Source organism: Rhea pennata, chromosome 3 (assembly GCF_028389875.1).
Source record: "Rhea pennata isolate bPtePen1 chromosome 3, bPtePen1.pri, whole genome shotgun sequence".
Lineage (NCBI taxonomy): Eukaryota > Metazoa > Chordata > Aves > Rheiformes > Rheidae > Rhea > Rhea pennata.
The window spans coordinates 37,950,949-38,226,537 of NC_084665.1; the positions used below are offsets into that span (position 1 = coordinate 37,950,949).

General features: G+C 38.8%; 6 protein-coding genes and 1 non-coding gene across 24 annotated transcripts; 4 read left to right on the plus strand and 3 right to left on the minus strand.

The window, feature by feature from the left end:
* Nucleotides 1-28,619: 28,619 nt before the first annotated feature.
* Nucleotides 28,620-30,085, minus strand: NANP (N-acetylneuraminic acid phosphatase). Its single transcript, XM_062573627.1, has 2 exons — nucleotides 29,996-30,085; nucleotides 28,620-29,815 (listed from the first exon to the last, which is right to left on the minus strand). The coding sequence occupies exons 1-2, from the start codon at nucleotides 30,083-30,085 to the stop codon at nucleotides 29,120-29,122; spliced, it is 786 nt and encodes a 261-aa protein (XP_062429611.1). The 3' UTR covers nucleotides 28,620-29,119.
* Nucleotides 30,086-36,442: 6,357 nt separating this feature from the next.
* Nucleotides 36,443-59,103, plus strand: EIF2AK2 (eukaryotic translation initiation factor 2 alpha kinase 2). 9 transcript variants are annotated; one of them, XM_062572073.1, is made up of 16 exons: nucleotides 36,443-36,524; nucleotides 38,012-38,128; nucleotides 41,193-41,307; nucleotides 42,490-42,677; nucleotides 45,183-45,309; nucleotides 46,969-47,051; nucleotides 47,981-48,065; nucleotides 48,556-48,590; nucleotides 48,763-48,891; nucleotides 50,625-50,744; nucleotides 52,037-52,144; nucleotides 53,456-53,648; nucleotides 55,974-56,099; nucleotides 56,696-56,794; nucleotides 58,820-58,882; nucleotides 58,970-59,103. In XM_062572073.1, exons 2-16 carry the CDS (start codon nucleotides 38,025-38,027, stop codon nucleotides 59,087-59,089), a joined length of 1,695 nt encoding a protein of 564 aa, XP_062428057.1. In that variant the 5' UTR covers nucleotides 36,443-36,524; nucleotides 38,012-38,024; the 3' UTR covers nucleotides 59,090-59,103. The 9 variants fall into 9 exon arrangements, with proteins under 9 accessions (XP_062428057.1, XP_062428049.1, XP_062428052.1 ...); XM_062572065.1 differs by having other exon boundaries at nucleotides 36,449-36,524; nucleotides 37,995-38,128; XM_062572068.1 differs by having other exon boundaries at nucleotides 36,455-36,524; nucleotides 46,972-47,051.
* Nucleotides 59,104-61,406: 2,303 nt separating this feature from the next.
* Nucleotides 61,407-67,178, minus strand: GPATCH11 (G-patch domain containing 11). The gene is made up of 8 exons (XM_062572074.1): nucleotides 66,814-67,178; nucleotides 66,489-66,715; nucleotides 65,554-65,595; nucleotides 65,353-65,473; nucleotides 64,531-64,621; nucleotides 63,391-63,495; nucleotides 62,596-62,677; nucleotides 61,407-61,550 (listed from the first exon to the last, which is right to left on the minus strand). The coding sequence occupies exons 1-8, from the start codon at nucleotides 66,858-66,860 to the stop codon at nucleotides 61,495-61,497; spliced, it is 771 nt and encodes a 256-aa protein (XP_062428058.1). The 5' UTR covers nucleotides 66,861-67,178; the 3' UTR covers nucleotides 61,407-61,494.
* A 102-nt stretch (nucleotides 67,179-67,280) lies between these two features.
* Nucleotides 67,281-128,084, plus strand: HEATR5B (HEAT repeat containing 5B). Of its 6 annotated transcripts, none has more exons than XM_062572076.1 (38): nucleotides 67,289-67,369; nucleotides 68,281-68,384; nucleotides 70,089-70,208; nucleotides 70,344-70,512; nucleotides 71,071-71,282; nucleotides 73,106-73,214; nucleotides 74,583-74,732; nucleotides 75,373-75,544; nucleotides 75,943-76,100; nucleotides 77,154-77,403; nucleotides 78,964-79,119; nucleotides 80,559-80,809; nucleotides 81,251-81,362; nucleotides 82,588-82,740; nucleotides 83,032-83,131; nucleotides 83,928-84,037; nucleotides 85,260-85,423; nucleotides 86,555-86,730; nucleotides 88,043-88,148; nucleotides 89,926-90,116; nucleotides 91,779-91,938; nucleotides 94,327-94,516; nucleotides 95,797-95,966; nucleotides 98,215-98,359; nucleotides 99,204-99,443; nucleotides 101,314-101,565; nucleotides 103,393-103,574; nucleotides 105,220-105,288; nucleotides 107,466-107,645; nucleotides 108,985-109,222; nucleotides 109,927-110,187; nucleotides 111,168-111,295; nucleotides 111,475-111,619; nucleotides 115,457-115,726; nucleotides 118,172-118,396; nucleotides 120,783-120,934; nucleotides 123,882-124,095; nucleotides 125,872-128,084. In XM_062572076.1, the coding sequence occupies exons 4-38, from the start codon at nucleotides 70,387-70,389 to the stop codon at nucleotides 126,174-126,176; spliced, it is 6,222 nt and encodes a 2,073-aa protein (XP_062428060.1). In that variant the 5' UTR covers nucleotides 67,289-67,369; nucleotides 68,281-68,384; nucleotides 70,089-70,208; nucleotides 70,344-70,386; the 3' UTR covers nucleotides 126,177-128,084. The 6 variants fall into 6 exon arrangements, 5 of the variants coding, with proteins under 5 accessions (XP_062428062.1, XP_062428060.1, XP_062428063.1 ...); XM_062572079.1 differs by having other exon boundaries at nucleotides 120,786-120,934; XM_062572078.1 differs by lacking the exon at nucleotides 68,281-68,384 and having other exon boundaries at nucleotides 67,281-67,369.
* On the plus strand, nucleotides 124,513-124,585 carry TRNAV-UAC (transfer RNA valine (anticodon UAC)). Its single transcript has one exon. It is a non-coding gene; the product is annotated as a tRNA-Val (tRNA).
* A 2,122-nt stretch (nucleotides 128,085-130,206) lies between the features above and the next one.
* STRN (striatin) lies at nucleotides 130,207-199,859 on the plus strand. 5 transcript variants are annotated; one of them, XM_062572081.1, is made up of 19 exons: nucleotides 130,207-130,655; nucleotides 143,346-143,449; nucleotides 150,299-150,372; nucleotides 153,574-153,652; nucleotides 154,939-155,103; nucleotides 166,093-166,228; nucleotides 168,352-168,487; nucleotides 172,358-172,468; nucleotides 174,734-174,820; nucleotides 175,385-175,528; nucleotides 178,354-178,490; nucleotides 183,112-183,287; nucleotides 184,349-184,396; nucleotides 185,016-185,137; nucleotides 185,951-186,118; nucleotides 186,868-187,008; nucleotides 188,886-188,993; nucleotides 190,328-190,414; nucleotides 190,503-199,859. In XM_062572081.1, exons 1-19 carry the CDS (start codon nucleotides 130,368-130,370, stop codon nucleotides 190,670-190,672), a joined length of 2,481 nt encoding a protein of 826 aa, XP_062428065.1. In that variant the 5' UTR covers nucleotides 130,207-130,367; the 3' UTR covers nucleotides 190,673-199,859. The 5 variants fall into 5 exon arrangements, with proteins under 5 accessions (XP_062428065.1, XP_062428066.1, XP_062428069.1 ...); XM_062572085.1 differs by having other exon boundaries at nucleotides 130,485-130,655; nucleotides 188,889-188,993; XM_062572083.1 differs by lacking the exon at nucleotides 130,207-130,655 and adding an exon at nucleotides 131,301-131,367.
* Nucleotides 199,860-202,531: 2,672 nt separating this feature from the next.
* On the minus strand, nucleotides 202,532-245,184 carry VIT (vitrin). The gene is made up of 18 exons (XM_062572086.1): nucleotides 245,119-245,184; nucleotides 242,982-243,047; nucleotides 241,808-241,964; nucleotides 239,424-239,557; nucleotides 234,587-234,664; nucleotides 231,270-231,350; nucleotides 229,284-229,490; nucleotides 228,512-228,562; nucleotides 223,272-223,310; nucleotides 223,114-223,170; nucleotides 222,475-222,537; nucleotides 217,414-217,461; nucleotides 213,955-214,017; nucleotides 211,633-211,780; nucleotides 210,660-210,763; nucleotides 209,924-210,150; nucleotides 206,564-207,077; nucleotides 202,532-205,950 (listed from the first exon to the last, which is right to left on the minus strand). Exons 1-18 carry the CDS (start codon nucleotides 245,147-245,149, stop codon nucleotides 205,772-205,774), a joined length of 2,247 nt encoding a protein of 748 aa, XP_062428070.1. The 5' UTR covers nucleotides 245,150-245,184; the 3' UTR covers nucleotides 202,532-205,771.
* Between the last annotated feature and the right edge of the window lie 30,405 nt (nucleotides 245,185-275,589).

Consider the following 275,589-nt stretch of genomic DNA (forward strand, 5'->3'; position numbering starts at 1 on the left):
CAGTGTTGGCTGTCCAGAAAGACAACACTCATTTACTTTAATCATCTGATAAAATATGAATGTCACTTTGTAATATAGTTATATGTAGTAGACCAAAATGCTCACTTTCAAAGTGATATTATCCAGAGACGGAAGAAGGTACAGGTTTGCAATTTGACTGGGGGATGGACATTTGTGAAAGGGACCTAATAGTTTTAGAAACAAAGAAGGAAAACATTGTAGGTGAGGAATTAAGGAAGATGCCAAGGAGCTGTCACCTAATGTGCTCTTCAGAAACCTGGCCATGAGAAGAGCAGCCACAGAAGTGGAGCTATTTTTGGAAAGTGGTAAAATCATGTGGTGGTGCTCCAGTTCAGAGATGATGCTCTTTGCAACAGGCAGTGCCTGCAAGGATTTACTGTGACTGCTGATGCAACATGGCATCCAGAGGGTAAAAAGGTAGGTTAAAGACATCCCTGCTCATCTTCTCCCCTTTCTGAGCGCTTTCTCTGGGTCTATAGGAGGCATAGCAGATTCCCACATAGTGCATTTATTAAAACATGTTCTTTATAGAGACAGAATGTCCTAACACATTATTTCAGACATTTTCAAGTGAAAAAAAATGGCTCAAAACTAAGCCATTAAGATACTTATCAATTTATCCCTCTGTTGATTTAGTGCTTGGCATAAGTGTCACATCTCGGTAGACTTTTAATGGGCAGAAGACCATTAGCACAACTGCTGAACTGGCCAGTGGATGAGAAAAATGTAATTCAAGTATAATTCTCTTCTTTTAGAACTGACTGCAGACAAGGGGGCATAAGACGAGCAGAGTTTTAGCCACTAGTCTAATTCTTTAAGCCAAAAATGGTTGAAGTAAAGCAGAGCTGTTGAAAATGTCCTAGTCTGGGTTTTCAGGAAGACCATTTTCTACTCAGATGGTTCTTCCAGGTTCACACCCACTAATGTTGCTCTGGATTTCAGGCTAGGATTAATACATAATCTCCAAAAGGCAAGCTTAGTCAAAATTAGATAGAAGGTTTTATACCACACAAAACCATTGAATTTCAGATGTGTTCTAGCTAAACACACAAATCTTACATCTGAACACAACTGGATGAAAATCAGTGAAGTTGCCTTAGCACTCAGCTGGAAGTTCAGGGCAATCCAGCTGTCTCATGTCTCCTCTAGTACATTAAATCAGGCAAAGAGGTATTGGCTGACTGACATTATTAATACTTCCCTCTGGTGACAGATTCCTTCTATAGGACAATCAGAAGAGAAATGAAAAAAAATGAACTAAATAAGATTAGTGATCATTTTTTTTCCTTTTATTAACCTAGTTTTACACCTTCACTTTGTTTAAGCATCCCCTTATCCTGCTGTCCTGTCAGTTTGTGTCTGATACGCATTTTAAGATATTTTCCTTTAATCTTTTGAGGATTTTTTCTTGTTCCCATTAGCTTATGTCCCATGTCAGGGCAGCACGGTGTCTTTTGGATGCCACCTCCTTACAGCGGCCAAAGTTTAGAGGCCCCGTCTGTGAATGAGCTGGTTGTCATAAGACCACAAGGTAGGCAAAGATACAACAAATACTGTGTCTGTGGGTGTTTTCTGAAGCCTGGCCTGTGAACAGAAATAGAAGGTCGGTGTTGGGTATCATAATTATTGATAGTAGCTGACATTCTTTTTCTCTTACTTTCCTGGGCAATTACTGATGTATTTTCTTGATTGTATATGCTTCTGTTCCATTTTGCATAGTCATTTCTGACATGCATCTTATACAGCCTGTGTAAAAGTGGTCCTTAGGGCAAGTAAATGTGCTGTCTTCGGAGGGTTTATAGTGTGAGGTTATATTTTCACTGAACAAGAACTTCACAGTTACTTTGTTAAAAAATCTGAATTGAAATCTGACAGAAGATATTCTGTAGCCATTAATAAAAAAGGTAGAGTTTAAAAAAGAAAATGAAAACCTAAGGAGCATATTTCTGTGGGGAAGAGAAAAATTCAGCATGTAATAAATGACTCAGATTAGAATTTATCCTAATGCTTAGAAGACAGCTGCTTCCTGTCTGTAAGCAGCATATTCTGTTCTGTGCCGATACCACACACTATATCAATAGGTTTCTTAGCAGTTGTCATGAAATAGTGAGAAGAATTTTACATATCTGAATCACTTTTTGTCAGACTGTGTTGTTTCCCCTCAATGCTTAAAAAACATCCTTAAAGCCTAGAGATGTTTTCTTGGCAACCAAGATGTGATTTTATAGGGGTTCTTGAAATGGCAAAAGTACTGAGCACCTCGTGATGGTGATTCACACAAGCCGTTCTCATCTGATGAATTTTCAGTTACAGCCTGTAGGAGATATCATAGCACAGACAGCAGACACTGTGGGATCATAACTTTACATACTCATTTCCTCATTTACTGGTGGATCATAGAAAAATTATCAGTAAAGTGTATACAGCCTGTATGTTATTTGGCTGAGCTGAAAACTGTAAATATAATAATGGTCATATGCAAGTCTGTGAAGCATGTAACATATGGGCCAGCCTGTTGCTGCGTATGAAGCTGATTCAGTGTGAATAAAAAGGGGTGAACACACCTATATACCTTCAGGAACAACGATCCACTGCATCCAAAAGAAATCACAGGCTCGTAAGACGGCATTTGGAAGATAGCTTTAGAGGAGATCTGTGTCAGGTCCCCTTCGCGGAGGGACAATGAACTGTGTTTAGACAATCCTTATAAGAGTTTGTCCCATGGGTTTCTTCAAGCTTCCAACATCTAACTGATTTTTTTTTTTTGCTGCAAATGAAGATAATTTCTTCTTATCTTTCCCTGAGTGCCTGTGGAGAGAGCTCCATCACAATCCATTGCAAGGTTATTAATTCCCCTTCCCAGACCTGCCTATTTCTAGACTAAGCAAGCCCAGTCTCCTCTCATACGTAATACTTCAACATATCGTCATCTGACTTTGTCTCTCCAATTTTTCTACATCTTGCACAGCTGAACACAGTGTGACAGTTGAGGTCTTTTTCAGCATCATTATCTCCTATGAGATACATATGATGCACCTGTTAGTACAAGTGAAATGAATTAACACCATTAAATTATTACCTCATTTTCAGCTTAGAATCAGCAGTAATTCTTGTCTCCCTTTTGATTTAGCCCTTACTCGCACAGTTTATTTTTCTTTCCCAAGCATTCAGCCATGCACTGTGGTTATTGAATGTGATCCTGTATGGAGGTTGGACCCTCTTTCCAATTGCCCACATTCAACTTGATTTCTGGTTCCATTTTCCAAAGAACTTGCAAAATCTTCCCCCTTTTTTTTTTTCGTATTGTCTCCTCTAAGTTGTTCATTGGAATATTGATTAGAACTGGGCTCAGGAAAGACCCTTGCAGGAGCACACATAAAGACAGACACAAAACACATGTGAGTGCTCCTTCAAACAGTTTTTTCAACCATCTGGGCACATTATTTTTATATTAATGTCCTTTAACTTGCATATGTGAATATCACGTGGAACACTACTAAAAACTTCGCTGAAGTCAAGAGGTATCCATATCTAATGCTTCCCACTTACCTGGTAAGCCGGAGACTACATCAAAAAGGAAAATGAATTTGATTTGACATAATGTCGTCTTCAGATGCCCGTGATGACTGTTTTTAATCTTGATGGTGTCTTCTAGGTGTTTGCAAAGTGATTGTGCAGTCATTGGTTTGATGACTGTGCCTAGTGGTGAGGTGAGGATCACTGCTTTACTGTTTGCCAAGGCCTTTCCGAAGGGAGGTACGACATCTGATCTTCTCCCGACAGAGCAGGCACTCTCACTGCCTTCTGTTTTCAACGGCCCTAGTGTTTTCCTTTGGAATGTCAATGAAAAGGGAAAATACGTTACTGAAGTACTAACGACATGCTAACTTCACAAGACGCAAACAACATTTTGTTTTTCAAAGGGAAATATAGAAGAAAAACTTGTGACTGGTTCTGATCCTAATTTTCAAGCAAGGGCAGAAAGGTTTTGTTAGATTGTGAGGATGGGAGAAGAGACTGTGAGAAAACCCTAGCTTTACAAAAAACACACTATCATCTCCACTGTTTGTTTCTTAACTTTTAATGGCCTGTATACATCTGAGTACATCTCTATTGTTCTATATCATTTTATTTTCTTTAAGAGCCTTCTGTAATGGACATTCTTCAAATGCCTTTTAGAAACCCTGACAGACAATATCGATCAGATCTGTCATGTTCACATTTTGTTGAATTCAATAACCCTTGATAGATTTGTGAGGTATGACTTCTATGTACAAAAAACATGTTAGCTTTTCCTCAATATGCTGTATTTATCCATATGTCTACTAGTCGTACCCTTTGAAAGAGATTTTCTATTCTGAAGGTTCAGGAACTTCCTTGCAGTTCTTCTTTTTTGCATCTCTAGTGAAATAACAATTGAAATGTTGAAATAAGTTTTGATATCTACCAGTAATCACCAGAAACATTTTTTTTTTTTGCCTTGTACACTGTTAATGCACTGAAAGAGGTAAAATTCATTGCACTGTAAGAGTTTCATAGAGGGTTCTTTATAAAGTATTTTCTCAAAATCCCAAAAGCTGATTTGGTGTTTTGACAGCCATCATTCTGCAGAATAAGGCCAAATCCTGAGGTGGCAAAGATTAACATAGCTCTTTTGCCTTCAGCATCATGTTAGAATTAATAAAGCAAACCGCAGAGGTGACCATGCTAATTCCCTTTTTATGCAATTATTACAATGGCCTTTTAAATTAGATATCATGAGTCATCCAGAAGAAATAGTATTTGGAACTGCTTCCTGTTTGGAAATCGCCCAAGTCCCTCCTAAAGCCCTGAAGTTTTCCCCATTTTGTCTCTTTTGCTCTTCTCCAACTAGAAACATAGGAACATAGAATCCCACTAGAAACATGCTAGTGGAGCATCTTCTCCCTCAAGGTGGAGACCTCCGTCAGAGCCCTCCAGGATCCCCTGCTGAATCTGACAGCTTGATTTGTTGGTCAATGTGTAAAAAAGAGATTTGCAACTGTTACGTTCATGCTACATTTATTGGGGCCTTAGAAAAACTTACCACAGATACTAGGCAGATAAGAGAAAGGGAGTTACTCTATTATTTCCAGTTAATGTCTTTCATTCACTGGAAGTGGATTACAGGAAAGAGCATGAATCCTTAGCTCGGGGAAGCTTCTGAAGGCCAGCAGAGGCAACGTGTGGACGACCCAAGCTCCAGAATTTCCCATTGTGTTATAACATTATGGTTAAACCACAGAGCCAGCATAGCGTGACTGACTTGTTAAGCCCAAGGTGTAGCGTGCCAGGAAGGTTGCCAAGTTTTCAGAATATGTCTTTGTTGTCTTCTGGGATGCAGACTGCCAAGATATGTGGTTTGGCTGAGTGGAGGCGCTTCTTGTTTCAGTATGTCAACATAGCAGGCTGGCTGATCAAAACATATTATTCCTAAGTTCCTACATGCATGGATACTGACACAGAAAATGATTTCTTTATCATTTCAACAACTGGGCACTGCAGAAAGTATTCCTGCCTGTGATATTTGCTTTTGGTTCATCGTACATTTAGGAACACTGAAACAATTGTGATTTTATATCTCAAGCTAAGGTCAGGAGGAGAGGAGAAAGCTGTCGTTGTCATCAGTGATTGGATGGAGAGAAAATGAGGATATTTACTGCAGGTCTTTCAGGGTTGAAACTTGCAGAAATGTGGGTACTAAATAACCAAACGATTACTCATTCACTATCCACTTGCTCCAAGGACTGAGGGGCATCTAGCTGGGCTTTGCAGAAAGCTCAGGACTTCTCATTTACTTATGGCTTCTCATTGCCTTCTTTTGTCTTCCAGTTATGGCCTAATCACCAAATACTCTCGTGTTTGCTATTTATTCATTCTCTATACATCGTATCCTCCGTACCTCATCTGCCTACTACACTCCACTTGTATGAACAAATCCAGCCCTTTTGGTTATCTAGGCCTCATTGCAGAAACACTGGGCAGAAGCTAAGGCAGCCTTCATCGTGGGAAAACTCTGAAACCATGGGGTATGGTGAACGATGGCCAGCTCTGCCTCCGAGGGGAGCTGCAGGTACCCGCGGCCAGAGAGAACAGAAGGTGCAGTTTGCTGGCGAACAGCTAACCTCAGAGGCAAGGTCTTCCTTCACTGGACCTTGTAAGGGCTGGCAGGGAGAAATGACTACACTGACTACACTCAGTGCTCGTGTTGGCTTGTGAGTGAAATTGGAAGCTAACCCGTCCCTGGGTGCAAATCAAGACAACAAAGTTTCGGTGTTCACCATTCGCAGTGTATAGGATAAGGAGAATTCTCTATTCCTTTAGGCAGGAAAGAGCAATGTCATCAATAAAACACACTGATTTTCTTCTTGATTCCTCTTTTTGACAGTTCCGATTGTTTTGATTCAATCAGAATTTCTTTCCAAATTTCTCAGGTCTGTGTGCCATTTTGCTAGCATTGATGCTTATGCATACTTGAGGGAAAAACTTCTTCCTTTCATGCATGTTTTACTAACATAATAGTGAAAACAGCACCGTAGGACCAATCTTTTACAGCTCAGATGATTAGTTTCTGGCTGTAATTGTAGGAGTTATAGAAAATACATGAAAAGAATACACTCAAAGGGTGGAGGGAAGACCTCATGTAGCCGCTCTCTGAAATGCCTGGGCCTGCCTGTGCTGCCTCGCGGGGACTGGCTGCCCTCAGCCAGCCCAAACATCTTGTTGGGTAGTGAGTACATCTGTGAGAATGGTTTACAAGCACAGTGAGAACCTGCCAACCCCACATCACTCAGGCATACCCAGGCATTAAATTAAATCAAATTAAAATTTCAATTAAATGAAAAAAAAATGTTTGGGGATAAGGGAAGGCTGCTCTAAAGAAATCAGAGGTGGATTTAGGCACTGGCAGACTGATTCTGTTCCTGTTGCAGTCTGTGCTAAAATACAATAGTCAAGACGTCGCCTGCTGAATTAGTTGAACTGGAAGGGTCTCAAAACATTAGTAGGGAATTACCAGCCTACTGGGGATTTCAGTAAAAGGTGTTTTAATGGGAAAGAGCGGTGTGAAAATACTCGGTAGAATTCACTGCTTCGTCAGTGATACGGAAGACACAAACTGCTTGCTGACTGCAAGCAGAACTGCAGCCAGCACAAAAATTGGAGGAATAGGAATAAACTACTAAGAAAGTCCAAAGGAAAAAAAAAAAAAGCAAATTCTGGCTCTCTTGGCAAGAGAGGAATCAAATTATGGAAAGACATGGAAGAGGGAGCCTGCGTTGCTTCTGTGTGTGTCCTGGGGGGAGGCTTGTGCTAACCAGCGTCCAAGTCAGTGCTCAAGATGTATGGGAGCAGAGGCCGGCCCCGGGCAGCGTGGTGCTGAGCACCCATTGGGGAAGGGGCCGGGCCGCCGGGGCACAGCCTGGGCTGCCAGGAAAGAGCTTGGGAAGGTGCAGTGGCTTGGAAAACAGGAGGCAGAAAGGACACGGTTCCTTTAGCTAATTGAAGGGAAAGCTGAAAGGTAATTTGATCGAGGCTGCGAGTAAGCACGCGAAGTGGGGGAGATACCTGATGCTTCGGGGCTCTTTAACGTAGCAGATAAAGGCAGAACACGATTTGGTTTCTCAAAGTTGAAGGCAGCCAAGCTCAGCCTGGGAATGAGACGCCTGAGTCGAACAACGGATGCAATTAGCCACCGAAACAAAAGGAGGTGAGAAAATCTCCAGCACTCAGAGTCCCTAAATGAGGGCTGACGTTTCTGCCAGCGATAGACTACTGCTCAGGCACAGATGGAAAACTAAGCCCTCTCAGGCACTGTTTGACAGCCCTTGGCTCATGTTATAGCAGAGGTCTGCAGCACAGACTCTCACAGACCTTGTGGCCTCCGTGGGTCCTGTGTTTGGATATAGGATGGAGATTTGAAAGTGGGAGCAAGTCCTCTGCTCTGTACTGCTTGGGAAGTTGTTTGCAGTCACAACTGAATGTTATCACCATCATCATCGCTATTGCTATTTTCTGTGTTACCACTAATCAGATTGTACCAGAGGCTGCAGAAACGCTCCACCGTGGCCCTACATCAGCCGTGTTCCCTGCGCCACAGAAAGTTTCCATGCTTGTTAGCTAATCAAATAAATAAAATAAATTGCTCCTCTGTCTTCCCTCCACTCTTCCCTTTTTTCATTAAACCCTGACCTTAAGGATCACAATAGTTTACTACTGAGGAAAAAAATCCTCTGTCAGAACAGTAACTGAATCTTTATTTCCCTTCATTACTGAATAGTAGGAAACCTAAGCTATACTGCCCTACTGGGTGTGTTTGGCTGGTCTTCAAACTACAACAAGCCTTGGAAGGTTAAAGTGGTGCTTGGCTCACGGTCAGGTGAATCAGCGTAGTTAGTTTGCCACCGAGGGGCCTGCAGGATGGCCTCCGTTCTGTAATTACATGGGCTATTTATGCCATACAGGCGCAGGAAGTGATTTAATTTATCTTTTCTGAATAGGTGAGATGAGGAAACAGTGCTGTGTCTGTGTAAAACGTGCTTTAGGTTCTTACGCTGCAAAAGTGAACAGGATGACAGTAGCTACTGTACTCTAACCTAATTATAACTTTACAATTAGTAGTGACACTCTTAAATGTCATTTAAGTAGCAAACTCTAATAGCAGTTTTTAGTTGACCCATGGTGTGAAACTTTATGTGGGAGCTTTCCTCTGTTTTATACTTTGCAAATTTATTTTATGGCCTAAAGGAAGTTACTTGGGACAGATCTGGAACCCACTGAAATGACACTCAATTATTACACAATGAGGACCACTGAAGATATTGGGGAAAATTAATTCCTATAGACTACAGTGGAAGTCAGGTTGGACCGCATATTGCTGTGTTCTGGTTTAGCTGGGAAAAAATACTGTTTCATTAAAAGGAGTATGAGTGAAGGACCCTTCAAACTGGCAAGTAATGGTCAAACATGGAATAAGAAAATGAAATAGATTCTCCCATTGTGCCTGTCCTATCTAGAGGTAATGAAGGCCATAGATAAGCTGATGGAACCTTTTGGGGGAACTCATGTGAAAGATAATATCATCCCTTAACACCATTGAAAAAGTACCAATTTACCATAACGCTGTATGTTTTGGAGGTGCTTTCTCGTGTTTTCATTAGTGCTTTTTAAAGAAGATCAGGGTTCTTAAAACCTGCCCCATCAGTGGGCAGAAGACAAGCGCTCTTGAGGAAAAATGATTTTCCATTAGTTTGTTCACAGTTAGTTGGCACTGTGGTTTCACTACGTATTTTTGGTTTATGACTAGTAAATTTGCAGAAGGTCTTGATGTTCCCACTGTTCTGAGGTGAGAAAATATGCTATAAATTGGGCTACAGCTTTTTGACGCGCTTTAAAGCTAGGATTTGGGGGAGGAAAGAGTCTGTGAAAGCTCTGGCCTTGCTGGCAGTGGAATCACGCCCCAGGAGCAGTCGTCTGCTCACCGCTCGGCCTGGGAACTTCAAACGAAGATAAAAGAGGAAGGGTGTTACCTCTACCATACACGAGGGTTTTGGCAACGTTACTCTGGAAAGTTACCAAAGGAAATTGATGTTTCTGGGAGCCAATAGTGGCTTACTCAGTGCCTAAAGGTGGTGGTGCTAATAACTTGGGGAATAAGATGCTTGGTTTATATAACTTGAACGGTGTTTGAGTACTTTTTGCTGACTATAAATGTTTGGTTCCCAAGGGCAGCGCCCCTCCTGAGGCTTGTTAACAAGCCACAAAAGGCATTAGATGAAAGCGGGTATCTTGACATTCAGGAAATCGGCGTGTGAGTTAAAAGACAAAAAACAGCAGGTCGGGTCCCTGATGGCGGTGGAGTGGTGCTGCCAGCAGAGCCTGTAGAGAAGCGCTCGCTAGAGCCATGGCAGAGGGTGCGAGTCCCCCTGAGCGCCTCTGACTGCCCTTGGCACAACGTGCTTCGGGTCCCGCGGGGTAGGAGCCGGCAGAGGTGAACAGTGCCCATCTCCGACTGCGCCCCGTGCCGTGCCATCACGACCCAGGATGGGCTTCGGGGCTCAGGGGATCTTTCCTATTTGTTTTGTCTTTGGGAGCGGTGAGGATGCAGCTGCAGTTACTCTGCAGGCTGCTAGCCATACCAGAGGTGTTGAGGAGTGAGGGTGGAAAAGCAGACTGGGAAGAGCGGGAGATCACGCGAAGAAAGGGAGGGTGGTTAAGAGCGAAAGGCAGGTCGGTCATAAGGGGATGGAAGAACGGACACCGGGTAGGAGGATGGCAAGAGAGCAGGGTGCAGGGGAGGCGCCAGGAGAGAGCCAGGAGAGTCTGAAATGCTGAAGGAGAGCGGAGCAGCAGGAGAGGACGGGAGCGGGAGGCACGGCTGCTTCCAGGCAGCCCGGCACCCTGCCCGGGCGCAGACCAGGCAGCTCCTCTGCAGGAGCTCGCCGCCACGCAGCGCCTTCGCCACGGTGCCGCACTTTGCTGTCAAAACGCATGGGCTACGTCGTGCACCATACGCGTGCACAGGCACGTTTGGTAGGGAGACTTGTAGCACTGCAGTTAGTTAGTAATACATAGTTGCACATTTTGAAATCTTAAATAAACTTCAGTAAATCCAAAACACCCATTGAAACATTTATTTTTGTCTCCAATAATAATACCTCTGATACAAGGACGTGGTCTGTCTTCTGTAGGATGCAAGCTAACCATGCCTACAGTTTTATTTTTTACCTTTCTGCAGCATGCACTGTTTTCACCTCAGGCATGGGCAGCAGAAGAGGCCGTAAATCGTGCGCGTTGCAGAGCGGAGTTTGCCATCCATGGGAGCTCAGGTCCGCTCAGCACTGCTGCATTCCTGGGAAATGAGAAAACAAGTGCTTGAGCATGGGTGGGACAGGCTGATCCTCAAAACCCACCATCCTCATTGCCCCACCAGGCCCACGGGGAAGGGTAAAGTGAGCTGAAAATTACAGGTATATGGTTTACCCAGAAATTAGTTTGAACAACGAGACCGTTACTGCAGAGCCCTATCTCCAAGGTCATAAAACAGCATGGAAGTAGCTCAGCTGTCATTACTGTTACCTACCGGGCACTGTAAGGGAAGGGCCGCGGCGGTGTACTCCGTGGAGAAGCGCTCGTACGCTTTTAAGTTTCGCCCGGCAGCACGATCCCTCTGAGGGAAGAAGCACTTGGCAGCAGCGAAGACCGGCGTGAGAACCCAGCGGCCACACGGACGGGAAGTGGTTTAATAAAGAGCAGCTTGCATACGCCTAGGTGTAAAAACAGGTTATAGTTAATTGTTGAACCTCTCTGCATATGTACCTTGCACACTTTACTAGCTCACTTTTAATACTTAGTTCATGTTTCAGCTACGGTGCCGTTTCAGAAATTTCCCATCTCCTGCTGGTCCTTCCTTCTCCGTTACCTGTAATAGGCATTTGTTGTTGGCTGGTGGTGTCTAGATCAAATACCTCTTTGGTGAGATTGAATGCGGCAGACCAGGACCAGGAGCCACGGGGTGTTCCATAAAACAGCCTAGACCTCTCATGAACCGAAACGGAGGTTTGTCAGCAACGCAGCCCTGCAATTAAATGAAATAAGCCTTGGCAATAGCTCTGCCATATCTGCCTGTACAAGGCTCCCTCGGCAGCAGCGCTCCCATGGGAAACGAAGTGCTCGGCCGGCGCATGAGCCAGCCTCGGAGCCTCGTGTCTGCAGCGGGGCAGCCTCAGCCTTGCCTCCAGCCAGCCCTGGTGGAGGAAGCAGCTCAAGCTTCCCCGAAGTTCGGGACGGAGCTAGGGGGAACGCGTGCGGCCGTGCAAAGTGCCTGGCCCAGAGAGCAGGTGAAGCCCCCTGCTGCAGGCTCTTCCCCAGCAGGACCAGCCGGTGGACCTAGGCATGGATATGGATGAAACAATAAAACAAAGCAAATAAAAACCGGTGGGAGAGAGCACAGCCTTCCTGGGATGAATGGCCCAAGCACAAGTTGTCCCTTTCACAGGAGACCACTCAATGTAACTTCTCCAGAGGTGGTCTCTTCCCCTTGGGAAGTCGCCCAGGCTTGAGGGGAGCAGCAAGCACCAGGCAGAGGGGAACAGAAAAAACTTCTTTCTTTGGCAAAAGAATGTGTTGTTTGGTTCAGTGGTTCCCAAGGTTTTTTTGGATTCATGGCCACCATCACGCCACACAAACATCGTGGGAGGGAAAGAGAGAAACCACTTTGCCTGCACACTTTTGAAAAACACGGCATAGAATACAATCCTGAGGACTGCTTTCCACGTCTTTCTGGATCATCAGCAGTGTAGAGTCTAGGAACTGCTCATGTATTTGTGTTTTGTTTTTATAATGTAGTTTTTCTTAAAGCAAGCTTTTACTAGATGAGAAAAAAAGAGACTAGAAATGTATGAATGACTGAGTTCTTAATTCTTTGGCTGGGGTGAAAAGACAAAATTACTTACAGAGTGAATAAAATAGATTGGTTTGACATTTCCTATATTTTAAAGGTAGTTTAGTCACATTTGCCTTCAGAATTTTCTGAAATAAAAGATTTTAAGACTTCTTTAACTTTTACAAAATATTTCCCAAATGTAACCAGACTTTTCAAATCTTCCCTAAACTGTTAGATTTGAGATTGCACTTTTTATAAGTAAGACATTCAAAGAAAATTCACTTAGATCTGAGTGATGCAACACTTCAAGAATTTCTAAAGACTGAAACCATTATAGAGCTTTGTGTTATTAAATATGACTGTAAGGGTGGCAACACAGTCTTGTGCTCCAGTGTAATTAACTTATTTCATTTTTCCCATGAAACTTAGCTGCTTCAAAGTGCACTCTCAGAAAATGCTAACTTCTCCAAGTTAGGGAGATCACACCAGAGCTTAACAGTCTCTGCATTACTCTCCTCATGTAATTAGGTATGTCTGGGCTTTTTAAAATAGGACTAGAAAAACTCAAGAAACTGGATGGGGAATAAGGAATTCAATGATGAAATCCATCGTTAGAGAATAAGACAGATGGAGAAGAAAATTCATGAAAATAATAAGAGAAATTAAAAGCTTTTCATCTGAAGTGAAAGTAAAGATGATAGAGTTTGGGAAGATGACATATGCAAAGTGAAATATTGCAGATATTCAGATATAATCAGCTATGGCTTAGAGATCAGTTCAGCATCTTTTCCTACTAAAAGAATAATGTTACACAGACACTTAAAATTACTCATTTGATGATCACTTTTCATAGTGTATATGTATCAGAAATAATAAAAAGCATCTTAGGTAAGTAAAGAACCTTAAAAGTAGATTTAATGGAGAGAATAAGTAAAATCTAAAATCAAACCAGGAACTTACATGATGAAAATAAATATTAGGTAGAGCTAAAATTATATATAGTAGATGTAAATATATATATGTTGCCTCCTCTCACTTCACTGCATTCACCAGCTGAGTGCTCTCTAGCATGGTGGACACTGCTGAGTGTCTTCTACATCATCCTCGAAAACATCTGGTACTGACAGCTGTCTGAAAAAGGGAGTGGACTTAGCAGACTGCTGGGATGACATGCAACAGTAATTCCTGCAGTGCCATTACAGAAATCAAAGGTAATCCATAGAAAAGGAAAAAAAAGGAAAAGGGAAAAAAGGAAAAAAGGAAAAAGAAGTATCCCCAGCTGGGGATACTATGAATCTGAAGAGAAATCCCTGTCTTGGAAGTCTGTCCAGATGCTCAGCTAGCTGATGTAAATTGGCAGTGTTTCATTGCCTTCAGTGGAGCTGCTCAAGCTGACACCAGTTAGGACCCGACCCCGGAAATCTAAATTTCCCAAGCACAAAGCTTAACTCTGCTGAGACAGAGTAGTGAGTGTAGCTCTGTTTGTGTGGGAGAAGTGGGAGCTCTGTAAATCCATGTTGCAGCTTGGGGTGCATGGCCTGGCTGACTCTATCCTGGTGTGCGGATGAGGTGCATCTTGCTCTTTTCAGCCTGGCCAGACCCAAGCCTGGGGATGTCTTTTGACAGGTACTAGTAATACAGCACATGCTATTGCTGGGCTCAGGAGAAAAAAACTCTTTGGGCTTCATCATTAGTGAAACTAGTTGTTTTGCCTATGCTGAAGCTCAGGAGCAGGCTAAGTTGGTTGCGATGTGGGTAATTGGGAGATCTGAGCCCCCAACTGAAGGAGGAGCCACTGCATGTGTTGCCTGGGGCACAGAAGGGTGGAGGTACCACTGAGAGAGGCTATTTCAGTCTCTAGACTAATGGAACTTGCCAAATGAAACCCCTCCATTTTTCATCTGTGTAGCTTATTTTACTCTACCTACTGTTTCAGTCTACTGCAGCAATATTTTTGTCTATCTGCTGGATACTTTAAACAGCAGATAGTGAGCAACCCCCCTCCCCCCACCTTACCCTATGGGTTAGGTAAAGCAGTGCCCAGAGCTGCTAATAACATACTTGGAATTCCAAGTATGGGCAGAAACATTCAGGATTGCCTTATAGTTTGAACATGCAAGAGCAAAAAACTCATTAATAATACCACGTCATAATTTCTCTTAAAAAAAAAAAACAGATTAAGGTTTTTCACAGCCCACAGCATTCAAGTTTATTTTACATAGGCATCCTTATTAAAAACAGTCTCTTTCTGCTTGTGGCTGGGTCTGTTTAGCTGCGTTGGATGATACGTTATCAATGCATTGGGAGAGACCAAGACATGTATTTTAATATCTCAGAACATGAGATTTCCTTGTATCCTCTGTACGGAAGCTTATTTTGCTCCTTTCAGCAAAGCAGCTGAAAGTAGCTAGCAGAACAAGGTGCCCTATCATCAATAGGGCCAGTTCCTCACTTAAGGGCTATTTTTTCATAAATCAGAGAATTTTGCCTTATGCAATTTATTTATTTCAAACTCCTGCTCCTGTGGGTAGGGACTATAGCTTTATAGGGCTGAGTATAATTGAATGCACATGTATCTTGGTTTTTATTTCTGCTGTATAAAAGACAAATTCCTGCCAGCTGTTGAAGACAATTGCCTTTGCAGTTAACGCTAGTCTGGTATGCAGTTTTTATGTCATATTTTATCCAGTCCTTTCATTACAGAATGCAGCTCATTTATCTGTTACTTACTAAAATGTCATCCTGAGTGCCTGAACAGCATGCCTGCAAAACTCCTACTGCAGCTTCACTGGCAAAGGAGTAACAGCCAGTAAAAACTTGTGTCCCAAAGCCTCCAAACTGCTGATTTGCTTAGTTCTCTTTACAGTCCTTCCATGAAGACTGCAGCTGCCTAAATCCTCTTCTGAATTGGGTTTTCCTAACTTAAGTAGCATATAACTTCAATGTTAACTTGCATATAATTTAATAGTCATATAATCTGAAGGCACTCTTTATTTCATTTCAAAGGTGAGACTTACAGCTGAAGCTGGAGATAAACTCAATTAACTAGGCTGATAGAACCTTATTTAAATCAAATTAAGTGCATTTCTGCAGTAGTTAGCATCTACTTCATTAAATGTGATTAAAAACTGCTTGGAAGTTAAATTGGTATGGCTTGGAATATAGATAAAGCCAAAGGAAGGCAGAGTTGGCAGCTGAGGTTGAACAGGACTGGCAAGTTTGCAGTTCTTTGTATCTACAGCACCAGAGCTTTGTTTGTTTTCATTAAAACTTGGATCCAGCAGAATGTAATAGATGTTATTTAGAAAAGCTGCCTGCCTGTTTCTGATAATTGGATTTTTCTAGCCCAGATTAATTTCCACCATTCCATCTCATTACCTTTTAGAGTATACCTCTAAATAATTAAAAAACGAGTGCTGAAGACTGTAACTATCTCATTAAGGTAAACTTGCAACAACTTTTTTTTTTTTTTTTTTTTAATAAGGAGTCCCTTTCTTTTTTGCTGGAAGGAGGCCACAGTTTATTTAGCCTGGCAGTGGTAAGAACTAATTTATGTGTATTGGGCAGGGGGGAGCTTTTCAAGCCATTACTGCTGAATCATTGTGTCTCAAGTGACACAAAATTGGACTAGTAAGCTTTAAAAGGGATCTGCAGAAACTAATTTTGAGGAGGTTAGAGTAACAAAATAATGAAAAATAAAGCATTTACAAAAGTGTTTCCAGAGAAATTCTGGCATGTAGTCTCATACCAAGCGGAGACTGACAAATGCACCTGCCTGATGCTAGAAATAATGGCTCTTCTGTTTATTCATCAGGGTGATATTATCTATTTGCATAACTTACCGTGCAGTAATATATCTAGGGCTACTCCCAGCTTTGCAAAAGCAAGGTGCTAAGGTACAAGCCTAAAGTTAAACCCGAGGGCAGATCGATGGCACTTGCATGCATGGAAGTTCGTAGGTTCACGAGGGCTCAGCTTCTGCAACTCCCCTTGCTTTGTGAGAGCTGTTTCCAGATTGAGACTTGTGCAGTGTATAGCTTTACTCGACACTTCTTGCCAGGGCAAACTTCACATCAAAAGCTCTAAAACCCAGTAATGTCACATTTAAAGATGTAAATTTTTAGTATCTGTTTATAGGAACGTATTATTTTAAAGTGATACATAAAAAAAATACTATCATAAGCAGTACCTGGTATACTAAAGAATAAAAGGAGAACGGTTATGATATTGATGAAACAGATAAGCTGCAGAAGGAAGTAACTCCATAAAGAGAAGAATATATATATATATATTTTTGATTAAGGATGTGAATTACAGTTTTATAGTAAGGTAGGAGTTAGATATTTCTTTCATTTGACTTACCTCGGGTAATTCTTTGGATCCCGTGGGTCCACAGGATATTTTGAATGACTAGTATGAAGTTTTCATGTGCCAAATAAGCAGGTAGGTCTGAAAAGTGTATCTGAGAATGCTTTCCTCCAGGTGTCAGTTGTGTTTGGAAGCTGGGAGATAATGAAAGTGGTTGATGCCCAGAGGGCACAGCGATTGCATCTGAAATCCTTGCAAGTTTTGCCTGGTTTCTGAGGTATTTGTCTGCAAGGTGCAAGAAGCCTCGTATCATAATCTTTTCTAAATGTATGCAAGCTACATGTTAATTATATACATTTAATCTTAATTCTGAGAAAAATTTTCTTGAGTCTTTTTTTTTCTTTTAAATATTATAAGAACGTCTGTGTGGGACCAGATCAGAAGTGCATGCCGTCTGCAGGGGTGCCTGGTGGCAGATTGGTGGGGAGGAAGATAAGAAATGGGGCATTAAATGCTCTTAGCTGCTGGTTATCAGTGATTTAGAGACTTCCTGAGCCATAAGCTGTATGCAAAACATCATTTAGCTTATTCTTTTTGGATACATCCTCACATCCACAAACTTGCTTTCTGTTTGGGAGACTGCTACGCTTTGGCGGCCGCAGCATCCTGTGGCAATTAAATTGACATTGAATACATAGGGGTATGTGTTAAAGAATGTGAATTATTTGCCATATACCTTTTTTCTGATATCACTGTACTTCTGAGCACCTTGTGCTCATCTGTAGAGATCCTGGAGCATCACCGCCTGGGAATTACCCGTTTTCCTCCCAGCAGCTGCCGGAGCGCAGGGCTTAGGCTGCTCTGCATGGCGTGTTAGCTTTCCTGTGCCGCAGACGCTGCGGCATGCTGACAAATACTTGCCAGCAGCTATGAGTTTTATCCTGGGGGAATTCCAGGTAAACATGATCCTTGAGCCTCTCGGAGGGAACAGCTGCTGCTTTTGCTCAGAGTGAATTCCCACTGACTTTGATCTGCGAGAGAAGGCATCTCCGCCGATTCGCTTCGCTGCAGCGAGGTAACAGCCGTACTAGCCAACGTGTTTGTCCAGGGCATGTGCCAGGAGCGACTCCTCAAGCAGCAGGCCAGGTTTGTGCACCCCATCCCCATGCTGTAGACGCTTGGCTTTTGCGGGGGTTCTTTACCTGTCTCAGTGAATGCACGGCCACAATCTGTTCTTATTGCTGTTCTCTGGCTCAGAACAAATACCAATTATTTCTCTGGTAAGACCTGTGGAAATCTACAGGAATGTTAGATTTTTGGCATTTTTACTTTGTGGTCTTTGGTGCATTGGAGAGCTCTAAAGCCTTTAAAAGGTCTGCTTTCTATTGCATAATGAAGAAATTTCCATTAAAACTAAACATTCATTAAGCATGCTTACTTTGGGCATAGCACACTGGCCAGCCTCCTGGGCTCATACTAAGTACTGTATAAGCTTGTTGTAAGAATACCTGCCCAGGGAAGCTTAGCAAACGGATCCTTGAAAGTAGATGAAACAAGAGGAGTTGGGTGGGAAGGAAAAGCAGGATAAAAAACACATAGCATGAGGTGCACCATATCCAGTCAGTCAGGAGTACCAATACGTTCCCTGTAGGAATACTCTTCCCATATGGCCACGCTCCTGGGCGAGAAGAGTTGCTGGATGCAAGTGAACGTTTTTGAAGCATTCCACTCTGACACTGTTTATTCCCATTATAACGGACAGATCCTAACACCACGCAGTCTTTTGCCTAGAACAGCCTTGAGGGAGGCTTTACCTGAGGTTCAATGGCTAAAGAAGGGTGGACGCACCCGGGCGCAAGCCCCACTTCCACCCCAGACCTGCCAGGTGACTCAGCAAGTCGCTCTGGGTTCAAGCCTCCCATGTGCAGGAAGTCTAACTAGCACCAAATATGTTACCGTATCGGAGGCGCCGGGCATCTTTGCACGCTGCGTTATGAGTTTTTGAAATGCAGAAACTCATGGCACATGTCGATCAGTCTTTCTACGCTCTTAGGGTCAGTGCAATGACTGCCATGGGGAAGGAGCAGGCTGTGCTAAACCCGGGCCCTGTTAATTCAGGAGATGCTGGTGCAGTTGCACAGGGACACTGTAGCCTGTGGGCTGGTTCTGCCAAAAACCGATCCTCACCTGCCACCTGCTGAGCATTAAGAAAAAATGCAGCAGAAATTCTTGCTTCCTCATGCAGGGACCTTAACATCACCGCTCCGGTGCCAAAATTTAAGTCAGTAACCAGGGGAGATGCTGAACACAAAGTCACTGCAGTTTGTGTGAAACCCACTTTTTCAGGCGCTCAAATAGGAATGTAGGTGCTTGCTGTACAATCATGTCTTAAGTCCCCAATCTGAGCCCAGACCTCCTCAGAGAGAAAAATACTATGTAGCAGCAGGTAACTGCTTATAGGCATGCTTTACTTGGACTCATAGAAATAGTTTTAGTGTATTGCTCATTCAGATTTAGAGGGGCTTAGTAGGAGAACATTGAAAACGTAAAGAAGCACCAGCCGTGTGTGCGTGGGGGAAGCTGCTCTGTCTTAAATAAATCCAATGCTTCTGTGATGTAAATCAAACTTGGCCTAAGTAGCATGCGCCTGTGCCGTCTAAGGCGAGTTTTCGATCGGCAGTGCGGTGTTACGACAAACTTGTTGGTGAGCTTAGACACGTTCTTCAGCAAACTGGTGGGTGTCTTGCAAACTGTGCCTCGGATCCCCACACTTAAAACAAAGATGATGCTTCTTACCTGCATAGATCAAAACCCTTCTCAGCAGGGCTACTTTGCCATGCTCGTGAAATAGGGTCCCAGCATCCGTTATGGCTTCAGGAGGGCAGCGGGGTGCGAAGACGAGAGCACCCTGACATCACCCGTCACTTCTAGGTGATGTCAAACGGTGACAGAGAAAACAGTAGGGAGACGAGGGGGAAGAAACCGCGTGCTTTTAACTGCATCTCGCAAATCTCTAATGCCACCTGCCGAGGAAACACTGAAAATGAGATCGGTCTTCAGCAAGCTTCTCATTGCAGTATTCTCCTTATTTCTCATTATTGATTTTTCTTTTTTTAAATTTCAATATTTTTATATAAAGAAATTATTTTAAGAAATGTAGGTGAGCAACTGTGAGCACAATAAAGCAGGTCTGCTTTAAAATGCCCTAGGGGTAGGACTTCTTTTGGACACCATTCCTAAGACTAATTTCTTGCAGTTAAGAAATGCTCCCAATATCCAACTTTAATTTTCTTTTTTTCACTCCTAAGTTAGTCAACTACAAAATTATTCTTAAAATACATTTTGCTGGTTTAAACATAGAAAAGGCATGCTCTTGTGTCTTATGCTCTCATTAGGCAGCATTGCAAATACTTGAGGGCATCTCTGTAGCACCCAACACTGCAAAGTGGCAGGAGGGAGATGCCTCTGTTTTAAACAACCCCCTCCCCCCAATAAAGCAAATGCCTACAAACATGGATACAGTGCTCATCCTTAATAGGAAAGAGAGACTGAAAAGTAGTGGGGCTATTTTTCTGAATAGCATTATGATTATTTCTGCGCCAGCATGATCCTGCTGACTTCTGAACTGTTGTGCTGTCAGAACAGAATGGAGAATTGAGGCTTATTACAATCATTTCTGGAAACATATGATAAAATTATCATGTGGTATTCAGAAGTATCTTCTTTGTCCATCATTCACTGGTGATAGGACTTAAGCTTCAGGGAAGGGTATTTAGTCAACCTTAAAAAAAAAAACTGTAAAATTCTAAAAACACTGACATTTAACACAGGATATTACAGGTCAAGGGTGTGTGTGTGTGTTTTTTTTTTTTCCCTCTGCCATTTATCATCTACTGCATCCAAATCACCCTGAAAATATGTACGTTCACTGCTACTCTACAGAAAAGCAGAAAAACAAGTGGGACACGGTGTGGGTCAGTAGGTCATCATTAAATGGGAGCACAGTAGTCAAAATATATGCAAATACCAATTCGTTGTTTTGGTAGATCTGTCTCAAAGTAAATATCTGAGGTAGGGGCTTGTTTTGTGTGTTTCCATACTTGGCATGCAAATACAATATAAAGCTATAATAACACAATATATAGGCAAACCTGTGGCTGCAGCAGCAGTTATTTAAAGGGACAAAGTAATAGGAAAAAATATATATATATTGAAGTGTTTTGTGTATCAAGATATTAGGTACCATTTAATATGTTCAACAGAGAGGAATGGAAATAAAAGGTATATTTAGTTACATTTACCGAAAGTATAAACAAGCTGTTTGTGTTGTTGATGCATTGTCTTACTGAGAAGAAAAAAAATACCCACTTGGAACATTCAGGATCCTTCTCATTTAAACATCTGGGACAAAACACAATGGTAGCCATCAACAATTTGGAAAACAAAGGCTATCAGGCTGTCCCGTCGTGGACTTCCTGATGAATCCGATCCCCACTGAGATTTTTGCATGCCACAAAACCACGCACTATTAACAACAAAGAACCCCTAACCAATATAACAACAGAAAGGAGTTTAGGCTGATTTTATTAAAAGGCAAACCTATTACTCATTATTACTCTGATGAAAATGATAGGGTAACTTTGAGGGTAACTGTTCGTCTGACTAATTAAAAGAATAAAAGAATTTACTCAGGTTGCAATACTTGAGGCTCAAAAGAACCACCCAATATATATTTGCATAGTTGATATATTTTCACATGTGATGATTCCGCATCCAGCTGGACTATTCTGTTATGCTGGTGACTGGTAGGGAAGTGCCTGTAGATGGCTTCATCTTCTATCAATATTTTCTAGGTTAGCTAGAGGAAATGGCCATCTTGTGTCTGCCCAAATGCAATACTATTGAGGAGACTCGGTGGCAACATAAGTAAATACAAATTTGCTAATTCGATGCTCATCAGGATGTATTTTGACTGAGAAAACGAGATAAATAGAGATGCTCTCCATCTTTCTTGGATGTTTATTGAGTAGATGGGGAAATCAAGCCATAACTATACTGACTTCCCCAAATCATGGAGAAGTATACAAAGAAACCCACCAAATCCTTGATCTCAAGCATAGTACATAGCTGACTACGCTCATACATACTTAGGTCCATCACTGTACTCTATTGGCCTTGTATTCTATTGCATTTTATGTTATATAGCTGTTGATGTTGCAGGAAAATAAACATTTCCAGAACAAAACACAAAAGGAAACTTAATAAAAATTTGAATTGATACATTAAATACATTAAATAGTAAAATGTAGTTTTAATTCTGTGTTCTTTCCATGTTGCCTAGTAGCATATTATTTCCAAAGTATAAGGAGGTGGTGATTCACATACAGATTTTCTCAGTGCCACAAGGTTGTCACTTAAGTATGGTTAATAGAAGAGTCCCCTTTTTAGAGTTGGTGATGAATTAACTGAACAGATAATAGGAAATTATGCTGAAACTATTTATGTTTGATTTTCCTCTCAACATTATTTCTTTAAGACAATTAATCAACATTCATTTTGAAACTTTTAAAAAAAGTGGCTCAAACCTAGTATTTTAAACCTGTCATAAACTTTTATATCTTTGGATGATGAGCAGAAGATTTCGCATGCTTTTTAACACATTTTTATATATTTTTAAATGTATTTACAAGTTTTCCTGGCTGTATGATATGAATAGAAGTTTCTTTGGAGGAAAGGTTATTTAAAACAAACACAGCCCTAACACATGCTTGCTGCACACAGCTGCCAAGAAGCTGATAAATATATATACTTACATGATCTTATTAGAAAAGCTGGCTCTCTTCCATTACTTTTTATTGCAGTCTTCTGCAAGCTTTTTCCTAGATGCTAGAAACTGTTGTGATTCAGAGAGCTATGGAACTACAACAGATCAAATAGATGGCTGAGATCAGTCAGCAAAGGAAGAAGTGCAAGGCAAATGCCGCTTGCTAATGCTATTATTTTATATTTTATTTTATTCATATTCACTCATACAAATCTTTCTTAAACTTGTGGCCTTCCACTGATCTAAACAGCAGCATTTTCTTGTTGCTATCGTTAAATGTTCATGTTGCCTACGTTAAATTAGAGCCTATGCAAATTTAACCTTTGGTCTTTGGTTAGGTCTTCATATGATTAACATGGCTTGCATTTGTAAAGGACTAAAATTTCACACAATATTAATATCATATCAATATAATATGATGAATCATAAAATTTATTGTTATGTATAGTATATAATAATTATAATACAGATTATGATCATATATTATATATTATAAAATGAATATAATATCAATATATTTGTTTTATATTTTTTAAAGTATCTTTTTCTGGTATTTGAGCAGCAGTTCAGCAGAAGGTTTTCATGCAAATCTGTTCTCAGATGGAAAAAAAGCCAAAATATGCTATATGGAGAGGGCAACATGTGATTCTTTGCCTCTAGGGCCCTTGCAACATAGGCACAAAGTTGCAGTTTTTGCTTTAGACACAGCTGACACCATCTCTGCATTGTTAGGTCTCTTGTATGTGTGCAGCGTGATCTAGAAAGTGAGTTATAATGGAGACAATCCCACTGCAAAGAAAAATAAAAGCTGTGCACAAAAGAGCAGTATGCTACTACATACAACAGAGATGCATTGTGTTTCTATTTGCAGTACTTCTCAACATATTTAAATGATTTCCAGGTGATGAGTTTTGCTAGTACAGAATTAAGGTAAGGTTTTAAATTTTGTTTAAAAGCTGTAAGACAACTTAGAAGTACCAGTCCCCACAATCCAGAGCTGAAGTAGAAAAAAAGAGTCACTGCAGACACGGACAGTCAACACCACTTGGGAGCAGGGTGGGCGTAAGCCCTGCTGCTCTCACACACACCCATGGCATCAAACGCCACTGCCCCTGCACTGAGCCTCCTGCCAGTGAGTTAAAATGCTAGTATTTCCTAAACCAAACTGTATCAGCACGTACGTTAGAAGTGCTCGTCCTTCCCGACTTCTTGCATGATTTGTTAACGGAGGTGTTGCTGGCTGCTTCACGATCAAATGGATCAGTAACTGCCCTCCTGCCCGGATGCTAGTGCTCTGAAATAAGAACAGGACTGATCACCCACTTATTGCGTGAGCAATTAAATGGCCTGTTCACACATGCACAGACAACTCCCACGAAAAACCAGCCTTTGGTGCTCTCCCCTTCGCCAAGCCTCACCTCCCAGCTGTATCCTTAACTGCACGACTAGTTACATAGAACCAGGGATAGACAGTTTTTCTGTATTTAAACATTCAGAAAAAGAGCAGCTCAATATAGGGCTGTATTGTGTCTTGGCAAATTCTTAAGACCCAAGGCATGAGAGAACAGTATATTTCAGTATTTCAGCTGCAACCTAGGACAATCTTTGAAATAAACAACAATCCTTCGTTGGAGTTCAATGGGCTTTGAATTAGTCAAGTAATGATGAAGATGGTTGTCTTTTGAAGATAGAATTATTCCATTGTAGCTCTGACCTTGATCAGACTCTCACATTCCTTCAGCAGCATTTAATGCAAGTAGTCACTCAATAGAACAGATGTCTGTATCTGACCCCGTCACCTAGGCTACTTTATAACCAATGGAGAAAAATAAAGACATCCCTAGGACATGAGCCACCACAAAGTAGCTGTCTCATACAGTTCAGCTGAACTGTGCTCTAAACATGCTTACTTGTACTGACTAGAAGAGGATCTTAGGGCAACTGGCTCTGATGGTAATCCTGCACTGTATGTACTCATATTCAGTGATATGAACCCTTGCCACAGTTCATTGGGATTAATGCAGAATATAGAATTTAAGCGTGTATGTAAATCATAGACATTGTTTCTGGTAGTATGGTATATCAGGCTCATCATTCTACAATTCGGCTATCCAAACTCACATTACAATTCTGCTTGGGGTATTTTTCAATATTTATTCCAAATTATCACAAAGAATTCCTGTGTCTAACTAAATAGATTCTCTTCCTTACATCGTAGTGCTAGAACCTGTAAAGCGGCAAAAAAAGGCTTTTAAAGTCAGTCTTGCCTACCATTTATATTACCTCTGAGAAGCAAGCTACTGTAATGACGGAAAAAAATGGCGGAAAAAAAATAAACAGTGGGAGAAAATACAACAAGGAAGGCTATTCATAAAACATTAAAAATTAATTTAAAATTGATACAAAAATAATATAATGTTAATTTAAAAAAAACTTAACATAGAGTGGCTTTACTTATTTCGTAAGAACAGAAATTGCTCTAGTGGATCAGACTACTTCAGCATAGCTCTACCACTTATTTACTTTCAGTGTCAGGTGGCAGAGGCTTCAGAGGAAAACTAGAATGTGCAGGTAACTAGTGCACGGTGAAGTTTCTATTGCCAGTATTTCAGAGAATAAAAAACTCTTTAGTGGCTATCCCTGAGCATCCCTTCCAAACATCTTTTTTCCATTAACAGTATTCTGATTGAAGGGCTTATCACCTGTATAAACTCTTGAGTCACTTCTAAGAGCTAACAACTTTGTGCTAAAATTTTTAAAGCACATAAGAAAAATGTTATTTTTGAGGCTCTCACTAGCTAGCCCAATGATTTCCACATAATAAAACTTCTTAACAAGAGCAGAGATGCTATGCTACGCATATCTGTGATATTTCACCTAGCTAGCTGGCACAGCCAAATGTGTGTGTTAGGAACTGAGTTCCTCTGTACACAGTTCAACACTCTACCCTCAGCTGGAGTTAAATTTTAAAGAAACTTTTCACTTCTCTCCATCTCTGCATGTCCAGAAAATGGGTAAGTTGTTCCATTACTCAACAGAAAAATTCAAGACAGCTTGATTATCTACAACCCAGAGAACCATGAGATACGCAACCCTGCACCCTCCCCTCTCCAACGTCACACACAGGTGAGCGTAGAAGTAACTTAGATGTGGCTTTGTTCACCCAGAATACACTGAAATGGGTGCCCAGGCCTTGAGATTACTGTATGTCCTTATCCTATCTGCTTTGCAGCCTGTTCTTATGCGCCTGCTCAGTCTGCGCTATGATGTCCACTCATGGTGGCGTGCCTGAGCTGGCATGCAGCTTGGCAAGTCACATTTAACTAGCAATAAACTGCAGTTAGGAATTCCGTATGGTTTATATAAACTGTCCAAAAAGCTTTATAAATACATAGTCGTTTCAGCTTCTGTTTGCAGTTATGGAAATTACACATATTCAACACATCAAATAGGCAGGCCACAGATTGGTAAAGCCTAATTCTAAGCCATCTAAAAAGCAACTAGAATCCTTGTCCTTTGCTGTAAGACAGGCCGTAAGCATATTTATCCACAGTAAATTTTTATAAACAAAATATTTTTATTAGACTAGTACATGTATTTGTAGAATTAAAATATAGTTGATATTAAACTATAGTTTCAGATCATTTCATTACAGTCAAATAACTGAACATTAACTCCAGGAGATAATATTGATCTGAAAATAGTGTTTAAAAATATAGGGGGAATTTCTTTTTCTGTTTTTATTTAGTGAGTTTTGGGAGCATAATCTAAACTAGATAATTTATTCCCTACAGCATATTCACTAAGCAGAAACGGAACTCAGCTGAATACACACAGTTTCAGTGATTATTTCCACTTCTGGTGTGAAAATGATCTTGTTATATTTATTTTTCCATTTCCATAAATATAATTAATTTTCACCAAGCTTTCCTAGTAGGAGTAGGAGCTCCATCCAAGAAAATCAGCTTGAGAGTTTGGAGATTGTTTTTCCTTATTTTATAGCAGCATCATAACATTGGCCTATGTTGAATGGGTAGTCACATTTGGCCTTGTACAGTACCCAACACACGGGGGAGAGCACCCTTGAGTGTGGCTTCTACAGACCACCCTATCACCTGAGCATTCAGTTATAGTGCTTTTTTCACGTTTCATTTCTAGATTAAAAAGAAAAAAAAAGCTGGCCATGTGTAAAACAAAGAATAGTTCTAAAACAAAACCTTTCATGCAATATGTAAGCTCAGCATCCTACTTCATAATGATGAAATGGCATGAGACTATAAGCCTCAATTTATACATACAATAAAGGAAAGGCAACTGGGTGTACATCATCCTTAAAGCCCATAGACAGAATTGTAAATTATTACTATTTGTCATTTTTAATCACAGGTGTATTCAGAAATCTAATTCAGACCTATTACTCTGATGCTGTGCAAACAATGCAGAGTTATATTGTGACTATTTTGGGATGCTGTTGTAGTTAGCAGGCTGTATGCTTAAAATAGCTTGCTTTAACTAAATGCTTCTCTTTGCATTTGATTGCTTTGCTCATCAACTAAACCATAGTGACTGTTTTCATGTTCAATGCAACGCTCATGTTCCAATGCAAAATAAAAATCTTACCGTAGGCCTCTTACTTCAGTAAGAAGGGTGTGTCCAGTCAGTCACACAGCCTTGTGTTACACGTGGCAACTTCCTATCTACCACTGTAATTGGATCATTTCTAGCACACGTCCATTTCCATATAGGTACAAGTGGAACCTGCCTCTCTTCACCAATGTCATTAACGTCTCAAGGGTCTTGATTATCAAACACAAAGAACCTGGACTGGTTTACCCTTTTTAGACAACTTGATTAAAGCAGTTCAAACCTCAAGGAGTATTTCAGCTTTCTTCAGTGTATAATCAACTTTAATGCAACCTAAACTCTCTGCCAAACAATTTAATCCAAATCAAAAATAGCCTCCCCTAAACTCAGTTGGTCACTCCATGTGGAAACTTATTTAATGTAGCAATTTGAATTCAAGTCAAGATTAAAAAAAAAAAAAAAAAGGTATCTTTCTTATAAAGAGAATTCCTTCTACATGCCATCTTCCTGATTGTTTTTATACTTTTTGCTCATCTTTCATTATTCCCTGTGTGTGCCAATCTTCTGCCAGCTCCTAAGTATCCCTTTTCACAACATTTTTTGTAGCATCATTTTAAAATCTAAACTGTATGATTGCTCACATTATGTTAGATACTCAGCCCCATTTATATACAGCAAGTAAGTTTTGAAAAAGGCAGGCTTTCTACTTCTCCATTCAATATGTGAGCACTTTCCCAAAGTTTTCATGTATTATGTAGTAAGACTATGATATACAGCAAAATTAAATCATACAGGTAATAATTGGGGAAAGAGAAATGTTAGTGTTTTAGAGGGTCATCTCCTTTATCTAGAGGAAACTGTACACATTCTGAAGTTGTGTACAGCACTGTAATACATATTACATTATTTTCCAAGTTCCTGGAATGGAATATAGTCATGAAAGCTGTTTACCAGCAGCTAGCTCATTTTCTCCAGAGTCACACACATGAAATATATGTAGAACCTGGAGTAAGGAAGGACTATACAGCAGTATCATGAAAACAGTCAAAAAAAGCACTGATTCTGCAATTTGATCTGAAAGGTAATACATCTGAGCAAGACCAACAGCAACTTCTCAAAAACGTCTAATCAAAATTTACTAATGAAACCAGTCCAAACAAAATGTTTTACCCTTTTAAGAGTTCGACAGAACAGTAAAAAGACTACTGAAAATACCCTGACATACCAACTGCAACAAAAAAAAACCCATAATCTGAATAACAAATATACTACATATCTACATAAGCACCAAGACAATACAGAACAAAACCTTATCCATCAAGTCCCTCTGATAAATGGTCCCCAAAAGAGATGTAAATTTTTATGTACAGTTAAGTATTTTTGACAAGAGGTATGAAATCCATTAAAAAAAAGCCACTGCAAAGTCACAGAAAAAATCTAAATATGAAATTAAAATTGAAAAAAGATCAAAAGCAAGCATTTTCTAATGATGTGATATACAATAAATTCTAATACTTTCTACAAATAGCAAAATCATCCAGTTCTTGAGATAAACTGCAGATTTACTTGATTGTACCATGCTTCTCACCTTCTACCGTTTTACACACTGCAAACAAACTCTGAACAGTTTTCAGCTACACTTACAAGTTAAAGCACATGAAAGATCGTAACATTCAGCTCTTCTTTTCCAGCATAAAACAAGAGAGTGGCAACTCAGGTCAGAGACAGATATGCTTTAAACACAGTCTGTCAAAATAATTTCTAGAAACAGGCAGTTATTTTAATTTAACTGCACTTGCATCATTCAGATTAATCTAATACCTTGTTTCTATCCAGCTTCATTGACAATTGTGCTCTTATTCATCCACCTGCTGTTTGAGAAAGCATACTGTGTATGAGCTTAAAATCCTAGGGTCAGATTTTTTAGCAAGAGTGCGACTCTCCTAGCAGCTTCATATTTCTCTGATTGTATGCTGGAACTGTCAGTGTACTTCATTACTACTAACCATATGGTTAGTTTCTAAGTTGGTTTTAATTTTGTTATCCATCTTCTGTAAAACTGCTGGAAGATCAAGAACAGAAGAAATAACATAATGAGGTACTGGGGAGGTATCTAAAGGGGTGGTAATTGTTTTGTTTAACCAGACAGTTGCTTTCAAGCCTGCATTTAGGCCTCCTTGAATATCTGTGTCTAGAGAGTCGCCAACCATAATACACTCAGCAGGCTGCACCCCCAGAAGATCGCAACAGTAATGAAATATAGATGGTGCTGGTTTCTCCTCTTTCTGCTCTCCTCCCACAACAATAGCATCAAAGTACGGCTGGCAGGCACATGCTTCAATCTTCTCCCTTTGGGTTTGCTTGTCTCCGTTAGTCAGGAGCAGCAAGCGGACCACTTTGCGCAGCTCCGTGAGCATGCCTCGCGTGTCCTCGGCCAGGGTGAGATGCTGCAGACGGGTCGTTTTCCACAGGAAATAACATTCGGCGGCCAGACTGCGGTTGGCCTCCCCTCCCAGCGTTTCTTGTATCGCTTCCTCCCAGTGCGAAATTCTCAGGTCAGTGATGCACATTTTAGCGGGATCGTGGCACTCCTTGAGAAGCTTGGCCTGGACCTTATCGCAAATGGCACGGGCTTCTTCCTCGCCGCAGCGATGCTTCGACTGCAGGGCACTGATCACCTTCGAGGAACACAAGACACCCGTGAGAGCGCCGCATGCACGAGCGCGCCGCGGCCGTTAACGGCTACGTGCCGCCGGGGGGGGGGGGGGGGGGGGGGGGGAGGGCAGGGGCGCCGAGCGCGGCCCGCCGCTGCCGCCCCGGGGAGGCGCAGCCGGGGAGGAGGGGGGCAAGCGCGGTACCTCCTCGATGGCGCGCCGACCCGCCGCCGCCGTGTCGACCAGCGTGTTGTCCAGGTCGAAGAAGACGGCCTTAACACCCTGCGGCCCCATGGCACCGCCCGCCCGGCCGGCCCGCTCTGCGCGCTCCCAAGCGCCGCGAGAGCGCCCGGCGCCGGCGAGCCCCTCCCCGCGCCTCGCGCGGCGCTACGTCACGCGGTGAGGCGGCGCGGCCGTTGGTGCCGCTTAACGGTTGCTGCTGGGAGTGGGAGCGGTACTGCCGCCCTGTGCCACCTGCGCTCCCTCACCCCCGTCCATCATCTCCCTTAAAACGGTGTTGCAGGCTTTTGTTAAGCTGGAGATGGAGCTCGGTGTGCTCGCGGCGCTCCGCGGTCATGGTATCCTCCCGGAGGAGGGAAATGAAACTGGTTGTTGCACTCCTTTGTGTGTGTGGTTTTTTTTTTAAGGAATGGGTTTTGGATGAGGTAATCATGGACTGCAGTTTGATTGTTGTTGCAATGCTGCCAGGAGATAAATTCATTAAGGTTTTTCCTTTAAGAATACCACTTTCAGAAGGGTTGCCACAATTAGTTTTCTGTCCTCTCTTGTTTAACAGTCCTGTTGACCTCACTCCCTCTTGCCTTTAGCAAAAGTGACAGCTCAGTAGCATATACTGTTTTCGTGGCATGTTGCATTATTTGTATACTGAAATGACCATAGGTATTACTCACAGGTAAAGTCTATTATCTGTCTCAAAATGTTATCAGTAAGGTTTTTTGTTGTTGTTGCGTTACTGTATGGCTCCTGAGGATGCCAAGTCCTTAAGCTTGTATTCTAGAGTGTTTTTTGAACAGATGTTTGAAAACTGTGTATAAAGAGGAAATGTGGAAAGGAATACATTCAATTCTGTGTCAAGCAAAGTTTCTTTGATAGTTCTGCAGTTCCATTCTCTAAAGCATGTCCTTCTGGAGCCACCTACAGGCAAAAAAAAAAAAAAAAAAAAAAGCCATCATCATTGCACAGCATCAAATGATTTGTTCATGTTAAAGTCAAAGCCAATGATTTCAATATAAATGCTTTGGTATTTGGAAGCTGATATAATATTAGAATATTTGAAATTCCAAAGCTTAATATTTTCTAGAACAATGGGCTTTCATTCCCTTTTGGATTCCTAAGTTCTACAGTTGTACATACTGACTACTGTTTCAGAATAATCATTTTATGCAAATTAAAGTTTAACAGCAGGTCTGATTGGTCAAGGAATATGCCTATCATTCTTTCTGTCTTCAGCCAGCGAGTTTTGTTGATTGATTTCTGTTAGTATTGCTAGTACCAGTTAGACATTAACATTAAAAGTAAATGTAACTCACAGCAGCAGTGGAAACTGTTCACATGTTATCAGAGATACCAGAAGTTCACTACAAGCCACTTGCAAGTTTGAAAATGCTCCTTTGTCAGCAGTCCCGTTAGTGGCTGAAAGACATTGGGTCACACAATGCATAGGCCTAATAAACTTATGCCAAAGAATTTGTTGTATGGCAAATAAAGCTAGACAAGACAATATTTAAGGGGATAAGTATTATCCCTTTAAATAATAACGGTAAGTATTCTGAGAAGAAGCAGAGAGCACATTTAAGACATGGCTAAGGATTCTGTACTTAAGGAAACAGGAGATTTTACTGCAGTTTAAGATACAAGACTTTAAGAATAACTGCTCTTCTATAATGGGATTTTTTACCCAAGGTGAATGTGTATCACTGAGACATTTCAACCCCTGGACATTCTGGAAGCTGGAAGAGATGGTGTGTTGCTTTTAATTTTTACATGCATGTGCATGTGCTGCATAGAGGAGGATTCTATGTAAATTTATGTATTCTTATATATAAAATACCTGCACACTTCCAAGGGTAGAGAAAAGCAGTAACTGAATCAGTTCTTGTAGTCGAGCAGTATTTGCAACAGGGAATCTATCAATCTTCTGCGAACAGCATATTCTTTCTTGCGTAATTTCAGATGCATGTATTTGATCTGGTAGTGATTTTGGTATCAGGATAGACAAATGCTTCTGGCAATAGGAAATTAAATACAAAGGAAGATTCAAGCTAATAACTCGAAGTACACAGGTTGCATGATTTTCCAATTCTTATATCAACTATATTTGATTTTTTTCTGGATGTCTGCTATCCTTACAGATGTGCTATATATATATACAGCACAATACAAGAGATAGTCACAGAATTCAGACACTGGCAAGATCAAAATTGTTACAGGCTTCATTGAATACATAATCCTGCCTAAAGCTTTACTAACTCAAAGGACTGTCTTTATCATCAGCACAGAACAAACATAGACGTGATTGTTCTGAAACAATTTTCAAAAAACAAATCAAAAGCGGTCACCCTTGGCCTGTCTACATTAAAGTAAATAGTGCTAAATAATCTTGAGGATATTTAGAAATCTTGCTGTAAGGAACAATATGAAATTGTATTGAAATACATACTTATTTTTAGTAGAAAACTTTTAAAGAAGTTTATGGATGTGTTTTGGAGAGATCTGTAACAAGACTTTGCATGATGTGGAATAGTAAAACTGTTCTAAAGCAGATTGAAAGGAATGTTTAATCTGACTTAGGCATCATGATTGCAGCAGTGCGCAAAACAAGTAGAATTAAAAACAAAACAATTCAGCATCATTGCAAGCATAAATGAAGAGGAACATAGCTGTAACTTCCCTTTCAGGAATTTGAAATATTAAAGTTTTTTAGGCTTTTTTTTTTTCTTATCAGAGACATAGTCTGAGCAGCTGCAGCACTCCAGGCTACATTATTTTACTTTTAACCTGAAATCTTTCAGATTTTTTAATTTTTGTCAAGAAAAAGCCTCCTAAATATATATGATTGAAACCTCTAGCCACATTGCATTGCTATTATTTAAAAATAAATTGCAAACCAAGTAGCACTCAGTAGCTTCATTTTACCCAATCAAGTTCTACTTCTTTCTTTTGAAAGTCTTCCTTTCTAGGTATCTGAAATTAGGTAGATTTAGTTGTACCTGATTGAGTTTGGCCAGGTAACCACCCAAAATGACTGCTAAGTTCTAAACTGTGTTTTGATTTTTCCTTCTGATTTAGTGGAATCTTCCCCCTAAATTTAATTCTGGGTTAAACATGCAAGAAGTTGCCATCAATAAATCTCTTATTTCATAACAACAGCGGATTAAACTGTAAGTTTATTTTTTTCTAGATGATCTCTTGGAACCAGCTGAAACACAACAATAAATTTAAAAACAAAACCAATGCAGAAAAGGTAATTACAAACTGGATTCAGTGTTAGAATTTGGAAAAAAAAAATCAATATTTTTCCTGAGCTTGTAATTAAAGGTTGAGGAGTAAAATCAGAGATGTGTAATCAAGGCAATTTATTTTCTGTGTTTATTCATTGTAAAATAGTCTCAAAAGCATGTATTTCAGATTGAATAATAGTTATAAGTCTTTAAGAAAGGCAAGGTGGTATATCATTGTATGAGTACATACAATAAACAATTGAGAGGTAGCTAAACTGAAATCAAAACAGAAGCTTGTTTAATCATGCACAAACACATGAATATGCTTGATTTTCTAATTAAGTAGAGATTATAATGTTTAATTCTGTGCTCTAGTTCTGGATTGTAATGAAACATATTTCTTTCATTTGATCAAATGTGAGAAGTGTTAGGCATGCTAATTTTAATTACTTAATTACTGCTTTTCAGAGTTTATAAATAGCTGAATTTCTGGGATTCTCTCTGTTTGGAAAGATGCAGCATGCTTCAGAAAAGCCTTTGTCTGGTCCATAGGCAATGGATCTCATGAAACGTGAGGTAAGTTTGCTATGTTTGTTTTAGGAAAGGTACATTTATGTAAAAGCAGTCTCCGTGGTTTCAAAACACTTTCCCAGTTAGTCAAAGAAGTCATAATTGCAAAATAAATACCTGTTAAAAGATTTGATAAGATACCTATCTTTACTGGAAGTTTCCAGATACAGAATTGAAACATTTAAACCATAGATTTTATTTTTTTTTGGTGTGTGTGTTATCGACTGACATTCACTATAGCTGTGCAGGAAAATGCCACAATTGTAAAAGATGCTTACATGTGTACTTGTAAAATTCCCTGCAAGCTCTTCAAACAGTATTTGCCATGCTGAATTTGTATGAGCTCTGTGATTATGAAATAAGGCAATAAGGCCACTCATAACAGGCTTTCTATCAGCATTTCAGTATGCATTATCTATGTGCAATCTTACTTTCAAATATACATACTACTTTTTCATTGTTCTTTCTGTGTGATTGTTGGAGACTTAAATGTTTCACAAAAGCTCAGAGCCAGGAAACAGACGGAAAATTTGAAGAATGTTCAGCAGAAACTTAACTAGAAGCCAAGTTAAAGTAACAGGTAGATTTAAAATTCTAAAAATGGTAAGAATGCTATTTCTGGTATCTTTAAATGTGAATCCCAAGGTTATTCTAAGTGGGTTTCCACAATGAAGGATGTCATGAACGTTTTTAAAGAAAGCCTATTCTGTTCATACATATGGTTGTACTAACTTGTGAATTATGTGACTAATATATTGTTTGTCCTTTTTCTGTGCAAGATGATTATATTTTCTTAATCTGCCATACGATTCTCAGTTCTTACCTAAGATTTCTGAAAGTTCCGTATTTTCTCTGCATCCTCACCAGTAGCTGAATGGACTGCATCTGTGCTATGGAAGGGTAGGATTGCTTCCTAAATGCAGGAAGGTGCTCAAGCTATTTCCTCATTCTAAGAATAAGACCATACTGTTTTCTTTCTCACCTCCATAGCTATCTGTTTGCTACTGGAAGGAAATCATGCTGTGAGGGATGCAGGGAGTGAAAGCACAGCCTAATAGGTTATGTATCTGGATGATCAGGAGTAGAAGTATTGCGCACACAGTGGAGCATGCCTGCTCCATAGTTTAAATATAGGCTCTGGAAGAAAGCCTCTGAGATCTCTTTATTTTGTTGAAGAGTATATTAATTTGGTGGCTATGTTTTTTTAACCTCAGTAAGAGATTAACTATAAAGTGTCTTAATGTTCAGTGATACCCTTAACATATTTTAGGTTTAAAGAAGGGTTACACAAGAAGAGATGAAAGTTACTTGTTGTTTGAAACCAAGACAGAGGACTGTGAGGAACTTAAAAGAGATCTTGAGAAGGCTGACTGGATTGATTAACACCATTCAGCTTTGGAAAATGCAATTAACAGGCTGGAAGGCAAAATTTTTAAGTTGTACAATTGATTTGTAAGTTTTATAAGTACGGTATAGGTATCTTGATATGATCTCTGAAAAGCAAAAAGCTGGTTTTGTTAAATGAATGCTTATCAACACAGAAGGAATGATGAAGCACCATGTAGAAAAGCTTTTTTTTTTTTTTTTTTTTTTTTTTTTTTTTTAATATATAAATGATGCAACTTCATTTGGACTAGTTTGTGCTCACTTATCATGTCATTAAAAAATTTCCACAGATGTAGAACTACGAAAGGTTTTAGAGAAAGGTAATAAAGGCAATGGAGGGCTCAGGAAAAATATATGGAGAGAGATAGCAAAAATATGAGATGCAATGGGATGCAATAAAGTAATGTGATAATGAGCTTCTCTTTCTTACTTCTCTCATACTAACTAAAAGGTTAGCAACTGAGTTGAAAGTTCGAAGTATCTAAGAGAAAATACTTTTCTAAATGTGCCATAATGCCAGTTGGCAATACAGTTCTTTGGGAAGTTGGTGAGGACCATGAAGTTACTGAGAAAGAGTAGCAAGAATATTTGGAGTGGTAACTTTGCTGTAACATTAGCATTGTCACACGTGGTAAGGTGTGTACTTTTGAAAGTACTGACAGGCTGGTCCCTTGTATTGCCATTTATATTTAGGAGAGAGAAGGAGGAAATTGGTATGAAAACTTAATTGGGTGTATCTGGGTGTGGCTACCCTTCACTTCCAGAGCTGGAACTATAATATGTGGTTACTGTAACTGTCTTGTATCACTTGGAGCACAAATCAGCAACAGCTAGTCAGGGAAAAAATAGTGCTTGAGTATTACTAGTAATATATCAAACATCTTTCAGAAGCAACTTGTTTGACTTCCGACGCCTAGTAATAACTTCTAGAAAATTAAGCGGCATCGAACGCGTTGTGGCAAAGTAGCAAGGCCAGGGCTATGTGCGGCATGAAGAGTAAAGTTCGAGGGCCGCGGGGACTTCTGCTCCCCTCGCGTCCTTGGCCCGCAAGCCCGGGTTGAGCGGCGCTCTGCAGCGCCCCCCGCGGCCGCAGCACAGCGCTTCTTGCCTCCTGCGTGGCGGTGGCGCCGCGCCCGCAGCCGTGGTGGTGGCGCCCGCGTCGTTTCGGTTTCGGTTCCGGCGAGAGCCGGCAGCGCTGCAGTAAAAGAAACTGGGGCGGTTCCTAACGCGCGGAGCCTGCGTCGAGGTTGGGCTCGGCGGCGCTGCTCGAGGGTCCTTCCAGCGTGTGCCGGGCACGGAAGTAATCGCGGTCGGAGGTGCTTGGGGGAGGGGAGGGGATCTGACATGCCCCGCGGGCACATGTCTCTCTTCACCCGACTGTAACGCGCGGCGCCCGAGCGAGTCGCTCTGCTGGCGCCCGGGGGCAGCGGACGCGCCGGGGCTGGCCGGGCGGGCTTGGCGTGCTGGGCTTGGGGCGCAGCCGAGCGGCCTTTGCGTTTCGGGGAAGGGCCCCGTCGCTGCCTCCCGGAGCCGAGAGCGCTTGTGCCGCTTCTCCCGGGAGGGGGCTGCAGCAGGGAAGAGGGACTGCTCGCCGCTGTGCCCGGAGGTGGCAAGGGCCGCGGAGATGAGGCGCCCGGGGGTGAACTCAGAGAGCCGTCGTGGTTTGTGGAGGGATTTGAATCGGGGTTTCCGGTGGTCAGAGAGCCTGAAAATACACGGAAGTTTCTAGCTCCGTGGGGAGTGCATGAGATTATAGTGCATTGGGTACTCCACTGTTCATCTTTGTGTGTACTGGAATAATAATTCTAACTGAGCAGGTATTGGGAAACAGAATTATCCTTTCTGAGTGCCTTTACAAGTTGCCCTTTAGAAAAAGAACAGCTTGAAGTGGCCAAACTGTACGTGCACTTGCGTAATCCAGAGGAAAATTTCAATGGAACAGTTCAGCAAACAAGTTAATTGTAGGCAGTCAAAAGTTTGGAAATGCACTTCGTTGCTGTCATTGCTACGTTGTTAGCTGGATGTTAGTTGAATGTGAGGGGGAATTTCTTCACCGAGAGAGTGATGGAGCACTGGAACAGGTTGCCCAGAGAGGTTGTGGAGTCTACTTCTCTGGAGATCTTCAAGGCCCACCTGGATGCAGCCCTGTCTAATGTGCTCTAGGTGACCCTAGAGCTGAGCAGGGAGGTTGGACTAGATGATCTCCAGAGGTCCCTTCCAGCGTTACTGATTCTGTGATTCTGTGAGCTGTTTCTCCCTCCCTTTCGTGCCTCCCCCCCCCCCAAGTTTCCATTTAAAAAATCCTGCTATCATCTTGATTTACTTTTTGCTTTTTAGTGTAGTTCTCTATCTTTTCTTCTACTGTTTGAGTTATCATTGCCATGAATTTATTTTCTTTATGTCACTGGGGCCTGACTGTTAATAGTATTTTGAACAGATATGTTAAAATGCCTCTCTGCCCCACTCTGAAAGAACTCATTTTAATTCTGTCGCAAGAAGTGTTACTGTTTTTTTCCCTCTTTTAATTCAGTCAGTGATTCAGCTTTTTCTTGCCCCATTCTCCCTAATCACTAAGTTCCCCATTTTGAGTTGTGCTATTCTAGTTAAAAGCAATAGGTCTTGAAAAGCAGTTGCAGATCAACAGCTTGAATTAGAAAGATACCATGAACTTAATCATACTAGTATCAGTTTTATATTTTATATCACAGTAGTGGTCTGTCAGAATTAAGGGCTGTCTCTCCACTGTGCATGGAGACATTGTCATGTCTTTGCATATTGCTTTACAGAACCTTTTTTTCCTCAGAGATTGTGCCAAAATGGAACGAGACTGCATGGCCAAAATCAACAATTATTGCCAAAAGAATAAATGTACACTGTCTTATTTTGATGTCCAGATGACTGGCCCTTCTCATGATCCTGAGTAAGTTCAGAATGCATGTTAATGAACTTTGGGACTCTTAATGCAATGTACAAAGCAGCTAAAGGTTGCAATCAATTTTTAGGACCTATGAAAAGTCAAAACTAATTTTCTGAAAGTATATGTATGATAGGAGAGCTGGTTGAAATTTGTATAAAATTTTACATTTTAGCCTTATATATAGATTGTTGAGGGGAGGGTTATGTGAATTTAAGGAGAAAATTTATTTCAGAGTTAGTGGCTGTAACCAAGAGCAACAGCAATGCACATGTTACTGGTAGCTATATTGTAAGTATGTTGCATATATGTCATGGAGATCTCAGGAGGTCAAGTATTAGAGCAAGTATTTCAGTTTATGATGAATACTAAATTAAGTCCTTTGTTTATTATTTAGTTTTACAAGAGTGTTTACAGGAGTTATTTTTGATTTCTTTTAATTTCTAAGCATTTGCATAAGGGTTGGGTGTGTTATATGTAGTTAATTTTTGAACATCTATTACAGGAGAAGGGTCTTTTTCATTAAACTGTTTTACTTTTATTTTTGGAGAGTGTTACAGGTAATGGAACATGTATTATTTTTAACATAAATATGTTTTTGCTGTTTTGCCCTGCTGGAGGTCACAGATACCCAAGATATGTTTCTTTCTGTTTGTTTGCTAGTTTGCATGAAGACAAGCCTCATGCTGATAATCAGGATGTTTCTTTTAAACTACAGTCTTCCACGCTACCAGCTAGCACTGTCCATGCTGAGGTATTATTAGACTAACTATAAACACAGAGTAAATTAGTATGTATTAGCTGGATCTCAGGTTTTGATTGATCAATTATCTTTTTTTTTCCATGCAGCTCATGTAATTCACAGAAGTAGCTCTTATCACAGTAATTGCCACAGCTATAGTCACACAGCTGCATGTTCATAGGTGACTCAGAGGTGATGGCTGAGACTAAGAGAACTTAAATGTATTTCAAACTTATCCATTTATCTCATTTATTGCTTTTTTTAAAAAAAAAATTCTGTGTGTTCTGCTACATTCACAACCATAACTCAGCCACTGTCTTGTATTTCTATGTCATATGCAGTAGAATAGTGGTATCTAGGGGAAAATTATGGATAACTTAGCCATTCTGAGTATGGTGTGCAGTGCCTGGCTCTAATGAGTCAGTGCCGTAGACCCCTTTGGGTGTCCCTGTGGTGCCTCAGTGCTCTGACCGCTAGTGGGTTGGCTGTTGCTGGTCCAGGCTGGGCTCCCTAAGCCTTCTGTGCTGTGTCCCACCTCAAAAGTGCTCCTGGAGCTGTCTGGGGCATGACACACGTACCTGCTGCCAGCTCCTTCCATCCTTCCCTAGCTTTGGTGCTGTAGTGGCTTCTGCTGTGATACCTGGCAGTGTTGGTGCTGAACACAGCCTAAGAAGCTTGAGAGAGCCCAGACTGGCTCTCTCCTAAGCTGCTCCAATGACTTTGCACTGCACTGCTGGCTTTCCTGGCCTGGGTACGTGGCATGTGGACAGCCAGGCCAGCCATGTCAAGTCTGGGCTGGGCTTATGAACTTGGGGTCCATGGTGGGTAAATGTGGCTGTACTGTTTTGGGGACTAACTCGTATAACACCCCTTCAGATTTAAATCTAAGGGATGAATAATCCTCAACTTGGTTAATTAGCTTATGGTCATTAAGACTTGGGACTACAGATTTCCTCAGAACACTTGAATAAAATGGTGAATTTTGGATGTGAAGTTGTAGTAGAATATGCATAGTATTCAGCTCTTACGGGTTGGCTAACAAGCCCTTTCTGGAAGAATTATCTTTCTTTTATGCTTTCTTTTTTATGCTGTTTTTCATGTTTACACTGTGTATGCCTTGTTCCATTCTTTCCATCCTGAAGAGCTCTCATAAAGGCTCATGTATGTGATGACTGCAAACACTATTCTGCGTCATGTTCCTTTTTTTCACCGTAATATTTCATTAAAGGAGAGTGAAGTTGTAGAGCGCAGTTTCATTAGAGAATAAAGTTCAGATAATGAAAGTAAGTCAATTTCTGAAATCATTCTGCTCTTCATGAGACAAGTGAGACAGATTATATACAAAGTATTAGTCTAGGTAGAACAGGATGAGTTTCTCTGTGGGAGAATCTGTCTTGTTTACTATTAGCTTGAATAGCTTTATGTTGTGCTGCAACCTGAAGTATAGACATCTGAAGTACAGAGGCCATAGTGACACAATCACTTCGATTTGATGGAAGTGTGTGCTGCTGCCAAAAGCAGAAATTGGCCATCTTCCTCTCCTCTATTGACTTGGCTGAAAAAACAACTTTATTAGGTCATTTTAGAGTTGGACCAGTTACCTGGTTGGATTCACTGTAGCTGCATGAACAACAGTGCATGAACAGTTGTGCGAGGACGATAAAGAGGATCAGTGGTTGAGAAGTGATGGTGTTTGTGTGGGTGTATATGGTTTTTTATGTTTGTTTTGAGGAGTAGAGTTGAAGTGACTATATAATTCCATCCAGAATATCTCATACACATCTTTTATCCTTTTTTTGAGGACATGGGAGAAAGGGGCTGCCTTTAATTTTTTTTCACATGAAACATCAAACACTCTTTTTTTGCCCCTAATAAATATTGTAAGTAGCAGTATATCAGAGGTGTGTTTAATGCCACTTCGGTATCCATGAAACCTGAACTAGTTAATCCTTTTCCTCCATATAGTTTTGCAGTGCTGAGATGCATCCTGATGTTAGGACTTCACAGGCCTACTTCTAATAATACTGACTTGATGCATTCTTTAGTGATTCCACTTTTAAAAAGCAGTTCAGCTTTTAGAAGTATTGTTAGAACTAGCAAAAATATGCATTTGTGATTAGGGAGGAAGCATAATTTAAAAAATGTATTTCTTCTAAATAATTCTGATAATCAGGAGTTGGATATAATAAAGCACATGAATGCTCAGATACCTCCATGGTTAATCTATAGTATTTTGCAGATTTTTTAAAAAAAAGAAAGCTGAATCCAAACAAAATCGTATAGGAAAAAATGTAACAATATTTTTATAAAATGTATTCTTCATTGCAGATTTACAGTTATGGTTAAAATAAATGATGAAGAATATGGCATAGGCACTGGTAAAACTAAGAAAGAAGCAAAAGCAGCAGCAGCAAAAAAATCATGGGAAATGATAGAAGAAAAGGTGAGTAAACTAGGACTTTTTATTAGTAAAGGTTGAAGGTGAATAGGTGAATTGCCAGAAGTAGCAAATAGAATATTGTTTTCTTTAATTTTGAAGAGGTTCTATTTATTTATTAAATTTAAATTTTGCTCTTTGTTATTCAGTGCTTTTCTACTTTTTTCCATTGAAGTATTTTCATTGTCATTCTACTAATAGATTATATGTATTATTAAGAGTATTTTCTCCTCTTACATATCAGAAGAGGAGATTAATTTTTGTCTCTTAAGCTGCTGTGGTGTGTCCAGAGTGTACAGTTTTGTTTTTTTGTCTTGACAGTTGTTTGATGTAAAACAATGTCTTCAGACCATTTGTAGATTTGTAGGATGTTATTCAGTGTGTCTCTTGCAGCTGTGCTTGTAAAATTGCTTAATCTCACTTGATACTCTCTTCATCTTTGCTTCCTTATCATTGTATTCTTTATGGTGTAGCTAATTCTGTGCTTTTTATCCTTGATTGATTTATTTTAGATTTGAATTTTATTCCCTTAATTTTTTGCCATGTGTTTTGTAATAACCATTCTTTATTTTTCTTTCTGGCTCTGAATGCTTCCTGGTGCCTTTTAATTGAAATCTTTTTATAGCTGTTACCATTTGCTTTTTACCATAGCACCATCATTATTTTTAAAAAAAATTGCTGCATGTTTACTAATGTACTATTAACGGTGGCAAATCAGGAGGTAGCTGTGAAAGGAGCCCTGTTTGCCCTTTCATATATGCACCAGAGCATTTGCAGCCTTTGCTCATAGCAGCATTAAGCAGCTTTGTTCAGCCACCTCCCTTCTTGGTTCTGAATGAAGCTGGGAGCAAATTGAAGACACAGAATTAATTTGTTTGTAAGATATTTCACTGCTCATTCTTTGCTTTTTCTTAAAAGAGGTGGTGAGACATTGTGACATTGTAAAACATATTGGTGCAGTATTTGGAGAATTTGGTTTAAGTTTCTTTTGAAATTCCAGATGTGATAGTTTTAGGTTGGAGTAGCTGTCTTCTGCCTTGAAAGACTGTTAATGCACATTTGGAATATTTAAAAATATTTTGAAATGCTCACAAACCCTGCAGCTATATGAGTTCTTTCAGACACTATTCTTCTTAAACCATCTATTAATCTTAAGTTTTTAAATTACTTATTTTGCCTGTTTTGTAGCAGAGTAGATGTTCAAATATGCAAAGTCCAGAATTAATGATACCTCCGGTGACCTTATTACGTGCGCCAACAGCCGAAATGCTGCCTTCAATTGACTATGTCAGCTGGCTAAATACATTTTCACAAAAGAAATTGCAAATAGTTTCTTATAATATAAATGCATTTGGTGGAGGTGACCATGCTTCCAGGTAAGATTTACTTAACATTGTAACATTACTTAACATTTACTTTTACATCTTCTCTGTTTTTGCTGATACTACTGTTAGTTACCATGAGTAGTGTCATCTGAGTCTTTTGGAAGTACAGTCAAGATTTGAAGATAGGCCAGAGAGAATCTGGTGGAGGATCACTAAAATATTTGGGGAATTGAAGCATATGAGAGGAGAGGCTAAAGTTCCGATCAGTTCAGAAAGCTATTACATGCTATTAGTGGAGTCCTGGAAGAAAAACAAGCCAGGACAGAAACTTGGGGAGGTAGAGAAAGCAATTCTGACTCAGGATGTCTTTAAGCTAAGATTGCTGGAGATGACTGTATACAGGGAAGTACTGTTAAATGTTTGCCCAGTTCTCTGTCTCTCTGTCTGTCTCTCTCTTCTTTTTTCCCCTCGCTCGCTCGCTTTTTTTCCCCCTTGCTCTCTCTCACACTACCGCTCGCTCTCTTCTTGCTCTTTCCTCTCAAAGAATCCACAGTGGTTCACTGTTAGAGGATATCAGACTAGATGGACTTCTGGTGCTATGCCGGATATTCTTTTTTTGTTACGTGTTTCTTCTCACAGTATGTAAAGAATGCTGGGAATAGTTGTGTTTTGGGGAATTTTTTGGTAGATGGGAGACCACTGAAGGAATAGTGATGCACAATTGATACCTACCAAAGAAATAGAGGAGTTTGTGTTAAGGATAACTCCTTCTTGGATCTAATCTCAAAGAAAATAAGAGTATTTTCTAGACTCTGCTTTTGAAACCTTAGCCAGAAGAAAATACACCACTTACAATGACTTTTTTTTTTTTTTTTTTTAAAAAAAAAAAAAAAGTTAAAATGGCAGCAGTCTGGCTTCCTTCAGCCAATGCTTCAGTGAGGCAAAACAAATAGAGGGCCACTTCCTCAGGAAAAGAGTGCTTTTTTGTTTTGGTTGGTTTGTTTATTTTTTAAACTTTATATGTTAGAATAATTTCATGTCACTTAAGCAGGCCAACCTTCAGGTTTAAATTTTCGATTATATTGGTTGTTGCTCTGGCACCTTTGTGGACCTCTCAGCATGTAATTCTGAGGAGTAATGAAGATTATATATATATTAACTCTCTGGACAATAGCTGCTGGAAAACTTCTCTGCTTCTCTCAAAATCAGTGATTTTAAAACTTAAAGTGACTATTCTAAGTTGACTCCTGCATATAACAGGAAGCTCTCTAGGTAAATGTCCTAGGATCATGCTGTAGTGGAAAGTAAAGTGAACTTTGAAAATGTCCCATTTTCTGTTGCTTTTGCCCTTGGGTTTAATTCTGACACTTTTTCCTATGAGGTAAGGAACACTTTCGTTCTCATGCTGTTCATGTACATGGCTTTCCTAACGAGGCAGTAGAGCTACTATTTTAATTCAGTTGTTCTCTAAGAATACAGCTGACTAGAGAATGAGGTACCGATATAGATTCTGAGTGGGTATATATGGTGTATATATGGTGTATATATCAAATCCTGAAGGAAATGACAAGTGAATTGCTGCCGGTTTTTGTAGTCTACTTCAAATCAGTTACTGTAGTGGACTGCTCTGTCATACTTAAATCTAGTCAGGGTTTTAATGTTGAGGAAGTTGAAGATAAATTTATTGCAGGGAATAAAAAATACTAGGAAATAGGATTTCCGATACCTACACACGTTCCATGGGCCAAGCAAGCATGTTTTGAGTCTCTTGTCAGGGGACTAGTTGTTCGGTCATTTATTTGCACTGTGATTGTGTCCTGCAATATATGAAATTAATATTTTTTTATATGAATTTTGAAAATCAGAGCCATATGTTAATGCATCATTCTGATGCCCCTCTCCCCCTTGAAAATGACCTGCTGTAGTAGTATCCTTGAATAGAGGAGTTCATTTGAGGGAAGATGCACTTTATCAAATGCTTACTAAGTGATACTTTTGTCCCTTTAAGGAACAACCTGATTAATCAAGTTATTTACAAAATGTATTGAATAACAGCTGTAATAAAAAGCTTTAATTTTCTTTATTTTATCAAGATTTCTTGATATTGACTTTCAAATACTGAAAATTCACCATAAATGGATCATTCTTTAAGCTACACCTTAATCAGCTTGCTCTGAGAGGAGGTTTTGGAAAAGAAAATAACAGAATCCAGTAGGCAAAGCTATTAAATTTTTAAATTAAAAAGCACTGGTTAACATTGCCTATAACAGTACTTTACATTTCAGTTAAAAATTTGCAAAGAGTTAGTGGTTGTGGGTGTCTATCAGATATGGCTCTCAGGAGTTCAACCCTCAAAAAGTGTTAAATACTTTATCCTGAAAGCATGTCAAATTAGGTGTCTACCATTTCTAATTATATTGAATAAATATGGAAAATATTCTCCTGAAGAAGTATATTTTAGGCTTCTTTTCTATAACATCAGTTGACTGTACTGGTTTTTGTTAAAGCTTATCATATAAGGTGTAAGCAGACTTTATTCTCTGTTGTATTTTACAGATTTTTATGTACTTGTACAATTAGTGGTCATGTTTATGGACAGGGCACTGGAATTTCTCAAGCTGCTGCAAAACAAGCTGCTGCAAAAGAAGCATATGAGAAGCTAAATGAACAAAGAGATCTAACAGTATGTACTACATTTGGCTTAAGAGAAAAGTTAATTTTTTATATCTTTAATCTTTGAAACAGATTTCCTTATTTTGTTTAAAAACATATTCAGGGGATTCCTTTTAAGAGAAACAGTCCAGATTTTGGAGGGTTTATTGGGCTACAGCATTCTGATGGTAAAACTTGTTGTGTTTTTATGTCTAGTTGCTGGGTTAAAAAACCTCATAACTGCTGTCTCTAACTGTGTATTTCAGAACATGGTCTGATATGTTATAATACAAAAATGCATGTATAGTAAAAATTTCCATATTTTCTCTACTGATTGTCTCTTTGAAGTGCTATCAAGCTGACTGCTACAAATGTGCATCTCTTATTGCCTTCCATTGGGTCTAAAATGTTCTGTGAAGTATGAGAAAGGCAGAATCAGGAGTAAAAATCGAAAGAACTGTCTATAGCGTTACAAGGAAAGATTCGATTGAAGCAATCTGTAATGTCATCTTCTAGAGAGCAGAGCTGTTGTCTTCATGACAGCTGTCATATTTTCATATATGCACAAAAGTGTCAGAACTCTAAAATCCCAAACGACTTCTGAAATACACAGACTAATACATATGAACTAACTTATCTGGCATTTAATTTGCAGTTTTGTAGTGGAAGAAGGCAGTAAGGGTAAGGCAAGAAATCTTTTCCATTTTAAATACTTGATTGTAACTACTTTTACAACCTACAATGGATGTTTTTGTTTGTAATTTACCCACTTAATTAGGATAGTCTATTGTAACTCTAAAATTCTTTCTTAATATTCTAATGTATGGTGAGCTGAAGGATTTTTATTACAGTCTGAAATTTACTGCCTCCTGCAGAAGCTCTGTCTTTTATTCTAAATGCAGAGTGGTAGTTTTTTGTTTACTTGTTTTTAATTTTATGCTAAGTTTATTCATTCTCGGTGGTGTCTGCTTGAAAGTCAAAATGTAACTAAATGTATATAATCAGCAAAAAGAAGTAAAGGCCCGGTGTATTCCTGAGCCCAAAAAAGTTTGTGTGGGGGAGAGTTTCTGTTGGTTGTTACTGAAACATAAACCCAAAATTTGTTGACTTTTTGTTAAATTAAGGTCTGTAAAAATTGTAAGGTTTACTTTTAATGTTACGTTTAAGCTCTTATGACATAGGGGAAAAGGAGGGGATTCTGCTAAGCGTTTAGGATTAATTAGGCTGTGAATTAGCAATTAAAATTTTAAAGGTTATCACACTGAAGGCATTTATGTATTTATTTTTAACAGACTTATAGTTAAATTTGCAACTCTCCTGATTATGTATACCAAAACCTACCTATGTCTCATTTTTTATGTGGACAATTGTATGTTCTTCTAACAATGGAAACATTTGTTTTTAGTAACCATCTGTTGTCTTAATTTTTAATAGATTTCAGATACTGCTTCTGCAGTTGTCAATATAAGCTGGGTGTGAGTGGAAAAATGCTCTTTGTGACAAGGACTTGTTTTTTATTACCGTGGGTGGAAGTTAGGCAGATGCTTTTCTTATGTATAGCTTAAACTGGTAATAACTTCCACTTAAAACCTCATAACATTCCCTCCTACCTTTTAGAACTGCACTTTTTGCATTAGAGTTTTTCTGTGTGATTCCGTTAAGTGTTTTTATTTAAGTATTTTTTTTCCAGGAGGAAAGGGAAACATCTAACATCAGTTCCACAACTAGCAAATCTAGTAATTTCTGTGGAAGGTTAAGTTTGTCTGACTCAAAGTAAGTTGGATTCATTGATAGTAAATGCGTTTTGTTAGTATTACACTTTTAGAGGATTATGTGATCTCGTTCTAAATAAAATTGTTCATAGCTTCTTACTTGCAGTATAAAGATGTTTGAGTTTCTATTTCTTTAACTTCAGAGGAAAATTCATTATAATTAGGCAAGTCTATTTGATCCAAGTCCTTACAATTTAACCTATAATAGTTTTGGAGCTTTTCTGATATTTATGATTTGGCACAAATAGTTCTTTGAGAAGCATTTCTATTGAGACATAAACAAAATAATGCTACTCTATTCAGTAGCATTTCGTTCCATTTCTAACACTTATTTTCCTGTTGTGACACTCTTGTGAACTCAGTATAATTCAATTTCAGTGCTTTTCTGTGCTCTACATTCTGATTTCTTCTGTATTTTTTTCCCTTTCATTCTCCATAAATCTTCATTCCCACTGAAGGGAAAATTTGCTTACCAAGAGAAAATGAATGTGCCTAATATTTCATTTATGATTTGGGAACTTTAGAACAGACCTTCTATGCCTAATAGTTAATTTGACAGTGGTGCTACTACTATTTCTTTTATCTGCTTTGTGCCGTTGTAAAGCAAGCTGATACATAAAATGCCAGAGGTGACTGTACTGCATTAAAATGAACCTCTGTACTTAACCTTCTTAACTGAAGGATATCATCTTTTCTAGATTTACAATAAAATCCTCTATTTCTATAAAAATATTGCTGTTTTATTAGCTGTTTGGAATAAAGTTTTGTGGCTTAAATCAATCATGATTATTAATGCTTTTTTCGTTTTACTACTTAAAAATTATACCCTGTTAATGCTGCTTTTTGTGTTTCATTGTAGCAAGCATTATAGTTTTTGTTTAGGAATGTGTTACTTCCATCTAAAACCAATCTATTATTTTTCCATGATAGTGGTATTTGTTTTGAAGACTCAGTTGCAAGCTTGACAGGAAAAGTGAAAAACATGGTAACAAATGAAAAGCCTTTATCTTTTCAGGTATAGTATAAAAGTGGTCTAACTCATAATTAATTTTAGGCCCTGAATAGAGCAAGCTTCTGGTCGAAGTGTAGCATCAGTTTACTCGTACATGCACTGAAGGTGTCACCGGAAAACATACATGGATTTCCCCACCTCTCACCCCTGAATATTCGATATCTTATTACTGTGAAACACTAGTTGTTTATTTGTATACTGTAGACTCAGTTTATGTACTGTTAACCAAATGGGCTTGTACTTCCAAGAAAGAGGATAGAACTAATCTTGTATTTTTTATGCAAATAGAATAATTTGAAAAGAATGATGATGTCATACATAGACAATATGAAAAATGTAAACTAAGATACAGAACCAGGCTTATTATTTTGTATAAGCTATGTTCATTTTTATAAACAATTGCTAGATACAATCTTGGGCACATTTTAAACTAATTTTTATAGTGAAAATACTCAACATATCTTAGTTGTGTTTGTTTCTCTCTTTTGTATAGAGAAATGCTCGAAGTTCTGGTCTGAAGTTCAGAAGGTGAGTGTTTATTTCTAGATAGCTATTTTCCATAAATGATCTTGCAAACCTCTTTAGTGTTTTCTATACTTAACATAGAAATGTTGTTAGTAGCAGGTACATTTCTTTTCTTTTCTTTTGTTGCATATTATAAAACAGTTCGTTAGAAATTTTGCTTTTATCCTTGTTAAAGAAAACTGGCAGCTAAATTTGATAAAGCAAGAAACGATGAAGAAAGTACGTCAGATTTGGATGAAAGTTTGTCAGATTTGGACACAAATGAAAGTGAGGAGGGTAAAAATGCATACACTGAGGATAAAAGGTAAGAAAAATTTTTAATAAGATTTGTTTGGCAATTACAGTATGTAGTTGTCTAGATTTCTGTTTGTTTATTTGGAATAAAATGTGGAAAAATACTGCTGTAAAAGTAAATAAATAAATAAAATTGATACTTGAGGATTTTTTTTTAAAAAAAACCATACTATAGCAACTGATATGCAGTGATATTTGATGCTTACAACCAGAAGTCATTTGTGTGAAGGTATGAAAGTAATTACCCTACAGTTTAAGGCAGGTGTGTATACAGAAGCATAACAGGTAACATGTCCTAGTGACATGGTAAAGTGCCATCTATAACCCTCATAATAGGAAGCTTCATGGATGCATTGACATTGGCTTATGGCAGCCTGCCATCACTGTACCTCCTGATTTATCAAATTGCCTTTGTCACACAGCAAGCTTTTTTATAATAAAGTACCTAATATCTGAAATATTGGAGAAGTAACTTTTTTGCTTCACTCATGGAAGGATGGGAAAAGTTATACCATCAGAAATCTCCTAGTATATCTGTACAAAAGCACAGAATAGCTTGTGATCAGTTTGATGGCAAGTCTGAAAACCTTTGTCTGGGTTATAACAAAAAATGAAAAGAAAGGAGTCCATGCGGATCTGATACTCTTTTTTTTGATAAATACAACAATTAAGTGCTGCATTATGTTACTGACTGATTCTGTTATTCTAAATGACTTTAATAAGGAGAATTTTATGAAAGTTCATTTAAATGGATCACTCTGAGGTTGCCTGAAGAGTGTATAGTGAAGCAGGAGCTATGAACTCTTTGTTTTAAATGTTGAAGATGATTTTAAGTGAGTGCAAGTATGTGTGTCACAAGTAGTACATTTTTGTAGGAGCTTAATATGACTTTAAGCATGGGTCTGTAGTTTAAAGAGACAAGTTAAACTGTTCTTATGAGTACCTGAGTAAAGGAATAGTTTCTTCATTTATTGAAGCAATGCAGAATAATGAATGAAGTAACTTTATTCTTGTTGCCATACAAAACCTAAAACTGTTGTGAAACTTCATTTACAAATGCCTAAAATTGAAAATTAGAGAGTAAGTAAGATGTAAGATCCTGTTTGGTGAAAATGTTGATGGATAGCATGAATAGAAACACATTCGTCTTGATACATGAATTTGAAATAGACCGAGAAACAACTTGAGAATTGTCACCTTAGTGGAAAGGACATTCCTCCAAGTTGAAAGTTTTAAAAGTCCTTTCAAAGTTACTGTGAAAGATGTTTGGACTAAATTCTCAGAAACATTTCCTTACTGTTGTACTTTTATTCAACTATAACTAAGATGTGTGGATGGTCTCGTTCAAGTGTATTTTGCTTGGCATATATCTAGACTTAAGCTTAGAATCTGGGTGACTTTCTTATCCATAGGTGATAGGCACTCAGATGCAATACTATCTTAGGTTCCCTTTGTATAAATTATGAAATATTTACTGGAACTACTAATAGGAACTCGTTTTTTTCAGATTTCAGGTGAAAGCTGTAACTGTGGGTTAAATAATATTTTCTTTTTTTTGTTTTTTTTTTTTATTATTATTTTTTTTTATTCTTCAGGACTTAGGCCTAAGTAGGTGAGTCATCCTTGTAGCCTTGTAGAACGATATTTCAGCAGATTGTATTATGCTTTACAGAATCATTCTGATCATTCTTGTATCTTCTAAGTTTAAAGACACTTAAGTTATCTTTTTTTTTTTTTTTGAAGATTTCTTCAGGATTTTAAAAATATAGAGCCTATTGGTGAAGGTGGTTTTGGGAATGTTTTTAAAGCAACAGCAAGGATTGCTGAGAAAACCTATGCAGTCAAACGAGTTAAGCTCACAGGGTAGGTACTGTATATCTGCTTGTGTTAATTATTTATTTATTCTAGGACATCAGTTTTTAGTAGTTTAATTATTTTGTCTCTTTAATAATTCTTGTGTGCAAACAATTTCCATTGTTAATTGACCATTTTTTCTGACTAGATTCTGTTTTCTTTATTTTTAAGTGAAACTGAAAATATCAAGCAACTCTGCTAATTTTTGTATGCTATGTAATTTTTTTTAGGTGCAGCCATAAGACAATGATTTATTAAGTTTTACTTTCTGTGAACAAAATTTTACAGATTTTTTATTAGTTATTTTTATTATATGCTTGAAGAAAACTTGCTAAACTATAAAACTTTGAAAGCAGAAGTGTTACTTTGGCAGGTTTCATTGTCTGAAAATGTCCTTATCAGTAATATATAACGTGGCTATAAATACAGAAAATGGAAAGAAAGTAATACATTTTTGTGTATGTAGTTGGAACATACTTTTTATGACCTGTGTTGTCATTCTTTTGATACAGTGTTACTTGTCCTGTATAAATTCCAACACAGAATCATTATTTTTAGTTATTTAAAGTAATTTGCTATAACTAGTACCTAGTAGTGTATTTTATCAGCAACTAAAAAAATAGGATTTCTTTTAATCTATTCAGAAAATTTCAAAATGTTCTTTTAAAATCATAATACTTGCCTTAAATTTGGAGGAAATTGTCCTATGTGTTGTGTATTGTATCGTTCATCAATTTTTTTTCCTTCACAATTCTACATTATTTTAATTTGTATTAAAGTCCTGAGAACTGTATTAAAAACCATTCTACTGTTTCTTTGAATACATGCTTTTGGTCTGTTGACAGGTTTGTTACTTTACTAAGCAGCATTACAGCAGCTAGCGTAGGCCAAATTTAGTATTAGGTTTTCATGATTATTTGCACTGACTTCTGGGTGTGTAAACAAACCTCTCAGAGGTGAAAAGAAATGTATGAGTGTTTTGCTACTCAATGCAATTATACGTTGGAACTGTCTGCTTTTTCTTTTGGCTTTTTTGAGTGGGACTTTCATTTCTCATAGTGTTAAAACATTTCAGCACTTGGAATAACTAAGCAGATAAGAAGGACACAGTTTCTAATTACAAATTCTAACTTACTTATTTTTTTTTTTCACATTAGTGTAAAACTCTGTAGATTACACCCTCTCCTTGATAGTCTTTTATTGAATTTAGAATTTAATTTTCTTAGGGAAGTGTCATTTATTTGAGATCTTTTTTTTTTTTTTTTTTTTTTTTTTTTTTTTTTTTTTTTTTCTTTGAGTAGGAATGTAATGCGTGAAGTGAAAGAACTTGCAGGACTTGACCATGAAAACATTGTGCGATATTACAGTAGTTGGAAAGGGAATGACTATGTAACTTATCCAGACTCAAGGTAATTACAAGTCAACTCTGCAGTATGAAACAGCAGCTGCCAAATAGCAGTCACAAACTTGTTGGCTATAATTATGTGTTGTAAAAGTGAAGGCTGATAATTTATAATAAATCTTTATAAAAACAGAAAGATTGTGAATACAGAGCTATTAAGCACAGAAATACGGAATGAAACAATATTTCAATTGGAGGAAGTCTTTCAACACTAAGACTTCTGGCAAGACAATGTTGAGAAGTTACTGATAAAGTAGGACCTAAGTTACCTAAGTTTCTACTGTATTTCTTTGTCATTAATAGTAGATTATTTTCAGGTAGGTTGTCACATTTACCTAGAACCATAAAATATTAATGGGTTAAAATTAGGTTTAATATTTGTTCAGTGTGCTCAGAAAAAGAGGACTAAAATAGTGGGGAAGTCACTGACAAAAAAAAATGATGGCGTCTCGTTATTACTTATGTGTTTTATATTTAATAGTTATTGGATAAAAAAAACTGAAAAAAAAATCCTGAAAGCTGAGGTCCTAACTGGAATTCCATTTACTGCCCTGATCTCAGGGCTGCAGAGTAATGAGCCACTTAATATTCTTTCCATACCTCAGAATGCCTTATTCCAAGGCACTAAGATCTCGCAACGCAAATAGGAAAAGTGTTACCTCCTCATTGCTCTGCTGTCCTGCCCTTCTCCATCTCTACCCTTAGCCTATTCTCTGCTCTGATGGTGAGGGAAACCTTCTGGAAAGCATGAGGCTGCCAGGTTGGTGAATATATTTAATGTGGGTTTCCAGCTTTCACAGTTGGTGCTCTAACTCAGACTTGTGTAAAAGATGGTTACTGCACTCCCTTCTCCAAGGGACAAAGATTAAAGGAATGTGATCATATGACATTTAGGAGAGTAGACGAAATATGTTTTTGTGTTTGTTGAGCAGAATAGAAAATTGCAGTGATTCCTAGAGGGCAAGGTAGGAGCCAAGGACTGTGCTGTTTCTTGCTCTGTAGGGCAGGCCTTTAGATATGAGGGAAGAAGAATCTGGGCACTTGGAAAATTTTCAGTGTAAATAAAGAGGCAAACAAGAAGTTAAAAATCTTCCAAGGGTAATCAGGAGCTGAACAGGGGCTCTGTGGTTTGCAGTTTTTCTTGTTTAGATCTAGTGCAGATTGATTTGAGATCTTGTAAAAATCAAGAGAACTCTGCAAATGATAACAATTAAAAAACTAAAAAAACAAGGGGGAGGATGGAAAATTGTTGATGCAGTGGCTTGGGAGGAACTGTATTTTTCTAATTTTAATATGAGTATGTAATTTCCTTTTTCAGGCAGAGATCATCCTCAAAACGTAAGTGTCTTTTTATCCAAATGGAATTATGTGAGCAAGGGCCACTGGAAAACTGGATTGAAAATAATCGAGAAAAACGAAACTATCAGGAGATGGCACAAGACAAGTTTTTACAAATAGTGAAAGGAGTAGAATATATTCATTCTAAAGGGTTAATTCATCGAGACCTCAAGGTAAGTAGAACAGGTTGTTTTTTAAGTGGAAAAATGTAAGTTGTACTTATTGGAAATTCAGACAATAAGTTATTGTCGTCTTTGCTTATTCTGTGCTGTGCCTTAGTAGTGTGCATTTTCTGATAGTACCAGTAATTTTTTTTTCCAGCAACTAAATTTAATTCTAAAATTAGAAGGTGAAATAAAGGATCTTGGAATACTGTAGTTCGAAAAAAAAAAAAAAACAAAAAAAACAAAAAACAAAAACCATCATTAGTTGACAAGTCTGTTGAGTGTTATTGAGACACAAGACTGCCTATTGGAAAAAGAAGTAGTAACTTACTTTAGTAATAAAAATTATATAAAACATTTTTCTTATGATAACAGTGGCTGTCAATCAACCTTCTTACCAATCTTGTAAAAAGAAAGGTGGTAAAAGGTTGAGATTGGAAAGTTTGCTCTTGTCATATTATAAAGGGATAGTCTATTCTAATACATGCTGCTTTTTATAACTACGTACTCTAGTTGTTGTATCCTGTTCACATACACATATGTGTATGCTACCTTTCTGAATAGAATTTCTGAGTCTCCAGAGGAAGTGCATAATCATATAACCTTTATATTGAAATAAAGTGTTTTTAAAGGACAAAATTGCAAGCCTTTTCAAGATTTCGAATAGTGAGTCTAATGTTGCTTATAGAGTTTTAAATCTATGCCCTGCACAGGCACTGATACAATTTTTAATTACACATTCACATGCAGTATTTTATACGGAATTAACATTACTCACTTCTTGAGCAGCTCATTAATGTGGAGATGTTTATAAGAACTGAAAGTAAGTGTAGCAAGTCGCACTAAATGTCCATCTAGCATGTTGTCCTCCTCATATAATGGGTAATTTCAGATACCTGAAGAACAGTATTAGAGCTTAGAGATGCTACAGTGCTGCTTGCCTTGATGCAGGTTCCCTCTTGTCAAGACTATCCCTCCAATAACCTGAGTTTTGTGAAATTCCTGAGCCAGAGGTGGAATCTTCTGTGTCTTACATTCACTGCGTGGTTCCAGACTGCATTCATTGCACACTCCTAGAATCTTTTCTTACAAGCATGCATGTCATCCTGAACTTTTCTGTGTGGCTTATACCACAATATTGGAGTCAACTGCAAATACTCATCCATCTATTCTCCCCAGGTGGCTGGGAAGAAAAGGCCTAATAAACGTCTTCTCTCCCCATGTATTGGTTCTTAGCTCTTCCCACTCTGCTGGCTTCATATATCCTTGCTCCTTCAGTCGTGCTTTATTTTCATCTCAACTCAAACTCCTTCTTTCCCCTCTTTCTGTTGCTCCAGTTTCTCATCTGTGGAACCTGGCTGTAAGCTATTTTCAAGTTCTGTTACTAATTTGTCTGTCTGCATATGAATTTAGAAACTTCTTTCTCCCCACTTCAATCTGCTGTCCACTTAGATGCTTTGCCAGTTGAGAACTCCATATCCCAGAGTCCCAGCTGCAGGAGAGGTTCAAGCTCTGAGATGAGTATCTGTTTGTGGCTGGTATGAATGTAGTCTGCAGACAGTATAGCCTTGGGGCACTGTAGGTACTGTGTTAAGTGTGTGGACTTGGTCAAACTTAGACAGAACCAGGTTGGGCATTTTTGATGCAATGATCTCTTCCCATAAAATCTTAAATCTTTCTTGGCCTTAGGAACCATTGGACCTTCTTTGAGTAAAAGATAGTGTGGGTTTTTTTGCCTTGTTTTAATAACATTCAGAAATCTTTTTTTCTTTAGAATGACAGATAGTTTGTAAAAATGCACCAAAATATATATGATTCTATTTTGAGTTGCATATAACTTTCTCAAATTTTGAAATGGGAAATTCAAAGAAATCTTAATACTTAAGCCCTAGCTCTGCAACTGACTTAATATGGATAATCTGCTGTGAAACGTAGGTGACACTGTTGGTTTGAGAGGAACTCCATGTGAGCCTAGAGCCTCTGCCCAAGTATTTCAAATCCCAGGACCAGAATCTAAGATTATAAAGCACTTCTAAAAGTGAAATGTTCTATGCAAAATGTACCTGAAGAGAGTTAAAACATGACCTGAGCTAGAGAAAAATGTGATGATTACTATGGTGTGTGCTATTTTAAATTTGGATTGCTTTTAAAAAACCAAGTTGATTGAATGTTCCTCTGTTCCTCCCTTGCCCCCCCCCCACTTCTTTCTTAATACTAATTTTTGCGGAAAATTTCACCAAATTTGATGAGGAACACTACTGTGGTGCTTATAGTTGGCAATATATATTCTAGCCGTATGACAATTTACTTCCCCTCTTCTCTCCCTCTGCATAGCCTCAGAATATATTCATATCAAATGAAGATAAAATAAAAATAGGTGACTTTGGGCTTGTGACTTCTGAAGAGTACAACCCTCTGACTGAAAACCGAGGAACAAAATCGTACATGGCACCAGAACAGGTAATTGCCCTGCTTTATTAGGGTGTCTGTTATTAGACCTACATTATAAACTTAGCATTGGTTGTGCTCAGCCCTAATATCAGCACGAAAGCAAGTTGCCTAAAATTCTCTGGTGTGATTGTATACCAGCATAACCTAATTCTGGAGAAAGCAGTCTATCAATTTGGTTGTTATTTATTAAAATGTTTGAGGCTGATGCATAAGTAATACTCTTGCAAAAATAGGATGCCCCCATGAATTTCAATCTGAATTTAAGCAAGTCAGGACTTCTGATAATTGTGGCATTTGAGTCCCTGTATTTTACTTCTCATTTGTACCAAAGAGACATTGGCAAGTCTTATCTCTATAGGTCTGCAGAAGTGTTAGTCTCAGTTTATTCAATGTGACATAATAGTAATTATGTAACAGGTCTTCAGCAGAAAGGATTAAGGACTAATTTGAAGATCAAGTAGTAGTTCCAGTCCTGTAGCATTTAGGTGAAATTTTCTACTGATTTCAAAACGTTGAAAGTGCTGTCAAGCTGGATTTGAGGGAAATAAATTGAAATGCATTCTTATGTATTTATGCCTATGTTTTTCTTATTGTAATCTTTGCAGTTTGGAGACAAATATGGAAAGGAAGTAGATATTTATGCACTTGGATTAATTTGGTTTGAAATTCTTTCTGCATTAGCCAGTCATCATGAGAAAAATAAGGTAAGTAATCTCTAAATAAAAAAAAGGAAAAAAGACAAAACCTCATATTAAGTAATTGCTTTAGATTGCTGCTGTTGTCTTATGCTGCTTAGATGCCAGGAGGAGACTCTACTAGCGTTCTGCCTGTTTGTTTGCACTTTTCCCTGTGATTCATTTCTGTAAGGCCTGTATGTCTATCACACTTCAGTTAAAAACTGTATTTCTTTACCAGAGTTGCTGTATTTTATTTTGCTTGTCTTCTACTGACATACAAACTGATTAAGCCTTAGTCATGTACTTACATCTATGGGAAAGCTAGTCAAACAGCTTAAAAAAAACAATTAAAAAAAATCTCAGGTTTCTGAAATTTTTTTTTTGTTTGATCAGAACATTGAAATGGATTGTTTTTCTATTTTAAGAAAACAAATCCTTAAGAAAGGGAGAGGAGATATTAGTCTGTCATGCGCTCTTTACTGCAGAATGAAGTAAGAACAAAATTTCCATCAAGCCAAAACATTTGTGGTTTTCCAAAATGAAAACAAAAATGACTGGAGTATGAGGCTTTGTTTTATGTGGTTGAAAAAGAAGTACTTCAAAAAGAAATCATTAGTAGTTAAAAGATACCTTTCAAAAAGAATTTCTTTTTTTTTTGGTACTTTGCACATCAGTAATGTAACAGATTGTTTGCGCAAGTCTGTATTTGTAGGATGGGGGGAGGAGGATGTGCAGTGTATTGTCTAAGGTTACTATTCTGTAAGATACATGCATCTTACATAATACACAAGATGTGATTGGACCTAGAAACTCTTTAACCACATCAACTTGGCCCTTTGCCAGCTTAGGAAAACCATACCAGAGTGGTTGTTTGACTTTCAGATTCAATTTTGCTCTGTTTGCCTGTCTTGTAGTATTTTATTTCCTGAGACATCTGGTTCTTGCTCACAGCTGACTACGCAGGTGTGTCCCTAGTCCAATAGTGTTTAAAGTTAAACGGGCAGGATCAAGTTTTTAGTCTAGCTTCCTTAAAGCAAAACATAGAAGTCCTGTGGCTGTGTGGAAATGGAAAGTCATGTGAATGGGAAGTCCTTGCTCTTCAGCTGCTTCATCATTTTAAATTAATAATTTCACTCAAAGCATAATAGAATCTGTTGCTGGTAAGCCCAGCTGAAAGACAATCATGCAAAAGCAAAGCGGGCAATACAAGCTGAGTAACTGGTTCATTTGATGGTTATCAGCAGATAGGATCAAAAGCCTAAAGGTATTGGCGAAGAGGAGGAGAAAAGCTTGAGATCATGGGAACTATTGTTTTACTGGACACTAATTATACAGGCTTGCTAAGCCAGGCCAGGAGCATCCAAAGATTTAGCTAATAATTCAGGCCACATAGCTAAGTGTCCAAGAACACGATTGTCGTCTTCTTCAGACAGATATTACAGTAGTAAACAGCAAAGTGGGTGATGAGGACATCTTTGTTTACCCAGAAAGCCACATTGTGTAGTGAAAAATAGTTGTTACACAGAAACAGTTTCTGAAACTTAGTATTTACAATTAATTACATTCTATATTAGTTGCTTTGGGCTATACCTACCACTTTCTGCAGTGAACTGAAATAAAGTGTGTGAGATGCACAAAATGAAAGGGAGGAAGCACAGCTGCTTGGCTTGCAAATAACATCCAAATGTTCTCGAGTAAGGGAATTTAGTATCACTTTTCTATATGATCAGGTGATATAAAACCACTGCTTTTCAATTAGGGGCAGAAAGATAATGGTTATGAAATAGAGAGTTTTGCCAGAATGCAAACATCATTATAGTTTATGAAGCTTTTCAGTTTAAAAAAGGAACAATAGTTGATGACAAGAACATAAAACGTTAAGTACTACCAAATGTAAAACTTCAGACTTTTTACAAGTACTTTCTTTATGAAGGCCTACTTTTTTCATAATTTCTATTTTCCTGATTATTTCAGTAAATTATGTGGGTCAGAATCTGGGATGCAAAATACAATCAGTGTGGAAACATAGTGAAAATGTTATATGACTTTCAGATATGGAAAGATGTTAAAGAAGGTAACTTTCCAGGGAGCTTCACTGAGAAATTTGCAACAGAGGTATAGTATTTTAACCAATTACTTTATTTACTCATAAACAGTAATCTATGATTCCTTTTTCTTGTAACTTGGTTTCTTTTTCTGCAGGCGCCCATGATCAAAAAGATGCTTTCAAGAGACCACCAAAGACGACCTTCTGCATCTCAAATACTTCAATTTCTTAAGTCTGTTGATAAACACAATCCACTTAAAGCTCATAGTTACTAAATGCCATTTTAAAAGACTTTCAGACTTGCTTAGATCAATGTCTTTTGAAACTGAGGAAGTGTATCAGTAACAACAGAAAGACTTCAGTCTTCTTGGTGTTTAGTCTTCCTGCCATTTATCATAGGTTGAGGAGCTTATTGGCTGAAATGGTCCCACCAGCTGAAATCAGGATATCACTCCCCCCCCTCCAAGCACTACTGTAACCATCTGCGTGATTTTTTTTTTTTTTTTTAATCTGGAGCCACAGATTGTGGATGAGCTGAACTATATTGTTTAATATGTAAAGGAACCTAGTCCTTGGCTCTTAAAAGATCAAGCTGATGTAGTGCTAATTGATCTGTGACAACTGCCTATATGCATGCTCTTAAGATGTGTTGCATGCATTCTGAGTTGAGGTCACCTATTGCTTTCTGTGGAAGTGCTGTCTTAAGGCATGTTAATCAAAATACTTTGATTTGCTCATGGTGATACTCATATTCTGAATACCAGAATGATCCCTTTAAGATCACAGGGGGTAATGTGCTGAACTGGAAGGAAAGACTAATTTAAAAAAAAAAAAGTAAAATGTGTGGGTTATTTTTTAATAAAAGTTCTTTAAGGAATGAACTTTCTTTTCTCTGACAAACTGTCTAAAACCTAGTACCTTCAGCGTACTGGAATTTAAAGATGCTTACACTTTTAAAGTAAGTGTCCAAGGTACTTTACTGGGCAATGGGCTCTAGGTGACCCTGCTTGAGCATAGTAGGATTGGACTAGATAATCTCCAGAAGTTGCAACAATTCTGTGATGCTGTGAAGTGTTCCTTGAGAATTTAATTGTTGAACATTCAGTTTCTAAGAAATCTAGTTTAAGAAAATCTGTTCTGAATTTCTGAATACTGAGGTTTTCTTATTTTTTTTCTGAAAGGAACAGCCAGAGTGCTCTAAAATACAGAAATTCTTTCTAGAGTTTTCTCAGTAGTAAGCATTTAAAAATCTTTTCTGAAGAGAATATATATACTGCTAGCTTTTATCTTCACTCTAATACCAAAGCCTAACATGTTCTAACAAGCATTCTGAACACCTCTGCTCTTCTCTGATCCCCCACAAAAGGTAACAATGCAGTTTGCCTGTTACTCGAGTTACAGACTTCAGAGAGTTCTGATCTGGCTGAATAGGAAGATTTTTGGGGGGAAGAGCAAGGAGCAGGGAGAAAAGGGACAGATTAGCCCTTCAGATACTGGTCTGAGCTGTATCTTTTCAAACCAATCAATCATAGCTGTGGAGCCCACCTAACTTCATAAAAGGCAAATGAGTAGAGATTTCTAAGAAGGAAAACAGTAATTATGTGTAGAACTTAATGTGGGGTTTTTTTGAATTTTTAAAAAATGGGTGTTCAGTTAAAAGGAATAATAGCTATGAATGTATAATCATTTTATGCTCTTAAGGAAATCTGCTGATCTTCTGCAAGTGTTTGTCACTTAATAAGTATGTGATGTTCTTTTGTCACATCTTTCTGTAACAAGTAAAGTTTTCTTTCTTGTAATTTTTTTTTCCTTCACAAATGCATACACTACTACTTTGGACTACTCCCATTATTTCCTTGTACCTCGAGGTCAGGGAAGAACAATACTGTGATACAGACAAAACACCACTTGTTGGACTACTCCCTGTCCACCCCTTCAAAACTACTCTTTATACTATGAAGACTGGTATGGGGCCAGTTTCAGCTGAATATCTTTTACAGTTCATGGGTGGAATGCCCATAAAATAGCATTGCTTTTTACTGCTAAATAATATTGAACTTAGCCCAACACTGTGATAGATTTATTGTGTAGTGATTTACATACTTCAGTACCTTTTATTAGTGGGTGTTTACAGTAGCCATTGCTGTTCTATAAGAACAAAAAAATATATTAAAAGATTTATTTAACATACCCCAAGATTCTACAAAATAACACTTTTACATAGAGGAGGGTATCACTTCAAATAATGTCACTAATATTTCACAAGCTTTTTTTCACTTGCTCTAAGATAGTAAGAAAAAAATATACTCAAATTGCAATACAGATGTACAGGCATTCTTGTAAAGATATAAAAACTTGTTTATCATACTCTAAACAGAATAACTAGTTAATAAAAATTCAGGTTTAAATGAGGGGATAACTTATCAGCTGATCTTGCTGAAGACAAGGCTTAAGTGAAGACTGTAGAAGCCTTACTTGCCTCTAAATTATGGTAGTGCAAATACAGAATTGTAATTCTTATTAAATAGTTAATTAAGCAGAAAATACATAGAATGCTTCAGAAATGTGTAGTTTAACTAGTCAGCATTCCTCCTATTCTGTATCTTCAAAAAAAAAAAAAAAAGAAAGAAATTATGAACTATATACATGTTATCTAGGATTCCTTTCTTTAGGAAGGACTTCAGTCATGGTCTGCAGCACTGTCTCCAGGGCAGTTTGAAGATAAATCTTCAGAATCTACAGGATAAGCAGAGAAAAAGTCAATGATTCCAGCTAGGAGAGGGCACTACAAAAGAAATCAGAAGTTATTTGCAGAATCTGTAAAAATAGATCAAATAAAATTTATGAAGGCTTGCAAGTTTGACAGTGGGGTTATTCTCATTATGAACTCCAAACTGGATTTTAAAACAATGAAAACAAATGAGTTTAATTCTGCCCTCTTCGGTGCAGTGAGAATGGGATAGTGCATTCTAGTGTTTTCAGAAGTATCTGTGAGCTTTCACTTTTTTTTTTTTTTTTTTTTTAATGGTACTGGTTTTAATATCTGGATTTTGTTTTTTCAAAACCAAACAAATCTGAGTACTAACTCAAATGTCAATATTTATTTTTTGTGCATGTCAACACCTCAAGCTTGGCCTAAAATCACAACCTATCAAGCTTTGTGTAGACCTGGAAGGAAAATTTGGTGTGTGTGTGTATGTATGTATGTATATATATGTATGTATACACATACATATACATGTACACACATGTATATATACAGACATACATACACATATATATATGTATGTATACATATGTACACACACTAAGTAGTATATATTCTCATGCAAGTATTAATATAGGATAGTTTTTATCTCTCTCACAGCACATGCTGGGTTGACTGCACAATCATCAGACCACAGTAAGAGAACTCCCAAGCTAACTAGCAGGACAGAAAACAAAGCTGTTCAGGTAACACAAGCTGATGGGAAGTATCTTTTAGGAAAGCATCTCTGACGAAGTTATCCTGTACCAGCCATCTGCATTAAGGTAAAGAAAAGATGGTTAACGAAACTGGGTCAGACCCTAGGTCAAACAGTTGATGCTGTCCAATTCTGGACCTCAGAAAAAGGGAAGTGACTAAACAGAACAAATTAAACAAAAGAGTGCAGGGATCATGTCTATAGCACTATCCTTGGTTAAAGCATGACAGGTTAAGGAATAAGTATCTGTTGTACTACTTGAGTCTAGATATGTAACCAAAACAAAACATTTATATACCTGACAGGTTTACTCTCACCTTCATAGGTTATTCCACACCAAATGCAGTAAAAATGTTCTTCTCTTAAATAGGCCGTCAGGATCTGTAACTTTTCTGATACCTAGAGGTAGGTACAGGAACACAATGATCAGGTGCTCATGATATAAAAGAGTCTGAGCTATTGGCTTTGCTGAAATGTACTGTCTAGCCTTTTGTTACAGAAAAGTTATGTAACACTGCTGCTTAGTAAGGTCTAATATCCCCAAATTGTAGCCTACAGCACAGAAATCTATGAAGCCTGGGAAGCTGATGCTTGTTGTTCGTCCTTCTTTCCAGCTAAGCAATTTGCACTGAAAAGATGGCTAAAAATATTAGTTAAATGCTTTATTTCAAGCATGTGGTATTTTTGGTAGATTTTTTCATATCTAATCTCTGCAATAAAAAACAACACTGAACAACAGTGGTATGATCTAGATCCCATCAAAAAGTGAATTTCCTGGGTCCAACCTGAGATTGCCACTGAAGCAATTTCTGAAATTACTTAGTGCTTCTAAAATTCTGCTGTAGACATGAGGCATCTAAAATTAAAACTTCAAATGATTTTGCATTCAGCAAATAAATGATTTTGCAAGATCTTGGCTAAGACCTAAAAGTATTTAGAACTTCATTTACAGAGTATTTTTTTTCAAAGATCAGCTTCAAAACAGTTCACCAATAAATTGATGTTCTAATGTTTTAGATTTCATATAATTGTAAAAAAAAAAAAAAATACTTGCTGAGAGATGGCAAAGAGGCCATTCTGATTCAAGCCATTCCCTTAGCTGCAAAACTTACACTGAAGTCTGAACTTGTGCATTCATCTTCCTTCTCCTCTTCATCCTTTTTCTCTTCCTCTTCAGGTTCTGTCCAATACCAAATCTCCTTGGGAACACCAATATCCTTAGTAATGAAAAAATTAAAGGAAAATTAACTGCCTCTATAGATTTTCCTGTAAGATACTGGAAAAAATCAATTTCTAGTTGGTGAGATGTTAGCTGTTACAGCTTTCTTACATAATCAAAGTTTTAGTAGAAAACTAAGTACAGCAATCCACATGATTATTAACTTTTAACAAATGAAAATGCAGGCTACTATTAATTTTTATTCTATTGCTGTTCAGTATGTGTAAGGCAACATGATCTCACACCAAGGCTGTGTGCACAGTTACCCTTTTCTAGATCTGTTATCAGCTGAGGAAGTATCACCTGAAGTTCTTTAATCAAGTGTTCACACAGTGCTTCCTAATTCACTTCAGATATGGTTAACTTAAAGGAAGAAGAGCCAAAGTTGATTTAAGCTCATACAATGGACTTTTCTTGAAACAGACTCGGGGGGATCCTATAATCTCAGTAGAACTCTAGAGCAGTATTAACCTCCAACAGGCTCATGAAAGTCAAAAGAACATTCAAAATTTTCCAAGCAGCAAAGCTTTAAACTACTTTACCCTTATTACTCATGTTATTCCTAGCAAGCAGAAATTTTTTTTAAATATTTTTAGAAGTGTTTTCTAAAAGCATTTCTTGAATCTGCTTACGCCCTCGACCATGATGTTGCTTCCTCACTTGAAGCAACAGCATAGCCATTTAGGACAGCCTGACATTGCCAACTGCAAGATATGAAAACAGCACAGAAGCAACTACAAGTATTGCAATTCACAGAAGCAATCACATGTGAGCTCTGATGCCCCCAATGAACATAGATTCTCACATAACTTACCATGAGGCTGGTTTCCCAAATACCTTCAAATAGCTTAATGGTGACAACATACACTTGGAGGAATTTTGAGAATACTGAAGTGTAGCCAGACTTCATGACTTCAGCCTGGTTACCCCACAGTTCTACAGAAGTTTGAAGAACTGCATCCTTACTTTATTGACAGCCTGTATCTCTAATCTACAGTATTCGTTTCAGCCTGAAGAAATGTATTTGCCTTACCTTTTGCGTATCTAACTGCTGGCAGGCCCTCTGGCTTTTTCGAAGGTCCCCTTCCATTTTACGTTCTTCTTGTTTGTTTTTGACTCTTATTCTATTAAGAAAAATAAATAGCTAAAATGAGCAGGCAAACAATGAGAAGCATTGCAATCGTAGCTTTTTCAAAGTAGAAAAATCTGTTAATATCTTAGCCATACAATTCCTTCAGACTACTGAAAGCAGACCAGAGATAATGCTGAAGCTGAGAAGTCCCATCCAACATTTCTTCCATAGGAGTATGCACCTTTTGAGCACACTATAATGCTGTTTCTCCACCAGGTTTCCACTAGACATGAAAAAGTGGTAATGAAGCATCCGCAAAAAATTATAGCCTTCCCTGGGTTTTTCTTCTCCATGCATAAACAAGCAAATCAGGAAAAAATAGAAAGCAACCTAAAAAAATTGCTCCAATTGTTAATTGGTTGTAAATGAAAACCATTGTGGCAACACTGTACTGGTACACTTTATCTTCAAAAAGCTGATGTGGTTCTCCAATTTAAAAAAGTTGAAAATGCTTTCTTCCAGAAAAATTAATATTTATATTGTCTGTGTTACTAACATTTATCTTCTGCATTATTAACAAAAATACATGATGCAGCATACACTTTTAATATTACAGTGTTCATGTCCTGTTGCTTTAGAATTGAGAAGCAATTACTGTGTTTCAACTCCTTCTGTATCAAACAAAATTCAGAATTAGTAATGCATTGAAAGAATTAACAAAACCTAAAGCCTAAAAAGAATGGCTCTTTAGCCATTGCTTGGAGTGTTAATAAATCATTTTACCTGAACTGATCTGCAGCTTGTTCATTTGCTTTCTTTTTCATATGAAGTTTTTTTCTGTAGTTTTCCAGTTTTTCTTCAGCTTTTCGCTTTTTGAATTCCTCATGACCAAGCCCACTTCTGCCTGTGTAAGTTCAAAACATGAACATAAGCAGCTGAGAAGCTCTGAGCTTACTGAGAAGTAAGTTAGGAGGTATCACTCACCTGTTTTTATGTTCAGTAGAATAGGTTCAACAATGCCTTCTCCTGTGGGGGACAAAATAGGCAATTTAAGAAACGAAGTCTCTTTCAAACCACGAGCACAGTATATTCAGATAGACAAGTGGCTTTTATCATTAAACTTCTTAGCTTTCTTGAAAAATTTTGTTGTTTGGAAATTGAAAAATCTCACAATGACATACATTTAGTGCTTTCAGTGACCTATCTGAATTGCAAATCTCATCTTTTCCTTGCCCGTTTGATAGCTGTATGCTGTTTACAGGATGGTACTGAAGTGAAAGAAAACAGCATTGATCTGACAGGTACAATACACCCATAAACAGTAATACACTGCTACATTCTTCTGTAGCATTTTTCATGCTAGAATCCTAGAATCTCACGACTTGACAAACATCAAAAAAAAAAAATCTGGGTCAGATTATTTGTTGCTTATCTGCTAGAGATGCATTGAAATGGCCTAACAATTACTGATGTTTTGTTTTTACTGAATTTCGTTTTTCTTCTACTGAAGCTTCGTAACAGCAGGCCAGGGCACGCTGTTTTTTTTCAGAAGCCAAATATAAATTTAAATTTAGGGGAATAATTTTTTTTGAACCAAGGCACCATTAGCCTTGCAAGACAACCGAAACAAATTCCTGCTTCAATTTCTGTAGATATCATGCACACAGAGAAGTGTCACTTAGCTAGTGAGAGTACCGCTGCTTCCCTCGCATTTCTCATACCATTTTTACTTTGATTCTTACATATTTGCTCTCATCTGCTCTTCCGCCACGACACACTGAGGTAAGGTTCAGTGGTGATCGGGCTCTAAGCGAGACATGGGTTGACCTTGTCTACAGGCGATGTGGCAGCTGTGGTCCACACGACACAGAGGTACATCCACATCCACGCAAACAATTCCTGACAGTGAAAATACTTACCAGTTTTGCCAAGGGCCTGGCCGCTCTTGTAGCCCATCTTCTGGAGCAAAGCAAAGCCTCTGTTCTCACTGCCTAATGCACTTTTCAGCACCAAATCACGTCTCTCTTTTTCTTCTTCTTTTATACTCTTTTGCCTGTTTTTCTCGTTGGCTTCTTTTTGCTTCTCTTCTTTCTGAATAGCTTCTTTCATCCGCCTCACCATGGGCAAGCCTGGCCTTACGTCCTGTCTACGAATCAACAACCCCAGCAAGTATTAACACCTTTTCTTTTTGTTGTGGTTATCTTTTTTGATCACTGAGAGAGAAAAGCACGAACATCTACTTACTTAATAAACGAATCAGACATGTAATCCTCCTCCTCCTCTTCCTCCATGCTTACCACGAAAGCCCTATCCAGACCTCCGAGCGATCAATACTGCAACTGAACAGCTTATCGTGGTTTTTTTTTCCTTTTTTTTTGGTTTGTCTGTTTTTGCAAATTACCTGACCCGCAGCCGCTCCGAGCTGCCTCCCCTCGCCCGCGGGCCCCTTCCCGGCCCGTCACTGCGAGCCACCGCGGGCTGCTGCCTTTCCCGCCTTTTCCCGGGCACCACCGTGGCGCCCCCGGAGCCCGCAAAGCAGCGGCGGAGCCCGCAAAGCCGCGCTAACCCCCTGCCCGCCTGCCCTCGCCCTCGCCGCCTCCCCGGCAGCCCGGCCCGGCCCGGCCCGGCCCCGCCGCATCGCGCCTGCGCGGCCCCGCGCCTGCGCCTGCGCCTGCGCGCGGGCCGCTTCCTGCCGGGCGGCGCAGGCGTCGTGGCGCTGCTGAGGCGCGGGGCGGACACGGGGCGCCGCAGAGCCGCTCGCGTCCCCCCTCGCGGCCCGGCGGGGCTGCGGCGGCAGCGGGTGCGTTAACCGGCTGCCGCGTCTGGCCGCGGCTGTGCGAGGGGGTCGGTGGCGGCGGCGGCGAGCGTGAGCGTGCACTCGGGGCCGAGGCCGCGCTGTGGCTCCTCAAGCAGCCTGGGGCGGGCGCGGTCGCCGGGCGCTGCCGGCGTAACGTGCGCCGCGCGGCCGTTAGGGGCGGCGCGGGGCCCTGCTGCCGCGCTTACAGAAAGCAGCAGGTTTCTGGTCGTTCTCTGCAGTTACTTGTTACGGAGACCCTGGTGAGCAGCTCCGTAAGGTAGCCCCGAGGCGGGCGGGTGTGTGTGTGTGAAGCCAGGCAGTATTTATGGGGAGAGGTAATACTGCTGTTAAACCAACTGCTGCAGGTGGAAAATCTGAGGCACAGAAACCTTTTCGTCTGATCCAACCCCTCGGAAACACGTATATCCCCCAAAGCTTGTTTGATTTTCAGCTTTCCCGGTTCTGGTTAGCCCAGTGGAGTGTATGATGAAGGCCTAAATGGTTGGTTTAGAGTTAAATAACTGGGGAAGAGACCTTGTGTCTGGTGTGTTTGTATGCTGTTGATTATAACCTCTGCATTGCTTCAGAATAGCTTCCTGGCTGCTAGTTGACTTTGGTGAACTCCTATTTGTGTCTCGTGGGACGTGTAGCGCGTTACTTGTAACCAACACAGTAAGACTCTGCTCTGGTGTGGATCAGAGGAGATTGGTAGGCATTTTTGTTTGAATTTTGGAACAAGCCTTTGGCCAGTATAGGTGACCTTTGGATTGCTTCTTTGTATAGCTATATATTAGACTCTGATTCTTCTGTTAGTTGGATATTTGTGTAATTTTAGCAAATCCTTCATGCTTCAGTCGCACAACTGAATGTATGTGGAGATTTGATACCTTAGAGCTTGTATTTCCTAAGCTTAGATGGAGAAGTGATACAGGAATATATGGAAAGCTTATAAGGAGTTCACAGCTTCTACCATGCCGGGGAAAGTTGAAACTTTTATCTGGAGAGGAAGAGGAGACAGGTAATGGCCTGTGCTGTCAAACTGTATTTGTATTTCTGTGCTGTGCATGGGTATATCAAGCAGTGTAGCTCTCTGGGAGTGTCTCTGAAGAACCATAGTGCATGCCCTAATTCACTGTGTTTCTCTCTGCTTTCATTTAAAAGTGCTTTCAGGCAACATGTCTGTACCTTATTGATAGGTGATGCCTCCTGAATCCTTCATAATATTATTATAATTATTAATATTTTTTAAATAATAAGATCACAACAAGTCTTCGCGTGTTTGGGAATGAGAGCTGAATGTGCCTGCGTATGTGCTTATTCTACTCCCCGCTAACCTGTCTGTGGATATCTGTTATAGCAAATGTATCATAGAGTAGGGAACAAGATCAGTATTACAGATATCATGATACTATAGTTTTGTCAACACCTAACCAGTAAGGCGAATTTAGAACCATGATACAATTTCCCTGTTAATATGTCACCCTTTACTACTGGCTGCTCTGGGGTTGGGGGAAAAAAAGGACTATTAAATTAAATTTCTTCATTTGTCTTAAATTGTTGTTTGTCCACAAATGAGGAAGCAGCTATGAGCACGGTAACTGTCTTGAGAATACAAGCAGAAGGGCACATCTGTAGAAAGATCATACTCTTTGCTTATGTTGCTTTTTTTTTTTTTTTTTTTTAAACGAAGATCCTAGTTACAGCATCACTGAATTCATTGTTTTGTTTATCTTCTGTAGAAGATGGTCAGCTTTCATTGTGATTTTCAGATAAGCTCAGTCTCTTCTGCACGTGTTTAAATATGATATACTAAGGTATACGTTCATTGTCTGCAGAGTGTTGCACCAAGAGTGTGCTTTTGGTAATGCTTTGCTGTTAGCCTCACACCTGCTATTGGGATGGATCTTAAGTGCTTGATCTGTAATATTTTGCTGCTGGGGAGACTTGCACTCACTTGGCAGCTGCGTGTATTCTAGGCTATGATATACTGGGCTTGCAGGGTTTCAGAGGGCTTAAAACAAGACCAGTGGGGTCTGGGGAGTTTTGGGTTTATTATTCCAAATGTTGTGAATGTTCTTGCTTCTCTCAAATTTGTGATATTGTTAGACTTTCCCACCAACCACTTTCTCCCCTTTTTCTCACTCATTCTGTTGCACAGTTAATTAATTTAGACCATCCTAACATTTCAGCTGCAAAACTATGTTAGGTCACAGGACTATGTCTGCTGTGTATTTTTACTGGAAGATATATTGGTGAATTACCTTGTGATTTTTAGTGGTTAGTGGTATGTTCTAGAGCAGTCCAGATGAATCTTATTTTTAGATGATATGTATTCTGTGTTCCTTAATGTAGTGCTGTTACTTGCATATGATTGCTTCAGTAGCTCTGCTGTGTTTTGGAGCTATGTTTAGTAGAATGCAAGTCTTGTGCTAATGTTGTGAAACCCACACTTGGTGCTTCACAGCATGCTCACATGCTTCAGAAGAAAGAATCATTTTATCATTTATCAAGGAAAAAACCCAGATTCCCTAAGAGTCCTTGTGATGGATTCATCTCTTTCTCACCCTGTCTGTTGAAGATGACGTAAAAGTGACTAAGTTCTGGCCCAAGCACCAGGAATGGGGGAAGGGTCATGCTTAGTGATAGTCCTCATTCTACTTTATGTAAGAGGAGAAAGTGAAGTGACTGCTTTACCTCTCTCTTTTTTCTTTTTTTTTAACAGAAATTTCAATATATTTTTCTTTGTAAAGAATTAACACCCTGAAGTTGCCAGTAGATTCTCCTTTTACTGTTTATGACTCTGATCTCTGAAATACTAATGGATGTACTCAGTCTTTAGCATGTAAGTAGATTTTTATTTGAGACTATTAGTTAAGCTAAATTTAAGCAGACTTCAACTGTATACTGTAATGCATAACTTCAAAAACTTTGTACTGTTGTATTATACTTTATACTAATATTGAAATGTTTATTTTAGAGCCAATACACAAATCTACAATAAAACCAAAATTTAACCAATAATGGAGCTGGCTCATAGTCTGTTACTGAATGAGGAGGCATTAGCTCAAATCACAGAAGCAAAGAGACCAGTCTTTATCTTTGAGTGGTTAAGATTTTTGGACAAAGTGCTGGTAGCTGCTAACAAGGTAATTTTTTTTCCTTTTTCTAAAACACTTTATTCATCTCATACTAGAGAAAGGTTACAAGTAATGTCCAAGTGATAACTTTATGATTCTAATCTCTGCCTGCAAAGCTACTGTATTCATTTGTAGCTTTTAGTGTCTAATTACAGGCACTCAGTATGATGCTCTGTTATGAAACACTTAGTTTGATGTGAGTTCTTCAGTATCATAAATGTTTGGAAGGCTAAATCTCTCCCAGAGTAGGGATTCTTGATGATGAAGGGGATTAAAAGATGCTTTAGGCAGGTAATACTGCATTTTTAATAAGAATTTTTTAAAAGTGAAAAATAAACACAGTAATAGCTGATCCTGATCATTTAGTGTCTGCCTCTGCTAATATTGAGTGTTACTGAGTGTATCTCACTTTTCTATGAGACAAGCGATTTATTGTATTCCATATATATGGGAATGGTATAAGGTTTACTTTAATCTCCTGTAGGCATCCACTGTTGGCTGTTTTGGAGTCAAGATACAAGATTAAATGATCTCTTTTGTTCCTACTATTTTTTCTCCCATTAACAGACAGATGTGAAGGAAAAACAAAAGAAACTTGTAGAACAGCTAACAGGACTTATCAGCAGTTCCCCTGGGCCACCTACACGGAATCTACTAGCGAAAAATCTTGCTGCTCTTTACAGCACCGGAGACACATTTACGGTTTTTCAGACACTTGACAAATGTAATGACATCATCAAGAATAAAGATGATACCGCTGCTTACCTGCCCACCAAACTGTAAGCTTAGTATTATTAAGAATGGAGGAATGATTTTTCTTTTCCTTTTTTAAGCAAAGTGGTACTGCATAGTACAAAAAATACTCTGCCTATGTATGCCACATTATGTGGCTTTTTTGTATTTTGCATGCTTAGAGTTTACATATGCTTAATGTAACAGAAGAAAAAGCATGATTTAGATTGTGAGGGCACAATTCAAAAGTGATATATATATGGCTATCTGAAATTGAGATATTTCCTCTACACAAGGAATCTTGTATCTTGTGGTTATTTACGTGTTTAGATCACTGAGAAGATAACAGTTGATGAAGTAATGCAGTGAAGAAATTCCTCCAGTTGCATTTTTACTAATTGGACTAAGTATCCAATTTAAGACAAGGTAGAACCTGCAGACAGTTAGAACTCTCTCTTGGCATAGATAATGCTCCAATTCTGACAAAATGTTCATTTTTCTTTCCTTTCCCCTGAAGTGTTGCCTGCTTATATTCCTCTATTGTAATGCAGTACACAAATTTCTTAAATGTAGTCTCTATATTTGGGTGTAAATATGCATGATTGTGTGATTCAGCTTGTCTTTAGGTATAGGAGTAGTTTCTTCGGTAGGAATTACAGTTAATGCCAGAAAAAAATCTCTACTGAAACTGTTTTTGATGTTCTCCCTCACATACTGCATCTTGTGAACCTAACTTAGATCTGTCCTTAGACATTGCCATAACAGTAAAGGTTGACAATCAAATCTGATAGTCACCATTTGGGCAGAAGGTGCCCTCCTTTCATTTGAAGCTGTTGCAAATTTGTGAGAAACTCGTGTAAGCTGAAGAGTTTCATGCTATAACAATCTCAGAAATTTATTCTGCCGAATTAAGTGAAAGTCCAGAAGTCTTTTTACTGTATGACTTCAAACTGCAGTTGTGCGTTTTTTGGGTGGTTTTTCTTTTGAGTTCCAGAGTTGTGTAGGAGATGTGTCATTTAAGTGGTAGGCTTTGTGTTTGTAACAAATAGCTTTTTAGCTGATAATGCTATCAGTTGCCAAATAATAATTTATCTAAGAACTTTGGATTAAAAAAACTTATTTCTTTGCAATGAAAAAAATGCACGTTTTCAGGAGCTATTTCTGTGACTCTCCTGAAAGAATTAATGTAGCTAACTGAAGCACATCGTTACTTAAAATACCTCTGATCTTGAAAGGCAGGGAAAGGAAAAGGGGTGTGTGTGTGTGTGTGTGTGTGTGTATATATATATACACACACATACATATATACACATATATACATACACACACACACACACACACATATATATATATATATACACATATATATAGCATGTTTATGGGCCCAGTGATTTTAAAGTGCCCATAAGTTTTCTTTCTTTGTGCAATTGTTTAAGTGTGTTAAGTTCTTGTGCCTGAAAAAAATTTCTCATTTGGTGTCTAGGAAAATATATTCATGGGTGGAGATTATCTTGTTTATAACTTTGCAGCTGCTTAGAAAAGAGACAGTTTATTGAAACATTTAGTGTCCTAATCTTGCTGAGATTTCAGCATATACATGTATTCTCTGGAATTTCTCATTCTATGTGTAGTTCCTGTAATAATATCCATCCAGATACCTTTGTGTTCTTAGTAGCTAATAACTTTTCTGTTACTTTCTTTTTAATCGAGGAAGAAATTTAAGTACACAGAACTAAAAAGCCAGTGTATAACCAGTGGATAGGTTTTTATTCATAAAGGGTAATTAAAAATATGCCTTTATCTGTAATTATTTGTCCTCAATTAGATGATATAGAAAATGAGTACACTGATGAATGTCTTTTTTTGATAGGGCTGCAGTGGCGTGTGTTGGAGCATTTTATGAAAAAATGGGCAGAATGCTGGGTAGTTCTTTTCCAGAAATGGTTAATAATCTTTTAAAGTCTCTGAAAAGCGCAGAGGTAAGTTTCAACCTGTTTTATATGTGCAGTCTAAGCTGAAGCCTTCTTCCTCCAAAGTTATTTGCCAAAATATCTTGATTATCTGCTACTTAGGAAAACTTGTGCATTTGTTTATACTACAGAGAGAGTTTAGAGTTTTTCCTTACAAATATTATAGTAATTGCTTCATTATGACATCCATAATTAAAATTGTACACCAATTATGTGTACCGTTATAACTAGTGTGTTAGGATTCCCTCTTGTGTTCCCTGAAAAAAATTTCAGTAGTTTAAGAAGGAAAAAGTAATACTTGAGTTGTGAAAGAAAGATGTTACTAGTCTTGCCAGCAGAGTATATTCTTTCCTGAACAGAGAGTATTGTAATATTGAGAGATAGAATCCTGGGCAGTCAATGGGTCTGATTTGCCTTATCGTCCTGTTTTACATTTTAGTATGGCTTACCAGACTGACTTTTTTTTTTCATTGGAATTACTTTTCATCTGGAGAATTTAAAAGAATGCAGATTCCAAAACTGAAGTGTTCTGTGGGAATAATTTTCTTGAGCTAAAACAGTAACTTGGTTAAATTGCTGTAATGGTCACTGCCAGTTTGCATACCAGATAGTCTCAATAGTAAAACTGCATATCAGGAAAACTACTTTTGATTCAGAGTTCTATTGATGGGATATGTAAACTTAGAAGGCTCAGATAGCTCCATTTTTTTTTGAAACGTGACAAGTTGGAAGGACTACTGATCATACTGATCTTTATTCCTGTTTCTTACTGAAAATAAATACATATACAGTAATCAATATTGCAGTAATCTCATTGTTGAAGATAGAAGCGGGGATCTCTCTTGTGAGAGCCAAGGAGACCACGGGATCCTTAATATTTTTTTAGCAGTGCTGTGTATGCATAACAAATCTGCATTGTGTCCTAAGAGCGTTTTTCTTCAACTGTGCCCTTAGGTTTCAGTGCCTTGTGGCTTTAAGTACCCGCTTGTGCACAGGTGTAATTGGAAGCCTTGACAGGGCTTCCTGTTCTTTCATATCAACTGAGGTTTTTTTAGCTGATTTTCCTGAGACTGCAGCAGATAAATGGTGGAGTAGAAAGGAGGAATCTTGCCTAGGGCCAATCTGTTGAATTGCCTAGCCTCATCTTAATTTATAGGTTGTGTTAGTAAGGTTATGTATAGTGCCTAGTGCTATCTAAAAACAGCCTTATGTTTGTTATATAGCACATTTTACTGAAGTCATTTCTTTGTTCACAAAAATACGCATACACAGAAGCAAAAAAATGCAGTACTTGATAAAAATGCTATGTCTGTCTTTTTGCCCGGTTTGTGTTTATTTGTTTTTAAACATTTTTTAACTTCTTCTTCATGCATGCAGTCTCAGGGCCGCAGTGAAATCCTGATGAGTTTACAGAAAGTCTTAAATGGACTTGGAGGAGCAGCAGCTTCTTGTCACCGTGATATTTATAAGAATGCCCGATCTCTCTTGACGGACAGATCTATGGCTGTACGATGCGCAGTAGCTAAGGTGAGTGTTTCTGGCCAGCTCTAGAAATTCTTTGTGCTGTGACTGTGAAGTGCCTGCAGTCAAGCTTTCACTTGTTGTTTATGGTGTGGAATTTGATAATTATTAGTTTATACTGAAGGCTCAAATATTTGACCAATTAATTTTTGTAAACCAAAGTACAGTAGCATTGTCTTCCCTCCTTCATAGACAAATATGAGATAAAAGGTATTAGCTGTGAGGCTCAGTGGCAGGGATTTTTGGTAATATTTTTTTGGTGTGTTTTCATTTCTTGACATAGAATTACGGAATTGGTAAGGTTGGAAGAGACCTCTAGAGATCATCTAGTCCAACCCTCAAGCGAGTGGCCTATATGGGGATCAAACCCGCAACCTTGGCATTATTAGCACCATGCTGTAACCAACTGAGCTAAACCTAACCCCCAAACTCTTTTTTATTTATTTTATTTGTTATCCTAGCCCTATGATTCTTCTAAATGTTTACTCCAGCTATATCATCTAGGGTAAATGAGGCAATGGGGAAAAATTTAACTGGTAAGAAACTCATTAACTAAATATTTTTCTGAGTAAACGTGATAATTATATCTAGACAAAAGGTAAGCATAGTCTCCACTGGTGCTCAGCAGCTCTTACTTTTTCTATAGTGTCTACTGGAATTACAAAATGAAGCTGTGTTTATGTGGACGGCTGAGCTGGAGAATGTTGCAACGCTGTGCTTTAAGGCTCTAGAAAACTCAAATTATGGTGTGCGAGTTGCGGTGTCAAAGCTTTTGGGGACAGTCATGGCTACAGCACTGATACCAAAACAAGCAACAGGTACGTTCCTCTTAAATTCCATTTTCAAATAGACAAACTGCACCTTCAGTACTATGTTACATGAATGTTGCATGATGTATTGTTGTTCCAGTTCGTGGAGGTTTGTAGTTGAATTGCTTGGTTCTATTATAAGCTTTAAACTGAAATGAGTGAAGTAGATTGCCTGCTATAGACATACAAAGAGAGAGTGAACTCTGACCATCAAAAATAATTAGGGAAAAGTAGCTTATTTTTAAAGCAAAAAAAAAAAAAAAAAAAAAAAAAAAGAAGCTGTTATCTGAAATGACGATTGAATTCATGATTAGCAAGATTGTTGTGAATAATTAGTTCTACTTTCGAGATTGTCTGTATTGTTTGGAGAACCTTGGGTTAAATGATTGCTTTTATCTTCGCAAAAGTGATGCGACAGAACGTGAAGAGAGCTACGCTTGAAGAGGTCTTAGAACTCATGGCCACCGGATTTCTGCGAGGCGGGTCTGGTTTCCTGAAGAGTGGTGGAGAGATGTTGAAAGTAGGAGGTTCTGTCAATAGGGAAGTGCGAGTCGGTGTTACTCAGGTTTGTGATAATCTGGGGGAATTTTTTATTTATTCTTCTTTTTTAAATAAAGTAACGTTTATGCATCTACTGTGACCCTTTTGGAAGGAAAATGTACACTTGTAATCTTTTCTTTATTTAAAAGTTAACTTAGGAGTAGTTTGACTCACCTTTTTTGTGAGATGTATATGCAGTGTCACTTGCCTAAGACATTTTCCTTTATTGTTGATGTGCAGTACTGATTGATTAAAATACATGCTAAGGTAAACTTATTTCAGCAGTGTATCTTAGGTGGGATTAACTCTTAAAATATTTGAAAACTTAGAATATTGAAGACTTCAGCTCCCTTTTTAAATTTTACTTCTTTTTAGAGAGCGCAGACTTCTATCCTTTTTGCGTGTACTGGCTCTCTTTTGGTTGCTGGGTAAAGTTTACAGCCTGAACTTGTTAAATGCTGTTTCTTCTCTCCGTATGTCTGTCTTTAATACACGAAATCTGCCGAATGTGGAAGCTCTGTCTGATAATTCATAATAGAAAAAGACGGCAGCAGCACATGCTCCAATTCAGGAGTCCGTCATGACATATATTTGAATATACCTCAGCAACTTGCCAGAGTCCGGATTTTTTTTGATCTCTGGTATATTTTGTTAAGCTTGTTTGTTTTCTTAGTCTCTTTCAAGTGAATTTGACAAAAATGCTTAGTCTTCATTTTCAGTTGGGACACATTCCTGTTGCTTGCTATTATTGACGTTATTTTTTTAAAAATGTGACAGTTACTTAGGGCAGTGGTTTAGACTTGCTATCATCAAAAAACTATTTTGCACTTTACAGCATATGTAGCAGGGTTGGAGCCAACTGTGGCACTGGAAACAGCTTAGCTTCAGCAGCAAAGCGCTGCCTAGCAGGTTGATTCATCCTACTTAGCTTTTGAAGGGTTGCTTATAGCTAACTTTGATGTCACTATTAAACTGATATGTGTGGGTATAATTGTCTACCTATAATTGTTTAGTCTTTGACTGAATATAGTCTTTTGTTTCTATTTTAATTGGATCTATATATAACATATATTTGCAGGCCTATGTTGTCTTTGTTACAACGTTAGGAGGTCAGTGGCTGGAGCGCAACTTCGCTACGTTTTTATCCCATGTACTGGATCTGGTCTCCCATCCTCGTGCAACTCAGACCCATGTGGAGGCAGTGTACTCTAGAAGATGTGTGTCTTTTATTCTGAGAGCAACTGTGGGCAGCTTACTGGGGGAGAAAGCCCAGATTGCAGCTGCCAAAGATATATGTCAAGCCATCAGTAAACAAATGAAGGCTGTGGGTGAGAATCGTTTTTCTTTATCTGAGACCTGTTGAAAATTACTGTCATTCTGTAGAGTCAGTCATTTTTCCACTTTGTTCTGTCATGAGAAGTAATTTATGGTAAAATATTTTTCAGCTGTGTTCTGTTTGCAATACGATATCCAAAAGGAAGGTCTGTTTGAAAAGTGATTATGTAAAGTGGCTTGCTATCATGCAAGGACTTTTTCCATTGCATTTACTTGGAAGGCAAGAGGGAAAATAGTATGCTTTTGCAATCTGTTTTGGGATAGGCTGTATTGAAAATCACAGAGAGTGCATTATGACTGGTGTTGAAGATCTTGTAGGCCAGAAAAATGTGCTTGTGTATCCCCTACTAATATGCATATTACTGTCTAATTGGATTTTACAAATGACAAAGATGTCAAAGATCTGAAGACTGTAATATGGAAGATAAAAGTGGTCCCTTTGCCTTTGACATGTAACCACTTGGAAGGTTGACAGTTAAAACTGTTTTAGCATTTATGTGTTTCTTACAAAATGAGCTAGAGCTTAAAAAAGTAAACTAGAATTGCACACTGTTTCTTCTGCTTCATTTTTATTTTTATGCAGTCATCTAGTTTGAGTTTTAAGTAATGTTTAATGCCTGGAATCACACTTCTTTTTGAAACACTTCCGAGTTCTTCTTAATTTTTTTTTTTTTTTTTTACTTTTTCCCCCTTGATAGGGAAGATATGTTTGTGATTACATGGGACTTTAAGAACCTTGCTTTCAGGAAAAAAGTCTATTGAGAATGATACTTCTGTGATTAGAGTTGCAGAAATACCTCCCTCCAGCTCCATATCAGTTATAGGAAATTCCACTACATGTTTAGATGATGGGAAGAACTGTTAAGCTTTTTTTGAGCATTTCTGATGGATTTGATTTTTTCATAAAAGTGGGACCACTTGCTAAATTTGTACTATATTAGATATATAAATACTAAATACTAAAGCCTTTTTCCTTTAAAGCGATAGTTGTAGCTTCTTTTCCCATATGCTGCTTCTGGGACATAGTATAAGAGAAAGAACATGCAGTGGAATCTATGAAATTAATTAGATAGTCACAACCTTATATTTTGCTTTCACCTTGAAGTTATCAAAGATTGAATTTTTACAGTTTTATTCCAAATAAATGTATGCAAATTCATATGCAGAACCTAGATATGTCAAGATTATATTCTTAGTTACTTCATTTGTGTGTGGGGGGGTGTATGTAAGATATAATGTACACATGCTGCACATCTATATCCTTTGTTGAGTTATGCTACTGATCCTACCTCTTAGAGCTCTGCCATTGACAGTAACTTTTGAGCATCTGTTATTCATGGTCTTCGGATGCTTTTGTGTTTGGCTAATAGCTGTAAAGATGTTATTTTTGCTTTACCAACTCATACTATGAGGAAGAGTTGTGGTTTTATTTCAATATTTAGGGTTGATGTCAAAACTAAACTGTCCCTTTCTGTCCTCTGTTGTTATCTGTATGTGGTTTACCTGTGATTCAAGTGATAGTTAAGCAGGATACTTTGTTTTGTTTTCTGCAGAAGCAGTAGTGAATGATGCTAACAGTGAAAATAAATCAGGAGCTGCTGATGTAGCTGCAAGCCAGCACGTAATGGTCTGTGCCCTTCAAGAACTGGGCAGTCTGGTTCAGAGTCTGAATGCTACTGCATCTCCTCTTATTCAAGAACCCTCCATAGGTATGCAAATCAGCTTAAGTAGGTTATATGAAACATTCAAGAAACTAGTATGAAGCATGATTACAATCTTATTGAATAATAAATTATTGTGTAAGAAACAAAGTGATAGCACTTCCTATAGTTTATCCTGCTGTTTATTCAGCTCATTGTTTTATAATACCCTAACTTCAAGTTTGCCAAAGTTTTAAGCAACAGTTTTGACGGAGTGTCTGTCTGAAACTCTCTTTTAGGGATGTGAAGTTTTGTTTTTGGTACTGATGACTTTCAGATAATGATATTATAGAAAATGCACTGTTTTTCTGTGTAAGTTCTGAAATACTTGCCTTTGGAAAGCTGTGTTGCTTTCAGGTATCACATTTGTGTGGGGAAGTTAGGGGCATTTTGTCAGGAGATGAACCTGTGGATAGGCCTATTTTTAAAAGCTTGGATACAGTTGATCAGAGTTGGTATGAGTTTGTTTACATATATACATATATATATGTGTGTGTATGTATATATATATATATAGGTATATATGTGTATGGATCCATATTTGTACTGTATTGCTGCAGTTTTCATCTGTGGATTCCTATTTTTTTTTTCCAATGGAAAAAAGCCCCTTTTAAAAATTTCGTTTATAGATTGTTCTCTAACATACATGATGTTCTTTTCCTGCTGACTTTGTGCGGGCTTTGGGGTGAGGAAGACCATGTTTGCATTTATTCCTTTTGGCTGTTGCATCCCACAAGAGCAAAGAATAGTGTGAGCTATATCTTCGTGGTGGTTTCACTAACTGCTATGAAGTAAGCAGGCAGAAGTTGTTGACTAGATACAGAGAGAACAAGACAAAAGGCGTCAGTGGGGTATTTGAAGTAGGAGTTTGTAAGGGTTAGAAGACTGGGCTGGGGAAGTTGTGGGTTTTGGAGAGTGATGTTGAGTTGAAGAGCTTACAGTTAGAAAGCAGGACTAGCTAGGCATGGAGATTTGGAAAGTGCAGAAGGATGGTAACTTTGTGTGGAGGAGAGTGTCAAAAACATAGTGTACAAGGTACAGTGGTCAGTGACATCCATAGCACCTGCCTACTGTGTGGAACAAAACCAAAAATCACTCTCTCTGCTGCTCTGTTATTGACAGGTTATAAAAGATGGACAAAATTTAGGCATGATTCCATTCAAAGCTAGTTATATATAGGATTACTGTCTGGTTTCACTTCCTCTGGTTAGTTCAAGTGGTTGAGATCCATATTGTGGTTCTGACAGCTCTTGTTTTCCTGGTAAAACCTTATGTGGATCAGCATGATGCTAACAACTTTTTCTTAAAGAAAAAGGCAGAGTCACAAAATTCAAGAATTCTAGCATTTCTTAACTTTTATGTTGCCTGTCTAATTTAAATACAGTTTAATTGTCTACATATATTAAATAGTACATCGTAATTGTATGGCTATAAACTCTTTTCTTTAGGTCTCTTGGAGACTGTAACTTCAGTTCTTCTCCATCCCAGCATGGCTGCTCGACTTGCAGCTGCGTGGTGCTTAAGATGTGTAGCTGTGGCATTGCCTTTTCAGTTGACTCCGTTTTTGGACAGATGCGCAGAAAGACTCAACAATCTGAAGACTTCCCCTGAAGCTGTCAGTGGCTACAGTTTTGCTATGGCTGCTTTACTAGGTGGTGTGCATCAGTGTCCCTTAGGTATTCCTCATGCCAAAGGAAAGGTGAGATAAAGAGCGTTTAGTATGTGAATGTATGAAAAAGATATCTTTTTTTTATCTAGAAGTAATTGCTTTGCAAAACATGTGACATGGTAACAAGTTAAAGCTTTGGAAAGGTAAGTTGGGCCTAGAAAGAGCAATGGCCAGAGCCTTTGTATGCAGTATCTCAGTTGCAATATTTACCAGCTTTTTTTCCCTTTCTGTCTTTCTAAGTTTATTTCTCATTTGGCATGTTAATGTAGAATAATTCAAGAAAACATTACTTTGTGTTGTGAGCATAGAGTAATTATTTGCCTGAAATGTAGTCTGCTGTTTATAGAATGTCCATTTAAATGATTTGAGACCATCTTTATATATAATCTGTAGGGGTGAATTTGCAGCAATGTCTTCCATTATCTAAATTTATATTTTTGAAATCCATTGTTTTCTTTGTCATTGCTGCAGATGGTTGTCAGTATTGCTGAGGATCTCTTACGAACTGCTGCACAAAATAGCAGACTCTCCTTGCAGCGGACTCAAGCTGGATGGCTTTTACTTGGAGCACTTATGACTTTAGGTTGTAAAAACAGTTGGTTTTTTTATTTTACTTCAATATTTTCCCAATATTTCTGATCCTCTACTGTGGCAAATAGTCTCTGCATGCAATCAGTCCAGTGTTATACTAGTCGTTTCCCCAAACAGAGAATTGTTGTTTTTATTTCAGCAGTGATGTTTATGCTGGGGAAAAGTGAAATATAAGTGTTTATGTAAGCTGAATGATAGAAGATGTCATATCTAATTTTTCTGTGCTTCTTCTTGGGGAGAGGGGCAGGCAAAATCCAGCTTGTAGTCACAGTACGAAAAGTGCAAAATTACCTATAACGTTCCTTCCCTAATCAGTACTGTGGTATTGAAATAAATGCACAGTAAATAAAATGAAACTGAAATTCCAGCAATTTGCATGAGTGCCCCTGGATAAACAACAGTTCTGACTACAGATATTAACAGTTTACAAAACATTCTGTTGTCTTTTTAAATGTCCAGGCTAATATGTGTCTGTGCTTATTTGCTACCACAGAAGTATTGGAGATTAAATTTTGAGAGATTATAAGTATCCTTTTTGGAGTTTTGCAGCAAAAGTGGTTTTTATGGACAGTATTTTGATTTCTTCAGTATTTTGATTCTCAGCAAATACCATTTTGTTTCCTCTTGATTATCTGAATTGTTCTATTCTTTTGCCAGCTTGTTGCCCATCCTATGATTTTTCTAGCAGTACAGAGCTATTTTGGTCGTCCTTCTCCAAAGTGTTTTTGAATGCGCTTACATTGGGTCTTCCAGAGTTTTTTCAGAAACTTTTTGTAAACTTGACCATTAAGCTTGTCAGAAGGTGTCAGTTGTTCTTCTACTCATCATGTTAGCAAATTAGGATAGGCTGAAAAACTTGCCTTCAAAATAATAATATAAAAAAAACAGAGGAAGTTTAAAAAAAAAAAAAAAGTTAAGATGATTGCAGCAGCTGGCCAATTTTGGATATTGATTCATCTATTATGTATTTCCTATCTTTAATAATAAAATTGATTATTAATCTGAAAATATATCTATTTTTACTCTTTATTTGCAACATTTTTAACCTAAAAATGAAAAAGATTTCCCTTTTATCCTTCATTGCTTATGTAGGGAGAAGTAGAGGGAAAAGAGAAATGAGGAAAAAATAGCATAAAGAGCAAAGCCTTCATTGAAGTTTTTTGTTAAACCTTATTTAATAGGAGTTTTTATTATAAGGTCATTTCACTTTTTCCTAGGTCCGTCTGTTGTTCGGTACCATCTACCTAAGATGTTGCTGCTGTGGCGAAATGTGTTTCCACGTTCTCTGAAGGAGTTGGAAGCAGAGAAGGCGAGAGGAGATTCTTTTACCTGGCAAGTAACGTTGGAAGGCCGTGCTGGAGCTCTGTGTGGTAAGAATTTCAAACTCCAAAATTACAAGAACATAATAATACAAAACGTGATCTCATATATTATGCAGAGCACTCTTGTAACATCTTTTCCTTCTTTCAGAGAGAGTAAGGTATGTCATATTTTCACCGAATGTGACCTATTTTTTATGTGTAGTCTGGTGAACGTGTCACACGGACTTTCAATAAACATTTTTATTTGCTGCTTTTTTGATACTGTGTTAAAGTATGAGCAAAATACAGTTTCTTTCTTTTGTATCAGTAAGATTTTAATTTGAAATACTTTGTTATTAGCTATGAGAAGTTTTGTTGCTCACTGCCCTGAGCTCCTAACTGAGGATGTGATCAGAAAATTGATGACACCTATAGAATGTGCCATGACAATGATGTCACAGTAAGTACACAGTTTTAAAATTAAAATTTTTACATAATCCTTAGAAGGACATTTTGAGACTAAAAATGGTCTTCTGAAAATTGTTCTTACTACTGTTATGATACAAGCTGTCAATACTGAGAGCAGTTGTTGCTCTATTTGTTGCTCTTTCTGCTCTTTGTTCACTTCTATCTTTTCCTTGAGCTGAAGTATTACAACTAAATTTGTATTAATTCAGCTTCTCCTCTTTTGGCCTAGCAATGGACTATTGCTGCTTGTGCATGTTGGAAAATTTTTTAATGATCTTTAACTTTGTGAAAGTATATCGTCATATAGCCTGTGCCAAAAAGCCTACTGTGATAGTTTTTATTAACTGTCTTTTGGATTTCCAGCTCAGTGAGCCTGTGACTCCAAGGTTTGCTTACCCTTATGCAAGAAATAAATAAAAAAAAAATGTACTGCAATACTAGATGCATCCTTTTATAGAATGTAATAGTGAAGAGACCTAAACACTTTATAGAATATAAGGAAAAATGCAATGGAGATTTTTTTTGGGGGGATAGGGGGTATAAATTAAAGATTTTTTTTTTTTTTTAATAAGGAGATACATACCTCCATACCTCTGAATTACAACACTGTTTAAGCAAATGTTTTGTTAGAACAGTATTTCTGAAAATTTATTTGTAGTTTGCGTAATGTTGTTCACTCAATGCTGTTTTCTTACCTTAGTGAGGATTGTGCGGGGAAAAAAAATGGAAATGCTCTTTTCAGTAAATGCAGTATTTATGACTTTCCCTCTCTTCTTTTGATTCTGTAGTATTCCGTCAGTAATTAAAGCCCACGGAGCTCATCTCAAAGCTAGTGCAGCTATGGTCCGTTTAAGACTTTATGATATTTTGGCTTTATTACCTCCAAAGACATATGAAGGTATATAACTTTTTGACAATTTTCATTAAGAAAAAAATCTAGTTATTCCTTTTGATGGATTTTTGATGATTTCTCTTGAAGCTCATTTGTCAAATTCATGTGATTATATGCAGATGCAAGATTCAAAATAAAAGGCTAGAAGTCTCCACAAGTCATACACTATATTCCTCATCTCCTGGATGTCATCTTGACAGCTTAAGTACAGAGTATGAATCTTGCATATTAGAATAACATTTAAAGTATATAAGTTTCAGTTCCATTTATGGGAATGAGACATACTGAATTCTCATTTTGAAATTTATTTTAGGTGTCTTATATCATTGTTATTTAAAAGATAGAGAGTATATTTCATAGTATACTCTGAACAGCAGATACAGGAATGAAGAGTTCTGTTTTCTAGCTATGACTTTTAATAAACTGTATTGTAGTACTAGGTGGATATAAAAAGTACATATGTGTGTCTTTTCCTAAATTAGAAAAAAAGAAAGAAAAAGAAAATGGAGTCCAACTAATATACAGTTAACAAACACCTTCAGATAATTGTGGTTTGGGCAAAATAGCTTTTTATCTACTTAGGTACACAAACTTGTTTAGAAAAAATCTGATGGCTCACTTGATAAATACTAATACCCACAATGATGGAAAACAAGTATGGATTTGGGGCAAGAAAATATGTATAATGCTTGAAATGATTCATTGAGAGATTTTTCTTTTTAAAATCTTTAATATTTTTTGCTCTGGAGATGTTCTGTTTGCATTCTTTCTTAGGCTTTTTTTTTTTTCCTTTTCCTTATCGAGTATTGGTATAATCAGGTATGTTAGTTTATTAGGTTATTCGATCTAGTAGACGGAATTATTATTATAATCACTGTTATTATTGAGTGACCAGACACTTTCACATGATCTGGCAGATTAGCTTTAAATGGAGGGGGAGAGGGGAAATCAGTAAATTTACATGATAACTTAGGTGAGCAAATACTTATAAAATCTGGATTGTCCTTCCAGAAGGAATGGTATGATTCCTTGTCTGGAACAGGGATTTGGGAACTAGGAATCCTGAGATTTGTTTGAAGCCTTGCTCTCAACAGTAGTCTTGTTAGGTTTACTCCTACGGCTGTTTGCTGTGTATTAAATGAAGATATATATGCTTTTGCTTGTAACTGTAGCTGAAATGTTCTGGATAAGAAGGAAAAGTGATTCTTCTAAATATTTTACATTTTAGGATCATTTAACGCACTTCTTCGAGAGCTGGTAGCAGAATTTACTTTGACAGACAACTCTGCTAATACAACCACATCACTCCTGAGGTCTCTTTGCCATTATGATGATAGTGTTCTTCTTGGCTCCTGGCTGCAGGAAACAGATCATAAGTCAATTGAAGATCAGGTAGTACAAAAACAGAAAAATAATAAAATGAATTATGTGCATTATCTGTTTCAGGAAGTGATTGTGGGTTCTAAAACTCTTTGTTTTTAGACTTGTTTCAGTGGCTTGCTAAGTTTTAAGGCCTTTCATTTACAGTGTAATATTTTGATAAAACTGCTTACAGATGAGATGTGAATGTTGTTATACAATCTATATGGCCGTGGTTATTCAACTAACCTACTTTTTAAAGATTAACTAGACCTTTGCTTAGTCTAGCAATTGTTCTGATGATTTTTATTAATCAGGACATACATTGCAAGTCCCACTAAGTATGTTTCATAAAGGAAGTGCTGTCACAGTATCAGCATTGCGAATGGTGTTATAGCAAAACAAGATAAAACTTAAAACAGTGGCACTGTTGGTAGCAATGAAGCACTGCAGTGAAAGTCCAAAGATCCTCTTGTGCTTGGCCATATTGTTTTTAAGCATGTGGAGATCTTGAGACCAGTATGTTTGCTTTGCTTTTTTTGACCTTCTAAGAAGAATACAGGACTTCTGGATTCCACTTTTTGTTTCATGATTAAATAATTAACAAGTTACGAAAATAAGTTATTCTTCAGAGTTCACAGACGATTATTTAATTGTATTACCTGAAAAAAATTATTAGAAAGTATTTGAGTTATGATAAAAATGTTTGTCAGTATAATGCTGTTCCTAAATCTTTCTGCATAGGGAATCATTACAGTCAGAACTGATCATTTAACTTGTATAGTGTTGTAACTCAAAGCTTAAACAAGGGGTGAGTTAATAGCCTTTTTTCTGAAATGATACTTTGCTCTCTGCTACAGAGGCTGCTGTTGGTACTGGAATTTATCAGCCTTTCTCTAATATCCTTGTCTTACTATGAAGAGTGAGAGTTTGTACATTTGCTTAGCTGTTAACTGTTTTGATCTTCTGGGATTTAGCTGGCCCTGTAAACAAGAAGATTAATTTGAATTGGTTTGCTAGTACATGTATGCATGGGGCACTGTAATTGCAGAATTTCAAACTGTAAATTATCTAGTTGTTCTACTGTATATGTGTTTTGTTTATCTCTGTTTCTGAATTTTATGTGCAAAGATATATTCAAAGATACTATGTGGCATTTTGCAGCTTCAGCCAAACAGTGCATCTGGAAGTGGTGCTTTGGAACATGATCCATCTTCTATTTATTTGCGTATCCCTGCTGGTGAAGCTGTACCTGGTCCCCTGCCCTTAGGAGTATCTGTCATTGATGCATCTGTGGCTCTCTTTGGTGTGGTTTTTCCTCATGTTTCTTACAAACATAGGTCAGTTTAAATTGATGTTCAATTTCCTAATGGCCTGTTTTTTGGATTGTTACTTTTTTCTTTTTTTCTCCTTGAAGGAAGAATCTGCTGGAAAATCAACTGTCTCAAATTCAGATTGCATTTTTTTTGTGTTCATTGTGTCTCAGGATTTAGGAACATGTCTGCTCCCTTTAGAGATGAGATGATTTCATGAGTTTACCATATTTGAAGAATAAGATTCTGAGGTGTAGGCTAGATTCTTCACTTCTCTTGCTGCTTTAGCAATAGTAATATCTCTGCAACCCAGCTTTCTTGCAAAAGCTGTCTGTGCCTATTCTTCAAATCAGCCTTGGAAACATAGCAGTGGCAGCCATTAGATTTCATTTGCCTTCTGCAGGTAAAACTGATTGATTTGCACTCAGCAAATGTTTTATGCAAAATGAAAAAGATGGAATGGTATTAAACTTCTCTTTCTTGTGTGTTCCACGTTATCTTAGCTGAGTTATGAGCTATCATGACTACTTTTGTCATTCAGTTTAGCTAACTTGTCACTTAGTATGCAGTTGAAAGCAGCTCTGAGCTTCATTTCAAAGTAAAATTACCTTTCAGTGCAATCCTGATGGGAACAGCTTGCTTTCTTAGTAGTCAATCTCATTTTGCAGTAAGCCCAAGTTAGATGTAAGACTAGCTTGTAGCAATTCAGCCTCATCTGTGCTATTGTTAACTAGGGAAAAGACATTTGACTATGTCTGAATAGCCCTGTAGCCAGCTACTGGGGAACGGCTGAGTAGTTAAGAATGCAGATTTTTCATTATACTCCTGTTCTTGGTATCTTTTAGAGAATATTCCTTAGGGAGTTACTCTTTAGGGAGTACTTTTCCTTCCAGTAAGGAAGTGTGTAACCCAGTAACAGTTAATTGGGAAAATCTGAACAATAACAGGTATACAAAGAGTAATGTTATTTTGAATGATAGAAGAGAGGTGTTATTTTTGCTAGTCTTGGCCACATAGCTTTCCAGTTATACAGCCAAGTGTCTGCACTTCTTGGTGCTTTCTTCAAAAGGGACAGATTATTTACTTGTGGCTGAGCTCAAAGAAGAGTTATAAGGTGCAATTTAGAAATAGCTCTCTACTCTTCCTGCCTAAGATGGATCAGAGAAATGGACGAATACATTCTGCAGTCCCTGAAGCATAAATTCAGTAACAGAACCTATAGCGCCCTTTTGTTGGGTTTTTTTTGTTTTTTTTTTACCAACTATATTTTAGTTTGCTTTACCCTTTTTATTTTTTTTGAAAGAATATTGCTTAAACAACATTCTTCTCTCTGTTTTAGATTACAGATGTTGGATCACTTTGCTGAATGTGTCAAGCAGGCTAAAGGAGTTCGACAGCAAGCTGTGCAGCTTAATATCTTTACTGCTGTTCTGAGTGCTTTGAAGGTAAAACTACTGTAAATTTGTAATGCATGCCAAAATTCAGCAGTTTGATTCATAGATTTGTATTTGCTCTACTGGGGCTATCAGAAGATCATTGCTAAAGTTTGCAGTCAAGCGCTCAGAAGTGAGAATACCACAGTTGAGCTTTTTCAGATGCTTGTAGCTTCATCTCTTGTCTGCATGGATCAGTAAAGAGTAAATGATACTCACATGTTCGGCAGTTCTGCAGTGCTCCACCCTTGGAAATCAAACCTCATGCAAGTCAGGAAGATAGACTGTATGTCATAAAAAATGTTTCTGAAAAATGTTTAGTTTCAGTGACCCACTGTGGAAGAGTGTCCCAGAGTGCAAGATTTTCTTTCTACTGATCAAATTTCTAAAGGCATTTCTAGTTTTTCTTGGTGCTCTTCTATATGTTTTTCAACCCATTAGTCTGACAAACAAATGTTCTTCATTGTATCACCCTCACTCACCTTCAGAGCAGGTAAGTCCTATGCACTGAGGAAACTACCCTCATAGAAGTGTCTACCTGTAACTGAAGACTGGATGGATTTCATTTTGTCTAATTTCTGTTAGCCAAAAATGACCACCAATCATAAACTCATTATTGGGGCTATGAATCCTTGGTTAATAGGGAGAGAATGAGCGTGTCTGTCCCACTTCTTTTAGGATGGGGTGGCACAGTACACCTTTCTCTCTATTGACTACAAGATATTTATGTAGCTTTTCTAGGTTTAATGCCTAACACTTTAGATGATACTCATGCTGTGTCTTCAACTGTGCAACCTAGTGTATATACACAGTCTGTTTTCTTTTTCAAAACTGTTTTTGCCACATTTTTTTCTTGCTGCTCCAAGTCTACTGCTTCCTGACATCTCTTCCAGCCTCATTTCTGCTCCAGCTGTCCCCCCCTGCCCCGTTCCTGTTTCATTCTTTCCCTAGACTCTGTGGTCTAGTTGCTTGTGCTCTTTTTCTCTCTTGATCTTTCTGAGTTGAAATTGATGAATCTCTTGCATGATTCTGGTTAGAGGACCATTAAGAGTGCAGGAAGAACTACTCCTTATTCAGCCTTGATTCCTAGTTCTGAATTAAGACATATGCCCTGGTCTATAGCTAAGGGACATACCCAAGTAAGTATGTGATTTGGAGCACAATAATTAAATAGAATACTCTGGGAATTTGACTGCAGAATTCTAGCAAAATTGGGCAAAAAGCATTTTTATAAGCTTATAGTTGGGTAAAATTTTTGTGGTAGCAGCAAAAGTCTTATTCTTCCTGCAAAAGTCGTCAAATGTCAACTCTCTGTTTAGAGCTTGATAGACTTTTTCAGAGAAAAATGTCTTAAATGTGAATCATTTTGCTAAAAATTGAAATATGGATGCTGAGACAGAGGTCTTGAATTTCCCATGCCATGCTAAGCAGCCAAAGACTGTCAAAATTGTAAGAATTGAAACTAGGATTCCAGAAGTAAAAATGAGACTCTTTGGTAGAACCGTCGGCTTCTTCCTCTATGACATGGACAGTTTATATATTTTACATGTACTTAATTACTTAGGAAATATAAAAGACTCTTTGAAAGTCGTAATAAAAGGTAAGGTACTATTCACGGAATATGGGAACCAAATAAGCTACAGAAACAATGTTGTGGGTTTAGTTTTACCACTCTGCGGCAGCTTTATATAACACTGTATATAACAGTATAAATGTTTGCAAGGTCGTAGAAGTGTGGCTTGTCCATGTCTTCCCTCCTTTGGAATTGTTTTCTCATTTGTTTGTGTAGGGTTTAGCTGAAAATAAAAGCACATTAGGACCAGAAGAAGTTCGCAAATCTGCTTTGACGTTGGTAATGGGTGCCCTTGATAATCCTAACCCTATTTTGAGATGTGCAGCAGGAGAAGCTCTTGGCAGAATGGCTCAAGTGGTTGGAGAAGCCACTTTCATCGCTAGAATGGCTCAGTACAGTTTTGATAAGTAAGTTGGTTTTGATTCAGAAAATGAAATATAATTCATCGTTGTCTGAAAAATTCTTCTTCTAGACATCATTGTGATTATTCTCTTATTTTCATGATTTTTTGACTGTATAGATCTAATGAAGTCTTCAAATTTTGATTTATTTCATGTGATTCTACCAGGAGTAGAGGCTGACTTGTTAAGATACTTGGAACATGAAGTGATACTGATGAAGAATTTTTGATGGGTTACTTAAGAGTGACCAAACCGCTTCAGATGAATAAACTAAACTTACTGTAAACATGTCTGCAGCATGAGTTCTCTGGTAGTGGTTCTGCTTCATAAGAATACCCCTTTTACCACTTTACATATTGGCTTAATTTATTTCCTGGCCCATATTTTGCTTCTGTATTCTGTTACTTATTGCAGGTCTTTAGGAATCTGTCTGGTAGACTTAATGAGACAACGTATTTCCCAATTTTTAGCTTAAACTTCGGAAACACCAGTCAGTTTGCATCAGAATGTGCCTGTGTCAGGGCTGCAGCCCATGTCTTCTGGCTGGCCAGAATACATGCACACAGCCTCAGTCCAGCTCTCGATACTGTCCCCCTTTGCTCCCCCTCCCCCCCCCCCAATCAACTCTTCATTATTTGATCTTGCCTTCCCCTTTGCCTTCCCCTTTGCCTTCCCCTTTGCCTTCCCCTTTGCCTTCCCCTTTGCCTTCCCCTTTGCCTTCCCCTTTGCCTTCCCCTTTGCCTTCCCCTTTGCCTTCCCCTTTGCCTTCCCCTTTGCCTTCCCCTTTGCCTTCCCCTTTGCCTTCCCCTTTGCCTTCCCCTTTGCCTTCCCCTTTGCCTTCCCCTTTGCCTTCCCCTTTGCCTTCCCCTTTGCCTTCCCCTTTGCCTTCCCCTTTGCCTTCCCCTTTGCCTTCCCCTTTGCCTTCCCCTTTGCCTTCCCCTTTGCCTTCCCCTTTGCCTTCCCCTTTGCCTTCCCCTTTGCCTTCCCCTGAGAAGGTTTAATTAAGTGGACACATGTGACACACGTATGGAAGCTAAAATATTGTAGAAAATATTTCTCTAGTCACTGCTTCATATAATTACATCATTCAAAATGCTATTCATTCTGTTTTAGTTTTATTAATGAAACACTTTAAAAACTGTATTGGAACAGTCATAACTGTAGAGGCAAACAGTTGAATTAGAAAAAGTTACTAAGATAGCTCTGTAGTTGAAAATAAATGAATTCCTTTTTCATTTCTCTGCAAGCATTGTCATTTTTCCATTTGTGACTTGTTTTCACTGCAACAATCTAAAAATGACTTTTTTGATTACTGAATTAGTATTCCATGAAACATCGTTAAAAAGTAGACACGTTTCCTATATTCTTTCACTTCCAAAAATGTTCTATATCAAAAATACTAAGCTCTGACCAGGAAGAAAGAAAAGAATTATTATGTCAAAGTATCTTTTTATTTGGTTGCTTTTATATGCAACCTGCAATATATATTATTTAATAGCAATATATTAAATTTTTTTTTCCTTTTGTGATTAAACCTTCTGAAGACCTTGTAGGTTGGCAGGTAATATTCTGTTAAAAGATGAGTTATTTTTGCTATTACGGTACTTAAAAGGTTCTTGCTGCAAATTTAATTAATAACATGGTTTGTTTTTATTTAAATGTTGATAGGTTGAAATCTGCTCGAGATGTTGTATCAAGAACAGGCCATTCTTTGGCTCTGGGCTGTCTCCATCGATATGTTGGAGGAATAGGTTCTGGACAGCATCTGAAAACAAGTGTCAGTATTCTCTTGGCTTTGGCACAGGATGGAACTTCTCCTGAAGTCCAGGTAAAAAAAGCTCAACCACAAAATTGCTTTAAAACATTCAAGATTATAAGTAAAAATTAATTTATGTGTTTGTTCTGTTTAATGAAGATTGTCCCATAAGCCAAAACAGATGGACATAGTATGTACCAGAGAGTGCTAAGAAAGAAGAACTTCCCTTAGAAACTCTTACAAGACAGAATTCCAAATATCTTTTGCAATGAAATGTTCACCTTACTGTGAACTCTTATTTAGGAAGGCAATTGCATATGGTCGTGATAATTCAAACTGACAAGTTTCTACTTGTCAGCTGAGCCAGAGTTATTTGCTGTGGGCAGGTTCCTAACTAGTTACGATTGCAAAGCAAAATGTGTTAATTGTATCTTGGTGTTCTGAAGTTTTATCAAGTGGCTAGTCAACTGGCTCAACTAGATCAACTATTGGAGACAACGAAGAGCAGTAATTTTTTTTGCCAGGTAATTTCATACCTGTTCTCCCCCAAACATCTATTTGTTGGGGTGGACCAGATTAGAGTGGGCTAAATGGACCAGTGTGTCTGTCCTTACATTAGGAAGCTGACTTTTAGGGGGGGGGAATGGTGATTTTCTTTTTCTTTTTTTTGGCAATGAAATTTATCAAAGCAGTAGAATGAAAGAATTATTTTAAAAGGAAAAAAACCCACACCTGATTTTAGGTAAAAATGTCTTGTCTGTAACTATACTTCAAAGATTATAGTCTAATAGCAGAATATAACAGGTGACTTTTTGTCTTTTTTTTTTTTATATTGCTGCAAGAAAATGGTTATTTGAAATAGTGACTGTCTATTATGCTTTAGCAGTAGGAAATTGTGTGATACCCACAGTAGGGGCAGTTCATACCCACAGACTGAGAAACTGAAGCCCCCATTAGCTACATAGAATCGTACTCCCACATCTGTTTAAATTATTACCTTGGTAGAACAAACAATAGAGTACCTTTTTATTTCTTTTCCTAAGGGCAATAAAAAAATGATAAAGGCATTTATAGCTTGTCATTTGAAGAAAACAAGACTAGTTTTGGAGATAGAAGTTAAAAATATATAAATACAATTTAAAATCTCCTTTGAATTTTCCTTGTTAATTTAAGGTAGGACAAAGGTCAGTTTGCATGTATAACCTCTCTTAATGTACAAATTCGAAGCCTACACTTGTGTATCATTCATTTCAGGGGAAAAAAATTGGAACTGCTTTATGGGAGAAAAAAAAAGTCTAAAGGGGAGGCATTCAGAAGTCCAGATTCAAGATATGTGCCTAACTTATTACATATATGTAGACTATGACACCAGGCCACTGTGAAAAGCAAACCTTTTAAACTTCCTCTCTCACTAAGTGGGACAGAAGTGATGGAGATTGGCAAGAATAAAAGGATAAGCTGTAATGTGCTACTCATGTGGTTAGAACTGTAGAATTAGTTATATATAATTGGTAGAGATTGCTAATGGTTTTTAGGCTGCATCAGAGAGGACTAAAAAGGGATGATTTAAAAGGCAGATTGTCCAGTTTACTTCAAAGAATCTAGCTCTGTAGCTATAATATTCTTTTAACCTAGTTTTTTCAGTGTGTTTCCATTGCTTATTTAATAGAAGAAAATTCTGAAATAAGATCGTTTAATAGAGTGATATAGAGAGATATCTAGTGCTTTCAGGTCTTTTAGAGGAGTTTTATTTCCTATGAAGCTTTAGTGATCCTAAAAACTGTTTCCTCCTCTCCCGCCACCTGCTGTTTTACTTGGACAATTGCAGTAAGTTATTTTGTATTGTGCTCTTTTGCTGTTTACTTATATTACAACTGAATAGTTTGAGCTTTCATCAACTTTTTCCATGCCCTGCAGTACACTGGATATACTCTTTTCCTTTTCTGCACCTACTAATAAGAAAATTTAATGATAAATGCATATGAACCTTTTTAACTTGGATAGAAACTGATTTTCATGACAAATGCCAAAGACACTCCCTAGTAAGGACTTTATCAACTAACTGTCTGTTTCAGTATCTACACCCAGTCTTACAGAGATGATTCCTCCTTAGAAAGGAATTTTCCTTAAAATTTACCTTCCTCCTTTCTTTTATAATGGGTATATTGTTCGTGTTTGATCAAAAAATAGTTAAACATATTGAGGAGATAGAAGAAAAATACAAATTCTGACAGCTTCTTCTCTATTATGCCCAAAAGTGTTGACAGTCAAAGAATGCACTGGAAATATCAACCCACAGGTGATTGCTTGAGATTCTGGGATCTTTGGGACATTTCAGGAGTTGGAGTGCTAAGTAGAAATGGTTAAGCAAGGATGTACGGAGCAATGCTCAGCCTACATGCAAATCTGTTTAAATTTCCTAAGTGCATTACTCAAAAGTATTCCTTTGTTTTTTAATAGACTTGGTCTCTCCATTCACTTGCCTTGATAGTGGATTCTAGTGGGCCAATGTACCGTGGATATGTGGAGCCAACACTTTCTCTCGTTCTTACTCTGCTCTTAACTGTTCCACCATCACATACAGAAGTACATCAATGCTTAGGCCGATGTCTTGGAGCTATAATAACTACAGTTGGGCCAGAGCTGCAAGGTTAGTGTGAGTGGGAAGAGAAAACAGGATAAATAATTTATACGAAATGAAAATGACAATGGAATTATACTTTCAAATGGAAGATGATAAACTTTGTTGCAGTTACTGAGGAGGGGAATAAAAGCTGACCAATTGGTAGTTAAGGTCCTACAAACAACTTTAACTCTGATCCTACTTATATCTGGACCTTTTTTTTTGTAGGCTGCAGTTTAGATTTATGTAAAGAAGTTGCAGTTTTGTATAGTGTTCTGGCTAATTTGCATGGTAGATAAAAGATGAAGAACATCCTTATTGCCTGTGTTTTGTTTATAGGTGGAGCAAGAGATGAGATTTCTTCCTCCACTTTTCGGTGTGTGTTGGTAGTTGACTTTGACTAATGGCAAGAGCTTGAAGCTTTACATCGTTATGAACTTGTGAACTATATAACTCATTGTATTCATTTTTGAGGTTCTTGGAGCACTGTATCTTTGCACAGAGAATAAAGTCTTATACAAAGCATTGTGAAATTTTATGGCTCAGATGGCAAAAACATGGATTAGTGACTTGTGGGAATTTTTTAGGGATATTTATTGGACTTTGCAGTGCCAGAGAGTCAGCTGTTAGTAAAAAATTTAACTCTAAAGAACTGTTTATTAACTTGTGTATCTGCTTGCTGTATATTAACTTTTTGGTGTGCAGTGTTGTTAACTTTAGAGCATACTTGTCTAGAAGGTTTTCAGCAGGTTACATTTTGCTGTAATTCAGGATTGTTTGTAAAGCTTATGTGGGTTAATTCTTAAAATATAGGATGATGCAGTTTTTAAAATGAAATTCTTTTGAATGCTTGTCCTGTTACAGCTATGTGACTCATCTGATGCAGCCAGCAGACATCACCTGTGTATCTTTATGTTAGCTCAAGGGTTAGCTGGTATTTTAGGGAATGATTGTATGTGTGAAATATTGCCCGTATGTATAGAATGAAAGAGACTTTCAGAACAGAAATCACATGGTTTTGCTGGATTCATATCTTGGCAAGATAGTCTCCAAATACTTCTGACTAAAGATTATTGAAAATTTCAGTTGGAAAGGACATTGTTGTTTAACTGAGCTAAAATGGAGATATCAAAACACTATTATATCTTTAGAAATTGGGTGGATATTAATTTGAAGTAGGAATTCAGAAAGTCACATGTTCATCCTCTGAACTTTCATGCATTTGAAATTGTGTAATTCAAAGGTTTAAAATCTACAAGTGTCATACAGAAATCTTGCTGTGTTAAGGGTATTGTATTATATCGTAGGTAACGGAGCTACTATTTCAACAATCCGTTCTTCCTGTTTGGTGGGCTGTGCAATCACACAAGACCATTCAGACTCGCTTGTTCAGGCAGCTGCCATATCCTGCCTGCAGCAACTTCATATGTTTGCACCACGGCATGTCAACCTGTCTAGTCTGGTTCCCAGTCTTTGTGTGAGTATGAAGTGCATCCTTTCTATTCCTCAGAATTTATGTATGTTCCTAACAGAGGTCAGCAGAAGCACTTAACAAGATGTTAAAGATACCCATATGTAATAAACAGCAGCATTTGTAAAAACACTGGAGTCCTGCTGAAATGCAGTAAAAGGGCTTTTGTCTGCAAGTGATTTTAGATGCTTTTAAAATACTGCTGAAACTCAAGTCATAGGATCTGATTCTCTTTCACCATACACCCACAAGATAGCAAGCATTTATATAAAATATAAATGAGTAGCAAGATGCTGAAAACTGTTGCTTGTAACTGTTCGTGCATGCTGAGGGAGGAGGGTGAGCTGGGGAAATATAGGAGATGAATGATTTATTTTAGCACTGACAGCATACTAGTTGCTGACATTCTCATTCTTGTGCTGCTGTTGCAACGAGTGTTGCTTTCTGTTTCCGTTAGTGCTCTGACAGCAAATCCTGACTTAAGCCGGGAGGTGAGGCAAGGGCTGGAACCCCAAACATATCAAATACAACTACAAGAAGAAAATTTTGTAACAAGGTTCAGCAGACCAATATTGAGAAATTCTCTGTGGTTTTCTGTTGGATGATTCACAAAGTTCATTGTATGATTCCTTGTGGAATTGCTTGTCCTGTGTTACCTGAACGAATGCAATCCTACTTGCATCACTGTGGGAACTTAATCTCCCATTCGGACTTTTCCCTAGGGCATCCTCTAATCATTACATTATCCTCTCATCATATCCCCTTTTCAATCCCTGTATTTTTTTTCCACTCTGGAGCTCTCCTGCACAGTGTGTTTCCCATATTGTTGTTGTCCATACATAAAATTTTTGCATGAGGGAGATGCAACATACTCAAAAGTAGGTGGGCCTTTTTGTATAATTAGTACATACAACATGACAAATAATCTCTCCAGTCAGTTGCTCTAGGGGGTAATATTAAAGACAATGATGTTAATTCAGACAGGACTTCTGCTGTTTTGAAAACTTTTTCCAGTGCTTTCTACTGTCTCTTTCCTGCTTCTTTGTGGTCCTTTATTAAACAAAAGCTGTTTTCCTTTTCTTTTCTCTTATTCCTTACTTTCAAATCATACTTGGTTTGATAAGCTTTCCTCTTGAATAATCTTGTGTAGTTCTTTATATTGCAAATACAGATATGTAGGCATGATCTGTATTACCTTTCCAATGCTTCCTTCTGCTTCTTGCATTGGCATCATAACCACGATTTTTTTTTTCATTTTCCTGACTAAAGCCAGGGAATAGTCTTTCCATTAATTAAATCCCCGAAGTCTTCATTGTTTTGTTTCCATTAAAACAACCTCAGTGTGATACTTAGGATTCTTTTAAAGTCTGTTTATTTTTTCAAGACTGAAATCTTGTATATTCATATGAGGAATGAAATACTTATTGTATATTCATATGAGGAATGAAATGTTAAAATACTTTATAAACTATATGACCCTTTAATTTAGGAAAGCAATTTCCATCCACATAATAAGTTAATACTGAGAAAGCATATATGTATTCAGTTTATTAAACACAAGTTCCCCAAGTTAAATAAAGAATCAGAGTTTCTTAAAGAGTACTCTTCATCTCCTCCACTGTGGAAAACATACAGTACCCTGTGCAGCTACTTCCTCTCAAGACAATTGGGATCATGCACAATTCTTCTGTAAGAAAAACATATACTTGTACTTGAGGTCATTCAAAAGGAATTAGAAGCACAGTATTGGTTGATACAACAAAATAAAACAAAAACCTGAAAACTGTCTTACTGAGAGGCACTTTACTGAAATTTATGCAGTAAATTCTGGCACAAGTTTGAAATGGAAGGTTTAATGAGAGCTGTCATGGGTAGTGCAGCTGCTGATGGCTTTTTGGTTTAAAAATGTGATTTATAGCTGTAGCAGTATATGGTGTTTAGTAGTACACAGGAGTATAACAGATTCAAATGTGTAATTAGTCTCAAATCACACTGCTGTAGTTCTAGTGTTTAGTGTCTTATCCTGTTAACCAGGTAACAGTTCTCAGCTCTGGATATGTCAGCTTTATTTTCAAATTTGTATATTGTAGTGAGTGCTTATCTGTGAACTTTAAAGGTTTGTGAAGAGCTTGGTACCTAGCAGCTCACACAGGGGCATATAATTGAAAAGGAAAGTGCTGGTAGTCCTTAGCAGCTCTGATTTACTGAAATGAGGATGCAGCAGTTCAATCACTTGTAATGGTTCTGATTTTAGGTTCATTTGTGCAGCTCCCACTTGCTACTTCGCCGGGCTGCAGTTGCATGTTTACGACAGCTTGCTCAGAGGGAAGCAGCAGAAGTATGTGAATATGCCATGAGCTTAGCGAAAAATGCTGGAGACAAAGAAAATAGTAGCATCAGTAAGTATTTCTTTCATGTAATCATTTGTAACAGCTGTGTGTGTGGGGATGTGTGTGTGCGTGTGCATGCGTGTGGTTTGTCTTCAAAAAAACCAAACATGGAAATAGTCCTTCCAGCTCCAAGAAGAACTTGTGGCCACATCCTCACTTACCTCCTGAATTATGGTTATAACTTAACCTTTTGTAAAGTTCAGAATTAAACTTCTCTGCCCCATTAAGAATGGCAAGCAAGTAAGGAGGAACAATTTACATACAGTGGAAACATTTTATAGTTTTTCTGATATTCCTGGTTTGGCTTCTGCTCTTTTAAAATTGAACATAATGTGTGCTGTTTGATTGAGCTAGCTAGCTGTGATGTATTCTGTTAGCAGCATGCCTACCAGCCTTTGGACTTTCTTGGTTGGTTCAGTTCTTGTGTCTATCAATTTCATTCTGAAAGTGGAAGGCTCAGCAGTGTTGATTAGCAAAATTTTCTTCATATCAGCACAGAATCATGAACTTATTAGTATTAAATCAAACCAGTTAAGTCTGTCTCTGAAAGTATTCTGTAGAGTCTAATGCTACTAGGCATTTCTACAAAAAAACAGAATATGTACCTTGAACAGAAATAGATTTTTTTTAATTAATCCTGGGAGATTAAAATTGCCTGGGAGAAAATAAATCTTAATGAATTGCTATATTAAAATCTTTAATGTTAATTCAGAAGAAATTCAATAACAACTTGATATACCACTGCCTGAACTATATGCGCATGAATGTAAAATATCCAATTCTAGTTTGTTGCTCCCAATTTTAAAACTGAGTTAATTGATTTCAGGAAAGTTTCCTCATTGTCATTTTACAGATATTAATCCTTTTGCTCCGGGAGCTGGTTCTCGGCGAGATATTCATTCCCGGCATCAGGGAGTTAATATAACAGAGACGGGCCTCGAGGGTGTCCTTTTTGGAATGTTGGATCGGGAGACTGATCGAAAGTTGTGCTCCGATATCCATGACACTCTGGGACACATGCTTTCATCACTGGCAGTAGAAAACCTTTCTCACTGGCTAATGCTTTGTAAGGATGTTCTTGCAGCTTCTAGTGGTGAGTGTTCTGTAGTATTCACATGAGAAGATGGTATATCCTTAGTGTTAGCGTTGTCTGCCAATCCTTCTTTGGAGTTTGTCTTTTGTCATAGCAGGGATGCGTGTTATAACTTAATGTTGTGCGTAGAACTTAGGCTGTGGTGCATTAGAACTTACTGATGACTTCCTCGTTCTGAGTGTTTTGATTGTTTTTTTAAAAGTATTTCTTTCTTCTAAGATTTAAAAGTTGTTTTTTATAAGCAGTATTCCCAGTATTTCCAATGGGGAGCAATGTGGTCATTAATTACTCTGAATTTTCAGTATGTTGGTAAAAGCAGACTTTTTTTAGCCTTTTTACATCAGTACCGTGTTGAAGGAAGCCTGCTGGTCATACTCTGAGCTTTCTTTCATGAGGTTTTTTGAGTTACTGATGTGATGATGGGTTGCCATGGTGAGGGGAGTTTTTTGCTTGGTGTTCAGCTTTGCAGACTTGTTTGCAAAGATTTTGTCCTCAGAGACCTTATTCCTGTTTTTTCAGCTTTTAGGATGGTTGTGACGCAAATTCTGTTCGTTTCCCTTTCATTTATACTTGTTTGTTGGCATCCTGTGAGTTCATCCTGCAGCCCTTTCTAGATGTTGCCAGCTTTATGTTTACTGCTGAGTAACGCTACCAAGGGTTGCTTCATGCCATATAATTACCGTATATCTGCCTAGTGAAAATGGCCTGTTGTTTCCTGAGTTTGAAGTTGATACGTCCTTTTCTTATTTTCATGTGGGATGAGTTTTAAAGTTATTAATATGTTTATGCAGTCTCCTCATTGTGTTTTCTTTCCGGTAGCTGAAAGAACCATATTTAAATGCATTTCTCTCAGCTGTACTTTAGTAAGCCAGCAACTTTGTTTTGAACTCTTTGATCCAAGTAACTTTGGCATAAGAGCAAAATCTAGTTTGCTTTTTAAGCAGGGATTTACAGGTCAGCTACGTAAGTTTTCCTGGATGCTTTCTCAAAACACTCTTGTTGTGACTTGGCTTCATCAATGTTTGCTTTGTCATATAGCCTGTCTCTGTTGAGTGTCTTGGCTCTTCAGCTGCCTAAGTTTACACTTTCTAAGAAGCCTGCCTTAGTTGGGGTAGGTTACACTTGCAATAATTTCTTCTTGTTCTCCTCTAGCTATTACCAGAGTAATTTTTGTCAGTATGTTGGCATTTTGCTAATTTATAGCTGGACACTGAGATTTCATGTGCTTATGTCTGAATAATAGGAATCTATATGCATGTTTGAGTGGGTTTTTATCCCCCTTTTTTACTTTCTGTGATCCTTGAAGTCTTGTTTTTTTTCTGAAATGAAATCTCACAGACAAATAAAGGAATTTTTGTTTGCACATTAAACACATTTATAGGTTCCATAAACTGTCCACTTGGCTGTATATCTGTTCTGCAGCACAGAACTTTAGTTTTTGTCAATTTAATGTGACTCTTTAGCTTTTACTTGAATAGTTCAAGGCTGAGCTAATTATCTGATTTTGAGCCTTGAAACCTCCTTACCCTGTTTATTGGTAATTTAATAGGTTAATTTTCAAAGCTGAGGAGCTTAGATGTGGGATTCAGCTATAGTTGCTATCTGTAGAGAGTTAATGTTACAGGAAATGATGTTGTATCCTTTAAAACAAAGAAAGGATAATGTAGCCCAGAGTTAGGGGTGAAAAGCTTTCCTTTTAGTGATATTCCTATGGCCTTGTGCATTTTCCAAATGTTGCTGTTTCTACAGAAGAATATCTATTTTGAATCTGAGTATGAAGAAAGGCCTGGCAACTTCCTTATTGAAGTGTCTGCAGATTATAATGGTGCTTTTTTCTTCTTCTTCTTCTTTTTCAATTGCTGTGTTGCAGACATGAGCACTGCAGCTCCATTGGGAGGAGGGAAGGATGAGGAATCGGAGAAGAAAGAGGAGATGGACGATGACACCATGTTTACCACCCTGGGTGAAGAGGATAAATCCAAACCTTCTGTAGCACCACGTTGGGCAACTCGAGTGTTTGCAGCTGACTGTCTGTGTCGAGTTATTATGCTGTGTGAGAATGCAAACAAGGCGCACTTTGATCTAGCAATGGCCCGTGCAGCCAAACTTAAAAACCCCAAAAGTAATTATATAATGTGCATGCTTGTTTTTTTTTGTCTTTGTCTTTTCTTTAACACCTCTTTACAATTGAAGATTACATAGCTACGATAGAAATGTAGGCCGTTAAAAGTAAGCCGAACATCCTTTCATGCAGATGATTAAAAACAAAAGCCATGTCCAGCAAAAAGACAACAAAACTCTGGTAATGTAACCATTCTAGCATGCCTGAACACGAAGGATGAGGTTTACTGGAGGAAATAATGTCTGTTCTATACAGACTGATCTAATTGGAAAACAACTTTTGGATTTGCAAACCTTTTTTCTGATTGGCTATACAAGCAGCAAGCTTCTAGCTAGGTGTGAGCTGGGAATAGTTTCCCTGAGTTTTACTGAAGGACAGCAATGAATTAGACTTCAGCAATTATTTTAGCATCTGCAGAGCAAAGGTATGTTAGGAAAGAAAGAATTGATAACACCAGGTAATTATTGCTGTGGAGCTGGTATGGGATTAGGGATGTGGGATGGAATCATGATATAACATGAAGCCAGTTGCCTTTTAAGTTTTTTTTTTTTTTTTTTTTTTGGTATCTATGAGAGTGAAGAATATTAGTTTTAAAGCTCCGGCTTTCAATATACTGTTATGACTTGGAGGATCATTAACTGAGATCAGAAATTAAATGGTTTGTGAAAATCATTTCTCTGACTGATAGCGCAAGGTTTCTGCTCTTTTATCATCCATGCATATGTGTTTTGGTGTATAGTGATTGTTTCCTTTCACCATATAGAGTTCATGAAGGCTTTGTGTTTGTATCTCTGAACTTGGTATTTAAAGTGAACTTGGTGTATTTGGTATTTTTAGAAAAAGAAAAATCTAAGAGCCCTCCTCCCAGCTTAAACTTCAAAAATATTTACATTATACTAGTATTTATGATGCCCTGAACTAGCAATGTTAGACCTTACCTATATTTTACTAGCTTTTAAAAACTAGTTACTGATTTATTATTTTCAATAATGACTATATTTTATTACTTTTTAAAAAATGATTTTCAGTGTTTCTTTACTGGCATGCCTCTGAAATTTCAGCTACAAAATGTATATTTTTTAACCTTGAGAGTTGAAAATATGTAGAGCTTTAATCATTTGTGATTTTTATTTTTTATTAATCACCCTGGATATTATGTTTTTAAATAGTGTATTTTCATATTATTTTTACAACATCTGGTAACATAAAACTGAAATTAAAGAGAGAAATAAAATGAATAAAAAGAGAGAAGAATAACCCTTAAAGAAAAGTTATTGAATTAAGTATCATTCTTCTTTTTTGTATATTTTCTTCTGTTACTTATGGCCTTGGATGCAGCTTTTGGGAGGAGGAGTAGAAGCATACTCAGTTTGGGGGTTTTAAACTTGACAAAGTTTACAGTTGCCCTGTATCAGCAGGGGTCACTGTAAGCATAAGACTCTGTCTTGAAATTTTTTTCTGTAGATACGAGGAAAAAAAATCAGTAAAATTGGCTTTATTAAATGTCTTAATTTCTTATAAGCTGCCTCAGCCACGTTTAAAATATTCTATTCAATGCAACCTTTGTATATCTCATATTTTGCTTTGTTTCAAATTTGGGCTTAAATTTTAAAGTTTTCTTAGGGATAAGGTAGAAGTATCATTAAAAAAAGGATAGATAGGTTGTTTTCTTGCCTGCCTTCTCCCACACACTAAATGGAGACCTTTGAGAAAGAATAGGTGACATTTGTACATGTCAATGAGGAAAATATTATGAATATCTGTCATATGTCAGCTTTTAAGTCCCTTAAGAATCTCTTGTTGTTGTTCTTTTGGTTCTGTTTTAAGGTGACTTTTTAGTACTCCATCTTTCTGACCTTATTCGAATGGCATTCATGGCTGCGACTGATCACAGCAACCAGTTACGAATGGCGGGTCTCCAAGCTCTTGAAGACATTATCAAGAAATTTGCGTCGGTTCCTGAGCCAGAGTTTCCAGGCCATGTGATACTGGAGCAGTATCAGGCTAATGTGAGACCTCCTTTATAAGTTCAGGAAATTGTATATTTATGCCAATATGCCAGTATTAGTTTGAGAACATTTTGTAACTTCAAAAGACCCGTGAAGAGATCTTTTGTGTGTGAAAATGTACTGAAGAGACTGTTTTACTTACCTCTTAAAAAATTATTTCTGTATCTCTTTCTATTTATTATAATTTAGTAACCGACAAAGTTAAAAATCAATACCTATTGATTCTTGAAAGCCAAATATTAAAAGGCACGTTTAATTTTTGGCAACAGTGGCATTCATCACTAGAATTAAGCATTTGTAAAGAATGCTGATTCAATTCCAAATTGAACCTGATAAATCTGTTTTGGGGGGAATTAATGAGTATGCTTCTGTTTAAATGAGAAATCTGCAAAATAAAGGAATGAGAGCTGATCAATTTAAGATTTATTTTGAGTACTATTAATTTATTTTGTTGGATTGCTTAATTCTTGTATGTCCTCTATCTTTGATTTAGAAAATTTCAATATAGGTAACACTAAAGTGTCAGTACTTCAAATTTAAGTACTGAAAGTACGTGACCCACCTAAAGGTCGTCCGAGGTTTGCTTACAGTTAGTAAAGCTTTAGGACAGTATAATTCAAAGAAATGTTTGTTTATTTTGCATATCTTACTGGCTTGCAGCTGTAATCAGTTTTGCTGTTTCTGTCTATTTGGATAAACCTTAACCTTGCAAACAACTGCATGTGTGACAAGATCAGTTTTTTACTTGGTCATGTTTCCCATACTAATAAATACTAGAGAAATTTATAAAACAGTATAATGTGATTGTAAAACGAAAGCTGGGTTTTAAAGCAATAGGATCTCATTTGTTCTCCTCTTGATCATTGTACTATTTTTACAGACTGCTAGAGAAATCAATGGTGCTACATTATATGCAGAGACTTTTTGAAATAAATGCTTTCTCTGCATGATAGGTTTTTTTTGCCAACAGTATTCAAAATGCAATTGATTTCCTGTTGCTTTGGAAATGAGAATGTTTGAAGTGAATATGTGAATATGATTCCAGTTTTATGGGAATGGGTGTCAAGAGGATGGGGCTGGACTCTTTTCAGTGGTGGTAAGTGACAGGACAGGAGGCAACAGGCACAAACTGAAACATAGGAAGTTCCACCTGAATATGAGGAAAAACTTTCTGTACTGTGAAAGTGCCAGAGTACTGGAACAGGTTGCCCAGAGAACTTGTGAAGTCTCCTTCACTGGAGATATTCAAGACCCAGCTGGATGTAATCCTGTCTAAGGTGCTCTAGGTGACCCTGCTTGAGCGAGGAGGCTGGACTAGATGATCTCCAGAGGTTCCTACCAACCTCAACTGTTCTGTGAAAAAGTCATTGTCTTCTGGTACACTAGTAAGTAGTTGAGGTAGTTAAAAGTAGTTGAAACTTAAAAAGAGTATAGGAAAGTAGAAAAAAACTGAGGACTTTAAGGAATGCTACAACACATGTCTGCTAGGTTAAATAAAAAAGATATGTTTTTGGTATAATTAGAATGTCAGAATTTACAGTCCCATCTTTGTTCATTTTGTGTATGTGCTTTAGCCTTGGTCAAGATTAGAAAAAGTATATTGAGTCACAGTTGTTTTAGTTGATTTTTTTTCCCTTAAAAACAGGTTGGAGCTGCTCTGAGGCCAGCTTTTTCCCAAGATACTCCGTCAGATATAACTGCAAAAGCCTGCCAGGTACAGAGGAACATATTCAGGTGGCATAATCCAAACTGAAATAAATTTCACGTGTTTTAAGAGTTGATCTGTATGATTTCCTTTCCTTTGGAAGAAGGATACAGAAGAAAAATAGTCAGAAATAGTAGTAAAGAACCAGAAAATTTTGTAAACCTAAGGTGTGATCTTTCTGGAACATCTTTAGAGTCTTTTAGTAATATGTTTTGCTGCTCAGAGGTGCAAAAGTCCTTTTCTGGCACCTACATCAGAAAATGTTTAGTCTTCCTGGAACTAGTTGCATCTCCATGTCAGTTCTGCATTTGTTACTGAAAGTATTACTTGTACAATGAAACTGATGCTGATGTATTTGTTCAGATGTCTTTCAGTTTGATCAAGTGTATTTTGGATTAGTACTGATTTACCTTTGTACTTTTATTTAGGTTAAGACTGTCTTAGATTTGAGAAGCTCTCAGTGTTCTCATACAGTCATAGTAACAACTCATCAGTGAAAATTCAGTGAAAGGCTTTTGGTTTTCTTCTTTAGTATGATCTTGTACTACTGTAGTTTTAAATCAGCTAACAGCTATATAGCTATCTTTGTGTCAGATATGTAATTTAAATTGTCTATTTACTGTAATTTAAATCAGTTAAATTACTGTAATTTAAATCTTTGGTTAACTAGGGTAATTTTGTATACATGAGAGTTTTATCTGATAAATTTTGGTCCAGCAGGACTTTGATTTTATTGTTTTATACTCCTCACTGACAGCAAAACTTGTAGACATAGATCAAGTATTGGTATAATTTGGTATTATACATACCAAAGAAGGTGTCCATTTTACTTTACAGAGAGTTTTTGTTCATTTAAAGCTAGATGAAGAGACAGTTTGTGAGAAAACATGTAGAATTATTTCTAAGTTGTCCAAGTCTTGCCCATTCAACAAGTTTCAAAGTGGACATGAAAACTTACAGAATTGGATAGTTGAAGATCAAGTCTAGATATTTAACACTGTTTAGAAATGACATAGGTAGAGATGAGCTGCACTGAATGTGCTGGGTATTGTTATTGTTTTGTATATCATTACTGAAACAGGGTTGTTGACTTGACCAGCAGAATGAATGAAGCTGGTCTTAAACTGTGAATAAATTATGGATTTGTTACAAATATATTTTCAGCGGTCCTGTCCAGTGCCCCTTCAGGACCAGTTTGTATATACTTCAGATATACCCATTATTCTGGCCATGAGAGGACATTCTCCCAAAGGCTTTCATAGAATCAGTTCTCTAAAAGCAAAAGTATTTGAAAAACCTGGAACTCTTGAGTTCTGTGTTTTTTGCTTCTGTTCCTTACCCCTATAAAACCTCCACCACAATCAAAGCTGCTCATTTGTATAAAGATAAATGTTACTTTTTTAAAAAAAAAAAAGCAGCTGCAACAAAATTCTTCTGTTGCCTGCCTTATGTGTGGGCATGACTATGTTTCAGAGGATGAATGCCAATGCACAGCCCAAGACATGAGCAGCTGATTTGTATGATAGTTGGACTTTAAGCACTTGTTTGATCAACTGGGGAGGAGGGGCGGGGGGGGGGGGAAGTGAGGACACACAACTGTCTGTCTTTCATGTCTGGTATTAACTTTCTATGATGTGATACTGTTGGTTTCACATAAAAGCCCAGCTGTTTAGAGGCTTTATCTCTTATTTTTCCAAATGCTTTATTGAAATTGTTAATGTGCTTGAAAGCCTCCCATTGCTCTGGAACTCTAATACGTTATTTGAGTTGTGGATTTAAAAAAAACATAGTTACAGATTGCTGACTGATATGTGGTTCAAAATGAATGGGGGAACCAAATCATACCTGCATAATTTGGCAGACACTTGGGAAGGGAATGAAAGCTTAGCTTTTTTTAAATCCTCCATAAATAGGGAAAACAATTTTAAGTACTGTGCAGTTTGTTTTCCATTTGTTTACCAGGTTGCCACTGCAGTACAATTTACAAATACAGTCTTTGTAACCACTCACGTGAGCAGTTCTCTCAATACAGGGGAATGGAGAAAGGAAAATCTCAGATTCATAATGTTAAACAGGAAGAGAGCTACCGAGTTTTATTTTAGAAACTTTTTATTTATGAAAAATTTATGAAGTTTTTTTTTTTTCCTTTCTACTAGTTTACAATGATTCTAAACTTTGTTGTTTAGGTATGTAGCACATGGATAGGAAGTGGTGTTGTAAGTGACCTGAATGATCTCCGCCGAGTTCACAACCTTCTTGTCTCTTCCCTGGATAAAGTGCAAGCAGGAAAAGGATCTTCTAGTCAGCTTTACAGAGAGAGTGCCACTACTATGGAAAAACTTGCAGTTCTGAAAGCATGGGCTGAGGTAAACATTTACCATTAAATCTTTAAACTTTTGAAAAGATTTTGCCATGTAATAGCAGCCTCGTACCTCAGTGGTTGTTCAGCCAGCGAGCCTTACACCTGCCACCCTTTTTTGTTGCTTTTCCTTCTCTCTATGTATTCCTCTCTATGTCTGTATGTTTCTTTTTCCACCATGCTCAGTTTTTTCATCCTGTTTCTCCAGATTTATAGTGATGCTTGTTTGCTCTTTCCCACTGTTATGGTTTTGTGTATTAAAGTACATGCCCACTTCTGTCCGATTTTGATTTTTTCCTCTCATCTTACTGCTCATAAATTAAAGAAAATACTTAAAAGATACTGTGATTCAATATTGCATTTAATTAGGTAGGAATTTCTCAAAGTGTTGGCAATAAATTATTGGCTTAATGTAGATGATGATGGGCAATGGCTGGTGAGTCTTAGAAGTATCTACAAATGGTGGAGTGAGCAATACTTACATTGCCTTGCTTCTAAATCATTACTTGCCTGTTTTGGGGCTCTACATATAATTACACAAATTATATTTGGTTTCTTTTATTGTAGTACTGTAAGGATTTTTTTCATTAAATTTTCTTGGAAATTGCTTTTGAAGGTATTAAAGGAAAATATTAACGCTTCAGCCATGTAGTGTTAATCACCCCATACTGTTATTTTCAACTTTGATATGAAGTAGAGCATCTGTTGTGTGAAGACATTTATTTCTATACTATTCTAAAAATATTCCTTTACTGAATTTTGATTATTTCCATGTTATTTATCTAAATATTTGAAAATCCTTCCTTAGCCCCCGTAGCATCTGTCAAAGACAGATGTATATGCTCTTGTATTCATGTAGCTGATATTCAAAGCCATTTTCACCTTTATTTTTGCAATATCTAATCTCTTTCCAGAAAGTGCAAATTATTCTAACTTAACTGGTAACTTTTAACATAGATCAATAAATCTATCTGTGTAGAGCAGCAGTGAAATTGATGCTTTTTTTAGAAAAAAGTACGTGCAGCCGGATTGTTTTAAGAAAGTGCTATTTATATCCCTAAATAGAACATACAGGTAGAAATAAAAGCGAAAATATTTAAATAAAGGGTAATTGCAGTGTAGATCTCTTTCCCTCCCTCCCTTCCCCCTCCAGTCATTTTCTGGATGACTTTTATGAGCTTCACCAAAAATAAATAAATAAATAAATAAATCTAATAGCATTTATGACCTAAAGGACTAAACTCTGAATCATCTGGTTATAGAATCTGTTACTTTCACTGGGGAAGGCTGCTTTTCTTCTTTTTAGCATTTTACAACCTGTATTTTCGTGTCTGTCTTTCTCCTAGGTGTATGTTGTTGCCATGAAGATTAAGAAGGAAGCAGAGACCAAACCCAAGCATGTTTCAAAGAGCACAGATGATGATGATGATGATTTTGGTGCTGTAGATGAGTTGCCACCAGACAGTTTGATAACACTTGTACAACCGGAGCTGCCTGCACTTAGCCGTCTCTGGTTAGCTGCACTGAAAGACTATGCTCTTTTAACTTTACCAGCTGAATTTGCTACTCAGCTTCCACCAGATGGTAAGCACAGAAATTTCTTTTTATGTTGTCATGAAGGATAGAATGAACTCTTACTTGAGATTTTAAATTTTTTCTATAACTTCTTTGTCAGACTTCTTTTTTTCTTCTATAAAAATGTGCATATAATAACATACATTCTTATTATGTATAGCTGGAAATTTTAAAGTTTGAGCTTTTTTTTTTTTTTTTTTTTTTTTTTTTTTTTTTCCCCAACCCTGCAGTCTCTAAAGAAGATATTCTGTATCTGAACTATGGTCAGATATCATTAAAACCAAGTTTTTGCAGAAATAAGAATATTTTAATTACTATTTCAGTATTTCAATTACTATTTAATACTTTGATATTAAACGTAAAAAAAAGTTGATGTTTATTATATGAGAAGCATAGTGTACCCTTGAAATTAGAGTAGATACTGTCTTAACTGAGCAAGGTACTGAGAATGCTTTGTATGAAAAACGAAAATGAAATCTGCTCTCTTACTCTCTGCTTACTAATCCATCGTGCCTATTGAAGTTTCTTATGAGAAGTACTAAGGTTACTTATTCACGTGGAGAATTCAGATGCACTCTCAGTAACAAGGATTATCTGAATATGTACGTGGTCAAACACACCCAGGGCAGACAGTGATGAATTTAGAGTAGGAGCTTTTTGTCTGTTATATGCAGAGACTTTCAGAATTTATCTTTGGTTTGCTAACTTAACAGGGGGAGCGTTTTACACTCCAGAGACAATTGATACAGCTAGACTGCATTATCGAAACTCTTGGGCTCCCATACTACATGCAGTGGCACTTTGGCTAAATAGTACAGGATTTAATGCTTCTGAGTCTACAGAAGAGGCTGCTGCAGCGATGCCTAATTCACAGAAACGTGCTACATCTATAATGCTAAACCAGGCACCTGGAACTCCACCAACCGCTAAATCTTTGCCAGAGATAAACAAAGATCGAATGCACTTAATTTTGGGTAAGAGTCATGAGCTGAGAGTTCTGTACTAGCATGTTACAGGAATAAGGAAAGATATTTTGTGTGAAATCTAGATGATTTAAAATGCAAACGCATAGTGTATCTTCTTCGACACTAAAGTTTGGAAACATCTATCGCTGTCTTTGTCTCTCTCTTTCTCTGCCTCCCATGTTCTTTATAGCTTTGACAGAATCTTTGACAGTGCGGTCATTTTTTTTAATAAACTAATTCTATATCTAGCTTATTTATATAATTGAACAATAAAATGAGTAGGTGCTATCCTGTGCTGTAATAAAATTCAGATAACACAAAATATTATCTGTAGGGTTGTATTCTTTCAAAGACCCTAAAGCTGTAAAATAAATTAAAATGCCTGCTGTGGTAAAAGCACAGTTCAGTAGAGACTGATATTTGACAAGTCATATGGACTAGTTCTTGCATCTATTTTTTTCATCTTTGGGTAGCACCCCTGTTTCAATTTGTTATCTAACAACTTTTAGTAGTGAATCTGGTCAGGTATTCTGAGGCATGCCAACAGATTGCTTAGATATACAAATGTTTAAAACTGGTTTTATGTGCTATATGTATCTTATGTATACTGTATTTTTGAAGCTTAGCTTTATCTTGGTTATTTTTACATTTAAAAAAGTTCAGTAAAATAAAACTCAAGATGGAAAGATTCAGAATTCTAACTTACAGATCTTTAGAACAAGGCATTAACTTGTTCAGTCTTCCAAGTTATCAGCTGTCAATATTTACTTATTTTCTTGTCAAAATTTTGGGGAAACAGGAAGAGGAAGGGAATATAGTCCTAGTATTCTAATATATTAAAGCTCTCTTTTCCTTTAAAGGAAAACAGAATTTGGAAATACGTACATCTTTCTTGAAGATATTAAGAACCTGCTGTATTTTAAAGAAATTTAAATGGAAAACCTACTAAAAATGTTTGTAATTTTTTAAAAAAATATTGTTCTTTTCAGGTGTCAGTATACAGTTTCTCTGTTCCCCACGACCTGAAGAGCCTGTTGAGCATGTTACATCTTGTTTACAAGCACTTCATACTTTATTAGATTCTCCTTGTGCTAGGATCCATATTGCAGAGGATCAGGTACTGTATTTAGTTCTTTCTCTTAGTGTGTTGTCATAATTAGCTTTCATAGGTCTTGAGCTTTCATCTATGATGATTACAAAACTTGTAATTATTTTTGTGAGGAAAGTATTTGCTTATAAGCAAGCAACATTAGGTCCTAAATCATTTTTTTTAATATGTATTTTGTTTTACTGTAGCTCCTTGGTGTTGAACTCTTGAGTGTGCTTCACCGACTCCTCCTGACGTGGGATCCTCCTTCAGTCCAGCTGCTAGTTACAGGAGTTGTGCAGCAGATAGTAAGAGCAGCTCAAGATTATCTGCAGGAAAAAAGGAACACTCTAAGTAAGACTTTAAAAACACATCATGTTTTGCAGAGTAAATAAGCAACAGGTTTTCATATTGGGAAAGACATTAAAATGTGTTAGAGTACACTGAGGAAAAAATTGCTGTGTATTCCACAGATCTCTTTGATATCTCCATAATCTCACCTGCTGATTTCTTAACTCTTGTAAGATGCAGTTTTTCTTCTCCTGTTCATCCTAACAGTCATTCTCTTCATATCATGGTTTTAATTCATTTTTCTTGAAAATGGATGACCAAAAATATACCCCAGCAAACCAATATGGTCTTACCAGTACCTTCCTCAGTTTCATTAATATTTTTCTATTGACAGCATCTTAGCATTCCATATACTTTTCTTTATTTTTCCCCTGAAGTTTGGTGGTTCAACATCACATATAGGGTCCTGCAGTGTGTCCCTGGCTGAACTGGCATTCAAGAGGTGATTGAACTGCTACTGGAACCGAAAGACTGTGTGAAAAGTTGCCCGCCAAACAGATGATCTTGCGGGGAAGTAGAGCAGGTTTGCATCTGACCTCTTACTTAACTGACATTTAGAGAGTGTTAGCAACCAGGAGTTGTGGGAACAGGATGTGCAAACAGCAGTAAGGCAATTGTCTTGAAAAGGAGTGCTCATGGGGCCCAGAGGTGCTGCTCAAGACTGTACAAGACTGCTAGAATCAGCACAATGATGGCAGTGACATATGGTAAGACACAATCCGCTGTGTGAGCAGAAGCAGTCACCACTAGCACATCAGAGGTGTAACAAGTCAGAGACCTGGCTTGAGATTCAGGTGAAACTGCTGTTTTGACTGTCCTCCATTTGCTTCTCCTTGCAGCCAGGGCTAGGGGTGACAGTGATCTCACCTGCAGGATGTGAAGGTAACGGACACAAAGGTGAGCAGACTGTAATGTCAGGAAAGGCAAGTAAGAGAATGACATATTCTTCATAGGGATCTTGCAGGGCAGCAAGCCAAATTCTACATGTCACAGGAGGAGGGACAGCCAGAGGCTGTGCTGCAATAGGAGGAGCTTGCAAGCTTGTGACTTCCAGAAGCAAAAAGGCTTTCTCCATCTCCAATGTTCAGCTGGAGAATAGCTTAGGGCCCTAGCAAGAGGAGAGAAGGAACAAGTTGTCAGGGGAGGAATTTGGGCCAGCCATGCCTCTCTGTCAGCTCAGAACTGATAGCACTAAGAGGGAGTAAAGAATGATAGTGGTCAGGAACTCTTTTCTGGTTTGCTGCAGAGTGCCTAATCAAAAAGAGGAGGTGCATGAAGCCATCTTAAAACTACTCGAAGAAGCTTTCCACTTGCAGGGCTTGGGAAACTTATGAGAGACTTTAACCATCCCACAATCTGGTCAAAGGGCCAGGATTTGTGGGATTGTGCAGGATGCTAGCAATTTGAAGATTTCAGGAGCGAGTGTAGGAGGTGCAATTTTTTGGTAAGTGTATTGGACTGTGAGCAAGGAGGTGCTCACTGGGTCTCCCACTTACCAATATAGAAGAAGTGGTCAGTGATATGAAGGTTGATGGCAGCCTTCACTGGTGGAGCAACCATGAGATAGTGGAGCTCAAGATCCTGAGAAAAGTGAGGAAGACAAGTAGCAGACTGAAAGTCCTGGGCTCAGTAGACTTGGGCTTGTTCATGGACCTTGCAGATTATCCTGTGGTAAGCTGCCTGGAAGAGCAAAGAGATAGTTGTTCAGCTTCAGGGACAGGAGGGGTGGCGGGAAGAAAAACAAAAGCAAAGACCAGCTCATGATAATATGCAGAAAGCCGAACAGGCATGGCAGGAGGCTGACTTGGCTGAGCTGGGAATTCCTGGCTGGAGTGAGACTGATGATGCATGTGAAAGGTAGCAAAGAGGACTTCTATAAGTATGTTAGCAGTAAAAGTAAGACCAGGGAAAATGTGGGCCTGCTGCTGAATGGGGTGGATGGCCTACCTCATGGGAAAAACTGAAGCAATCAATACCACCTTTGCCTCAGTCCTCACTGCTAAGGCCTGTTCTTAGCCCTCCCATTTCTTTCTGTCTAGTGACAAAGTTTGGGGGAGAGAAATGCTCTGCACAGTAGATGAGTATTGAGATGGGGCTGCTTAGATGAAAGCTACACATATCCTGGGACCAGATGGGATGCATCTGAGGGAGATGGCTGATGACATGCTGAGGCTCCTGTCAGTCTTTGAAAGGCTGATGTTATGTCTAACTTGAGGGTTTTTTTTTTCTTTGTTTGTTTTAAAGAGAGGTTAAAAAAAGGGAGGGTACCCAGAGAGATTGGCATCTGCATCTGTGGAGATATTCAAAACTTGACCAGACAAGGCCCTTAGCAACCTGCTGTAGCTTTCACATTGGCCTTACTTTGAGCAGGTGATTGAATTCAGATTGCTCATGGAGGTTGCTCTCAACTTTAACTTTTTCTGAGATTCTCTGATCAACAGGTATACTTAAATCCTGTTCCTCTACCTTTGTTTATATTGAACTCTACTACAGTTCATTCCCATTTTATTTATCCCTTCTTCTGGTGTGACATTTCAGCTTCTGATGCTTGGCTTAAGCTTTTCATCAGCAAATTTCATTAGCTTGTTTCTACTTTACCTAAGAAGATCCTTGATCAGGATATTGACATCAGTCCAAATGCTATTCTGAGGTATGTTTAGTAAACTCTTCCTTTTAATAGAGCATCTTTTTGTTTAGTCTTTCCTTCACCATTTCTTTAACAGTCTCACATAGGATGTACCCATCTTGGGGGCAGGCTTAGCTGAGTTGGTTAGAGCATGGTGCTGCTAATGCCAAGTTTGCGGGTTCAATCCCCGTATGGGCCACGCTGAGGGTTGGACTAGATGATCTCCAGAGGTCCCTTCCAACCTTACCATTCTATGATTCTCTGGATAAATTATGTTCGGCTGGCAACCTAGCAAACAGTTTATTATGTCTGGTTAGGTTAGGTTAGTTCTGCTATATTTATTTTACCTGAAAGAAAAAAAGCAAACCCAAAGAATATTTATCCTGTTAAGGCAAGCTACGTTCTTGATCTGGCACTGTGTACTGTTAGAAAAAGATTATTAGCTTGTACCCATATTTCACATAAAAATAGAAGATTTTCCTGGAACTTCAGGAGTCAATGCAGCTAAAAATGTGAGCTCTTTTCCCTTTTTGTGAATTAATGGCATTGTTTACCGTAAGCCCAGTAAGTTGCATTTTTCAAGTCAGTTAATGTGATAACACTAGAGCAATCATTTGAATTCATAGGGGCTTCACAGGAGTAGTGCAGGCCAACTTTGACTTCTGAATCTCTGTTGCTGTTTAATAACAATGTGTAGTGCGAGAAGGAAAGACTGCAGCTGGTAACATTCAAAATAGAGACTTTTTGAACTGAGCCCTCTGAAATCATGAGGCTAGACTCAAAATCCTTCAGTGCTTTTCTGTTCTTTTATGACATAATCAACTTAAGCTGAAATAAGATTTTGGCATGGTGTAATACTAATATATAGCTATTAAATTAAGAAATATTACCATGACTTTATTTGGTAATCATTGCTGTTGCTTTTGCCACTAGGTTTAAAAGAAAAAAATAGAATAACTGCTATGTTTTTATTTCATGCATTACTTTTTTTCTAGTTCTAAATGGATTTTAAAAATGTACTCTTGCAATCACAACACACATTTAAAATTCCTTTAGGTCATTTTAACTGGAGCATTTACTTTAACATGAGTCATGTTTGTCATATCTAACTGGAAAGCAGCTTTTTTTATGACTTAACCTTTTTGCAGAATGTTCCATATAGAGGTTTTTTTCATTTTGAACTGCCTGCTCAGGCATTCCTTTCCTTTTTTCAGATGAAGATGACATTGAGGATAAAGAAAATTGCCTTCCTTTAGGAGAGGGAGGTGAAAGTGGTGGTTTGGTGCCTGGAAAATCTCTAGTCTTTGCAGCCATGGAACTGCTCATGTTTATCCTAGTACGGCACATGCCACATCTAAGTTCAAAAGTGTCAGATTCTCCAAGTCGCATCTCTGCCAAATCTCATCTGTCTGAGGAAAGCGCTCGTCTTGTGGCTGCCACTGTTACTATACTGTCTGACCTGCCTTCTCTATGTTCTCCAGCAGGTAAAGTATGGTAACAAAATACAAATGATGCTAAGAGGAAACTGGCTATAAATACATATTACAGACTACTTTAAAGGTCATCTGTTAAAAGTGATGTTTAAGTTTAATTAAGAACTCAAACTTTTCTTGTGAGCCAACATAAAGAAAATTACATGGTTTTAAGTTTCTGTGTGTGCGCGCTTTTATCCAAATTAGCCAATTAGCAACTTTTATCCAAATTTGCTAAAGAAATGAAGTGTATGCCATTGTGATTTTGTAGGGTGTTTTTTCCGCTTTTACCTCTCATGATTTTTGAAAATTTTTGGTCAATTGTAATCATATTTTAAAAGAAGATACACATATTAAAGATTACTGAATTACTGAAAAGTTCATGAAAAGCAGCAGCTGGATGAAGAAGAGAATCTCGTTGAGGAAAAGATTAGCACAATTCAGCTGGGGTATGCTTTGTTTTGCAGCCATTGGCTGCCAGTCATCCCAAATGTAACTCTGAACTGAACAGAGCTTGCTTCTGCCTGGGGAGCCTGTCAGAAAGGATGTGAGTAAACTAGGGTAATTGCACTGAGTGGAGTTCAGGGGTAAAGGACACAAATGGATAGGAAGCTGTTTTGCTTTTCAGGGAACAAATTGTTTGAGTTGTGCATCTCATCCATCTCTGGGAAGCTTCACTCACTGATGTATGTAAAACATTCTGGAGGTTTGTCCTTTAGTGATATGCATGGTAAATAACATATTTAGACAAAAACATGCTTAGAAAACTACATAGACTCTCTACAAACAAGCAATTCATGCCCTATGGTTCTCGTTAAAACATAGCAAATTTTGAGCTGGTCTGGAATCCTGCTCTATTTTATATTTTATTCCTGGTTCCTTTTTCTTTCTCCTTATTTTTGAACAAGAAGAGTAACTACACTACTTCTGTGTTGAACAGGATGGAGATGTGATTCCAAACACATGGGAATGACCGGTAAAAGTCTAAAGAGACTATTAGAGTAGTGAACTTCCTCATCCAGAAGATGTAGCCAGCTGATTGCTGTAGGGCCGCGGGATAGTATATACAGAAATGCTTGTGTTATTTGGATCTTTGGATGTCAGAGAAAGTGAACAAGGAGAGTGAATCACTTCCTGAGACTGACTGGTTTATTTGTTTCCTCCTCTTACTTTTATACGTGAGCATCTTTTGATCTCACCTGGATGTGATCCTGGGCACTCTGATCTAGAGTAACTGTTTTAACAGGGATTTGGACTACATCTGCAGTTGTCCCTTCGAACCATAATGATTCTGTGATTCTTTTGAGTGTGTTTATCTTCAAAACATTCCCCAAAGTAGGAAAACAGTGGGGTTTGAGTTACCATGGATGTGGAAAATGAGGCATGGAGATTTGAGTTAGACATGCAAAGCAGCTTGATGGTCTGAAATGAGTTATTGCTTGGTAATAAGCACCTAAACCCAACAGCACCCTTCTGTCAGTCCTACAGGTGCTAAAAGTCTGTATGTATTACTGAAGCTTATTCTAATGATGTTCCCACATGTCTAAAGTAAGGTTACATGTTATTTTACCAGTATTCTCTGAGTTGCCTGATCTGTGCCTAACTTGCACCTGCAGGACTGGCTACACAAAACATACAGGTAGTTGTTGATTTCTTCAGGAAAAAACAAAGCTATAGGAGGATTCTTTTGTTATCCTCTGTATAGAGTAGCCACAGGGTTACACCTTTTCCTAGTATGAGACCTCCAGATTAACTTTCCTGCTTTGCTTCAGGGGCTTGAAACACATCTGCTCTTTAAGGTGGTGCCCTAATTTGATTTGTATACCTGTTTCAAGAGCTGTTTGCATGTGTGTGTGTATATATATATATATGTGTGTGTGTGTGTATACATACATATATATATATATATATATATATATATATATATATATATATAGTTTATAAGATTCTGTCCATATGCAGATTCTGTTAAGGTATTTAACACTGTGGATGTGTTCAATGGGGAAAGCCTTATTCCCTATGCAGAGCATTATGGCTCTCATTTCTGAATCCTGTAGTAACTTTTTTGTGGTTTAGTCATGGTTTGGGGAACAGGACTTGGTTCTGTTGTCTTGCAGTTTCTCCAAAGTGCTGAACCAATCTCTTTGACAAAATCATACCATGTTTCATATGCCACATAGGGCAAAACTTTAATTGCTGAATATCATTCATGAATTGATTGCAAGATTGTAAGTGTTGGCTTGTATGACTGATTATGATATACTTCACTAGTACTGATAAATAAATTTGTTCCTAAAATACTGAACTGCATATATCACTTGTTAGCTGAATTACAGTTTATCTCAGTGTATCCTTTATTAACCATATGTATCCTTTTGGGGATATATATAACTTAAAGAAGTTATCCACCATACTTATTGGAATTAACTTCAGAAAATGTACTTTGCCTTCTTCTAGGATGTATGACAATCCTACCCACTATCCTGTTTTTGATTACAAGAGTACTGAAAGAAACAGCAGTAAAATCAGCAGATAATCAAGTCCCGCCCCCAGTTGGTGCAGCCCTTCAAGGGATAAAAACTATTGTTACTCTTCCAACAATCAAGACTGATGAAACTCAAAAGCAATGGACAGGTCTTATCCGCAGCACTCTGGCATCTATCTTGGAATACTCTCAACCTGGTAAGCAGTTTCCCTGTATGGGAAAGTTAAAATTAGAGAGAGCTGGGTTTTGCTTTAGTGAAAAGGGAAGTGTTGTTTCTGTAATTTAATAGGCTGCGTGTCTAAAGATTGGAGATTAAAAGCAGTGATGACTTGCTTGTAAAACTGAAGTGAGAGGAAGACCTGAGTTAACACAACTCTGTGCACTTCATAGGCTTTGTTAAGGACAAGCACAACATTGACTTTGAGAAAAAAATGATTTTTATCTCAGGAATTACTATTTCAGATTTATGCTTCTTTGTCTGTATTCTTTGACAATATTTATTAAAACCTCCTGTTTGAAATTTTGCCTTTTGCAACTCGTTACTCAGCCTTTCTCACTAAGGTCACTTCTCTCAAGGTACTCTTCTGTATCAGTTCAGACTTCTTCTCTCATTTTGAATCTCATTAAGACGTAATTATTTCTCCTTCTCTAAATTTTCCTTAAGTAGACCTTATCAAACTTCATAGTTTCAGCTAGTGACTTGTTTCTGGAACTTGGGAATCTACCCTCTGATACCGATCAGTCTTTCTGATATCTGCTGAACGTCTCAGTAAAGTCTGTCTGAGTTCCAAGCTGATATCATTTTACTTCCTGGATTATGCCACAATTTCTGTGGCTACTGGAAATTTAGACCTCTTGGCAAGACCAGAACAAACTATCAGTTCTACCCCTTCTTTCCTCTTTCCGCAGAATACCTGCTAGCTTAAGAGTGAGATTTTAGTTGCCAGAAGAGTGTTTGTAGAGGAACTGATCTCTTAACAGAAGCTGTAATTGCTCAGTATGATACATCAGTTCAATACATTGAATTAAACCTCAAGAAGAATGGCAGTCAGTGTATCTTTAAGTGTTTGCTGATAGGATTCATATAGTCTTCATGACAGTAAGTATTAAAAGTGAACGAGTGTGGAAACAGCCAAGGGATAATTGTAGCAAGGCTCATACTGAAGTAGGATATTCACAATACTGTTACAGGGTTTCAGTGGTGAAAAAAGACTCTTACCCTTGCCAAAAATCTCTTACCCACCAGCAGGATGTCTACTGTGCCTCTTTAGAGAACTACAGGCTGCTTCTATTGGTTAAGGTTCGTACTTTGCCTTGTACTGGAAAGCAAAAAAAGCTATACAGTCTCAGCTGCGTAGTTAACAAAAGAGAGACAGAAAGGCTTGTCATTTGCATAATAGTTCAGCCAAAAACTTCCTATTACGTCCCCCAGTAACCATTTATACAGATTGAAGAGAAGCTTGAATGGAGTTACTCATGTGAGTTATAGGAAGCGAGCAGGTAATTGCAAACAATCCTGCGATTGTGTGAAGGGGAAGGATCAGTGGATTGTGTTATCCAAGTCAAAATTCTAATTTTATCTGTCACATCAGCTCTATTTTCTGACCTTCTGTTATCATAAAGGTCTCCCAGCCTTTTTCCAGAAACATTACTGCCTTTATTTTGCAGACTTCAGAAATCTTTCTCATTACCTTGCAAGAGCATGTATCTGCCTTTTCCTCTCAAATCTTCTGTAGAGTGAGGCATATCACATAGACAAGAATCTAAGGAAGATGTACTGCATGTGCTTTGTCACCTAAAATGTTTGGGGTCATATCTGAAGCGAGGTTTCACATCATGGCTAAGCCAATCTAATGACTAGCTGACACCTATAAAGGAAAGTCATGCTGCTTTTCCTGCTGCTGGCTGTGTATTTCTGCTGTTTCTTTGATTTGACTTACAAGGGAGAACAAAATCAATCTGGGCAACAAAACTAGCAGAAAACTACTTTGTAGTAAGTAGGAAGACAGAGCTGGTGCAAGGAAAAAGGGATCGCACAGGCAAATTCAGATCAGCCTGAAAAGGAGGGATGGTTAAAGCAGGACTGCACTTTTTCATGGTGGTTAGCTGTTGGATCAGCTTGCCTATTATATGAACCCTCATCCAAAGTGAAAATTGTTGTCGTGTTAGATTTTTATCTTTTATTCTGCTGTATCAACTGAAGAGATTAAAAAAAGAATGTGTATTTTGAAATGGGAAAAGATTTTAAAAATATGCTTTTTTTTCCTCCCTATTGTTTACACACTGAAAACAAAAAAAGACTTGGTCAGAAAGTGTTGATGATGATTTGGCTTGATATTTAAGTTTCAGAAAGTTTGACTCACTTTCTTAATAAATAATTATTAGAATAAGATTACTCAACTTTAAATTGTCAGTCACAATTGTTAAGTGACTTGGTGATGAGTGTATGCATATTTGTATGCAGCTGCAAGTCATTTCAAGTAAATTTATTTCCTGTTTGTGAATTTATCTCTGTTCACGGGGGTTTACTAAACAAATTTAAACCTTTTTCAGAGTAAGCTAACAGACTGTTTTGTTTTTCAGAAGCCTCTAAACCAATTCTTGATGAAGTAAGCATACTTACTGCTATTGCTCTCTTTCTCTGGTCAGCAAGCAGTGAAATAATTGGAGTACAGTCTTTACAAAATGGATGTATGAACAGATTTAAAAATGCATTAAATTCCTGTGACCCTTGGGTAAGCTTATGATAAAGGAGTGTGAATGCTGCATGCCTGAAAAAAAGTAATTGTGATATATTTACTGTGTTCCCTGAATTTTTTGTTGTTTCTTTACTTCAGAGACTTCAGCTGCTGCTTGTCAAAATAACTAGGATTTTCAACAGTACATTTTAGAAATGTTTAATGAGCAGATAAAACAACCTAGCTAGGTGCTTCTGTGTAATGTCTGTTCATGGCCTTGTGCCAGATTCTTGACTCAATCTTTTTAAAGAAAAATTGTATCTTTGTTAATATATGAAATTTGGTTACCAAAGAATAGTGACATTTCTACATTAATTATAATATCGACAAAACTTATTTTTCTACAAATAAAGTACAGCCCAAATTCCTGATGAGCTTTATATTTGCCTGTGCAAAACCTGTGCTCATTTTATGTGTTCATACAAATTCCCATTTGAAACCGATGTAAAATTCAATTCTAAGGTCTCCATCAGAACCTTTACAGATTATGAATTATCCGTCTCCTCATTTCACTTCTGTCCTCTGGTTTATCTTTATGAATTATCTTCTGAATTAGTTTCTCACTAAAGAGAGAAACTAAAAAGTAGTACCCTCACTTTGCTTAAGCAGGCTAATGTACTATATAGTTACGCTTAACATAACAGACGTATAAATCCATTTGTTTGAACAGATATACAAATTTGCAGGTGGGAGTTAAAAAAATCTAATGTTTCTACAAGCAGAGATTCTTCTGAGATTCCTCAGAAGAAAAATATGCAGAAAATGCTGATGTATTTAGGATCACATTGAGGCATTTGGATTTCTGTTTAGACTGAGAATTCTTCTCTGCAGCAGATTGACTTTCTCCAGTGTAGCTATAAAGCTCAGTTCTTTGCTGAAGCCTAATTTACGATGGAAAGCTGCTTTTAAGATTTTAGTGAGTGAATGGAAGTGTCAGTTGTATCAAACAGAAGCTTTTATATCTTATTCTTTCTCAGCTCTGTATAAGCATGCAAACAGTACAGTAGAAGTACTACTTTGTCACTTTGTCCACCCTGCTGGAAAGCTATCAGTGAGCTGGAGCTAGGCACTATTTTTGTAATTCACAGAAAATGCTTTGATAGTAGCCAGACTGTGTCCACTCTTCTCTGCTCCCTGATGTGCAGAACATAGTCTGTGATACTTGTTTGTTTTATCTTATTTTTTAAAAAATAGAAAGCATATGTATTGGGGCCAGTAGCTAGATACCTGTTTGTAATAAAAACACTACATATTGAACTGATTACGGAAAAAGAATCCTAAAGAAGTATTGCTGCCTCATAAGAAATAGCAGGAGTACGTTTGAAACTGTGATGACCTGCAACAAAAGCCTGAAAGGTTAAATACGCTATACAGTGTACCCTGGAGGGTGATGAATGCAGGTTCATTTTGCCAGTATAATGGAAGTGATTTCTAGAGCCTTAGGCTTTCAGTGGAGACACTCTTGTCTGTCAGTCTTTAATGGATAAGTTTTGCAAGACAGTGTGCCTTACAGACTTTAAAGAAATCCTGGTTTTATCTCACAGGAGTTCTTGTCGTAGTCTTCTGTGAATGTAGACTAGTCAAAATATTAGCACACACAAAATGAAGCTTGAATGATATTCTGCTGTCAGATACAGTCTTAAAAACCTTTTTTGAATTAAAAATTCTGCGTGCATGTAAGAAAACATTTTACTTTTTATTTCAAAGGCTATTGTACACTTTGAGCTAATGAAAAGGGAAAGAAAGGGAAGAGAATGATTTGGAGAAGTGTGGAGAGGTATAGAAAGAACTTGTTGAAACAGATCAAAGGTGATGCTAAGACACTAAGAGAAGAAGTTCTGCCATGGAGCTCTGTCAGAAAATATAGAAAAAGCGTTAGAAGTGTTACTACTTCAGGCCTTAAACACTGAGCTGTACAGAGCGCCTGCAGTCTTACAGGGAATTAATAGCAAACTGAACTTTACTGCATAGCTTGTAATACCTTATTACTAGTTTTATTTTTTAATTTATTATATATAAGTTTTTAGTCATTCTCAGATCTCCTCACAGATCATTGTATTCAATAATACTTCCTCTAATATGTTCATGTTCAGAACATGCTTGATAACTCAGCTTGTTTTGATTTGAGTGCAGTTTACAAACATGCAGCATTTTGTCCTGGTATTTGTTGGGACTGTACATTTTCTATTGTTCTGGATTATTTGTAGGGCATTTTGGAGGAAGATTTTTATGTTTTTTATACCCAAGTCAAATCCATTCACAAGTTCTTTTAAACAAGATTATCAGTGAGTCATTTTCACAAGGATTAACTTTTTTCTCTGCAGTGAAAAGGGGGAGAGAAAAATATAAGAAAGAAAGGAAAAGAGGGGGCTCTTGATCCAGATCACTGTATGACTATGCGTATACTCCTATACTACTACCAGCACAAGAGGAAGAATTAGAAAGAAGGACAGACAGGCCTGCTGCTTTTGGCAGTAGTTTTGAACAATGTTAGAGCAACAAGGTCACTTAAGTCTGAGTCCTTTTTGTGGGTTGCTTCAGGCTGAGAGTTGAAATAGCATTTCATGATTTTGCAGATACTTCCAGTATTGATGCTGGTAGATCTGAGACTTGAAGATCTAGTTTTCTGTGGAGCTGTGTAACTGAGTTGTATGTCATCAACTTCCTTTCTTTCTACCAAGTTCATATAGCTACTGGCTCCTTTGTACCTGCATGTTCTTTCTGACTGGCCTCCCTTTCTTGTATTGAAAACTGAGCTAACATTATTTTAGCAGATAAACTGTCTTGCGTTGCTGCTTTCTTCTTACTCAGTGTGTTTTCTTTCTCTTTAGTCTTTTTTTAATCACCTGTAACTCACTCACATACATAGATAGGGGATTTGATTAGAATTCCCTCTGTTAACAAATAACTTTCAGGACAATGTTATCTATCTTGATTTGACTAGGTTCAAGCCAAGTGTTATCAGCTTCTGCTTTCTGTATTCCAACATACCAATCGTGCCCTGTCAACTCCATATATCCATTCACTGGCTCCTATAATGGTTGAGAAGTTGAAAGCTGTGGAAAGGAACCGTCCAAACAACAACACAGAGCTGTTAGCAGTGCAGGAAGGAATTAAAGTTCTTGAAACATTGGTGGCCCTTGGTGAGGAGCAGAATAGTAAGTATTTAGTTTCTTCAAAGCATCTGTAATTCTGAAATGAAATACTGAACGCTAGAGACAATGCAGTTAGGAACTTGATGGCGTGTTCACAAAGAGATGACATCTATGCAGCAGTTCTGCATTTTCATTACTAGAGCATGTGCATGGACTAGTAAAGCATATATGGTATGATGTACTGTAGCATTCATATTTCTTGAGGTTGCAAAGAAAAACTTACAAACATGAACTGCAGTAGTGATGTTTTCTTGTGCTTGGATGAGTTGTTCATACCCATTAAATTTACTTTTTCCCTTTACTAACTTCAGTTCATTTTAGTAGATTCATCACTATTTTACTAAGTTGTCTCTACCATCTCTGTCAGCAAAGTATATCTAAAAGGCCCAAGAAATTTAATTTTACTATTTGGAGTATCTAGATTCCATAGTGTAGTGGTTATCACATCTGCTTTACACACAGAATGTCCTGGGTTCAAGCCCCAGTGGAATCAGCACAGGGAAATCTTTGGGAGGTTGGACTAAATGATCTCCAGAGGTCCCTTCCAACCTTAGTGATCCCTTGATGTGGGAAGTGAGTGTAAAATAACAAGGCATTAATACAGATAAAACAAGTCTATGCTGAGACATACAAGTGGAGACCCCTTTCCAAGTAGGAATCAATTTGTAAGAACTAGTAGAATAATAAATGAGATTCTAGGATGGAGCCTTCTATTTGCAGCAGAATAGAACACTGTTTAGTTAGAGAATAACTGAAACAGTTCATCATTTAAGGATTAGTTCTGCAGACAGTTTGGTTCGAACATTCATTAAGTTAAATGTAAAAATAACGCTAATTTTTCCCCCAATGTATTTCTTTGCATTGACGATAAAAACCTAAATTTTTGTTTTCTTAATTGCTATTCTTTTTGGCATAGTTGTTTCAAACACATACAGAATGAGGGACTAAGTGAAATATATGAGGAAACAAAACATGATTTGTTAATATTGGCTGGAGTTGGTCATCCTATTACATAAGCATATAAATTTGGTCAAAACCTTCAGGGGAAAAATGTTAATATTTTGATAACCAGCAAGATTTTAAATAGATAAGTTGCCATAAATATTAAATCTCTTAGAGTCTAAAATTTACTGATTAACTTGTGACATGTTTCGGACAGTCCTTGCTAGATCTAAAAATTAGCACTGTTGCTTAAGGTTAGTTGTTTTAATTCTAAGCATACTCCTTTTATGCCTGTGCCATACAGGGCTCTAGCTTGATTAGGGATTGCTAAAGTGTAGCTGTGCTATCAGTTTTTAGGTGGGAAACTTCCAAGATGGAGTGATATAGCAGATAACTGTCCCTGGATTTTTAGATAACTGTTGCATACTAATAGAGGTTCTGTTATGCTCATTGGGAGAACTGCTTTTCAGATTCAACTGAGTAATATTTCTGTCTGAGAAGAGTTTTAAAATCCTTCAGTGTGCTAGGCAGTCTACATTTTGAGATCTCTTAGCAATGATCTGTAATCAGTTTGTGCAAAGGCATGTCTGAAGAAGTGTCAGGAACAAAGTAATTGTGATAAACAATAGGCAAAAGTCTGAAACACTATCCTGATTGAGTGACCCAAGGAAAAGAAACCATCTTCGTTTTAAATATTTTTGATCATTTGTAATTACAGTGCATTTGTCAGTCCTGAAAATAAAACTACCCTTATCAGACTACTAACTGATACAATTCATTTTATTTTGTTTCCTTATCTAATATGATGGTTATGTTGTGTTTTCCTTCTGCTTTTAGGAGTCCAGTTGCTTGCCCTTCTGGTTCCCACTCTTATCTCCTATTTACTGAATGAAAATGCCTTTGCTTCAGCATCTGCAGCATCTAAGGATCTTCATGAGTTTGCACTTCAGAATCTAATGCACATTGGTCCACTTTACCCACATGCTTTCAAGACAGTAATGGGAGCTGCTCCTGAATTAAAAACACGTCTAGAAACTGCAGTCCGAGCAAGTCAGGCCAGCAAAGCAAAAGCAGCTGCTAGGCAACCACCACCTACAGTACATTCCACCCCAACAATTAAACTTAAAACTAGCTTTTTTTGAATTACTTTTATTATTTTTGGACCATTATATAGTCAGAAGCATTACATTATTCCTGATGTGTTACTGCATATGTCTGTAATTTTGTGTAATTTGTATGTGAAAGGCTGTCTAATGGAGCTTGTGTAATTATTTGAAATCTGTGCATTATAAGGGAAGTGGTGTTGCTAGTATTTGTATAGATTTTTAAGAAATTGAATGTGATCGTATTTATGAATTTGTGTTATAAATATCCACCAGAAAAGTATTCTCTATCTTACTGAATTGTTTTATTTATTTTTAAAAGCTACCCTGAACCTTTTTGAGTGGTTTTTGAAATCTAGCAAATGTTATCCTACCATTGTGCCAACATGCTAACACAGTTGGGGGGTGGAGGGAGGAGAACCTGTTATGCAGTATTTACCATATATCATGAGGAATTTGTAGTATAGAAGTGTAGAAGCATGCACTTTTTTCTTTTAAAAACATACTAGGGTAAGGTATGCCTTGTAGATCATTTCAGCTTGCATGAGGAAAAAATCAAAAACACAAAGAATTGAAAGCTTTCAGTCTTTTTCAAGCATGCTGTTACAGTGAGATGTCCTTACTTATGTGGTGTATCTCTTTCAAGTCCATTTCCATGCTTGAAAATTAATAAAGGGTTCAGTGAATCTTACTCCCTATCTCTTCTAAGATAAATTTAAAAAACACACTTTGGAAATTGAATTTACAAAGGGCACTGCCTGCTATCTGCATTTTAGTAGTCATAGTTGTCATGGGTAGCTGTCTTCCTATTCTGGCAGACACTAGTTAAATATAGTGGTTCTGTGCTCTGCTCTTTGCCCAGATTCCTAGATACTTGCTTCCTCCTGCAATATTTAGTCCTATCGGCTGTATCTAATCTCCAGTCCTTATTAAGGACTGCAGAGCCAAATGACTTGACTCTTTTGCATCTGTACTGGAAATAGGGGAGTAGAACACAAGTGTGAGCTGGACAACTCCAATTTTTCCTTCTATAGCCAGGATTTTGTTTTTTGAAAAGCACTTGGCTCCCTTCACGTGTGAGTGAGTTTGGTTGATTTAGGGATTTTGGAGCTTAAATGGGAGCTCAAGTGCTGCATTAACCTTATAACACAGAGCCAGTGGCTCCCGTTTGGTCATGTCTATCTTCTGCCAGACCTCACCCTTCCTGTTGGCAGAAGTGTAGAACCATGTATTCTCTTGTATACACAAGACTTTAACATACAGAGATTTTTCAGACACTTGTTGAATTTCTAGGCTGCCACAGAGATCTTTCTATGCACCTGTGTTTTATAGTGACAGGCCTCATAACTAGAAGCCTAGGATAGGACTGTATGGTACGGTTAGATTTCATCTTCAGTGTTTTTCTGGGTATGTGTTTAACAGGGTAAAAACTATGTAAGTTTCAGATGTTTCTACTTCAACCCAAATACACCAAAGGGATAGTAATTAGAGTTGAATATGATTTTAAATTATATTGGTTGAAATATTTATAGATGATCATTTTTGCATAGTCACACCTCTAAGTCTCGTTTCCTGTAAGAGCTTTGTATTGCTCTTGGAGTACTTATGCAAAGCATGCAAGATGGTGCCCTTTTGCCCTATTATGTTTGATTTGTGACAAAATGTTTCTCATACAAATAACAAGAAAATCTTTTATTTTGCATGAAGTCAACAGTGGTAAAAATGCTAATCTCAAATCGTTTTTGTAAACATGTGAATATTAACTTTCCAATCTTGTTCCACTGTCTTACTGGACTAAAGATACATGCAATAGCAAAAATAGTACGCAGTACACAAGGACAAAGCAAGGAATATTCACTTTTCTTCGCTGTAGTAGGAATTGATTAAAATGTATTACTTCCTAATAACAGTTTCAAAAGAAACATTAAAAAGCTATTTTGCTCAGAAGTTCCAAATCTGTTTAATGTTTGAAAGAAAGTTCAGTTGAAATATCAGGGAAACTTTTTCTAGATATAAATTTGAACACAAATTTTTGCAAGTAAAATGGAAAAAAACCCCACCTCATAACCTTTCTCAGGCCCCCGCGCCTCCAAGTAGTCTAGTAATTGGCAACTCTTGAATGTTTTAGACTTTTTTGTCTATGATCAGTTCTTTTTTTTTCTTTTCTTTTCTTTACCTTCATCTTTTGTCCCAGCACTTTCATGTTCTGGTTTAACTCTAGTTTACAAAGATGGCTGAAAATGTAGTTGGGGGGGTGGAGAGAGAAAGGGAGTAAGTGTACTAATCAAGCATAACTAAGAAGCTGGTAGAAAAGTAGTAAAAATGTTAGTGGAAGGGAAAATAAGACTAGATAGATGCACTGGGATAGTGAAGGGAAGTTTTCCTTTTCTGTATACTGTATGACAGTATACAAAGTGCTAGAATTTCATTTGTATTCAGGTTTCTTAGGTTTCTAGTCTTCATTTGATTTTGTTGCTCTGGATCCTAAAAATATAACTGTGTGGTTTTACATAATATTTTGGCACAAAACTTCATTAAAAAATGTAAAATTCCTGGTAGTGCTCTTTGTTCTTCCTTCTCTTTTGTCTCCCTCCTTTTAATGTTTTTCTTTGGCCTTTTTAGTGTGGTTTTTTGTTGTTGTTGTTGTTGGGTTTTTTTTGGTGAAGCTAATTCTCTGTTTCCCCTTGAAGTCTTTCCTCTTCTCTGTCTGCTATTTCCTTCCTTTCTTAATGAGCCTTGTTGTTCTACCATGCTTCTCTACTAAGTTTTCCCCAGATTGCATTCCCTGTTCTTTGCTGTGATGACTTGATTTTTTTTTCTCTTTCCCTAAGCTTCATGAGTTGTTTTTTTTTCTTCTACTTAAAAACACAAAGGGGTCATGCTTGAGACGCAACTGTTATTTCTTAGGGCTGGGTTAAGAAGCAGTCAAGGATGATTTCAGAGCAGCTAGAAAGAAACAGGAAGTGCTGCTTGAGCAAGCAGAGAAGCACTCCGGGGCGTGCAGGGTGCCGCGAAGGGCGCAGGGGCTCTTTCGCAGCACCTCATGCACTGCTATCGCATGAGTGTGTCTGGGTGCATCGTGGCTCTGAAGTCAGCGATCCTGCTACATGCGGCATTCGCAGTGGCCTCGTTTGATCTTCTATACACTCTTCTGCTCAGGTGGAGAGCACAGGGTGGTGCTAGGGCTTAACCCAGCTGCAAGGCCTATTGGTAGCGTTGTTTTGTCTCTCTTTAGCAAGCTTCTTTGGTTAACACGTACGTAGCACAGAAAGCAAGCCTGGCTTTGAGTCTTCTTGCATCCTTGGGAGACGTGTGAGCACTGCCTCTGAAGCCAAGGTGTTGAAGGATGCTTACGTTTCCTTGCAGACTTCCCTCCCGCCCCAAACCAGGGCTTTGCTGTGGGTCTCAGAACATGTTTTCCCTTTCCTCTCAGAAAAGGTGGTGTGGTAATTCCCCCAAAATGTTCTTGTTCTCTTTCTCGTTATTTAAGATTTTCAAGAAGTCGGTTTTTGGTTATCTTGGACAGAGCAATGCTCAGGACATAGCCAAAAAAAAGAGAGGATCAAAGACAGAGGAGTTGGAACTGCAGGATCTGGCAGAACTTCGGTGGCGCTGTGGTGAGGAGACACGGCCTCGCTGCAGAGCCGGGGGGGGGGACCACGAGTACGCCAAAGCCCTTCAAATCCGCCCTGGAGCGGGAGATCCTTACTAACCCGTGGAAGCGGGGCGCCAGCCGGCTGCGCGGGGCTGGGGAGAGCGTGGGGGGGGGGCGGCCGTGGGGCGCCCGGCCGTGGGGCCAGGGCCGCCCCCAGGGCTCCGCACCCCCCTTCGCCGTTGGGGCCAGGCCACACGGGGAGGGTGCAGGGGGTGCAGCTGCCCCCTGCCAGGCGTGAGACGCTTCCTGTCGGGTCACTGCTCGAAGCAAGGGCGGGCGAGCGGGCGGGGAGGGGAGGAGAACAAGGACGTTTCCCGCCTCCGCCCCGCCGCCCGGCGGAACTACACTTCCCAGAATGCCGCGGGCCGGGCCGGATGAATCGCTCTCCGGAATTGTCCCCGCCGGGCCCCGGTAGCAGCCGGCGGGGGCGGCTGTCAGGCGGTGACGGCGGGCGGGACGCGCCCAGGTTGTTGCTGCTGCTGCTGCCGCCGGGACGCGGCTGGGTGCGGGCGGCGGCGCTCGCGGGGAGGGGGCGGCGGCGGCGGGGAGCGAGGCAGACCCGACCCGGCCCGGCCATGGACGAGCAAGCGGGGCCCGGCGTTTTCTTCAGCAACAACAACAACAACAACGCGCTGCTCCTGCCGCCGCCGGCGGGCGGGCCGGGGCTGGAGCCGGGCGAGGCGGCGGCTGCAGCGGCGGGAGGCGGCGGCGGCGGCGGGGTCCCTCCCGCCGGGGCCGCCGCGCCGGTGTCGGCGTCCCGGGCTCAGTACAGCGTGCCGGGCATCCTGCATTTCCTGCAGCACGAGTGGGGCCGCTTCGAGGCGGAGCGCGCCGAGTGGGAGGCGGAGCGGGCGGAGCTGCAGGTAACACCCGCCACCTCCTTCCTCCTCCTCCTCCTCCTCCTCCTCCTCCTCCTCATGCTGCCCCGAGACCCGCGGCCGGGTCGCGCCCCCCTCTCCCCTCCCCCCCCCCCCCCCCTCGGCCGCCGCGATGCCCCTTCGTCGCCCCGCGCGGAGGGGCGCGACATGGCGGCGGCGGCCTCGGGGCGCCCGCGTCCCGCCGGCACCTGGCGTCGCGCTCGTGGGGCCGGAACCGGTAAACGGTTCCCGGGCGGCGGGCGGCAGCCTCGCCCGGCTGCTGCCTCGCCTGGCTGCGGGCGGCGCGGCCGCGGGGCTTCCGAGCGTTCCCCGGCGGCGGCGGCTGGGCTGGGCCGAGCGGAGCCCGCGCGTCGATCCGGCCCGTGCCCCGCGGCCGTGGGCGCCGAGGGCAGAGCGCGGCCGGGCCGGGCCGGGGGTCGCGCTCGTTAGTGCGCCAGAGGCTTCGCCGCGATCTTGTGGCTGAAGAACTCTTGGAGCGCTGGCCGAGAGCCACGACTGTCAGATACTTCAGTGATGAGTGTGCTGCGTTAACCCCGATAACGGCGGATAATGCAACCTTTGTTGTTGTTACGCTTCAGCTTCGCGTACAAGAAAGTCTCTGTTACAAATCTGCACTCCGCGCACACTACCAGTACCCCACCGGTTCTCGGTGGACTGTGCTGGAGGCTGGAAAGTGTCTACTCAGCTTCCTTTTCAGGTCTCCCTTCTTTGTCTTCCACTTCCTGTCCGTGCCTTTTCTTTCTATTTCTTTCCTTGAAAGTGCTGTCTTTGTCAACAGTCTTTTGCCTGTATAACAATGCAAACCGCTTCTCTTTCTCCTTTTATTTTTTAATTAATAGGAAAGTCATCATTTTGATAGTGCTTTATCTGGTGAGGTAAACAAAATCGCTCTTGAGAAGAATGGCAGAGGTTGCATTCTTCCCTAGGGGTTTTTCTGTTGGAATTTCAAGGAAGTGGTCATGAGGATGAAAGGGAGATGCAGTGCTTATTTTAACCTGAATGATTTATTGAAGAATTTGTTAGCAGCTGAATCAGGTTTCTCTCACTATATATAATAAATACTGTGTTGAAGGTTACAAGTTTAGTGTTTGTAATTGGAACATCACGTGTCACGTATCCATTGGAGTCTGGTAAGTAAGCGTCTTGATAGTTTTTCAAAGCTGACACAGATCTCTCAAACTGCTTTGGAGTAAAATTTTTTTTCCAGGATCTAAGAAATTCTGTCACTACTTTAATAGTAATAGCACAGTGCATATTTATAATGACCTGCAGCAGAGACCAACATCTCATTCCTCCCATGCCTCTAGTGCCCTTCAAAAGCTTTGTAAATATTACAGATGAAATAGGAAGAAGGAAGTAGAGCGTTTAAACTATTTGCCGAAGTTGTGTATTGTCAGTGGCAGAACTAGGACTATAACCTGCTCACAAGTCATTTGCTCCTTTGGCTCCTGCCAAAACATCTCAATAAAGTTATAATTAGCTGTGACTGGCATTATCACAAGCCGTTACAGCATTTGCTGCAGAGTCACATTCAGAAAGGTGCAAAATTGTTGGCAATCTCTATAGGCATCGTCTATAGACATTATGTCTACTGTGACCATTTAGAATTGCATGTTCTTTGATCCATGTGTGAGATTTGTATTAAGAGTCACAAACATCCTAGAGTGTCAACAACACTACTAGGATGGTGTTTGGATGTTGTATATGTACAGCTGAATGATAGCAGTATTAATTAAAAACAGATTGTGTGCTCCTGAAGCCTTTTGTTGGCCTGTGTGTTTGGAAATGTTTAACTGAATAATGGAAATTTGAGGTCACACAGTTTCTCTCTCGTGAGATAAAGATACAGTGCTCCTGATTGTACTTCATTAGTCTTCTGTCCAATCTAAATTGTTAAATTACTTGCTCTCTTGGGACGTTGTGTGGCAGAGATTCTGTGTGTATAGTGTTCTTAGTATCTCATGGAATTTAATTCATTCTGTTGCTTGGAGGTAGCCCTTTTATCCTCACTTTCCTACCTACCATGGTATTTACATACTTCAGATATTGTATGCCACAGTGTTACCATGTTTGGCTCTTGCTCTATTGTTATTGGTCATTTAAGCTATACTCTTCTTGAGAAACACCTGGAAAATTCATCCCAATGTGATTTCCTGTCTTCCTTTCCCCTCTCCCCCAAGGCTTTTTCTTTTTTCTTTTTGCTTTTTTTTTGGTAATTAGTTGTGTGGAATTAAATGTGATATTCAGGAATAATACCTTTCTGCTGCATTATGTGATGCTTATACAGGTGATACCTTTTCCTCAAATTTCGAACAGTATGTAAGTTGATGTGTCAGATTGCTTGCTCTCTGTTCTTCCTTACTGATCTGTTGCTGCTTCTTCAAGATTTTTCTTCCTATAAAGTGCCTGTATTTTGCTTTCGCTGGCAAATATCCTTTTTTATTCTGATTTTCTGATTATTTTTCTTCAATCTTTGTTAATTATTCTTGCCCCTATTATATAATCTTCCTCATTCAGGGCAAAAGAGGACTTCAATATTTATATGTGCTCAAGTATCATGATTAATCTGTGTATTTCAGATCAGAGTGAAAGCACATTCATAGACGGCTCCCCTAGATACTTATCTGCTAATTATATATTTCACCATTAATGCTTGACTTATGTTTGCAATACATGGACATCTGTTTCTGTGCAGTCACTCCTGTGGACTGACTAACTGTCCTAAGAATAAACTTCTGTGACGCCATATAAAGTGATCCACTAGAACTGAATACTGAAGTTTTATTATTAATATTGTTATTCCCTTTGTTAGGTTCTTCTAGCAACTGCTTGGGAGAGTTGACAAGAAAGGGTTCCCTATTTTGCAAAAATTATTTAAACTTCCAAGTGTTTTACATTCTGCATTGGACTATGTTTCTAAGGCATCTCAAAATTTTCATTAGGTATTGAACTAGGCCATTCCAAAATAGCCAATAGTTTGATCAAAGGATTTATGTGTATACAGGAAACTGAAATATCTGTCTTTACTATTGAGGCATGTAGGGTCTGAACTATCTTCCACATTGGTGTCTTGTCTTAACCATAAATCTGCTGATGGGTTGGGGGTGATTCTGTTTCTGTTGTTGACATCGTTTCTCATCTTATTAATAATCTGTCACTAGCCAGACAGCGAGATCTGGATTGTGCCCCATGGCTAGGAATCCCGCAGAGCAGAGAATTGAGGATGGGAGTCTTTTCTTTTCTTTTTTTTTTTTTTTTTTTTTCCCAGGGAGTGACAAAACTATTGAACCGTTGTTATTCTGGACTGGATGATTTTGGCAGCCTTCTTTGTTTATGTGGCTTTTGTTATGACTAGGAATTTCATCTTTGAATGTAATGTGTATGTTGTGGAAAGTTTTGCTTTTGACAAATTAACATTTTTCTGGCAAAAATGCCAAATTACAGAATTTGATTGGCATTTCTCTTAATTTCTTATTTGCTCTTAAGTTGCAATGAACTGTTACAGGTAACTATGTCTTTTGTATAGACTCCTTTTGTGCTGCGGAAGAATTTTCTATCTCTGTCCGCTAATAATATTTTAATTTCTTTTAATTGATAATTGTTTCTTAAGAGTAGCAGAATGTTTTGTAGTAGCAGAACCTGATTTGATCATGTTGGAAAGAAATTTGGCTGGATAATTTTTTCTTTGAAAAGGTTTACAAATAGATTATGGAGAACAGGTGGATGCCCTTTGCTTGTCTTTTCCACAACTTCCTGAAAATGTTCCTTGTAAGGCAGTGCCAAAAGAAGAAAAGCAAGTCATAAAGGAACAAGTTAATGAAATAAGATGATATGTGGTTCAGTGACAGCAAACAACTGTAATAAAGGGGCACCTCTTGAATATGTTTGGAAAAAATAGGTGTGCACTTGAGGTTGGTTATAGAAGTTGGATTTTTCTTTTGATGTTCTTGGCTTATGTCAGTTCCGTTAGCTCTGTGGGGGTCAAGGTGCATACTTGAGTTGTGAGGGTGATTTTCCCTCTTGTCATTTTTTTTCCCCTGGGGGCAAAAAGCAGACACTGGTACCATGCTTACTAAATTGTAAGATTGTGTTCTTGGAGATAAGACAAGTTAAAGTAGTTAGGAGAAGGGGCAAATCAAACAGATGGCTGTGGTTATTCGTAGCGTATTTTAGAACATTGGTTACATGATTCAGAAATGGTTGATATTTACTGCTTGGCTTTTAGTTATGTTATTTTTATTGAATTAAGTTTGTAGTGAGAATTATTCTGATAGATGGATAATATGAAAAGACTATTTAGAGAAAAAGAAATGGGCAGTGAGATGATGAAATAGTCTATTTAAGTGAGAACTCCCAGAGTTGTAGGTGTTTTGGTCACTAAAACGGAGGATAAGATACAAATTACAGAAGTATTGTATCAGAAGATTTTCAAATATGATGATGTGCTCTGAATCTTTAGGACTCTCGGTGAAAGATGAATTGGCAGAAGTACTGTATTAGTCTTTGGTGGTATCTGCTTTATGGGAAGAAATTTTACAAAGAAAACAGTGTCAAATTCTTCTCCACTCGAAAAGAACAGTATTTCTGACTCTATTTTAAAATCCGTCAGATAATTCAAGAGAAAAGTTGTTGAATTCAGTCATGGGTTGATTGCTAAACTAAGACATGTTTATCTGGGAAGGATGTTGCTAAATGGATCACAATAAATAGCAGATATTCTTTCTCTTGATAATTTTTTTTAAGCAAACTTTCTGGTCGCCAAATTCAGGGGAAGCAAAGACGATAAGCTTCTGTACCTCTTTCTTCAATTTGTTTGCTTATATGCATGATTGCCAGCTAATCCCCATATTCTCATTGATAAGCTGTGATGAGTTGTCTTATTTAAACCAGGGAACCAGTGGGAGCCAAAGACTAAAGGGCCACATTCTAGAAATTTGTAGTTTTTATTGTAAAGTAGAGAAATATAATATAAATAGAAACTGATGCAGCTGTTTTATATATATAACTGCATAAATGATCCCAGCTTTTCCCAACATCAGATTTTCACATTCTTTTCAAATCTGTGAAACCTGTAATTTGGTTAATGCATGCAGAAATGGTTCTTAAATGGGTCTAATTCTTTTCAGGAAAATGTTGCTTTAAATGTGAACATGGTATGAATAGATAGAACTTAGCAAATGTTTCAAGTGTTACTTCCAAATGTTCTTTAAAGCTTACAAACAGGTTTCATAAAAAGTTGTGCTCTTTAAAAATTATTCATAGGGTTTTTTGATTTTTTTGTGATCTTTTTAATGGAATTATTAAATTACTGCTGAAGTAAAAATGCAATACTTTGTAACATTTCAGGTGAAAAACTTTATTTTTCAATGTCAAGTTAGTGTAGTATATCAAGTAGTAAAACATTACATGTGTCTTTATTAGTGAATGTTACTAATATAAATTGATATCCCTATGTGCTATTTAAATTGTACTCCTCATTTTTATGTTGAAGTTCCTGGCTTATGTCAGTTCCATTGCATAAGGGGATAAATAGCTTTGTATTGTTTGAACAAGAAGTTGCAAGTGTAACTCAGCCTTTATCCATGTTTCAGTAGACACTGAAACTTTATTTACTAATTCTAGAACAGGCTATGCGTAAAATTCCCAAAGGAAGATCACGTGTATCTTAAGAGACTCTTGGTTCATCTTAATGCTAAAAGAAGTCTATACAAATGTCAAGTCTCAGCTGAACTTGATCTCTGAACCCATTTCTGTTAGTGAGAAAATAGATAGATATTGGTAAGCAACTGGCTCGCATATTTAGCTTCACAAGGCTGCCAGGCCTTGTCAAGTCCTCCTTTCCAAGTTCCTTAGCTGAAGAGTGGCAGGAGCTGACTTAGAAATAGATGAAGGATTGTAAAATGTTTGATTTTTAAAATGCTGAGAAATGTTTAGGTATGTGATATGGATCTTCCGAATCACTGTAGAGTGTTCAGGATCCAAGACAATATCCTAGAAATAAAAATATTCTAAAATGTGAAAACAAAGGTCTACTTTGTTATGGTGACCTCCTCTGTATGCTCTGTAGTTTGCTTAATCTAGATACCATTTTCCTATTTCAAAAGAGTTTATTAATGCTAACTAATGTTGAACATATTCAAAATAACTTTTCTGGTTACAGAGAAGAGTAATTTAAGATTGTAGTGTGGAAAAATTGCAGTTTTCTACTTTTAGCCTGTGGTATCTTTTCCTTTAGGGCAGTCACATAAGGTAGGATTGCAAAAGCATCAGAACAAAAATGGCATCAATTCCATGCCTGTAACCAGGAGGTGAGAACAGAAACAGCTATTTGTGCACCTATTTCGCTTGATCCTCTTGCCACTTCAGGGTGATGGGTTGTGCTTGAATATAAGGCATAGCTGCTTCTGGTCATAGGAGTGAAAAACAGTAGTGTGCTGTTGCCTTTGCAAATGTTGAATCTAGTTCACTCCACTTTTCGTTAGCTAAATCACATTTGTTGTCCCTTGTTTTGCTGTACCCCAAACAATTCATTCAGCTGGTGAACTTCCATCGTTTTAATTTAAATGTGGACCACAAGCAACTTATCAATTCTAGTGCTGACTGCTGTTGCCATATCTATGTTCCTCTGTGTGGCATTTTGTACACTAGATGGAATGGAATTATGTTTGAATTTTTGCAGTTTGGACTTCAGCTCATAATATGCTGTTATTTTGTGGTGTCATTGCAGTGTTGCCTATAGAGCCACATTATGTTTAAAACGTACTATTCTTTTTGTCCCTGCGTCAGTCTACATGGCACATGCTCCTGGCACTCAGAAAAAAAAATGTTCACCATTTAAGCAAATGTATTTTATAAATGATTGAAGCACTAAAGAGAATTTGTCTTACACACTCAGCTTATTTAATTATTCTTTGTACTACTTGGCTAACTTGGCAATCATTTTAATGTTTGAAGTTGTTAGAATAGTGAAAGGTACTACTGAAGACTGGGTAAAACATAGACTGTCTTTCTGGGAAGAGATCTACCTAGTAAAACACTCTTAAATTGCAGAAAGGAAAGTCTTCTTGTTGATTGAGATATTTAAATTACTAATCAAGGTATTTCTAGGTACAAATTACTAAACTGTTTTTTGCTTTGGATGATCTATTAGGAATTTTGCGTACCTAATCTCTGGAAAAAATTGTTTGGAAACAATACAATATAATTGAATTTAAGGAAATAACTTTCTCCACTTTTTTTTTTTTTTTTTTTTTTTTTTTAACAGAAAACTAAATATTTATCTCTTTTGTATGGTTCAGCTTTTTAAGTGCTTAGGGCTGATGATAGTTTGGAGACCTCTCTGAGAAATTCAGCAAAAATAATTAGCCAGTAGCTGTTTGTGCTATTTGTTAGCCTTGTAAGGCAGCATCCTCTGGTTTGAGCATGGTGGTGATAGACTAGAGTAAGTGCTGGACTGATTGTGTGTGATGCTAGATGCTCTTCCCGCTGCACTGCAGCGTGGGCTTCCTGTGTGACGCTTCTCCATCGCGTCTTGTCCCGGCAAGAGGCTGGAATGGAAAAAGTCAGCAGTGACACTGCGGCCCTCTTCGTAGCCAGGGCTGCTCTGTAGGCTGCCTGTCAGACCTCTTTGGTCTACATCACATTCAAATCTTGAAATATGGGGCAAAAAGTTTTAGTGTGATGATGATTTAGTAGGTCAGGCTTAAGTGGCCCACAATGATCTGTGCTCTCTGTGATCGGCACAGTTGAGAATTCAGAGCGTATGACTTGTTTCAGCCTGTGTCCATATCTCAGTTTTGTGAAATCTTATGAATGACTGGAGGCACTCATAAAAGCTTTCTAGCCTCTCTTCTCATAGGAACTGAAAATCCAAAGGTCATTTGTGGGTGTGTGTTTTAATGTTTCTCAAGTGTGGTGCCTGAAAAATTAATTGCCAGTTGTACTAAGCAATTGATATTTTCCGCTCCCCTACCTGGCTTTTAGGCATACTTGAGCTGTGTGGGGTTTATTTTTGTTTGTTTTGTTTTTTCTCTTTCCACCCTCCTCCTCTTCTGTCCTACTCTCTAGGGCATACCAGCACCTATTTGAAAACAAGCTTAATGTGTAGCGCTTTCAATACAAAATATTGAGCACACCTAACAAGCCTAACAAGCATACTGGTAAATCTTGGTAGACCGGTTGGAACCACTGTTCTAGGCTGATTCATCTGTATCATCATTTAGTTATTTTAGCTATTTACATACTTTCTGCAATACTTCTCTCTGTTTTTAACTTCTCTGTTTCCCTCCCTCTCTTTCATCCAACTTAAGACCTTATTATTGAGTTACAGGAGCAGTGTATATAGAATTGTGTCTTAATAATAGTGCTTATTTTTTTTAAAATGACTTTGGTGACCTTAAAGTGCCCATAAATTTGAAAAGTGCGGCTTGTTTTAAGTTTAGAGAAATATTTTAGAGAAGAATGGAAACGCTTTTCATAGTTCTTCAGTCTTAATTGAAACATTACCTTTTAATTTGAAACAGCTTTCAAAGTCATGAATCGATAGAAGTTAATACTAACCATGAATAATTTTTGACAACCATAGCATTAAAAAAATCTGTTAAGGTAAATATATATATATATATTTTTTTACCTTTCTATGATGTCAAAATGTCACCATACAAAGATGTGCATCTATGACATACTACTTAATATCTATGTCATTGTGGGTGGTGATTCCCAAAGAGTAGATTTAAGAGTGGTTAAGTCTAGATTTAATTTATAAAGATTCAATTACAATTTTGATTATATTTTTATGACTATTAAAAACCTATTTTAAGAAATAATGGGCTCCATGGAGCACTGGAACAGGTTGCCCAGAGAGGTTGTGGAGTCTCCTTCTCTGGAGATCTTCAAGGCCCGCTTGGATGCAACCCTGTCTAACATGCTGTAGGTGACCCTGCTGAGCAGGGAGGTTGGACTAGATGATCTCCAGAGGTCCCTTCCAACCTTACTGATTCTGTGATTCTAAGACAAAAACTTTTTAAAAACATTGTTTCTAACCCAGTTCTACCTAAAGTATTGCCTCACTCTTCTTGAAATGTGCCATCACTTCAAGGTAATGTGACCTTCCAGCCCTTTTTGGGAATCTTTTAAAACTGTAATGTTGCTGTACATTAGATTTTTTTTTTAACTTAAAAACTAATAGTAATTTTTAAAAATTCACAGTGAACATGTGGAATAGTTAAGATCCTTACAGTACTGTTAACTGAGGTCTAATCCATGTGAAACTTCCAAATTCTGTTGCAGTTGATGATACAAGTTTTTTTAGTGAGGTAGAGTGAAAAAGTCAGGCTGTACAATTGTAGCTGAAATATACCTAATATTCTTTTTCTCTCAACTCTCTTGATTTTAATTTCACACTTTAGCTGTAATGCAGTAGCTTCTAGCGTTTAAATTGGAATCAACTGAAGGTTAAAGCTGCCTTGATTCTTCACTGCTGAGCCAGCAGGGCCTGAGTGCTTCATAGAGACTCTGTACCCCACCCATAAGGCAAGGAACTGTGTGTGTTTTTTGCAAGATCCCCATAGGCTGCTTAGGTTTGTGATGAGTAGCTCACAAGTCTGATGCATTTTAACCTTCTTAGCTAGACAATCAGTTGTCACAAAATCTATGTCTTGGGCATATTTGTGAATTCTTGAAATTTTTGGCAAACCTTGCTAGGAATGGCCGAAGCACAAGTGTTAAGCAGTGCTACAGATTATTCAAAACTGAAATGTTCCTCCTTTGGTCAAACACTTAAGGTTTGACTTGCGGTAAAGCTGTCATAGTGGAAGCTGTTTGTGTATTTATTAATACAATTTACTGATTTGCAGTGGAATTGTAAGCAGGCTCTAGGTGGACACTTGTGCTCTTCCAGTTGTCTTCCTTTTTGTATAATATATATAATTATATATTATATTATGTAATAATTACAAATATATACATATATATATATAGCATTTTATTGGCCCTAAGGGGATAAAAGGCAATCCTGTTCCTTCATGTTTAATCTTGAAGTAGAGATGCTTTTTCTCCAGAGTTAAGTTAGGAACATAGTTTTCATTATTTTACATGTGTAAGAACTTTCTGGTAATAGTTAACTTTTCTCATGTGATTAGTCAAACCAGGCAGAGAACCAGGCCCTCCCTTTATCAGAAGCGTGCAGTGAATGACTGCTCATTTTAGCATCAAGGAGGTGTGAATTAGCCTTATTTAATCAAGGACATTTCTGTCTCTCTCTTATAAAAGTAAGTTTTAAAGACTATTAATAAATTGCACTTTTTTTCCTTTGTCTAGGCTGCTAGCAGTGGGAAAAGAGTTGTTCTCATGAAAATGCCAGGACTTTGCTAGTTGTTAGTTTTTGACCTTTCGCGAGACTAATGCACGAGCCAGGCCCTGGCTGTCACTGCCAACCTGCCAAAGAGAAGTGCTTCGTTCCAACGTGTTCAGACCGTTCCATCTTAGCTAGAAATTGCTTGTAGACAGCAGGTCTCATCACAGATCATTTCAGCTTGTGTCCTAATGTCATTGGATGATCTTTTGCATTCCAGGATTTACGTAACTTTCTGCCTTTTTTTTTTTTCTCCAGCATGCTTTGATGTTATCTCACTGTCTTGGTTAGGAGGGCATTTGTTTCTTTATACTGAGCCTGTTTGGGGACAAGAGTAGAAAATTACCTGGTGTATTAGTGTATGTGTTGTAATCTGGGTGTCTGTACAGCTGTTACAAAATCAATAGTATCAGCTTTGAGTATCTCTCTTGTTACTGAGAGGAATAGCGACCTTGTTAAGTTGAAACGCTCCTTGCACAGTTATGTTTTTCACTGTAGGAGGTAATAGCTCCAAAACCAGCACTGTGTTTCCCTGTGCTCGAGTATAAAATGAGCGTTAGAATTCAGTTGCAGTTTTTTGTTCATCCCACTTTGAGCGTTAAGTGAGGAGCAGCTCGATGCCAGAGTGACAAAGGCCCTTTGAAAGACAAATTCCTTTGATTCCTTTGATTCAGCTGAGGTTGTTTTGGAAGCCAAATACATTTCCACAAATGAAGGTGAAGACTGACTTCTTTGGAGGGCAGCCAGTGTTTTTTGCTTGTCCTAAACTGGCTACTGTAGTTGGTAACTGGTAGTTCAGGATTTTTCAGGTCTCTGTCAGGCTCATTACTAGCAATATTTACTTGAGCAGTGAAATTACTTTAGTTGGTATCATGCTTTAGAGCAGCTGCTATACGTGGTCACCTGCAAATGACCTGTTGGAGTGAGATTCATCTGGCCTGCTATCCAAAATTCAGCTGAGTTAGTTTTGTGCACTTTCCATTTATAGTTGCTGGAAAGGAAATGGCATTTATGGATGCTATGCTTCTTGTCTGGGTAGAAATCTAAAACCAAATGAGTTGTTGTTTAGAGTTATTTATCTGTCTCTGTTGACTTTAAAAAACATCTGGTGAGTATTCTCAAGAATATAGCAGGTGAGGAAAAGATACTGCTGTTTGTTTCTCACAAGCTTTCCCCAAGAGGTTGGTGCAGATTGTAGTATCTACAGAGAATACCAAGCTTGCTGCTAGAGCTGGAATCTCCAAATGTGACTTTGTATGAATGAAAAGTTTACTGGTCTTCACATTCAACAGCTGGTGTTCTAGACCAGCAGTCTTTTATCCCATTAATGCTTCTCAAGAAATAGGGTACATACTTTTAGAGACTTATCTACAAAGATGACAGAAAGCTGTTGATACTGAAAATGGCAGGCAGCTTGCAGTACTGGTGAGGCTGAGATGTGGTGACAGCCCCTAGGTATTTTTGTCTAAATGTGGATTTCATGAATTGTGAAAGCACAAGGACCCACGTTTTTCTAACAGACTTGATTTAAGCATCAAGTACAAAGGCAGGTAGTTGTGCCTTTATGAATGAGTATCTTGCATGTATCATCATTTCCTATTTAAAGGAGATTTTTCAAAGGCAACTAAATACTTATTTTCTGCTGAAAGTCAAGAAAGTTTAGATACCTGTCTTCTGCTGGGCTTTTATTTACCTGTATTCCATTTCTCTCCTCTTTCCTGTGACCAAAATACCGTTTCTTGTTTTTCCTTTTTCCTCTCACTATTTCTTTAACCAATTCCAGGTATTACAATGAATGCTTGGCACTCTGTTACAAATATGTATTTTTTATTTTTAGCTCAGCTTGCTGTACTTCAATCCTTTCACTAGTATCATATATCTAATTTATCTATAGAACAGTGTGCTAATGATATACTACTTCAGTTAGTAAGCAGAACTACTTTACCATTTTCTCCTTGCAGATCGTTGGTAAATGCTTTGGTCTGCCTTTTTTTTTTTTTTTTTGTGTGTGTGTGTGTGTGTGCGCGCGCGCGCCCTTATATCTATTCCTTATCCTTAACTGAATGTTTAGAGAATAAATAAATCCTGTGCAACTCAGATTGCTGCATTTCTTTATCTTTGTATTATTTTTGGATCTGCAATGAGCATGCAGTTTAAGTGTTTAATGTTTATGAAACACAGTAAGTCAGTTGCTTCTGGACTTTGTAAATCAATACAAAAATAACTCAGGAAAAAAAATAAAGCTTAAGAACTGTGTTGAATGGTTTTGAGGAAACAATTTGTCACATTCCAAGTTTTTCTAAGTCGAATACTGTCTTTTGCAGGCACAGATTGCCTTCCTTCAGGGCGAAAGGAAGGGACAAGAAAATCTGAAGAAGGATCTAGTGCGGAGAATCAAAATGCTGGAATATGCGCTTAAACAAGAAAGGTACACTGCTTTAGTAGTGAGTACACCATGCAGAAATTCTGAAGGTGGATACTTTTATATTTAACAAAACCGAGAAAAATTTCTTTTGTATACATTTAGATCTCAAATTGACAACTATTTAAATGGAGATTGTTATACTAAATGAAGCTAGTTGTCTGAATGTTCTGTATTCTGGTGAAACAATAGCTAACATAATATGATTCCCAAAAATGTATATAAAAAAAAATGTTTAGCAGTGATGAATACTTTCTTTCAGTTAGGTGGTTCCACCTGACTGTATAGTTGCATGCATACACACTGCAATTTACTATGTATTCTGTCTCTGTTCAAAGTGGAAACTTTGTTTAATAATATCTAATAACTGAAATTTCTAGTAGCTGGAACTGTCTTGAGTATAATAATTACTAGTTTTTAATTTTGCTAAGATTTTACCCTTTTCTATAAGATGGAGTGAACAAGAGTATCTTCTGGAGGCTACCTGTGTGAGGAATGAATTGTGTTTTATCAGTTATTTGAATGTCTGGTTTTTTTGTCTGAAGGAATTTCAGCAGAAGTTTCCAGTCTACTTATTTACTGTTTCAGTCTTACTCATACTCTCTTATTCTCATCTTTAAGCCAAAAAGCTTCTTTTTTTTTTCCTCCCATAGATGATGTTTCCAAAAGTATTTCTGTTCACCTGATCTATTTTAGGGCTGGATTTCTTCTAAACTGTCTTTTAAAAATGCTTGGCTAAAGAATGTGTTTGTAGAACTGTTGCAAAGTGACCGTTACTTATGTACCATTTTTCCCATCAGATAATTCCTGCTTCCTTTAGATAAAACAGTAATTAAAATCTTTTAAATATTTTGTATTACTAGAAATAACATGGGAAGTATACAGTAATGAAAAATAACGATATTACTGCTAGAGAATTAAAAAAGGACTCTAACAGTTCTGTATCACATCACAAATCACATTGTATTTAGGTTTTGCCATCTCTTATGGGTTACTTTGGCACTTGAGACATGCCTTACCCCATCCAAGTTGGCCCTTTCCAGTAGCTACCATTTCAGCCCACTAGCATGGGACTGCACCTGTTTTTCTGGATGCTGGTAGCCTCAGGGCTCCAGTGTACATGCTTTCCCTTCAGGAGGTTGTCAGATGAACACCGAAGGTAAATACTCTTCTTGCCTAGGCATTGTTATGACACTCATTTTATATCAAAGAGCTTAGAGAAATGCCGAATGTATGCATAATGGAGATGGCAGTTTCTAGCCATGGAAAGGTTTACATTTGTGGCATGATTATAAAGACTAGAGTCACTCTAAATTGAGACAGAGGGACAGTGGAGCACGTTTTTGTGCAATGGAAGATTTGCTCTAAGGAGTATAAATACAGTAAAATTTCTCTGCTTGTATTTGAAAAATAAGGGAGCTCTTCCTGGTTTCTTAAAGAAATCTCTAATATTTCAAAGTTATAATCTTGTTAAATTAGGAAGTAGTTTATGCAAAATTATCAGAGTACCTAAATACATCTCCTTACACTATTAGAGAAGTCAAGAGATTTGTAAGATTCAAAACAAAACAGAAAAACCCTTCTCTATCATTAATAAACATGTCCATCGATTGCATTCAGTAAGATCCACAATAAATTAAGCATTGAAATCCTAATGCTTCAGCATGCTAAAAGTCACTGTCAGGATTAAGGAAGAACTCCCTGTGATTTCTTACTGGTAGTTTTTACATATATATCTTTTTCTTGCACTTTTTTTATGCAATATATAGTGTTAGCCTCAATTATTCAGGTTGCAAAACTATGCAGTCAGCTGGTCTGATCCAGTTTGACAGTTCCTGTATGGGTGTGTGATTCTTTTTTAAAGTAAATCCAATGCTTGTGAATGGTGTGTGCTGAAGACAGCTATTTATAACAGTTTGTGGCTTTAAACTAGAGTTCTGTTTGCCAGTTACTGGAGAAACAGTCTTGTATTTCTGCTGGGAACATCTCCCAACAAGTGTTCTGGCTTGCTACTTAAAGGCACGGTGAGATACGGAGCTTGGAAGCACTGCCCTCTCTCCCAACATTTTCCTAGATCAGCCATTGGCCTGGTCAGCCAGTAGTCAGTTTGGATGCTGAGTGCTCCCACTGGGCATCTCGGAGTTGAAAAATGAGATCCTACAACATAGGAGAAAAACATTTCTGGATGATTTGCAAAGGGTGGTGCATGTGGGAGAGGGCAAGAAAGCATTCCTGCATTCTTTCGTTTCTGCCCTGCCCTCGCAAGCCACCAAATCTTTCTTAGCTAGATGAAAGAAATCGATGATTAGTAATGGGACAGAATATACAACTGCGACCCACAGGAGCGTGTGTTGGCAGCACCCTCAGGAAACTGAGAGCAAGAAATTAGTGACACTAGTTTTTCTCAAATAAATGCTTTTCTGAGCTGTTGTTCTGTGTGGTGGGTGTTTAGTACTTCTTTTTTTCAGTCCTTATAAATAATAAACTTTGCAGCAGTCATTGTTCTCTATTTCGTGGCACTTAATGTAGTTTTATAGTGGGAGAGGTAGAAAACGAGGGTTACTTAGGAATTATCTTGTTTTTCTTCTGACAAATCCAGTTGACTGTAACGTTCAGTCATTACATCAGTCGTCGTAAGATCACCTTTTCATTATTTGTGTCTGGAAACCCATTTATTTCTGCTGAAGATTCTTAATACACTAAATAGAAGAGTACTTGAAGGTAGTTAATTATTAAATGCTATCATTTATTCTGCAGCAGTTTTGATGTAGTTTTGTTAACATCCAGTAGATCGCAGTCTAAGTCTGTTGTTCATACTTCAGGGTTACTTTTTATTACTTTATCGATAGTTACTTCATCACCAGTAAGTTGTATTGTTTCCTCAGGATTTTCAGGAGCTAGCTGAAATATAGTACTCTTTCTCTCAAGTACATGTCTAATTTAGTAATCTAGTCTAGCCCATTTCCTGTCTTAACATATTTTAACCTAAGAACTTGACTTTTGAGCCATGCCTCTAGAAACAGTCGATTTAGTTTTATGTTGTTTTCTGCACTGATGTGTCTGATCAGAGTAAGGCTGGCGCCTTCTCCCCTGTGCAGAATATCTCACAGTGCTGTTCCTGGCAGTCTCTCTTGTTTACGTCTCTTGGTTTGGCGGCGACTCCTAGATCTTCTACGGATGTTTTGGCAAGCTCCCTCAGCACAGCTGGATCAGATGCTTCAGGTCTGGTGACGGATATTTCCAAGAAATAGTGGCCTTTTTGATTGGAATCAAATTTGTTTCTATGTGAAGTATTCAGAAGAGTTTCATTGCTCTCAATTGTAGGAAATTTAGCATGATGAAAGCCCTTAGCAGTTTTTCAGCAGCTTTTCAAGTGTTGCAGCAGCCATATTGAATGTCTTCATACACTGTTTGCATAGAAGATGCATGATTTAAAGAAAATGGGGGGGAGGGGGAAGAAGATGAATTATGTAATGAAGTGCAGCAGCCAGAACAATTCTAATGTTCATCCTTACCTTAGTAACTACATCTACCTGGAAACATTGTTCGACAGTCCAAAAATAGACTTCTTCCAAATAACTCTCAAAACCATTTTTCAGATGGTAAATGACTCCTGTAAAGCTGTATGTCCTCAGGCTAGTTACTCTTGAGTAATTTTTCATTCTCTGCATACAGCTGGTAGTTCAGATTTCTTTTTCAGAAATTGAAGTTCTGTCATCAATGTTGAACATGTTTCAAACAATGAAGCACATTATTGTGATTTTTTTTTTCTCCCTCCTCATCTCCCCCTTTCCACCCAAACTTCCATGTCACCTGCTCCCCCTCCGCCCAGTCATCATCTTTGTTTTTGACCATATGATAAAAAGATTGGAGAAACTTTGATTTTTCTGAATGCTGGTTTACAGGAAAAAATAGTGTAGTTGTGCTTTGTTATGATATGAAATTACCTTACAGCTGAGATGTGTGAACTTGAATTCAATATGAACTGTAGAGAGTCAAATTCAGGCTGTTCATACTTGAATTACAAGATTTCTGAGAAAGTTAAGAAATTAAGCATGATAGGTGGAGAGGAAATTTGTTTGGTGTAGAAATAGATAAGTACAAATAAATGAACAAAATATAATTCTATTATTTTGAAAAATGAAAAGAGCGAAGGAAGTAAGATATATTAAACATGTATATATGCATTTCTTGTATGAGAAATTTTCTAGCATTTGATTGCAATATGTGAAACTGAATTATCAAGTATCCTTTCTGGACTTAGAGTCTAAATCCTTCTGTTCATCTTTTTCCTTAGTATATTTAGAAAGAGGATTGTCTTACATGTGTGTGACATTTCCAACTCTGCCGTAAGAAAGTTCCTAAAATTAAATCTCGTAGTTGCTTCCTACAGGAGTGCAAAAATTTGTTTTCCTCATACACTGTTAGCTAAGTGTATTAGTTTTTTCATTTTCTTCTAAACTTCAGAAGCTGACCACAGCTGGAGATGAGTTCACCAGGTCAAGTACTCTGACATGGTACTCATGATCCTGTTACGCATCTAGCCAGTGGCTTGCTCAGATGCTTGAATTCATACTAATGAATTACCAGGTTTGAGTTTGGCATTGTATTTTCTGTCACATTTTGCAGGCGAACGTCTTTGGCTTTTTATTTTTTTGAGCTTCACTACGGTGTTAAAAATAAGGATTGCTTTTTGAGGTTGCCAGTTATTCAATTGTCTGCCTTTCCAAAGACATTATACTTTAGTTGGGTCTCTGTTTCTACTGGTCTGTGCCTGTGACATACAAAGTTACATCTTGTAAAGGATGAAACCTTAGATGACCTTAGTCATGAAATAAATTTAAGGACTTGTGACGTGCAAGACTACATAATCTAGGTTATCCTTTTGAAGTAAGGAAGAATAACAAAAGCTTTAAAAAATGTTCCATTAGGGGGAGGAACCGATTCAGAAAAACTGTACTATTATTAGATTAGCATGCAGATGGAATGAATAATCTCACTTTGCTGAACTGATTTTATAATGCCTGTAACTGAGAGAGAAGATACTAATACAAAGATAGACACGAAATACTACTATTGATTTAAGAGGACACCCCCTAAGAACTTTAGAAAGGACCATCAGCATAATTTAAGAATAATGAAATGGAGTTGTAAAAAGTAAGTGCCTACAGAGTAACAACTCTCTGCTTGTGAGATGTAAACAGATAAATATTTAATATTCATCTTTCAATTAAATTGAGTGTCCAGCTTTATTTTTGTTCTATTCTTGGTTATTCTTTTCTATACCAACCAGAAGCTTTTTTTTTTTTTTCCTTCTCCTTCACTTGCCACTAGTAGATACTTTTCAACTGCATCCTTTCGCCTTTCCTCCCTGGTTGCTGCTCAGCTGAGCTGGAGCTCAGTGCTCTAACTCTTGAGGAGGAAGTCAGTTCTTTCGTCTGTCTCTGTGGCTGCACCGAAGAGGCTTTTGTTCAGTCTGCACTTGCTCTTCTCATCCAGGATTAAATGGAATGTTTATTATAATAGAAATGCAGCTGGAATAATAGGAAACTGGCACTGTCAATACTGAAGCAGAAAAACTACCAAACATCACTTCCCTCAGCACCATTTCATTAGAAGTAATGAGCTTTCTTGATGAAATAGGAAAAGACAAAACAAAACAATAATGTGATGAAGGTATCCCAGAAGCAATCAAAATACTCAAGTAACTTGATATCATTATCTGCAGTCACTGTTGATATGGTTGCTCTGATTTAATGGAACTTCTTGCCTCATACAATTATGAAGTGTCACACCAAGTAACTTAAACAACAACAACAAATCTAAAGCAGAATTCCCTTATGAATAGGGAGCTAATGAAGTCTCTTCTCCTCATGGTGTAGATTTTTTTCCCCCCCATTTTGTTGTTTTTTGTTGCTTGCCTTGCTTTCTCTCCTTCCCCCTCATCCCAGCTCAGTACAGGGTGCATTGGGGCTGCATGCATACGTGCTTGCTAGCGGGTTGTTCCACTATTGCTAAGCTGAATGTAAAGTATTCCCTGAATTTTACCTTGCCTCCTATTCAAGGTAGGAACTAGTATGAGTACCACTTTCCTACACAGTTATGAATTTCTATAGAAGTAATTTTTGAGTCTTCTAAATTTTCATATTTGGCTGAAATCAATCATACAGTCAACAGTTATTGTGTATGCGTGAGAAGGAATTAACAGAGAAAATGCAGAAGGCTCTCTTCGTCTCAGTTTTTCTCTGTTACTGTATTAAAAAGACTTCCTGTTTATTGTGATGAATCTTTCTTAGTAACTTACATGTTCATTTGTAATGCTATACTACTGTGGCATTGTTGTGTGTGCCTAAAAGTCTGTACACACTGACTCCACAAGATGAAGCTTTTCAAATCAAAAGGCCTTTCTCTTTTTGTAGCTACTTTTACTGTTATCGTATAGCATGATCTCTGGGGTTTATTACAATATTACTTCTATAGACTAATTTGGAAGAAAAAATTTCAAGCCTGGTCAGGCAGCAGTGTAGTAGCTGTGAGAAATTTACAGGTGTGTGTGTGTGTGTATATACACATGTGTATATATATGTGTGTGTGTATATATATATATATATACACGTGTGTATTTATGTGTGTGTATGTATATATATATATATACACACACGTGTGTGTGTATAGTTCTGCTGAAATTACTTCATTTCTTAAAATTTGTTGTTTTGTTTTGTCTTGTCTTTCTTGTTGTAGCCTTGAAAGGAGGAATGGCTTTTTTCAGTGAGGACAGATGACATTTATGATCTACAGATATCCTTTAAATGTGCTAATAGATTGCCTTGTTTTTATTTTTTTATTTTCTTTCAGGGCTAAATATCACAAACTAAAATATGGCACAGAACTGAATCAGGGAGACATGAAGCCACCAAACTATGATTCTGGTAAGAATTTATTGAAAATGAGATTGTTGCTGATGTAAAAGCTTAACTATGGTTTGTGCAAGATATAATTAATAAAGGTCATATTTTACCGTTATAAGATGCAGATATTAACAATGCAGTTTGCTACCTCTTAAGATTGTTAATGGTAGAATGAATATTAAAAATATCTAAAATCAGATATATCTATAATACTCTAAAAGTCTCTTAATCAAATTAATTTAGTTTTAAAAAAAGAAAAAGAAACCCTTACCGCTTTTGAAGCGAGTGGTCTTCCTCTTGCTTGGTCATGTGTATGAGTATTTTGGAACAGGGAGGTACTGCATTTATAGCCATAAGAATCTTTTTTATTTATGAATAATTCTTCAGATGAAAAAGTTAACAGCAGTGGACATGCAGTATATACTACATGATTGTTTAATTACCTCAACAGGATTCCCGGAAAAAAATTCATTATACATACACATAATAAAATATGAATTAAAAAGAAGTGCAAATCTGAGATTAGGCAATTTATTTATAAAGTTACAGTGACCATTGGAAATGCATGCAACAGACTTCAGTGATGTACTGTGACAGGGCAACTTCTGACCTCAATTTCTGGAAAGCATACTTCTTTCTCCAGAGACTTCATCTCCTACTTTAGAAAAATAGATTTTTAAGCCTGAAACAGCAGATATTAGGAACTGGAATTACTTCCTTTCTTACTTCCCTCTACCTTCTGTGCCTTCTTTCAGGAAAAAAAGGAGGGGGGTATGAGAGTATTGGTTTGGGTCAAGCCCTTGAGGAGGAGGAGAAAGAGCAGGTGATATCCCCCCACAAATTCTGGTGCCCTGAAACTGCTGCTACAGGAACAGTACCAGAACCACCAATGCATGAAGGAAGAATTTAGACAGTCTGCAGATTTCAACACTTGTCATTTGGTTTGTGAAAAGGATGACCAAGTTTATTGTCATAGTTAACTCTTTAACTCATTGGATTCAAAATATAATAAAAAAAAAAAGCCAACTGATGAAATTTTACATCAGGCTTTTCCTGTCCAAGATATACTGAAGTTTTGAGGAATTTTTTTTCCTATTCATATCAAAGTCATCTTCTGAACTGAAGAAATCATTTAATGTAGTGTTACTCAAGTGGCAGACCCCATCTGTATCTGGATCACAAACAAACTTTGTCCTGATCATGCCAAGATCATGTTCCTTGTTTTTTATTTTCTCAGGATGCAGCTATAGCTTGTTGCCCAAGGTTTCAGCTGAGAAAGCATAATGCAAGGCCTGGATTACCCAGCAGAGCTGGTGCCAATGAACTACTCCAAAGTGAACATTAGTGAAATTAGTTTGTTAAAACTACATTATGCTGATCTGTTCCATTGCATTCTATGTGTAGCTATCAGAAATGTACATTTTTGCTCTGTATCGAATCTACAATGATTAAATATGCAGATTTAAGAGGGTGACTTTGTTATCATGCTCCTTTGGAGTTGTCCTCAGCAGATACTTGTCTTTTTCCCCCAATTTCTCCTTACCCAGTCAGGAAAAAATGTTGAAATGTTCTTAACAAGACTTCCAAGTGGGTCCTGGTTGTTGGTCTTCTCTATGATCTCTTGGGGAGCCTAGTGATACAGTTCTGAAGGAGGAGTTTAATCTTCTGATTAAAGGATTTCATTTTTCTCTCTCTCATGAGATCACCTGTCATTATATGCTCGTATCGCAGGTGCATTCATTCTCATCTGTAAACCACTGTTGTTATGAGCTGTCACCAGTTTTGAGGAGACTAAGCAGAAGAGAATTCTTAGCTGTAGATGTTTTCAACCTTAACAGTGCTTTTGGAAGAAAGGTTTTCACTTTCAAAGGGAATTTTAGATCAGATTTGTCTCAGTCTTGTTTTAGCTCTTATGTAGTGTGAGCTTTGACAGTTGTGCACTAGGTCCAGCTGTGCTCGGTTGTGTTCCAAAGATCATTGTGCAATTGATTATTTCCCACAGTTGCTATTGAATGGATTTGTCAATTTGAGGTGGATAGAATTCATATGATTCACTTACAAAATTTCATATAAAATCTCCGTCGGAATTTTGATTAATCTTTGACAGCTTCTTTGGTGTTTAATTCAAATTTTTTGAAGAAAAATGACTTCTCAGTAATGCAGAATAACTGTCCTATATCACATATCATCAGGTTATTCATAGGATTACAACACAGGTTTTTCTAGTTCTCTGGTTTATGCAATAAGACTGTTCCTCCTTTAATGTTTGGAACGCAAGGATTTCAAATTTTGTGGAGTCTTCTGTAGATAGTAAACCAAGATCTTTTATCTTGGAAAGCATATGCTTATATTTGTAATCCTCTCTCCTGGAAAACAAACAAACAAAGCAAAACCATCATATAATATGAAACTGTATATGGGATAAATCCTGTAGCTGTTGGTAGCTGGCCTTCAGATTTTTTTTTTTTTCCCAGAACAGCCACATGATTTTTTTGTGTGTGTATTTTCACAGAACAGTTTTATTTGGATCCATGTTTGTGGTTGTGGAAAATGTAGTGAAAATTTGTTCAGCAGCTTATCAGGTTAAAAAAGCAAACAAACAAACAAACTCTGCTGTATTTTTTTTTCTTTATTCTACAAAAGTAATACAAATACAGATAAACAAGGTTGATGTACACGTTATATGGTAAAAACATGTTATATGGTGAAATATTAAGGAGATTGGTTGGATAATAAAGCTTGTAAACAGATACTGTAGCAGTTGCAGTGGATATTGTTAACAGTTAAAAGATGCTTGTGTTCAAACTTAAGTTTTATGAGCAGCAATCATATTGAAAGGTTAATTCAAGTACAGAATTCCAAATTGTTCATATGATTGTATTCACTTAAAGAAAAGAGTAAGTTGGGGATTTCTGCTTTGGGTGTGAGATAGAAAGGAAGACACTGGTGACTTACAGAGCTTGTTGTCATATAGTAGGAGGTACCAGACAAACTGTTGCATATAAGTAGTACTATAATTATATTTATAGTGTGTGTGTGTGTGTGTGTGTGTGTGTGTGTGTTCTTTATTTTTTGATTGATTTTTGACATTTTTTTTTTTATTATTAAAACATTCTTAATAATTCTAAGGCAAGCTACATTTCTCTTTTTAATTGGATGGGCGGCATCTTTAAAAGTTGAACAAGGAAAAGAAAATATTTATAATTAATTAATCTTTTCCAGATGAAGGGAATGAAACAGAGATTCAACCACAACCAAACAGTCAGCTAATATGGAAACAAGGACGACAGCTGCTAAGACAGTAAGTATTAAAAAAGGAGTTGAACAAAGAATGAAAGGAAAGAATCTGTCAATGGAATGTGATGATGGTGACATTTGATTTTTCCATTAGATTTTTTTTCAAGAAAAGTTACTATGATGGAGTTCATTCACCTTTTGCCAATTTTTCCTTTTTTTTTTTAAAAAAAAAAAATTAATGTTTCAGAACTTCAAAAGAGAAATCTTGTCACATGAAAAACACCCAATCTTGCTTGCTTTCCATTCACAAAGTACAATAAAACAATATGCTTGGGAGAATAAGTGGATGATGAGACTTTTTTTCAATTCTTTTTGCAATTAAAACCAAATCAGAATGCAGAAGTAATTCTCTTTAGAACCATTTAGAATAAAAATAAGTGGAGTCAAGGAGGGATGAATTCTCTATTTTAGCTTGCTGTAGGTGCACAAAACACTGTTACCCAGAAGGTTAGACTAGAAGAATCTTTTGTTTTCGAATTTACAGTTCTTGTCATTGAAGCAGATGTCTTAGACTAGATTGGTTTTGGAACTATGACCATAATGAATTATTCACTTTCAAAGAACTTAGTCATGCTCTTTTGTTCTTTTGCTCAGTTACATCCCTTAGTTTAATTTAAAGAGATCTCTTTGTAGGACAGTAGCAGTACTGCATCTTCTACTCTGTAAGTCAGTCTTCCCATGCATGTTTCTCATTTCCTAGGCTGATAGTCAGATTTGGTCAGCTTCCAGTCAGGTAGCAAAAGGACAAATGAATATTCTCAGAATAAGAAAATGGCAAGACTAAATTTATATCAAACTTTATGTGTTATAAATAACAATCTTTTTTGTTGTAACTACAGAATTTGTTAGTTTTTCAGGCTTTAAATAATAGTTTTCTAAGGAATAATCTGACACTTTTTTTTTTTTTTGCTTCATGTTTAGTTTCTATGTGTTGAAGAATAAAATGGCTATGTTGTATATAGAACTGTAGTAATTTTTGTAAACTGGTAAATGTTTTAATTGAAAGTACTTTTCCATCGATTTTAGTAAATGAACGTATTGTATAACCTCTGACTGCTAGGCTCTTTGAATTTTTTTTATTTATTTTTTTTCCCTCAGAGACTGTAGAGACTGGTACTGCAAGAGACAAACCCTCTGCAGCTGGTACAGGATGATTTATTAGCATGTTTCATTAGCACAGCACCATACCAAGCTAAGGAACTGAAGAAGAGTTTAGAGAGTTTATATTTATGGATTTGATTAAATAGCTGGGATATGCATGGAAGATTACCATGATTTCTGTTCCTACAGGTACCTACAAGAAGTGGGCTACACTGACACAATATTGGATGTGAAGTCAAAACGGGTACGAGCTTTGTTGGGCCTCTCAAGTGATGCTTCAGAGAAGGAAAACAGAAATCAAGAGCCAATGGTAAATGGCACAGAGGGCCAGATTAAAGAAAACGCAATGATTGGGTAAGCATTAGAAACGACAGCATTATCGTTGTGCATAAATGCAGTTAATGGTGTAGAACTAATTTTTGTTTACTGAGAAGATTTCAGGACTCTTTCCTAATTAGAGATTAGAATATTTTTGCCTAATTTTATTACATCAGGTAATAAGTTGGATGCAGCACCTCTCTTAAGATTCATAGATCAAAAGCAGTGTGTTTTTTTTTCAGTTGGATGGCAGCACAAAGGGAAGTCAAGCCTCTCTGTGGTACAGTTGCTAAATGATTAGAGATCAGTGTTGTTTCAATAACAGCTTTTCTGTTGTTTTCCAGCTTTGCTGGAAACCTTGCTCTGTAGATTACAGGCTTTGCAATTCTGGTATGTACTGACTTTGACATGATAATGTCCATCAGGTAGAGGAATTTTTTTTTGATTAAAATCTGAAAGACATTCACTTGTAAATTTCTAATACCTGGAAGTTCTCAGTTTTCCACTACAAACTATACATTTGTATATGTATGCAAATCTGGCTGAAAAGAAAGATATTCATCTGTATTCTAAAAATATTTCTAATATTACCAAACATTAGTCAAAGAGAGTAAAAGCTTGTTGTGCTTACATTTGCTTTTAAGTAATGTTGAATATATAAAACCTTTTTTTTTTTCCCCATTTTCTTTTCTATGCAAAAAAAAAAAGTGGGGAAATTTAAATCTGTAACTTACTGTAGAGGCTTCAGGAAGCCATTCCATATGTTCTTTTATTGTTTTAAGATATTGTAGTTATAAAACTTGAAAAATGATACAGAAGTTTTTGTCCAAACAGTATGGGAGGTTCCTGTTCCCAATAGTTTGTACTGTCATCAACATGCCATCAGCACAGTTTCCCTTGAAGATTCTCCCTCCTTTCTCTTTTTCTTTTCTATACTAATGGGGCAGAACTCATACTGTTAAACGATATATTCTGTCTTTTCAAAAGTATTTGCAAAATTTCATTATACTCAGTAGATAGTTACAGTGACTGCAGGCCAATATGTTATATAAGGGCAGAAATTCATTGTTATGTAATTAAATTTAATGCTGTGTAAAATGTGAACGTATGAGAAAACCTCCAAGCTATTAGAACATACTGTGCTGCTACATAGTTGACAAGCCATGTCCCTTATGTGGGTGAGCTTTTGTTTTGAAGGAGTGCTTGATAGATTACAATAACAATTTTAATTCTATATCTGGTGAAAAAATGATTTCTTCTCAGGGGAAGTAGCCAAATAAAGCTCCTGTTCTTTTTCTTATGCTTGAAAATTGAAATTTTATTGAAATGTGCTTACTTTGGTTTGAAAAAGATGGAGATTTATAAAGAAGTTATGTGATGGATGATATGATTGGACAGTGGAGTTGAGATAGCAGTTTTGAATACACCTGCTTTTTTCCCCATATTCTTGCTTTCTGACTAGATCGTAAGTTTAACACTTGTAGTCTACTGTATGGCAGAGGATATTCACTGATGCAGAAAAGTCAGTTTTCCTTCCAGTGTTGCTGTACAAGATTGTCAGCTACAAGGCTATTAAGGCATACACAAACTTTTGTTTTTGTCTCACTGGTAATACATAAGGTGGCAGACAGTATTAGAAAGCTAGGGGGAACATCCTGATACACAGTATGTGTGAGACATGGCTTCAGGGTTTTACAATGAAAGATTTTTCAAGTGATCTTGTTCAACCTAGTCATGTCAGTCTTTTTTGACTGTTTTGGGTTTATGAGTATCAACTGAGATGTCTTTTTCTGAAAAGAAAAAATTGAGATTTTTATATTTAAAAAAAATCACTGGAAAAGATGAATCTAAGACTAACTTTAAATGTTATGATTTTTCTGGCTATTTTAATACACATTTGGATCATCTTTTTGAATTTTTAGTGCAGAAGGCATTCCACAACTTTCTTCCTAGCAGAGACTGCCTGTTATTTCACAGCTGTTTCATCTTGGGCTAGTAGATGATGTAAAATTTTATACTTCACTATTTTTGTGGTATATGGCATTATTTACTTTCTCTCAGCTGCATTATCATTTGCCTCTGAGATTTTACAGTGCAGCTTTATGGCAGATTGGAAATCAGAAAGGGGATGAGATACTGTTCTCAGCTCATACTTATCTATTTCCTGTCTAACCTATCATTAGCATTACTTAAGGATATATAGGCCAGCTTCTTTCTGTGGTTTATCAGTATTGAATAGATGTCTAAGATTTAAGGCATGTGATTCTCACTCCTGATTCCAGCTGGAATTCTTGCTGAGTGTTTAGAACTTCTTCAGCTCATCATCTGAGCATGTACTTTCTTACCTTGTTGGCGGAAGTGGGGAAAATTCAGGTGGCCCAGCTTGCCTGAGGAAAGATCATTCTGTAAAGCAACATCACTAGTTTTAGACTGCTTCTCATGGAGGGAGAAAACATTAACAGTTCTTCAGCAGCCTCTTGTTATTCCTGATGTACACGAAAAGGGCAAAGAGGATTGGGGTCACAGCAAGCTTGGAATTTTAGAAGGTGGATAAAGAACAAGTCTCTGAAATTTGGTAGCGACAGAAAGGGAAAGCTATGGTGAGAGACTGGAAGAACAGGAAGAAAATCACAGCTTTAGTGTAATCTCCAAAAGGTTAACGGCATGTGTGGGTTTGCCAGGATCACTGGACATTGGGACAGCTGCAAAGTAAAATGCAGATGGAAGACATAGGCCGTGACTGTACAAACAGTGATGCTCTTTGTATGAGAAAGCTTTCCTACTACAGTAGAACCATATGAACTGCTGAAACCAAGGCAATTTGACAAATTTTGTAGTTCAAAACCTTTAATGTAGAAAACCTTCATATCGAATACCTGCTGCGTGGAAGTAATGGTCAACCTGAGGATGTTTTAATTGTCTGTGAAGAACACAGTTCAGGGCAAAATATAATGCATGGAAATGAGTCTAGTTTAACAATGAATATCTGTGTTAATGAGAGGAAATGCAACACACAAAACATTGCTGATTCGATTGGTCTTGGGAGAAATACATACTACCGTAAACCCAGACTGGACTGCAGGTTTCATAAGTCCGATTTTTAAAAGAATATGTGCATGGAAGGGAAAATGTGAGGAAGTGGACTAAATGGAATGAGGAAAGAGAAAGTTTGTGGATGAGACACAAATAAAAACAAGTCAATAGGAATTTGGAAAGAATGTGGGCGAATGTGATGGAGAAAACCTATCAGAGTGGAAAAAATAGCACAGTGAAGAACAGAAGGGAAAAAAGGATACAATGATGCGTTTCAGGAACATAGTGCACATTAGGCTTATGTATTCATAAAAATTTCTTCATATAGGAATGTGAATTATAGAAGGAACAGATTGGCTGAACTCCTACCATATGACTGGAAAGCTCATTCGATAAATTCTGAAGAAAGTAAAAAATGGTATTTCATGCTGCCATATGGTTATCTCTTTGTGAGTTGAGAGGGGACAACAGAAAAGGGGAGCAAATTTTCCATTTTGCTTTGAATATCATTACTGGTAATCAACTAATACCTTCTCAATGAAATTAAAGTGGTGGAAAAACAAAACACCAAAGAGCTGACATAGTTTGGATCTTCTGATTCTAGCAGAGTTTCTGTGCTGGCCCATCAAGCTGTTTATGGTGATTGCTGCTGCTACTTGACCTCAGCAATATCACTGATCTACTGCTGAGCTTTCAGATGCACATTTTTTTGAAATGCTGTTATTTAAGGGTTAGTGCTGGCTTTAGTCCTCTGATCAAGGGCTGTGTGAAGTATATACTTCTTGGCAGGCAGAGAGGATATTCCTCTTCCCCTCAATTCTCTGCTTTCTCTTATGAATTTCAATGGAAAAAGTCTGCTCTACTAGAACTTGTGTACTTCCTTTAGCACCCAGGACCTGGTATGTGGAGTACTTATTGACAATAAGCAGAGTCTGCTTTTAGGAGAGACTTGTGAGAATGTTTGGTTATTGTCAATATTGTCAAGCTGCTGCTGTTTACTTCAGCATCTAGAAGCTTACAGCCTTGCTACTGCAGGGCAAATACTCAGGACAATAATCTTTATTTACAGCAGATGAAATGTAACTCCCAATTCTGCTAGTCTGGAGTTAAGAAAATTGATCTCCATCTGATCTCCTCTCAGTTTAATGTTGGATATCTTAGAAGGTTGTGTTTACATTAGTAACCTTTTTTTTTTTTTAACCACTTTAGTTATCTTTTCTTTGGTACCAACTACTTGTTACATGATAATTCTTCAAATCCAACTCAAATTCTTTTCTTTCTATTAGGTAAAGTAGCTTCAGTCTTTGTGTGTTTCTGCTACACCTGTAGCCAAATACTTGTATTCTTACACTACCTATTTATTTGCTGATGTACAGATCCTCATGAAAACTTTAGCACTCAAGACATCATGTGGATTTCGAATGTGCCCTGGAAGATTTTGATTCCATAAATGAAACATTATTTTGATAACCTGACATAGATATAGCCCTGTTTCCACTTATTTCATGGAATTTAAAGGCGATCTCTTTTCAGTTTCTTCAAATCAGCTCACTTGCATTACAACAGATAAGTACCACTTGGCATGATTGGACTCAAAACTACATACTAAAATAATAACTTTACATTAACAGTTGAAATTCTTAACACCTGCAGTGAGAGGAATGGGTCCTTTCCCCAGCAAATTTGAACACAAATGAAAGCCACCTCTAAATGTCAGTTGTAACTTTGAAAACATGAGAGTATTTAAGTACCTTCAGTTCATCTATTACCTCATTTTTGATTGCTTCACCTTTTTGACCGAGACTAAAGAGTCAGTTTAGTTCGTCTTCTGAAGGTATGTATTTGAGTACTGCTTGATAGGAGTAAAAGAAAATCTAATGAAGCGATACAACTGGAAAGGAACAAGAAAATACTAAGCCTGTCTATGTATTATAAACACATGTGCATATGTATATATAAAAACATTATGGATAAATTATCTGAGCTCTTGCTAAGAGTTTGATTAGAAGGCTTTTTAAATAGCCAATAGAAACTTTTTAAAGAAAAATTAAGCCTGATTGAAATATCAGTCTCTATCTAAAACTGATCTCCTGCCTTTCCTCCCCTGCCATGGAACCACATATTGTTTCTATGGTGTATATTTTACTTGAGCAGAAAACCAACAAACCTCAAGTAAAGTATTTGAGAGCAAATCTCAAGATGTTTTCAGAGATTAGAATTAAACATTTTGAGACACTATCTTTCTCATAAACAATAAATCATTCCAGTTGAGACTTTAGCAAGTGAACATCTTTTTACACTAGAAGACCCTGAATAACTCTTGCTTCCCTAAATCCTATTAACACTGACACATTTAATGAAACTGCTGCATACTGGCTGATGAATGTGTATAGTCTTATGAATGTTGTGTGTTTACTCACTTATAAAATGGTTTATTGGAAAAAGATCTTTGACTTTAATAACTGGAGGTATTAAAGAGAAAGATATCCAGAATAGTGTGCAAGCCTAAAATACTAAATTAGAAAAAAATGTGAAATCTATTTGCCTTTTTTCCTTTATTGCTGTTTTCCCACCTTTTTGCCTTGTGTCCTTACCTCTATCTTGCAGTGACCTAATCAGTGTTTCAAAGATAACTGGTTTTGGCCAGACCTAGATGCATTGAGCAGATGCATTGAAGCCGAAAAAAGATTAGATAAATTGGAGATTTATGTGAAGAAAGTAGCACCAGTGACAGCGCTCTTCACTTCATTGGCACAGATCTATGGCTTAAGGGGCTGAAAACTGCTTCTTGGAAATGTCACATAAGACTCGTAGCTCAGGAGTGGGGAGGAAGATGCGGAAAAGTTGTGCAATAGGAGAAAGAGAAGCAAAGAGAGGGGAGGTAGATGAAGAAATAACTTCTAAAAGTTACTTCAGTTCTTCCAATAGTGATGTTTTTTATATTTTTATTTAGGGGAAAAAAAAAGCTTATCTGACATAGTTTAATTATCTGATTAGATTTGGTAAGATGAGTGACCTTTCCTTTTAAAGTAGCATTCCTTAACAATTGAGGTTTACATCCAAACCATTTTGTAAGTGTTGTTTACCAGTCGTAGTATGTATTGCGCTGGTTCTTGCGTTGTGTGGTGTGAATTCCTAAAAAGTTTCAAAAAGATTCTAACAGACTGTCTGGCCTGTTCAGTGTTTATCTTGTGTGTAAATTTTGATGCTTGTAAGTGTCCAGCAGTTTCTGAATTGGTAATTTGGTATTTTCCATACTGCATTATGAAATATTTTGCACAGCATTTAAGATTCCTCAAAATATTTCTTAAAGGCAGTTGTCATTGAAAAGAAACAATTTGAATTTGCATGCATGTATTTATTGTACAGTTTGAAAGAGGTAACTCAATTAGCCACACAGAAAAGACTGTATTAAAACATGAAATAACAAAATTCTATGAGAAATTAATAAAAATTATGACCTTGCACTAACACATGGTTTGATGGTGGGAGGAAATTAAGCCAGCAAAAATGGCTCAAGAAAGAGTAACTTGTGTTGCTGTTTAAAGTATGAAGCAGACCACAGACAAAAAGAGACATTTGAAAACTGGGGAGAGGCCCCATGGCAGCACACGTGTATAACCGGTGTGTCGCGCAGCATCTTTGCGGTGCGTTAGAGTAGCTCTTGAAATGGTGGGCCAGGGCAGTCCTTTTCCTGGACGGGCCCCCAGAAACATTTCCCAAGCAAAGTTCAACTTGTATTTATTTAACTTTATATTGTGGTATTTCTTCCTGCTTTTGAATTTATCAATAAAATCTGTTGTTATTTAAGATAACTTGTGTTTCTCTTGGATGGGAGAAAAAATAGCCCTGTACTCATTCCTTTGGGAGAGGGGGTAGGACCAAAGCAGTTCACGGCTCTGTGGCCGGGCAGTTCACAGAGGAATTTATGAATATTCTCTGGACATTACAACATATGTTCTCTTGAGAGTTAGTATGGGGACTGGAAAAGACAAAAACAGAAATACTGAATGTGTTGGTTATGAAGAAAATACTTGTCTGTAATATGGCTATAGTCCCAAGTTAAAACCTGATTTTACAGTATACAATGCCCTGATTGTGTTAGAACAGGAAGGCTATCAATAATATGATGGCTTAGTTGCCAGATAACTTACAGGAACAGTGAATTTATTACGGTTTCTAATTTTTTTTTGCAGTCAAAACCAGGATTTATGTTAAGCTCCTAATATTAAATTTTGAGAGCCAATTGGATGCTGCTTGTTTTGTAAAGCTGCTAATATTTGGATGTGAGGGCCAACTGGATTTAATGTGAAATACTTTATCTTGAGCCATATGACTGTAGGGCAGAAAATGAAGAGTTGGCTGCATGGGCTGCTGAGGGCCAGTCAGATCCACAAGTGCGTTAAACAGTAAATGTAGAAATCATGTTGCTTTGATCTCATGGGAAGAGATTATGATTATTTTTAATTCTAAGGGGGCCAGGGAGTTAAGACAAAACTGAGTAACTGAACATCCTATAAAGTACAAATTAAAGTGAGATTTTTGGGGCAGTCATAGCTGCAGCAAATTCTGGCAACCTCATCCTCCTGAGGAGAAAAGTACTCATATGATTTCAGGAGGTTTATATTGCTTTAAAGGAGGTAAAAGTGAGGAACAGTGGATAGGGATTCAGAACAAATATCTGATGAGCACAGCGTGAACAAAGTCCAGTCCAAATTAGGCTGTTGTGGGATAACTGCTTTGGCAGCTTCTGTAGCTGCTCCCACTGTCTGGGGTTTCTGACTCCTTCTCCCCCTAGTTTTTCTTTGTACAGTGTGGCTGGGGAAGAAGGGAAGAGCACTGCCAAAGTTCTCGCCCTTTGAAAGTGCTCTCCCCTACGTAGGTTTGGATTCAGGACAGTTCAGTGAGTCTCCTTGAATTTGCAGGAGTCCCAGCATCTTACTGTAGTCTTGCACCACTCATGCCTGTGATATGACAGTTCCTGCACCAGTTACCACCTTGAATCCCCAGGTTCTTTGAACCTGTTTAAAATTTTTTTTTCCTTAGTATTCTAGACTACAAGAGCCCTGGAACTGATATTTTTTTCTAATATGCATTTTAAAGTAATTTCTTACACTGCTTTGTCTGTGAATGTTTTTGCCACTTCTGCACATCTTCAGTTGCGTTGTGAATGACCCTGTAACAGAAGCAAACTAAACAACTGGAAAATAATGAAACGGGCAAGCTTCACCTCGCTGTCGAAGTACATAACCAGATTAAGTCTAGGCATTTTCTGTGATACAGGTTACAGTATTCTTGAGTATTGCTTTTGACAGTAATATCTAAAATATGTTATGTACCACTAAAGGATGAAAAATACCATAGATAGAGCATTATGAGTTACTTTTGTTAGACTGTTAAATATATTAGGGTCTGATATAGGTAATCAAACTATGAGCTTAAAGCTTTTTTCTCCTGTAGAACCTGGTTGAAATATTCTGTCACTTCTGTTTTCTTCTTGTATTCCTTCAAGCTTTCTTGGAAATTATGCCTTTTGTGGTACTGTGCTGACTTTGTGCATTTTAGTTCTGTGCAGGAGTTTTGAAATACATGATTAGCTACTATGTTTCCCAGTACATAAAATACCTTCCCCCCCATATTAAAGAAGATGTACAAAATTCAGTATATATCCTGTGCACTGAAGTATGTAATAATTAATATGATAGTTGAATTCAGACTAGTTACTTAAACAAGATACAAACTTTTCTTTGTGGTAGTCACTTTGAACTTCAGTGTGACAGCCTGCTGTAAAATCAAATGAGTGTATAAGTAATCTGGATATGAATTATTGCAAATACTTGGTACTGTAGAAGGATATTTGGTTCTTAACAACAAGTTCTATAAACTAAAACTTTTTTCTACATTTAGTATTGATTCATATATAGCTATTTATTGTATTGTGTCTCTGATAGTTGCCAAAGTGGATCGGCAACCAGGATATTCTTAAATGGCAGATTCCTAAATAACAACAGCAAAATACACATGAGAAAACAAATATAATTGTAGAAAGAAATCTAAGTCTGCTAAAAGTTGACCAGGACACACACAATCTGTTTAAAAATCAAGAAGTTAGTTAAGTGAAGCACACTGCAAGTTTTATTGGAAGCAGCAACAATCCTGTAGGATTTCTATGAAAATGTACATTATTGCAACAGATTCATGAGGTGTTACGATCTGCCAATGTAATGATTACTTAAGGAAAAAGAGAACAGTATTATGGCATTTTTTCAGGTTTGTCATAGAAACAGGAAGCATAAAATACTTCAAGGAGCAAGGCAAATTGAAAGTATGTTTGAGATTATTCTCATCTGAGGTAAGATACAGGAAAGTGAAAGGAAGAATCTCAGTAAAACCAGTGACCATGAAAAGATACAGTACATCATGTTGTGTTATGTTGATGGCACAGAACTGCTGTGTATCTGTAATTTCAAATGGAAAATTAAATCCTCCTAGGAATTTTTTCCCATGAATAGATGAATGCAGAAAGGCTAGGAGGACAGCTTGTCTGAAAAAGATACAGACATACCAGAGCTATGAAGAAGCTGCTCCTGCTACATGTTGTCATGTATATATGGAGCTAACTGAGCAGAGACTTTGTAAAGAAGGGAGTGTTATGGATATCACACCTGATTGTGCACCGCAGCTTTTGCCCTTGAGTCTTTCCTGTAATAAGCCTTTGAAAAATATTACGAAGGAACGCTGCAATCAGTGGGCAAGGGACAGATAATCAGGTATTTACACTGTAGGGAGTTAAAAAGGCCGTCTGTTACTGTGTGCTCTTGGCAGCTGAGCAAACCTTTCTGGAGTGGGTCATAGCTGAAGGGAAATGGAGCAGTAGAAAGGCACTTGGTAATTACCAAATAAGGATGACTGTGCAAAACAAGTTAGAACTACAGTTCTGAAAAGAGAGAGACTTCTGTGGTTTCAGTGGTTGTGAAAATCAAGATGACGTGCATTTAGTGATGAACTGTGAAAAACAGACTGCTGGTTAAAGGTAAGAAAACTGTAAAGTCTGTTCTCTCTCTCTCTCTCTCTCTCTCTCTCTCTTTTTTTTTTTAGCTGTTGTACATATAAAGAATATACAAGGTTTCCCTAAAGTCCTTAGTACAATAAAAGCTCAATTAAAGCTTTGAGGGATTGGTGAAGAGGTGTGTCTTACAGAAAGCATAATACCTGTTGTTGATTGTAGGATTGCTTTAATTGTACATTCACCAGTGTTTTTTTTAATAATGGTTACAATCTTACTTCTTGGGTTCTTCCTCTTCAGTTGTTAATGAGACAACCCTTCTGGCTCCTGTCCTGGAGACACTGACTGAATTACTGCCAGTGCTGACAATCATAACTTTACCCAACCTCCCTTCCCTCACTGTATTTGTTTAATGTTAACATCTCCTTAAATGTTATTTAGTCACTTATGAAATATTTCCATTATATTGTTTTATAGAGGCAAATTTTACATGTCTCAGAAGTTAATGAGTGACAGGCGTAAAGTCCAATGTTTCCCAGCAGGATGGGGAATATCACAGGTAGCAGCAGCAAAACTTTGCTATACCCTGACACACAACGTGGGAGGCCAGCTAGTAACTGTAGCTGATGTCCTTGCTGCTGTAGCTTTCAGTGATGATGTATCAATATTGATACTGCTTTTGGACGAATATCAGATGGTTAGTGCTTTAAAATGCATCAAAATTTGAAGTGCCTATACTGGGAATTGCAGCTGGATTAAGATAAACTGTTGGTTGTAATAAGGTAATTTATAGATAATGTTGTCCATCCCCCTGCCACCCCCAAATCCGCAAACATTGTTACCTGTCATAATCCATTTTTACCTGTATGCTTATTTTAATCTCCTATGTTGTTGGACGTTATAAAACAGAACAGATTGGTAAATGCAAAAGTGACTTCATTCTGATTTCATTTTAACTCGTGGTGGTGGTGGTTGTTCTTGTTTAGGAAACCAGAACTGACTGACTCTGCCTCTCTGCTAGAGACCTTCAAATTTCTTGAAAATGCAGCTGCAGACTTCAGTGATGAAGAAGATGAAGAAGATATTGAAGGAAGAGAGAAAACAATCATTGATACCTCAACAGTGAGTGGAAAAAATAATTGAGAATGTTGCGAAGAACAGGAAAAGTGTGAGATTAATAAGATGCCTGTTTGTAAAGTATGTTACTGTGTTTGTACAGGTGCGCATCCTTAATGCATCTTTATGGTGATCTGTCCAAGCATGTGTGCATAAGAACAGATTTACATGCATTTCTGAGTTTGTGCATACAAATTAAGCTCGTTTACCTATATTGCATTTTTAAGTTTGCAATGACAGATTAAAAAACATTTTTAATTGTCCTTCTGCTCTTCCATATTGCTTAGTATTTTTGATAGGCATCATATACAACTTTTAAGTTACCAGTTTTTTTATATTACCATATTTTTTTAATAATTATTAATTTATACAATTTTCAGCTTACTTCGGGGGTATTGTTTGTAATGCTTCATATCAAAATGTATTATTTCTTGAATATTTATATAAATATAACTGAATATTTAAGATGACTTGTAGAAATTTCTGCTTGCAGAGCCCAGAACTGAAATACCAGATTACGCTTTAGGTAGCTTGTGAAAGGAAGCATAACAAGAAAAATTCTAACATATAAATAATCAACTTTTTTATTTGTTCAGTCAAATGGCTAATACTCCCCCATGACATATGATTTGCAAAATAACGTGGTCATATAACCAGATAAAATTATTATTAGTTGCATACTCTCAGTATGTGATTTTATTCTCTTCTTTTCAAAATTATTATTTATTCAATGAGTTATGTATCTTAATTGAAGCTGGTATCTGAGTTATGATGAAAGATAAATGATGATCAATTTTAGAGTTTTTAAAGACGATCTTTTGTAAACTTGTTCCCACCATACATGGACTGTGAACGAATGTCTTAGACTTTCTGTAAAAGCATCTATATATTCAATATGCCAGACACAGCAATCAAGTTTAATTTTTAGTATTTTTTCAGGTCTTGAAATTGGGTCTCTGTATTTAGAGGAAACAGCCATTTCTCCTCATGAACTGTGGGATATTGTCCATATATTGAACTCTTGTGGGACTTACCAAGATTCCAAGTCAAAATGTGGTGGTGACTGTTACTTTTTTTTCTTTCCTAGAAGTGTAAAATTTTTACCACAGATTTCAGCGGCATCACTTCATGTGTTAGTTAAATAACCATAAGGCAGACAGTTCCTTTTGATCACTGGGGAAAAGCAAATTAAGTATGCTATTAGTCCTTCATTAAAATATTTATTTTTTAATCAACTACCAAGTTAGCTTTTGAATTAGTAAGGAATATGCAGTTTAAGCATGGAAGCAGCATATTTAAATAACAGTAATATCTGAGGAATTATTCAGAATGGAATGATTTTTGCCAAAACTGAGCAAATCAGCACTTGGCAACGTTGCTTTTCCCCTACCCCGCCACCCCCATGGTCTCGTGCCGTCTTGGTCTGTAAGTGGAATAATTTCAGAGTAAAAGAATTTAAAAGGCTGTTCTCAGAGAACTGGAGCCTATTTTGCTTTGCTCAAGTCATTCAGAAACGTTCTCTATACATTTTTTTATCTATTAAAAGAGAGTTTGTATTTTTTTTTTTGGATTAAATGATTAATGGTCTGTGTCAGTGTGGATATACCCTATTGAGATTGAGTGTTGGTGGTTCTTGATGGTAACATGATGAGAGGCAATGGGCACAAACTGAAAATTCTACAGGAATTCTAGTTGAACAGGAAATTCTAGCTGAGCAAAGGAAAGATACCACTATGAAGGTAGTTAAACACTGGAACAGGTTGCCCAGAAAGGCTCTGGCATCTCCATCCTTGGAGATAATCAAAGCCTGACTAGCACTGTCTTGCGCAACCTGGCTTTAGGAGAGCCTGCTTGAGCAGTGGGGTTGCACCAGATGCTCTCCAGAGCTACCTGCCAACCTAAGTTATTCTATGATTCTGTTACAGGAGAAAAATCTACGGATCATTTCATTTTGACTTTAAATTTGAACAAAATCTGTATGCATATTCTAGATTTGCTTATTAATATATGCTTTTCTGCTTCCTCAACTTTGTGTTAGAATTTTGTGCAAGAGAGGAGATAACACTGCTAGGTACAAAGATGTGCTTTTAGTTTCATTGAACTTTTTCCCTCTCTTGCTGACCTTTCAGATTGTGAGGAAGAGAGTACTGTCTGACAGCAGCGAAGACAGAGATACGGAAGAAGCTTTGAAAGAGTTTGACTTTTTGGTTACCTCAGATGAAGGTGATGGAGAATCAAGAAGTTCAGGAGATGGAACAGACTGGGGTAAGGCAGTGTAATGGATTGTTCCAGGAGGGAAAAAAAAATGTGCTAAGCACAGAGTTGACTGATTGTGATCTTTGTCAAAATGGCAGCACCTTTTGAGTATCTCTACAGCAAATCCTTCATTGGCAGACTGAAATCCTCTTGGTGTAACATCCTAGTTTTCCTGTATACTATTTTTATGCCAAAATTGTGAGGTTTATGCTTCTAGTCATCTTGCCTTTTTTGCCTCTTATTCTAAAGAGGCAGATAGAATTGAATTTATTGAGTAGAATTTCAGTGTGTTTTTCAATGATCAGTGCTAATGAAGGACTCTAAAGCTATGTTTTGTAATTACGAGCATGAAAGATAATTTGTCCTTCTGCTTCCTCCCACTTTGATACAGAGAGTAATATGAGTCATAAAGACTGAATTAGTTGTACTCTATTCATATGTTAGCAGTTTTGGCAATATGATCTATTGGGTTACTTGGATTTTCTTTTGTAAGATAGCAAATGTATATATTTTTAAGCCCTCTAGTCAAAAAGAGAGAACAGTTTGGGAAATTTCTGTGTCCTTAATATCCTGCATTCCAGGTTGCCAGGATCCACTTTACCTTGGCATAACTTTTCTTCATAAGCCCCCTGTATAGGGAAGGGAAGAAGGAAGAAAACTGTGATTAAATCTTTTGGTGGGAAGTTGCTTCTTCCTTAAGCTTCTCTGGAAAGTGTTACATGTAAGGGGGCCCAGATGGGGCTGTGGAAGATGAATGGGGGATTGTCAGGGTAGCTGTGGCTCTCAGGTGGATTAACAGCTCTGAGATTCTGTATTTCACTGAAATTACCAGCTCATGGTTGGACTCCAATTATTGCTCAGAGTGGTGTAGCCTCTCTATTTGGGAGGATAACATTTCAATATCTTTAGGAGTCAGTAGTCTGTTCCCCAAATACATTTAAGGATGTTATTCTTCAGTAAAAAACTGGTTTACTGGAATCTGGTTCTAGAATCTAGTTTACTGAAACTAAGTTTTTCTAGTATTTCTTCTCTTAAAATTTTATCAACTTACTCTTGGTAAGTGCAGCTGTTGCTTGTATTACTGAAATGTTAGTATGTCAACAGGAGCTTTTTTGTTCTTACATAAATTCACACATCTAATCTGTTTTTACTTTCATTGATGACAGCTGAGTACAGATCAGCAAAAATCTAACATTGAAAAGGTACTGTCATGGAAATTAATAGTTTTGTTTCAAGAAATGTTAAGACCTCTTTCTGAGTTATAACAATTTATGTTTTTAAATTACTTCTATTTTACAACCTATGTCTTTAATGGTAGTGGTCTATGAAAATAACCTTCTCCAAGGAACTGCTGTTATGAATCACTTGCATCAATTTCATTTAAAAGAAACTCTTACATGTAGCATAGGAGAGAGCAATATTAGTTATTGAAGATAAAAACAAACAGAGGAAGTCTTTGCTTCATTTTTGATTCTAAGGAATATTGATTGATCATAGTAATCTGTGGCACTCATTTAACTCTAAAGAGCCTTCAAAGTGTCCAGTTGATTTTTAACCATAAAGCCTTTTTACAGGAGTTCAGGAGCCACTTTGTGAAATTGAATAGAACCTGTGGGATATGCAGAAAGTATCCTGGGATATTCTACAGAAAATGAAGTTCTGGAGTAGTTTCCTGACAACAGTGCTACCTATTATAAATCCATCCGAATTTTTTGTTGAAGAAAGCAAAAAATTTTATCTAGCTGAGGAGGAAAAACATGATCAAAACTTCTAACCTGGTCACTGAAGCAATTGTTTTTTCCTCACAAACATTACCCTTTTGAATTCCTTGTCACACAGTTTTTGATCATTAGTGGTACTTAATTAGACATAGATTAAGAGGACATGACTTAGTCCACAGACTTTTCAGGAGTTTCTCTTCAGTTTATTAATACGTCTCTAAAAATGCTTGAAGACTTTGAGTCTTGAATTAATTTGTCATTCCTGAGTATAGGATCATAAACTATCACTGCAAGGTTCAAAGGGATCTTTATTCAGTCCAGTTTCCTGCACAAGCAGGTCCATTTACAGCAGGTGCTCTGGGCTTTGTTCGAGTTTTGAATAGCTCCAAGAATGGAGAACCCGCAAACTCTTGGGGCCCTCTTCCAGTGCAACTTGTGTGTTGCCTTCTATATTTCTGTGGTGCATGTCTGAGCAGAATCTGGCTCTCCCTCCACCCCCCCCTCCTCCCCCCCCCCCAAATTGCAGCTACCAATTAGGTAGTTGCAGGCAGCAATGAGATCCCTTTTTTGCCATTGTATCTTAAGGCTGAACACAGTTCTCAGCTTCTCCTTGTACATCATCTGCTCCAGCCTTCTTAACCATCTTAGTGGCCTGCCACTGGACTTGCTACAGTAGGTCAATACTCTCTGTTACACATATAAGGCTCCCCTATATAAGAAATGTTATACTGGATACAATACTGCAGATGCGGTCTTACAAGTGCTAAATAGAGAGGAATGATGACTCTGGTCACCCTGCTGGCTACACGCTTGTTAATACAGCTCAGCATGTGGCTGGTTGCCTTTACTGCAAGGGCACGCTGCTGACTCCTGTTCAGTTTGTTGTTGGATAGGACCGTTAATTATTTTTCTGCAAAGCTGCTGTCTGACCAGTCAGCCCCCAGAATAACCCATCTCTGTTTTTATATCTGCAATCCAAATGTGATGATTCTGTCAGTTTATGACTGGTAGTGGTGTGCTTCCTCTGCAGAATTTTTAATATCCTTACTGCATATTATTCTGAAGATAAGTTTATTATTGTTTATATTTTAGAACAGCTGGAATAGTTTAATGTGCAAAACAAACTTTATCTAAAGCATGAAGAATTAATATCTAAATAGTAAGTATAAGGTTGAGATCTTAAACAGGAAAATAAAGCAAAAAGATAATGCATTTTAAAAAATGCATAGCTGTAATGGTCATGAAAATAAATATATGCAAAAAAAGTATTATCTCCCACTTTTCAGATGTAAATTATTTTTCTAAGCTACAGTCTGAGACTGCAGAACAGTCTTTCCATATACAGAGAAAAAGCATTGGAAGTTTGAATTTCAGTAGCACCCTTTGTTCAAAAAATCACTGAATACCATACTCTTGGAAGAAAACTTCTTGTTTGTATCATGCTGTAGGGGAAGCAAATTGAGAGAGAGATTTTAAAAAAAAAATCTTTTATTTTTTAATCTAGATCTTCTGTCCATGTCATTAGGCACGTTGTTGAGTTTGTGTATTTTTTCAAAGACTAATAACTCAGACTTTTCCCCCTTTTGTGAAATTTCGTGGCTGTAATACTTTAAGATTTTATTCAAAGTTTGGTGAAATGTGTACTATTTTCAGAAATTATTAAATATACTGCTGCTTTGTAAAATGACGCACAAAGCGTCATTTTGCAAGGCTGTAGTACGTTTGTAAAATGTAGCACAAAGACAATGAAATTAAAATTTCAAATGTAGTAACACAGCATCCATATTGTAAAGTTATGTTGACCGGTAACATAACTGCTGCCTGTAGATGTAATTCATTTTCTGAAGGAAAGAATATGCTGAAAAATATTTCCTGATTTATTGTAAAATAAATGTTGCTTAAATTTATGAACTGATATGTATTTGGCTATAGAGACTAGATGTAAGAAATTTCATCTGAAAATTTCTTTCTAAGAAAATTCAAAGCAAATGAAAGTGGAATACAAGTAGCAGTTTTACAGCTTTCACAAGCTTCGTGCTATTTCTATCTGCTTAAAATAAAAGACAAATGCCATTGACAGCAGCTGTTACCTCCTTCAGTGGAGATCACATGGTGACATTATTGAAAAAGGATGTTTCATTTGTTTCACTTTGTTTAGAAAAGGAAGACCAGTGTCTCATGCCTGAAGCCTGGAATGTGGACCAGGGAGTAATAACCAAACTCAAGGAACAATACAAAAAGGAGCGCAAGGGGAAAAAGGGGGTGAAGAGTAAGTGGAAAACATTGCACCTTAAAATCATAAATCCCACGTCTTTCACACCCTTAATTCTATCTCTCTTTCAATGTTTTCCTAAAATTACTTACTCTTTTACTTTGCTGCTCCTGACTGCTTTCCTGTTCACCAGTTTTCAGGGGTTGAAATTAATGATAGTCAATCAAGTTACCTGATAAATAGTGGATAAGATACAACTTCCTCTAACCAGATATTGGATTAATTCAAAATGATTGCTTTGAACATGGATTGTGCTTCTATTATGTAAAATGCATTGGTTCAATACATCTATTTCACATTTTAATTTAGAGAATTTCAGAACTCTATCTTAGAAAAATGCCAGTTTCACAGGAGGCAGTTTGAAATCTGGTGTGTAAATAAAAGAACAACTCAAACTGTCTTGAGTATCGTTTAGATGACAGAGGGAGAAAACAGGTTAATTTCTACCCCTGTTTATACTTAACATTCACAACATGGAAGTCATGCTGTCATCATAATTCCTTATGCAGGGCTCGAAATAGGAAGCAACTCTGATCATCAGTTTATTTGCAAATCACAGGATTTATTTATCAACTTTTTTGTGTGGGACTAATCTTTAAAAATGCTGGGTATTTTATCCAAACAAGCAGCTGTGATCAGTATCTGAAATACAGTTTCTAGCCCTGTATTACAGTTTTTGTTTCTTGAAACACAAATCCATTTTATAAGAACAATGTTTTTGATTAAGTAAGCCTTAAAACCTTCTTGAACTCAGTGTTTAAAATGAAACACTGTATTCACAACTATATTTCAAACATTTAGCCATGCTGAGAATTCATGTGTGAATGATGTAATTTAAAAATACTGCACATAGCTCAGTAAGAAATTTGAGGGATATTTCTCCCTTTTTGGGAAGATGCTTATTAACATGAAGGAGATTCTCACTTAAAAAGAGACATGCAGACCAATGCTAAGATGTCAGCTTCTCACATTGTTTGAGGCTGACTTACTTTGTTACTCTTTATATTTAATTGATGCTAAATATGATAACTTACTGCTCAGCAGTTGAAATTAAGTTGCTGAAATTACACTATCAATTATACAAACTAAACCTCCATTTTTTAAAAAGTAAATCATCACATATCTTAATTAAATTCATCAAGTGATAACAGTAATATCTTTGTCGTGTTTGGAATCCTTTAAATTACTTGAAGATGTTGCAAGTCTGGCAAGAAGTTGAGCTGGTCGACAAGAGTGTTAATGTTTCACAAAATCAATTCAAAATCTTTTTATAGTTAAGATAGAAGGCATACCATTATATGACTTCAATGCAGATTACTTTTATAACTTCTTGTCTGTGATTTTTAAAGTATGCGGATATGCTATGTTGTGCCAGGGTGAATAGATGTAGAGTTAACTTAGTAGAAATACTTTAATCAAGTTATTGAAATGATTCTCTTGAAGAGCTATTGAGTACACTTTGTCTTTGATAATGAAGTTGATATTTAATTGTTAATATAGACCTAGGTATTATTGGAACTTTTATCAAATATTTATGAGGAAAATACCTGATGTAAGGCAACATTGGACATCCACTGTTCTTTCATGAAGATAAATAACTGCTCAGCACACTTACAGTACATTTTTGGATGGAGGTTTGATCTTGGGACATCAAATGGTTTACCACAGTATGGAAATTAAGCATCTTTCCATGGACAAACCATCGTTGGAAGGGCATCAGTGCAGAAAAATCAGGATGAATCACAACCTAAAATCACCTATTCGTGATATTGCACATAGTGAAGAAGAGTGTGAGGAAGTCTGGGGAAAAAGAAGGGACTAAATATTGTGACATTAAATTGTACAAAGTATGTTTTTATAATTTTTTAGTATGATCATAAATGGTATTTAGACAGTGAACTGCTTCTAAGTAAAATACTGTGTTTTATATAAAGCAGATATTGTAGTAAAACAATCTTGCAAAATCTTACTGTTTTCCTGAATCAAGTAATATTTTCTGACAGACAAGTTAAATTTAGTTGATTAATCATCATTATGGTTAGGGTGAGCAAAGCAGAGTTTGCAGCTGCATTAGTAAACTTACGATTTTGCAAGGCTGTAGTAAACACTCCTGTGAAGTAGTTTAATAAGAGCATACATATGTTAGAGTACACTTCTGTCTTAGAGCTGCTTAAAAATAGCTGTATTATTTACTGGTCTAGGAAAAAAACATAATGGACTATGGGTAAGACATTTTCCCATTCTTAATTAAACTTACAACAGGAAAAACTACCGAAGATATGTTTCAGCCTCAATCCTATATAAAACAGTCAAAACAGGGATGTGGGAAAATGATGGAGCAAAGTACAGGTAAGTGTCAAGGGCATGGGTCTTCACCATACGTAGCTTCAGGAAATAGGCCAGTGAACCCAGTTGCATTTATAGTATGATATAACTGCCATAATTTTTTTAGATTATGTAGTTCCACAGTACTACACTACTGCACAAATAAATTTATCATATTGTCATAAGAATATACTTCACAAAGTATCTGATACACAAATTTTGAAATATTCACAAATGTTTGTGCTTGCTTTGGAAGAGTAAATATTTTAATAATCATTTTGGTGCTGTGACTCAATTCGAGGCATTTCAGGCAGCTTTTCATGCAAATAGTGGAATGAGATTATAAATGTGGGGAAAATTGTACATTCACAATTCTCAGTTGCTTCCATCACTTTCTTTTCAAGAAACTCATTTCATGCTGGATGATTAGTTACTGCCTAAAGTAGGAGCTCATTAGTTTTTCTGTGGTGATACTATAATACAAGGTAGGATCCATAGTTGCATGTGCTGCTGTAGCATATTTGTTGTGATAAGTAGCATTGTTATGAATTATGCATAAACCATTTTACTTTTTGTTTTTCTGGTTAGGGCCCAACAGGTCAAAGCTGCAAGATATGCTTGCAAACTTGAGAGATGTTGATGATCTGCCTTCATTACAGCCATCTGTTGCACCTTCTTCCAGGCCAAGTAGCTCAAGGCTCATTGAACATGAGATAAACAGGACAGATGAAGGCAAGTATTTAAAATGTATATACACCCTTTTAAAGTGTAGATGTTTGTAGCTACAGCTGCTTAAAGATTATCCTCTGTCTAAGACTTCTATGGTACTTTACAAATACTTATTCAGTGTTACCTGTTCTATCTAAGTGGGATAAATGGCATTCCCGTAACTCCCTTCCAGTCATTACTGGGAAAGTAAAGATGCCTAGGTAAAGCTTTGACTGAATGTCTTTGAACACAGAGGAGAAGGACCTACTTACTACTTGGTGGCTCTGTAATACGGAGATCTGAAGTTATTTGCCGTGTTCATATTCAGGTCTGCCAGAGTCGGGTGTAGAGCATAATTTCTCAAGACATTAGAGCATCTGTTTTCCTTTCCATGCCCATAATACAATTTATGTTTACATACATTTATATGTGTGTGTGTATGTGTATATAGGAATAGGGGTGTGTGTGTGTATATATATATTATAGTATGTTAAAGTAGAAAGATAAAGAAGCTTTTCAAGTAAACATGCAGGCGGGTGGGCATAGCTTGTAAATGCACATGGAGACTTTATCAAGGATCTTTCAGAAGAATATATACAATTTACTGATACATTAATTCCCATAATCTGTTCCAAAAATTCTCATAGTAGCTAAGTCCAGCTATGGAAAGCTATCCATCTTTACAGTATTTTGTCTCAAATGTGGCATGTGATCCCTTACCTTCATCCATATTACCTCTGTAAGTTGTTAATTCATGTATCTGATTCAACATTTGAATTGTCTTAATATGCAGCAAAATAAAATAAATATATTAGGATATATTAATTTGTAAAAGACCATATCCTGCATTCTTTATTTAAATAGTAAATATATCATTAGAAGAATGAACAAATACAGTGGTGACTTAGCAGTCTTTCAGTGAGTGTGAAAAAGTAGGGTGGCCAAATTATAATTAAGATGTACAAAAAAAACCCTGGCATGTGGCATAGTTACTAAAGATCTCGGTTGTTCTACTTCCTACATGCTTGGTGATTTTTTTTTTTTTTTTTTTTTTTTTTATATGAAAGGGTGGAGTAACTTAGCAACACTTTGGAAAGTGAAGGAATTTTTGTGTTGGATGTTTGCTTTCCAACTTTTCTTACATGTGCTAGGAACCATAAGAGCAGAACTTTATTTTCATGTCTTTTCATGTATGTGTTTTTAATTCAGAGACTCAGGTGGAATTGCAGAAAAACAAAAGAGGACAGTTAATTTTTATTAGTCCGAGTTCAGTATTACAAGCTGTTAGTTGCGTAATCCTTTATAAATCTGAGACCCTCTGATATTTTTGGCATCCGAATCTTGTTATCCTAGTAGCATTTCAAATTTGGCGTTAAATTCATCAGAATACATGAATTCTCTGGTAGCGCTAACAACAGTCCTATGTATGTTGTGTTGAATGGAGTCTTACAGCACAAATGCAAGAGAGAGAACAGTGGTTTGTACTCATCAGAGTGTGAAGAGATGTTTGCAATTAATAACTTGAGAACTAATTAAACAGCAGAGCATTGAGGGGTGTCATGAAAACCTTTTACTTGTTTGTGAAAGATAACAGAAAGCAAACAGGGCATTTTAGAGAGGTGTGTTCGTGGAATGGAAAGACCATGAAGATTATCTTACTATATGCTGGATGGACTAGAGAGAAAGTGAGCAACAACTGAATCCAAAGCACTGAGACAAAGGAGGAAGAAGCTTGAATAGATCAGGCTATTCCTTGTAAGCCATAGTTTGTTGTGTTTAAACTTAGTGATTATGCCATTAAACTAAATAACATTTTGAGGATGAGCTGATGTTCCCTTTCCTCTCTCCCTGGCAGCAACGGTATTTACAAAGGCTTGTGTTTGCAGTGCAACTAAAAGGAAAAGATAGATTGTGATTTGTTGAAAGACTCTTGTAACTTGAGATACAAAGCACATAAAACTGAGTAGGGTCTGCCATGCCCAGAGATTACATTTTTGTATGTTCAGCTCATCTTTTGTGATATATGACTGTAGTCTTGGAGAGCTGTAGTAGAAAGCTGGTAATGGCACAGCTCTTTCCAGTTATATCGCATAAAGCTTTGCATCAAATGGTACAAGTATATGAACTATACTCCCCTTAGTCTTCTGTGCTTCCATCTCCAGTGAATCTACCATCAAGCACACTTACATTAGTGACTAGTGCTCCTATAGACATGCTGTATAGTGACTGTGAACTAGTAAGTTTGGATACTGCTAGTAAAAATCTGGAATTCAGTGCTGACTAACCTATTGGGTAGTTAAACTGATTTTGCAAGCAGCAAGGAATTCTCTGCTTTCAGTCATATTGCTAGCTTGGAGTGCATGTAAACAAATCTTAATGTAGATATATTTTTGGATTCATATATGTGCAGCATTAAGAAAAAAGCCCCCCCCCTTTTTTTTTAAGAATGTACTCTGTATCTATCTGTTGCTCCCACTAGCTATTCTTTTATACATTTTTTGCTGCTTCTTCAGTCTTGTGTGTTTTACAGGGGAGTTGGGGAACAGCCTGAGTTTGTGTTATTTTTGCATTATACATGTGTGAGTGATTACATACTCTTCCCTCCTGTGGCTAATTGTGCTTATTGTCCTGAGTCATGCAAGTGCAAATATTATGTTCAGAGGGCACCATTGATTAGGAAGCGGGGTGCTTACCTTTAGAATGTCTGGGTTTTTTTCTGCATCCTTTTATATCTTCTTGTCCCCAGCTACTTGAGAGATTTTGTCTTTTGAAAGTAGATTATATGCTTTTGTTAATAAACATTTTATAAACCTATGGTTTTCTGTATGTTTTTGTTTCTTTTCTTGCAGTGGAAGCTTTAACATTCCCTCCTTCTTCAGGAAAGTCTTTCATTATGGGAGCAGATGAAGCCCTTGAAAATGAGCTGGGTCTTGGAGAGCTTGCAGGCCTTACAGTAGCCAATGAGGCAGATTCACTAACTTACGATGTAAGTGGTTATTAATAGTAACTCAAGGTCCTGCTGTCTCTACATGTTGAAGGCAGATGGCAGTTGCATCCATGTAGACTCAGCAGAAAAATTTCTTGTGTTTAAAATTATATCAGCAAAGGATATCACAAGTTTTTTTTTTTTTTTTTTTTGGAAATATCTGTTTTCTCCCTATGCAGCAGGCAGCAGCCTTCAAGCTGTCTTCAAGCCTTTCTCCTGCGGTCCTTTTGTGTGCTGTTTCATTCAAATAGTTGAAAGCTGAAAGTAACTGTAATTGGCGATAGTGATACAGGGGCACTGCACCCAATCATGGAGTTGGGTTACATGCAACATCAGGAATAGCATGACCAGCAGATAGATGTATTCTCTGCTTGTGGCTGGTGAGGCCATACTTGTATCCAGTTTTGGGCCCTTCCACTTCAAGAGGAGAAGTTTTGTGGAGAACAGGAGAAGTTGAGGGAACTTGACCTCTTCACTCTGATGAAGAGGCCAAGAGGTACTGCAATAGCAGTCTGTAAGCATTGGCAAAGTGCTTATACAAAGATGACGGAGCCAAACTTCTTCATAGCATCAGCTGATACAGCAAGGGGCAACAGTCACAAATTGTGGCTTGAGAGGCCAAGCTAGGTTGGACATTATGAAAAAGATACTATATAGGAGAGTGGTGTAGCACTGAAGCAAGTTGCCCAGAGAGCTTGTGGAATTTCTGTCCTTGAAGGTATTTGAGTCTTGACTGGGGAAAACTATGGCTGACTTCATCTGGTGTTGGTGATAGTCTAGTGGAGACTTTCAAGTGGGAGACTGAGCCAGAGGTCTTTAGGTAGGAGGCCTTTGTAGCTAGCACTTCTATGGTTGTGTGGGTAGCACAGCACTCCTAAGTTAATTTATATGGCTGCCTTCTATTTTGCTTTTTGTGGAAAGTGTTTCTTAAAATTGCTTATTTGCAGCAATATGCAGCCATATGCAGTTTCTGTCTATTTTTGATTTCTTGCAAAAAGATACTCTGGATATTACTTTAATCACTTATTCTTTTGTGATTTGACAACTTCAGGTGAGTCTTGCCATTGCATTGTCAAGCTCAGTCAAAGTTGAGGCAATTCAGAAATGACTGAGTACTGTGTATTGGAGAGGAATGTTGTCCTTCAGCAAACCTGACTGTTTCTAAGCAGTGACTGTCTGGGATTTTACTGTCACAAATCAGATCCAAGACTTAAAATAACATGCAGGTCCTTACTCAGAAGCTTCACTGTAGTATGTACTTGTAGAGGCATATATTACACAGCTGATAACATTTACACGTAGTCTATGAATGACATTGCAGAGGCATGTGTGTGACTTTTTGTGAGTCATTAGGATTGCAATGAAATTGAACATCCCTGATTTTAAATTCAGTAGCTTAGTTTTATCTCCTAATTTGTGCTCAGCGTGAATTTTTATGTTAATCTTGCCCAACCCTGTCTCCAAAAAGATGATGTACAAGTTCCACTTCTTTTCCAGTTACACATGAAATCTCTGATAAATTTTTAAATTTAGAGATGATGACAAACCTAATCCATCTGTATGAAATCTTTCTGCTTTCATTGATCAGCTTCATTGTTTAGATGAGTCTAGTGTCGTTTGTCCCTGCCTTCACATCTTGAAGGAACAGCTTTCATTTATGAAATGTAGCACTTCTTTGCGGCCCCTGCCCCCCCCCCATCTCTTCCTCTGTGGATGGGGAGTATTAACTTCTGTTTGTTCACTGATTTAATGGCTTTATTAAGCCAGTCACTGTGATCAGGAATTCTTAGTCATTCTCACCTCACTCCTCATCTTTTCTACTCTTGACAATTTTAAAAATTCTTATTTGAGAAACTCCTCTCATTGCTGTTATCTTTATGGAAGCAGAATAAAAAATCATTTTTTCCAGTTCAAATTCCACTGGAAGTGTAGCTTAGAAGTAATACAATCTGTACTCTGGAGTACTTGGTACCTTTTTTTCAGATGTCAAATGTGAATGAGGTATTTAGGAGGATTTCTTTTAAGTGTTGATTTTCTTGAGATTGACATTGAAAATTTTTCATGTGACTCAATCTTTAATTATGTGCCCTTAAAAGTTGCAGACACTTTCTTATTTTGAGGCTTTTTCTTCCCACTTAAGTTTTTATATGAGTTACTTTCTTCCACAAAATAGGAATATTAGCCTACTTCATTTCGCAGTTCATATATTTAAAATGTTGCTTGGGCTGTCTTTAATTTAAAGAACGGTTTCAATTAACGTAGATTATTAATTTATTACTTAAAAGAGAATTTTTGCCCTTTGTATGTCTGTTCTTAGAATATCCAGCAAAGTGAAATTTTTCAGCTTATTGGCCAATACAGTCTTAAATTTATCTGTTCTTTTTCCATGGTAACAACATTACACAGTTTTGTCTCAAGTGTGCAGTTCAGTTGGTTCTCTTTTCTGTTAAGTTTTCTGGTTAGATTAAGAACTTCATTAAAAATTATCATAGACTATGTTGTGAGTACAGTACATAAGTACCTAAATTACAAATTATTTTACAGTAATTAATAACTTGGAGTTTTAATATGGGGTTTGCGGTAGGCTCTTGCTTGTTTGCCTACAGCTTTGGTCAACAAAAGTATCTGTAATGTTACAGCGTATCATGGCATTTTCTGGATTTTTCAAAGTTGTTTATGTAATATAAAGTTAAATACTTGCAGAGAGCATTGCTGTTTCTGGCAAATACTAGTACTACCAGATCAGATGCCAGCTTTGGTGTGCAAACCCCTGCAAATACTGGTGTTTTTATTTATTTATTTATTTATTTATTCAAATCTCTGAACAGCTCACTGGTATTTTAGTAGACATAGAAAAAGGAATCTGGCTGCTTTGTTTTTGCCAACTTTTCATGGCCCTTAGGTGACTCTTGGATGAAAAGAAGTGATGATAGTGTGGGCTGGCCTGTGGGGCATCTGCCTTTGGTTCTAGCGCTGCTCCTGGTCTGTTGACTGGTACCTCTGGCTGTTTCCCAATCTTTATATCAGCCATCTGGGAAGTATTAAATCAACCATCTGGGAAGTATTTAGAAATAAATTTTTGAATCAATGAGAAGTAAATTGAGAAAAGTGTCTTGTCAGAATTGGTGTGTGCTGTTAGGATGTCTGAGAGAGCTGTGTGGGTCTGACAGACCGGGCGTAAGCGCTCTGCTTCTGGCATGGTCAGGTGGGGTTCTCTGTTACCTAAATCGGCATTAGATGCCTGTGTCGAGGCAACTGAATTCTGCTCCAGATATGTATGATTACTCTGTACACGTTGTACCCTTTTTGCTGAGACATTCTTGGTCAACATCCAGAAAATCTGACAGAGCTGCTAACTTTACAGTCCTGCCCCTTCCTTGCAGCAGCCCCAGCATTTGTGTGATCTGTCACTGAGCCAACAGAACTCTGCAGACTGACAACGAAACTGAACTCTAACCGAGCAGACAGCAGATAATTACTAAGAAGTACGATGAGACTGAGCCTGCTGGTTGTTACGCCTTTTTTCTTGTTGTTTGAACGTACAGAACTCTCTAAGGGAAGTGAGCAAGTAACAGAATTTAAGGGAAGTTAGTTCTGATTTTAAACCCTTTGTACCTTGCAAAAATAACCAAAATAAAGTATAGATTCCCAAAGTGGCTCAAAACAGCTGTCTCTTCTTTGCGGTTAATATTACTAAAGTATTTGAAGTTATCTAGCTTTCAATATAATAAAATCATCAATATTTGAATTAATTGTTTGTATTAATGGTTTTTAATAGACCATTTGCAATGGTTATGGCACAGTAAAACTAACCATGGTAGTGATGACTGAAGTCCTAAAAGCCTGTACAGCATTTTATGTCAGTATTTATTCAGAGGAACAATGCTGAAATAACAGTTAAGGGCTTTCTTTCAGATCTGTTAAACATGCTATAATTGCCAAATAATTGTGTCTGTATGTATGATAGTTTATTACATGCCAGTTATATTCCTCAGGTGTATCCAAGTCATTTTTGCTCTTTTTTCTTTTTTTTTCCTTTGTTTTTTTCTTCCTGATGAGGCTTGCTTGTATTGCATTATTGCAAAGCTTATACTGCCTCAGGAGAATGTGCTAGCCAGTATTCCTTTGTGCTCTGCTAGGTATTTTCCTTAGTTCTTAGGAGACTCCCATGTCAATGATATTTCAGATATTTATGAAACTCAACTTCATTGAGTCAGGCCTAGTATCAAAGCGTGAACCTATATGAATAGGTTGACCTTAAAATCCCAAACCAGGGGTTTACGTTGTCATCACTCAAAGTTAATTTTCAGCTTTTAAGTTATGGAGCTTACCAGCTCCATACCAGTTTACCAGCTTATGCAGTGTATTTCAGGTTTGTACAAAACACATTACTGTGGAGGTATACTTGCTATCTGTTTTTGTGGAATATCTTCATTTTCATATTCATTTTGAACTGTCTAATCAATGACAAATGGACCGTTGCTCAGGAACACGTTGTTATGAAAAAAGGATGAGGTGATCTGGTATCTGAAAAATACTAAAGCCAAATTCTGATTTTGTCCTCTCCTGATGCCTTCCACATTAATTACAGTTTTGGCTTTTTTTTTTTTTTTTTTAATAGATAGCAAACAATAAGGATGCATTGAGAAAGACTTGGAACCCCAAATTCACTTTAAGAAGTCACTTTGATGGAATAAGAGGTCTGGCTTTTCATCCAGTTGAACCAGTCTTAATAACAGCTTCAGAGGACCATACATTAAAAATGTGGAATTTACAAAAAACAGCCCCAGCAAAAAAGTAAGACTTCATTTTTCTTTGTTTCCTAAGAGCATTTTTAGTCATTATTTATAGAAATAACATCATAGATATGTTGTCTTCTAACATTCCTTACTGTTAATGGGAATTGTTCTTTGACTTTAAGAGTACACAAACTTGCTGTTAAAGAAGGGCAGAGACTTCTAAAGAGTGCCAGGAGAAAGCCATGCAAGTTCATGAGTGCTTTTTTGTTCTCAAAGAGAAAAAAAATCACTTTTATATTTTTCTTGTAGCTAACATGACATGTCAATTTACTAATGAAAATATTTGGACATGGCCTGTTTCATGTTAGTGTGTTTGCATGTGTGTAACACATAAGAGACAGTGTACAAAGCCCAACCACATGTCTGATGAAGTTTGAATTTGTGTGTGTATACGCACTTGCATGTGTGTAAACACAAATATGCATGCACAGACACACATACAAATTCTGACGTGGACTGACATATTATTAGGAGCCTTTTTACACTGTCTCCTTTGTGTTGCTCGAGACTTCCAGAAATGAGAGTAAATCCTCTGCGAGGCTAACGTAGTAAGAGAGTATATCATAAATTTTAGGAAGAAAGGACAAAACGAGGCCTTCCTGCAGTCCATAATAGGCAACCCCTGGCTGGTAAAGTTTAAATTAAGGGTTTTGAGACTTTGCTACAGCTTTGGTGTAAAAACAAGGGGTCAAAAGCTCCCTCCCTCTAGGAGGGACTGGGAGCACTTAATGATGTTTCCTCCGATACTGACGACACTCTGCTTCTTTGCTGCCTTTGATGTACCCGCTGGTTTGACTGGTGTGGGAGGATTCATGTACAGCTTACCACTACCTTGAAAGTCTTTAAACAGGAAAAAAAAAAGAAAAAAAATGTTGTAATTTGAAAGCCTACGAAGAATTACTAATAACATGAAAATCATGTTGGGAGAGGGAGATGTGGAGGACATTCAAAAGAGCTAGATTTTAAGAACGTAGCGATTTTGGCACATTTTCGTAAAATATTTCATAAAACATTGTATAAGGTCAAATACATACTAATGTCTTCCTGTGCTTCATTTAGGAGTGCTTCTCTTGATGTAGAGCCAATATATACATTCAGAGCTCATAAGTGAGTATTTGCTAAGAATGTTGTCTTGTCTTATTTTGAGAAAAGTAAGATTTTAAACGGACACTATTTTTTTTCAGTAGTTTCCAGCATGTCAGCTAGTGATTTCATGTGGTACTCTTACTTCCCACCTTACTTATTTTAAATATCTGCATATGCTCTGTTCCTTTCCACATAACTATTTACATCTGGATCTAGGTAAACCACCATTAAAAAAAATATGGTTCAAATGTGATCAGGTTTTCTTTCATCATTGCAGCTCTTGCCTTTTTGTTGAGTATATGCATCTATAGAATGAAGCTGTTTTCAGTGAATCAAAATCTACTGAATGGTTTTCATGAGCCTTAGATTTTCAAAAATGGAGAAAAGCTATTTAAACAGATTAACAAAGCTTACACTTTAAAAGTGTGACACTGTTCATGTTGTTCTGACTGTAATTACATCACTAAATATTGTGAAGGGTTTTTGTGGGAGGTGGTATAGCATGTGATCTGAAATGCCCATAATTTTTATTGCAGCAAGTGAATTGTTATTTAACAAAGTGTGAAGATTAAGTTACTGTTTTTCATTTAATTAGTGAAAATGTTAATAGTCAACCTGGTTTTTGTGGATTGTATTCCAGTGGACCAGTGCTTTGTGTGGTAATGAGCAGTAACGGTGAACAGTGTTACAGTGGAGGAACTGATGGCCTCATCCATGGCTGGAATACAACCAACCCAAACATCGACCCCTATGACTCTTACGGTATGTTGCTATCAGACATACCAATGAAATGATGCATCTAGAGATTTGTGTGGCTAAAAGAAGTATAATTTCTAGGAAATTCTTCTTTGAAAATTTAAAAGAGAAAATGGAATGTTGGCTTCAGTTACTAGAAGTAAATTTTTGTTTTAATACTGGTTGATGAGAAGATTGGCTTGGTGTTTTCATAAAAAGGACTTTGATTTTATCACAATTTTGAGAATCAGTTAGGTTGAAAAAGTACTGGACCTAAGCTTTGGCAAGTACAGCAAATGTCTGTTTTAATGTTCTTTTCTTTTACAAATTGCTGTGCATATGAGATAAAAAGAGATTGTATAGTCTGAGACCAAAGTTGTTAACATTGTCTGCAAATTGCCAGTTCAGAAGGTTTACCAAATATGAATGGGTGTCAGCCTTGTTTCTGTGTTTTAAAACATTCTGAACTTCTCATAGCTTCAGATATGATGAGCCTCAAAGCTGACTTTTGGAAAAAGAGACTCTTATGCCATTAATGTCTACTTGAGAGTTGATTTTTAAAATTGAAGTCTGTGTTGCTGACTAACTTGATATGGTCCCTTTTGCTGAAACTTTGTTTTGTTCTGTTAGTTACAAATCAGATAACTAAATGCCAGATATGCTGATGAAATATTCTTTACACTGGGATAAGTGAGCTTTCTGCATTGATAAGACCTATCTACACTTTTTTCTTTATCGACTAGCTTATTAAAGGTGCTTCATAAACAGAGACCAGGATACTACTATTGATGTAACTTGTATTTTGTTTTGAAATGTGAATTGTTGTCATTCTCTTCACAGATCCTTCTGTTCTAAGAGGTGCTTTTGTAGGCCATACAGATGCAGTGTGGGGTCTAGTATACAGTGGAGCACACCAGCGTTTGCTGTCCTGTTCGTCAGACGGCACTATACGTTTATGGAAAGCTACAGAAATTGCTCCAGCTCTTAATATTTTTAATGATAATCAAGGTATGGAAAAGCACCCTACCTGAATTTTTGAGTGTCTGTGTTTAGGCTGCCATAATTTTGTCCACTCAGTAGAAAACTTGCTTGTCTGTTTTGGTGGATTTTACATCTTTATGAATATTTTTGCGGGGCAGTGAAGTTTGGATCCCTCCTGCTGTGGCACCAGTTGAATAGATACCTATACATAGGGGGACAGTCACACGTATCTAAAATCCAACTCCTGCAGATTATCTGCTGCAGTTACTAGAGCCATGGAGGGTAACGCTTCTACTTTGCAGTTCAGACGCTAAGTTTCCATTAGGCTTTTGCTTCTGGTTTGCCCAGAATGAAAATCCCCTTCCACCCCCTCAGTGGTTTGGAATAGCCAGTGAATAGATCCAGGCCAGGGTTGTAATACCTTTTTAGATTAGATTCCTTGGGCTTCTAACACAGTAGTTCTAGCCCAGTGTCTGATTTTGTGCATATCAAAGAAATAGAATAAAAGTAGTGATCAAGCAGACAATCTAGATTCTTGGTATAATTTAGATTTTAAAATCTATAATAAGATGGCATGCTAGTCTTGAAGTAATATTTTGGTATAATATGTACAAGACAGCAGCCTGTGTTTCAGCATTTCAAATAGTGTTCTGGAGGGATATTTTTGTTTTAAGGTCACATAACTTTTCCTTTCATAAAGATGAACTTTTTGATATCAAGCGCTTTTGTTTGCTTTGACTAAATCTTACAGAAGCGTTTTCTAATTTGTTTTCTAGAAATGGGAATCCCTTCATCAGTAGATCTTGTGAGCAGTGACCCAAGCCTCATGGTAGCATCATTTAGTAGTGGACACACTAGCATTTTTAACATGGAGACCCGGCAACGAATTCTTACCCTGGAGTCTGGAGCAGATACTAGTATGTATCAAAAAAAGAAATAAACTTGCTTGCTTTAGATCAGATACTGTTAATGGTCTTTTTAGTGCTTTCAAAATAATAGGCAGACAGTGTCATGGTAGCTTATAATATAAATTATGTTATAAGCTGCATTTTAAGATGTAACACAGTTATCATTACTATACCAGATCTCATGGGCACTTCAATAGCAGAAGAATAGTAATATCAAGAAAATACAAAGTTGATTTTACTTTCTAAAAATGGGGGAGGAGGATTTTTTTTTTTCCCAATCAAAGGTAGCCTTTTTTCTTTTTTTTTTTAAAGAAAAAGTTTTTTAAAAATTTTTGTGTATGCTTCTAGTTCATTTGCTGGTAGGGTTTGTTTGAGATTTTCACTGTAGAACAACAGAAACTCCAGTGGAAGAGCGTATTCACAGGGTTCCTTGTAATGCCTTGGATCGTGGCAATGGCCAGCATCAGATGTTTTAGAGGAAACTTTAAGAACTCTCTGTCAAGATCTTACTTTACCTCTGCATTTGGAGAGAGACTACTATGAGCTGAAGTTCTGCTGTCTAATTATATTTTTTTTAATAGGAAATAACCCTCTTGCCAGCTTTGCTTTTTTTTTTTTTTTTTTTTTTTTTGACTGCCCTTCTCTTTACCATAATTCAGGAATATTCCTTTTCTTAAAAGGAGAGCAATGTGACAACCAGCAATAGCTTATTAGTATTTTTAGTTACATAAAGGCACTATAGTACTTCTGTATCTATATATTGAAAAAGAACCACCAAAAACAAAAAACCAAGAATCATACAAGAGTAAAAGGAATCATCTGTTTCTGTCCCCGGCCAATCCAGGTTATCACTGTTCATTATGGGCCTTGTTCTACTTGGCATTTTAAAGCTGAGGATAGCCAGCTCTGATAAAATGTCATTTGCTATAAAGAAGTACTTTAGGTGGTTTTAGTAATTTACATTTTGATGATTTTGGGTGTTTTGTGGATACTGGCATTTTTTGTAGGTTCAGATTTTTAGAGGAAGATGTAAAATTAAAGTTTTCACCATCTGTGTAGCAAGTGATCCTCCAGTGGTCTTTTTATTTCATTTGGTAAGATTTTGATTAGTCGATATTGAGTGTCCTTTGGCCATTAGCTTGTTTCATGTGGGAGTTGACTGTATTTGGATGATCTGTGAAGCAGTTGTTTCCTCTGCTCATCTGTCCCTCTTGCACTAGTCTGTGGATCAAAACAATTTCTAGATTTCTAATCAAAACATAAACTACCAAAAATTCTTCTTTCTTACAATTTCCTAGTTCCTGCTGTGAGTAGCAGGAGTTTAAGGGCAGGATAGACCATGTATAGTCTGGATATTTCAAAACTCTTCAAGACTAGAAAAGTGATGCTACTATGAGTAGTCTAGTGTCCCTTTCTTCAAGAAGAATTTTAATCCCTGTGTATCAAGTGATTGTAGATTTTTGCTGCTGGTGGTGTTAAGTGGTGGTTAAGGTGGGGAATCCTGTTTGTTTCCAAAACATGCTGACTGTAATGTTAATCTCCCTCAACTGCCTGTATATTATGGAGAAAGTTTGGCTTGACAGAAAGAGGTATGTGAAGGTGGGGAATGCAAAAAGGTATTCTCACTCATTTTTGATTTCTGAATCGTAAGTGGCACATCTGTCTGAAAGTGTGGACCTTGTTTGTTTATTTGTATTTACACTTGTATGTATGGTTAATGTATGCCTCTGTGTGTGTAATCTGAAAAGTATTTTAGAAGAAAGTGTAGATAAGGTATTGAAAGAATTTCCATTTTTTAAAGGTAGGAATTATGTTATTAATAAGAGTGATCACGTATTTATTTTGTAGTAGCAATTTACATGTGTTATGTGTGGCTTTTTTCTTAGCAGTCAGTTCTTCCTGTCAGATAAACAGAGTCATCAGCCATCCAACTCTTCCAATTAGTATCACTGCTCATGAGGACAGACACATCAAATTCTATGACAACAATACAGGTAGGTATCTTTCCAGCAGAGCCTAGTCATAGCAGTTGTATAAAACAGAAACAGAATTTCATTGTGATTAATATTCTTCACATAAATCCTAGGAGATGTTTAGAGGTGAATATCCTCTGACAGAGAAATAGCTTTTCACCAGTACACCAGAAGATGGCCAGCCCATATAAAACTTTATTGGGTCAGTAATGAAGAACTTGCAACATTCTCTGTCAGTTGTTTTTAAATGCCTTAAATATGGGTGTTGTCGATATTTAATTAAAAGAGATCTTCTGGTATGTTTTCGTGTACTCATGGTCATGTTTCTTCTATTGTGCCTGCTATCTTTGTCTGAGGGCAGGAAGCTTGGGCACTACTTCAGTGCTTCTAAGACCACTATCTGGATGGTCTGGAGGTAGAAATTCCCTTGCAGGGCATCATTCTCAATTTGATTCAGCGTTTATCTTTAGATCTTGCTTTGGTGGAAGCAGCTGGACAATTTTAATACTTTTTTTAATCTGTAGGGGAAGTCACAATAAGGTGAGTAATTAAAAATTACTTCATTTAAAGGAATTTCTGAGTGGAATGGTAGTATTAATACGGTCTTCTTCCTGGGAATCTTGAGGATGTTCAATGTGTGACTTCTTTGCTTCCAGGTCACACTGTCTTTAAGTTAAGAACTTAGTATTCTTGTTGATTTTACATGTCACTACCCTGATTTGTGTTAAACGAGAAGTGGTCAAAGGATCCAATGGAAACTGTGGAAAAAAGCTGAAAATAGCTGGTTGATTTGTTTATAGTTCTGTAATGGTAGAGGAAACATATTTGGCATCTCCATTTTTTATGCTTTCTTATTCTCTGCAACAAAAAAAAGGAAATATGACCTTTGATTTCTTATTTTTGATATAAAATCATTACAGTAAATAGTGAGAAGATGGAATAAAACACTGATTCTCTCTGTGTTGATAAATGTATCCCTTATTCCTGTTCGGTTTCTATTCATTGCTTACCAGTGTACTCGGCCTCTATCCTCCTTTCCACTCAAGATATTGCTGCTGAACTTAAGTCACTTGAGACATATTTAAAGTGCACACTTAATGCAGCATCAGGGTGGTTTGACGCACACAATGTAAAGGACTAAAGAAGCTGGTAATAATGGTATCATTGCTATTCTGAGATGGTAAATATTACAAGAACGACTTTTTTGTATAACTGTATTCAATTGTGGGACAAGATCTTGTTTTTATAGTAATGTAGGCTGTGGTAGGGTTTAGGCAATGAATACAGATAAGTCAATTGCAGAAAATAACATGAATCTTTTCTTTTTGTTTTTGTTTTGTTCCCCCCGCCCAAAGGAAAACTGATCCATTCCATGGTAGCTCACTTAGATGCAGTTACAAGTTTAGCTGTTGACCCTAATGGCTTGTATTTGATGTCTGGCAGTAAGTACATTAAATTTCATTATTTACCTTTCTCACAACAGTGGCAAATATGAGAATTATAACAAAAACTGTTTTTTCCTTTTTTTAGGTCATGACTGTTCAATTCGCTTATGGAATCTTGAGAGCAAGACCTGCATCCAGGAATTTACTGCTCATCGCAAAAAATTTGATGAATCCATTCATGATGTGGCATTCCACCCATCCAAATGCTATATTGCCAGTGCAGGAGCAGATGCTCTGGCTAAAGTGTTTGTATGACAGAGTGCTTCCCTTTCAACTCTAGCTTGTATATATTTAACCAGCTGCACAAAAGAGAAGGGGGCAAGAGTCTCCTTACCCTGCCCTATAATTCAGAGAATGTTTGTAAGTGTTTAGTTTTTGCAGGGTGCTCTTTTCTAAATTAAGGTTTGTTCTGGTTTCTGTGAGCTCAGCTGGTGCTGAGAGCTTGGAAACTCTCAGTTTCAAATAGTTCAAAAACAAAAGAAGCGCTTTTATTTCGGAGGGTGTGAGTTTTCGTCCAGGCAGGCCTTGGGTGAAACTTGGGTCTATGTATTCTCTATTAATAAAACGGGATACTGGAAAGGAAGAGTCCAGTTGCTTCAGGGAGCGGGAAAAGAGGGAAACTTCCTGGGATGCTTCTCATAGGGGAATCTTAATGTGCTTAAAATTAAATTGCCTGGAAAAAGTGTCAGTTCACATGTTCATTATTGTGCCATGTGGGAGGCACTTTTATCATCCCTTTGGTATTAATAAGTAGATAATGTTCAGAGAGCAGTAGCTGATAGTTAATCTCAGCCACCTGGCTGCTAGCCTAAGATAAATGTGGTTAAAGGAAAATTACTAACAAAAATTAAAATGCAGAAAAGTTTTGTTACATCTTTTATGTTATACAGCAAATACTTAGTTTGCAAAAAACATATATAATTTTTTTTAAAGACTGTATTAGTGTGTGGCTAGAAGCTGAGCCTTTAGTCTAGTCACAATTAACAACAGACTGAAGCAGTCTGTATATACTGTAGTAGCAAATTAACTTATTCAGATTTATAATACTGTTTATCCTTGGAGGTCTGGCACAAGAAATAATCACAAATCTTTCCAAAGGAACTCTCTTACAGTATAATTATCAAATGTTCATCTCCTCTTTCTGTTCCTGCTAAAAAAATAATAAAATAAAGAAGGTGTCATTCAGGGCATTAAGTGTAACAGTGAAATACTTTAATTCATTTGAAGATAAAAGCTATACCTGATACTCCATATGAGTTGTATTACTGTAATAGATGTCCATACAGAGTTCCACCAATTAGAAAGATTCTGCTATTTCTGGAGGTATTTCCTAACTTTAATACTTGTGGAACTTTTAACATGTTGTATTGTGCCATTGATCACGTTATGTGAAGAATGAATGCTTTTTTTTTTTTTTTTTTTTTTTTTTTTTATTATTCAACAAATGTGCTTTGTTTGTATATTCAGGGCTCATCTGTTGATCTGAATGACAAATAACTTTTAAATCGATATTTTATTCTCTTTATCCCTTCCTAAAGGAAAGTGCATGGATTCTTTTCTGTTACGCATCATCTTCAAAGTTTTTATTACTCTTCTCCAAGTCTATGGGGGTTGGTGTTTTCCTTTTAAGTGAAATGAAAAGCAGAATTTATGCTGGAAGTGGTGTGGTGCTGATGTGAGTAGGAAAGAACCCAATGCAACTCTTTCAAATACCAACTTAAGTTTAAGACTGGAAGTTGATAGATAAATCTTTACCTTTAAACTGACACTTCTTAAAAAGGAATCATTGAAAAATATCGACATAGGATTTGGTCATGTTGTTTTAGAGTGATGTTTCAGGATGGGACCATGTTTTAAGCTGAACTAGTTTAGATTAACTGTATTATTTAGAATAAAAGATTGATCTGTGCTGTTTGAGCCTGCAACACATTGTATTTACTGCTAAAATACCCTGGAATACCTTTTATTGCTCAGAATATTCAGATATGTCACTTCATGATACTGATATGCAATATATTTCCATAGATAAGATTAGAACGTTTACCATTAAACAGGTGACTACAATATTAATTCAGATTATTTAGTTTTTATAATGTGTTTTGATTATGATGAAAAGGGGAAAACTTGGCTGCAAAACTGAGCATTCAACTTTGTGAGAGTTCTGTGTACTTGACTCCTATTCTTTCAGTGTCATTATTTTATTTCTTTGTGAAACGGAATTACAAAGATTTATTTGAAAAATTCTAAAAGTTATGTATATTATATATGTGTATATATATATATTGTAAACTTGTATTAAATATGTCTAGTAAGGGAAGACTCCATGGGTGCATTTTAATGTTTTAGTATTAAGAGTTCTCTTGAGTTTGTGTATACAAAGGATAATGGTGTGAGTATGAAATGAATGTTGTGCTTTTGCTTACACAATACAGTAAATAGTTACAATTGTTTAAATTGCTGTACATAAAACTAATAGGCCAGCATGCTTGTTTTTAAAGACGGTCATTCTGATTACAATTGGAATGTAAGAAGTGGCTGTTCAAATGTGAATTGAAAGACGAAAATCACTGAAATGTGATTCTTTAAAGCTGGCAATAGCTAGAGGATGAGGTGCCTTTAAACAAAAACAAATGTAGCCTTATAAAGAGGTTGTGGAGTATATATATTTTTGTGCTGGTCTTCATAATTGATGTCAATGTCTTTTTACTGTACTTGCTCACATACTTGTAGGACTGCAGGGTATTGTGCATGAGCCTGTCAGGTCTTCTGAACGTCATCATAGAAGTTAGGGATGAAAAGATTATTTAGGTTATCTAGTTCATCTGCTTGCTAAAGCAGGTTTATAGACTTGTGCATTTTAATAGTGTCTTGGACAGTGAGGTTTTTATGTATGTTTGAAATGATTAGACTTCCTTTTATTGTATCTCACTGACAGGAGAATTTACCTGGTGTTTAGCAGTTCTTTTCTGTAATTTCACATCAGTATTCCAAGTCATGTTCTTTTGTGCCATTTGAAATATTACTCATTGTCTTCATAATTTGGAACCTGCAAGTGCACACTAGCCCTAGTTGTATATTAATGTTCCTTTCATCATTCTTCGAGCTATTTTTAGCCGACTCCTTATACACAACTTCTGTTCTTGTTTTCAGCTTGTTAGCTCATTTCTCTATAGCTTGATGCCTATAACACCATTCCACATACATGACTTGCTGGACTTAGTCTGGAAGTAATCTGATAATTTACTTTTTATTTTTTTTAATCTGTAACATGATGCCTTTGCATAGGAAGTCCAAACTTTTGGTCTTATGGCTCATGTCACACACACACAAATCTTACTTATCTGACAGTTTTAAATAATTACAAGCATTGCTGCTTCTCAGGTTTCGTCTTCACTTTTCGGTTTGTATTTGTTTCTTCTCCAGCTGGATACTTAACACTTGCTTCATGATTAATACTATTCTTTGTAAGCTTGAACTTCTACAGGCACTAAAGTATTTTTATTTTCCTCCCTTTTATATGCAGTTCTTCCACATTTGATGTAATTGGTAATTTCATGAATGTGATTGACACACACACACACACACACACACACATATCATACATATGTATGTGTGTATATATGTATGTATACGTACATACACACATATATGTATATATGTAATATAAATAAAACTGGACCTAATGCTTATTCTTGCAAGAAGCATTTTTGTGCAACTCAGTATATCGCGTTTTCCCATTACTGATTTTTCCCATATATAATTCACATAGTATATTTTGTAATGATTAACTCAGAAATTTTTGTGTATGTTAACCTGTGCTACTGATTTTGTACTAGTGACTAAATGAAAAAGAGAAGTTGCAGTGCTTCCGTATGCTGAAAATTGATCCACTAGGTTTAAATATTCTCATTTTTAATTCTAAATTACATCACTGTAGTGCGTGTTTTCACATACTTGATTCAGTTACCAAAATACTCGCACAAAATAATTTGAAGTAACTTGGAAAAAGCTCTAGATATAATTATATTGTGGAAAATATTTATTTCACTATTATTATAGAGTCCTAGGCAATGCATTTATTTTTCTGCCTCAAAAGACAAAAAGACAAAATTGTTTTGATATGCGGTAAAAGACTTTGTTTACTGCTTTTAGGAAGATAACCTGATTAATATTTTTGGATCTCATTCATCTTCATTTTGGTAAAATATTGTTTTAGCAAGTTGTACAAGTCTGTACAACTGTATAGTACCTAGGTTTGTTCTTTTTCTTTGCCATATGTTTTCAATTAATGTGGTGTTAAATCAGCCCTTTACATAATGTGTTTGAGTAAGTGCGTGACGTTTTACATACAACTTCGTGATTAGGCCATACAGGGTCATTTTGCAGTTGTAAATTCAAAGTAAATATAAATTTGTCCTTTTGAATAAATATGTAAAGGATAAAGGATTTAATCACACTATCCTTTTCAGTATGTCTGTGTGATCTCAGATGTGTCCCTTTTCCCCACCTCCATACTTACGCTTTAACAATGTGATTTTGAGGAGCAGCGATTTCCATAAACTGATAAGTCACTTGGGCAGTATTTGATTGGCAGAAGTATTAGTCTGTATCAAAGGAAACAAAAAATTAAAAAGGCAGGCATAACCATCAGTTCATAAAGGTTTTCAGGTGTCTTTGAAGATGTGTATTTGGGAGTGTTTGCAGCATGTGGTTTGGCAGGGTCTTTTCAGTACTGTCTTAGGGAGACTATTTGACACCTTTGTGAAATATTTATTATGGCCTGTAAGTAGTAAATGTTCTATGGTCCAGTTTACAGCTTTGTAAAATCTGTCTTACAGTGGGTCACATTTTGTAAGGTAGGTTGAGTGACGGAAGAAGATGCAGCCAGTGTATTTGTTCCTGTGTCTGGACACCGAAAGACTACAGCAGAGTTCTTAATGGAGCCCTCTTGCTGAACCATCAGGCTTGTGATCTAACCTTAATAGGTTCTTCAGCATTATATTAAATGAGATTCTACTGGAAAATCTTTATTAGTAGTAGTATTTTTGTTTTGAAGATCTGTAGACGGTGACAGTATTTGGCATTGTGTGCCTGTCAGTGAGGCAAGCTGACGGATCATTCTCTGAACTCCAGAGAGAATATGATCAGTGAGGCGTCCAAAACTGGTGTTGCTCCACGGGACTGGTGCGACCTCAGTAGCATCAGGCTGGGAACCTGTGCAGGACTTAGCCTGGCACTGTCTCAGAGGACGAAGGAAACCCTTTAAAGGGTCAGAGGAGCAAGTTCAGTGAGGCTTTCCCAGGTCACTCCTAAGTTTATTCATTCATCCATTCATTGCAGGCTGTACGTAAGACAAAATTTAGTGCATATACAAGTTCTTTTGTGTCAAAGAAGTAATTTGTTCAAATTTCAAAACTATACCAGTTTAGCAGAGGAGATGGCAAGATATTTCTAACAAGTCACTACTTAAATAAGAACAGAACCTTTTTCTTAAATTAATGCTCTTGTTGGGGGCCCGACTGTGCTAAGATAGATACCTCAGACAGCTGTAATGGGACCACTCTTGCCCTTGTGGATGAACATTTACTTAAAAAAATAACAGGCTCTGTTTTGTGATGTCTGTTAGGATTGAACCAAAGCCACAAGATTTGGAAAGCAGAAATGATAATTTGGCTTGTTTCTCAGTTTTCTTTTTTTGCATCAGTCACTACCTTCATGTTTAAAAGTAATACATTACATGCATAGTGTCATTTTCATCACTCATATTTATCCTAGTCTGTAAAATGCTCCCCCTTCAGATTGCTTGTGAAGGCACTTGTGAACTGTAGCTTGTAGCTTTCCAGTTCAGCAATAATATGATAAAGGAGTGTCCAAACCATTCACGTATGTTGATCAATGTTTCTGTATCTTTTTTTAATGTTATTTTTTCATACAAATGAGAGGTGGATTGACCTAGTAGTTCCAATTAATTTGTAACTCACTTCAGTACACATGTATTTCAGCTTTCTAACAGAGGAGTTGGAACTCTTATAAGACTCGTGGAAATAACTGTGAAAACATTATACTGTTTATAATATAGCATTTTAAAACATTCTGAAATTTGTGGATATTCACTGGACATTGTTTTGGTCTTTGTTAAAAAAATGAAATCTGAATATGATTAAAACATAAAGTTAATTGGTTTGTATAAAATGCTGCAATCTTTGGCGTGGTAGTTTGAGTTTTCTTGGACATCTGCTGTTGGTAAGCATTGCAGTGATGCTCAGTTTAAGCTGTTCTTATTGAATTACAGAGAGGAGGCAAAGATTTTTCTGCAAAGTCTACTACCTTTCCCTATCTGAAAAACATTTCAGGAAAGACTCTTTTTCCTTTTTTCAACCATAAGGGGTTGAATGTTCTGTCTAAATCTGATGCGTATTTAGTTGATGGAGTTAGAATACATTAACAGTCTCGACTGTTTCATCATTGATGGGTTTAGGCTTATAGAAGAATAGTGTTAGGGGAACTAACAGCCTGTAAACTGCCAGTCAAACCCTCAGCGATGTTTTTATTGAGCAGGAGTGAAACTAGTAGAAGTAGACAGTGTTTAATTCATCCAGTTACATAAGAGGTGCTTCAGGAGGAATAACTCACAGATAATCTTACGTACTGTAGAGCATAGCAGCAAACATCGACAGGGGAGGAACTAGAATGACTCTTGTGTAAATAGTCTTTGCTCAAATAACCCTGTTCAGCAGATGGGGTTAATCCTGTGAGGGAGAATTTTGGGGAAATCTGCCCTTTTAAATGATATCTCTGCCTATGCTGACGTACCTGTTGTGCAGATCTTTTTTTTTTTTAATCTAACTTTATCACTTAAATCTTTCTATAGACTATAATTTCTTGGAATCTTAGAATCTCATCTGCATTGGGCTCTCAGGGCAAGATAAATTATTAAAGCATTATTGATATTCTTTTAGAGAGTGTTTTGAAGAGTAGTGGGATTTCACTTGCAGCCTAATCTTCCCACAACCACCAGAAGGCTCTTTTGCACCTCCTTACTCATAACACACTTTCATTGTACTGAGTTCTCTTATCCCACCTACTGACTTAATTTTACTGCTCGTCAAATGAGTTGTCAAAACTCATGGAGTGCTGTATCAATTAAGATGATGTTCTTGAGAATCCGAATTCAACTGTAGAATCCGAAAGTGCAGTTGAACAGTGCAATTTAGAGGTCTGAACTGGTTTGTTGTCAGTAGATACTTGGTGGCTGAGGAAATCCAAACTATTGCTGAACTAAGGTAACGTTTAGTAGCATATGCTTTTTAGCTCAAGTTTCTTCCTGATTGAGTCTACGCTGTGGTGTTGTGTGTTAAACTAGTTTGGCCCTGTTTGTGCTGCCAGGCCATGCTGTGGTCCAGGGAGATAAAACCATGTTTAAACCATGTCTGCATGTGTTTTAAAGCTGCTCCAAGCCCTGCGTTCACAAGGTCCTCGAGCCCTGCCTGCTTGCATTCACTCGGAGAGTTTACTCGCTTGCTTTTACAAGAAGCCCTTGGTCTTAGTGCCAGAATGTTAAGTAGAAGGTTGAGAAAAGATTCACACAGCTGGATTTGTACTTTTCTAAAAGGGAAGGGATAACTTGTTACCAAGCCAAATACTTTCATTATTTTGGATTACTTACTAAAAACAGCCAAAAACATTGTTTAAGGGATGAATGATGGACTTCAAGCTAATATTTTTCCATTAAGAATTTATTTTTTTATTCTTCTTTCATCAAGATAGCAGTCTTTGAGTGTAGCTTGTTTTCAGATGTATGGCTCCTAAAATTGTTGTCGTCTTGCAGTCAGACATTTACAAGCATACACAGATTTTGAAGACTGTCACATATGTTAGCACTTTTTCTGGAAATGCAAAGTGAGCATGTTAGCTAATAATTTCTTGTACCTTTGTAGCCTAAGCAGACTGCAAAGCACTTTTGTGCTATGTTTTCCTTGAATCATGCATCTGAAAAACCTGTAGGAGAGAATTCATGATAAGACTGTTGTTGCTGTAACATTTTCTATTTGGCATTTGTCAGCGTGTCTGCTAGCTGCATTGTGTTTCATACAAGTATCTTCAATTGGTTTCTTTCAAAAGAAGTTTATCAGGTAACAAAGAATGTTTTCAGACAATTTTCTTTGGCTTATGGAACTAAAAATAATAAAACTAAAGTAATTATCCAATGTGTTTCTCACCATAATGACAGTTTGGACTTTCTTTTTCTTTTTTTGTTGTTGTTGCTTGTATCCTCTACTACTTTTTTTCCTACAAAAACAACTATTGATTTAGTTACTTGGCAGTTTCCTTTCACAGGAGATAATGCAGGTTGTAACCACTTAAATGTTAGTAATTACAGTTGCTCCTATTCTTTTGGGGTCACTTTCATGACAGGTAGTTGATAGGAAATGGCTACTGTTACTGATATGTAAACTCGTTGTTAAACAGCTAAAGGAAATTAAGATTCCCCAGCAGAAGGATGCTGAAGTTATGATGTTGCATGCCAGTTTAGAATGACTACTTTGAAAAAATGTTGGACTTTCAGTGTCTTGCAGAGCAGTGGATCCAAATGAGAAGTATCTGCTTGTTGAGTAATACAGTCTGCTTGTCAGTTTGCGTATGGTTCAGTACAAGGCTGTGTCAGAATTACGATACCACCAAATTACCTTGTTTAAATGCTACTGTTGTATAAAAGTGAATATTATCTTAAGTCAGATATTCTATTTTCTAGTTTGTGAAGGAAATAGTTCTCTTGGAAGTACGAATCCATAAACTTTGTGTAACTCATGATTCCAGAAAGGCTTTCTATTCATGGGAAATGACAGAAATAGTGATTTGTTCTTTTAGCATTTGATAAGCCTTTATCATAAAAAAAATACAAATTGTTGCTTTAAATGAAAATGCTGCATCAAACATTACATTTCATATTAAACTTCAATATTTTAAAATCCTGGATGAATATCTAAAATGTCAAAGATAGAAAATTCTGTGGGAGATTATTTTGAAATACACCAGTATATTTTTGAGCATCTCAATTGCAACCCTGGATTTTCTATTTTTCACTGCAATTCATGTTTTGTGAAACTTCTTGGTAGCTTATATTTCAAGTTACATTCACTTTCCTGATTAAACCAAGTAAATACTTTGTCATTAAAATTTTATTGATCTGCTTATGTTAGTGTGCAGTTCAAAATGAGACCACACTGAGGTGACCATGCAGGTATTTATATTGGTATGATAGTAGTGAAGTGGGATAGCTGTATACTGTACCTGCAATCTGTGCTGAGCAAAATCACATGGACTTCCAGAAATAAGCAATGTTTTTTAAGAGCAGCTTTATTTAATGTTACAGCAGCAAGTAAGTGTCATTTGTACCATATAATTATGTAAATTGGGTGCTAATAAATACTATTTTTCAACATTTTGCATTGCGTTCATAATTCTGCTCATTTTTTATCAAGAAATGTGTGGTCTTAGAGTGTGTACCAGGAGAGGGAAATGCCCGCCAACTAGCACAAATTGACATGAGTTTAGAGTGGCACAAGGTAACTTTGTGTGAACTTCCTTTTGAACTGTGCAAAGTATTTTGTCTCCACTTTTTTGTTTTCCATATGTTTTGTTTTTCTGCTGTTATGCCATCTTGGCGCAGCTGGCACCCTACACATGGTCTCCAGTATCTGCATCGGGGAACATGCTTGCAGAGTGGGTACCTTGCTCCTTTGCTCAGGAGCTGATTTATCAGCAGTGCATAGATCGCAGCAAAATGTGGCACACTTCCTAGGTGGAACATTCTTTTAAAACAGAAATAAGTGCACAGCTCTGCCCTTGGAGAGATATTGAGAGAGAGCAAACCACACATCACAGATGGCAGTCGTGTTGCTGCAGGAAAGTGCTCAGGACGGCACTGTTGAGGGGGTGGGATAGGAACCTACACAGAATAGAATAGAACAACTTGTTAGCAAGGCCATCCTGTTTTTTCTAAGCTTGTAGGTGGGATAAGTAAAGTTCTCATCTCCTTTCCATGGTAGGTAAAAGAAGCGTTCTGATATAGTCCTACTTAACTTCCCTCCTCGTGGGAAAATAGGAGTTGCCTTACAAAAAGTAACAACACATTGCATTTGCTCTGGTATTCTACCTCCAAAGAGGGTCAATGGAAGGGTCCTTGAAATAAGGAGAAAAAAAATTTAATGAATGTAGAAGTAAACCCGCCCACACAGGACACCTTCCTTGCATCCTTAAGGATTTGCCTGTAAACTAGACGTATCCCTGTGGGAGAAAAGTGAGCATGTTCCCTTTGGCCGCATGGTGAAACTTTTAACTAGCATTTGAGCGTGGGCTTAAAAATAATGCATTTCCGTGGGTGGTTGTTGGAGCTAGTTAACTGTATTATCAGAGTTAGCAATTTTGCTAGAACTCAGCTGTGGGGCTAAGCAGGTGTAAAGGAAAATAATACCTACTTCTCGTGTCACTCATTATGACTGACAGTTGAATGTGAACCATGTAGCTGATACATTGCTAAGTCTGTTATACCCTACAGGTTTAGCTTGTTAATTTTAACAAAGAAAAAAGGCTCCTTTGGGGAATTTGAGACACAGCTGTATAGATACACATTTGCAGTGATTCCAATATATAGATGATTGAACAAGTGTAGGTGACCTTGTGTGGTCTAGGACTTCTACAAACTGAGATGGGAATGGAAAAGAAAATGCAGCTGGTGCAAGTCCTTTCTGTAATGGAGAGATGTTGCTGGTGGGCAGAGAAAAACAGCTAGAGGGATGATAGTGATTTTGTTCTATAGTGAAATCATTTAAGGTAGGTGTAATTCAGAGAACTTTTTCTGTTTGATATCTAGATAATACTTCTGATACTTGCTGCTTGCTTTGATTTGTCAGTACGTTATTGTGTGTTAGATTCTGGGGAGTTTATGGGTAGAGAATTAGACCCATTAGAGGAGGGTAGATCGAATTGTGCCCGTCCGGATGTTTAACCTCAATGTTTTCCCTGGTTCTCAGAACTGTTGCAGGGAGAGATGCGGGGGAGCACGGCCGCCCTTCAGCAGGAAAATGAAGCCACAGGCAGCTGTGGGGAGCTCCTCTGGCTGCTGAACAGAAAAGCAGCAGCTGAGGAGCAGGAAGGTGGGTGCTGCAGGCGATGCTGTCCGTGCAGGATGGTGCAGTAATGAGTGGTGCCCACTCTCCCACCCCAGGACTAGCCTAGGCGAGACACTGCTGAGCAAAGCAGACACCAGGGCTTTGGAGTTACCTCTACCTGAAGAAATAGTTGAGCTTTTAATTGAACTCTGGTTATTCACCCAGAATGTGAATAGTTAAAGTTGCATGTAAAGGGGGATGATGTTTGTTACAACACTCCCCCATCACTTTCCCCGACAGGGCTATTGGTCTTTATTTCGAGGTGCATGCTCTGCAGTGTGCTGACAAACACCAGCCCAACTCCTGAGCACAAAGATACTTATGTCCTAGGACCAGATGATCAGACACCCCTTCTAGCCATGTATCCAGTGCCTGCTTCAGGCAGCTCCCAGCTTGGCTGGCTCCCTGCCTCCCAATCCAGCTCTAGGTGCTCTACTCTTCTGTATGCCTCAGCCAGACTGCAGGTTTGATAGCATTCACCAGGCACCTAAAATTAAGAGGCCAAGTGCCAAGCATCAGTACATCTAAATCCTCTTGTAAATGTGGAACTGAATCAAAAGAAGTGTAGACCACATGTGTTGACTGATTTGCGTATTCTTTTTTTAGCTGCAAAACTTGTATGATCTTGCAGACTCGAGAAAGGTACATAAAAGTTTGATGCCTTTCAGCCAGTAGGGTCTGCTTCGATGACTGATTCCTTTGGTAGGTGACTTGGTAGTCCCTCCTCTGCTAGTTCATGTGTAGGCTTTTCTTTTTCCCTCTCTCTATCCCAGTTAATGTAAAAGAAGCAAATTGAAACACCTGATATTTTACCAGACTTGCTAGGTCTTCCAAAATTCAATAAGAACCTCAGCTGCATTTCAGAAACTAAAATTGCATGGGCCATATTTGATGTTTATTTTGGTAACCAAATGTATGAGACAACATGTACCACATATGCCTTTTGGGACATTTTTATTGCAAAACATTTAGCAACTTGTGTTGTGAGAAGCTCAGAATAGCTTATATATGTTACAAAGGTAGTTCTGCTGCTTTCTTCAAACAAGCCTTCCCTCCCTCCCTCCAACTTTTATGAAGAAAATGTAAATGCAATTTATCTATCTCTATAAAGTATAGAGTGGCATGAGGTAATTTCATGCAAACTTCCTTTTGAACTGTGCAAAGTATTTTTTTTTTTTGTCTCCACTTTTCTGTTCTCCATATATCTCCATCTATATAAAGTATGTATCTCTATATGTACTTTATATATAAAAATATTTATAGAGACTTTATTAGATGGCCAGTATTTTGTTTGCTATGAAAGGTGAAGGTTCAGAGGAGCATGTTCTGCACTGATCCACGTGCATGCTTTTGTTAATGGAAATAGATATATATGGTTATATACTTAAAACTTTGGAGGCTTACACTTAAGTTTACAGTGTTTATGAATCTGTTGGAGGAATCTGTTGGAGTTGGATGAAAAATTAAACCACCTCAAGAACTTAATAAAATACACATTGGCAGGCAAGCACCATCATTGTTCTGTAAAATTCAGATAAACCATTTAAGCAGCACAAACTCTGTAGTGCATTTTATAAATGCTTGATGCAGAGGATAACAGTTGAACTTTTCTGTGAGGAGCATTTGAAAACTTGCTATTGTTGCTTGAAGTTTAAGCTTTTGGAAGGACTTAAAGTGCCTGTCCTAAAGAACACCTGTGGCTCTAACCATTCCTAACTTCTCTGCCATCTGTGCTGTGCTTTCAGCAGAACACAAGCAATACAGTGGGAAGTATCTGAAGAGTCTCTCTTTTGTACTGTGAGAGTACTTTCAGGATAGAGCTAAATATACAGTGATATTTGTTGCGTCAGAAACAAATACAGCGTTTAGTTAAAATGTAGGCTCATTGCTCAGGTAGGCTTAAATAAAACCCCAAGCAAGCAGGTTTTCAAACAATAAATCTGGCATCGGAGTTATAGCCCCCAATAAATCCAGTTTATGAGTTTGAGTTTTCTCCAGACCAGCCTTTGTCAGAAGAGAGCGGTGCCTTCAGCAGAATGATATTGAGGAAACAGATCTGAAGACGGGGTGGGAAATACTGGGCTTTGTCCGATTCTACATAATTGCCTCTCCTTAATCTGTATTTTTTTTTTTCAAGCCAAGAAGCTATTGCCGTAGAAGTGCTGCAACATAAATTACTGTTTAAAAAAGAAAAGAAACCCTTCTGTGTACCTATCTTTCATGTCTTTGTTTTGCTTGCTTTCTTCTGGCAGTAATCCATGTCCCCTGTCTGGGTAGCATTACTGTATTTTAGGTGTTCAGTTAAAGATGGAATGGAATATTTCTTCTAAAAGAGGAAGATCTGAATTTTTCCTGTGTAAAACTGTTGCTTCATCCAATTTTGTTTATGATAAGGTTGGAGCACCTCTTGAGAGGATCCTAGCCTGACTTATGCTATCACATGACAGAGATCATGTAGAATCTACTGTGCTCGTTAATTTGGTTTATGCTTACTGTACTGCTATTTTTTGAACTACTGTAGTCATATTTTCAAACATAAAGATTTGAAAGATTGTGCTAATTTTATTGACAGAAAGGAGTCTTCTGTGATGGCAATTTACTTCAATTAACATTTTTATGTGACTAGATATTGAACATCCTTTGGTCATGGTTATTAATTAAAAGGGTAAAGGCTATTAAAACTCCAGTTTGTGAGTAAGATATGAAATTCAAGCTTTAATTTATTTCAGTTTCCTGTTAGTTCCACAAGCCTGATCAGTATTGCTTTGACAGCCATAAGGTGTATGAACACACACATTTTGACTAGCTCTGAAGCTTCTTTCCTCTCCTTCTGTAGCTTCTGCTTAATGAACATGTTTTCTTAAATTACAGTGGATGGAAACATAACCAGCAATTGCTGCTTCCTAATTAAAGTGTAATTCTTTTGACCCTCTTAATGTAGCACTGCTGGCATCACCAACTAGCGACGTGGCTAGTTCTTCACTTAAGCAGCAGGAGCGTGTTTTGAATAATGAAGGACTAGGGTAGGTGCATTTTGAAATCCATCTACATAGCAGAAGCCAAATTTTGAAGATGATGTCTGTAAATTCTAGAAATCTTGTTGTTCCCTGTGTATAGTACAAACCATTACAATTCTTTCCTCTTAAAATCCTTCTAATGGCCCTTGAATAGTTCTCTTCATATTAGTGACTGCTATGAGCTGATCTAACTGAGCCATGATTTAATGATAGAGCAGTGGTTCTCAAGCACTTTTTGGACTGTGAACAACTTAAACCCATGTTTTTTCTCAAGAGTCTCTTCTGTCTCTGCAACTCTCCTGCTGTGCTACAGGTGTTCAGCTGCAAGATAAAGCGCAGCAAGAGAGAGCTAAGGGGAAAAGATCTTCTTCCCTATATCAAATTTTAATGTAGGGCTGTGGGAAGAAGGAGAAGGAAAACTTAGATTCTAGTTCCTGTGTGTTGGCTGCCTTGTGGATCTGTGCCTTTACTGGCAAATGCTTGCAGGGTCCCCAGTTATAGTTGATCAGGTCACTTGGGAGCTTGATTCTTTCTTCTCACCTGTTTTCCAATCTCTGGATTTGAATAAATCTCAACACTTGAATTTACTTAAGCTGAAACTTAACTTGCTAGCAAGACAGCTCTATGGGGAGAGTGGCTGCTTTTAAGAAGGTGCTCAAATTTTACTCCAAAAAAGAAAAAGATCTCTGGATTTTCAGTCCTGATCTGGAGGACAGCTGACGGCAGTGTTGCACAGAGGTGCTTCTGCCACAGTAGCTAGGCAGCATGGATGCTCCCTGAAAGGTCCTGCAGACCGGGGCTGAGGCCACACACCAGTCCAGGAAGGAGGTGGTTCATATTAAGGAGGCTTGTGTGTGCCCAGAAGTGGGAATCAGAAGCTTATCTATACTAGAAGAAACTTTTCAAACAGCCCCCATCATCTCCTCCATGAAGTTTACTGCCTTTTTCACTATCCATCCAAGTCAGAGTTTCTGAAACCTGTAAGAAAAACAAAATCAGCAGCCAACACAGAGCATTATCATGCACAGGGAGAGAGCCGCAATCAGCTTTGCAACTGGCAAGTGCCAGAGAAGAACAATTCCAGTATTTCTTGACCTCAGAGCTGGCATTACTGCTATAGCATTTTGCATGTCTTCAGTATGACGCCCAAGGATCCTGCTTTGTGATCAGTTCCGTGGCTGTGCGTTAAATTCTGTACAAATGTTTTGGATGAGCTGATTAACAAATTGGTAGAGGTTGTCAAAATCGTCCACAAAGAAGGAATGCTCCTTATCAGGATCTGTTGCAATAGCTTCCAGTTCATCCTGAGCTGCCCAAGCAATTCCAATGGAGTAAGCTATGACTCCTGAAAAGAAACCCGGAGTTGAGAATGCATCTAAAAGTAGTCATTGCATTAAAATTGATTTGCTTAAGTCTGATACCGTAAGCATAATTGCCAGGACACAAAAATGTGGGCAGTGAATTGCAGCACTCTCTCTCCCTACAAAAATGGTATTTTCAAATTCAGACAGACCTAATCTGTTCTTTGGAGTGAACTTTTGTCAATAATGTAAAGGTTTAAATAATAGCAAATTTATAACTGTGGCTGTGATCAACAGGCTCCTGAACAAGAGGTTCTTGCTCCAATGTGAATGTCTTGCAATAGTGTAAGGGGATGAATGAATAGCCTGATTAGAGAGCCAAAGGAGGCTTTATGTGTTACTAAGGCAATAGAAATCCACCAAGATCTCCTAGGAATAGATGCATGTTACTAAATCTACATCTTTATCTATTTTTTTTTCCAAGTTACCAAACAGATGCCAGGCTTGCTTAGAGCTTGACTACGCCACAGTGCAAGGTACTGTGTTCCCTTTCTAAAGTTCCCTCTGGTGCCTTCAAATCACAGAAAATTCTAATGCTCAGAGTTGGTAAACGCTGAGCTAGAAAGAGCAGATGATGACCGAAGAGCCCCAACTTACCGTTCTGGTGGGCTGTCATGGCCGGCACTCTGACATCATCGTAAGACCTGCCGTCTGTGATGAGAATCATGATCTTCCTTTTGTTGGGTTTGGATTTGTTGAACAGCTGCTCTGAGGCGTAGCTGATGGCTGCTCCCGTGCTGGTACCTCCACTCCAGTAATTGATCCTTTTGATAGCACTCAGTACGTCTTGCTTGGAGCTGTACTTGTCAAAGCTGAACTCCAGCCGTTGCTCGTACGTGTACTGAACAGCTCCGATGCGTGTGTCGGTGTCCGAAATCTCGAACTCCTTGCTGATGTTGGCTACAAACTGGAGGACTGTGCGGAAGTTGCTGGTGCCGACGCTACTGGAGCCGTCGATTACGAAGCCGATGTCAGCTGAGTTGAGGCACGTCTTGCTGCAAACCAGCCGATCGGTGTCGCAGACCCGTTTCACCAAGGGCTGGACTGCCTTGTGCAGGCTGAACCAACTGGGCACGTTGATGGAATAGAAACCGTTTGTTCTGCACACGGCCTGCAAAACGACACAAGTGGGGGTGCAATGGAGATGCAGTGCACCTCTTTCAGTTAGGATTTTAGTTGCACTGTAAGTTTGGGTCCCAGAAAGGAGGATGCCTGAGTCTGAAGTGGCCTCTCCTCCAGTTACCATCTGCTTCCCTGACAAGTCATGTCAATGTAACATCACAGATTCTTGTGTAAAGAGCCAGTCTTTCCCTGCCCCTTTATTTACAAACTGGGGGATGGAGCTGAGGCTGTTATTCTAATGAATGAAATGTAATAGGGCAGTTTGCCACCTGTCAAGCTTTTATGGAGAAGTTTCCTGGGCAAAGCATCCAGATCACAGAGCTAGCATTGGTTTGGCCCCAGTGGGCATTAGGGGATCTTCCAGATTTGTCAGATGGCAATTTCAGCTCATGTCCTCCCAGGTTTAGGGTAACTAGGAAAGTTTTGCCTGCTGCAAGCTCTGCTACCTTGAACCAAAACCTGAGAGGTCTTTTCTGGCTCATATATATATGCTTCTAAGCACAAGAAAACACCCAACCAAATAAGGAATTTTGGTAAAAATGCAGAAAGCCCATAAAGACTTCCAGTTGTGCTGGCTCTGCTGAGTAATATATATTTTTTAATTATTGTTATAACTGAATACTTGTAGTGATTTAGGGGTGGCACAGTAAAGTGAGTAGGAGAAGTCAAGCTGGTGGGGACAGGCTAGAGCAATTTTTTCTTGACTTTAGTGCCTTTAAAGTGTTAATGTCCCAGTTCTCTGGCTGAAAATATTTCGTTAAGCCAGACTTTCTCTATCAACTTCTTGTGTATGCATGTAAGGTGAAAGAACTCAGTAGTGCTGTCTTCTCTATGCCTGGGCTTGACTCCCATGAAGCATACCAGCTCTAAGCCAGTTGGGGTTCCCACCAGATTGGGCTTCTCAGCATATCCTGCTCTCGTGTGTTTTTTTTCCTGGTCTTGCTGCTTTTTAATGTTATGTTGTATGAAGCCACCAAACACTCTTTGCTTTCCTATTTTGGAAAATAGGAAATTTCCTATTTTTCCTATATGCTATATTCTCAGTTTTACTCTGTCTCTGCCAGGCTCACAGAGACTCACTCACTGTAGCCTTACCCCCTTTAATAAAAAGTGCTACAACCAAGTAAACACTGACTGGTGACTGAGAAACTCTCTGGAACAGCTTTGAAGCTTGTTGAAAATGGATTTCGTGGCAGAGCAACATGACTCAGACAGGAATCTGCTTTCTAAAAATGCCGGCTATCTTCCGCCCTGCTTCCCTAACCCAGGCTGGGCTGGTGCTGGATGCCTCCCTCCGCAGCCTCCTGCCAGTTTGCCCCGAAGCACTTTAAAGTAGGCAACTGCCATTAGTGCTCAGTGCAAATAGTTCAGGGCTGGCGTTCTCCTTGCTGCACACTGCAGTTTTTACTCTCTTTTAAAGAGTTACTGTAAGGTCCATGACAGCAGAAGGAAATAATACATCAGAGCAGCCACTGATACAAAATGCTAGCTCTCCAGTGTCGCTGATTGGGATATCCCTGTGTTCACAGTGTCCCAACATTTGCATGTAGGAGTCTTTCCTGTAGTTCAGGCATGACTATGGCTGGTGTCTGGGTCTCTTACTGGAACTGCTGTCAAGATACCATGTAGCAACATTAAAAATCACTGCCAAAATACTTGCATCTGCCAGTGTATGGTACATTTTTACATTTTTATTTCAAGTTGTTTAGAAACCTTAGTGTGACCACTGGATTAGACCTAGTGATTTATCTTTATGTTTAAAGTGTGGTGAATCATACCAACTAAAGATCTGGTCTTTTCTGATCACTGTAATAACAACAAAGAAAAGTCCACATTTTTTAAATGAAGTCACTTTCATTTAGAACTCTATAAGTAGATAGCTATATAGAAATGTTATATAGCATATAGCTATAGAGAAGTATATATATATATATATATATGTAATATGTTTGGCCTTTTCTTCACTGCAGAATATTGTGACAGATGTTAGTTATGTATGGTAAGCCTTAAAAAAAAAATAAAACCCACAAACTCCATGCTGCTCCAAAAGCTAGCACAGTACCATTTCAGCTTGGCAAAGATGTTCGTGTCTAGCTTCAACTTAGATTTAGAAAGTTTTGTTTTCTGACTGACAGTGTCAGATCATGGTTTGGGTGTATTTAGAGATTCTTGATATCTTGCTGCTAATCTACTGGTGTTTTTTACTCCAGTAGGTTTCTAACCAGCAATTCTCACTGTTGGTGTCAATTTGTTGTTGAAGGCCTATTAAGATTTTTTTGCTGCTGCTAGTACTCTAACACCTCTGAAAGGTGAAGTAGATTTAAATGGTCTGTTTTTGTTATCCTGTGCATCCACCTGAACAAGGAAATGGTACCTGTTTGTAACTGCAACACAAGCATTAGGGCTTCTCAGGCTTGGCTGAGAGCGAGAGGTGCTGCCGGAGGCTCGTGGATAAGTTGGAGAGCAGTGGTGCTTTGTCACTCTACTGTGTATTCAGAAAACCTCTTGTCTCAGAATGACTGCAGGTTTGTGCCAAAGTTTAGTGACTGGTCAGCAAAAAGCCATTTGCTTTGTAATAGGCATCAAACCAGAACTTCATGGTGAGACCAAGCCTGCAGTATCTTTTAGTGTGCTGCAGACTCAGATTTCCTTTCTCACTGCAACTCTGCTGCCTGCTCTCTGGCTCCTCATGTGTGAGCCTCAAGATAGTATAAGTAGGGCAAGGAACAGACAAAAGCATCAAGAAGAAAAGAGGGATCTCCTGTGAGGAGGACTGCAACACCCTGATTGAAACAGCTTGAAAAAGTCAGAGCCAGAGCTCAGCCCTGCGAGTACCTTGTCCACAAAGTCTGGTTCAATAACGTTCTGCTTTTCGTTTTCAGCAGGTCCTTCAATAGTGACAAAGAAAATATTGATTCCTGATTCTCTGGCCAGCCTGGAGGCCTCCTCCACTTTGTCAGTAGGCCATCCGTCCACCATCACTATGGCCACGTTTGGCGCTCCGCCTCTGTTTCCATTAGCATCCGAAAAGAAGTTTTTGTTAACAAATGAAAGTGCCTTCCCTACAACAGAAGAGGAGATTGAGGATGAGTTAGGGGGTTGGCAGAGCTGGTCTGATAATATCTCTGGAGACAGGAAAAACCCACTGGTGACAAATGAGGCAGAGAGCAGATTTAAGCGTTAGAGCTGGGAAAAGCAGTGAGGCAGTTCATCTAGCTGTGATAACAGGAAAGGGAGGCACCTTTATCCGTACAAAGACCTCCTGAGCCCTGCTGCGCCAGGGTGTCACCACAGCCTCTGCCTCTGTGGTGGCTGGAGGTGACAAACTGTGTTAGCAAGAGCCTCTAACGCACCAGCGGGAGCTGATGAGGAGAAGGGTGAATCCTTCCCTCGCGAGGGACTCTCAGGGCCTCCAACTAGTGCAGGTATATCATCGTGGAGGTGGTGTGCTCCTGCCATAGCCTGCAGCACAGATGGGTCACGGGCTCTGCAGCCCTGTGAGGAACTCGTAGGTTTGCCACTGCCGAGGCTCTGAAGCCTTCCCCGAGCGTGCAAGCAGCCCAGCACCTACCAACATTGGACAGTCCGCCTTTCTGTGAGATTTTCTCAATGGCACTTCTTACATCCTTGGAGTTTGCATAAGTTTTTAGGTTAAATTCTGTGGAAGGGTCATTGCTAGCAGATCAAAAGAAGAAATAAAAGCAGTCATTAGTTTTGTGCTCTGCCTGCAGTACGATAGCTGTAGCTCCTGCCAGTGCTATCTGGTTCCTGGGAGAAAGCTGGAGTGTGACCTTTCCTACGCTTTAGCTACACAGCTACGTCTGCCAGCGGGCACAGTTGCATCCCGCAGCAGTGGGAGTAGCTTGTCCCTAGGAAGCACCCTAGATAATATCTGACTGTTTCTACAGGCCACGCAATAGGACGGAGAAGGCTGTATGAAGGCAGCAGGCTGGGATAAGCTACTTGCTCGAAGCACGGAGTATAACACTGGATTTTAAGGCAGGACAACTGTGCTTTACCCCATTGTTATTTTATGTGCACATGCCCCATGCCCTTGGGGGTTTCCCAGGGGAGAGGAGAGCTGGTCTTCTCGTGCAGCACGCCTTAATGCACAGTCTCGGTGGAAGCCCCTATGTCTAGCTGCCAGCTCTAACAACAAACTGTCGCCGTGCCATATGCGCAAGGGAAAAACAAACCAGTGAGGCTGCACTCGTGAGCTTTCAGATGTTGTTTCTGCAGTGACCAGCTCTAAATTCAATAATTGTAGTTCATGATAATAACGGCACAGAGCTAAGTTTACCGCCACTGGAGGTCTGCTCTCACTTGGATGCTTACTGTTTAGGGTAGTCACAGCCCGTATTGAAAGCACATGGCAGGTGTAATTTTTAATTAAGCTCAACTTTAGGCTGTGCTACAAGATAGAAAACTAGATGGTCTTTCCCTCAGTTACCACCATTAACTGGGAGGTAACTCAAAGTTACCTGAAAATCTGCTTACCCCAGCCCGTCTGGCGGAGGTAGTGCCAATGTTTAAGAAGCTCTTACCCATACTGAACGACGCCCATCAGAGGACCAGCACTGCCCACATCAAGGGCTTCAGCCACGTTACTGAGGAACTGCTTTTGGATCTGAAAGCGGCGCTTACCGATGCTCCAGCTCCCATCGATCAAGAAGGACAAATCAACTTTGCAGTCTGAGGGGAAACACATAAACACAGAAAATGTTTTTCTTCCTTTCTGACAGCTTTTCTTCTTGCCACGATCAAAGCCCTGAAAATATCTGCATCCAGCAACTTGTCCTGCTGTGCAGGCTCTACTAAAAAAGCCTTTAACAAGGGCAAAGCCGTGGTCTCACGTGCCTACTGCTTGCTGGCAAACACGCTGCTTGGTAAGGTTTGCTCCCGCGCTAAAAGTCGCCCTCCCATCCGACGGCCACGCTGGGTCTGGGTGGCGGCAGGGGCTAGAAGCTGTCCCCCGCGGGCAGCTTGGACGGCGGTGGCCAGGGAAGCGAGGCTGGCCGGGCAGGAGGAGCGGGCTGTGCCGTGCTGTGCCGTTCGCCCTCCCGGCCGGCGCCTGGGCTCCCCGCGGTAGCTCGGAGCACTCTGACTCCCGGCGCTCGGAGCCCGGGCGCGGGAGCTTTCCGGAGGCGGCAGCGGGCCTCTGCCTGCTTTCCCGCCCGGCTGGAAGCAGCGCGCTTCTGTACGGCTGCGGCTCCCTACGCCCAGGCTCTTCCCGGCAGCCTCGTCTTTGTGCAAACGGCGTCTTCGAGCGCCGTCGGCCTGCTGCTGCCTCTCCGCAAGCTAGCGGCGAGACGTTTGTCGACTGACCTGCGACCAAGAAAGGGATCAAAACGTGGCTGACCTGGAGCGCTAATTAACATTTTCTCTTTCCGAGTGCGTCTCTCGATTTCTCGCTGATGTTACCTCCTCCCAATCAGGCTGTCCAAAATAGTCTGTTTTAATCATTAGACAGCCCAGAGGCTACAAAGCCCTGATTGTCCTTCGTGCCTTACGCAACGGCCTCCCATCTCATTACTTCCCGTTTTTTTTTTTTTTTTTTTTTTCTCCTGCGGCTGCCTGTTTTTCTGATTTTAATAATGCTGGATTATGGAAGCATGACAGGGAACTGTGTTCTTTCACAGCGATCGTGAGGCAAGGCCAGGAACCCACAACGAATAACAACTTAATTAAGGGCCAGATTCTCCTGAACTTCCTGTCCTTAAAAGGGAAATTCTTCCATGTGATGTGTACGTGTAAAGCGGAAGCTGCCTAGCCAAGAGGGCCCGAGCAAGGAAAGCCTTACATGCCTTCTCAAAGTTATACGCAGACTTAATTTCTGAGGGCGATTCACACAGCAGGAACATGTCAGAGCCCGGACACGAGCAGGGCTTTGAAAGATCATGTGCTAAAAACGCTCTGCAGGGAGCTAAATGCTTTCTGATTCATAGGAGATCTGAATTCTACCTTACAGTCCCAGAGGGATCAGATGGACGGGCCTTACCATTCTGGCACGTCCTATTTCTGCTCAGTTGCAGCTGTGCAGATGCTTGGACCTCTGCTAAACCACTAAATTTTCCTTCAGTGAGGCTGAGCCTGTATGGCAGATCCTTCTCCTTCTCCCCCTCCCTTATTTCTATATTAATTTTAGGTATAGTTGACATTCTTTGGAGCAAAAAAAAATATTTCTAAATATTAGATGAAGCACTCAGGAATATAATGACACTTGGTTTAGTATTTAATTTAAGGATACTCATCTCGCTGCTCAGTTTGCCTTCTCATTCTTTCTCCTATTCTGAGAACGATCTAAAAGTGAGTGAAGTTAACAGGTAATCTGATTTTAATTAGAAAGGGCTATCCAAGATTTCCTTTCCATAGCTGGAGACCTAACTTCTCCAGGCTGAGGGATCCTAGATGCTCTCTCCATACCCTCCACCGCGGCAGGCACGGGGGCCCTTTCTCGAGTGGTTTCTTGCCCTCCCACCCACGGCAAGGTAGCCTCGTCAGCAGGGCTTACTTGTCCAAACTGGGCCACAGCGTATGGGTTTGCTATGCCCCCCCCCATCAATACCCCCGTATCGAAATCTGTGCCCCGGGAATGTGGAGATGACGCAGGCTCAGGCAGGGTAATGGTAGGTAGCCATCATCTCACTGCCCAGGTATGCCAAATTTAGGTTGGCAAAAGCGGACGATGTGTATGAAAAAGATCAGTGGAGAACGCCCGCTATTCCGCTGTGGAGGAAAACATATTCCTTAAGTTTCTTAGGTTCCTTAATAACTTATCTTTAGTTAATCAATTTGAAAACATTCTAATAAAGTATAATTAATAAAATGCTACTGCTTAATTATGAAATTAATTCTGACACACGTACTTGGGTTCCCCTGGGATCTTGACTCCAACGGCTTCGTATTCAGCTCTTCCTTTGAAGTGAAGCCTAGAGAAATGAATGAAACATTTAGTCCAGGCATGCACGGGAGCTACCTTAACTCTGGGAGAAGACAGGTGACAAGATTGCAGCTGTTCCTGAAGAAGGAGAAAGGCTTCCATAAAATTTTGTTAACAAAGAAGTTGGGGAAAGATTATAGACCTCAAAGAGAGATGGTAAAAAAATAACATTAGAAAGTGTGAACTTCTTATAGAAAAGAAGCTGAGAAATTACACAGTGCCTCAAGTTCCTCTTGCCGACGTAGCCAGTCACTAGCAAACCAGCTATGGCAGCGTTGATGTGTGTAGAGGGAGAGAGGGTGCCAAAGAACAGCAGTCAAGGTCACCACTGAATCCTGATGGGAGCTATAGCAGCTGTCGCTCAGGTACCACCTAAACTGGTTGGTGAAGATACAAATGACCAAGCCACGATGCAAGAAACATTCAAGAAAAAGGAAGGAAAAAGCTACTCCAGCTCCCTGCATCACCAGTTTCCGTTTGTGTCTAATGGTCCACCTTTCATGAGTAATAACTACTACACTTGAGTCCTCCATCCGCATGGGGAAAGCTGTGCATAATTTTGGGCCAGAGCCAAATTTTTTATTAAATCTGTGTGTGCAATGCCTAATGCAAAGCTGCCCTGATGCCTGATTCCCCGCAGGGAGGCTGTAGCATAATACAGCAGTTATTGCTGGATGGTTGCCTTGGAGTCTCATCTTTAAGTTCAGCTGCCAGTGAAGAAAATATCTTCTACTGTAAGGGCTAAACGGACCTGCTGGCCCCATCACTATATGGTTATGCCTTTTAATTCCTTTTGCTTTGCTCTTCCCTAGGCATGTGCTGTTGCCTGGTGTTAGAGACGGGCTACCTAGCTAGCGGGAGCACTGGGCACGACCTTGTATGGAAATCACGTAAGGGTGAAAAAGGCCAAGGGTGCAACAGTCGGCCCTAGTTTGCTCATGACAAAAGCTATGGCTATATTTATTTGTCTGAGGATTTATTAATTGCAAATTGAAATCAGAGAGAAAAAAAGCTATTGAAAAAATAAGACCAGCTTCCGCTTTGCTTGCCTTGCCTTGCCTTTTTCCTTTATTTTTTTCTTTTTCTTGCCAGTTTTCCTTCCCTTGCCTTTTCTAATAACATTTATATTTAACAAAACCCAATCTTTTTAAAAAGAGCTTTAGAGTATTGTAAATAGATGAAAATCCTGAATTCTGAATGCTCAGTCAAGTCTGAGACTGAGCCTGGGCTCCCTTCGGAAGAAAAAATACGTTTTTGGAACAGAGGTTATGCAAAAGGGCTCCATTTAGCAATGTCTGCTCGAGCACGTGTTTCTGTGCATCTCAGGCCTTCATGTCTCCGTGGTGCTTTCAGGCTTCTCCTGCAAGCCAAGACTGGGCTGAGGACCAGTGACCCTCCTCCTCCACCAGCGCCCGCGGCTTGGCGAGCCCGCGAGAGGACCCGCTTGCCAGCAGGACTTGAGGCACTGCGCAGCCTCCCCTCGTGGCTGTGTACGTTTCAGGACAGCCTTTAATTACACGGGCATGTAACAGTTCCTCAACTATACAGCAGAGCCACACTTCCTCTTACAGCCTGTGTGCCACATACGTAACGCGTGCCGGTGTGGTATCGCACACGTGCAGATCTCTCCGCCTGCCTTATGCGCAGCTACATAAAGTAGATGAATTTAACGCTGTAGTGAAAATGGATATTAATGTGTTCCGTCCATTTTAACAACCAAATTGTATAGGGAAACTAGTTCATGCTTAGCTGCCTCATGCATTTATCTGCATCCAGTAAAATCCGTACTCCATACCCAGGCGTATAACTGATATTAGTTTTGTCAGTATGGAAAATCCAAGTCTAGGCAACACAGCACTTTCTGTTTTTTTTTTTTTTTTTTTTTTTTTGCTTTGCGTTTAGTGGAACAATAAGGTCACCCACCAAATAGTCTTCTCCACTAATTGGGGAGGTGGTCGGTTCCTGTGGCTCTGCCTGTCCTGCCAGACCAACTTAATGTTCTTATTGCCATGGGAATTTCAACTGACTGCATGGGCAGCTCACTTCATGCTAATTAAAGTTCTCTTCACTGGTTGTCACAGCTGTCCATGCTGATTAAACTTCCCATTCATTTAAGTAAGACAGCAGTGGCTACATGCACGCCAGAAACCATTCCTTTGAAGTGACAATCTGAATTCATCAGACTTGAGCACGAGTCTGTGCAGACACTTCAGTTACAGAGAAACTATTAATACAACTTCCCTTCCCCCATGTGCAACCTTTCATTGCATTTCATGCGATCTGTCATTTTTCTTTCTCAAAATATCCATCTGCATCACTGGCCATAGTGCTGTAGCTTTTTTTTTCTGGATAAATGCACTGACAGTTTTAGCTGCAATGGCTAGAAATGATTTCTCTCTCTGGCTCAGCTTGCAACCCTTGCAGAAGGGAAATCTGTTCATATTTAGGATGAGGCAAATTTTGACCAAACAGCCATCATTGCTGATACTGGATTTTCAAACTAATGGAAATGCTTCAGCTTTCAGTCATTCTTCAGCTTTGAAGTAAGCAGAGCTTTCAGAGGAATGGTCTTTACAAGGATCACCAGCACTGCACAGCCTTCCTCCAGCAACAAAACTGGTGATGGAACAGACATCTTACATTGGAAGGTGGAGTTCCTTGTGAGAGAGAGTGTGTCCCCTATAATGAATTGCCCTGTGCTTTGTATGGTCTGCTTTTAAATATTTCACAGGAAAGAATCCCCTAAGTATCATGCACGTAGAAAGTGCAGTTGGTAATTGCTCCTGATAAAGGGTTGTGCAAGTTCTCTTCTGGCTGCTACCTGTGTGTCCTACAAATGTAAAATTCTTTTTTCTCACCCATCAATAGTTATAAAAATGTTGGCATCTCCATATTGTCTAATTGAACTTTAGAGATATTCAATAATCTGTATTTTTCTTTACATTTGGTTTAAGTCCTCCTTTCCTTATCTGAATGCCCTTCCTTCTTCTATCCATTGACCTCAGAATAAATTCATCTCCTTTGCTGACTGCATCTCTAGACTGTTATCTGAACTGTGGCATTCCCCATATTCACCTTTGTAATATAGAAATGGATTTTAGTAGTTAGAACTCCATTTTTTGCAGTAGAGCTGCCAACTCTTTCCAGAGCTCATCTGTTCTGTTCCTGCTTGACGCACCACTTGAGACTGATGCAAGCACAGAATAATTTTAACTACTGAGATGTAAACTGTGTACCTCATTTATCACTTTAAATGCTATAATTACTCTTTAAAATGAGATTGCTATCAACAGCGTCATGGGACTGATTAATAGTGCTAGCTCTGCCCATGTGTGTTGGAAACCAATTATTCCCAGAGTAGTTACTGGATGCTTTAAATATTTACCTGTATCAAAAAGGCTCAATCCAGGTTTCCACAAGTCTGTTTCCATTGCTTTCACACATGAAAGAGAAGAAAAAGTATTACTGAAAAAAATAATGGAATTACTGGAGGTTATAAAGCTCTTGGCTCAGTTTAGAAAGGTCAGTTTGTACAATGAGTCATCATTAATGAGTAGGGGCTAAGGAAATCAGTAAACCTAGAAATCTTTATGGACACATTTCAAGCCATATTTAAGAGCCTCACATCACTGCCTCCAAAGTACTAATCTTCTTTATGATTTTGAATATGCCTTTTTAGATCACTTTCATTGTTTCTCTGAACTGCATTGATATTGAGGCAAGTATGCTAATTGTGGTGTGTGTTTGTATATATATATATATATATATATATATATATATATATATGTACATACACACACACACACACACATGCTGGGCCTACATTGTGAAAATCCGCAATCTCCTTCTACCAGCTTCTGTATCACCTCAACTCCTCCAAACACAACAGTGTTGTCTTGCCTACAGCCTATTAGGCATGAAAAACTATATCAAAATTGCTATTTTCATAATTAAATCCTGAAGTGTGCCTGTCTTTGGAGACTGATGAAAAACTTTCCCAGAAAAGTAATGTTTTGTTCTGGACTACTGCCAGATGAAAGCACTTAACAGCCAGCTGAGGCAGTGGCAAGACCAAGAGCACCGATGAGATCACTGGCCTCCTCCTCCTCCTCATGTACCGAAACATACCTGGCCTGCTATGATAATTCTGAGATGCACATTTCCCCTCACCACCTCACTCATAGTTTCCTCTGTTTCCTTGATCACCAGCATTTTAACTGGAAGCTCATGATACATTTTCTTTCTTTTTTTTGTTTTCTTTTTCTTTTTCTTTTTCTTTTTTCTTTCTTTCTTTCTTTTTCTTTTTTTTTTTTTAATGTTTCCAGGATAAAACAATGAACCTTATGCATGCAACTGCTGTTGATCCTTGGGCCTTTCTCTATACTACTTTCGATAGCTGGACTTGAGTTCAGAGTGGTTTGCAAAAACCGATATATCCCAGGCCCCTTGAATCTATACTACCTGTAAGGACACAGCCAACATCCTTCCATGGCTGCATTTCCTTGCCTAGATAGGCAGCTGGCTTGCTCTAGACTACAGTCAGTGGGTGAACCACTGCGTAGATGTGGAAAAACCTGGGAGTCTTGGGCTGGCCTTAGTCCTCCAACTTTATGAGAGCACTGACTTGGCCATTAGATCGCTGTCCATGTGAGGAGCTATCAGTTTCTTTTTGAGAGGGAGACTTGTTGCATGAATAGGGTGGCTGAATAAGATTTATGGTCTCCCATAGGGTAGGAGGAACTTCAGCCATGTTTCATTGCGACTGTGATTCTTCTAGGTCCCATTCCCTCCTTATGCTAAACACTGTTTAGACACACTATGAAGAATCCCAGAAACAGAATAAGCAAAGGGCTGAGAAGTCAGTGAAGATTCACACAGAAGTTTTGCTGATTTTATTCAGGAGGAGACACAGGTTGAGGGGAGGGCAGGACTGAGTAATGAAGAAGGAAACAGAAGGAAAGACAGGAGGAATACTCCTAGCTTATCATCCACCTGAGCAGGATTATTTACCAGAATTTGCATGAGTCAGCAGAGAAAACTTATTTCCTGAGAAAACAGCAGTGAATGGAGTGAGGGATGGTGCTTGCAGAGCAGGAGGAACCTAGCTACAGTGGAGGTCTGTGGTGCTTGTTTGTTATGAGAGTGCCCAGTGTGTCTCATGGACTCTGTAACCAAGAAGAATAACAGATTTCAACAAAAAGCAGCATGTGAACAGCTGACCTCAAAATGTGTGCTTCACCTTTCAGAGCAGAGTTTCCAGTGGCTGTTAAAACAAAAGATTAATATGAAGCTGCTTTTTCAGCCTGACCAGCTGAAGAAATAGCCAAAGAGCACATCATGAGACAGACTTCACCGTTCTTGAGTCTTCTATACCACAAATATGCTGACTGTGTAGGTTACAGGAAGAAAAGCTGTTTAAAAATGTAGGAACTGCATTGCACATGAAGCAAGCTGAGGAGCACAAAGAGTCTGCATGTCTTTTCTCTTCTTTGTAAGCAGGGACATGAACTGAAGAACTTAGAACAGGGAAACATACCTGTCTCACACATCACAGCTTTGCTTCTGCTGCCAGCTCATTGTCAAGGACTATTCTCAATTTGAGGCATTATGCTGTGTGACTGAAGCATTGGGTCTTCTAACTTTTCTGGATAGTTTAAGCTCAAAGAAGAAAGATGTTTTTCAGTAACTCCACGTAAAAACTGCTTTTTCTCTTTAGGAGCACTGCTGAAGTTTCTCTAGATCTGCTCTTCTCAAGAACTACTTTTACTCAGCAAGTGCTCTAGTCTTTCCAAATCCCCATAAGTGAGTGCTATCTATTGCTTCTTTGAGAAGTCTGCATGGCTTGCATCCTTTAAAACTTGGTGTGATGAGATGACCCTTGTGGTTTCCTTCTTAATGAAGAAATGAGTACTAGTTAAATGGTAGAGGCTAAGGATTTTGGGTAGCTGCCTGCAAATATGGAGAATGTACAGCTTTCTGAATGATCCATAAATCTGTGCACATAACTGTATTTCTTGCATGTAGTCCTAGGTAAATGACAAAAAGATGCTTGATAAAATGTACATCTAAAAGGGAAATTAGTATTCTCGTATGCAACCAAGGATATTTTTGCTTGATGATGCTCATAAAGACTGAAGCATTGTTTTTTAAAATACTACAAGACTGACTCAAAAAAAAAAAAAAAACTCCTGAGCATAATTGTCTCAAAAAAAAAAAAAAAAAAAAAAAAAAAATTCTGGACTAAGTACTTGAGCAAGTAAGGAGTTTCAAGAGATTTGATGAGCATTGTCAAGAGCTTGGAAGAGATGGGACATTCTTAAGAAGATGTAGCAAGAAGCAGAGCAGGCAAATGGTGTGTCGGGATGGGTGTTTTCCCAGTACACCTTTTTCCTAACCAGAGCCAATGACAGGAAGTTCCTCAAGAGCACGGCCAAGCCTGTAGAACTGATTATTGTTGTTCGCTGAAAAGTGTGTGCTTGCTTGGTAAGATCAAGAAAAACAACACTCCTTTCCAAGAAAGCAAGGAGTTGTCCAGGAATTTCCCTTTGATCGTTACAGAAACTGGCTGCTTGGAAGAAACACATCTGAGCTGCCAGAACCTGGGCCGAAAAAAAGATCAGGACTCACTGGGAACATGGCAAGTATGTGTCTGTGGGGTTTTTCCTTCTTCTGTGATTGAGAAGAGAGAGTCATTCATGAGGTTTATGTTTTGTAATCACCTTGGGGGGGGGGGAATCTTAAGACATCTTAAGCCGACATATTTGGCAGAATTAAATGCTGACTTTGAGTTAAACAAGTCTCAGCACTGTTTCTCCATGTCTCACAGGCACAGATTCTGATAGATTGACAACTGGCCTCCTTTAGCATCCTTTGGTCCAGATCACAAGACTCTCCCCATTTTAATCCTGCCATTCTGGGCTATTCTTCTCCTGCCCAGGGTGTCACATACTTAGCACATTGCTGTGAGTGACACACAGGCAACCTATTTGCCCTACTGTTCTGTACAGGTAAGTACTGCCCATCTGTTTCTCATCTGAAGGAGGACATTGGATTTTGACACGGACAAAGGGAGTTGAGAGAGGGAAAAAAAAAGTGGTAGAAAAAGGAATGGTTGTGACACTGGTATGGCAAAAAGAGCATGAGAAACACAAACGGGTGGAAACTAGAGGGAAGAATGATGGAAACAAGGAGGAGTAGTGGAAAAGTGAGAGAACAGAGTAAATCTTTGAAGGAGCAGTGGGTACCCATTTTAAATATGCTCTAACTAGGTCAACTACAAATTGTAATTTTGATGGAGACTGCTGGGCAAACTTACTTGTCCTGTACTATCTAGGAAGTCATACTACATACTACTGGCCTCTAATCTTAACATCTACAACTATGTTGCTCTCTTCTGTTGCAGTATCCCTGCTGTGTACTTTCTAGCCCTCAGCAAAGCTGTCAGGGTGCTGAGTGGACCAGCAGGCTCTGCCTGGTTCAAGGGCAACTGCATCACAGCATAGCTTTGGGCCAGGCTTCGGAGAAACAACTGAGCCATGAGAAGCGTCCTTGATGGCCTCCACCTGTGCAGTTCAGGACAAATAAATGCTCTGACTCTTGCTTTTGCTCCATGCCTGAGCCACACTGCAGGTGTAGCCCAGCCTTCACCGTGCTGAGTCTGACGTCTTGCCTTGCTGGCCTGATGTCTTGCCTTGACCTCAGACCTCCTTCATCAGTTTGGACTTCTCTGGGCTGCCACCAGACCTGCTCTGCTCTGCTTGCTTGGGGTTTGCGTGTCACCTTTTTTGGTGAGTGCTGCCCTTCCTGCCATGCTGTCACCCAGCACCTTCTCGCCTAGGGTGACTGGCTCTGGCTCCCTAACAAAAGCTGCTTCTGAGAGACTCTGCTTCAGGTCAAGTGAGAAGTAATATTTATACATGAACTGGGTACTCTGGAACCACATAAAGTTGTCAGTAGCCTTCCAGAGGGCCCACTGAAAAGTCTTCTTGCTGGCAAAACAGGTTAATGAATTTCACAGTCAGAGAGGAAGGAAAGTATAGCTGATGTTTCTACGCTTAGCATTAAAGGCAATCTCCATGGTTGCAAACAGCTTGGAGGGCTTCTGGGAACAACACGAAGAGAAGAACATTTAGCTTGCTCATAGACCTTATAGGCTACACAGAACTGATTTTTTTTTGTTCCACATTTTGACTAACAAAAAGGGAAAACTGCAAACATTGTGGTCTATGTTCATTCCCACGGCCTGAAACAACAGCTCACCAGTGACTGAGCTTGTCCTTTGCTTTTCACATTCAGGAAGTTGCTAGTTAGCATTCAGCACATGTGGATTGCTCTGGTGTTCCTCCAGGATACATGAAAACAATCTGAAATACTGCCTGTGGGTTTATTTTGGATTACTAAAACTACAAAAAAGAGCAGAAAAACAACTTCTAACAGTCTTGCTCACCCAGATGGACTGGAGATCCAGCAGGCTTCCGGAGAGCTGCAACAGGCTCTTGGCGCTGAATACCTGTGTGATTTTACAAAAAAGTTAGAGGTTAGACATCAGTTGGCTAGGAGACATAAGCATGTTTGCAAGGCACACAGTTGGCACAAACTGTCTTTTTATACATGTTTTTGAACTGAGTGGAAAAAGAAGATGGCAACTATGGATTAAAAAAAAAAAGAAATTAAAAGCAGAAATGGAGATATAAGAAGAAAAGGATTTAAATGTTAGTAGGTGCTGCACAGTGCAGCTGCACCTCCTGTGAGGTGCTGATCAAATGCAGTCCCTGGAAACTGAAAGCACTCGTCTCCTCTAAGGGTCAGGCCAGTGGTCCCCAAACTTGCATATACACAAAGGTCTCTTGCTGCTTTGCAACAGGAAATGCTATAAAAGACCTTTACAAATGAATTTAGAATTCTGTTTTGAGAACAATTATGAGTTGAATTATTCTTTTTTTTCCCTAAAAGTTATACTTTCGTCATGCAATAACCAATGTGATGCCTGCTAGCATTGCATCCTGCTAAGAACGTATGTCTCAGTAGACATAAGTGGGGAACTAGCTACAGGGAGAAATTAAAGAAGAGATTTTAATGCCTTTACCTGTACTGGGTCGTAAAATATTCCTGTTGCTTGAGGAGGTGGAAGTGCCCCTGAATGCTTTGAAAACATTATATTGGTTAGTACATGGAACTTAAACATAATGTTTTCTAATATTCTAGTGACAAAAGTTTACTAATTCTTACTAATTTAAAACATACCTGTATTCTGTCCTCTTCCTTGTGCAGCCTGAAGCTGTCCTAAGAAGACATCAGAATGGAAAAGTGTAATTTATACCATGTTTAGTTCAAGACTGCTGTTACCTGGGATCTCCATTTAGTCTCATTGTATAGCTATCAGAGTTCATGGTTCCTATACAGAGAGTTTTTGTTAACATACTTGTTCAGTTGTTGACGTTGTAGGGTTGGAGTCAGCTTTGTTCTGTCACACAGAAAAGGTTAGTTAACGTTTGCTTCAGTTATGAATATCACTGGAATAGGACTCAACCTACATTAGGAAAACTTGTAGTTATTACTGTGATTTGTTTCCCATGAAAAGGTTCCTTATCTCACTTACATTTGTTATCTGTTTTTATTTATATTTCAATAGCTTCTAATTGTGCTGGCTGTGAGGGGAAGGAAATGCCAAACCAGACCGAATATAACCCTTCCTGCAGATAGCTTAAAACCTGTGACGAGAGCCAGTAAGCAGACACAGGCAAGAAGGTAGACTGTAACTGTGAGACAATGACCGTACGAATGTGGGAGGACTCGTGTGTCTGAAATGTCTTCAGCACTGTCTTCACAAAAGGCTTTTTGAAGTGATTGGGTTAATATATTAAATTCCCATTGCTGAAAATTACTGAAGGCTTTGCAGGTGGAAATTGTGTCTTTAGTCGTGCCTTTCATTTCATTCATTCATTAAGCAGCTTGTTAATAAACTTACTCTTCAACAAGCTTTTATTTATTTAGTTTTCCCGATAAAGATGACTTCCAAAGCTTGCTGAAATCAATGAGAATATTTTATCTGACTTCTGTGAACTTTGGACCAAGTCCCATGAGACATTTTTATGGATAAGATAGCATAAAGGAGACCATTTTGAATGGCTGGTTCAGAAAATAGGAATTGCTGCTCCTTGGGGCCTTGACATTGCAAAATTAGGTGACAGCAAATATTTTATGGTTGACCCAAAGTAGAACCTTTCCAGGCTACTGGAAGCCCTTTTATGGGTTTTCTAGGCACTGTCTTGAGGGAAAGCCTCTTCTCCTGAATACCTTCAGCTAGCAAATGAGGTTGAGTTTTCAGGTTTTTGAGTGAAATGTCCGCTTATGCAGCAGTATTGTATGAAGTTTCACAAGTTGTACTTCCCACACTGGAGATCTGTGTGCGCCAAAGAGCTTAAAGAGAATGACCATTGAGCCCAAGAGCTCTCCTTATTTTTGGTTTGCCACAACTGAGCAGTATATAACTTTCTACAAGGACAGTAGCAACAGAGTATGAGAGGGGTAAGAGAAAGATTAGGTCAGTATCAGAAGTATTTTATGCCACTGAGCTTGCATTCGTGCCTGCCATGCCCTTTACACCACGTTGGCAGCCCAGCCTTCCCTTTCAGCTCCTTTTGACTGTGCTGGGCCGTGGGGCTATTTACTCTTGCTGTGTCACCCACATTACCAGCACATAACCAGTGGCCCCACAGTAAGCTTTCTGCTAAGTCTTCACTGGCTGGGACAACCATGGCAGTGGTAAAGTGGAAAAGTTGGAATTGAACTTCGAGGGTCTGCAATGGTTGTTCTTCTTTCAAATACAAGAAGCAAATCAGTCTGTGGTGTGCAAATGTGAGTATTCATTAAAGCAGAGCTTTGCAGGAGTTGAAGTCTATAAAGAAAAGGGATGGGCAGTCTCCAAGTGAAGCCTGAGAACTGGGTCAGAAGTTAAAGCAGTGGAACAGAGAAACCTTTTAAATACCCAGATCAGAGAGGTTCCATTTCAGATTGATGCTGTGGTTGTAAACCATGAGAATGAGTGTAAATAATGAGCAGCTAATAGAGCAAGGAATGAATGTGCAATGCGAAACTGAGATCAGTTCTGGAGGGCTCAGATTAAATATGGCCAGGCAGAATAGAGAGCTAATGGGGTTTGGGATCAGTGACGTGCAAGCATGCTAAGATCTGTAGCTAGAAACCAGTCTCAGCCCATGACCTGTCCTGTCAAGTCCTGTAGTGAGCAGGGAGGCATGGAGGCAGTAAAGATGGGCCAAAATAGCTGACAGGGCAGCAGAGAGAAATGCAGTTTGGAGAGGACCTTGCAAGTGATGAGAACTGGTATGAGAAGGGGAGCAGCTACTCCATGCACAAAGCATGAGTGGCAGGAGGGTCTGCTGCAACTTTGTCAGCACTTTTGATGGGTCAGGATTAACTTCAGAGGAAAAAACAGCATCCAAATTCCAGCTGTTCTCCAGTGCTTCCTGTGTGTATAAACCCTGATGGTTAGGAACTACTGGGTAAGACTTTTCAATGCTTTTTATAGTGTTTGCAGTACTGTTGTTTGCCTCCACATTCTACTCCTCTTTTTTTCTTTTCTTACTACTACAGTAGTGCCAAAACTATGCTCTCGACTGAGGACAGAAAGCACTGTAGAGTACAGTGGCAGACAGCACCAGCTTAGAGTCATGATCTGAAAAGGAAAGAGATGGAACAGCAGTACTGAGATGGGCACCGAGTACAGGACAGTGGACTTGCCTAAAGAAGCCCAGGTGCTTCCTGGCCGATGCTGAACTAACTGCCACCTCAGTGCCCTAATGTGGGACTGTGCTCTCTGTCACACATGGAGGGCTGGCAATATGACTGACTGTGACTCCAGGGTTCACAGAAGCACTGGATTTATACCAGTCCCTATCTAGGGTCCAAGCAGCTACACAAGAAGCTGCGCCTGGAGAGGGCAAATGCATTTGCAGCACTTGGGTGTGTGCTTAGTGCCTCTTTTGTAAGGCACAGTAAGAAAAGCTGTCAAATGTGAAGCTACTTGCATCAATATTTTCACATTTAGCAGTTCTGACTCATCAAAGTCAGGAGTCCTGCAGTGGAGCAAAGCGTCAATGTTTTCCCTGATTTTGTATCTTTGACAGCTGTGGAAGATAAAGGGGAGAGAAGTACACGAACAGCAATGGCTAGGATGGGTGGTTTTAGCCCCCCGCTCAACACTGAAAGCCGCAAGTCCTGCTTTGATTTTGGTCCTGTGAACTTTTGCCAATGCCAGTGGCTGGAAATGGAAACACCTTAGCTAGCAGCAGGCACAGCAGTGCTCATTCTGACTATGCTCTATTTCAAGGGTATTTACTTTTGAGGTGTCTTTTGCAGGCAAACTACCAATATAGTGAGAGGTAGATCTGTGAGCCTCTGTGAGCCAAGATAGACAGGAGAACATTTGATTCTGCCCGCAAAGTTTCTTTATTTTTTTTAAGAGTCCAGTCAAGCCAAACTGTGGTAAAGACAAGGGCATCATCAGAAACTCCAGTCTGAGTAAGAGGAATGAGCCCTAAAGGCTCCTCAGACAGAAAAAGCTGATGATACTACTTCATATGTGGTCATAACTTCAAAAACATATTGTCATTTCTGTCGGTTTTAACCAGTTTTTCTCTTAAGAATCAAGAAGACATCATGAGAAGTTAGGAAGCCAAATGTCAAGTACAGACATGCTGGACATGATCCTAAAAATAAAGTCCATGAAATCAGAAGTAAGTCTCCACTACTCCTCTAGCTCACAATTAGCTGTCCCAAAATCTGACATTTTAATCTTCTGGAGATTAATTCACATTAGAACTTCAGTAAAGAGCATTATGAAGAAACATGCATCCAAATTGCAGTGAGGTGGCTTTAGAAAGATTTCCAAAAGTGAGAGGCTTTTATTTTTTTTTTTCATTTTTTCAGCTAAAATTTTGGTTTTGTTAAAGACATGAAACCTTCAAACTGACTTCAGTGCTGCCAGAACTTCACTCTTGAGATGGATCTCTTACTGACTGGGGAAACTTGAATAGGTTTTTCTAACTATCAGTAGAAATAGTAAAGGCCTCACTTGTTCTCAGCCTGCAAGAACATGAAATGGAAAAGAAAACAACAAATAGGACCACCTTTACAGGGACTTTAAGTGCCAAATGAGGCAGATTCACAATGAACCTAAAGCCCACCGAATTACGTTGGCACTTTAGTAAATCCTGCCATATACATATTTGCAAATTTCCCTCTGTAAGATTAACCCTCAGCACCTGCTCCTATCCTAGAAGAGTGCAGGAGCATACAGATCCTGCCAAGGGTCGCTTGTGCTTAGCCCTCAGAAGAGGAGGGAATTAACGAAGGTGGATGGTTATGGGGCCTCAGGTACCTGTTGGCCCTTTGATGTGGACAGGTAGGAAATGGAGCACTCCCCCCACACATACGTACTCTTTGAAAGGCCCAGCTGTAGCTCTCCTGGAGGGTGAACACCTGCCTTATTGCAGGAATATGCTGCAAAAAGCAAAACCTTTCACCTCAGCCCCTTTCTTTCTCCCTGGGCTTTCCAGGTAGACATAGTGAGGTAGAAGACTTCCAGACTTGCAGCTAAATATGACTTAACAGTACTTTCCCTCAACACCTGAATTGGCCAGAAGATACCTGCCATGTGCTTTGGCTCTGAATTACTAGGCTGCAGGGATAGCTCTAGTCATGTCTGTGAGAGCAAAACTGAGCTCAAGGCATTCAGAAATAGTGTCAGAACATAAAACCTAATGATGGCCCACCTCCCTTTTCATTTGAAAGCAATCATATTCCAGCACTCAGAAACAGCTGAAAGTATTCTCCTTTACTTGACCGCACAGCTGAGAAATTGCACATTGTATGGGGAAACTCCTCTAAATATTTGTATTGAAGCCTGCAGGCTAGAATGGAAGCAGGCTTCTGGATCAGGATGAAGAGCTTTGAACAGCCACGATTTTGTTGTCAATAACACAAATGTGATGCCAGGAATAACATCACATTTATGCCAGGCTCAGAACCACTGCCTGAGGTTTTTGAAAGATCATTGATCTAATTTAAGTCGGCATTTCAGAGCTCTCAGCTCTAAGTTTAGATAGCTATGCAACCATCTGTATTATGTATCTTACAACAAGCTCAAAACTCTGAGAGACTAAGACTGCAGAAAGCAATATGCAAATATAATTCAAATAGCACAGGCTTTATCTCAGGTGTTGCCAAATCTAGCATTTGTCAAGGCTGAAATGTGCAGATATCCACTAGAAAAAGGCTTCTCCAAAGCTGTGGATGATTAGCATCTCTAACAATCAGACCAAGTGTCTATTTTTTGGTTTATATCCAGACTTGGCTTCAAGCATTAAATTTGCTGAGCCTTTAAAGGTTGTTATTGAATCATTGCTTCCTTAAAATACACAGTACTCCATGTCTCATGGCACATATTTCTTCACTGTACTTACTTGATGCTGCAGCGGCCACAGATGAATATGCTGGGTGGATATTGCTAGAGCCTAAAAACAAGAGATTTTGTCTTTCAGATATTAAACCAAAAAAACAATGATGTTAATGAATGAGAATAAATGAAGGGAAGGAAAAAAAAAAAGATTGAAGAAACCCAAATGTGCAAAAATCATAAGAGAACTCCTTTAGGGTGTTTTCATCTTTAAAATTTAAGAGTTGCTACAAAAAACATATATTACAACTCTCACTTCTTGGAAAGTTATCATAAAACTAATTCTAAACAGAGTCTTGACCTATTTTTTGAACTCTCAGTCGAGGTATATGAATCAAAGAAATATTTGTTGACTATTACAACTGAAAATTACAAAAACATTTGGGAATGAAAAGTTTACTCCCACATGAAACAGCTCATGTCAGTATATTACAGGCAGAGATAAGGACTCGCCATAATTGCATTGTGTGCTGCAGACGAACTAAGTTAGATACAGCCGCTCTTATCTCAGAGAATCTATACACATTGTTTGAGTGTAGAATATAAGAAACACACTAATCTTGTATGTATCTCAGAGTCAATACTGCAACTCTAACTCCAGCCCATCTACTGGAATGAATTTCTTTATCCACTATTAATATTTCCACATTGAACTACTGAATACATGTTCACGATCTGCTAAACAACAGCACATTTAACTTCATCTCCTGTTGCTGAATTTTTAGGAAAACTCCATCTTTAGGAAAAAACCCCAGTGCTTCATAGTTCATGCTACTAACCTGTATCTCTAACTCTTTGCGGTGCAGGTCGAGACTTGGCTGCAGCTGCAACTGTTGTGGTTCTGGTTGTCACAGGTGTTGTAGTTGGCTTTGTTGCTGTGGTGAAAGCATCTGCTGTTTTGGTCATCTGAGTTGGGCTTGTGGTGGCAATTTGTGTAGTTGGTACTGGTACTGGAGATGTCTGGTACTCTTTGTGGACTGTATTGCCTTTCAGAACATTGAACAAAATCAGTGCGTGTCATTAGTTGGGTATGTGACACACACAGGGAAGCATCATTAATGGTGCTCACTCTTTAAGGCAACCAGGACACTGGCATTTTCCTCAGGATGTCTGCAGGCATCATCATCTTTGGATTCATTTGTGCCTTCATTGCTGTGCAGATAGGTAACGCACGTGCCTGTGTGACGCAGTATTACACTGCTCTGGAGCGTGCTGACGGCGACCTGTCATAACCTTGATATTTCCCCTACACTTTCTCTACATTGGACAGGAAAACCTATAAACTTGACAGATGTCTCAGAGCTATGAATTGGTTTCATCTTTAAGTTTCAGTGGCAGTTTCTGTTTTGTTGTCATCTTTTCTCAGTGTAATTAGGCAATTAGAAAGTCCATATAAATGGAAATCAACTGACATCTGGTAATAAAAGATGGCAACTTCTGAGTCATAGACCGGAATAAGATACGCACTACCTACCACAGCACTAAAACGCTTTTGGACAAATGACAACTTTTAGAAAATAGTAATTCAAGGAGCTGCTCTGAACCGGAGTGGAGAGCGTTACGGCTTTGGCTGGGGCAAGCAGGGGAGAGAAGAATTTTTGAGGTGCCGATTTCATCCTAACTTTGACTCATCTCACAGTTGATACTACTTTTAAAATTTATCATCTGTTGTGAGAGGAAGAGACAATTCTAGTTGCAAAAAATGTGCATCCTAAATATCTTTATGCAAAATTGGTGACATGCTTACCATTATTTCAAGTCATCAGCTTAAGAAAAAAAAAAGTCTTCACTGTTATCTTCTCCATCTATCTGCAAAAAACTACCCTAAAGTATACGCCATGTTCAGCTCAGTCTTGTTCTTTTCCTTTCCACCTATATCCCCAGGCATGGCCTGACTGCCTGACAAACTGTACACTGAAAGGGAATGGTGTGTCTTTATGCAGTTTATTCATTGCTGCGCAGCACAAGCTTGTATTTTATTCCTGGATGCTCTCCTTTTGGAAAGCAGCATCATGAAACTGTCCAGTGGATTAATTACTGCCTAATGCTAGCCAGTGAAAAATTCAGATCTCAGGCAGTTTTAATAGGATAATGCTGCAAGAGGGGTTGGAAGAAAAGCAGAACAACTCAGCTGAAAAACTCAATCTGAATGGCTCTCTTTGGGCTGAGCTGTGCCCTGCTCTAGGCTGGTGCATTAAGGAAAAAAAAAAAAAAAAAAAAAAAGGGGACAGAGAGAGCACAGTGGTTCTTCCCAGGCAATGTGGTACAGCAGAAATGGGGAGCAGGGGTATCTGCGGTCTCTACACCCTGGACTGCAAGGAGCAAAGAAGCCTGGAGCTAACAATATAGCAGAAAACCCAGTGACAAGGCAAAGAGCAGTAAGATTTTCCCTTGGCACATACTGCTGGGACTTTAATGGAGCCTTTAGAGTGAGAGACATGCTCAGGAGGGCTGGCCCTTCCCATGCTCCAGCAGGCAGGATGTCCACCTCCATCGCAGTGTCTCAGCAGGGTTTGCAGGGCACATTTTCCTCATAGGAAATAGCTGAGAGCTGTAATGTAGGCTTTCAAAGGTTGTGACACACAAACTCGCCCAAAACACAGAGGGAAGCTAAGCTGTGAGGGTGCCCTCTCTTTGAATTGTCATGCACCCTCAGGCACAGGTCCTGAAAACGTCTCCTATATATTCCTGTTTGTGGGCAGCTTAGGCTGGGAGGGATAATGTAATTGACTTTGGAAAGAGGGGCCAGGATCCCTGACCCATACCTTGTTCTGATGCTTTTTCTGAAGCATTCGAGGTGCTGGCATTCTTCATAGCTTTTATGTCTTGCTCCATTTTTTTAGGCTCTGAAGCAAAATTAAGCACATTAGGAAATGCAGCTTTGGGAGAAAATAATTTTAACTCTCCTCTTTAGAGATTATCCATCCTCAAATGGAGGCATCCCATTGCCTAGCTTGGAAAGGCTAGTCAGTCTCATCAGAGCTTTCCTCCTAGATGACAGAAGGTGATGGTTGCCTCTAGAGAACAGTCACCCCTTTTTATTGGTGCCTAATTATGTGTCTGAACTAGGCAGTACCTGCCCAGAAGCTCCTGCCAATGTCAGTAGAACTTCAGAAGTGAGCAATAAACACTGATAAACCCGGACTCAGAAGATTAATTCATCATGTTGTTATTTTTTCTCTGAGCAGCAGTGTCCTGAGAATCAGGGTCACAGGGTGTGTAGGGTGTTTGGTGAATACTAGCTGGCATGTGATACGTCAGTAATTCTCATCCAGATACAGTTATCTCTTGTTTGACATTGTCAAATCATCACGGGGCCAAAACCTGAATTCTATGCAATGGCTTAGAAGGAAATAGATTTTTTTTTTTTGGTTTTTTCTTCTTCTAAGACCCAGAATCATCAAAGTATTTGGAACGTTTGTTACAGTTCAGTTATCTCCACCCTGCAACAGAGTTTGCCTGTGCTTTTTGATCTGACTGAGTACTGGAGGTTCTTAATCTTGTACTTTTTTCTCTTCTCTAGCTGTTTTGGCAGCATTGACCTATTTTAGAAATTCCTCCAGGGTTAATAGTTTCCTATTAATTTGTATTATTTTTTTAAAAACAGCAGTTGTTGGTTGTTTTTACCAGCTGTGAATTGTTGTAATTCTGGGAAGGTTTTTCTTGCTATACCCTGTGTTTGGAGGGCACTGTAACCATCAGCAACATTTACAGAAATGTCAAGCACTATGAATCTCCAGTGCCCCTGGGACCAGGACCAAAATTGCATCTCTGCAGTTGATCAGATGTGAAGCAAGATTTTCCACTAATCTGGCAGTGAGTGAGTGTAATCCTCAAAGGACTCACTTTAGATCCTGGAGATAAGGGGTTTAAGTATCCAACTGTGTAATGCGGTCTCTATAACTTAAATCAGAATTTTAAAAGTAGCTTTTCTTAATTAAAAAAAGGTAGGAAATCCTCTATCACAAGATGGCTCTAGCACCGCATTACAGAGCAAGCTGTTTGCAGCACAGTGTGGCCGAGAGGCCTGGGATGAGGTGGCAGGGCCAAAGAGGTCTCAGGGGAAGGTTGATTCTGGTGGTCAGAGCTCTTTGCTGCGTGTGGGACAGGGCTGCGGAGTTCTCAAGTGTGGTGTTTGATAAAATAGATATTATTTGTTCCTACAGTCATCCTGGGTTTTCACTGCACAAATACACGGTTTTTGTTACTAGGATCCTAACATTTTCATTCATACTATTTCATTCAAGAACAAAGTGAAGGAATTTGCTAGTATCTGTCGATTGCTACAGGCACAGTCTTTGGACATTTTGTTTGTATAACTGAGATGTGATTTGAGAGCATTCCCCATTCCTAAACTATTTCTCATGTAATGTGGGTTTTAGCACTTACGGAAGAACTCATTGCTTGCAGCCAGCTGAGCACTATCTTGGCTGTGATAGTTCCTGGTTTGGCGTGATACATTTGGGCTGATACTTAAAGTGTGGGCACATTCAGGAATGAAGGCATCTGTTTTTAGTGAACTTTTCCTGGAAAAAGACAAAATTTCCAAGGTATTTCCTCCCTTCTAGAAGAGCTTAATATTTGGATCAGTGATTTCTATGTGCCTAGTCAAGGAGCATGTATGAGTCTGTGCCTGTTTGACTGTAAACATAAAGGTACTGCAAGCCGAAAGCATGGATTCAAGTGATGCATATTCAGTCTAAACAACTGGAGCATTCCGATGTAAAAGTGCCTTTGAGCAAGTAAAGGTGTAAAGACGAGGAAAGAGCATTATAATTTACCTCCATAGACCAAATGATAATGAAGAGATGAACAGCATAGATTCCAAGTGATCTCTATGCAACCTTGGATGGATACACCCAGTGGCAAGTGTTCTGAGTTTATGCAGAAGCTACAGCACCATTCATGACACCACAGCTCATGGTGGATCAGCTCAGCAAAAGAGCTGTGATAGCTAGGAACTGCTGATAGTGAAGTATGGTACTGTAAGACATTAATTTTGCTTTTGTTCATACTGCCAAGGAAGAGTCTGGATATTATACTGTTACGAGAAGCACAAACAAGTAGCATTTCAGTGATGGAGACACCTCCGTACACTTGAGTATCAGCTACTACCTGATGTGAGACATAATCAAAGACCTTTCAAAACAACAAAATTATTAAAACTGAGTTAGGGCTACAAAGATGATCAGAGGGCTGGAGCACCTGCCCTACGAGGAACGGCTGCGAGAGCTGGGCCTCTTCAGCCTGGGGAAGAGAAGCCTGAGGGGGGATCTTATCAGTGTGTACAAGTACCTGAAGGGAGGGTGTCAAGGGGACGGGGACAAACTCTTTTCAGTTGTCCCATGTGACAGGACAAGAGGCAATGGGCAGAAATTGAAGTTCTGCCTGAACGTGAGGGGGAATTTCTTCATTGTGAGAGTGACGGAGCACTGGAACAGGTTGCCCAGAGAGGTCTCTGGAGATCTTCAAGGCCCACCTGGATGCAGCCCTGTCTAACATGCTCTAGGTGACCCTGCTAAGCAGGGGGGTTGGACTAGATGATCTCCAGAGGTCCCTTCCAACCTTACTGATTCTGTGATTCTGTGAGTTGAGTCTGACAGAGTAGGAAGCAAGCTAAAATGGTTATACAGAGTTGGTCCTTATAATATTATCCTTAGCTAAGGCTGCTGTAAATTGCCATTTTTATCATTAATATTCTATGATTATATATTATTATACTCTCCACATTGAACATCCCAAGAGATAACAGGAATAACACTAGGAGAAAGTCAACATGTAAAATCTCAAATGATTTCATATAACCAGTACAAAATCATACTTTCAAATAGATTTAAAACAAGAGGAAAACTACTTAGGAATAGAAGTTCTGTGGAAAAATAGAATAAAATAAATTAGCTGGAATAATTTCCATACACTTAACATAAAACCTATAAAGAGGGATTTGGATGAGATATTTGGATGAGCAAAACAGATGCATTAACTTCAGAACTGAACAATCAAACCTTTGTATTATACAACTGAGACATTACAACAGATAGATATGAATGGATTTGAGGGAAGGTCAGTCAAAAATACTTGCCTGATTTAACAACTGTGCTTTTTGAAGAAAAATATTCAAGAGTTGATGGGTACGTCACACCTTTCCTCGGCTTGCCCTCTACAAAAAATCATTAAATAACAACACAGAATAAAGTCATGGTCACAGAACAGAGACAAGTACTCCAAATAGCTAAGGAGTGCCGCAATACAACAGGCAGATGTGTGACTGGCATTTGAAGAATTGTAAGTTTTCTTTTTTATACCAAAACTACCATCTAATAAATAGGTGCAGAATCACACCCTGCTTCTCCCCCACCCAACTCCTTTTCTTTAAAATTTCTTTCATCTCACGCTAGAATCTCAAAACCATTCCACTAAAAATACCACTGCCTAAATTGAGCATCATAAAAAAAAAATAAAGCATAAAAATGCAGGCCTGGGAGCATTTTGAAGAGGTTAGCTAGTTCATTGCTTTGCTCTTGGGCAGTGTTAAATATAAGGACATTCGTATAACCTGTACTTAAACCCACAGCCTTCCTAGGTAGCCTTTTCCAGTGCCTGACTATCCAGTTGAGTTAGAAAGCATGTTTGATGTGGGATTCCTTTCTTCAGGCACACAACGTTCTTTTCTAACCTCACTTTTGTGATATGCCATTTCTGGCAACAGTCTTTTGCAATAATAACAGTGAGAGAAGGCTGTGCTTGTGTGTGGGAGCACATGATAGCTGTATTTAGATCTAAAATGAGGGTCCTGTCTTAAAACAATGAGGCACGTTTCCCAGTTCAGCTTGAAACCACAGATCTTTTCAGTGCCACAGCAGATGTCATTTCCACCGGCATGTGTGGCCATGCAGTTCCATCTCACAGGGCAGTTTTTATATTCCTAAGGCATATCTACACCAGGGAATGAAAAATGCTGCAGCAAAGCCTAGGGAACTAAATACTACTCTGGCCTCTAGGAGCTGTTTGCAGCTCATCTGTGGGAGCTTGGATATGGTAGATGTGGGACTTCTGGACCCAAGTGACTCTCTGTGAGATGTTCTGCTGTGTCATTCATCTGTGCTAGCTCAGATTAGACCTACCTCTCCCTCCAGCTCCTGGAAACCCTGAAAAGTGGTGCTCAGTTTGCTTCCTCTTATTCTCACAGTGGATTCTTTTAGATCTGTGTACAGGGCACTATAAACTTGACAGCTATCATCTTAGCTGATCAGTCTGGAGACCAACAGCACTGAAGAGACTTAGTTGCTACAGACCGAAGCATGCTTGGAAACTGAGAGATCTGTTTTCTCTGTGGTAGCACACAGTGAAGGACATGTATCTGTGGAGCTGGCCCTCTGTACGCAGGAATGACTGTGCTCATCCCTGGAGTGGAAGAGGCGCTGTCTTAATTCCCAGTTCTGTCCCCTTTTATGCCTCTAGAACCTTTATTTTTCTTCTTTCTGAAGTTTTAGATGTCATCATTAAGCTTCCTAGGTGAAGAAGTTAATTTGAGAATTAAAGTGATTTAGAAAAAGCTGATGGTATAAGGATCTATTCTACTTCTCATTTACAGAAATATAAACAGAGAATAGCTCCACTGAAGTCAACATAGCTCTACTGAAGACCAAAGCTGGCAAATTAACATGCAAGCACATGCCACCTTCTTGTGGAAAAAGAGCTTCTCTCTTGCCCTTACATGGGCTGGCCTAAGTGAAAGGCAGCAAATCTTGACTTCCACTTCCCCCTGAGCTTTGAACCTAACTAAAACTGGGATCAGGATCTTCTATTTCTTGCAGCAGCAAAGTAGGATTAGGAAGCCTTTCTGCCAATGTGGTAGGAAATCAAAGTTACTTAACAACAGAGGATTAATAAAAGCATTTCTTGATCTCTAACAGAGGTAAAATGGTCAGATGTATGAGGTTGTTAATGGATGCAGCTATAACATGACAACCAGATTTTAATTTAGAGTCTCTCTGTGTGCTGACCTGGCTTCTAATGCAAATCTGAAGCCTACTATTGTGCAAATGGCATGGAGAGGCTGGCTACTCCCAAACTCTGGGGTTTGGATGAACAGTTGCTTGGGTCCCACATGTGGTCCTGAGGTAGATCTGAGACCTGGGCTGCGTGTGGGCCAACTGCCTGGAGCAACGGTAATACGTCCTTTCCACTGAGGGATCATCTGGAAAGAGTTGCATCTAGGCCAGACTTTGCTTAACATACCTAAAAATGGGCTACACGTGGGTTGAAAACCTCAATTTCTGCCTGTTTGAGGTACAAGCAATGAGGTAGTGGCTGCTCATCCTCTCAAGCTTATTTGTAACTAGCATAGCCAGAGGTTTAGGACTCTATTTTCTTAACCCAGAAGCTGCTAAACTCCCGCTACTCTGAATGGAGTCATTCAACTGAGTGCCAAGGCATTTCAGTGCTTGAAAGTGAATACCAGTACATTTGCATACCTCCTGGTGTGCTCCCTGCTTTAATCCCCAAGGACAAGCCTCCCCCCCCCCCCCCAAATCACACCACTTCATTGCCTGGCTCCCTGAAGGATTCCTCTTCAGTGCTCTTTTGTTTGGATGCTTATTCACAATTTAAATATCACAAACTGTTTGTGACAATATCCTAACTAGGAATAAACTGTCAGCACTTTTCCAGGGTACAACATCACATACATTTTTGATCTGCTAAAAGGGAACTCAACTGGAGGATAGGAGACAGATAAAATTCAAAAGCTGTCCTGAAATTAATGCTTTGGATGACTTCATATTTTAATTGGGAATCCTTTGACTGATAATTGTAAAAAAAAAAAAAGAAAAAGAAAAAAAAAGAAAAAAAAAAAGAAAAATGTTTTCTCCTTTTGAGAATGAGATCTGTGCACCTTCAGCCTCAGGCTAATGAGATGAATAGCACAGGATTCCTGAGTTTCTGTTCTTCTAAATTTCCCACAAACAAACCCACATTTTCAGAAGCCGTGGTGAGGATTTCCTTCCTACTGATATATTATAAATTATATTTGCTTTAATGCTTGAACTAGTTTATAAAGCAAGTAGTTCCAATGACTTTAGTGGGACCACTCAATATGAGTAAAATTAAGTGCATGGGGGACAAATGTCATCATATCTATATGCACCCTAATTTCTCATCTCATCTTACATGCATTTGTAACTTTTCCATCTCATCTTTTATAGTGACTCATTAATAAAGAATAAAGATTTGTTACTATAAACCAAAAGTTCCTACAGTTTCATAGGATAGCAACTGAACAGCTACAGAGGTAAAAAATCTTATTTCCCATTTATGTACCAGAATTACAATGTGCTGTTTGTTGGGGAAAAAAGCAGCAACAAGTACAAGTAGCAATTCAGCTATTCCAGGAAATTCCTGCTCATCCAAAATAAATCCCTCTTATAATGTGGTCTACCCATGGCAGAACGCTGTAAAAAAGTGCATCCAAATATATTAATGCAGATTCCAGATGGCAGTTCACTTTGGTCAGTTCTGAGACCTTCTTTGCTCTTCACAAATTTTCACATGAAAAGAACATTTCTCTGTTTCTAGTGGCTGTTCAGTTGGTTGCTTGAACTGTTGGTTTTTCCAGAAGTGATGTAGTTAACTAACATTAGCTGGTCATACTTATCCTAAATCCTCAGGAGAAATTGGGACCGCATGTATGGATGCTGTGAGAAGTTAGATTTAGAAATAGTGCATAAAGCAATGTGAATTAGACCCTACTTCACATAGGCATAACAGCTGCAAGTAGGTTTAAGAGAATCTGAGGTTGGTGTAAAGGGGATTTAACTTCCAAAATTTTGTGAATTTCATCAGTGAATCCAAGGTAATACACTAAGTTGCTGAACAGTATGGAGAGAAAAAGGAGTTAGTATTAAATTAAAGCGGTGTTCCTTGCACTGAGTGCTGAGCCTCTGTTGCCTGATATGTTGCAACGTATTTGGGCTACATCAATAATACATTATGGCTGTCTATGGCTTCAGATGGGTGGAAAGTTTTATAGTTTCAAATATGTAGGTATATAAATAAGCTGTGCATATTTAATTTTAATAAGGAGCTCGGCGAACCTAAGGGTCACTGTGGCTCGTAACTGTAGCGCAAATGCATTACTACATTAGTGAAGGAAACCTTTGAAACCTAGAACATGCTGGCCTTTGTCGGGAAGCCTAAATATACGGCAGATATGGAATACGTCAGTGGGCACCAATGCAGATGCAGCCTGAGGGTACTTCAAACGGCCAAGAGGTTATGTAGACCCCTTACTGGCAGTACTTACCAGGGAGGAGAGGACATGCCCTAAGACCTACGCTTCAGTACTGAGGCCTTAATTCTTTTCCTCCAGATTTTAAATGTCAATAGCAAGAGTCAGTTCAGAATGACTGCCGTCTCTGGAAGTGGATTCATATCTAAGATATTGGCTGAAAAACTCTCTCTGGCAGCAAGTAGCTTTCTTCACCAGTTACATAGGAAACTGGGGATAAAGAGGCTCCTGACTCAAATGCCTTGGTTGAATTACTCATCCGACAGTTAGGTTGGGTGGATCTCTGGTGAAAAAACAGGTACTTAAACCAAGAACAGAATAACAGAAAGTTGCAAGTGTTTGCATTTTCTTGCAATAGAGTAGGTAGGCACATTTTTTCAAAAGAAGAGTAAATCACAGTGATTCAGGGCACCTGAGCAAGGGCTACCACAGAGTTCTTTGGCTAACTGCTGAAAGGGATCTGGCCCTTACAGTGCCAGAGGTGGAGGAGGCATTTTGCCTTTCTGGAGCCGAGTGCCTACGCAGGGAGAAGCTTTACAGTGACAGTTTTGCTTCCTCCTGCCTGTTCCTGACCTGCCCATCTGACAGCTTTGGGCAGCCTGGCTGTGGACTTGGTGCTTTCCCGCAGTACCTGCAACGAGGAAGGACTCCCTCCAGCGCGGCAGCGACAGGGATCGGACCCCGTTCGAGAAGCTCCCTCTGTAACCAGAATGGCCGGCGACTTTCTGGACGAGGATCTTGCCACCTGTGTTGTCAATTATACCACTGCAAGGGGGAAACACGGTGTCTGAAGGCAGAAATTCTCCCCCCAAAACATAGAAACCATTCAACAGTGCAAGAGCTATGAAGTGTTTACTTTTTCTCTTTAAACTAGGAGTTATAGTGAAGCTAGGAAGATACAGCTAGGTCTGCTGCTAATAAATATTTGTACTTCTTCAATGTAGAGAAGATCAGTTTGTTATAAAGTGCCATTTGGGTCTGTTTGCTCTTCTTATTTATCTACTGGTTTTATGTTTAAATTTGACCTAGCTGCAGAGAAGAACATGTTTCTGCCTTCATTAAAATCCCTAAAAGCTTCATTGAACTACTGAAGATATGTGAAAATGTAGTCAGTGGAGTTTTAGGGCCAACTATGTAGCAGAAATAATTAGACAAATATGAGGCAAACCTCCTCATTCTCTGACACTTTTGGTTTTAAAAAAAAATATGTTTTTTTTTTTTTCAAATTCCAGTATCTGTGTTATCTGCAGAAAATTTAGCTTGGTTCTGATCTCAGCCTGGAGTAAACTCCCCAAAAAGTTACTGACAGCTGTAGAAAACCTGTGTATGTGGTGCACACTAAATGGTGTTTGTCATATGTTGTGACAAACAAAAAACATTCTGTATATGAAACCTGACTGTGCATTATTAGGGGAGTATAAAAACCAAGATGTGATTGCTACTCTAAAGGGATAATACAATTGACAAAAATTATATGGTGCTGGAAAATAAGAAATGAACAGCAAATATGGTGAAGAATATGCTAGAGATGTAGATTTCTCTTATGACTGCAAGATGCTGTTGATAAAATAATTGTAAGGAGAGGAAATTCACTGTTTGTGGAAATGCAACATATAAGCTAACAAATCCAAACTCAGTTGTCAAATGAAGAAAACTGAGACCCTCTTCTCCAAAAGTATAGGCAGCCAGCATTTGAACTATGGGTATTCACTGTCAGTATTTTGAATGAAGATTGTAACTTTCCTTTGGGGCCAGCTCTGCTGGCAGAGGCATTCACACAGTTTTCGTTGTGTGCAGGTACTGGAAGGAGGAATTGGCTGGTTGTTGGCCGGGCACTTGACGGTCATTTCCATAGCAAACAGCCGAGCACATGTGGTTGCAGCCAGGAGATGGCAGCGGTATACACACGTCTGTCTGGCTGCACAGTGCGCAGCCGGGAGATGAGGCTTACTGATACGATTTGCAGCTATGCAACCTCTCATTAGGTTGTGGTCCTCAACGCAAGGACAGCTCTGCTGCCTTGCGATAACCACCTCTTACAGCAAATCATTTTGTCCTATAGCTTCAAGCAAGAACACGTACCAGACACTTTTAGTTAAGAAAACTAAATGCTTTGCATCTTCTTCTCATTTTACAGAGGGTTTCCCTAAGCAACTACAAACTTCACTTTAATCTCACCAGATCATATTGGAGTAGGTTATTACATGGCTAGAGCAAGTCACAGGATGGGACTGAGAAGAGAGAGAGAGGAGTGAACTTCCCAGCAGTGATACTGCTGGTGTCACCTAAGAGTCACAAAACTCTCTTCATTTCTCAGCCAATGCTGCTGCAGTTCCCTAACACGCTATTAAGGGAAATTGTTTTCAAATACAGTACAAAATGTATTTGTCTTATGGTCTTTGCATCCTGCCTATAAATGTTGTGCGTTGTTGTTGTCAAATCATTCTCCATTAAAGATTTCTGTACATTTTAACATGGCAAACAAAACTTTGCAAAATGTGTACCATGCATTTGCTTGTCCATTAGCCTTTCCTGTGGTGTGAAAGCCCATTACTCATCATTTGATGTTGGAGACTGTTAAATTGAAACCTGGGCAACCAAAACCAATCCCATAACCATGTGGGCTGCATATATTCTTCACTGGTGACATGCCTGTTTTTTCCTGATGCTTTATTAGTATCAATAACTCTATGCCCCTCTTCCACTTCAGTGATAGTAGTGCAACAACAGTCATTTGCTATACATAAATGAGACATCTGCAGATCTCAATACATTTCTCCTAAGGTTGAGAAGCACCTTTAAAGATGACTAATTTCAACAGGAATGCAGGATTGACAGCATTTTTAAGATTGGAACCACAATATCACAGTCTTTCTCATGTGTCTTCAACTAGAACAGCAGCCTGCAATCAAACCTGTAAGGCATCAGCAACAGTAAATAATCTGAAAAACTAAGCGCTCCCTACACTGAAATTATGGTTCTGACTGAGTATCTTGCTCATTTAAACTCACTCACCTGTGAATTGCAGCACTACACACACTGGAAAAAGAAGCATAAATGTCTGTGCCGTAAACACGGTATTTTACATCTTGACATCCAGGAGGGCATTTTGCAATGAATTCTGGATTGATGATCTTCCCCGCCTTGACATCACAGTCGATCTGGGGAACATCTGTGAGTACAAAATCTTTGTAAACTCAGATTGAATGTTTTCACAGCTGACTGATCTTGTCGTGAAATGAGTGAGCTGGGTGACAGGGATGCCCTCCTCTCATACATTTATACAAATGCTTCAGGGACACAAGAGCTGTCTATGTGTTATGCATGTACATATAACGCATAACCCCTATGCCAAGGGATGTGGCTGCAACTAATGATGGACGGAACAAGTCTGTGGACATTTTTGACCTTGAATGTTTGTTTCTCTGAAGGAAAGCTCCATTATAACGCTTTGCTGGGGAGATAAAGAAATCTGCTCACTTGGCCTGTTGTTAAAATATGGGAAGGAGGCAGTAGGGAAACACGTGTGATTGTGAGTCAGGACTGGGGACTGCTGTGCATGTACAAGGCACGATGCTCCCCAAGCCTCCCTCTGTGGTCTTGTAGCTCTGTGCCATCTACAAAACAAGGCTGCAGCCACATCCTGTTATCTTGCCCTTGATTTTTAGAAATATTTGCTGGGCACAATTTACTTTGCACAAGGGGTCTAAGTGTGAGTTCAAAACCTCACAGCAGGCTTGCATGTCAACTAACAAAGCAAAATAATCTGTAAATAAATATGTTCTTATGGGAGCAGAGCACGAAGTTATACAGCCCTGTGCATAGGACATATACCTCCTCTTTCATGCTAATTAACTACATATGTTTCATGTTACAACAGGTTCATTTCACATATTTATGTCTCTCTTTCTGAAAGCTTAGTGCTACAATCCTTGCATGGCTCCTGGCTGTCCATAGAGATATATTTTAGTAGAGAAACAAGAAATACGGTCTTCACACGTATTCAGTGGTATGTATTTTGCTCAGTGATGTGACTTCATTAACAGAATATGTTAGTTAATATACGTTCCCACTGCATCTACAGAGAATTGTGAAGAGTTACTAAAATATAATTTCACTTTGGACTTCTCCTGCACCAGACTTGCCTGCTATAAAGCATTCAAGCATACTACCGGGACCACTTACTTACACAGCTTAGCCCTTTTAGTCTTCTTCGTGGCTTCCTTAGCTGCATATGTATATGTAAGAAATACACCTAGAACAAACAAAAAACAGTATGAGGAAAATGGTGGACAACAGCGTTGGTCACTACAATCTCCCGTATATGAGATTTCCTAAGTTTGACCCAGCTGGTTGAAGAAATGATTCTAAGCCACAGTTAGTTAGGTTTCTGCTTGTTAGTGAACTTTGCAGACAAGATGATGTCTACTGTGGGTTACTTTTTCAAATGGATTAAGCATCAGTTCATCTCACATGTTAATCTGTGGAACTCACTGTCAAAAGACACTGTTGAGGCCACATGGTCAAGAAAATCATGAAAGGCCCAGATATTTTCGTAAGTAAAGGAAACACCTTATAATTAGTGAGACAGAGATATAAGGGATATGCAACATGCTGTGTTCATAAAGCACCTGGGAAGGCAGAGAGAGAAAGCTCTTTCCTAATAGCTTTTTTGAGGACTTTATCCCTTAACAGTGCATTGTGAAATTTCACTCATTGGTCTCTGTTTTTAGCAGATCTGGTATACCAGACAGCATTATGGACTGTATGAAATGGTAGTGTGTCATGTCCCAGTGTCCCATCTCAGCAGCGGTACTATTTTCCTTCAGAAAGCATATTTATGATATGAAAACAACGGTAAGAGAGAAATGCACAGTTATGTTAAAACATATCTCACTCTCTATACATATATGTAGCTTACCTTGCCAGGTTCATTTGGTAAGTGTATGGCATACAGAAACTCCCTGTTCTCTCTCCTTATCTTATAAGCAATATGTTATGGGTAATAACCTCATTACAAATATTTTCACCTTCCTATTCACCTTTCCCTTGTCTGAGTTTTTAGAGAGAATTAAAACTCCCTATGATGTTTTGGTTGATCCTCTGATGATTTGTTAGATTAATCTTACTAAAATATGCAACAACAGTCTTACTTCTTTCTTTTGTGGTTTTCTCCCCCTAGACTGATTGCCAAGAGTTTGCAGACTTAAAACTCTTAGAACTTGCTCAAAAGAAAGAACAGCCTCACGGTATCTGAAGTGAGGGTGTGTAGATGCAGCACTGGGACCTTTTGTCATTGGTGTAATTGTGTTATCAAGGGTAACTTTCAGTTTAAGAAGAAAAATTAAAAAGAGAACCAACATAAAAGGAAGTGCAAAGTCCTGGCTATATGCAATGTTAGGGTGCAGTTTTATGTAGAGAAAATAATTTGCTCTTTGTAGCAAAGAGAGGAACTATATGGATAACTATGAAGCTAAACATGGAGCTCTTGCTCTCTCTTTATCAAAGGGAGATAAGTAAGTAAAGTACACAAAGAAATCATGCTAGATTCATTGCAATCAACCAGGTTGTTTGTGGAAGATCAATTGTAAACTTTGGAATTTCTACACATTTCCTGAAGAAGCAAGATCCTGTCTGACTGCCAAGGTAAAGAAAATATGACATATTTACAGTCATTTTCCTTTGGCACTCCTTGGTCATGGAAAGTCCTGCATTCTTGGACAAACCAGAGTAATACAGGGAATGGATGTTTCCAAAGCATAAAATAGATTATTTTCATTTAGGGAAGCTCTTTAAGATACAGACCCTTTTCAGTCCCAGTTGTGCTATTTGATATAGACTGTATGTAGCTAGTCAGGTATTTAGAGATCTGTCCAACTAGTTGATATAGTTTCTACAATAAATTTGCTATGACAAATATGACAAGTATGTCAGGAAATTCAGGCATCCAGTTTCTGAAAAGCTCTGTGCCAAGGCTTACTCCACCTTCCATTGAAAGCTTCAGCGACAGTGGAGCCCAGAAGGAAGAGAAGAAGCCAACAGCCCCTGGTCAGCCAGGACAGGGGAATACAAACCTACTTCCCAGGATTTCAGATTGGCTTAGAGTGTTTTTCATGCAGTTGTCTGAACTGGGTGTGCATTTTGCCTGGACTCTATGGGCATTTTCTTTTGGGGAGTGGAGGAAATGTCCCAAAAAGTTTCTCAGCCAGACTGACAATGTCTGAAACATGCAGACTCATATTGTTAAAATGATACTGTTGTTTTCCAGGAATCTTTGGCTTAGCTCTACTCAAGCTAGTAAAATGTAGCAGGTCAGCTGTACTTACCAAAAAAGGTTGCGATGACTGAGGCCTTCATGGTGAGAAAAGCAAAGTCTGGATGTTTCAGTAAGGAACTCTGAAAAGGAAAAGAAGAGAGCATCAAACTGCATTTGGAGGAAATATAGCTGACTCTGAAACCGTGGGGTAAGAGGTGTTGTGCACTGTTCTTCAACCTTTCACAGTCCTCACGTGCTGAATCTTCTTCTTCTAAGCTGCATGTGCCTTTTAGAGAAGTTGATGTCACTGCAGTAGATGATGCTTGGGCTATGGTCTTCCCATGGTTTAATTTTTACTTCTTTCCAAGTTTTACCTTTTACCTCAGTAGAACCAAGATTTCATTGCATGAACTTATTTCTGAAACCAGTGGTAACAGAGGGCATAACAGATACTGACGTGCTCTTGCAGCTATTAAAAGTAATTCACTTGTCTTTTGAAGAATATTCACAGAATTGTATTTATCTGTACTTCATACTACATCATTAAATCTCATAAAGCTACAGTGAATATAAGTCTACTTAGTCACTAAGCAAGTTGCACATAGTATCTTGCAATTGGGGGCAGGTTTAGCTCAGTTGGTTAGAGTGTGGTGCTGCTAATGCCAAAGTCGTGGGTTCAATCACTGTAAGGGCTACACTGAGGGCTGAACTAGATGATCTCCAGAGGTTTCTTCCAACCTTATGATTCTGTGATTCAATTCTGCCATCAACTGTGAGCCATATGACTAGTTTCTTTCCTTTTCTGAGGATGTGTGTGTGTTTGTGTGTGTGTGTGTTTGAGATTAAGCGGATTCTTTCTGTTAGAACATCTGGTTAACATTTTTTTCTAGGATAGGTAGGAGGCAGGGCAACTTGATCCTAACTTGGGACAGAGGGTCCAACAAAAAGATGAAGACAGAGGAAATGAGTGGAAGCCTTTGTGACCCTGTTAAAACATGGATAGGATAAACTGCTTCAGCTAAAATGGGTTTATCAGCAGAGTTCCACGCCTTTTGAGTAGTGGGAACTCTATTTTATTTGGGATCATCATTCTCTTGGCATTTGGTTGTACAAAGGATCCCTGATCTTGTTTTCTAAGAACACACAGGAATCTGAAAACTGGTAAACCAAAGCGAATCATCTATCCATAAATTCTAGTACCTGTCTGACAGTTGCTTCCTCCAGATGTTTCTGTGTTAGTTGTAAAATCCCATTGAAGATCTAAGCCAGCTGGACTTATTCATACTGCGAACACATATACACAGGGGTCTCTTCATAAGAAATGATTGCATTGACCCGGAGTTCAGCATCATCTGTAACCATTTTAAGTAACCAGAGGAATCTAACCTAGATGTCCTCTCCTACAGCTAAACCCCTGCCTGCATGCAGGATTTGCCAGTCTGCATGTGGGTTTCCTGACTCCTGCTCACACTGAAGCTCTTGGTCAAACTACAGGAATACAATCTTATCAGAGATACCCTCTCTAAGTTTCTCCTGAGCATCACTTCTCATGCTGTTCTTCCAGTCACTCTTCTCCCATTGTAACATCCAGGCTACCTCAGGAAGCATGCTGTCTTTATTCATATTCCTATTATTGATAAGCACAACTCTTCCATCTGCAAAGACTCCTGGCTACTCCAGGGTCATTAATCTTGCTGGGCCAGCAAAATCCACCATGGGGATTTGCTAGAAAGTTTCTCCCTTTTTCCAGGGAGGCCTCTACATACACCTAGTCATCTAGCAAGGAAATCTTGGTCCTACTGAGGTAAAATCTTCATTTCATCTTTACCCAACATGCAATGGGTCTTTACAAGAAGCAACAAGTCTCTGCCTTTTTTTGTGTGTTCCCATCTTTTATTCCCTCTGTAAGTGTAACAGAGTATGTAGATTTTTTTCTTTTCTTGCCATTGAATAGGGTTAGAATTAGCTTACCGGCTTTTTACCTTACACATATGGGAAGGCTTGGAAAGTCAATGAAAGAAAAGCAGGCAATTTAAAAAAACATGTGCAACACTTGTTGCATGTGCCACAGGTTGCAAGTTGCAATGTTGATGCTTCCTGCAGATTAATTGCTGAAATCCTTACAGCCACCTAAACATTGGAATTGAAAATGTCCTCAATTTTTTTGGATTTCGAAGAGTTACAGGTGGGCTGAATGAGCACATCAGGTGCCTGAAATGGTCAGTGAACAGAAATTCAGCACAAATCAACAAAATTCTGCATTACACTGTTGTTTCAATGAGTCACAGAAGGGAAAGTTTTTATCTTTGGTGAAGAATAATTAGGAAACTATTTTAAATAAGACATAGGAGGAAAAGAAAAGAAAGAAGAGGAAATTATCACAATGTGTGATGATTAATTCCTTACCCCTAGTAACAAGTGTTGGTTATTTGGTGACTTTTGGGGGAATCTTGTATTGGAAACTCATAATCAATCATCTGAGTCATTAAAATACCACAAGACGCCTAACAAACATAGAGTAAAAGACTGAGAGGGAGAAAAGATTTGCATTTTTGTAGAGGAAGTCTCAAGGATCAAAATAAACTTGGTATTAAAAAAAAATTGATCTCATGTTTACAAATGGAAAGATTTGTGCTAAAATCAAAGTTAGCTTTTTATCAAAGAAGAAAATGCATAGAACGTTAAAGCTGGAAAGGAACAGGAAGAGCATGTTGTCTTCCTCCTGGACAACATGGAAGTGGCAGATTTCACTTAGAGATGCTCGTATTCAAAACCTGTCCTTCATCTACTCCGAAAAGAAAATTTAGAATGACAAGATAGGTATGAGAGAGAAAAAAATGTTCTGCAATCTTTCTTCACTTACAATGTTTCCACATTTTTTATTTTAGTTGCTCTTCACTTTCAAGCAAGCCACATATTTCTTCAGTGAGGATTACTAAAATGGTATGGTAGGCTCTAACTGAGATCAGCCAGCTCTACCCCTATAAATCTATACCTTTTTTTTCTACAGGCCAGCTGCACCTCTGATTTCTGCTTCTGTACTATGGTTAAAAAACTTAAAATGCCAGGACTGTAAGTACACTAACAATAGTACCTCATAGTGATTTGTTCTATGTCTGTCCCTAACAATGTTACTAAAACAATCTTCCTGCTAGGCTGCCAAAATTGAAAGCAACAGAAGTTGCTCAGAAGACACAGGACTGAGTTCTGAGTGGGCTTGGGAGGCTGCTCACTGCTTTAAGTATGGCTTTCTGCAAAGTAATAGTTTAGCAGGTAGCCCCAGGCTGTACAAGCCGTAGATGCAACAACAGTTGCCTAGTAATGTTTTGCTGTAGTTGTTGTTATTTGCAAGAAAAAAATCTTGCTTTCCTCCTAGAAGAAAAAACATTTATATCATTTACTTCAGAGTATTTCCAGAGTAAAGCTCTCAAGGGAACAGCAACAACAGGGAGTTCCAGATCAGAGTTTCCCTCCCAGCTCAGATGCTTTCCTTTTCACTTACACGCCCATTGCCAAGTCACAGAAATCTTCCAGTGTGTCAAAATGCAGACCCCTGTTCCTGAGGCAATGACAGTTCTCACTTCCATAACACCTACTGTCTTTTCAGATCAATCCCAGTAAAAAGAGGAGGCAGGTTATGAGAGCTGCTGATCATTTGCTGAACCATCGTATATCACTAAGGGCTGTATTGCAATTGACTTGGTCTTTGAAAAAGGTATCTTAATATGAGCATCCCCCAAATCTGTAGCAAGTAAAATCACTGGTGACATCTTTATTTAAAGTCAAGAGGTTTGTAGGAATTTGTCCTGACAGTATTTGCCTTGGTACTGTTGTCATCTTTAGTTTAACTAGAGTAGAAAAGATCTGAGATGGTAAAGGACACATCTGAAAATTCATTCATAGCTGGATTGCTGTGTGTGTTGTGGGGAGATTCCAATACTACCTAGTTTTTCCTATATGACAAACATATAAGCCACCTGTACAACCAGTGTTGCATAGAAATTCTCATTGTGTTCCCAAGACTCTGCCATCCCCAGGGCTCTGCTGTCCCAAAAGTCCTCCCATCCCTAGAGGCCAGAAGTTTCAGTTCCTGAGGACCTGTGGTCCCCCAGATAATGCAGTGCTCTGGGGCAGCATTGCTTCAAACTTGGCTGCGGTCTGCTTCTCAAAGCAACAGGAACTGTTTTTTTTTTTTTTTTTTGTTTTGTTTTGTTTTGTTTTTTCTTTTTCCTGTGGAAAGAAGCCAAGCAACCTAAGAGGAGTTCATATGTAAAGCCTGTTAGGTGGCATATGAGTTGAGACACCATTTCCTGCAATAATAGATATTCTTTCAATAGGAAAATTAACAGAAGCGTTTAGATAATACACTTGCCCAGCAGATTTGTTGTCATAGCTACACTTGAAGGCATCCTATGTGCGTCCTATGTTAAGTGCCTGGCTTAGATGCTCTAAACTTTCTATTGTAGAAAGTCTGTTTGCGTTAACTGCATTTAGAGTCTAGGGAGTTACCTGGATGAGGGTGCCTCAGACGAGGTTGTATGAGATCCTCTATATTGCGCAGTAGCTTGAACACTGCTACTTCAGAAAGAGTGAAAAAGCCTGGAATAAAATAGTGCCCCCCCCACACCCCCTGGCCCTGTTTCTCTGGGATCAGAAACCAAGGCTCTGATCCTGCAAATGGACCCAGGCATACTGGGTCGGAAAAGCACAGCTCCCTGAGCAAATTTGGCCCAGATCCCCCCTCACGATTGCTTTTAACTGGTTATTATTTATTGTTCTTCGTTTTCTCTCTTGCACCCTGCAAAGAGAAGGGAAAGTAATAGGCCTAAAGACAAGGAGCGAGTCAGCAGCAGAGCTGGGAAAGGGACCAGCTATCCTGAGTCCGAGCCTGATGTCTTACCCATGGAGCTACACTGTCTCTGGTGGTAAGTTAGAACTTCCAAACTTTTATTTTTCCAGCTTCATGCAATTCCTGTCACACAACACTGGGGCGGGGGGGAGGGAGGAAGCATCTAATGCCCACTGCCCTGCTCTTTTTGATTTGTCTAGTTGCTGCAACTTCTTTCATACACGACTCTGAGGAGACTTTTGAGTTTGAGTCTCACTAGCAAACCAGAAAAATGGATGATCTGGATGATATTTTGGAAGCCCCAGATCACTCATCTTCCTTATCTTTCCATCACACTTGGATCACATTTGGCACTCTTCATAAACTGAGTGATAATGCCAGTTACTCTTATCAGACTTCCATTAATGTCACATTTGCATTAATGTCAAATCCTAGTCAATACCAAGAACTAGTGACCATCCTGTTTTAAGTCACCTAAACTATATGCTGGTTCTTTATTTACCTGAGTTAATTTTCGCATCTGTATCCTTCAAAATTCCATAACAGATGTTACTTCTTTCCAGAAAAGCATTGAAAAGTATGCATTACTTTAACATGTTCCAATTCCAGCTAAGGGAAGCACAAATGGAGTAAGAAGCATCTCCTTCAATGTTTCTCAGCATAGGTCCTATCTTACCTTTTAAAATCAAATTTCTATTTGAAAGAAGGTGGACTGTTTTTTCCTTAATACGAATATTTGAAAAAGTTTGAATGTTCAGGAAGAAAAACATCTTTCAACATATGAGACACCTTTCAACATATAAAGTCGTATTTTTATACTGGTCCTTTATTAGCAGCTTGGCTTTTATAAAGCTCTCTGAGAGAGCTGCTACATGGGAAGAAAACTCTTCTACAAACAAACAGATTGTTTAAATCCATATAAGTTGTCACTGTGTGGCAAACTGCACATTTCTAAATCAAAATGCAGGTTTTCTACTTAAGGCATCCCTGTCTACTACATGTGCAAACAGAAACTCTTTGTTAGTGTCATGTGTTTTGTCTCTGCAAGAGTAAGCAGTTTATTTGCTGTAATCTCCTATGCTGCAGAAATTAATTTGTGTACTCTCTTTGTGCAACAGCAGTGTGTATTATTGTTCTCCTTCTCCAGAAGTCATAATACAGCAGCAGCAGTGATACCATAGCAAAACAGAAGTGGACTTTGTTTGGAAGCTATTTGAGCAAGTAGCTTGCAGTTAACAATACTATCTTTAAACACTGTGGGATGAGTTAAGTATGTGCTCCTAGGAAAATCAAGTGGGTTTGGTGTAGGTGAGTAAACTGGTTTGAATAGACAAGAGGTGATCACCACCTTCCAAAACGAAACTTTAGACTTTTGTTTCCTTTCTTTCTTTTTCTTTCTTCTTCTTCTTCTTCTTCTTCTTTTTTTTTTTTTTTTTTTTTTTAAGTATTTCTCTCTTTCTTTTTCATGCTCTTATTCTGTCCCTGCGGTACTTAAACCATGCAACAGTGTAATAACTGTGCATTTTGGTGGACACTAGGAAGTATGACTAACACTTGCCACATATGATCTATTCTCACCTCCTTTCTTCCCAGAGGGAAGGAATGATGTGTACTTAGTGCATTGTGTTGCTCTGGCAGACTATGCATAAAAACGAAAATCCTAGTGGATGTTTATTTTTAAACAGCAGTCAATGAGTTCCATTGAGCCAGGAAAGCAGATTTGGTAACTATATTTCTTTTCAGAGACTTAGGCTGCCCTGTATGTTTCCCAGGCCAGGTCACTGGTATCAGAAGGCAAGAAAGACCTTGCTGTTTTGCAAGGGTGAAGCTCATTCACATAAGATGCTGGACTTTTTGTCTTGGGCTGGTCTGAGTTAGGATATATTCATCCAGGAACTAAAAAATACCACAGAGATCATCACCTTCTGCTATAAAAAAGGTGAGAATATTCTTTCATATATGAAAAAAATTGCAGGGTGGGTGCTGTAATTTAAACAAGAGAAAGTTAGTATCCGTACTAGCACCATCTGCCAGAATAGGAGATACCATATTGTATCATATCAAAGATAAGACATTATTTGCCCACACTGTTTTATGAGAAGTGTCAATAAGATGCTCAAGACTGTTCCTACATCAGGGGCTGGTTGTGCATACTTCTTCAGCCTTCTTTAGCTTTCAGAGGAGCCTGTGCGGTGGCTGCAAGTAGGACATCTTGGCTAGACAGAAGGAAATGGAAATGTGAAAAGGAAGAGCCTTGTCTGAAACCCTGTCCACTGTTTGGACACAGGTCCTTCTGCAGACTAGGAGTAAGCTAGGAGTTGTAGAGTAGGGTGAGCTAGAACTCAAACCCCAAAATGCTTCCTGGAGCCCATAACGAGACTCAGAGCACAATGGTGCCCTTTGCCTAATCCTGTAATGTGTCAGAAAGCTGTCAAGGAAACACATGGTTTTGTGGCTGCAGGTCCCTCCACTGTGGTCGAGGAGTTGTATGAAATATTAGGCATTACACATTAAGCAATTGTGTACTTAATAAAATGAACACCCACTACTAAACGAGATTCTGAGCCTATGGACAATTTGTGCTTTTGCCTGAAAGAGTCCTTGGATAAAACACATAGCTAGAAGCAGGATTACAAGCAGAACTATTAATTCTGACTAAAAAGCCTTTATTAACCAAGCAGTAGCTACAGACTCTGTGTTATCTACCTTCTCTGGTAACAGGAATCCCATGCTGTGGTGCACAGTGGTCCCCACCTCTGCAAATAATCATTCTTTCTGCAGCAGGGGTGGCAATCATGGTCGTTCTAGCTTAGCATTTAGACTTTTGCTTCAAAGATGTTAATTGTGGACTTGAACACTGCTCTGTTCCTGGGGCAGGTGCTGTTTTCCACTACACAGCTATACAGAAGGATACAAAAGGAACCTATTGGCTCTGTTTCTCAACCAAATGCAAAGAGCTGGCTGAGCTCACTGTTGCCAGTGTGCAGTAACTGCACTCGGACTGGGCTGTTTAGCCTATTGGATGGTCTGTGATCGTCCTAAAATGGCAGCCTAATGCCCCTGACAGCAGTTGGGTTCACCCTCTTTTCAGTACGGCCTGCCCCCAAGCATCTAAAACATAAAATGTTTCTCTGTATGGCCTGAAAGATCATGGTTACCTCATTTTAGAGACCCAGGCAATATTGGTTTAAAGAAGATTGGTGCCTCTGTTATAACTCAGTCTTACTTTTGACACCAGTTTAGCATTTGTCCCAGACACAGAGAAGCCCCAGCATTTCCATATGATCCTGGTTACAGCTCATCTGTCTCCTGTGAGCAGTGTTCACTGTCAACATGATGCTGTAGTGAGCAAAGACTTCACCTCTACAGGGAGGCTTATTGATCCTTCTCAGAGTGAAGAGATTTAAGAGAATTTTTTGAGAAAGAAGGTGCTATCCACTAGGTTACGGAGGATGCCTGGGGTTGCCCCTCTCTGCTGAAGTAAGACCACTCTATGGTCAGGATTATAACAGCCAGGAAGATGCAAAAAGTGCCTGCTGAAGTCCTGTGGTTTGGCCATTAGATGGGAGGAGGAAAAAGACATAAGGTGCTAGGACCTTTTTCCTCCTGGACTCTGCTTTTTTCCTCTGCCAGTAATGAGCTGCTGTGAAATACATGCCCTCTCCTGGGACCAAAACCATGAACTCTGGTCCTGCTCTGCTTCTAGGCAAGGATCAGGCTCCTTCTCAGTTGCTGTCTTTCTGATCCCATTGCTGGTGTTCCTGGTTGCACTGGGGTCCTGCTTCATCACAGAGAACGGGGCATACCCAACCTCCTGAGGCACCTTTGGAGCCTGATGACGAGGGGCCTCTTTGGCAATGAAGGAAACGTGAATTCAAACTCTCTGAGGCTGAGGACAGCCCTGAACTCTGTTCTTCTTGATCAAGGGTTTTCACCACCTGCCTCTTACACAAAAAGCCTTAACTGCGGGGGCTGCCACATCCTGTTTTAAAAGGTGCCTGCTCTGCTCCACGAGGTACCTATCTCAGAAGAGGGTTAGCTGGACTGCTGGTATCTAGAACCTCTCACTGGGTGCCTAGCAAGTCCCTGAAGTGAGATATGGGTGGCACTGTCCTCGGGAGGTCTTTGAGCACCTACCTTCCTTTGTCAATTTTAGAGGGAACTTAGGTATATGCTACACAATGTCTAACCCCAACTAAGTGAGGTGTCTAACTGGTCATATTGGATCTGGCCCTTAACTTTTCAATTCCAGTGTCTTTCCTCCTGCAAGAAGTGACACAAACAGCTCTAGAAAGACGGTGACAACACTAAACAGGAGTGTAGACACCCAAAATGCTGCCAAGACCAGAGCCTCACAGTGCCTCAGTAGCCAGGACTACTCCTTACAGATTGCATACTTGAACTTAGAAATCTGAATTCCACCAAAATTGTACTTTGGGCACCTGAGTCCTTTTATGAGAGCTGCTTTAAGAGATGTTTGTATGCAGCCTTGCAAAAGGAATTTAGTCCAAAAGGGCTCCACTCAGGTGGGAATAACGAAGAGACGCTATACCCTGCAATTTAGGGACAAACAAAAACATTCAAGCAGGCATATGCTACTCATTTTATACCCATGACATGCCCTGAAATTAAACCAACATAAGGCCAAAGTAACAGTGATGAATCAGGCCCTGCACTTTCCCTGGAGCTCTTTCAGAAGATGGCAATTTATTTAAAACTGTCTTGTGATTTATTTTGCCAGACCTTTCTCAGGGCCTAAATAAAACTGTAACGGTTATACTTTCTCCTCGGTCTCATAGAAATAACTATCAATCAGTGCTAAAGCCTGACCTGCCCCTGCCAGCAAAGGAAGAAATACACTTAGAATATGCCACCCACTTGCAGAGAAAATGTAATTGGGAGCATCTAGATGACTGAATCCAGGGTCATTATATTTCACCTTCCTTTTTCCTGTTAATATAGCAAATGTTACTTTACCTTCTTTCAATGAGCAGCTTTTGTGGCTCACTGGAAATCTCCATAAGCTCAAACCCGTGAGCCCCTGTTCAGCTGGCTGCCTCTTTGGTCCTTCTGCCCGTGACTGCTCTTGTTGTCTCCCGCCCTGCCCTTGCGGAGCCCAGACCTCCTGTACGTGCCGGAGCCTGCCCTGCGAAACCGTGCTGCTGAGGAATACCTCCTTCCCTCTTCTAATGCAACCACCTCTACTTTAACATCAGTCAGGCCCCAGACTGCATCCCTGGCACAGCCCCCTGGATGGAGGGCAAAGGGGCAACATATGGGCAATAGAAGCTTCTCCAGCTGTGCCTGAGGGCTGTGCCGGGTTTGGATTCATGTTCCTCTTACTTTCAATTTTTAGAAAATGAACCATTTCCTATTTTCAGCAAAAGCACCCAGTTCTAGTGAGTCAAACTGGCTTTTTAAAGTGTAATACGTGCTTTCTGAGGTTGGACACCCAGTAGAAAAAGCACGAATACCAATACTATTGTGCTGACTGCAAACTCAGGATTACTGTCGTGTGTCAGAATTCCCCTGAAGGTAGATATTTGGTCTGAAAGTGAAGAATTGGTATTAAAGACACTGAAAAAAACTGCAGATCACCCTGGGGATGGTTTTGTGAATTTTTCTAACATGTTCAAACAAAGCTTGAAAAACGTTTTTTGGGGGTAAAAACTTAGAAGCAGAAATTCAGAGAAACTTTAGGAGGTTTGTGCTCTGCTTATTAAAGCTACATATATACCTTTACTTTAGAAGCAAGTTATTATATGCATAGTACAAAAGCAAAAGTGATCCTGAAGCATGCTAGTAAGTTCATACAACATCTCACAGGAAAAAAAAAAAAAAAAAAAAAAAAAAACAAAAAGAAAAAAAAAGAAAGAAAGAAAAAAAAGGAAACTATCAATTCAGTGTCTCTGACAGTCAGTATGACTACTCATTCCTCATACCAGAGCCATAGGCTGGTTGGAAAATGATCCAGAAAATAGATACATTTTAACCAAATATCTAAAGCTATCCTGATATGTGGCACTGGTTTGAAAAAAGACTAATAAGTGGTAAAACTCATCAATGACATGAATTATCTGGTAATGATGACTTAATTTTTCTCAAAATACCTTCAGCAAATCAGGAGGTATCGGGGGAAACTGTAGAAAGCATTTTGAAAAGCTAAGTTAAGATCTTCTTCTGTGCTGGAAGTCAGGTGAACAAAGCTGAGGAAATAACTTCAGTTTTGCTTTATAGTTCTGTCTTAAAATGATAGTCCCATGCTGAATATTTCCCCCTTATATATTTTGTAAAGGTCCTTAAATTTCAAAATAATATTTCCTCCTGAGTAATTGCATTAGTCCTAATTGGGAATCACTCCCTCTCACTCTCTCAGATCCACCTCTGATATCTCTTTGGGGCTTTCTCTGAGGAAAAAACTCAGTACCAATGGGTCACATATGAGACTAAGGAAGGATGAGTATCATTGCTAATCACAATTTTCCTTATTTCCAAAGCAAAACAAAAACTATTATTCATTCAAGTCTCTCCTGAAAACCTGCATGTATCCAAGTAACAACCTGATGGTACCGGCAACATCTCTTGTCAAAGAACGTGTAGTGGCTGGAGAAGACTTAACCCTGAAAATCAGGCCAGTCACTAGCAGTCTGTTGCCCAGCTGGGAAACCAAATTTAAAGGGAAAATAATTGTATATGATGCAACGCTAACTGGGAGCAGAGCTGCTCGGTCAGAGTGTGTCAGCACACACGAAGACCAGCCTTTGCTTTTGGTAGACAGCTCAGGTAAATTCCCATCAAAGGTTATGGAGCAGTAGGCAGCCTTGCTTACTAAGACCAGCTGAAAACCCTTGAGCATACCCAGGTGTCCTGCTGGAGGTGTGCTCTGGAGCAGAGTACTTAGAAAAAGATGGAGGGCATAAGCACATGCCATCCTTTGGTCTCGGTTTCCGTGGCAGTTCAAATAAAAACTGTCATGTGGGCATTGACATCTGTCTACCGATACAAGGGAATAGTACTTAATGCCATCCACTTTCTCTGCCTTGCTATTTCAGGCTCTGAATCCACCTCGGACCATCTGCTAAGTGTTTGTTCAATATTAGCTGTTATCATAGTCTGTGAAAGAGTGTAGAAAAAGGCCAACCCCTACCACGAAAGGCAAATCAGAAAAAAACAAACAAACAAAAAAACAACAAAAAACCCACCTCACCCTAAACTGCCTTCTGATCCTCAGTCTAGCACTTCCCTGCTGGTCTCATACTTGCAAATCCTTTTCCACCCTGCTGGGCCAGCTGTCTTGGGTGAGGATGCCCGACCCCACCGATGAGTCCTATCAGATTGCCTCCCCTGCTCATGGCCTGCCAGTGTAGTGACTTGCCTAGACTCCCCTGTCCCTTAGGCATGGGGATGGCTTACTAAGGAAATTTCAGAGGAAATGCATGGGCTACAGTGATACATCCAGGCACAAAAGGCAGGTCTGCAGCTCTCCTGCCAGAGATGGTCTTCATGTTCTACTGCTCTGGGCCATGAGGGACTCCTACTGCCAGTCACTACCTCTCTGCTTTCTCCTTCTCCTCCCTGAGAATGGCAAAGTTTAGTCTTTAGACTACTCTTAGTCTTTAGGCTAAGCAACCATATTCCTGTGGATAAATTGAATGTTTCTCTGCTGCCCTCTCCAGAGATACCTTTGGGATTGGAAGCCTGTCCCCTCTACTTCTTCTAGGAGGGAGGTATGTCCTGTTCCTCCAAGGCTTATTATACATGGCCACAGGGAAGCAGGTGCCCTACACCTTGTATATAGGCAGGACAGGGTCCTGTGCAAGTAGCTGTTGCCACTTCAGCCTTGCTACAAGCCTGTTTCAGGCCCTTTAAACAAGCACTGGTCTGCAGGCACATTCAAGCTGAAGTCCCTGATTAGATGTGGCTGTTGTGGGGAGCAACTTGAAAACTATGGTCCTGTGAATGTTGTTTCCATTTTTCCATTTCTCCAGCTCTGCACTGGTGCCACCATTACAAGTGAGAAGATTTTGAAAAGGTGCTGTTGCTGGAGGTGCTGGTGCGTGACCTGATATAGCGTGGGCCAAGTTCTGCAGCCTTCTGGCGTACGTGTTGGCAGCTTTTGGCAACTGGCAGAAGTGGGTTCTCTAGCTTACAGGTCATGCAGTCAGCATGAGGGGAGGCTGTGCTTCCAAAACTATACCCCTCAATATCTGGGTGCTCTGGAAGGCACTACAGGAACCAGATGTGGTGGCAGGGAATCCAGCCTCCAGAGCACTGCCTGTGCTATTGCCACAGGGCAGATGCTGCCAGAAATCATTGAGAAACATGTCTCAGCACCAGGCTGATAGTGATTTACTGATTTTGCGTATTAGAAGCTTTTAGAACCCGCTTTTTCGGCACAGAAATGAATTACAGGATTCTGGGAGTGCAAGATCAAAAAGCAAAACTGTGCTTATCACAAGGATTTTAGGAGCAATCAGGCAATCAGAGTAGAAACTTGTAACTCATGGTCAAAGTTCTCTTTTAAAAACAAAACTGAACCCACAGAACTCAGTATTGCACAATCCACTTCCATATCAGAAAGTTTGTTTTGAACTCTGGCTCTAAGAAATAGTCAGATGGGCTTCTACTTATTATAATCATTCACATATTTTCTTCTACACACAAATTTCACCAGTGAGAATACAAGATGTACACTGTGGAAGCTTGAGACATAACATCCCAAATTACCAAACATTTTGAGATGCCCGGTGATTGTCCCCAAAACAGGATGAAAGAAGATCTGTCTGACCATGGCCCTCTATTCTTACCCTGTGCTTGAGGAGAAAGGCAGATGCCCATTTAAATTCATCCAGATTCATGGATGCATATGCAGTATCTAAACATCTGTAACATTTTTCCTCCCTCATCTTCCTCCTATTTAGCCTGATCTCCATCTTCTTCTTCATATCCTTCACATCTAAACACTTCTTCTACCAAGCCCAGCAGAACAAAATGCTGGAGTCCTGCAGATGCATTGTGAGAAAGGTGAATAAGATGGGCTCCCATCGTCCTCAGCTGTCTGGGAGGTGTGAAAATAGTGGCACGAGTCACATAGCCATTGCCCTTTCGTAGCTCTGACTCACTGGAGGTAACTAGGGCCAGGATACACAGTGCCGTTGCCAGTATTCCTGTATGTCTCACCCTTGTTCTATGGACTCAAGGGTAAACTACGTATCTGGCGAAAATACAAAGAACGAAGCCTTCTGAATCCTTAAAGGAACCTGGCAGAGAGACTGAGAGGTACAGACAGAAATCGTTGCATTCAAATTTTCCTGTAAACAAGCAATTTTGGAAAAGGTAAAAATTTCCACAGTTTTATGTACAAGCCTGGAGCTACCAGAAATCCCCAATACATCCTGATGGGAACTCTAAAAAGAGTTGTATGAAGCTACATAGAATCATTCAGAATTTTTCCAAATTTTTGGCTCATGTAAAACTGTCACTTGGCAATTATGCATTTTTTTAATACAAAAAAGGCTGCTGGCTGAGAGATGACTGTTGACTGCCCTGCTACACTTACAAGGCTATTTAATAAGGTGACAGGCAGAAAAACAGATTGCAGGTGTGGTTGACCTTGAAAATATTTTTTGTATTTGTAACTATGGATGTCCTGTGGAATGAGATACATCAAGGACAACTGGCATTAGTAGTGTTCTTAACGTTCTTAATAAGCTCTGAAGACAAAACAAAAGTAGGAATGGACTTAATGGATGCTAGCAAACCAGTTCAGTCATGACAGTAAGACCTGTCAGCCTAAGAACTGCTTAAACCTCAATGATTTGAACAAAACAGAGGAGGTTCTGACTACCATGCTACAGGTAGCTAACCCATGAGTGCCATGCCATCGTGCCTGCCTGCTTCTGACATGTTCCAGTGTTAGTTATTTTGGCTATGTCCGTGCATGCTGCAGTCAGCTGGGCAGTATAGCTGCCCCCATAGACTCTGTAAGAGCCTGCCTAATTTCAATAGTCTCCTCATCCTGCGGGCCACTGCACTGGAGAACATCTCATGAGGAATATATGCTCTTGTCTTTGTGATTGCAGGGTGGAGAAAGGGAGGGAGAGAAAACTGAAAGGATAAATCCTCTGCGTTGGAGTCCAGGGCTCAGGCTGTACTGATGAATTAAGCAGTGGCCAGGAGTGTTTGCATGTGCAGGACCATGGTCATCTACATTGTTAGACCAGGCAGATTTCTGGTTAATCTAGGACTTTTCCCGTTAGTTCCCCAGCAAGTGTGAGAGCTTAGAAATTTCCAAGGAGTTCCTCTCTCTAAAGCAGTTTGCGTACACTTTAGTTTGGGGCTAGAAGAGTTTAAAGCACGATGCAGGCTGTAGTGAGCCAGATAGAGTGCCTGGGAATGCTCCCAGGCATGTTTAATTCACTAACGTAGACACAACCTAAGTGGCTACAGATTTTCTGGGAACTTGTGCACCACTCTGACCCTCTTCCATGACACAGGGAGGCTGCACTGCCTGGGGAGCATTCACTCAAGTTTTCCAAGTGTAAAATGTGCAATAAGTAAAGGAATCAGGATGCAAAAGAATGGCATCTGCTCCAAGACTGCTGGAGAAGCTCTTTTACAGGCGAATGAACCATAAATTTGTAGTAAGACATTGTTTTCTAAACATAGTAGAAAAACTGTTGTTATCTTGCTTGGTTGGTCATTAGAAGAGCGATAATTATAGTCTCTTTGTAACAATTGGGACCAGAACAGTGAATACATTGTCCCTACTGCTAGCTGAATTCTATCACATTTACCCAAGGCGAGGAGCACTTGCGAACAATAGGGCTCCTTGTGCCACAGGCAAGTTCAAAAAAGTATTTAACTGCTTAAGTAGGTCCTAAGCACTTACCTGTCTCTGTGCATCTGAGCTTACTATAGCTACTCAACATGCATAGAAGGAGGAAGGAGGGTGAGAGCTATGATTACTTTCACTGCGTATTCTGTGGCTTTATGTACAGTACATACAATCACTATTGTTTTTTTTCTCTTCTTTTTATACCATAATTATAAAGTTTGCAATTTGCTTCATAGTTTCTGTTCTCTACCATGGATCAATGAGACCTATATAGGTGGGTGCCACAGAGATGGGATTTCAGAAGGAAAGGTACATAAGAGGTGCCATCTGTGCCTACCTGCTAATTCAATAATTTAATTTTTAAACTCTGAACGTGAGTTTACTTTTAATTCTCCAAAAAGCAGTGGGCAGAAGTAATTCTATTACATGAATCAATTAGTCTGTTCTCCCAAACTTCTGTTTTTATGCTGTGTCATACAGCTATGTGTCATACTGCTATGGCAGGCCCCTTTTAGGAATATTCAAATTCAATCCAATTTTACAGAAGAGAGTGTTAAAATTAACCTCTCACTTCAATGAAAGCAAATAGCTGGGTGAAGGGGGAACATCTTGCTAATGCCCTCACTAAAGGAAAGGCTTCAGTAGGAATGCATTCTTTATTAGACACCAGAGAATCCACATGAGGTCTCCTTCTAGTATCCTTAGAGTAAGAACACTTGTTAGATTCCATGGTGTCACTCATAAAACTAGCTCAAATGTACCAAGTCTTGCTTAAGAATACTGCCATTGAACATGAAAGAAGCACCTCACATAAACGTTAGTAAGCTAAGAACATAAAATTCCTATTACAGGTAAAACCACAAAGCAATATTAAATTATATTGGCAGGACACTAAGGATTTAGCTTTTTAAATATTGCTTATTGTCTTGAATGACAGAAAGTGTTTCCCATCACCCTGGTGAGAATGACCTCAGCACCCTGAAGCATTAGATTAAAAAATGCAAGCAAAATAAGTTTGTTTAAACCAAGATACTAATTTAATATAGAGAAAGTAATGTGCATGTGCCTTGCAGTTAGTTTTGTTTGAGCTCTGTCTGAGCCACTTAATGAGATCAGCCTTACAGCCCTCACTTTAATTCAAGGGATGAACTGAATAAAATTGAAATGTGGTGCTATAGGTACAGAAAAATATAAAGGTGGATGTTCTTTGAACACAATCAAATGCAAGGTGTTTTTAAATATGGTAAAATTCAAGCTATAAACATGCATGACTATTGCTGTTCTCAGCCAAATGTGTTTTAAAACACATCTAAAGTAACTTTTTCTGTGTGAGTGTTTGCTTGGTTTTAGTGATTTGTTTAACTTTTGGAGGGGTTAGAGGAAAAGAAGTGTGCTCTAAGGAAGATCTGCTTCTGTAATCTGTAATTCCCTTTTTGCTCTGGACGTGGCGCAGCCCTCATAAAGTGTAGGAGCAAAATATCAACTAGCATCTTCAAAAGTTGCTCTGTGAAAAGTTTGCTTGGGGCATATAGTTCATGTTGGTACTAGTCTAACACGAACTGCATTTTGAAGAGCCTTATCACAAATCTAATCTCTCCACAGAGACCTGAATGGCTGTGGCAGGCTTGACAATGCTATTCATTTCTGGAGCCTCACCAGCAAAACAAGCACTCAGCACAAAAGGGCATATAGATTCTAGGCTGCTCTACTGTTTATACATGCATATCTATCCATCTAGCAGGAAAGTTCACACACTATATATATATATGTATATATATATATATATAGTGTATAAATCACTGGAATAATAACCATTTTGCATTCTGTAGCTCAGAGATTAGTGTTCTCCAGCGTCATCTAATGCTAATTAATGTTACAACTCATACATACTTACTGATCAAAGAGGTAAAGAGAAAGTGGTGAAAGTAAAAGCATTTTAAACATAGGGAGCAAGTCACACTACCTATTACACATTTTATTTGAACTGTTAGCCTATATATGTCTACTGAGGTGTGAACAATATTCATCATTATTTATGAAATAGTTAAGCCCTTGCTGTGCAGACAGTGAGTATGTGTGTCCACTTTAACAGTAGGAGTTTAATGTTTTTATAAATAATTTATAAATAATTTATAAAATATAGATAATATCAAGTACAGTTTCATGCTACATCTATGTCTTCATCTTCTCAGGTCTTTGATCCCATGCATACAGCTGAACTGTTAGACAAAAAAGTAAGTCTCTACAGTTTCTTAGCAGTGAAAAATATTTAACTATTACCAGCACACCAAAAAAGCAACTCCCCCCTGTCCCCAATGAGTAAATATAATAGAGAAACGACATCAGCATTACCTTGCTTGAGGTGTGTAACTTTTTATTCCTTTTCTCCACCCAGTATCAAAAAGTGTAATTTTTTCCAAGTTTTCCTGTACCACAAACTCCAGTCAACATTATTCTAGAGAATCAGAGGCAGGCAGCGAAGGGGAGGCCTGGGCACCTTTTCTCTTTCCGAGAGGAGCTAATCAAACATTCCCACCAAGCGCCCAGCTCTCTGCAAGGCACATCGCTCCCTTGCCCTCCCTCTCCCTCTCTCTGTGTCTCTCTCCCTCTGTCTCTCCCTCCCTCCCTCCCTCCCTCACACACCGACATACAGAGCTCCTTACATTGATTTAGCAGCTGAATTAGGCGGTCCTGTTTTAAATATACGTTCCCTCCCACATATTTTTTGGTAGGCATTTCTATGCTCCTTTTGCACCAGCCTGTCAGATTTGTCAGGTTTTTCACTTTCGGAAGAGTGAAGCTTCCCTTGACTGATGTTTTACTTCAATTTTTTTCAGTTTCCCCATGCAGTTCAGCATTGTAGTAAAAGGATTACAGCTAGTAGCCTGGAGTAAACTAAGTAGCTCTAAAGGTTGCAAACACCAGATTAGTCAGGTGTGAGTCAGATATAAAGAAGAGAATTAGCTTTTGAAGAAACAGATTGCAATGCCTTTACTCACATGAATAGCATCTTTCTCCATAAACAGTTAATGCTGAAGTCAGAGGATTAGTGACAGAGCAGGGTCTTTATGAGTAAAGGGCGTTTGCGTCTAACCACAAAGAAAGAAAAGTACAAAATCAGCACTAGTATGGACTTCTTTTGTATGTGGCTGTGGAAATTTAATAAAATGCTTTCAAACCGTTTAAAGCCAGCATTCATTCAGTGTGGCCTAGCCAAATGAGATAGGCAAAATGGCTAGTTTGCTCAAGTATCTCTACGTGGATCGCCGCCCTAAAAATCTCAGGTAATCGAACAGATAATATAAGCTGCAATGCGAACAATAATCTGCAATTCCACCTAAGTACCCGGAAGTGTATAGACAGCATATATGATTGAATATACACTGTTTTATCTAATTTTATTATTGTCTAAAATTTACATATAAAAATCTAAAATAAGTACCAGAGATGGGCTTCAAAAGACACAGTGAAAACACATGTAGTTCCTGACTATTTTTGATATAACAGTCCTGTAGGTAAGTTTTGTTTAAATGAAAGCAATTACTTTTTATTTGTGAACTTCTACTCCCATACTTACTAGAAGTGTGCAATAGCTCCACGTATCAATAGACAGGATGACGGGAAAGGTTCATCAAGAAGTCCCAGCGGTGTTAGTACTGAATAACAGTCCATAATTTATGTGAGTGATTCTCTTTTAATGTAGAAGCTCAAGCTTGCTTGCCATAGTGGTCCCTTGGCGAGGCAGGATAAGATCCCTTGTGTGGACTGGCAGAAAGCCTGTCTAGATAGTAAATCTACTTAAAAAAAGTCCAGCCAATTCCAGTTAACACTTTTAGAATATCATCATCATTTTCATAACACTTTGTTAAGTTCCTTTATTCAGATAATCCTGGCCAAGAAGACTGAAACCTTAGGATCAGAAGTGTGAAGGCGCATAGGTGCTGGGTGCCAGACCCAATCCTGATCTAAATATAGGAGTTTTGCAGCTAAGTGGTGAGGTGTCATTTGCCAGTGCTAGTGGAAGGCTGAAGTTCTCACAACTACAGGTGTTGACAGAAATACTCTGAATTTTCTGGACCCAGATCTTCGCTGGTATTTAGAAACTTGCATGCCACTCTAGTAGATATTTGCAGGAATCTATAGGCATCTATGTATATATTTAGCTAAAGCCTATAGAGATATAAAAGTCTAGGGTCAGTGGGTTATCTAAGAGGCCTCCTGAGCCCAAACCAATTAAATCCTGAAGTGATATTATAAAAAGCTGTCTGCCGGGCAAGGAGAGCAGAAGAAATACTGTGACGGGGGTGCTGACGAGCGAGCCCCTGGCGAAGCGAGGCGCTGCCGGACCGCAGACGCTCTGGCTGTGCCCGCAGAGCGCGGAGCCGCGCTGCGGCGAGCGGCCGTCCTGGTGCCGACTGCTGGAGCTGAGGCATCGGAAGCGGCAGGTCCTCGGGATAAGCAGCATCGGCAAACTGTCCTGCTGGGGTGGCAGTTCAGCTGCTGGTACCTGAGCCAGCTCGTCCGGAGCTGCAGGCGTGGGCATACCTGGCATGGCGGGAAGGAAGTCACAGCTACAGCTACCGTTCCCACGCCGGGGCCACGCTCCGTCACTGCTGCTCGGCCGCGGCTTTGCAAGAGGAACCGCTGGTGTAGCTCCATGTCTCATTTTCCATAGCCAGGTTATCCAATTTGCGGGCAAACTGCACGACGGGCAACGAGCCAGCGTGGAGCTGGCAGGACTTGGCTCCAAGGCAGCGGTGCGTGAACGCAGCTCTGCCGCTTCCAGAAAGGCGGCCGTGGTGTGGCTGCGGCCCCGGAGCACCCACCGCAGCGCGAGCCCACCGGCTGCGAGCTCACGCGTCGCGCTGGCCGCGAGTGTGCCCGAAGCACTGGGCAGAACCACGAGCGGGCAGAAAACCTGTCCACGTTTGGCATGACCCAGGGTATCCAGCCTCTCGTTGCCTTGTGTAACGGGGAGCTGAAGAGTATCGAAACAAAACCCTGGGGAGGGCACTGCCTGTCTGTTTTTATCACAACGTTTTGGATGAGGCCGCTCGTTTGAAGACAGTAAGTATTGGTCACTATTGTCCAGGCCACCGAAAGGTCTTCTGCATCTCTATGGGTTCGTGTCACCTACTGGCACTTCCAACTTCCATTTCTGTTTTCTGTTAGCTGGCAGTAATGTTTGTGGTGGTAGTTTTTAAGTCTTGCTGTATCGTATTTTCATTTGCTTATTAACTAAAAGGATGTTTAGCACTCTCCAGTTGATAATATTATTAAATATACGCATCTATACTTAGAGTGGACAACTAATTTCAGGGAATATTTATTTACTGCTGTGAGACATGCATGTATGTGTGTGTGTGTGTGTGTGTGTGTGTGTGTATGTATATGTATACACACACACACACACACATATATATACATAGCAAGTAAAGCATATTATAGGCTCACTCCAGCACAGCAGCAGAAGCCTAGTAACTCCCCTTCAGTAAAAGATTTTACCAAAATCACTGCTTTCATTAATTTTCAAGTAGGCAGGAATAACTTTCTTTCCATGTAACATGAAACAAGAAAGCAAAGGAATTCAGACGTCTAACCTGTTCTCTGAAAGTCTTAATGTAGCAGCTAATGATCACAAACAGTGAGTCTAAATACTTAGATTTCAAAGAGAGTGTGATAAAGTTCTTCTTTTTTGAGGAATATTTCATGACCACACTGAATTAAAATCTACTCTTGGATTACCAATGCACTGGAAGATACACTACCAGAAATCAAGAGATATAATAAGACACACAGAAATAGCATCAGCGTGGAAAGAGGGGACAATCCAATCCACTAGGTGAGGAAGTCTGCAGTTTTGAACAACAGAGTTAGCAGGCCGGGAAGACCAGGTCATTGCTGATGATGGCTGGATCCTAGTCATAGACCCTTAATAACTCTTCATTTTGGATCAGCTGTCATGAAGGATTTTTAAGGTCTTAAAATTTTGTGTAATACCTGAAAATCTAAATTCACTGAGGGAAGATCAATTCACTTAATCTACTCCTCATTACAAATCTAACCTCACCATTTTTAATGAAGCTTTTTTTAATAATAAAATTCGTATTTATATGCATTTCAGCTGATACAGATATGTAAGATCCCTCTTATGTTGTGGCTAGCCTTTAGGTGGGGCTCAGGGTGGATGCATGCCATTTTTTTTCAGACTCTCTTTTTTTGTCTCTAAGCCTAAAACCGTAGGAAGATAGTTGGCCAAGGATTTGCCACTGGAAACCTTTAAAATACTGTCTCAATTGTCAAGAAATCCTTCGGCCGAGGCTGGTTTAGCGCAGTGCCTGAAGGGCTCGGCTGGCATTTTGCAGTCGGGGTGCCCTCTAGTGGCTGAAGTTTTAAAGGTTGGCTCGAGTCTCGAGTGCCGAGTGATAAATATTTATTTGCCTTTCGAGAAGCTTCAGTGGAAGGAAAGTCGGTCTGGGCCCGATGTGAAGTGAGGCGGAGGGGGGGGAGCACAAGCGCCCGATCCTGCTGCCGACGAGGTGGAAGGAGACGCTTGGCGGCAAGAGCGTCTCGCTGGTTATCCACCTCCCTCTTCGTGTCATGAATTAACTGGCACTGATAAATAGCAGTGCAGCCCCAAGACTTGAATCTGGCCCGGCAAATGCTAAAAGGGGGTTTCTACATCCCTCTCTGACACATAAATGGGAAGGAACTAATTGCAGCAGCATCTCAAGGCTGTGTGTGAGCATTCAGTAGCTCTCATGCGCTGGCCAGGTCAGGTGTTTCCAGGAGACACCTGGATCGCTGATGCGACCTGGAGCTATATCTGCTGGGTTTCTTGGCTTTGCTCGACATGGCTCTGGGCTCAGTGACACTTTGCTCTTGCTGTGAGGCTCTTGAAAATACAGGAACGATGAGGTTAGGGCACCATCAGGGACAGGCAGAAGGTATAATTTTAGTCTCAAGTATCTAAATTCACTCTGAGTTCATTACTGATCTGGCCTGTAATCTTTTGATGGTGGCATTTCTGTAGTGTTTTACATGAATAGGTCAAACTTCTGTGGAAAGAGGAAAGAAAAGAGTTCTCATGTTACTACTGAACAGATCATGTAGTAAGTCAACACTTATGTGAGAGCAGAGAGTTCAAGGTCCATGAACTACTTCTGAGAGGCCTGTGCAAGGTGACGATGGGGGTTTCAATCCTGTAAAACAAGTGTATGCTGCACTGCAACGTGTAGTGCTCGTCTCCTCCTCAACCCAGATAGGACTCCGAGTCCACCAATGCAGGTGTAGGCAAAGAAACAACATCTTCATGTATATTATAGAACAACCTGTGCATGCGAAATTTGTAAAGGGCTCTGAACTTCAGTTGGAAAATTGTTAGGGAGAAGATAGAGTTTCTTCTGTGCACCAGATCTTTGTCACAGCTGTGATGCCCAAGTCGCATGCTGCTTTTCTGGTGTGGGACTGTGGACCACTCTTTTAAAACCATGAGGCCATTTGTTCTCCAGGTTGCAAGTGGAAAATATGTGAGAAATCAAAGTGAGCCAAGGCCAAGCTAGCTGGCCTGTGACCACTACACAGAAATTATCGAATGTATCTTCTCAGTAAACCACTGCGGGCTAAGAAAGTATTGCAAAGTCCTGACTTTGCATGTAAAGATATAAAGCATAGACAAATCAAATGATTTCTGCAAGATCACGCATAGCTATGTCATATCTAATCCCACTCAAGTGCTTAAACAGTAAGAAATAAGTTTTCTGCTCTCAAACAATTCCCCTCAAGTCTTTCCACCAAATACTACCGCAGGGATCATAAAGCAGAATGCTCTCCAAGTTATAATACACCAAAATGTCATTGCATAGCCTAGCAGTGCTTGCTCTGTTCAAAGAATAGTCAGTAGCACACGTTAGTCCTAAACTGCGAAAAAGTGACAGTGTTCAGTGTGTCTAGATTCCTGAAAGTCTGTGAAAGAAAATATTAATTTATGCATTACTATACTCAAGGCAATCTATGCTTAAAAACCATTTGTCTGTGAAGAAAACAAGGTTTGGTGAGATCACAGAACAAGTTATAACTATAATTGTGACCATAAGGCAACTAGGGGTTAACATTGTTTGGCTTCAGCTGCTTAAAGTACTTACATCTAAATTGACCTCAAGTAAATAAAGTAACCAATGTCCTGGAAGGCTTATATAAAATACACTGATGCATTTGTCTTGTGTTTGAGAAAGGTACGAAGGCTGAATTATGTATGCTGTAGCTGCTGCCAGCATCAGAAACTCCTTTAAATAATTAGAGCAACTGAGTAGCCAGGCATCTGGGATTTTTTTTTTTTTTTTTTTTTTTTATGAATGAGGAGACCTCATGGGCCAAATGAATGCATAATGTTGGCACGCTTGGCTTAAATGGAGGGATGGCAAACTTACACGGTGTAAATGTGACCCATTGGGTGTTTCTCGGCTGAGATGGCAGTGGTCGTATTTTCTGAGACTGCAGAGAAACTGGGCTCTCTCAGGCCCATTTGTACTAGCCACATGGAAGGAATGGGGGGGAAGAGGACAAAATTAGCCTTTTCAGGTTTGTTGAAGGGAGGGCTGAAAAGCACCTTGCCCTGGAGCTCCTGCTGTGAGCGCTGGACCAGGCAGCAGTGCAGGGCCATGGGGTGCGGGAGTGCAGGGTCTGTCTGCGAGCACCCCCATCCCACCAGGCAGGCTCAAAAAATGGGAAGTCATAATGGGAAATGGGAAACAGGCCCTTTTCTGTGACTGATATGTGGAGAGCTTGAGCAGCATCTAGTTTAACTTTCTGAGTATCATGGATTTGAACTGGTTTTTTTTTTGAGTTCTGGGTAATCACTAATGGAAACTTTTGACCTCATCAACTTTGTAATAATCAAAAGACACAATGAAAAATGAATTTGTGTTTGGACAGAGAATATAGTAAGGTATTTGAGCAACCCCAGAAGTTACTGTAATTTCTAAAGAGTGTTTGTATACTGTGAGATTGACATAATGTGTAGTGCATGAGCTATAAGCATGCAGACAATATAGTTAGGACCAAGAAGTCAGCTGAGTTTGCCTGCAGATCTTGGACTGTAGCAGAAAGCAGCAACGCTCAGATATTGCTCTCCTTTGATTAGTTCAAGATATATATCTGTAGACAAAAGGAGAAAACAGGCCAAGGATGCACTTGTACTTGAAATACAACAAAGAGCTATCATCGGCATCAGGAAAACTTCATTTTTTTCACCATGCAGCTGAATCTTCCCATACCATGTATCCCCTGCATTCCCCATGCCAGGTTTAGAACAGAGGCTGACACAAATCTGACATTGGAACATAAATAAGTTGAACAGTAAATGCCAAGGTTGAACAGTACCCGTTATATCTGGGATCAGGAAATTCCATGGGTTGCTGTATGGGAGGAGGTTTGTACTGATTACCTCCACAGGCCTTTGAAATGGAAAGGACTGTAACCAGCTTTAAAAACTGTTACATTATGGAGGTAGACTGTGATGTTTGCATCCCAGCACTCTGCTACCAGAAACTAAGCAGTCACCACAGCGCACCTCCGTTTTAAGAACTGTGTTTTCCTGGCAGAACCTCCGGTTATTGCAGACTGAACAGAACTTGGTCCAAGGAAAGTATAGCACATGGATTTTGTTCATCTCAGATCTAGTACAGGTGGGGATTGGGTCTTCCCAGGATAAGCGGGATATACTTTATAGCTTCTATGAAAATGATTCACCGGCACAAACATCCTTATCTGAGGCGTCAAGTCATCTGCTTAGGAGAGTGCTCTTAGTTAATCAAAACCAAATTCGGTGAAGAGGTTCGCCGATAAGGATGACAGCTCTAAGATAATACAAGTGGCTTTTCAGTTTGCTTTGCCATAAGCAAGTACTTGCAGCATGAGCCATGTGCTGTCATTGCCACCGTTAATTCAGTTTCCCAAGCATACCAGGTCTCACTCTGGATCCCGGAGCACCTTACCTCGGCAGTGAAGCGTAACTATTCATGGCAAATCAGACCTGGAAAGTGCAAACCCAGTAACAGTCTTCTGTCTGTTCCTCCTGACCATTTTGCCTATGTGTTTTCTGTTTACGCTCTGTAGGGCATCAGGTGTCTGAGCAAGCAGGGGATGCCAGTAAAAGCCACTTCACAGCAGAGAGCTCATGGCTGCCTCCCAGCAACTGACTGCATCCCCTCTGTGGTGCCCTTATCCTTGTCTTCTCTGGGGCTGGCTCTCAGCACTGAAGGCTGTTCAAAACACAGTTTTTTTCTGGAGGCAACACGCAGAAATCATACTGCTCCTCTGGCAAGTCAAAGCGTCCAAACATGCACTAGGGCCAGAACTGCCAGTGTGTTTAATGGCTGGATTAATGTATTTTCTTTTCTTTTTCTTTTTTTCTTCTTCTTCTTCTTTTTTTTTTTTTTTTAAAGGCATGTGCCAGAGCTCATAAAAAGCCCCTCTGCATGCAGCCCCGGTGCAAAGGCTCCCCATGCAAAGGCTTTTACGTCGCACTCTCATGGCCGAGTGGCAGTGGCTTGGCCTCTCGCCAGGGTCTCTCTGCCTCCGAAGCCGCTGCGCTCGCGGAGGCCCGCTCGCCTTCAGGGAGGCAAAACTTCCAGGAGGGACCTGGCTGGTGGAGGAGGGACCGGGCTGCAAGCAACTTGCCCCATGTGGGAGCAAGCAGGGACACACAGGGTCCCTCCCCCCACCTCCTGAAAGGTGCCACCCCTTGGTAAACCTCTCCCAGTGTGGAGCCAGGACTGGTAACACCTCCCCGGGGATGGCTGGCATTGTGGAGACGGATCCTGCAGTGTTTCAGCACTGGGGATGCTGCTGGGAAGCAGAGAAGAGAGAAGGGGATGGGGAGGCTGCAAGGCAATAGGAGGAGGACATGGGGGGCCGGCATAAGGGAGGGCTCGGGGTGCGCACACACAAGTCCTCATCCCTTCCTTCCCCAAGATCGGGGTGAAGGGAGGTGGTGTGGGTTTGCTGCCCACCGCAAGTGCAAAGTGAGGAGGCAGAATAACAAGGTGGTCGTCTTTCCATCCTTGATCTGCTTCTGCACGTGCTCTCCTTCCACACTGGCACGGTGTTTGTGAACACCCTCCCCATTTCCACCATTTTATCCAAGGACCAAGTAATTTTGGGTGCCTTCAGCCATGTGGAGCCATGTGGAGCAATGTGGTCTACCATAAGGTACAGAAGATGTTAGACACGATTTTCTGCCCTGCATTGGTCTGTACCCGTATGTTTTGTAAGCTGGTAATTTCTCACAATTAATTTCAATTAAAAAAAAAAAACAGGAAACAGAGAACATATGTAAACCTCACTCCATGTTGCAGCAGTTAAGGATGAACTCAGTAATGTAGAAATATAATAGCAAAGAAGAGCTGTTCCTATTTCTTCTATGATGCTGTTAAGTACCATAGAAAGAGCCAGTGCAATTTTAAATCCTTCTTTGAAATCATATCTTGAAAACAAATGCTGCTCTTCTGTTAGATTCAAAAGAAAGAAAAAACTTTTCAAAGCTCATTAGAAAGATAAATCCTTCTGAATAAGCTCAATCCTCTGTTCCTTGCCTCCAGTGCCACAGCCATACATTATAAGTTGAGCTCTACATTTTGATCCCCAAATTAAGTAAATTACTTCTAATAAATTGCTTAGTCACATGTACAGTTAGGCTGGAATTACCACGTGCATTCTTGTAACTGCCAGCATTAAATCACTGTAAGAATTGCCAGGGAAAAGCCTCTCTATATTATGCTTGCTAACTTCTTGGAATGTTTTATACTGTGGAAAATACTTTCAAACTGCTTTAATAATTGACATTTTCCACTTTAGGTTCTCAAAGCTCTTTGCACAGAAGGGCAAACACTGAGATAATGTTCAAAATGCTTTGGGGAGAGAGAAAATTAAATTACCTGCATGTTCATATAAAGTATCAAAAAAAAAAAAAAAAAAAAAAAAAAGGCAAGCAGTTTTTTTGCAGATAAGAAAGTTGAGAAGCACAGTGCTTTCAGAACAGAGTTGGAAAAGGCATCTGGGCTGCTGAAGATGCAGCTGAGCACACACATCTAGAGAGAGACTAGGAACCTACTTCTTAGCATTAGCTCCACAAAGAGACATCTAAGAGGTTACTCCCTACAGCTGCTTACAACCATCCCCAGCTACTAATTACGCCCCCCCCCCCCCCAATTTGGCTTAGTCCAGCCCTTTTGTTTCCTAATCTGACACAAAGAGAACTGGTTTAGGTTCGCTTTGACTGATGCTAGTAGGGAAGCAGTGCACAAGTGGCTGAGTATGTGAGTGACAAGGTGGCAATGTCTGGCACAAGAGAGAGGGATGTAGAAGGCAATCACCTGTTTTATTCCAGCAACCAAAACAGGATAACGGTGGACAGATTCTATTTTTCGCAGCCCTGTGAATGGTGCCCACGTTTTGCCTGGCTCCTGGAGAGGGGGCTCCAGTCTGTGAATGGCAGCTGCAAAAGCAAGGTGACAGCAAAGAAGCTGCTCAGGACCAGGCAAAGGGAAATGTTTAGTGCTGCTTCAACCACAGCCTTGGGTGCTGAGGTCAGTGCTTACACTTTAATTTGCAAAATCTTGGGGAGTTTTGCTCAATGCTCTTAGGAGGAGGGGATTCCCAGAGAGAAGGCCAGAGAATAACTAACCTTGAAAGAAGGTTGGGCTAGGTGTCTGGTGAATTAATTTTGCTGAGTTACAGCTGCAGCAATGCTGCGGTGAGTCTGCCTCCTGGTTCAGTGTCTGAGTGTTCCTGGGACAGCCAGTGGAAACAACACAGTCTACTGCTTGCTTAAAATCTTCAGAGCAAGTTTATTGTAGCTGGTAAGCTCTAGTGATGGCTTCCTGGTCCCTTACCATAAAGTGAAAAGATGTTCACGATCAGGGAGGAATGCATACTGCACTTTGTGCTTGTTTGTCTTCTGTAATTTCAGGGAGACCAGAAGAAACAGTCCTCTTTCATGCCAGTGTAAAAGAAGTGGAATCAGCCCTGTAGAGCTTTGTTAGGTGACTCATTACCCTCCCAAGTGAGCTAATAGAGTATGTGACATCCCAGTTGACACAGCCTGGTTAAATATGATCCTATATTCTCTGTCACAGATCACCAATTTCCTTGGCTGTTTGCTTGGGTTTGGTGGAGGTGCAGTTGACAACTCTCTAACAACCCAAAAGAGCTGTAAATATTCTCTATCAAGGCCTCTAGTGCATGCTGCAAAGGTTGAACATTCAACACCAGTTATGTTAAGTACTGAATAGCTTAAGCCTTCGTTACAGCAGCTTGTTTGATGTTGGTTTGTGACAGGAAGGTCCCGGTCTTTCAGATATGCGAGCCCCACAATATGATCATTCAACATGAGGTCAAAGAGCACCAGTCAGAGTGTGTTTTTGTGAGTATAAGGCAAAAACATTCAAGTTCTTCCTTGCTTCTGAAGGACCTCAAATAGCTGAACCCTGGGATTCATTCAGGAAAGAAGCAAAAGACCTCAGGTGGCTGTCAGGCAACCCAAAAACTCTTAGAGGAAGCTCTGGAAGGACAGGAGCCACCCATATGATATGTTTTTTGGAACTATTACATTTTAAAGCTTCTGCTGCTCTAAAGTGAATTTCCCTGAAGCATTGATGCTTCACAGCCCAGAATGACCCAAATTAAATATAATATCCAGTCTTTCGTGAGGTTAAGGAAATTTAACTCCAACTTCTTGGCCCTGACTGTAGTGTTCTGGCACAAGTCCTTTCTCTTGCTACTTCACCCATATGTGCCAAGCACTGAAGATAATTTGCAGCAGTGTATTTGAGAACATATGCTATTTTCAAATGATAATGCTATGTCATCTGATGATACCTTTTATTCACTGCTTTCCTAAGCAGAAGCATTATGCAGTAAGTAAATCCATTTCTGTTAAAAGGAACAGACTTTCAACCTTCTTCTTCATCGCTCTCCTTTTTCACTTCTTTGCACAGAACCTCTCCAAGATAGATGCAATCATAATGCTGTTAAGAGGAAGGACTTCTATACAACATTGGCTTTCTGTTTTCTGTCTTTCAATAAGTGAATACATTTATGATCTAGTAAGAAGTCAACTTAAAAGAATAAAAATGAAAATAGGTACTGATTTCATGTAATAAATTGGATTATCAAACAATAAGTAATTATTAATTTGTTGTTCTGTTTTTCACTTTCACACATGAGGGAAACAGGAATTGGTGTTACTGCAAAGGTTGCAGTTTTTCTGTTTAGTTATGAGGAGTCTCGAGTAAACTCTCAGTCTAGATTGTTGTCTAGATTTCCAGAGCTGGACTTTCTGAAGGTCCCAAGGTCCAGATCACAAAATTAGGCTGACATCTGCTGAGAGATGCAAGAAATGAAAGACAGATGGGCTTCAAAAGAAAACTGAATACTGGCTTTTGCGTATCAGCTTCTTCCATCATCATGTTTTCTCTTCTACAACGTTTGTCTTTGGAAAACAGAAAATTAAGAACTCCATGAATATAGCAGTATCAGTAACTGAGGGAAATGATACAAATGTTTTTTTTTTCTCTTTCTCTCTCTCTATTTTTTTATTTTATTTTTTTTTGCATGTTCTTGTTTGTTAGCATTCCTTGTACCTTGAAGGGGAGTTCCTGAAGAAATTCTGTAGTGTCTTTGGTGTTTCTTTTGTGGGAAACTGTGACAGTGCAAGAGTTTATCTTTCAAGTGAATTTCCACGTAATCAGTAGCTCTGAAAAAATAGTGCCTAGGAACTCAATGTTGGTGCCTAGGCCAGTATTTCAGAAGAAGAGATTTGCCACATGATCACTTCTACCCGCCAACCTCTGTAT

Bases quoted from the DNA above. Each gene is read 5' to 3' on its own strand.
- NANP (XM_062573627.1), bottom strand. From the start codon at position 30,085: ATGGGGCCGCAGGGTGTTAAGGCCGTCTTCTTCGACCTGGACAACACG. The intron at 29,816-29,995 runs GTACCGCGCTTG...TGTTCCTCGAAG, and splicing joins GTCGGCGCGCCATCGAGGAG to GTGATCAGTGCCCTGCAGTC.
- EIF2AK2 (XM_062572073.1), top strand. From the start codon at position 38,025: ATGGAACGAGACTGCATGGCCAAAATCAACAATTATTGCCAAAAGAAT. The intron at 45,310-46,968 runs GTATGTACTACA...TTTTTTTTCCAG, and splicing joins ATGAACAAAGAGATCTAACA to GAGGAAAGGGAAACATCTAA. The intron at 56,795-58,819 runs GTAAGTAATCTC...TATGACTTTCAG, and splicing joins GTCATCATGAGAAAAATAAG to ATATGGAAAGATGTTAAAGA.
- GPATCH11 (XM_062572074.1), bottom strand. From the start codon at position 66,860: ATGGAGGAAGAGGAGGAGGAGGATTACATGTCTGATTCGTTTATTAA. The intron at 66,716-66,813 runs GTAAGTAGATGT...GTTGATTCGTAG, and splicing joins ATGTCTGATTCGTTTATTAA to ACAGGACGTAAGGCCAGGCT. The intron at 61,551-62,595 runs GTGAGAGTAAAC...CTTATCCTGTAG, and splicing joins GTGTGGAATAACCTATGAAG to ATTCTGAAGATTTATCTTCA.
- HEATR5B (XM_062572078.1), top strand. From the start codon at position 70,387: ATGGAGCTGGCTCATAGTCTGTTACTGAATGAGGAGGCATTAGCTCAA. The intron at 95,967-98,214 runs GTGAGTATGAAG...TTCTGATTTTAG, and splicing joins GTCTGGTTCCCAGTCTTTGT to GTTCATTTGTGCAGCTCCCA. The intron at 120,935-123,881 runs GTAAGCTTATGA...TGATTTGACTAG, and splicing joins TAAATTCCTGTGACCCTTGG to GTTCAAGCCAAGTGTTATCA.
- STRN (XM_062572081.1), top strand. From the start codon at position 130,368: ATGGACGAGCAAGCGGGGCCCGGCGTTTTCTTCAGCAACAACAACAAC. The intron at 187,009-188,885 runs GTATGTATCAAA...CTTTTTTCTTAG, and splicing joins GGAGTCTGGAGCAGATACTA to CAGTCAGTTCTTCCTGTCAG. The intron at 188,994-190,327 runs GTAGGTATCTTT...CCCCGCCCAAAG, and splicing joins ATTCTATGACAACAATACAG to GAAAACTGATCCATTCCATG.
- VIT (XM_062572086.1), bottom strand. From the start codon at position 245,149: ATGAAGGCCTCAGTCATCGCAACCTTTTTTG. The intron at 229,491-231,269 runs GTATGGGTCAGG...ATGTTCTGAAAG, and splicing joins AGAAAAAGCATCAGAACAAG to GCAATACAGTCCACAAAGAG. The intron at 214,018-217,413 runs GTAAATATTTAA...TCATTTCTCTAG, and splicing joins ATTGAGCCTTTTTGATACAG to GCTTCACTTCAAAGGAAGAG.